This window comes from Apteryx mantelli, chromosome 4, assembly GCF_036417845.1.
Source record: "Apteryx mantelli isolate bAptMan1 chromosome 4, bAptMan1.hap1, whole genome shotgun sequence".
NCBI lineage: Eukaryota > Metazoa > Chordata > Aves > Apterygiformes > Apterygidae > Apteryx > Apteryx mantelli.
Genome location: NC_089981.1, coordinates 35,449,138 through 35,737,495, shown reverse-complemented (window position 1 = coordinate 35,737,495; position 288,358 = coordinate 35,449,138). Strand labels below are relative to the sequence as shown.

Here is a 288,358-nt window from a genome sequence, read left to right as displayed (position 1 = left end):
TTTATCAAACAGCATGATCTCAGGATCATGGAAGTTCTAAATCTTTGTGTCTTATTGTTTAATTTTGTTTGTATCCTAGGCTTCTCTTTTCTTATAAGATGAGATCACTTAATTCCATTATAAGAGCAAAAAACATTATATGATAAGAAGCAATCAAGATGGTGATTTGTTGATAAGAGCACAGCCTCAATTGTTGACTTAAATCTCTTTTGTAATTCATTTTTAATATCTACTTCTACAGAATCTCTCCTAAACTAATTTTATTGCATTATGAGTGTGGGTGGAAGAATCTGATACTTTTACAGTGCGGAGTCTATGCCTACATTCAGAGATGTCCATCAGAACTACAGAGGCTGTAAGTGCAAAGTAAAGGGGGTTTTGGCCAGACTTTAGAAAATCAGTACTAAGTACTACAGGGTAGTGTTGAAAGTGCATTACCTTCATCATTTTCACTTTTTCATGTCAAAAGAATTTTACTATTATTGTGATTCTCGAAGATAATATTAAAAAATGGGGGAGGGGGAATAAAGGTGATTAATTCAGGCAATTGTTCTGGGTCTTTTGATATCTCTCTCTCACACAAATACCTTTATCTGAAACTATCAAATTCTAGCCATCTATTCAATGTGCCTGCTACAGTTATCATTTCATGGTGAAAGAGGATGAGCAGCTCTGTGCCTATGGAAGCCCAGGGAGACACAGGTTCCTAGGTCTCTTCTGAAGATGAAACTTCAAAGTGCTAAAGTCACACCTCTATAGTGGGTTTTGGAGGTGCTTTCCAGGCCTGTTTTGTGTGTCCATATATCCTCTGGTGATGTCCCCCAGCCCTTGCCTGTGCCTGGTTTTATGGGGAAATAAAATTACTCATAGAAGGGGACTATAGACACACAACAAATGTGGAATCACATTTTTATAAAGGTTACAAAAGAAAGAATATGGAAAATAAATTTGCTACAAAATTGTTCACTGTAAATTCTGGTTCAAGCAGTTTTGAAAAGCAGATCTGACCTTAGGTTTCACCTTATCAGTGATTTAGGACATATTTAATTCAGAAACAATTCTAGTCCTACAATGGTTTTTGAAAATTGAAATTTATAGAATATTGAGGAAAAAATAAAAGTTCTTGAGATATTATCTCATAATTTGACAGTTCTTAGACCAAGCTGTTTTGAAAGACATTGGGGTGGAAACTGACCGTATTCCTTAAGCAATATGTTTGTGCCTTGCTATTGGGGTGCAACAATGCATGAGTTGCCTTTTCTCTAAGAAAACTTGGGTAAGATTTAAGTCACCCATGCTAGAACTACTCAAACTTTAGCTGTCACCTCAGAAAGAATAATTACATTGGTTAGATATCCCACAGATGCATGCTTTATCAGTCATGTGAGGAGAAAAAATGAGTATATACAGTAATATTTGTCAGGATTTATACTCCACAAAAGGGAGAACGTTTAAAATTATATTGTCTGTGTAATTTTTCCTCTAATTTCTAGCTTAATCCCAATGGGTGATTATAGAACTCTGGCCAAAAGGTGTCTATTAGAATCAGTTATTTTCTCCTGATACCAAAGAGCTCATTTTGTGGAGACCCAAATGTGGCTGTCTGCCCTTTTCTTTAGGCAAGGTGTGACATGTTTTTGGAATTATGAAATAACAACACATTCAGTTAAATAATCAGTCATTCAGTTCTCTCTCTAAAGCAGAACCTGTTGTTGGTGGAATTGTTCCATCATTTTTTGTATGTATTCGTTTACAGAAGGATTCCAACAGCAAAGACAGCTAGAATAACGAAGAGTGAGAGAAAGGGACAAAATAAATGCAAAGGAAATTGATGGCACTGTAATAGATCTTTTCAGTACATGGGATAATAAAAAAAAAGAAAAATATAGAAAAAAACCTAGTCCTATGCTTGGGGAATTGTGAGAACATCACAGAAATACCAGGCCTGACTCTGACGTTTACTTTTGGCTAGCACTGTGTTCTCTGTAGGAGTGGAACTACAACCTGTGATATAAAGAGCTGAACTGCAACATTGCTTGCCTCCTTTCCATCTCTTTCGTGTTGCCTGAAAGGATTCAGATATATGTACTCTAGGCCTTGCTGTTACTAAGAGATAAAGGCACATGGCATATGTTTGTATATATGGAAAAGAACGGTTTCCTTTCAGGGTGAGCTGCTCGCTCATAATTCTAACTTCCTTCCTATTTAGCACAAGCTTATCCTCTCATGAAGCGAGTCAGACACCTAGTGTCTAGCTCAGATTAATCCATTGAGTAGATATTTAATTCATACACTAAGCATATGCTCTAAGTTGCTGCTCTGCCCTGGTGACATACCGTGCATCCAGGAGATTTTACATATGAATTTCTAAAGGATTAAGAGTGAGTTCTGGTAATATAACAGTATATTCAAATCTGAATCTTATTGCAATATACTGATTTACAGTAAAAAGTTTCATGACTATTGAAGTGTTTTGAGTAATATTTTTGTAATCATCTGGAAGGAAAAAGCATTGCATCTCCCCAAATGTGGCATCCTGAAAGCATAAGTAACCAATAAGGACAGATTTGAGGATTTTATTTTGCTTAATTTCCTGTTGCTTAGGGAATATTTAATATCTTATGTTTTTATATATCAGAAATTTCTCAACAGGCTGTCTTTTTTAAATTTTTAAATAAATCTAGACAACTGTGTATATTATGTCTCATACAAATAAAAGTATTTTGTGTAAAATTTAATGTTCTTGAAACTCTGCAACCAATACAATATATATTTGTCTGTATGGATCTCCAAAAGAAACAAAAAGTATCAAAATAAGAATTCGAATGAGGAAATACCTTTCTATTATAAATGGGATTGTTGAAAGAGCAGCATTATTCCTTAAAACAGATCTGAGCCCCTGTTCTGTCTGTGAGGAGCAAGGTGGTGAAGGTACAAGTCTTCAAGAACTTAGGGTGCCAAGCACTGTAGAGGAAATTTGAAAGAAGCAATTGTCTTGTAACTGAGACACACTTTGATCTTGGACTTTGTCACAGGTTTCCTCAAGGTTAATCTTTCTCTGTTTAATTTGCTCATCTTTAAGGGTGATTTATATCACTTTACAGATATATTATGTGGTGACAGCTGTTATAATGGGACATAAGGTTCAAAAACCATCTTGTTAGATGGTTAGGAAATGGTTGGAAGGGGCACTTAACTGGGCAAGACCATTTGCCCTTACCATTGGCCTTCTAGTCTTTACTTCTGGCTAGGAGCAACATTTCATTGGAGGAAACTGCTCATTGCTTTAGCCACATCAAGATTTAGCTATGTGGTTGTAAAAGGACTGAAGGCCTACTGCAGACAAAACAACAGCCTTCTAATGCATGAGGGGAAATAGTCTGTCTCTCTAAATATCTGATACCACCATAAGTTCATCTATATACAGGGGAGGTTGATTACTCCTTTCCTATGTTCCCTTTGCTGTAAAATATTTTATATATAGCCCTGAAAAATAATTATTAAACAAGTATTGCTTTTCTGATAACAAACAGGCTGTCTTGTGCATGCATTTAGCTTTCTGATGTCAACAGGTCTTTAATGGTCTCCTCTGCTTGCCCTTCAGAAAAAAAATTGAATGCAACCATTGTATTTCTTCTGAATAAAATAACAATATGGAACTGTTACTTTCTTATTGGTAATATTTTAATGTCAAGTACTTGATGTTAAATCTCTTTATTATTAACAAACAAATAATCCTTTTTATGTCGGAGGGGTTCAGTACATGAAAAAGTAAAGCTTAAAGTATAATGTTACTTGGGGACAAAATGAATCTCAGTAGTAGAATTGTAAGCCAAAATAGCTGTTTTAAAGACTATTTTAAGAATACAAATGATGTTTCTTTGCACTGTAATGACAGAGCACATTCTGAATGCATTTTGTTTATTCATTAGGTGGTAATAGATCTATATTTTAAAAAGTTGGATTGCCCTAAATTATTTTTTCACATAATCTATTCACACAACTAAGAAGTGTAAAGATTAAACAGCCCTGAGATTTTTGGACTGTGGTTCATTAACTCTGCCTGCTATTAATGAAATTTCCCAACTTATTTTCCTATTTCACTTGTTAAAATTAGGTGGTAACGGAGTGTGCTGTCTGGTTACCTAATTGCTATAATGATTGTCACTAAGCTTTATTTTATGATAGGATTTTATTGTATCTTGCCAGTAATTAAAAAAAAAAAATCAGTAAATTCTTATGGGATAGCTAATTCAAAATTAAAAATTATTTTCTCTGAACAACACTAAACAAGAAAATGAAAGGTATAAAAATATGCTTTTAAGATTGATTATTCAATATTGCTGGGAAAGCTATTTGCAAAACGTATTCAAATGTGCTAATTCATCAGCAGAATGTTGCCAGAATTGCCTCACTTTTCTACTAGCTCAAGAATGATAGAGATTATATAGTACAATAATCAAATTTCAGTTTGTGCCTACATTGATTTAGCAAACAGTCTGTGGTGTTCTGAGGCTGCTTACAGAAGATAAATAGCCTTTTCTTACCCTACCTCTTAATATAATAAGAATAGCCATTTCTGTGGAAATCTAAAGAAATAACTTTTCAATTAAATAAAAGATACCATCAAAAGTATGCTAAAGAAGGATAAACATTTTTGCTATTTAAGAAAAATGTCGATTCATTACAGCATAATGTCTTTATGGGCTCTCTTTTTCCATTAGGTAAAACTGAATTGTACATTTCTTGTTTTAAATCAAATTTCTGCTGTCTGTGTTAAAGCTCTCTACAGTATAGTTTTTTTAACTCTGTTCTGCTTGTTTGAGGAACACCACCGATATTTTTGAAGTCATAGATTTTCATATGCAGCTTTAGGATTTGTTCCAGTGGCCCACTGTTTTGCTGGGCAGAAAAGAAATCCTGCATTTCCATGTGGTGGCCACGCTATTTAGAAAGTTTGTCTCAAATGAAATATTCCAGTTAGACTTTGAGAATAAGGTAAACCAATGTGATGGGTAATTTTCTCTGTATGAAAGAAAGAAATCCACTTTGACTTGTATTTTCTGAAACTGTCACTCCTTTACTAAGTGAGACAGAATAAACACTGCAATTACTATTAGAGCCCTACTGGGTAGTCAGGTTTTCAGGAAACTCTTGTTTTAGATAAACAGTAATAGCTGGCTTTGTGTTACTTGCTGTAGGGAAAAAAAAATTTTTGCATATGCTTTTGCCATGGGTGAAATTTTGTCTATTTTATTGTGTGGAGGAACCTATAGTCTACACTCAGCTAAGAGATTTCATAACATCTGATTAGGTTCACACTGGACTACAAAGTTTCTTCAGTAAGTATGTCGGCTAGCTATTTCTGTTTCCCATATCTATTTTCATTCAGCTCTCTGATTGTCTTGCAGTTCTTAGCAAGAGCTTCAGAAAGGAGACTGCTTAGTCAAAGACATTTTTGGGTCAGCTAATTTTTCTCTTGTGTACTGAGCGAAAGATCCAGAAATTCAGTCTTGCCCTTGGTGTAGTGGGTCATTAGCATCTGTGTGACTGAAATTGTTGATGAAGATGATAGATATCTAAAATAGAAAAAAGGTCTTGACCTGTTTTATACTTCACTATTTTTGGGGGGGGGGGGGGGTAGAAATTTCTGTTTTTTCCTCTCCTTTTCACAGTTCCAGGTTGTGTCTACAAGATCTAGGAATAATGGGATGGCAATTCATGGAATTTATTAATAAATACATATCTTAACAGAAAACATGTTTCTCTGTGAGGCCAAGTTTCTTCCTTCCAGAAAATATGCAGCCAGATCCCATTCTTACCTCTGAGTGCACTAGGGTCTCTGTTGTTCTTTTGTCTGACCTTAGTCAAGTTTGTGCTCTCACTGCTGAGGCCTTGTAAACTGCTGTGGGAGTAGAGTTGATTTGCTGAAAAAAGTTGTGTCAGCTATACTGAAAAAAAGTATAAAAGAGGTGAGAGACACAAAATATATATTTACTTCCTGCCTGGTTGTGTTGAGTATGTATTTGAATGAAGACACTGTATTTCTCAACAGATGCCCTACCACAAAATCTGTAGGCTGTTTCCCATATACTTAACTGTTGGAGCATTTCCATCTTATAGTACATGCAAATGTTAATTGAATTACAGAAGATGAGAATAAGTTTAATTGTGGCAGTTTCTGCACTGTTTGAAGAAGGTGCTATCTCTTGTTCCTCTATGGTTTTGAACACTTGTTTATTTATCTGCAGTTCAAATGGGTATGATGAGAGGTTAAGATTATAAAATTCTTTCCCCAAATACATGGTAATGTCTTAGGGCAATCTTTTGGGAATGGACACAAGTGGTCCAAGCAGTCACAGTAATTAAACTTGGGTCTTCCATTATATGAATGTCTAAACACTGAGCTGTTAGACAAAGGGAAAAGAGTATCACCACCTCTTACTCTCCATATGACCTTTCATTTTGTTTGTATATGAAATATCTGTAAATGAGGGATTCTATTTTTTCCTGTCTCCAGATCAATCAGAAAATTCAGTTTGACATGAAACTATCTTTTTTGTTGGTCTTGTTTTATGAGGAAAAGTATTTATAATATATCTTTGTATGAATTACATTTACTTTAATTTAGCATCATAGCAGCTGAGCAGTTTATGATCTTGAAATTTATAATATATCTGAAATGTTACCAATGGTGTATACACTACTTTCAGATACAGTTCACAACATGTGAATTTTGACAGTTTGGGGACATAATGTAATCGTCTTAATTTCAAACATGGTAGATATTTAGAAACCCAAGACTATTGAAAATCATTTAAAAACTGTGTCCTTAAATGTATAATGACTAGATTTATAAAAATAATTAGTAATGTTTACAGAGCTGCTTTATGATAATAGTCAAATTGTTCGGATAGAATTTAGAGCAATAGTGTGTTCTGGTGCTTTTGGTGGTTCAGTTAGGTGCCCATATGTGTCTTTAGGCACTTTGTTATGAAAATGACTTGTGCTCATATGACACCTACAAAGATTTTGTTCTAATATCTTGCCAAGTGACAGTCTGACAGGTAAAGGAGGAAGAAATAGAAAAACTCAAAATCATTTGACAAAGAAAATGGTGTTAAAGCAACAAAATAGCTCTGGTTCCAATGCTTGACATATGCTATTGATGATGCTGAGAGGAATAAAAACATTGAGAAAGAAAAGGAAGAGGTGTCAAATGAAGGAGGGCCTCAGCTACTCCCTGGTTGGTTTAGCTCTGCATGGTTAAAGGAGACACAATGCTAAGCACTGCACCTCTGTTTACTACAGGGGACAATCAGGGAAATCCCATAGGGATTTGTTGCCTTTTTGATCTTCCACTGACTACTAGCAAAAAAACGGGTTATCATATCTCACCACTAGGAAATTGCTTTCCAGATTTGGAAATTTAAAATATAGTTTTTCACGGTAGGTTGTTCTCTTTCCCACCTTAAAGGATGTTCTGTATACTTCAACAGAGTCGTCTGGTATTTCAGGATTTTAATGGACACTACATAATGTATAGAGAGAATAGAGCAGTTTGGGGATTCTCTACATTGCAAAGAGAACAGTACCTATTCTTTTAACCTGTGCCTAAATGCATAAACGCAAGGAGGAGGAAAGAAAGAAAAAGAAAAAAAAAAAGCTTGTACAAATGAGTTTGATTTACATAATCATTGTTACATGGCAGCAATAGTAATATGATACTTTTTTAAATTATGTCTCATTGAGATTAATTTGGAGAAACCTAAAACCTTCAGGTAAGAATGTGTATAGGAGGTGAAACCACTCAGATACCCAAGAAAATTTGTAAGTACCTGGCTTAGACATAGTATAAAGCTCTGAGGACATTGAATGTTGGAAAAATAATTCTCCCTCTGTGCATTCATGATGCATTGTCACTGTAGGATTAAGCTTTTGCTTTCTTTAGAAGTATTGATATATTGTACCTATAAGAGCTACAACTCCATATAAAATATGATCTTTTGCTTATTTATAAATAGGAAAGGGCAGTCTAAGTTACAGATTTTATATGGGATATATTAATAGGACTGTAAAATTTCAGACAAATTTAGCAGCCAGCATTCTCATTTCAGGGAAGTTTCTTTTAAAAGACAAAAACACAAATTACATAGCCAACAGTAATGGCACAACTAGATCTTACATATTTAAAACAGGACCTGAAACAGGGTTTTATTAAAAGAGAATATAATGCAAGTTTGGATTTTACTAACTCTTTCCCCTTGCCCGTCTTGGCATGAGTCTTGCTTAATTTGCCTTCCAAACTGTGTAGTATTTGCTTGCTTGTTTGTTTCCCCCTGTTATATAATCATTTCTAAAGTTTTGATATGTGTTGTGACTCTTCTACCAAGCTGTCTCTCTTTCCTACCCCTGGAGTGCATTAATTGAAGTGAAACAAAACAGAGACAACTGCCTCAAATGATTTCTGGCCTGCTTGGAAGCTTCCCCTTTGATTTTCTGCAACAGTTCCATGTAAGATTATTCATTAGTATTAACCTCATTACTGCACTTGAGTTCCTTACTTTGATTGTAACCCACCTGGAAATTACCTCTTGCAAATTCCCTTGACTTAGGGAAATATTCCAGCAGTACATTTATTTTACAGCTGGCTCCTGGTTAGCCATACATTCGCTATGCAGGCATATGGGAGCACTCTACCTGCTCCCTGCTTGCATAGAGATTACAGAGGGTACCATCAGCGCTCAGTTTAAAACTGACTCACTTTAGCATAGGTGGCCATGACAATTGCAATCTCCATTCACCTCTGTCGAGCTGAGTTTAGAGAAAATGTATCTTGATATTTGTAAGGGCAATATGTCTCTTGTTGCAGTGCAAGGGACTGTTTATTAAAAGCTGCTGTATGGCTGCATAGATTTTTCTTGCATTAGTTACTACTCTTTCACACGGAGCAAATAGATGCTAAGTAAGAAAGTGATAGGCAGTTAAGAGTTGGCAAATCATCACAGCCCCTTTTCCTGTGTCGTAAACTTGGCAAGCTTCTTACTGAAAACTCTGGTGTAATACATTTTCATAAATGACAATTCATGCTTTATCAGTTCTGCTATTCTACAGGGAAATTAAAAATTAACTTCATACTAATAAGCCTATCAATCTGTGGTGTATAGGCTTCAGATGTTGCTGTAGTCATGCAGTTTCCTACCATTACCAGTGGGTGCCTCTCTTGGCACTCTTTATTGTAGTTGCTAGCTGGTGGGACAGAGGCTGAGTAAAGAAGGGAGAGGAGCAAAACAGATCATTTTAGTGTCCTGAGTACTGTAGAGATTTACTTGCATGTAGAAAAAGAAAATTGCAAAAAATATTTACCTTAAAGGATGAAAACAGTTTCCTTAATGTTAGTATGACTGATTTCCCTAGAAAAAAAAGGTTATTTAGAATCAAGGCTCTGAAATAAGAAACAGAGGAACCCAGAATGGTTTCTTTTGTGTTTTCAAGGAATGATCTAGCTGGTGGGCATTTCTCTTGCTGCACACATCCCAGACAAAGAGCTGAATGTTCACTGAGGAAGCAGAAGTGTGCCATGAGTTACTTCCCCTTTGCAGCTGCCAGACCCTCGCTGACAGGCTGGCGTGTGGGATGCACTTGTTTTCATTGGTATTGCCTAGCCCCTCCCAGCTGGACCAGTGGTAACAAAATGTGAATTAGACTCTTAAAACAAAGTTATTAAGTCCAGAGCTGAGCAGACAGACAGATGTCTCCACTTATCCTTTCTATTTTTGTAGCAGCTACACAGAAATGCCATAATATTGCTGTCATTACAAGAACAGAAGTACTTCTTAAAGAAATAGCTCTCCTCTAAGGTAGAGAACTATAATATTTAGCAAATGCTTCAGAGTTAGAAGAACAGCTTTCTGGCAATACTGTTTCTCAGTCATTAAAGTCAATAACATTTTGCACTGTTACAGTTTAGGGAAATATTTTTTATCAAAGGAAGTTGTGTTTTTTTTTCTCCCCAGACTGCAAGTTTGGGAAAGCTGAACTTAAGGTGGTTTCTCCTTTTGTTTAGCTTTGTTTTCTTTTAGGCCAGGGGAGAGTTAAACTGAGACCGTCTTGCAATGTCAGCTGTGATAATTGAACTGGATAAACTTTCTGCAGATGAGATTGAGAGCAAAAAGGATTTCAAGTCAGATTTTAAGGAAAGCAAATTCAGTGAAGTATGTGCCGATTCTCACAGTTTTCAACTTCACTGCTCACATTCTGCACCAGCTGGTAAGCCTGCATTTATATGAACTATTTCCTCAAATTTGTGTTTATTTACTCATGTAACATGTTGTGAGTAAACTGTAAGACCCAATAAGAAGAAACGTAGTATGCTTTGTTATCACACGTATGCAATATATAAAGTCATTTTTACTTCAGATAAAATGTAGAACATATAATGACTGTTAAAAAAAAAAAGGCAAAAAAAAGCCCATATTCTTTTCAGCATCTTCTGAGAATGACAGCATATAGGGTGCTGTTGAAAGAAGAGTCTGAGAGATTGCTACCTTTGCATTACCTGGAAGGTTAGCTTTCTGTAGGAGATGAAACAGCTCTTGTGTATGTTAGAGCAGCCCCAGCAGCTGCTCTCACATTAGACTTTCCAAGGTGAGTGTATAGGCTGTGCTCTCTAGTGCTTAGCACTGTGCCTCCTCTTCTGCCTTCCTCTGATATTATTTTTTATCATATCAGGACTTGTAAAGGAGGAGCTGCATATGCTGTAAGACTTTTCCATGACACGAGAGGATCATTTATAGTTTCTGTTTGGTGCCAAGTGGTATGTATAGCTAGAATAAGCCCCAGGAAATATCGGCTAAATAAGCATCATGAAACTAATTTCTCTGGAAATTCACGTGGTCATGATGAGGTACAGAATGTAGTTGTCTTAGATTCTCTAATGCAATCAAGAACATACCTGCAGTTAATCTATGCAGTCTCACTCATACCCTTTAAAGGCTTCCAAGTTATTGGACGGTCGTTCATTTAGGAAATATCTTTTTAAAATGCTTATTTTGACTTTTTGTTGGCTACATTAGATATGACTTGCACAGCTCGCAAAGTTAACTTGATTTTGACCGTGTTTGCACCTGCTTATGATCACTACAACTAAGTACAAACAAGAGAAATAGGTAGCATCTAAATGTGAATGGTGTCTTATCCTGTGGAAGCACAACCTACAGTGGAAGACTGCAACTTTCACTTTGCAGATGTCAGTGAATATGTAAACAAAAATTTGATAATTTTAACTCAGTAACGAACTTCTGGAACGGAGTGCTGCTTTAGTTTTTAAACTCAGTTTCTTACAAAATGAGCAAACGCTTAGGATGCCATGCTATCTATTCTTTTGCAAGAAAAAATAGATATGTTGTGTTTTCTCTAATAGAAATTTTCTGCTTTTAATTCTTGTAAAGCCTACTCTTAAATTTGTAGAGCAGGATTACTCCAGTAGCTATACTTTTAAGTTTACCTTTTATGTTAGGTGGTCTCTGCAAGATCAGGAGTCAGGTGTCTGTCTGTTCCCCTGAGATCCTACAACATAACCTTAAAATTACCTCTCATACCCCAAAGAAGTGCTGTTAAAGAACTTATGCATGTGCTAGGTGATATACTTTGCTATTTCCCTAAAAGCCAAAGCAATAAGTCTTAGCCTATCGAATTGATCAAGAGTAAAACAAACTTTCAGCATGAGCTGTGTATTGTTTGTGGAATCATAACACAGAGTTCTGCAGGAAAGAGAGAGTAAAAAAATCAGATCTCCTTGTGAGATCCAACTCTTAGAAAATAACTTATTTTCTTTTCAGCGGAACTACTACCTCCATGTATTTGTTTCAAACTCTGTTGTTCCCATTCCCTAGTGAAATCTCACCTTTTGCCTTCTAAGACTGCCTTTGATACATTTATTTTACCCATGCTTGGAGTGAGCAAGCCTTTTGTAGTTTCCAGTGTTGTTTTGGTCTGGCTGAGGTCTGAATGAAACACTGTAAAAAAGTTCTATTTGGCTTCCACATATCATTTCCTAAAAGGAACTTCTACTTGCTCAGCCATTGCCATTGATAAAAATAAATAGCTTTCAGTTATACTAAAAAGATGGACCCTGTTTCTTAATGTGCAGACTATTTCCAGTTTCATAGGCAAATTGAAAACTCTCTGAGCCATGGGAAATATCAAAATCCTAAGAGCAAAATTTCAGTGTTCTCAGACAGTGATAACAGTATGAAAATCTTCATACCTGAAAAACTCAAAGTCAACACCCTGCCTGAGGGTGCTACACTGGGTTCATTAATGGTGGTTCCGTAGGGTTCCACCAGGATGCCACAGGGAAGGGGTGGTCATGGCCCCTCCAGGAAAAGTTACAGCCTTGGGAACCTTACATTTAGCCTCGACACTTTTTTCAGATTTTCAGGGTTTTTTTAAGAGGATTTAAAGAACTGCTCTAAAATTATTCAAAACATCAGCAAACAATGGTATAAGGTACATAGGCTATGAAAACATTAGTAAGAACTAGATGTGAACCTAGAAAAATCATCAACAGAGCATAAGAAGTCATTTTGCTTCTGTTCAATCTGCTGTCCATATACTCAGCTGTGTTGAGAGGTTTGTTGTTTAAAATTTATTATGGTATGTTTGTATATGAATTTTTGTGTACAAAGTACAGGATTCAACATATACAGATTGTCAGTTGAGAAAGAAAAACTTTTCTTCTTGTAGTACTAATCGTTTAATTTTCAGCATAACACCTAACAGTGCAAATACTGAAGAGTGAATACTCTGACAAAGTTAAGTGCTATCCTGAAAAATACAGTCTGTTTTTGCTTTCATATGTAAATAAAAATGCCTTTAAAATGGAAACATCATTAAGAGCTCTGAAGTCTATCAAGAGTTCTTGGGACAGGAAAACACTAACCACATTTTTCATTTTGTTCCTGCTTTAACCTAAAATTTGTCCCATTACAATAGGATATAAATATGTTTAATCACTCTCTTAATCTCTCTTCTTAAGTGGAAAAGAATAATATTGTTATAAGTTTAACTTTCCATATTTCACTCCATCTTTGATACCAATGCGAGTACCAATCCTGAAACATATTTATTTGGGGTCTGCACATACACCAGGACATACTATAGAAAGTAATACGCTAGAATAAGAACTAGAGTATTGTTTAATTAACATTCTGTTTATAGTTACAATGTCAGGCAGTGTGTCAGACAGTAGAAACTAAGTTAGCTCTATGAATAATCATAAATATTCACTTTTTTGCAAGTTAAACTTTAATAAAAGGTTACCAAAGATGGATAAAAAATGCAAGCCCAGCCTACTTCATTCTCTTTGAGTTTCCACAGAGGGAAACAGCTCCTTCCAAGTGCATCCCTGAATATTATCAATAGATAATGCTTCTCAATGGCATTCTCATTCTCTGTGTAATGTAATAGATACTAATTCTATCCTAAAGGCTACATGCAAAGCTTAATTGAAACCTTTAGGGTTTGATCACTTGCAGTGTAATACTGAGGCATTGCTTCAAAAGATGAAATCCTGAAATGTGACCAAGCTTGTCTTCGAAAATGCTCCATTAATAGACCAATGACAAATCTTGTTTCCCTTGGCACTCAGGTTAGCCACCTCTAAATGGAAGTATGAATGAAATAGCCATACTTGTAGGCATAGAGGATAATGTGGGGTTGATGGTTTTTAGATAGGTCAAGTGATCTTTAAGAAAATAAGGCTTATCTTGATTTATATACTACTTATCTGGCAAAGAATAATTTTAGTTTTAATACACTATGATAATATGAATGCCAGTGTCATAGCTACAGCAATTCATCTTCACAAATGGGCAACGGAAGGTCATTTAAGCTCTAGAAATACAGGAACTGATCTCTGTTGTATTTGCTAGGGCGCAATTTCCTCTTGGGCCTGGTGAATTTACAGTTTGGACTTCTCCCAGGAAGCAAAGCTAATCTGAATATTCTAGCTGTAAATATTTGTGCAAATTTAAATCTTATTATCTCTGATAGACACTACTCTGCTTTGTCTCGCTTTAGCTTGGAAATTACTAAAAACATCCAACATACCATAATGGCCTTTATCCTCCTGTTTTTCTTTTATGATTCTCAGAAGCATTTCTCCATTGAAATTCTGTAATGTGCTCCTGAAGGTGGCTTTGTCTGATTAACTCTTAACTATGAATGAAGAAACATCCTAAAAATGTATGAGCATGAGTGAGATCTTAGTAATGTGACTGCTGTTGTGGGCTCAGAGTACAGCACTCCTCCTTAAATGAGACATACACTAAACCAAATAGATTTGACTATGTGACTTTCAGTAGAAGAGTACAGGCAAGAAATCATTGAGTGTCCAAGCTGGAAAGACAAAATTTTCTGACTTTCTTGTGAGCCTTGCATAAATGAATTATTTGGGGAAGGGATGTGAAAGTTATTTTCCAGAGACAAGTTCCTATTTAACAGAAGATATTTTTACTGCAGATCTGCCTATGTATAAGAAAAACCTCCTGATGCTGTATGCATGCAGATATAAAAGGATCAAAATGAAATATAAAGTGGTAGTGACTGAAAAGGGTTATTCTTTCAAAAAAAAAGAAAGAAAAGAAAGAAGAAAATGAAGGACATTCCTGAAAAATGTTTTGAATGATCCATGTGGTGCAACATAGCTAGACTAATAGGTACTCAGGGAAAGGAAAATGATTGTTGTTGGATAAAGGTGATATAATTGAGTAAACACTTCCAAGTGTTTAGTTCGTACTTTGCTTCCAAGACCATCCGTGTAGTAAGTGCATAGAGAGGTAAAAACTGAATTTTTCCATTTTAGCAAAACCTGAGCAGCAGAATAGCCTTTGGGGGTTAGAAAAACAAGTGTGACTGACCAGAGTTTCACTAGACTATAAAACAAAGTCTCTGGCTAGCCATCGGAATGTGTGGGGATAAAGAGGAAAGGATGAGCAAAGCCTGTCTTCAGGTGCCACCAGAACATGAGGAAAAGATGATATATACAGGAAATCATTTTTATTGGTTAAAATGCAATTGAAATCCTTATCTTGAAGTGAGTTCTGTATAAAGCTTCAGTGCAATGCAGAATCCAAACTTGAAACATCCACATTAACCTAATTTTTGAAACTGTGTGAATGTTTTCTTGAAGTGGATTATATTTTGCACGAAGATTAGGCACTATTTTTCTACTTTTTTTTCACCCTCCATTTCCTCTTATTATACAAGAAAAGGTCAAGGAACACGTCTTTCCTTCCTTTCAAGAAGCAGCTGAGACGCTCTTGCCAGGAAGATCAATATTCAGAAATAATCATTCTGTGTGCTATGCCACGTAGAGCCAATGCTTATTTGAAAACCACCAAGAAAAATAATTTATTCAACAGTAGAGGAAACATAATAAGTTATTAGCAGTCTCCTAACTTCCACACTGTAGAATGTATTTCATTATTTCTGATGGATAACAGAATAATTATACATCTTTCTGAGCTGTTATCTCTAATTTTGACTTTACCTTGGAGGCTAAACAGAACTGTTCTGTACAATTTGTGTCAAATCCCGGTAAATAAGGCCTTTAAGTTTATGAAGTAAAACAGAGGTAGACTTTATTATGCCCAAATCATCATAATTAATATGCTGCTACTTTTAAAATGAAATGGACATCTCGTGTAGTGACTGAAGAGAAAGGGAGAGAAGCATGTTTGCTCAAATATGCGTGGAGATTGAGATTCGAGTTATGTAGCATGTTCTCAGTAGAGCTGAGACTTTAATACTGACATGAGTCTGTATTTTTGCTTTTCATCCTAAAGACGTGCTATGTGCTATTAGTGGGAGATCTTTGTCTCTCTTTGGCACTGCCCTTTGTACCAAAAGTTCATTAATAATATACAAAATAAGCCCGTAGCTAATGAATAATTCAGAGATCACAGAGAAGCCTAATGTACTAAGGCATTCACCTCTGCCCCTAGGGGTCATGATTTTTATTCTCATATGGCTACAATAAATGGAAACTAAGCTGGATATAGAAATCTGATTTTTCCCACAGGCATCATTTCTCTTCTATGCTCTTCCTTCCTCTAATGAGCTATTTACTTTCAATTCAATGGTGGGGTAGGTCAACTAATGCTATCTGAGTAAAGATACTTTAATGATTTATAATTGGACAATAGATATATGCATTTTATTTCCCAGATTCCTTCAGTAGCAATAGATGAAGCATGTCTACATAAAGAATATGTCACCCTCTCAGACGTTACTAAAATTTTGCCTGGTTTAAAAGGTAAAGTCAATACTCAGCAGCATTTCATTGCTGTGTTCAAGCTGTGCAGGTGTAAGATACAAGTTATAGGTAGGTTGTTCAGACCTGACTCTTGCTCTCATTTTTTGACTTTTGTTACTGAGTCTGAACTGATGTGTTTTGTGTCTTAGTTGTTAGCAGAAGTGAGTCTGTATGCCTAAGTCTTTTCTCCTTTAATGAGCATAAATTGACAAGCGGGTCTCCAGAATGCTATAGGATGCAAGATGCTTCAGTGCAGAGGGGGAGATCACTTGAGACATTTCAAGGGTTCTTAATAATTTTAATTGTAAGGATATGTCTTTATATGCTATTATAACAGCAAAATATCCTGTTGAGGCACTAACTTTTAAAAGAACAAGTCTGAAGGTCATTAGTGTTACATGTAGAGTGGACTGATGGTCATGTACAGGTAACTGATGGTGGGGTAAGTAAAGAAGGGTGCTCCTCTAGCAGTGTAGAAAACATTTGAATTCCACATTTGAGCATAGTATTTATTGTAATATCTGATAGTGGTGTCTAGACAGTATGTGATGAGGAAACAAGTGATATCATTTAGTACCCGGTCTATAAGGTATTGCTAAAATCTGTTTCTTTTTTGAATCAACAAATCGACCCATATTTAGATTTCTGTTACACCATCATAGATGTAGAGAAACTCTACCAGCTTTGCTAGACCTTCACAGTATTACATCGGTATTATAATCTGGCCCCGGCTAGTCTGATTTAAGAAAAAAAAAGGTGGGGAGGGAGAACCTCCCTGAAAACACTTTTTGTAATATTTTAAAAAGGACACCATGGGAGAGAGGGAGTTATGCACAAAATTATCTATCTGGGCAGCTGAATGTTATAAATAGAAACAGTTTTGAGTGGTGCTGGAAGAGGCAAGTGTGTTTTTCCAAGAGCACATGGTGAGAAAGAATTTGGGTGCCTGTTAGTCTCGATCCTGAAATGTGGTGTTTTGCTGGTAAAATGACAGAAAGGAGAGGGTATCCTTAGGAATTAAGTATTGTATATGTAAATGTATTAATAACTTGGATCTTTATTTATCATACTTATGCTTCCACTTCAAAAAAAAAATCACTCTAGATCAGAGCAAACAAATTTCTTGAACCAGTGTAATTATGCTAAACTTCTCTAGCTGTGTAAGTTTTGAAAAGAGAACTGGTCTCAGGTTTCCCTTTTAAAGCTTTGATTGAACATTTAAGGTCACTGTTTCTAAAACACAGATATTCTTTCCTGTATCAAAAGAGAAATCAGGAGCACTTTAAAACAGTAAGTAATAATCTCCCGGATTTCTCAGCTGCACTTTTATTTTGCTCTGTAATGCAGTGTGCTTTACAAAAGTTCTCATTGTAGTGTGCAACAATATTTACTGTTACAGAATGTTACTAACCAAAAAGGTAGTAAAATAGTTCTTAGAAAATTTGATTCTAAGGAACAGAATTATTGAACAGTCTCATTTGCATCCCTAAAGCGCAAGATAATTTATACAGTATCTTTTTTCTTGTGTAATTTCAAACAAATAATTTCCTGGTACTTTACATTAGAGGTTATGAAAGTATCTCTCGCTTGCTTTTATTGGCAGCTTTTTTTCTGATAGTTGCTTTAAATATTCTTTTGCTTAATTTCTTTGCTTTCTTGCATCCTTTTCCTTCTAGAATAAGGAATAACAAGTCAGTTCATTCTCAGTCATCATGGATACAAAGTATGCTGGCAATTACCATATTGTGCATGGCACCGGGTCTCTGAATAAGAGGTTAAAATCAATGACTTCTTTCTCTCTTTAAGCATAGAGAAAGTACTAATACCAGAATTCCCTGAAGTTATTAAAGTAACTCAGAGTCTGTAGAGCAAGCTTCTTAATATTGCCACCTTTTATGTTCTAAATATTTTGATTTTGACATTCCAAAGCTGAAAACTTTGTTCAGGACCTGCTTCCCAGCTCTCTTTCCACTCAAAAGTTTTCAATTCTGCAAGAAAAGATTATAAAATATTCAAGGAAAACACTTTTGTAGGCGTTATTCATTTAATCAGTCTCTCACCTCCCCAGATACATTCTGCTGAACCTGAAAAGGGACTCTGATAAATAATTTAAATGAACCACTGTCAAAATTGTGTGCTGCTATGGCACAGATTTATGCTCAAGATTCCTGCTGTCTCATTCTATTTTGCTAAAGGATGAGATATAAAAGATCTGCAATGCCTCTATTCCAGGATCCTTGCTAAGACAAGTTCTGTTAGTGCATCTTTAAAGAGACAAAAAGTAATGAATAGGGATCTTGGCCTGTAGGGGTTGCCAAGACAAAATGGCTTTTTTATTTAGTGACATTCTGACAGACTAAAAGCTGGATTGTGCTTAGTTCTTTGGAAAGGCAACTTCTGATGTGCATCTATCAAGAATATAATTATATTCATCTGTGGTTTTTTTAAACAACTGTCTTGAAAAATGCATGGATTCTGGAAGCTGTCTCTGAGAAAACAAAGACCCATTGAAAGAGAACCCTAGTTTTGCTATAATATTTGTGTCAGCCATTTAATGTGGCTCTATGGAATGCCTGGTATGAGGTGCTGCTCATGTCTGCTCACTTATATTGACTAAACATTATTTTAGAAATAACACAGCAGTAAAAATAACAAGTGTATTTTGGGTAGGACTGATAAATTATCTTTCTGTCAAAAAAGACAAAAGGTTGAGTCATTCAGGATTTAAGAACTCTGTGTGTGTGTATGCATATGTATATATTTATCTGCCTTTTTATTTTTCTATATAAAAACCCAAGGAGAGCATAAATCTAATCCTCAGGATTCAAGGATCATTAAAACTAAGTTAAATGGATTTGGATATTTTTTCAAGAAGTTGGCATCTCATACTTCTTGGGAAGGACTTGTCCTTGTTCTCTGACTAATATAACTAAATGATGTAACAAATGTTTTCTGATGGATCTTTTTCCTTCATTTCCGGAAGAACACAGTTTCAGTCATTAGTACACATTTTTCACACAGGATATACTACTGGCTTCTTAATTTACCTTGGAAAGGAAATAGTGAGGGGCATTCACAAGGGTATAAAAAGGTGTTCTGTTTATAGACATATTGCCAGCCTCAAAATTCAGGTCATCTTTATCATGCAAACATTTTTTCTTTGTTCCACTACTACTTTGTAGCATTAGTTATAGCAAACCTCAACTTGATAACTATTCTGTTTTTAGAAAACCTTGTTCCCTAATGATATAACCTTGACCTCTACCAGCCTGCTTTCTGATTTACTCTACTTTGCTGTCCCATTACTCCTTTTGGGGAACTGTTGTGCTTTGCTGTCCTGGATAGGACTTAGAGGAATTCCCCTTCTGAGTTAGGTCGAAAGTCCACCTAGTCTGACAGTAATTGGTATTTGCTCTTTCAGAGGAAAGGAAAACAAGAAAGCCTCCTGTTGGCCATGTTTTCCATACCTCCTCAAGGATATCCTGCCACTTTCTCAGAATAATCAGCACACATATCCTACAAGAGGTATGGCACTCTGCTTGAGCAAATCAATCTTCAGCTTCACAAGTGCAGAGCTTATTCACTTGAGACAGAAGTTCCCAAACCTCTGTTTTAACTACTTCAAAAGGGGGGTAGAGTGAGCTTAAATGAGTTTGCAAAAACCGGACACCTTAAAACTGATCATCTTATGATTTTCCTTGAAAACCCTCATAATCGACGTTAATAATTCTACTGTTATTCCTCCATTCACTTTTTGGCAGCAGCTTTAACTCCATTCTTTCCCTGTAGCTCATGTTACTCAGTTTCACCAAGTCTTGTTAATTCTCTCTTCTTCGTGGTCAGAACATATTCTCCTCTCCCTTTTAATCTACTTAATATATAACACTTGCAGCAATCTTCCTCTCTGTTCAAATTCCTAACTCCCTCCCCTTGTTTATAAAGGTAATTCTCATCTGTCCATCAAAAATTTTTATTTGGCTTCATTTCACTTGTGACATTTCACTTTGTATTGCCTGTCTATTCTTTCATTTTTACCATCTGCTTTCTCACTCATTTCTTTATATCTCTCACTTTTGGACTGACAACTTTTTCAAAGTATATCACAGCTTAAACATCCATCTTCAGTTCCTTTACCAAAACCAAGTCTTTAACTACACTTTCACTACCTTAATTTTTTTTTACTCACTCTTTCAGTACTCTGACCTACCTCTCATTAATGTCACTTTGACTTTCTCATGCCAATGGCATGATCCTATTGACATTAATCTTTCCATTTCTTATGTGCTCTCCTTTTCTTTCTTAATATTCTCTTTCAAAAACATTAAAGGCAGGCACTGTTAGTCTCTCCTTTAAAAAAGCAAAAAGCTTGTAAGGTTGTTTTTTCATATATACTTTCTGCAAAGAAGAGAGAAAAATTAAGGAGTTCAGAGATGATTTTTCTAGGGTTTTTTTGTGAATGCGGTTGACAAAGCTACACAATGCCTGGCAGGATATATGCCATCTACCTAGCTTTGAATGTCTTCAGTAATAATGGATTTTCTCTGTTATTTATGCATTTTTTTCTCCACTTATGAAAAATTGAAATGTGAAGAGATTAAGGAGCCTCAGTTAAAAATAATCAAGCATTCAGGCTGCTTCTGACTGCATAGAAATGGGATCACTCAGCATTTGTGGAAAATTGTTCCTGACCAATTTGCCCAAGACCATTAAGTGACTGGTGAGCCATAAATTCCATACAGCTGTTTGTGGTTCTTAATAATAATAAATTGTGAATCTGTTCATCAACTTTTCCCCAATTATACTATAAAATTGGTATAGTTTGTAAAGCTTACTGGATGTACTTCAACAAGAATAAAATCTGTGTTACATAAATCTTTCTACTTCTAGACAGCAAAGATTTTTAAAGCATCAGTAATCCCTTTACTTAAATGGCAAAAATATACATGAAATGAGGTTATGCTCTAATAAGTCCAAAGGAGAGGTCAGTATTTTATTAGAGTTTAAATGCTGTTTTGACTTTCAAGTGCATAGTGATTCACAAGCATGCTATTCCTTATTTTTCCAGTCAAAAAGTAGGCACATTTAAAGGCAAGGTTTTCTGCTGGTGTAAAACTGAGTATCGCCAGCAGTTCACAGAACTGCCTGCTGCTGCATGTTTGCATCAGCCAAGGGATTTACCTCAAACTTATAACACAAGCAAACAACTTGTAACCCTGTAGGATTCCACCACAGCAAAGCTGAACTGTGAATCTGAACCAGAAAATGAAAATTCTTGTCAAAAGTAATTTGAAGGAAGTGAGGAAGCAGGCAAAGAAAATTCCGTTGTTTGTCCTTCATCAAGGAGGCCTTTTGGTGTGATAAAGAGGTCATTTACGGATACTCCTATGCTTTAAGCAGTATTCTTTCTTTTAAAACACTTCATAAACCAACTTCAGCTAATTTAAGAGTTGAAGTGAATTTCAAACAAAGATTTTTTTACTTTATGGGATTTTTTTTTCCTAGAAATGTAGGTTGATTTGTTTGGAGTAATGCCTGCAGATAGCTTCACAGAAATGAATTGAAACTAACTGCTTAGGCATTTTAGTTTCTCCTGAAAAGACGAGGGAGAGAATCAAGAAATCTCTAGGATGTGCCAAGCTTGCGGCAATGAATTTTAAAGCATTTTATGTGGTGATTTGAGATCTCATTTAAAATCTGGAACAACTGACAGTGCATGTATACATATGTTGCCTTCATCAAGAACAGACTGGAAAGTCCACCTCTTCGCACTGGCGGTGCTCCTTTGTTCAGTTTGCTGCATGCAATGGGATAGTGAAACCAAGTTGTGTGTACGGGCAAGGCTTTAGATTTGTAATGTCAAATATTTGAGTAATATGGATGAATGTGCCCTCCTGCCTTTTGAGAAGGTATTTAAAAATAAGGCATATAAAAAGAACAGATGAATGCTACTAATATGAAGCTACTATATATTCCAAGCTAATTTGCTAGCTTTGTTGAAATTGTCCCCCAGAAATACTTCTGTTGATAATGCCATGAGTTTAATGATGGTTTGGGACTATTGCTCTCTGCAGCTGCATAAGGCAGCAGGGCAGAAGTTTTCTCTTATTCATCCAAAAGAGCTATTCTCTAAGGTAAGAGGGAAAACCCCCTAAACATGTTGTTTGAACACATGAAAGAACACTCTATCTTGTTAGACTCACTTAACAAAGGTGCCACAGGCTTGGTTTGCAATGCCAGCTTTTGTTATTAAATCATTACGACTTTTTGTAATAACTTAGAGTGGCTACTTGCTGTCAGACTACCTGACTAGAACCCTGACTAGAAAAGTTTCTTTTCATTTCAGGTACAATTAATATAAAGAAAATAAATGGGAAAAAGATAACTAAACCCTGATAGTGTTTAAAAACTTGAAATAACTGCCCTAATCTTGACAGTTTGCTTATTAGACTGCACAATTTTGAAGGACTTTCCATCCAATATTGCATTTTTCTTGCAGAGGAACTACAAACTAGCTAAATCCTTTCCTCTGTTCTCTGACAAAGATCCCAGTGTCCAAGTTAACTCCAAATGTGCTTACCGTAACTTATTCTAGGAGGCTTGACACTGAAACATTGATTTCAGAGAAGACTTTGGAGAACTGTTGCTTTTAGCTTCTCACACTGAGGAACATAGATATAAACAAAAGCAACTGTGTAGACTTTTCTTAAGAAATTCAAATGGATTTTGAAATATTTTTTTTCTGTCAAATCAAGCTTTGACTGTTAGAGTCAAGCGTGAACGTTTTCTTCCCAAAGTAGAGTTGTACTATTGTCTCATATTTTTGTCACAACACTACACAATGCATTACATTTTGACACATTTTATAACCTTACAAAAATCTCCAAGGGCCCAAGACTCCAAGCAGAAGTATAAATAGCTTAATGACATCAATAACAGCCTATTTGCTTTTCATGGAAGAAGACTCAGCTCCTGAAGTTGCTGCCGAGTAGTTGTGTTTTGTATGAGACTGCCAGCATCACTCCGGCAGTCTCCAGTGCTGCCAAAAGCTGTTACCCTTCTCTTTTGCCCTGTGCTGTGTATCTAAAACTCCCTATGAAAGGGATACTGACTGGACTGCACAGGGTTCTTTGTTTCCCCCTCCGCGCCAGCTTGCACCAGCACCGGCAGACTGGCTCTGAGGCTGCTTGTTTAAGAAATCCTGGGTATCAGTCAGTGCTCTTCATTGCTAGTCTCGGGCAGTATTGCAGCAAAATTTAAGTGTAGAATGTAAATTGAAATTGCAGTGCGGTCATATTGGCTTGAATGTCAGTTACTACTTAAAACAATCTTCAGTAGATAGTTTCTGTAGCTGCACAGCATCAATTAGTTTTCTTAAATTTGGTAACAGCTCCTAATAACCTAAAAGCCAAATATACTACATCTTGAAATTAAAGTTCCTTTGCTGCTTCTTCCTTCCTGAAACTTTAATCCCAACAAAAAATGACAATCAAATCCTATTTTGAGTTACAGAAATAGTGATTACCAAAACTCTCAGTCTCTAAATATGAGCACTTGCACAAGATGTCAAGAAGATTCGGTTAGCAAGAAATTCTGATTGTGAATTTTAAGTTGGACCTGCTCTTACAGTGTTCGGTTAGGCCAAAGTCTGATATCAGCATTTCAGTGTGTGCAGCCAAAATTAAGGACCACAAGGCATAGCTGAAAGTGGTATACTTAGTCATCTCAAGAAGTTTGACTCCCTTTTTCTGGAAGGTTTTGTTATATTAAAACAAATGGTGGAAAATTGATCATTTAATGACAGAATATGTACATTTCCTGATTAAAGTATTTTTACAAAAGTATAAAGTAAAGTGTGTATAAAAAAAAATAGTAGTGAATAGGTTTTCAGGTAAGAGAACTGGTTAACCAGTTCTTATCACTGTCAAGCACTTTCACTAACAGGGAGAACACTACACATGAAGAATAGAATTACTGACTAAGGATGTGATGACATATTTCTTCATCATTATTGTTTGTGGACTGTTTTCATATATTTATTTAGTTTGTTTGCAAGTTATTATTAATGAGGAAAATCATCAGACTCAACTTTTGATACCACAGTCTCAAGAAATCAAACAGTATTAAAAAGTACTCTTTAGTCATATTTGTTTATGAAAGCTATTTTTCATAGTCTCTGGTTTGACGTATATTGTGATTATTTATATGTTATATATGTTAAAAACTGCTTGATTAGAAAGTTAAATCCTTCTATAACTAATTTTGTAGTTGAAAAATACTGGAGAACCATCTGTAATAAAAAAAGCTGACAACTTGGTCAAGAGTTTGTTGAGTTGAAAAGCAGTTGAAATCTGGATGATACAGTATTTCTGCACCCGTATACTGAAACGACTAGGGCTCCATGTAAGCACAGCACTCCTTTTACACAGATCATTGAGTCAAAGCTGCTGTCATAGTATTGTTATTCCTCTCTTCTCATATTACTAATAAACTGTTAGTAGATGTGACTCTTTATGCAAGTGGTAATTTTGCAAACTGTCTTGTGAGTCTTTTGTAAGAGCTCGTGAAACAGGAGCTGCCAATGTAATTACCAGGGTCCTATTTAAACTTTTTCTCTTCCTTTGTTATTATGGTACCTATTCTTACTATAAACTTGTCTTTAAAATCTGTATATCTTTTGCCAAAAGAATGGTTATTGCCAATTTGTTTCTGACAAATTTGACACAGTATTCAAATACGAAAGTTTCCACAGAAGGTGTTGTATCTACTTATACAAGGAAACAACTGGATCCTAAGTTTTGACTTCCTTGTTTGTTCTTTAATCTGTTCCATTTGGTGTCTTTCATGCTTTTTCTGGGCTACTGATGAGCTCTGTGTATCTGTTACTATATTCACATGTGGAGCAGAAGAACATGACTGTGAAGGCATTGCATTCATTGATGAATCCTGAGTTGCCAGACCAACATCTGAAATGCTGAAATTCCTTTTATTTTATGCTGATGTCTTCAAAGTTTATTTAATGCACATAGGCACTGATATATCGCAAGTTGGTTTCTCACTGCATGCCCTTTGGCATGATTTTCCTTCCTAAAATCAAAAATGCAGAATAACTGGTAGTGTTTGGGATGGAGTACAAAAAGAGTATTTGTTATATTAGCTAAAAGGAAACTAGAACCACGTTTTTAAAATGACTGAAATGCAGCCTTATTCTTACTAATCAAATTATCTCAAGTAACTAATGTTGATAGTATAGAGTTTCTAGATCTTTCTTAACTTAGAAACACTGCTCTTAATGTTGTACTATGGATGAAAGTTACAGAATTTGTCTCTCTGTTTTTAATAATAAGATTTGGGCCCAAAGCTGACTTTCTTTTCTTTCCTTCTAATCAAACTATAGCCAATCTACTGTGTTAGGCAGAATTCAGAATTTTCTCTCTGACTGAACTTGGTAGCTCAATTTGAACCATGTAGGTTGGAGAGTAGCAATAAACCTACTGTATATTGATGGTAAGGAAGCATGTTTTCAACACTGAAAACATGATACTTTCAACACTGAGAACACTCAGTAAAGAAATGAGCCTGTGATATGTGTTTTGCTTACTTACGAACTCTGGAATCATCATTAAAAATAACTTAGTGTTGTGTCACTTAGTGAATGAAATGTATTTCCATAAATTTCTTTTTTTGATGCTGAAAGTCCTCTTACTAGAAATGACCATGTTAATACGATTCTTCTGAGATGCTCAGTCTGTTGTCATCAGGCAGTTCTTTTCCAGGGCATAGCTTCATGGTTAATTTCTTCTCATCTTGTGTTTTCCTATATCCTATCAATAACTTTTTAAACATCCTTTCTACTTAATCAACATGATGGAAGATTTGTATCTTGAAATATGACAATACAGATCAGTGAGCACTGTGTAAAAGGTGCTTTGTCTGTTTTTATTTCTGTTTGCGTTATCACTGTTTTTTTTTGGAGGGGGGGAGGGGGGGAAGAGTTTTATTACGTTATTACAAGAAATAAAAGCTCAGCTCAGCTTCCCTGAAATCCTGGAACAGCGAGTTTCATACTCAACTTATCTGTAGTACAAACATGGCATTCTTCAGCAGGCCATGTTTGAAGTGGCTGCCTGCAAGATGTTCAAGACTAGCAGGGTCTAATAGGGAGGAATGAAACTGGTATCCTCTCGGTACAGAGAGTCTAGATTTTTGTATTTGGTGGCATTAGTGGCCCCTGCTGTTTAAGGGCTTCTTTTGGAGGAAATGGTTGTTTGGTATTCTTGCATATATTAGAGGATAAAGGGCTGCTTCTATGTGACAAGTCAGCTGCGGTCTGTGTTCAAACTAATCAAAACACTTATTTCAGATGGTATTGATGGGAAAATGACCTTTTTTAATACATATTAAGAAAGATTTGGGGAAGGAATTTTAAGAAAAAACATAGATTTTACTTTAGTTAAAGCAAGATGGAAATCTCTGAGTGTGAACTGATTTATTTAGTCTCTAGACTTTCTTTTTTTTGCTCTTTCTCTCATTTCAAAATACTGCTTTTTTTTGTTTGTTTCATGGGAGTAGAGAGAGAAGAAGGAAGGGGCTCAAAAGCTGAAACTCCTAAGGTGTAAAACATCTCAGTCAATAATTATATTTTTAGAGAAAATATCTAATAGTTGTTTTTCATCAGAGAAATTGAACAGGTTCTTAATTCACTTTTAAGTTTTTTCTTTTTTCTTTCTTTCTTTCTTTCTTTTTTTTTTTTTTTTTTTAAGTTTTAAACTTAGCCTGAAGAAGAACTGAAGGAATCTACCTCCGCTGGGTAGAGGTAGTAACTTAAGGCATTATCTGTTATTTTTTCTCCTAATGTTCTTGGTCCTCCTCTCAATTTATATTCCAATTCTTATGTTGCAATTCTCAGTCTATCTAGAAAGAATTTGAAGCAGAGCACCAGTGCAATTGTCCGATAGTTCAATGCACCTTCTTTAACATGAGAAATGAAAAGAAACACTCATCCTTTCAAGGGTACGTTTATTTCCTGACAAAGAACCTTTTATGATCAGTTCTAAATCTCTGCTGAAGTTGCATATTATCTTTGTGTCACATTGTCAATAAGGCAGACAAGCTCTCTAAATTTAAACAAATTTAGTTTATCTGCTACTTTGTTTTGAAGTTATTTAATCTACATGTCTCAAAACATAACCGCTAGCCTGATTTTAATTTTCAGCTTAAATTATAAGTACCTGAGATGTACAAGTGATTCAAAATGTAACTGATCTCCTGTTTTGGGAGGTAAGGTGAACGCTCATCATGCTTCTCATACAAGCTGCTACTCTTCTCTGTCTTACTCCCTGAAGGAAAATAAAGCCACATCCTTTTTGATTTTTTGTTTGTTTGAGCTTGCATGATTTGGGTATATGACTTTCTAAGAAATATGCACTAACCAAATATTTGCAGCTTTAGGATTTCTAAACAAACAAGCAAGCAAGGGATACATGATAGAGAACAAGTAGTTACAGGAATAGGAACAATATGTCTATAATTTCCAGGGCGATCAAGAAGATTAAAAAAAAAACAAAAACCCTCCTCTTAAACTGTTCAGAATGAGGGAGGTCTCAGCTTCCTCTCCAGACTTGAATCTTAAGAATCTCAAAGACTTTCTATATGGGATTCTGGGAAAGAGATTCGGTTTCTGCGTTCCTCAGTTCCACTTCTAAAAATTGGAATAAGGTACTTTATTCCTGAATTGAGGAAGCAGAAGGATCAAAACAATAATTTTTTGGAATCCTGGGTAATAGGACTGTGAAATATTCCAGTATAACTTTTGATTCCCTATGACTTCAGACTCAGGGTCTTTTTAGATTTTACTTTTCTTGTCCTTTTTGTCCTAATATTTCTTGTCCTACTCAAGGAGCGGGTGGGAGTGAAAGGAGGTGAGAATGAAAAAGATATAAAGATTTACCTTGCAGAAACTAAACAGATGCCAGTGAAGACCATTCAATCTATTATGTTAATATTATTATCAATTATAGTTATGATTGGGATGTTTACTCTTCATCCTTTGTTATTAATTATCAAATAGTATCACTTGAAAATTTAAAAAAAAGCCCAAGTATTGTACCAACATGGTCTGGTGGTTAATTCAAATGATATTGTATAAAGTATTATCTCTATTTGTGGATTAATCGTGACTTTCAGGAAATTCTTAAAATATACTTGTGAAATAACCTGCAAAATTCTCAAAAGAGAGGGAAAAGCTGCAGTTTCTTTTAAGTATATGAAACATTTGGTTGATGTTTTGTTTTGAGGGAAGATGTTTGGGGAGGACTAATGGTTGTCAGTGCATAACAACCACAGCTGCTTGACTGTGTTAAGGAAGAGGAAAAAAAAGAAAAAAAAAGCTAGTTTATGAGTAAAATGAACCTAATGAAAACTTAATGTTAAATTGCTCTGTTTGTCAAGAACCTCAGACTATTCAGTCCTGTAAATATGACATCTACTTTTGCTGAACCATCTCATGATCCTTGGGGTCCCTGAAGGCCATCCTGTTCCATCTACTATGGATTGTGTTCATGCCAGGCGACCTTTGATGCATTTTCCAGATGGAGGACGGGTCACAGTTTTCCTCTGGGTTTGCAGAGGAGCCTTGCAGGCTTGGCATGGCACCAGGTTCCCGGTCTTAGCTAGGGGAAGAGTAGGAGAGGAGCATCATTCAGGTCCAGACCTGCCAGTTCAAAAAATAATGCCATGTGCGAGGCAGAGGCGTCAGTCTTTGTCTCTCACTTGCCCTTGATAGAAAGGAGGTCTGGTGGCTGGGAGGTCAATACCCAGTGATGGGATTGCAGTGCCGCATGTGTGATTTGTGCCGGCACGGGAGCAGGACCTGTGGGTGGGGTGGTGCACAGCAGAGATGGTGCTGACATTCAGAACAAGAGTGCCACCTGAGCAAGCCCATCCCCATGGGCATGCGGGTGACCGCTGCTCCCTGCAGTTTGGCTGTCCCTCCTTATTAGTCCCTAGGGTCAGCAGGGCTGCAGCAGGCAGGAAAGGTTGGAGTTTGCTAAACATCAGCTGTCTACGAGTGGCCTTTTCTCTGTTCTATATTGCTATTCTGTGTTCTTCCTCCACAATTAGTGGTGCTGCCCTGAGGCCAGGGAAAAGCAATGAAAGGGCTTTTACCATCCTTTAGGAGTTTTTATAGGATGATGCCAAGAGTGTGTTTGGTCATGACATGAGGGAGTGGAGGCAGCAGTGTGGGTAAGGAGTCTGCTGGAGGATGCTGAAGCACCAGGCCACAGCCAGTGTGCTAGTGGCACAGTCCCATCAGTATTAATAATTAGGAGCCCTTGACCCATGTTAACTTCTGAATCATGCAAGGAAATTGCTTGGGAGGGTCGTGTCGGCCATTTAACATGCCAGAGACTGTTCTGATAACTTAAAATATTCTACGTTGGTAACAATATAATAGCATAGATGATCGCATCCTTGTGTCCAGAACTGTTTAATTTGCTAGCACAGACATAGCCTCAGAACTTAAGCATGTGGAAGCTACACAGAAAGTATGCCTATTTAACCAAAATATCATTGTCAAGTATTGTTTTTTTCTTGTTGCGTTCCTAGTCTATGGGACAGAGAAAGCAATTATAGCAACTGGATTTTGCGCTATAAAAAGTTGCAATTGGGACTCTGTGTGTTTAGTCTTGTGTGCTAAATAGCCATTTTATACCACCTGAGAGCTTAGGGCGATTGTTTTTTACAGTAATAGCTACTTTTCATAAGATACACCTACTTATTTTTCATCTAGAGCATTTATGACAAAAAAACAAGACCATGAAGAAATAGATCTTGAAACTGTTTCTCCCAGAAATTGCCAGATGGCATTTCTTCCTGTGGGATCAACTGTTTCTTCCTTGTCCCGTTCTCTTCTTTTAAGCCAAGTACTACTTAAACAGCCTGGGAAGTTTGACTGCTAAACTTCATTTCTTATTCAGTAATATTGTTTGTCTTATACTAAAATCGTGCTTATGGATGGTTCTGTAGCATCTGGGTAAGATTAGCCTTTTCATTTCGAGAATTTGAAATCTAATGTTTGTGTTATTACATTCCTGCTTAACAATGGGTTGGATACCAGAGGGATTTAATTAAAACTTTTCTTTGTATCATCTTTTTCAGATTAACATGAATTTGCTTGTTTTTTCACTACTATTCCAGTCTTTGTTTAAAATGATTTCACAGTACTTCACTCCATAAGCTGAAAGACTTGCTTGTGTAACCTGAAAGTAGAATCTGTGAAAGGGTAAAAATTTAAACGCACGATTTTAATGTGAATTGAATATTGAGTATTTCAATTGCATTCATCTTTAGACACCTAAATAACTCAAGTTAATCCTATGTTGTGGTTATAGCTCCACTATTAAGTGTTTCAGGAAAAAACACGGGGTAGATTTATACTGTATTACCTTCTGTGGTACCTGCCTATCAGCATGATCTTACTGTGCTAATACACTACCCACTACACCACAGCTGAAAATTAATCATCTTGCATGTACTTTGAATGCGTAAATGAGCAGTAATTCTTCATTGCATTGTTTTCTTGACATTCCCCATGTTTTTTTCTCAACATCAAAAAGTTTCAAAAAAGCCCCCTCACTTTCTTTGTCTCTAGTTTTTGATTTGAGTAGTAAACTTGAATAACTTTGTTTTCACAACTTTTCAGATTAATGTTTTAAAGAGAGAGATTCATTTTTACAATTTAAATGCTCTGCAGGAGGATTTGTCTTGTTTCTGTTGTTTTTGGAAACTCTGTGATAATTATTTGATAGTATAAATATTAGCCTAAGAAGTTTCAGTTATCTGCTGGATAGAAATTATCTATTGCTTACAATTCTATAGCTGCCTTAGACTTGGCTTATTCCCTTCTTAGACGCATGTGAGTGACTGTTCCTTTTGGCTTGATTTGCAATGATTATGCACTACTTTCATGCAAGTGTGAGTCTTTTGGTAAAACTATTTCATCAAGCTGAAAGTACAGAATTTGCATATCCACCTGAAGTGGGTCCACAGTTGGGAAATCCCCTCCCCCTGGAAAATTATCTAAATAGATTTCATGAGCCTTGTTCTTTTTCAAAGATTCCTTGCAAAAGTTATTTATACATCTCAGTAGCCATAATTTATATATAAATGGACATGGCTTAACGTTATAAGGTGATGTTCATTATACCGGGGGCATATTTTTCATTTTTTATTAGTGCTCCCATCTTCAGTCATCTTCTTTTGTGCTAGTCTGTTTTGGTATATTATAATCAAATATGTCAAGGAACCTTGGATTAAATTTATACATTAATTTTATCAAACAGATTAGGTATATATAAACTCATTAGCTTTTTCACTACTTCATAAAATTATTTGGTTTTTGTTGGAATTAGTTGATATAAAAATTCCTCCTGACAGAAAAGTAAATTGTGGTACACTATGGTATTACAAAACAAATCAGATGAATAGATTCTATTAAAAAAACGTTCTTAGCGTTTGTATATAGGAAGAAATCTCTGAAGTCCTCTTAAAGCTGGGAAATTTAACTGCCTGGATATAGAATAGGGAATAAATACTGCTAATTATGTGAGGACTGATTCATTGTATACATTTTATTGAACCAATTTTTTTTTTCCACCACTTGCTGAAACAACAGAGAGAGTACTAGGGCAAGTAAAAAGCAAACATAATGTAGAAGAATAGATAATAAAAAGTAACCTGTGGAGGAACTGGATTACTTCCGTCTCAATATTCTGAAACAGATATGTGATGTAGAAGTTATAGGAATAAGAATTTTTCACTAATCACTTGGAGAATAGATATCAATACAGGTACATATTTCACGAAAACTTCCAAATACAAGCAAATTTCAAATACTGCCAAATAAAAGCAAATTATCTGATATAGCTGTTATGCAAAACTTTGGAATAAGCATTGAAAGAAAGAAAATCAAAGGTTTAGAGATAAATGAAGAATTAAATAAGCATGATATGGTTTAATAAAGGTAGATCATATCAGGCCATTAGCTTCTATAATTTAAAACAGAATTCCTGGATTTAACTACAATATTTAATGCTATCCGACCTGGGAAGTTAGTACTTAAATGAGATAGGCGAACCCCCGTATAGTAAAAGAGTTCTAAATGCTAAGAGGTGGCCAGAAAAAACAAATGTTGCCAAAATGGTGTATATTGTTGCAGGTATACATTATGGTATACTTTCTGTTGAACATAGGCAACATGCAGGAAAGAAATGGAGAAGTCTCGCATTTTAAGTTGTCAATGTTTGGAAAGCAAGAAAAAGGAGAGTTACATTTTCTTTATTTTTTAAAGTGCTCCTAGAAATCCCAACTATTTTTTGATGGAAAATTTTTTAGAGAGATTTTTTCCAAGAAGATTTCCAAGCAAAATTACAAATTTTCTATACGTTTCTAAATAGTAAAAGGGGGAAGTGGGAAACCTGTTAATGAACTGAAAGGCTTTTATTAAATCCATGTAGTATGACTACTTCCTATAGCAAAAACTAAATTCTTCTCTCTGTTACATGCTTGTATTCCCAGATGAAATGAATGAGTCTAAACAAATACAACCATGACAGCCCTCCATTTTGTTATTTTTGTCATACATTAGTCCTCCTGTTCCCAGGCTAGCATGTTTATCTGAAGTGTGCATGTTTGTTCTTGACCATGCCATTGCCTCCAAGTGCACAGAAGACTATAGGCAGTGAGTGTCTAGTGACGGTTCCCCTGCTAAGGAAAGTCCATTTTATGATGTGTTTTGTCTAGCTCACTATCAGTCAATCTCAGTCGCTGGTCCCTGGAGTCGCTTATGGTGGCCCATAAAAATAATATTGTCAAACATAAACTGAATTGGAGCCAAGAATTAAGTTGCTTGAGGGACACTGGTCCAAGAAGTGTAAGTTCACATTTGAGTATATTTGATCATATCTTTAAGTTAATGTAAATTTTTCACTGACTTTGGTTTGGCTTGCATTTCTGTAAGCCAGCTGTTTTTACCACAGTGATTTTTATTTTTTTTTGGCTTCATATTGAAATGAGAGAGTAATACTTAGCAATGCAGGACCTGTATCAGGTTTGACTGTGTTGTATTAATTTAATTTGTACTATTAGATATTAAATATTGATTAAAGTTTGGCTTTAGCCAAGTTTTAATGCAATTCCATGTCTAAAGGTGCTAAATGCTGGCTACCAACATTTAGGTATGCATGAATAAGACCTGAAGAGGGGAACAGTTTTTATTCTGTGATGATAAACCCGAACTAGTTTTGAAAATTTAAACATTCTTTTTGTGGCAACTTGGGAAAAAATACTCCAAGCTATTAAGCTGAAAAAAACCCAGCTCTTTCTCAGTTGAGATTTTTTTGATTACTCTTGGTTTGAAGGTGAAATGGAGCAAAATTAGAATGACAATAGTTCTTAACTGAAAAGGCTACCTTACTTATGAGAGAGCGTGTTCCATTTTATTAGTTTTTGCTTTCACATAAGACTTTGGGGGGGAAATTCAGAATATGGTTATATTTTTAAATCTAATCTAAATGGACCTTTCCTCACAACAGGATAGGATTTTTTTTTCTTTCTTTCTTTGCACAAAAAAAATTACCTAGTTCTAGATTTACGCCAATCGTGGTGTGTTGTGTACGTGCCACTAGATGAGCTGTCTCCTGTATTGCCCACCTCAGGTGTGTGTCTGCTCCAGTTCCTTGCCTAGGTAGTCATTTAAGACTTCTTTAAACTAAACAGTGGTTGATTAGCATATGACACTTTTGCAGAAGGTTGAAGCTCACTGGCAGTGCTCTCCTTGGCTCAAGCTTGTCTGCAATCACATAATTAGAGTTCTAAAAAGGACAAGAGAGTGCTTGTCAAGTCGTTCCTGTATTGCAATAATTGTTTTCCTGGGTCATGTAAATTGATTTTAAAATGCTATTTTTTATGCTATCTTTTATCTTTTAAATGCTGTCTTAGTGACAAGTATGGTCTTTTAGGATGCCTATGCATCAAGAAGACTCATAGTTTTATCATTCAGAACAAGCATCAATTTTAAGACATGGACTTTTTTTTTTAAGTATATTCACATGATTTTTCTGCAATCTAGAGCTCTATAACCTAAAATTACAAACTAGTGTATGGAAGTAAATTTCATTAATTGTTTTTGTTGCAGCAGCTTTCCTGGACCAAAGAGATTTCCAAACTACAATTTTATGAACCTCTTTGAAAATAGTTATATTTGATACAGCTTGTTCTTGTGAAGTAATACAAAGTATTTTTTTCCAAAAACTGGAAAGGTTTTTGAAAATCAAAAATTGTTTTTTATGATGTCCAGGAGGAATTTTGTTGATTGAAAACTACCTTTTTTCTGAAAATACAATTTTGTTTATGAGATGAAAATTTTTTAGTATTTTTAATACTGTAAATTTAAGTTTGTTTTATTGCAGTGAAGTAGAAGTCAGTTAAGGAATATTCTTTTGAGCTTATGCCTTTAAATTCTGTATTTCCTGCATATAGAATGAACTATAGTGATTAATTTACCCAAGTTCTTTTATAATCGTCTTCTCTTTCTGAAAGAGAGGCTCAAGACTAAGGGGCTTAAGGTTGAAGACCATTATGTTTACTGAGTACCTTGAGGCTGTTCATGAGATTTTCCCTTTTATGTTACTTTGGAAACATGAAACCTTATAAAAGTCTGGAAAGAGTTCACAAGGCTTCCTGGATGTCACACCAGCTGCTGCAAAATTGACTTGAAGTTTCTGTACTGGCTCTGCTCTTAGTCCTTACCCTAGGAGACTGGAAGAGGCCTTGACCAGAGATCACTGGCCTTGGGCTACTTCTAGAGTCCTGGAGTAAATGCAAGAGTAATCCAAAAAAACAAACAGTAGAAATCAGTTTAAAAAAAAAAAGGAAAGAGGAAAATATCCTTCTCAATTTCTTCCTGACCTAGATGCCAGAATGAAATAACTAAGAATTTCTTGCTAGGGTGTAACTGAACTTGGCTTGAGAGATGTTGTATTTCAAAAGCCAAGTGTGTCAACCGTTGATAAAATGCTGTCTCTGCCTTTAAAATAAACAGAAACTCTTCTGTGTTTAGTTCCTGAGGGGAAGAATTAAATACAATTAACAGTTTATGCATTATGTAAACTTCATGTTAACCTTTTAAACCTAAGGCTTGCAGATTTTAAACAGTTTAGAACATTTCTCAATAAAATTATCTGCTTTTTCACAGTATGTAGAATGCAGAGATACAGTTTTCTGAAGGGAGTTGTTCTTTTCTCGCGCTCTTCAAGCCTGAGCTCAGCGAACCAAGGTCTGCTGTGGTCGCAGACGTATGGGATCTTAGGCTGCTTGTTGCAGCTCCTCTCCTAGGGTCACATCCCAGTAACAGGGTTTGCTGTTGCATGGGCAGTTCCCTCATGGGCTCTTTTGGTGGTGTTGGAATATTTAGGATAAAAGCGTGGTCTGCTGCAAACACTGCTTAAGAGAATTCAAACCTTTCAGTGAATTTTGAATCAGGCTCAACGTGCACATATACCAACCAGAAATGGCTGACAATGGGATGGAAAATGTTAAAGAGATCCCCTTCTGTCCTCTGAGAATTGCTCTTGTTGGCAGAGTTTGCTGGCATCATATCTTGCCGAATCCTATACTACTTTGCATGCTGCCTTTGAGAACAGGCATACGTACTGGTCTGTGCCATTATGGTTGAAAGAAGTAAATACATTTGGGAAGCAGGGTGTAAAAATGATCTGACCAAGATCAGTTTTGTTCTATTTCTTATCTTTCTCATATAATTTCTGTAACATCTGTTCTCATCCTCTACTGGGAGGAAAATATTTATTGCTACTGAAATACTAGTGGTTAGGGGTAACTGAGTTTTCTTTAGTTATACATTACATACAGTAAGTTCATTTTTTGAGATGAAAGCATTTTATTTAAAGAAGCTGTTGCTGTAGTTTTTGATTCTTTTTTTTTCCTCTTCAAAAATGAAGTGTTTCATGGAAATCAGTACACAGATGTATCCTTGAGTTCAAAATAGATTATGTGCAGAGAGAAAGAAAGGAAGGTCTATTTCAAAGTAGCCTATAGCTGTTATGTATTAACAATAATGACAGAAAACTGTTAAAAAATACTTGCTATGTAGTATTATCACTATTTTCAAAATCACATTATATGAACTTTAATTTATATTTTCCATATCTCCAGCAAGTGTCACGGAGATTTAAAAAGCTTAACTGTTATATAGAGCTGAGTAACTCAAGAATGGGAGACTGAGTTTCATGGACCAGTGTGCAGGTCTTCTATTTGCTGGAGCTAGCTTTTATTGTGATTTTTCTAATTAATCCAAAGATTAATAAATAAAAACAGAACAATTTCTTTGTATCAGATTGAAAACGTTTCGAAACTATGATTTTACAAGGATAGTTGCTGCTTCATGGCTGGCACTTTTGTCTTGGTGTTCATAGGCAAAAGACTTGTGCATACAGAGGAATTTTAAATAAAGAATAGCATGATGACAGTTTCTGAAGTCAAAATTACTTCATAACAAGAATGGTTTCATTACCGCTCACAGCAGCCTTAAAATGCTTATTATTGTAGTACAAATGTATGGCACGAAAAAGTTAAAGTGAGCAGTATGATAAACATTAAAAGCCCTGACTAATAGCAAGTGCCAAATTCAGTTACAAACAACTTTAATCATTTCCCCACACTACATGCCTTGAAAATATATATAATTTATGTTGCAGATGCATTTTTCTCAATGAAGTGTTTTTTTAGGAGAGTTTAAATGTATTTTACAGATATGTCAAAGTAGAGCATAAGCTTTTTTATATTTCTACTTTTTTTATACTTAAATGTTGCCTTTTTATATACTTTTTTATACTATTCCCAAAACACCTTGAGAATGATGTTTGTTATGCATGAACAATACTTGTTGAATTTAATTTACTCTGTCAGTGAAATACTTTAAGAACATTAGTTATTTCCTTTTACATACCCTAACTTTTGTGAAAACAGATATATCCAATGTACCTAAACAGACTGAACATGCTGTCTAGTGTCTCAAGTTCGAGACAGCAACTTTTCTTAGTAAAATGTTCTGTACACAAAGTGAAGCAATTACAGCAAAATAGGCAAGGAAATGTTTGATGCCTGTTTATTTTGTCTTTATTTCAAACTTTGGGTTTTTCATTCTTCAGTAGGAGCATAATTCTTCATAGGCATGTGTATGCATGTGATCAGGTATGCATGCATATGAATCTGGTTGTGCTGTCTGTTATGAATGGGGAAATAGCGTAGTCCCCACATAGCTCATACCACAGCTGTAATTTTAACATAGTCAAAGCTGGGAAGAAAATAGTTTTCCCATCCTGAAAAAACTCAAAGCAGGTCAAAAACAGTGCTCTTCTTGAAAGCTGTTAATAAACAAGCAAGGCCAAAAAAAAGAAACTCAACCCATAATAGCATCTATATGTTATAGCACTCACCTTGAATATGGGAGAACAAAGTTCATGTTTTTTCTGTGCCCCTTCAATAATTTCCTGTGGACCCTCATGACAACCTGCATATCTTCTGATTTGAGGTGAGCACCCTTCTGCCTTTCTCAACAGAAATTTTCTCTTGACCTTGAGAAACATCACACAGTAAACTTTTATCAAAACTGGTACATTCTGTAAAATGTTTAAATTGGGGCAAATAAACATTTTCTACTCATTAATAGTTCTATTAGCAATTCCTTAACAGTTCCAAAGCCTGGTAGCTTTGGTGTTTACAGATAGATATATTTATTTCTGAATCAACTTAAGTTCAGCAAATCTTGTTAGAGATTTTTCGCTTACCATCACAGGTCTTATAGCAGTGCATTTCGCTTGAATATTACTTAGTTCAAAAGACACAAGGTTTTCTTGTCATTTGCATGACAATCATAGTCTATTTTCATTTTTTGAAATAATTTTGCACAATTTTTGGAATGGAATTTTGGTAATTTGTTCTATATGGTATTTCTTTTAGTAACTAATGAACTATAGCATGCTATAAATAGCATCTGTGTGCTTGAGTTGTATGTGGAGTAGTACTACTGGTAATTTGTGCTGTTTGAAATATTTCATGGAGCCTTTGGGTTAATCTATGCTGAATTATGTCTGTCACCAACTGTATTATGTAAGGTAACTGTACTGGAATATTTGTTTTGATTTTTAGAGTTTGTATGGTCAAAACTTCTGTTCACTTCCACTAAATGAACTTTATGAAACAGAGATAAGGATTCATTAAAAAAAAAAAAAAAAGTTTCCTGAATGCCAAACTGCTGTTATATTCAACTCTTTTTGACCACTGTGTTCACACAGCTGTGCTATCTCCTTATTAGTATTTTTAGGTGAACTCTTGTAGTCTTGGATAGAATGTCAAGTGCCTTGAAACATCAACTCAGATTATCCAGAGATATATAGGGGAAATGGTACAATATGTCCTCCCATAATAATTTGCTGGTATTTGTGACTGAACAGATTTATTGAAAATTAAATAAACTTTTGGGGGTTCTTAAAGACTGCTATTGTAAATAGCACTGTAAAAAAATCTTCAGTGATTTCAATTGTTCTTGGAAGCAATCTTCCAAGATTCTTGTTCTTGGAAGCAAAATGTCTCTAAACTTGGCATTTCCTCTAAGAATACTATGACCTCAGGATAGTGCCGCTAGAGCTATTCACATTTCTCTTCAATCCCGTATAAGGGAAACAAAAGAAAACTAAGACCAGTAGTATTATGTAAGGTATGCAGACTAAAATCCGTTCCAAATGTATTTCAATACAGCAAAGCATTCCTTTCATCTACTCAGTGACAATTGGAAGTGAATGTTGCATAGTTTATTTCAGAACCATCTAAGCAATGTCTAGAAATTTTATAAGCAGTGATAGAAATGAGATTTTTTTCTGTTAGCAACCTTCCCTAGCATTCTGCCTATTTTACGGCACTGCATAATTTAGCAACTTGGGTATTTCAGATATATTTACAATGAATAGAAGCAGAAATAAGACTGTAAAAACCTCCATGGTAGGATTTACTTTATTTTATTATTACATTCTTAGGTGGATACTTCAGTGTGTGAAAGTGTAGGAGAAATTGCTTTGAAATGAAGGCACTGATAAAACAGCAAAAAGATTTCCTCAGGGGACAAGTAATAAGTCTGCATCCTTCATTCAAGCATAAAGTGCTTGAAGCATCCCAAAGAACATTAGAAATATTAGTCAAATTGAGCCATACAGTGTGCCTGGATAATAGTGGTTAACTACACTGTACAGAGCCTAGGTTTTTGCATAAAATCACAGAATGAGGTGATGATGATGATAAGGAGAACTCCACTCTTTTGATTGTTTAATTCATTCAAGTTTAATAGTAGCAATAGTAACCAAAATGTAGAATTAATTAAAGCTTATTGTTCTTTCATCTGGCAAGTCACCAATACTTTTCTATAACAGGGCAGTTGTGCAGTATCTTGTTGAGCGTTCTGGGCCTGATTTTCCAGCATGAAGGATTTTGATTTTTATCATTTTAAAATAGCATCACTAGACTAATCCATGTATCTAAATTATATTCCCTTCTCTTGTAACCTCATTTAATACTTTGCAGTGTCCTGTCCTTGAGGACTATTTAGATTGCTGAGTCAAACTGCACTGCTGTTATATTCCAGATGCCTACATGAAGACATTGGTAAAAACATGTAGTTTGATTCAAAGAAAGAATATCATCAAATAGTTTGGAAACATTTAATGCACACAGAAATATTGTAGCAAGTATTTGGGATACTTCTAAATCATTGCAAAGCTACCAGACAATGACATCCGTGTCCATTAGGAAGATTTTTCCCACAATTCAACTGAAGCATATATTTCAAGGCAAGCTTTTTCCATTAACATGCACAAAATCTTAAAGAATCATGTTATTAATGAAAATGTACTTGATGCAGACTCTTTCTATGACAAGTGCTCTATTCCCAAGTTGTTTTTTCCTCATTCCATGCTGTATTCTGTGATGGGCTATCAGCCACTTCATGTTTTTTTAAAAATAAAGCTTCATTAGAAAAAATACCATATCCAAAAAAGTATCTTATCTTGAAAATACCTACCATCTCTTGGTACTGGAGTAAGGTCAAACCCTCAGGACTTTTATTTCATTATCTGTAAAGACTCAGCTCTGTCTTTGAATACATGAGGGCATACACTTATCTTACGACTATTTTTCCATAGTTTCAGAACTACTAGCTGGTTTGGTAGCTTCCAAGTCCCACCTCTAGGTCATTTGGGACTCTTTGCTGGCATGCCACAATCTGCTTTCTGCAAACTATCAAGATATAAGAAAAGTTTTTTCTCTTGTACTTGTTAAACTTTGGCTTTGAATGTATTTCACTTCTGGTTCTTTACTTTTAATATTTTAGATTTCCTGTCATATGCACATAATAGTATTTATCCCCATAAGCTACTGTTTTGGGCACCTTGATTTTTTGTTTTGTATTGTTTTTGCCTCAAAAATTCCAATTGTTTTGTTCCAGTTGATCATAGGTTTTGTAGTTGTCTCTGCCAGGGGGATTTTCTCCCCAGCTTCCGGCCAGCATCTTCCAGCTCCACCAGCTTCCAGTCGAGGGCCTTCCTCCCGTCTTTCCTGACCTCCCATGCTAACTGTGTAGCTGGCCTTGCAACTGTAGAGCCTGCGTGGCACTATTGCATTTTACCTATGGATAATTCCTGGCATGATAACCCTTTTTTGGTAGTGGCACTTGACAGCTACAGGCACATGTGGAAACAGGCTCACTTCCGTGGAAGGTCAGCACTGTTCCCGGTGCATAACTGTTTGCATACTGAATGGAAATGGGTAGATGAGAGATGGCTGCAAGTCCTATTTTAATGATTAATGTTAATATTTTCCTAGGCTATATTTTAGTTTACATTAAGTTTTCCCATTTTTTTTAAAGGGAACCGTGCCTTTTGCTAAGGGTTGTGTGTTGATGCGTAAATTAAGGTTTAGTTTCTTGTCTCTCTGATCTGCTTAAATACATCAGTTTTATGTACTACAGTTATTTAAGTCATTAAAAAGCACAGACAAATTGAAAGAGGAATTAATTCATTTTTCAGTGGATGTTGGGTTTTTTCCTCTGGTAATGCTTTTACTTATTTCAATAACTCGTATAACTTCAGCCATAACTAGGTTTTCAAAATAAAATGTAGCTACAGTTTGTGCCACCAGAATTATTTTATGAAAATCGGTAAACACTGATGGAGAAGGTAAGTTTGAGCAAGCTTACTGAACTATAGCAATGTTGATGGCTTTGAGTGTTCTGGTACGTTATGAAAAGGAGGTGAATGGTCTAGTTATTAGACCAGGGAACCAGGGTTTCTAGATTCTGTTTCCAGCTATACTACAGACTTGCTTGGTGACCTTGTGCAAATCAGCTGAGCTCTTTGAAGCTTAGTTTACTCGTTCATAAAGCTGCTTGTATGGACATTATCCAAGATTGCTGTGTGCCTCCTGCTATTAAAGTGTGAAAAATGCACTAGAAAAAACTTGATTACTATATATTTGCATATTACTATCAGTGTTATCAATGTGTTCATAAAATGGGATAAGGAATCAAATTATAAAAGCAGACAATCAGTATCAAAAAAAACCCAAACTGTATTTGCAATTAAAGATATTTAGATAATGAATGAAGTACGTACTAAGTTACTGCCAGTGGTGCACAACTGAAGGTCCAAATCAGCAGCATATCTAGAAAAAATAGTTAATACCTGTCAATTACACGTTTATTTTCTTTAATTACAGCAGTAAAAATAGTGTTGACCTTCTAATTTTTGAAAGAATATTATCAGTCCATTTAAGTGTAAGTTTTATATATATATATATATATGTATGTATGTATGTATAGTCCAGGTCAAAGGTCATGACAGAATTCCCTGTGTTGAAATACGTTTAGTTTTTAGTACAGAATAGCCCATATAAATGAAAACCTCTTGACATTACTTGGAGCAAGTCAGCAGAAGTTAAACTGCATCTGAAAAGCTTAGGAAGCCATTTCCATTTAAATACAAAACAATTTTACTTTTGATTATACTGATTTACCTTGTTTTAATATTTTTCTGCCATTTCATGATGTATTTGTGTCTTCTGATTTAATACATCAGGAACAGGGATCTTACAGTGACATCAGTGTTATAAGATGGCCGGTCTATAGGATTTTCCAGGGGACTTGTGATTTTGTGATTCTGCCGGCTGCCCCCGCACTGAGCGGTAGCTCAATGCCAGTGGAAGGGGTGCACGCTCTCGCGCTCTCCCTCGCCCCTTTTGGCTTTGCTTGCTGTCACCCACAGCGCACGGTGTGCGCCGGCTCTTACATGCGCTGAGCCCTTTGGTCAGCTGATCGAGCTTGCTAACCCTGCAAACAACTATTTCCTTTCTGTTGATTTAATTTTCTGTTAAGTTAACTAACAGAAACAGCCCAGGGAAGGATCTGAGGAATGCAAGAGCAAGGGAAAAGGCCGGTGAGGTGCAAAAGTAAAATGCTTTTGTGACCAGCTGGAATTACTTATTGCTGCTGGAAGCGTATGTGGCTTGTCCTCTTTGAATCACCAATTTCTGACCATGTGTCAGATGTCAGCATTGATAGATTTTGAAGTCTATCATCTTGAATTCACAAAGAACGTTTTTCTTTCTTTATTTCTTTCAGTGTGCCTTCCTTATTTATTTACTTTTTTATTGAACTGAAAAGTGTCTCTACTGTGATCCTTAAGGAAAATCATGGTGCAGGTAACAGAGCTTATTTAACAGTCAGTTTTCCTCTATACACAGAGCGACTCTTTTCCTCCCACTTTCTTCATACCATCCATAGTCTCCAGAGGGAATCCTGCAGTGCATCATTTCAAGTGGGTGCTCAGCCTAAACATACCTGAGAGCTCCCATATTTGCCTTTGAAAGTTAGAATATGTGCAGGATGGGCTCTATTGTTCTCTTTGCTTTTTGGATACTTCTGGACAACTTCATTAAACAATATTAAAAATATTCCTGACTATTACACACTTCTTGTCTTCATTGTACTGCATTTTCATTTCTTAAGAGTTTTCTACATAAATGTGAGGCTAGATAAACACTTGAAAACTGGGCTGTACTTGGCTCCTTTCATTGTCTCTTTCCATAAACATATGGGATAATCAGATGTGACTCATAAGGAACTGCAGAATCTGTAAGACAAAGCAACAGGAATGGAAGTTTTCTCATACAAATGCATAAGCTCACACGACAAAGTAATTGTTTTTCTTAGAACTGCACTGTTCCAATAAAAGAATTAGGACAATACACTGGTTTATCAGGCAAACTGTAATGGAGCAGTTAGCCATGCTGTCACCCTCAACTCTTTTAGACTTCAGTGACACTAGACAACATGTTTTCTTGTATAAATGGAGGGTCAATCCAGTATCATGTAAATCCAGTTTGCTCTAAGCTGAGTGCTATATAAAAGTGTCTTAATCAGTGTTTCTTCATATTTCAGGTCATATTGAAGTATTTTCTCTCTGATAGCCTGAAAGAAGCAGACTGGACCATTACTCTCATATGATTTGGGTATTAACAAAATGATCACTGTCACTGACTTTTATTGTCAATATAGCCAGCCACAAAGACCGAGAATTTCATTAATTTATTCTGGACTGTTGACTTGGCCTGTTTGTGGCTCAGTCTAATAAGCAGAAAAAGTTCTGCTGACATCTATTTACTTTGTGCCTCTCTCTTCCTTACATACCACTATACTTGCTCTGCATGAATGGGAAATCTGAGATTTTATTTTATTCCTGATAAATTGGGGAACATTGAAGAATTTTATCTAGGCGGACTTCCACAGTCCTTGCTGAATTTGGGACCAGGTAATAAAGGTACTCACCCCTTCAGACTTTAGGTTTTCAAAAATTCTCAAATCTTTCATAAAGCAGCAAACAATAAAAACCGCAGGCTTGGTCACCACTAAAAAAAGATATTATACTTGCAGTTTACAGTTTAAAATGTGTAAGAATTCAATATGCATCTCTTTGTAGAAAGGTACCTTTCATTTTTTTTATCTTTCATTCTACAACAGATATGTGCTTCTTTGTATGAATAAGTTATCAAATGTTAAACTCTTTCTTTGAAGGGCATTAATGTTTCCTTAAGCCCTGAGATTTATTAGCTCACAGCTGACTTACTGTAAAGAACGAGACTCTTGGAAGTGGTGTAAGGATGTAATATTTGTGGGACCCCCACTTTTCTGACAGAATATTTAAAGAAAGTTCTCCTAACAAAGCAACAGTAACATGTCTTGAGAGCTTAGTCCAATTTCTCCTTGCCGCCTCAGTGCTCTTTGTCTGCTCCCAGAGTACAAATGGTGCCCCTGATAATCTTCTAAAGGTGTGCTGACATTAGTCTTAAACAAATCTTTGCATTTAGGTTGTCTTCACTTAATTACATTTGGCTGTCATCCATCAATTGTGAACATGTTAATTAAGCACACTATTACTCATATTTAGAATCACAGAATAATTCAGGTTGGAAGGGCTCTCAGGGGGTCTCCAGTCCAACCTCCTGCTCAGAGCGGGGCCAGCTGTGAGATCAGACCAGGTCACTCACGGCTTAACCCAGTTGGATCCTGAAAACCTCTGAGGATGGGGACTGCGCAACCCTCTCTGGGCAACCTGCCACTGCTCTTTCCCCATGGGGAAAAAGTTGCTCCTTATACTCAGTCTGAACCTCTCTTTTTTGAAATTTATGTCCATTGTCCCTTGTCCTCCCTCTATGTGCAGCTGTAAAAAGCCTGGCTCTGTCTTCTCCGTAACTGCCCTGTAGGTACTGCGGGGCTGCTGTTAGGTGCCCCCAAAGCCGTCTCTTCTCCAGGATGGACAAGTCCAGCTCCACCCCAGGCACGTGCTCTGGACACTCGACACGTTGGTCCAACAGAACTGCTGCAATCAGTGTCTTTTTTAGTAAGAATGTCGTGATTTTGTTCTGTACTCACCACGCACCTACTTTGTAGCTGATGATTTTTTAACAGTCTTTATAAAATGTTATTATTGCTCAACACAACGGTTGAATAGCAAGAAGTATTATTGCTAATGAGTTACCCAAAACTACTTCAGCTTCTATTTTGATAAATTGCTTATTCATATTATGCTGTGGAAAAACTATATTCTGTGTGCTGCTATATTCTTCATGTTGTTTCACGGTACTTGGCTGCATATATTTAGAAAGCTTTGAGTGAGATCTTGAGAATACAATGTCCTAGGTATAACTTATGGTACTGTATAGTGATTTAAAAAAATATCTTTCATTACTAAATTTTATATTTTAAATTGTTTTAAAGTATATTTTGAGATGACATTTTGCACCATAGGATGTGCATGAATATTTTCCATTGTATTTGGTCTTTTCTTCAGTTTATGTGAAACCTGAAAATAATAGCAGTGGCTTTTGTGTTTTCCTTTGCAGCCTGAATGGATTATGAACAATATTTGTCTTCATTAAAAGTATATTAGAGAAAGTAAGTGTCAGTCAATCTGACTGCTGTTCAGCCTAACATAACTGTTGATTTAAACAAAAAGTTATTCTGTTCAATAATCACATTATATGACTACTTAAATTTACTCTTAAAGTTATTCTCCAAGTACTATTTGACCAACTCCACACGTGGCTAACAGTCGAACATGTGGCTGGCTTGGCATTTGGTGCTAGAGGAATTGCAACCAGTCATGTCATTTGACATGTGTTAGTAGGTGTATGTGTATTGGCATTGCCAATGTATCCTGTATCCATCCGTATCCTATCCCTTAAATTTGAAATTTGTTGCCAAAAGTAAAACAAAAACCTAACTAATAATCATGTATATATTCAAATATGATGCAAGTGAAAGAAAAAGTAAAACTACGAGTAAAATTGACTGCAGAGTTTTAAAATTCTGTCTTTTTTGATGAAAAATTGAAGGTCAGCATAAATACATTATCAAATGCACAGTTGTAATGGAAAAACAATTCTATTTCTACCCTTGAAAAGCAATTAGAAGTTTGAAGTGACCTGAGGCTTTATTGTACATGTCTAAATACTTTTACGGAGTTAGTTTGTATGCTTTAGATGCTGAGATCTAAAAATACGTTTATTTCACAGCTAGAATATACTTCTGTTAAAAGAAAAAGGCATAAGAATTTAGGTGCTGAGATGAACGTTTTTTTCTTTAAATCACATAGCTTACAAGAGCTTTTCATGTCCTTTTAAAGCCAATGAATTTTCTGTGGAGTAATACCTCTTTCTTTGAACTGTCCAAATGAAATATAGGACTTCAGATAAAATAATAAAGTCTGCCAGAAAAGAAATCAATAGAATACTGCAGTCTATAGCGCAAAGCATAAATAGGTGAAGGTGGGTTGGAAATAAAGGGACATGAGGTAGACTTAAATATTTCCAGAAATATCACACTTTTGATGGCATCAAGCAGCAGGTGCAAGTTTTACTAGTTTTAAATAGCACAGGTTAACTTACCCGTGTCTACAGCAAGCAGTATTTCCTTTCCTCACAGAGTTCAGTGTAAGATGAATTTGGTTGAGCTTTCTGAGGTGACCAATTTACCTGGTGAATTAAATGTTTCCTGTTGAACAGTCCTAACTATTTTTCCATATAGGAATCCTACTAAGTATAGCTTAGTAGTCATGGGCCTATGACATTGTCTGCTAAAGCATGTAACATGTCCTTGAGCAGAATACCTTGTTGCAATTGTGTTGTAACTGCTATTGCTTTGCAGCAATAATTAGTACTCTAAGATTTTAGTTGACTAATTATGTGTTTTCTGCTCAACTGTAATGAAAAGAATAACTATTGAGCTAAAGAAAAGCTAAGCAATGCTGAATTGCTAATCTTACATGGTGAACAAACACGCTTGTTTAAAAACAAGCATTAAGTAATAATTAAGTGTGGCTGAGTTAGCATTACTTTGGAAAACTTCAGCTATCTTTGTTTTGTGTTGCATCATATTTTTCATTTCATTTTCTTATGAAAAGAGGAATCCTCACTTGTCTGCCAAATGAATTGAATTGCTTTTTTGTTCTCCCCTATCTTTATCTCCCACGCTCCAAAAATTATTTTGGTAAATTCTTTCCGGTACTCGCTAGATCCTGTCAGGAGCATAACAAGTGCTTCACATCATTAGTCTCTAGGCTTTAATTTACACATGAGATGGGTCCCAAGAACAGTATCTAACCATTTTATATCCAACTCCTTCCTAGAAACCTCACTTCAGCAAAATGCACTGTATAATGATATCAAAGTTGGGGCAATCAATTTCACAGTTTAATTAGACTTTGTATGAAAAAGGGTTTATTTGTTTTAAAGCTATTTTTTAGAGCTTGATCTGATGATCCCTGTCTTTTTTTTACCATGAGAAATAATGCGTAATATATTAATATTCATGTTTTCCATGCCACTCCTGAGTTATGACAGAAATGTGTAGCATGGTTTTCTCCTCTCCTGTCTTTTGCATGCTCAAGAATCCTTGTCCGTTTAACCTCTGCTTGCCTGCAATCTGTTCCATAATTTTGATGATCCCTGTTGTCCTTTTGTTTTGGTCACATTTTCTTCTGCTGCTTAATCCTTTTTGAGATGAGCGGACTAGAAACACACATAGTATTCAGAAATTAAGTTGCTCAAAACATGGAAAATATATAGAGCATCATGGTTATCATCAGGGTCCAAGGGGCAATATTATGTCGCATTTTCTCTATTCCTTTTCAGAATTTCTAACCTTTTATTTGCTGAAGTTAACATATAACTATCCACAGCACCTCCAAGATCTCTTTCTTCAGTAGAAACAACTATAAAATGTTATATTATAATTTGGGGGTGGGGGGAAATGTGCTCCATGTGGTAATGCTTTGTTCTTTTTAAAGTTGAAATTTAACATTGAATTTCATTTTGCATTTTTATTACCCAGTGACTCAGTATCATGAGCTCATTCTGCAATTCTTTCTTTGAGCTTAAATTCCATGAATAATTTATTATCATCAACAAACACTGTAGCTTCACTGTTTATTCTTTTTTCCTGATCATGTACAAATACCTTGAAAGCTTAGGTCCTAGCACAGTATCCACGAATTATTTCCTCCCGTTATGAAAACTTTCTTCTTATTCTCATCTTTTCTTGCCACCCTTTAAATGGGCATTGACCTATTTAAAAACCTACTATTTCTGTATCTTAGGAAATCTTTGTTGTTTAAAGGGAGGGGGGGGGTGTTAAGTGACTTTGGCAAGGGAAATTGTTGAAAAGTTTTTGGAAACAAATGCACTATAGCAGTTGCATCATTCTTGGCCATATGCTTGTCTGCTTCTTCTAGTAGCTTTATGAGATACGACTTCTATGCACAAAAGTCATGTTCATTTTTTCTGTTGTAATTATCTATGAGTCTACTAAGTCCCAGTTTAGTATCCTTACTGGTAATGTAACTAGCTAGGAAGTCATACTTACTGCTCTATATTTCCAGAGTGTATCAGGCACTGTTTAAATAGTGGAGTCACCTTTTGTCTCTTCAATACGGTGCGCAGTGGCCAATGCAAGTAATAGGATACACACCACTGCAGATAATCCTGCAATTTCCTATTTAACTTTCTATAGAACTAAATCAAAGAATATGCAATAGTACTAGTAATTTGCTAAAAAACAAACTGCTACCATCAAAATATATACTTACTTTTGGCAGGGGGCGGGGGAGGTGTTAAGTTTCTAGTTGCTTTGGTGTTTCAACCGCTCCATTCCTGAATACTAATCTTAGCTCTGTTTCACTGAATATACTATAAGCTTATAAATATTAGCTTACTTTTTACTATTAATTTTTATAATTTATATTTTGTCTTATTAGTCCAATAAAAAATAAGACTGTAAATCACTACCTTATATGAAGCATGTGAATATTTTAATTGAGTTCAGTGGAATAATGAATGCCCTTAGAGATATACACATTGGTGCGTTGTGAGGTTGTGCATTTTTTGCATGTGGCTTTTGATAGATAAGACTGGTACCTTTCCACCCTTGCAGTTGTTTTATGGCATAAACCGTGCATCGTGTGTTATCCACCTCCTCCAGATAGGAACTGAAGAGCTGTATGGAGCTAAAGAGCTCTGCGTGACTAAAATCTATTTAGCATTCTATCATAGATGGGGACTCCAATTTGGTATTTGCCTAAAGGCAACACCAAATAAGTTGCTTAGAAAATTTCTCTGCGTGGACTCCTGCTACTGACTAGAAAAGCGTTCAAGCAAATGAATATTGTTTCAAAAGTCAGGAAGCTTTCAGAGAAGCAAATTTCAAAATAATCCTAGAAGGCAGGGTATAGTTCTCTCTCTCTCTCTCTCTCTCTTTTTTTTTTTTTTACTAAACTGTCTTGAATGCTCACATACCCCAAAAGAAATGAGTTGGTTTTTTTTCCCTTTAGGAGAGAGTGATTCCTCCCTTTTAAAATATATAAATCTTTGGACCTTCCCAATTCCATAGAAAAACACTGCATATCACAGTTCAATTACAGCAGTAGGGGAGTTAATTCGATATATGATAAAATATCAGGCAGACATTGCAGGCGCTTTTCAGGTTACTTTGTATTCTGTTGTTGTAGTGGCACAATGTTCCTTGCAAAGCACAGATCAAATGTCACTTTTGTTCAGAGTACAGTCAAAGATAATGTTAAAATAGAATCAGTCTTAGATAAACTGGTGTTTTAGCTGTGAGTCAAATATGTTCATTCAGGTTTGAATCACTGTAAGGTAGGAAAGGATAGTCATAAAAATACTATTACATTTAAAAAAAACTACTTACTCTGGAGTATCAAAGAGTGAGGAAGTCCTATGCATGAGTAAAGATATAATGATATGATACTATAGTCACATGGATCTGTTTTGTCTATTTGTAGGCTTGTGCTAAGTTAATGGTAATCTATTTTTATCTCTCTGAGTTTTCAACTTAAATGAAATGAATGATGAATTTGCTCAAATAAACCAAAAATAAAACCCCAAACCCCATAGCCAAATACCATAAGCAACAAATTTACAGATGCAGGAGAGAATATGACTTTGTTAATGTATGATATTTTGGGATTTTGCGGCATACTTTCCTTACTATGAAATGTATGTATAGCTTTATAAAAATAATCTATAAAAATAAAAATGTATGTATAGCTTTATAAAAAAATAAGCAATGCCTGGGACAGGACTTTAACTTTTGATCACCGATTATCTCCAATCTTGGAAACACACAAGCCGCTCAGAACATACGTGCAGTCCATACAGGCATTCAGCAATCTCATACCAAGATTAAAAAATGCCCAATAACTCTGTAAATTAAAGACTGAATTTTTGGTATGGGCAACTAAAATTCTTATTACCAGACTTCAAAGATGAGGATTATCCTTGTTGTTTTCTGTTGTTCAATGTTTGTGATATAGTTTAGCCTTCATAGGCTTTGAGGAACAGAAAAATAAATTTTTAAACACATGATTCAATAGGAGAAAAAGGGTTTGTTGTAGCCTTGAGATTAGTCAGATAAATCATTGAAGTTGTAACTTTGGCTTCATATCCTAAAATATCATTATTAAATCTCTTTCCATATGTATCAAGTGCAATGAAATCTGGAGTACTGTTTAAGGTTTGGGGCGTTTCTTACCAGAAAACAAATGAAGTTCTGGAAAAGGTAATCAAAGATATGAGGGGACTGAAATGAAAACAGATTTTTAAGGATTAAATACAAGACATTATATTTGGTGGTATATGAAAGTTCATGGAAGCTGAAAACAGCAAGAATAGCTACTTATTTAAAATATACAAAAGGAATATCAAAGACTAAAACAAGTATTCTGCTTTAGCTATTTTTTTTCTGATGCTGATCTTGTCAGTAAGACTTAAGGCTAAATATTAATTGAGCTGACATATATAACTATTACAAAAATAATTTGTTAAGCACTGCATGTTTGTTGCTGTATTTGTTTCTAGCTATTGATTTTATTGGTACTGTAATTTGAATTGTATCTGAAGAATTTTTTTTTATTATTATTGTGGGGCAAAAGTAATAAGGAATCTTCCTGGAGCAACATATAGATTAGTTTTCTCACTATGGTGCTAGCAATCTCACTACTTAACATTTGCCCATGAATTCCTCATTTGATAAAAGCAAAGCAATGACAGAGGAGGAAAAATAACCCTAAGTACTATGAGGACCTCTATATTTTCTGTTATCACCAGAAACCCTGTTTTCTCAAGCCAACATCCTGCCTGGAAAATATAACAAGAATTATTAAGAAAAAGATTGAGAACAAATCAGCATAATTACATGATAACATAAAGCATAGTGCACTAACATCTTGAGTAGGCTCTGTGGTCCTGGATACTTCATCTAAAATACAGCATAGCAGAACTAGAAATACACAGGCAAGTGGCGGAATCAGAGAAAGGCCTCTATCCTAGGGAGAAAGTAAGCAGCTAAGAGTGGTCAGACTGGGAAAGGATCTGTAAAACTAAGGCTAAACTGAAGATGATGACCAGGGATCCATTATTTCCTGTTTTTTCATAACCCAAGCACTGGAAGGTACTCTATGACAGGATCTGATGAGCGGAAATAAGGCAAAACAAAACAGAGAAGGATGCCCTTTGCCTTGCTCTAATGTATTGCAGAATTCAAGAGATTTGAAAGGGCATTAGATAAATATATAGAGGGTAAGTCAGAGGCAAATGCCTGAACCTGATATTAGAACTCTCCAAGCTTCACACCAGGAAAAGCTGGCAAGCCAGACTAGGAAAATGATTAGTCTCTGACCTTTTTCCTTATACTTTTTTTCTAATAATTCTCTACTGACATCCATCAGAAATGTGGTACTGGGCTGGATGAACGTTTTTCTGAGCCAGTATGCCCTAGCTAACCAGGTGTGAATTTATGTTATGTTAGGTCAGCCTGGCAGTGGCTGTTTCTGTAACTCTCATGTGCCCCAGGATCTTCCTGCCTGCCCAAAAGCCTTCAGTGTCCCCCGTGGTCAGTGGGAGACATTTCAGTGTGCCGTTGCTTCTGAGGGACCAATTCTGCATACGTTGATGAAAATGAAACGTATCTCCTACGTACAATGCAGGATGGTTGATGAGAGCATTTGTTAAGGAATCCTAGGTGCTCAGTTTTGAGATATACCATACTTAAGTGAGGAATACCTTAATGTTACCTAATGATCTTAAATTGTTCTTAACTCAAGGCAGGTAAAGGTAAAAAGTTAGCACAAGCATTCGTTCACAATAAGCTCTGCTGCACTGATGGGACTTAGTTGTTCAGCTGCAACGTAGCCAGAATGACACAATGCTCTGCTGCAGAGGACAGGAAAGATCAACCAGCTGCTCCTCACTATGGGACATTTGTGAGAAAAATGGTGTGATGGACCTCTACACTTGCATCTCAGTGAATTCAGGGTAACAGAGCAAACCTGCCTGAAAAGAGGAGTAGCTTGTGCATTTTAAGTTACACCCTCTTCTCTAAGGCATCGTCACTTGGATAGCATTCTGCAGGACTGATCCTGAGCAGTTCTCCCAATGGTTTCTGCGCTTTCATCTCACTGGCAGGGCAAAGGTAAGTGTAGATTCAGTATAACAGAAAATATTTTTTTGCTTACAAGTATGACAGACAACTGGACTTAAAGGTCTTGTCCAATGCTTTGTTGAAATCAATGCAAAAAATGACATGAATTTAAATGAGGTTTAGCTAGAATCAGCACCTCTGGATCTTAAATCTCTGTGTGATATGAGACAGACACCAGCAACTGGTAGTCAAAACAATCCCCCAGATATCTTCTGTGTAAAAAAAGGATTCTTTTTCAAAGACTCATTGATATAACTAATAATACATATAGATATTAATCAGTATTCTTTCAGAGTTTCTTTGTAGGGTTCTTTACAATTTCATATGGTATTACTGTTTTCAAAACAAATGAGCTTATATAATGTTATTTAAAATTATCTGAGATTATAACTTTAATAAATCACTCCTTTCTGTGTCTGACTTTGTAAAAATGAGACTGAGACGTCTCTGGAGCTGTAAGTTAATTTGAATTGACATCACTGACATTTGCAATTTGAAAGACTGAGAATCTGCATTTCCCATGGGAAAAATCTCCTTTGGAGAAGCAAAGTGGGCTTGGCCCAAGTGAGACTTTCTGACTTATATTGTTGCTTATCCAATCTTCTGATGTTTATACTTAGAGAACCACAGAAAGTCCTCCTACACCGTTTCTCTTTGTTTTCTATCTTTAAACATGCTAAAAGTAAAAACAGAACACTAGCCATTTAAATAATAATGTACAGTTCTTATGAGAGCAGACTTTATTGAATGTGCACATTATCATAATGTTCACATTAAACTAATGTAAATACTTACCACAGATCTTTAACTAGATACGGCAAATCTTCATTGATATTTAATTTAATCAAGACACCTTGCATGAAGTTTGCCCTCTGTGCCTGTTTCCTTTCTTAAGAGATAAGTAACAATTCATATTTACAAGCATGAAAAATGAGACTGGAAGAGGTTAAATAACTTGCTTTATTGTGTAGCATGTTCACTGCAGAACCAAGAAAAGAACCCAGACCTCCCATCTTCCAGTCACTACAAGACTAGTCTCTGACTTATAATTCAAATAAACATTATAAAAAAGTCTTCATGAGAAAATAAAATGTAATGTCAAGCACATTTATCAATTTAATCTTCTACTACATAAGTTTTCAATGCTAGAACAAAGCAGTTTCTCTATGTTTACCGTAAATTATATTTATGCATTCCTTTCCAGCCCCACAAATGCCATAATTGACCTTTAGGGGAACTGAAAGGCTCCTTATTTGTTAAAGCACAAGCTTGCACATCTGTTTTTGCTGTGTCAGCTGACAGCAGCTGTAACATTAAATACGTTCACAAACCTTCATTTTTTGCATTGGTGATGCTGTTTAAGATACAGTATCACATTAAGCTTCACTTTGTGTTTGCTGGATAAATAAAGGATGAACTCTTTTCAAATTAAATAACTTTTACTCTGATAGTACACTCATTAATTACCTGGGAATTTTAAAAGTTAATATCACTATGGTTCATTTTGCTAGGACAAATTTTCAGTCTTTCACACCAACTGAATAAATGTTGTGACTGACCTATAAATTAAAAAAAAAATTAGTGGTCATCAGAGATTTACCAATAATTAAGACAACTACTACAACTATTTCATGTGTTTTCATTGTTTGGTGAGGAAAACAAAAGATCCTACGGTATAGTTTCTTCATTTTCAGAAGAAAGCCAACATATTCCTAAAAATACAATTTCAGATTTGTGAAGTAGGTTTTAAAACATTCTTCCTTGAGTACTCAAAGGCAGACATTGTTTTTCATACTGAAAAGTTTGAATTTATCTAGATTCTCTGTCATTCTGATCACTCTAATTTGTGGTACTTGGTCATTTCTAGGTATAAAATATGTCAATCTAGTAGGTATCTGGGTTGATTATTAATATAATCATTCTTCTTGGCAGCAACAAAATTAGCTTCATAATAATAGTTAGCTTTATGTTGAGCTTCTATTAAAATCAAAATAATAGCTGTTAGGTATTATTCTTTTGTAACCAATACTATTATCTCTATGATGTCATGATAACAGCTTAATGCCAAAGTTGTATAATAGAAATATAATGTAGAAATAAAAGTAATTTGATAAAAATATTCTTTTTCCATGTAATTATAGATTTAGACATGTTAAATCTCATTGCAACATTATGTCAGTACTAGAAAGACCAAATATGATCACTTGCAACTGTAGGATCAAAATTTTTTTGTGATCCTTTCCTAGTAATTATTTTTATTTTATTTCTTAACAGGATAAAAGATTTATTTTGAAGACTGATTTAGACTTTGTATTATAATTAGTTGAGGAAGAATGTATATGTCTCATTTACCCTAAATGTTCAGGTGTGTAGTGAAGACCAACTGTTAGTTTCAATGGAGAGTGTTTTAGTTGTGAAACAAATAGCTATAGCACTGTGATTACCAAGGCAGAGAGTCAATACGTGCTCACATGATGAAATTAAAGAATAATTTTTAAAAGCTTATGTTAAAAGAATCTTGTAAAATCAAAATGCCCAGAAGTTAAGAAATTCTGCTCTTAAAGTGGCGAAGATAAATTTTTCTCCTTGTGATATAAACTTTAATTGCCTATGGGGGAAAATTGTCTAAGCTCTGTAACTGAAGACTGCATCATAACAGTGTGCAGAAGATGCTAATTAAGGTTCTACTAAGTAGCGTTAACATTTCCATTCCCAGAACTTTGTGTATTGGCTTATGCAAGTACAATAAAGTTGTTCAAGTTTTTTTTAATTGAAGGCATGTAAACATGTATTAGTCAAGTTTTGTAGCATTTGTAGAATTTTTATCAGCTACCTGAAATACTGGGATCTCAGATATACCGTGAGAAAAGTAGGCTGTATATTAGGGATGTGCAACTGCACAAGCTGATTATAAAAGATAATTAAAAGGACTAACAAAGATATTTTTCTAAATTGTATCAAGTCTTCAAGAGTACAGCTGCCTCTTGTGCTACTTCATTTGAACACCTTGATTCATTCATGATGGGAAAGTAACTCAGTAACTTGCACATTTTTGACTTTTTAATTTTAAACATGGTCAATGACCACACCAGGGGAGAGATGGTGTGTGGTTCCATAAAAAAAAAAAAAAAGTGAAATTATTTTTCTTTATTTTTCAGTTTCAGAAGTTCCTGGGACTCTAAGCCTTTAGCACTATTGTGTTAAAAGATTCTCATTCTTTCTCTCTCTCTGTCTCTTCATTTTTTTAAGTTAAAGTGATAAATATAATGGGAACTGCTGGAGCTATGTGATGAAATAGGATCATGCTGTCAGAGCCTAATGCCAAGAAGCAGGAGGGAGGGAAATAACGAGAAAATGAGCTGTGGGGAAATTCAGCACTTACAGTTTTCTCTTTTTTTCCTTATATTTTTATCTCTAGAGTTCCAGAGGGCCATTGAGTTTCCTGTTGATTTGCTCCTCTTTAATGTGGTCAGATGGTACTGTCACTAGAGGACATAAAAATAACTGTAGGTCTCACCAGTAGCAAAAACCTAGCAGAAACACAAGTTGAAGCTCAATTTTCAGAATCAGCAGTCAGATTAATCTACACTGCTTCTGGAATACGGAACTGAAAAATGAATGTTAGTAGAGCTCATGGCCAAAAAGGAAGAAATAAAAAGAACAAATGGACCATCAGCTCGCTCAAGACATACTGTAGCTTGTGTGCTGCACACAACAAAATCAAGCTATGTTTGCAGTCCAATTGACAACAGGATAGGAATTTTTTAAACCGGACTTAGTTAAAGTTAGTCAATAGGAAAAACAACTTTGTATAATACACTCAAAGATAGACCTGCTTTGAGATGTTAAAAACAGATTCTATGAGGCAACATATTATTGTCTATGATGGAAATTAGTATGTGAGGTCAAAGAAAAAGTGGTGCTCTTAATAACAACCTAATTTCAAAATCAACTTGACTTTTGGGGGCTTTTTCTAAGTATTCCAGGATGCTGATTTGCATTATGATCATAATGTTGCGGCTATTTATTTAGTAATTCATGAGAATAAGAGGCTGAAATGCCTTTTACAAATTGATTCTTTGATAGTTAAAATACTCTGGTTTTGAATCTTCAAAGAATCATATTAAGATGATAACACCGTTTCCTGGGGGGCAAGGGGGAACTGCTTGTCTGCAGCAAGGGCACTTTCCTGTTTAGCATGAATATTCTGTGAATGCTTTGTTTTCTGACTTCAGTCCTTCTCACATATATATATCTTTTAAAAAACAAAAATACTGAAGATATGAAAGCCATAATCATAAACTTCTATAGAGTCCATGCTCGTGCAGTTTCACCTCCTGAAAAGGACAGGGAAATTTCTCCTGAAGCCAAGTAAGTTGGACTAAGGCCTGTATTTCAGAAAGGTATCCAGCCTTGATTCAAATTACTCTCTCCTAATAGAAATCAAGGATTGGATGATTTACTAATTCGCTATTGTGTCAAACAAAGTTCACTGCAAGGATGGGAAGCATGAACTCTGATTAGATGGTAAGCAACATGATCTTTGAATGTTCAATGGTTATTTGACCACATGATTATGCCTTTTGGGCTCTGTTTCTCACAGGCTACAGTGCAAAACTTGCTTTTTGTAAAAATGAGGATGAAGATTGAGAGCGATGGGTAGTTTGTCTTTTTTATTTGCTGGTGGACTATTCTATAGATGTGTATGTCCTCAATCCTTAATACAAAATTTTAAAGCCTCAACATTATACTTCATTCACATGAATCTAGTTTGTCAAAAATATATAGATCTCTATAGTTAGAATTACAGTGGTTCCTTATCTCTGAATCTTTCCACCCAGTCTTCTGTTTCACTAAAGTACCTGACACAGTGATATATGAAGTGGCTTTTTTTTGTTTTGTTTTGTTTTTTTTTTGTTTTTGTTTGTTAATCAGTGATATTTGTCCAGAGAAACTATAGCTTTTCCTTCCTGGTATCCTCTGTCTACATGTTCTGCATAGTTTTTCTTCTCTTACCTTTCAGCAATTAAGTCTGCTTTGGAAATCAGACAAATCTTGTAGTCTAATCTGAAGATGACAAAGATATTTTTGGGTATTCTGGAATTTGTTTATTCTGTGCTCCCTTTAATGAGAACTCTGCTCTTATTGCTAACTGGTGCTGCAGTGAGCCTCTGAGAGAAAATCATCTCTAAGACAGCATAATATTATTGCAGCCCTAATACCTTAGTAGCAATGCTTCCTGTGCTATAGCAGAGCTCGTTCTGCCAGTGTAGAGCTTGGGATCTTGGCGTCATATGCAAGGATGGCGGGACAGGCCAGGCTAACACAGCTTAGCCACAGAGCAGTGGAGGACTGAGATAAGGGACTTTTTTTCCTATCCTTTTGCACATACAAGAAATACCAGTGACAGAAAGATGTCATCTTCAGAGGTAGAATGGAAAGAAGCAGCAGTGTTTGCATTGCAAGAAGTTGTGCAAACCTCTTTTAGCTGAGAGAATTTTAGGCCGGGGGGAGGGGGGGGTTCAGACTCCCCAGGGAAGCCCTGGAGCTGTTCTGAACACATCACAGATGAGCTTACAGCTACCTTTGTCTCTCTTTTCCCCTAACTCATGCCTTCTGTCATACTTGTTACCCAAGATGTATCACAGAAGCAGGCTTTGTGCAGAAATCATGGCAAGGATGTCAGTTTGGTGGAACTGGGGAAGCAGTACTGGTTTTACTCTACTTCCTAACTATGAGTTCTGCAGGTGGTCTTCTCAGAAAATCTGTGTAATTGTCATAATCTAAATTTATTTTAATTCAGATTATTTAAACTTAAGAGGCGACATGAAATATGTAATCCCATAAGATATTATGTTTCTAGGAGTCACTGAGGTTTCTTTGACAAATCTGGAATACACTCATACAGGAATATTCTAAGTTATGGCTACTATAAAATGTCATGTCATCTAGCTGTTGCAGCGTAAAAATGAAATGAGGGGCCTTATCTTTGTATTATGGGAAAAAGAGAATAAACATTCAGAGAAAGTAATCTTGTAATCTTTCACTGCAGCCTGTGAACATTGGAGTAAATCTGGTTTCTTTATTTTTTTTTTCCTCATTAAACTAATTGGATAAGGAGAAAAATATTCATTCAAGCTGTTAAAACTGTACTGAAACAAATAATGTGAGATCCCATATGTGCTTGCCTTCTGGTTATAAATAAACTCAGGGCTCCCTCTAGTGAGATTTCAAAATACAGTGTATGTTTTTTCTTTCACTGAGTTAAAAGTTCTAAAGTTAAATCAAAGATTTCAGTAGTACATCAAGCAAAAATAATTACAAAGCAACATAGGTAATTACTTTTAAATCATTTCAGAGGTGCAAAAATGGGGGACCAGTTCTTGTTATTCAGATGTGCTAGTACATGTTTATAAAAATTTTTAAAATGAAATATGGTATATAAATCTGTTGTCATTTGACTCACAAAGTGAGTTATTGCCTGAGACAGAAAATTTCTTACTGCACATGGCTGTATGAATACACTGGTTTGGTTCTCTGTCATGAACTACTTCTGTAGAAAATTAACAAAGTAATTAACCTGGAGGTGCACTGAGTACAAATGCATCGGTACTGAGAGAGCCTTAGTGACTGACCTTCAGCAATAATCATCCGAATCTCCAGGAATGACAACTAAAAGTAATGAATGTCAAAAAGGGCCCTGCCAGCGGTGGGATTCCCTGGGAAGGTGTCCGTCCGTGTGCCCGTGCCTGGACAGATTTGTTGCTATGGTAGCATCTTCTCCTTCTAGAAAGCATTACTTCCAATTTGACATGTTTGACTATTATTCATTACAATACAGGAGTATAGCATTGTAACTATAGTTAGTGTTTGCTCTCAAACTGTAACTGTTAACACTTCATAATTTTCTCGCTGCCACTTTTTTTTTTCCTCCCTCACAAGGATTCTGGTAGTTTGATAGTCCTAGAGATAAAAATTTAAGTGTTTTCTACTGGCATATGAACACTGTCTCTAAAAGGAGTAGAACACAAGAAGGATGATCATTTTCAAAATCCCCTGGTTTCTGAAACATAGTTATGATTTACATTAACTAAAATATAGACCTTGAAAATATAGTGGATCAAATTCATTCTTGGTTAACGCTAGTAAGTTATATTGTAGCAAGATGCAAGTGGGTACAACTGGAGTAACTGAAGACATAAAAACTTTCATGTAATGCAATTTATTGTCTGTGGTGTTTAAACATTTTCAGTATCCAAAGTGTATTTGCTTGATTTTTTTACTTCAAGTCTTGTAAATCTCACCTTAGCAAGCCAATTTCACAGGCAGATTTGCTGATGTACTTTTTTTCTAATGTAAATCAAAGCCCCTTTCTCAGAGGGACACAAGCCAAAACTACTGATGGGTTGTTTCATCTAGTTGTTTCATATTCTTTAGACAACCAGTTAGATAACCTTTCTGCTGTCCTCTGCAGTTTCCTGTTACTTATGCCCCAATATTTAGTAACTGATTTTCAGTCTCTCTCTTTCACTCTTTCTTTTCTCTTTGACTTCCCAGACTATTTATGAGTTCCACGGTCCACATTCAATTTAGGAATCATAAGTAATTTTTTATGCTTTTTTGAAGTACAGTATCTCAATAATTTGAGCCTGTAAACTTGCCAGACCTGTTTTCTCATGAGTTTTCCATTATTTCCTGCTTCCAGCCATTAGCATGTGAAATGCCTTTCCTGTGATATTTTGGTGCTTCAAGGTCTGATTTCAGTAGGAATTTGAAGAAATGTTGACAACTGTGAATATGAAGAATGGTCAAGGAGTCCTTCAATGAGGTTAATTTTGGCTTTGTTTTGAGAAATGGGACAGGCGTTGGGGAAACCTCAGCTATTCAGTTGATATAAACAAACTCTATTTTAGGCCAAAATCAGTTCTGTTCCAAGTCGATTAGGGAGGAGTAGTATCCGGTCTGCCTAGATCTAGTCTTTTTTTTTCACTGTGTCAATGCCCAGAGAGCCTAAATAAAATCAGACACTTGCTGTAGTAGGAAAGGTTCATACATTTTATATGAGAAATAACCAGTGCTTCAAATTGCTTACAAGCTTAATATAATGCAGATAAGACTTAGGGGAAAGGAAAGTGGTACTCCATTCCAGTGGTATTTCCATTTTATAAGAAAACTGGTCCTATTCTAAAAAAGAATCAAAGGTTCGTCCTCACAGCTCGGTAGCAGTATATATGGGCTAGCTCTGCATAGCACCGGGTTTCTTTACCTGAAGTAATAAAACTTTCCTAGGAGGAAGAGTATCTTTGTTTGGGTGCAGTCTCATGTCAGTACGTGTTTAAAAAGTCTACTGGACCACAGCAGGTTCATGTTTTGTAGCCTCAGAAATAGAAGAGTCGAGGCGCTGATTAACTGCATCTGACTTCGATGCCTCTTTCTGCTAATAGACATTCTCAAAACTGCTTCAGTTCTTATGCTGCCAACAGTTTGTAGCCCTAGCTTAGGGCTAAATCCAAACAAGCTGTTTGGATTTGGTTATTTCTATATTGTTGCTTCTAAATGCCCTGATTGTAGGGTTTGATCATGTTGGTATTTTCTAAGCATGTTTCTTCTGCTCAAAAATCTCAGTTCAGACTTTGTTACAGGAGTTGAGAGTTCAATTACAGCCAGTAAATACCATTCATCACAAAAACTGCTTAAAAAACATCTCTGGAGTGCACCTATGAAATGAAATGATGAAGTTTGGATTGACTGAGTGCTTGCGTGAAATAACTGTTCAAGAGAAGAGGAGGCATCAAGAGAGTCTGACTCTTTCTGTAAGTGTTTTTTTTTTCTTCTCCTTAATAAAAATGGTGTGTTAGGTTCTCTTCTATTCTCTCTTAGGTTAACTTCCCCTAGTTGGCTTCCAGAAGCTAGTCTGTGTTGACTGTGTTATCAACTGATGCTTTCAAAGAGCTGTTACAAGCTGACCTGATTTCTCTACTTCCCTAACGATAGCACACGTCTGCAGCATCAGCAGAGCCGTGTAGCTCAGCCACAGTGCTCTTTGACCCCAGTGCATGTCAAGGAAATGGAAATAATGATTCGTCCGGTAACAATTTCTGCTAGATCTTGTGCAGTACCAGATTCTCTCTTTTAGGGAGTTTTTGTTTGACTATCTGCAGCAAGACTTGGGCCCTCCTTTGTTCCCTGCGTGGTCTGGAGATGTAAGTTTGAATCAACATTATTCAGGCTTCAGCATGTGGTGCCATATACGCTCTGTGGTTTTTTTCTTGCTCTGAGTATATTCTTGGAAGGACATGCATGGACTTCATGGCCTTATGATATTCTTTTCTTAGGAAGCAGGTGGCATGCAGAATGAACCTTGCCCTTTGAGCTGCTTGCTTTGTCTTAAGTTCATTTTTGAGGTAGTTTCTTGCGTGAGAGTTTGATATAAAATCTCCTTTAGTGGACATTTCCTGAATGCTGTCAGCAAAGAACTCTCTGAAGAACTGGTGCAGACTGTGGAAAGCAACAATTGTACAAGGAATATTGGTCAGGACTTTACTGATTTCCTTCCAAAGGTCCCTACAAGGACCTTGACATTTAAAAGTTCATATTTCTGATTGGTGTTTGGGTGTCCTGTCCAAAGAATCTGTAGGAGCTGTGCTGCTGCAAGCTCTCTCTTTAATTCATTCAATAAGGAATAGAGAAGTCTCTATTGTTTAAATAGAAAACTTTAGAAGAATTTTGGTAAGATGATTTTTAGTCGTTTTCTTTCATGCTGTAATGCTATCTGTTGGATAATGGAACCAACAGTATGTTTCTTAGGGATGTAGAAACATGGTAGAATGATTTGTGTGTATTTTTTGCAAGCTATTTTAATATTCCTAAAACAATAAAACATCTTTCAAGAGATGTCTGCACAAAACCCACTCTGTGTCCACACATTCAAGAAAGGACCCTTTGGATTGTTTTAGATAAAATGTTTCCTAGTGTTGAAACACTAGGTGCTTACTTCGTGTCAAAATGAGAATTAGAAAATACAAAAAGGTGATGTTATATTACTGTTGTTTATATATGGAGTAATGCCTTTCTATATTTTATGATGACTGAGATAATCATTTGGCTCCTGAGCGTCCAAATTGATACATAGAGATGAAATTAAGTTATTTTCCTATTCTTTCTACATATGGTACCATGAGCAAAAATATTCTTGTAAATGAGCCAAATAGTCTATTAACCAAAGGTAGCAATTTTACCCATGGAAACACAAAAACACAGAGGATCTGATTCTTCCCATTAGCATCAGTGACGGTATAACCATTAATTCTAGTTAGTATTTTGATCTGCTGCCATCAATTTCATGACAGAAAGGTACTCTAAAGCTTTCCTTACATGTTTTCTGGCTAAATAAAACAAGATGCTAGTGAAATTCTGATCAGATAATCAGGCAATCAGCATTTTCTTTTCTTTCTTTCTTCAGAAAGAAATTTTCAAATCATCGAATTGTCTTCCTCCAATATTTAGAAGTCTTTCAGGAGCAGTATGGTTTCTTTCTTTGAGACAAATTGTGAAGTGTTTTTGTAAAGTTGACACTAAATGTTAAGTTATAGAAACTGTCCTATTGCAATGCCAAGCTATAAAGTATGGAACCTTTTCAATCTATCATGGTGAGAACAGATAGAAATAATAGATAATTTTGGCTGCAGTACCTGAAATAATCAAAAAGTCATGACCCAGAATCCTGAATTCTGTAATCCTGCAGTCGTATTTTCAATAGGAAGTAGATTAAAACTGCATTTTATTTCCATTCTGCCTTTGCTAGAGGTTCCCAGAATTGCTAACCAGCTTGCCTTTGAACATCTGATACACTTCTTAGTCATGCTAGGTCTAATCAGTACGGCTGGATTGATTCAGAATATTTCCTACAGAAATGTTCATAAAACAGTAGAATGCTCTTAGAGAAGTTTCCCTTTCACATGAGTCTTTAGAGATTATTTCTTTGAAAGGTGTATTTAAAAAAAAAAAAAGCCTTTCAACTGCTTTTCTGTTTGTTTACATTTTGGCACTATGTAGAAAGCTTGTTTGTGTGGTGTTTCAAAAACCATCACCAGAAGTGCAAAAAATGACACTGCAATGTGTTAAGACTATTCGTCTGTGTAACCTGACCTCTCAGTCCTGCACTCTGCTTAGCAGATTTATTGTGCATTGTTTCCCTCCATAATGTTTCTCTGAAATTACTACTTTTCAAAGAATTATCTGTTATTTCTGGACGAGGAAAGCCTGAGTGCAGGAAAACTGTATCTGAAAATATCTATGCTGAGATAAAAATGAAATAAATAATTTTGGAAATTGGAAAACAGAGCATATATTACTTTTAGGAACTGCACAGAACAAGGTCTACTTAAATGACTGACTTAGCATCACAAATGGATGGTAAGGCAAAAGGGATATATTGTCCCGTACTGTAGATATTTGACTGCCTTCCTCATCACACTGAGTAAGACCACTATTTAGACAGTTGTTCACTGTTTGTTTAGACAGTTGTAAACCATGTAAATTATTAAGACAATTAATGTCCCATAATCAGTATTTAGACACCTAATATCCTTTTTTTTTTCTCCCACTCTGTCCTCCATTTACGATTCATCAATTTCTGCAATAAAATAAAAGGAAGACAAATCTGTGTTACTGTACCATCCTAATTTATCTCTAGAGCAGATCAGGCCTAAGAATTTCTGTGCTACCAGTAATGTTTGTTATCCAAATTCTGTATGATCCTTTCTTAGCTTAGCTCTGACAATAAATTTGTTACTTAGATGCTAGGTATAGCAGATGCTCAAGTAATTACATATAACCTTAGTGTAAACATTTGCCTTGACCCCAACTTTTCCTTATTGTCCTGCTCATAAATTAAGTCGGAGTATAGGAAATCTCATTTTATGAAAAATCATGTCTTTTTTTTATTGTTCTAATCTTTCAAAAAGCTTTAACCTTAATGCTGTCTTCACAAAGGAAGAAGCTGCTGGTCACTGGCTTTTTTTCTAGAGGTGGGAACACTGTGTTTTTCAAATATTTGGAGTATTTAGAAATATATATACACAGTAATAAAGTCTATAAGCAAATCTTACCTATCTTCTGTTTCCATATAAAATTTTGCTTTCATATCTGTCTTTGTAGGTATTTAGTTTCTTCTTTATACTTTCTAATATTTAATTTCATATAGTTTCCACATTCTGTATTTGTTTCATTTTTCACCTTTGTAGCTTACAATCTATGTATATTTGGAATACTCCTCTATTCCTTCGTGTTAAAGAATCATAAGGGATTTGCACGTGTTTACATGCCTGTGTGTTTAACCAATCTAGCTAGTAATTACAAACACCATTCAGGTAGTTTACATTTATTTCCCTCTCCAAATGTGTCTTTCTCTTTGTAGATGCTAACAGGAAAGATGGCATTTGAGATATCCAAGAGAGGTTTTTGCAAAGATATTCCACAAATCATTTAGAACTATATGGAAAAGGGAACTTAACCTCCTTTTAGACTTTGCTGGCCTTCTTAAAGCCACATAAGGCCTGTATCCACCTAAGTTTCTGCCCTAGTTTGCATTTCTATAAGCAGATATACTCAGATCACCCTGAGCCCTGGAGGCAGGCAGCCCCCTGCCTATTTCACTGTTGGAGCCTGGTGCTGTCAGCATGTTTACACAAAACTCAGCTGAATGTAACTCATACAGAGCACAGCTACTCAAGAAACTTTTTCAGGCTTTTAGCTTGTATGCAACAGCATACCAGCATTCCCACTTCAGCAGAGCAGCCGGGTAGGTCACTGGCCGTGGAAAGAAAAATGTAGAAGCTGTCATAGCTGTCTGTGACAGCAGGGGGACAACGCTGTGATCTTGAAAGATGCATTGAGTGCTAGTTTCAGAGCATATAGCTGAGTGTAAACCTTCCAAATTCCAGGTGTCTCCTATCTGCCAGATGTTTCCTTTTATCTTGCTGGAGTTATTTTAAGAGGTACTGCTTATATAAATTATTAAGTATTTATCATAGCAGCAATTTTCACCCAGCTGAAATCACAGATCATCAAATATTTTATCCTGTGGTCACATAAATATTTAATTGGTGTGAAATGGAATCAGGGAGAGCACAGATTTGAATTATTTCTTATACTTTCTAGGAGAACATTAATCATGAGATTTGTGGTTGTTCAGTGCTGGTAGATAGAGTGCCATTAATAACTAATGAGAAGGAGAGGAAAAGCTAGAACTAAATGCCTAAGTGGGGGATAGAGCCCAGACAGAGGGATCCAAGGCAAGGAAGGCATAGGAAGGAAACACCTGAGCTGCTTTGAAAATTTGGCTCTTAATATCTTTCTTTCCCTCAATCTACTGCTTGTTAAAATAGGTGTAACACTTAGCATTGCTGATCCCCAGAAGACAGAACTCATGGGTCATGGCTGGTTACACATTTTTTAAGTTAGTGTTCTTTGTAATTGCTTGTATTTTGATATATATCACTCTTGGTTGTGATTTCAGGTTTTGGCGGCTTCTGCTTTCAAAGGAAATAAAAACTGAGATTTTTGCCTAGTGGTGTCTCTTTCAAAATGTGGAGTTGTAGATGAAACACAAAAATTAGCAACAATGAATGGTTCGATATTTTTTTGAATGAGACCAAATAAAGATATAGGAGCAGAGTTTCCTGTGAGGGTGGCATAGTTCCCATCAGCTCCTTCATTTTACAAGCAATAGTCTACTCCCAGCTCACCTGGGAATGGGAAAATCTGGTAGATGTTATTGTTATGTTTATTGTTATGTTTATTGGTTATACTTCATAGGCTCCTTCAAGATCTCTTACCGAATTTTGAGAAGAATAAATACATCTGTGTGTGTGAAATGCTTAGATGCTAGACTGATAAAGTTGTACAAGCATACAGACAGCTTGTGCTAATCCTGCAAAGAAGGAAGAGCAGTCAGCACTTCTCTGAGCAGGCCTTTTTCTTTTATCTACACAAATAAATAACTGAACTATCTGAAATAAATCCAAGGTACTCTGGGAAACTGCAGCATATTTACTCCTCCTGATGCCTCTTCTGAAATCTGCATCTCAGACAAAGCAGTGGCATAAAAATGGCAAGCGCCTCGTATTCAAACAGCTTGTTGCAGCTAGATATCAAAGAGCATTTTCTTCCCACCATACTTTATCATTGCTTTGCACATTTTATTTCTCCAGTACTGACAAAAGATTAAAAAGAAATGTCAGAATAAAGCTCAACTGTCCTAGCCTACATTCCTCACTTACCTCCCGTTCTCATCTGCTGTTCTTTTCTGTGAACATAGATCCCTTTTTGCAGTGTAAACAGTTTCTCCGTTGTGACTCCCTTCCTACAGAATGATCCATCAACACCAAGATTAACTGATTTATATTATTACCACTCTCCTTGGCTTTTCCTGCCCCCAGCACATGTTGCCAGGGTGGTCCTCACAGTCCAGATACCCAATGTTTGTAGCACTAGGCATTGTCTTTATTTGTGTACATTCCTAACAGGATAGACACTTTGCAGAGAGCACACTGTGGTTTGTCTTTTGGGGGGGAGAGGGAAGAGAGCAGACACCAGAGCACTAGTTTTTAAAAGAACGGTGAAAAATTTTTAATTCCTTTCAAGTATTTCTGAAAATGCTAACTACAAAGTTACATTAATTCTTTTAGGTTTATTCTGGTTTTGTAATATTTTGTTCAGAATATGAGAAGATGTAAAGATTGTTTTTATGCACGAATGTTTTCTTTTATTTCCTTTTCCATTTAATTCTTTCATGAACCATCAACAACCTGCAAAATCTTTTTTCCAAGTCTTACTTTCACCTCATTTTTCATACAATTGACTGTCTGGGAGGGAAGTAAATATCCTGCAAACTACCAAGTTTAAAGTGTCAGCAGATCTTTAACGGGGTGGATTTCTTCTGCTTCTCGCTCTCCCTACTAGAGACACATTACATGTTCTTGCTATTGTTTATCATGCTACTGTCATTGTATTGTTATGATACTACCTTTATATCTCATATAAATTTGCCCCAGTAAAAAAAAAAATTCAGTTTGGAAATATCCAGAATTGAGCTCAATTCTAAAATGACAAGAAATTCTACATTATTATTTTCTTGAAGAATGAATGACTGAAAAGCAAATTTCTTCAGGATAAATAAATATCTGCTTATCATTAACATTTCTTTATAATGGTTATTTCTGATTCCATGAGATATAAATCCTAATAGACCATTAAATAAATTCAGATTAGTTTTATTTTGCTGCTATGCTTGGTTTTGTTTTATTTTTTAACCTTACCTCAGGAGAATTGGCTTTAATGTAAACTGTGTGGTACTAAGGTATCATAATTTCTGAAATAATCGATGTTTCACTGGAAAATGGACAGTCAGATTTATGTATTTAATTCTCAAAAAATCCATTTAGGTATTTAAAGTCACTATCAGTTTAATAACAAAGTCCTATTCAGGTGGAAAATAACCTGATGTTATCTAAAGTGGCCAGTGGATGTCACTGTAACAGTACAAATATGACTAAAAATGGACACGGGTCACTTTGAATAGAGATGTTAATGAATCAAAAAATAAGGCTCATGTTACTCAGTAAGCTGTCATGGCTGTGAATCATTAAAGTTGGGGATGAGAAAAAAATATGTGCAACTCATCTATTCCACCAGTTGCTGTGACGGGATTACTTTCCATGTCAGGTGTGAGGATCTTTGCTGCACAGCGCTAGATCCCCGGCACCCTGCTGCCCTGAGCCCTTTCGCCATCAGCTGGAAGCTGGCTGTGGCTGAAGGGGCAGTTCTGGCAGCCTCCTCCCTCTAGCTCCAGCATCGTTGTGCCACTGGAAGCGTTTTGGCAGCCAGTCATATGATTGGAACCATTTTTCATTCGGAAGCAAAATTCACATTTGAAAACAATGGCATCAGATACTGTTACGAACTATATTCCGGAAATACTGGACAACAGATTTGTGTTTGTCTGTTAGGATCCAGTGGACTAAAAAGCAGAATCAATGTGGGGTACCAGGTTAGGATAGTTTCTTGACATCTTTTTTGCTGCCTTTTGTCAATCAACTACTAATTGCAAAACTCATGGCTTTCATTGCTGCTACAATGAGAGTTAGTGTAAACAGAATAAGTGCTTAGAATTATGCCAAGTATCTCATATTTTTTTTTCCCTAGATTCCATAGCATAACTTAAAGAATAATATATTTAGAGATTGAGAGCTGGCAAAGAGCGGTGAGAAAAAATGTAATGATTTGCTCTGAAGATTGCTGTCCCACTGTCTCCTTTCCCCACTTCCAACTGCCTTTCCCAGAAGAACCTTAAATCCCTAAGCAATCCCCTGCTGTACTCTATAGTTCAGTATTTTAAAACTTTCTGTGTTGGTGTAGGTGTTTTCTGGAAAAAGTAGTGAGAGATACTTACATGTGTGTGTTCATATAAATATACCTGCACATAAACACCTACGCAGACTTCGACTTCGTGACAGTTCGCAGATGGAGCCTGAGCTACCCGAGCCGTATCGGGTTGTCAGAACCCTCCGGGTTCCCCGAGGCTGTTCTTCAGTGTCCAGCATTTATTGACTAGGGATTTTGCAGCCAGAAAGTTTCCCAGGTAAAATTCTTAGCTGATGTTGAATTAAGCTGTGTTTGACTTGTAAAACCATTAACAGCAGAGACATGGGAACACATGGCACTTTGCATTTGGGATAATAGTTGTTTAAAACTAAAACTATGCTAATGATGTGAACTACCTTTCATAAAATGTTCCTTTTGAATATTCCTTTAGCGCTCATGGTACCTCACCATAAGCACCTCACCATTTTTTCTTCTTAGGTTCCAGTATGTCTTGCTTCAGTCACATCAGTTTGTATCTCTTAACTGAGCTAGAAAATTAGGTTTTGTCAGCGATTTTCCTTAAGTAGTTAAAAATATGATGCTGCTTTTTGGAAACCTAAAATAGATGGTAAAATGTCTGAATCTTTTCTGATCTATTGGCTTTTCTGAAGTATTTGGGCTATGTTTGCCAGGTTATCCTCCTTTCCTTTGCATGCAGACTGTGTTGGGGATTCTTGAGCTTTCTGCTTAGAGTATTTGGGGGAACTGAATCAAGTGTCACAATGAATGCTTGTAACTGAGCTAATGTAGTTTCACAGAAATATGATTTCTTTACACTTCTAAAAGTGTAAAAGAAAGAATACTTCAATATTCATATTTTCAAAAACAAATAAGATGTTATTAAAGCTCTCTGTGCCCATCACAAAGCTATCAAGCACTTCTGCAGTTGCCAGTATGTGCTTTTGAGATAAACAGTGAAACAAGAAGTGTGTGGCAGAAAGACTGAGGTGACTTGGCGGTTTCATGCTGAGGAACTGCACCACTTGGATTTGGGCAATGACAAGCTATAGAAGTACTATAAATCTCTTGTTTTCAATTTGTAGAGGGAAATGACATCTATCGATTTCAAGTTCAAAACTGTTGGGTAGATTTCTAAAGTAAGAAGTTAAAATGAGTGTGTCAAAATAACTTTCAGACTTTGCCTTGGGTTTGTTGAGCCTCTGACAAATATTTTTATGACCTTGGGAGTTTATCTGTTTTGTATAGTTCTTTATGATGCTGAAATGAGATACAATACTGTTGATCAGCTCATATTACTTCTGCAGCAGTGTTTCGGAGCAGTAATGCTCAGGAACGATGCTTGCTTATAAGGACCACTACCAACTGTTGAACTCAAATGAACAAGCTGTTGAGACATACCATTTTAAAGCCTGTGAAATCAAACTGCTACATATGAGCAAGTAGGTACATACTGATTTTTTCTTCTTTTTGTGATAACTGTGAAAATAGAACTGATTACTCATGCCTCTTCATACACTACCAAAGATATGTTTCTTAAGAAATAAAATGCATGCAAATAAATTGAGATATCAAAACTGCTAGTCTCTTACAGATAAGCTTTTTAAAAAAGTTTTTAATTTACATGAATACATTTTCAGAGTAACTGTCATGAATAATTTACAAAAACAATGAAGTACTGTATGATTAATCAGTGTAATTTAATACTAATAAAATAATCATGAATATTTGCCTTACAAAAACATTGGATTTTTAATGGCTAGATTCTGGCTAAATGATGACTAAAGATTTTTAATGGCTAGAATCTAACCTAATACAAAAAAGAAAAAGTAGACTCAGGAAGCTGTATCTGTGCACACACAATTATTTGCTTAATTTAAGACCACTTTATGAAGAACAATATATGCAATTTCACAGTGTGCAATTTCACTTTGAAAATAATCAGCCTATTTCAGGTTGTTCAAAACCAGGTACTGAATAGCTGTTAAAAGGCTTTCATGTGAAATAAATTTAAAAATGTATTCTGGAAAAATTGTGTCCCTAAATTGTCCTACTAATTTAAAGGTAAATAATCAGTTATATTTAAATCAAGGATATTATATACAGTGCTTCCAGCTTTCTGTTAATTCAGGTCTGCAGGCTACTATAAACAAATGGAGCCAGTAGCATGAAGCAAGCCTGAAAACTTGAACTGAATTTAAACGGATGATAGATTCAGTTATTCAGTAACTCAATTTATATGCATCATTTTAGTACTGTCATTTGTGTTATTAAGTGAAATGAAGATAGTTCAAAGTTCCTAAAGAAATAAAGGTAAAAGTTTCATGGCCTTTCATCCAGTCTTGAGCTCCAAACTCCTTAGGCACTCTTAGACTTCTTCCTCTCCCCCACTCCTCCACCAGAAACTCTAAAACTATATTGCGAAAACTTCCTAATAAGCTTAGTAATCCAAATGGTGCAAGTAGATTTGGGAAGAAGCATCCCTCATCCTTATTTGTTTGCTGCAGTCAGAGGGAAGGCAGAAGCTGCTCCTTGCAAGGGGGCTCCTGGCGTAGCTGGTCACTTTACCCACCCACAGGTGTCCAGGTGAATTCCTTTCCTACCTCGCATCGAGTAGTTCCTATAGATATTCCTTCATCTGCTCATCCCACACTGAAATGATATGAAAGTATGCCATGTTTCTTGCATAGCTGTCTTGTAAGGAAAAAGCAAGAAGAAGGGAGGTACAATTTGCTTTGACTAAATTTGGCTTACAGTTTGCTTTGTCTGAAGAAAGAAATGTTAAAACTGCTCTGTGCCCATCTGTCCACTGTAAAAACAAAAAGAGAAATGCCATTTTTCTCTCAGAAAAAAACAAAAACTATTTTATCCCTTACATTGACATTTGCACACTTCCACAAGTTCTCCAAATACCATTTAAAAGAAGATGAAAAAAAGAGAAAGTTGACTTGGAAATGCCTTCTTCAGAGAACACCTTTATTCCACTTCCATAGCTTAGAAAATTATACCTAAAGGTGTATGAAGTTGTCTGAATTTTGGTATTATGTTTCTGCAGCCACACACAAGTCATTTTTTCAATGCATGACATCTCTTAAATATAAAAGATTCAAGATTAGAAAACTGAAGAAATATAATATTTCCTGAAACTGAAAGGAAAAATTTAAATTGGGGGGGGGGAGGGCAAAAAGACTTACTGAAGATAAGTCATGTTTTTACAGATTTGAATAGACTATCTGCGTATGCATAGGAACAAGGTCAAATCTAGATATCTATTAAAATACAGCCTTGGAAGCATTTACAACTTATTTGACTCAAGTCTTTTTAGCTAACATGTAGTCTAGGACAGTGCCATTAAATTAGTATGGTGTTTGTAGATTAGAAAAGTAATCCTCTCCCATCACCCTCTTGCTGATGTTTAATTTTTTTCCTGGTGCCATTCACTAATGCCTTCTTTTGACTGTCTGGGTTGTAAATTCATTAAGACAGTATTAAAATGCTGAAAACATTTTTTCTTTCATGACTCCTAAAACAGAAATACATAAACTTTTTTCTAATTTGAAATTTTCAGCCAGGTGACAAATCATGACAAATTAAAGGAATTTGTGATCATAAATACATTATGTTTGAAAAATCATACGCAACATTTCTGTCAAAGGTTTTGTGAATAGAAGACTCAATTGTGGAACAAAGCACTGAAATGGCTCAGTAATGAAAAGAAAAACAGCCAATAGTTTAAAAAAAGAAGCCCACATTATTGCACCTGGATTGGATGCTAGATTTCATAGGTTTAAGGACACCAAAAGATATCAACATTATAAAAAGCATCTGCAGTATTGCTTATTTTCTTGTTACGTAATGGTGTAGATCTTTCCCAGGTCAGAATATAAGCTCTCTAGGTGAGATAGCACCATAGTACTTTCCATACAAAACATTGTTTAGAGCATTAATACCAGCAGGCAGGAGTCCCATGGGACAGACAAGCCAGGCAAGTTCTGCAGCGGTAGAATCCAGAAGTCTGTAGGATGGAGAACCCACCCCAGTATGCTTCCTTCAAAATGATGGAGAGGTGATTGATGCATTGTAAGTACGCGTGGGGGCCTGCAGCTCACATGTTTGGCGTGGATCCACTCTCAGATGCTGCTATCAGAGAAAGTACAGATACATTCCCTAGTTCTAGCAGCAGAGCTGGAATTAGGACATAGCACCTATTTTAGGATTGTGCAACTAGGAAAGCATCTAGTCATGTAGCAGGAAATAAGACCTCTAGCTGCATGTGGGTATGATAATGAAGAAAAAAATTTCTGTGAAGATGCTAATTGAAACATCCTGTTATGATTTTGTTGATGATGTTGCAAAGAAGAAATAGCATCTTTGAAGAAATACTCAGTAGTTTCTTTTGCTTTGGAAAATGGCAGGTTGGCTGACAAGGAATGCAGGCATGCTGTGAGATAAATTTAAAAGTAAAATTACCATATCTGAACCCTAGTCTGATCAATTCAGTTTTATACAGTTTGGAAAGGAAAAGCCTGCTGCTGCTATGCAGTGATATGATGTTACTGGGCTAGCTGCTGCCAAGAGCAAATACTGATGTTTTGGTTGAAATATTTTATTGTCTGTATTCCTGTAATGCCTGGGACTTTTAGTTGTGGACTGGGACTTTGCTGCCTTGAGTTCTGTAAAGAAATGCATAGCAGGCAAGACTGCCTCCCATGAATGAACCGTATCAAGGAACTTCACTTTTCCCACATGTGCAAGGTACCATGTCAAACCCATGTACTGTTGCTGTACGGTTTCTATCTTGATGGCATAGAAATAGCCAAATGGCATGCAAATAGAGACTTTACATATTTAAAAAGTAGCTGGCTATGCTTATAGAACATGTTCATTCCTCCTAATTTTTCCTGTTCTTCCTGATCCTTTTAATAGCTTATAAGGGCTCTTGTCTTGACTTTTGTAGGAGCGAACAGGTACAAAATTATAGTTGGGAAGAAGAGCAGGTACATGGCCAAAGAAAACACAACTAATAAGAAATAACAAGTACTAAAAAGAACTAGCTTGAAGCTTGTTGAAAGACTTGGCTGTCAGAAATCCACTAAGCAGCAATAGAGGGCTGACCTCTAAGCTAAGGAGCTCATCAGCCAAAAAACAGTGGTAAATATAGGAACAAATGCCTAAATAAGAAGTCCTTTTCCTTGCTGTGAATTTAGACTTACTACCTAAGGACTATGTCAATATCTTGTTTCTGAAAATTTCAGTTTCTGCTGCTGTCACTCTCAACTCCTACCCTGAGCGTGGTATTAAAGAAAAGATGCACTGATTTGCAAAATAGATCTAAACAGTGGAAACATAAATTAAACAATATATAATTATTGTTGATGCTGTTAGTGATTTTTTAGTCTCTTTTTTTTTTTCTTTTCTTCACTTGACTATTCAAAAACAGAATTACATTGCAGCACTTTGGTAGCTGGTACTGCTGAGTTAGATGACAGTGATCTCTCTTGCTGTTTGATTCAGATAAAATGTGCGATAAAAAACCTGAGATGTAGTATAATAGAACAGAAAAATATGACTATGCAGAAGTTGCCTATGTGGGAAATTTGGATAGGCTCATATGTTGTACGCTGCTACTACCATTCTCTTTTACCTCTTCCCCTGTTTCTTTACACTAGTGCTTTCTTTATAACTTGTTTGTATTGTTATGGAAGTATTTTTTAGCAAACCTACATCTCACCATCTTTTCACTTCTGTAAAGGCCTGCTCCGAATATTCTAGTGTTCCATGTTCAAGATACTGAACTCTTTAGACTTACGTTTTGGCATTTTCACTAAAATATTTTAGAACAAAATCAATTCTCTTTGCTAAGGGAAATTAAATTGTGCTAAACATATTAACTGTAAATTTCTTTCAGTTTCTCATTTAAGCTAGATAATATGGCCAAAATTGGAAAAGTAACTCTATTCAGGGAAATGCTTCATATGTAAATATGACTCTGTAGAGCACAAGCTTAAAAATAAGTATGCAATTAGAATGAACTCCAGAATCAAGGCCCAAATCCTTTACATCAGACAGAAAACACAGATAGACCTTGTGGATATAAGAAAGATATATCTACCCAGATAGAAAAGGTCTCTTAAAATACTATAGAAATGAAATATGCATGTAATTCAGTGAGATTTTAAGGGTCAGTGTCTTAGCAACACAAAGTAAAATCTTTATAGAAATGTTCTACTTTTTAATTCATCTGCTACACACTTTAGCTTGCTCCTAGCTTGCTTTTCAGATCTTCTCCATAATAACTGACAGCTTTGCCAATCTAATGAAGGACATCCGCATCTGGTTAGTTTCTATGGCAAAATTTGTATTGTTTTCAGTAAGATCAGAAATTTGCAAATAATTTTAGCTTTCTGCTAAAGAAAATTGGCAAATATTGACCAAGATGAATTTTGCAATGCTGAGCTTTAAAAAAAGTACAGAACTACTACAGAGCTACTCTCCCTAAAAGAGATCATCTTGCTATTTTAAGGTTAATAAATGATAAGCTGCATAAGTGTGCATGAAAGTCCTCCATTGCAGAAATGATAAAAAAGTATTATACAGCTTCATAGTTTGTTTCGATAATAATTCAAAATTGTGCATATTCCTCCTGATTTGAATTATTCTGGTTTCAACTTCCGTGCATTTTTTTTAATTATTACCTTTTATTATGACCTTTGGAGGTCGTCTAATCATAACTTGACATAGCTTGGTGAAGCCCAATATTGGGAACTTTCAAGGATAGATATTTCATACTTCTGTGGGTAACCTGTTCTGATGGTGCATTATCAATGCCATAAAAATGTTTTTTCTTAATGTCCAATCCGAACCTCACACACCATAGGATGTGGCTATTGCCACTAATCACATCATTTAGCACTAAGAGGAGTTTGGTACTGTCATCTTTATAACTGATTGTCAAGTAGTTGTAGGCTGCTAGAGCTCTTTGGCTTATTTTTCAGATTAAATAAGCCCAGTTCCTTCAATTTCTCCTGACAATTTACGTACTGTAGGACACTGACCCTGGCAGCCCTTTTCTGGACCTTCCTCAGTTTTTTAACACTTTTCTTGAATTGAGAGGGTATGGGGCAAAGCCAGACAGAGTATTGCAAGGTGCAGCCACAGTAGTGCCAAGTAGAGGTGGGTAATTACTCTTTTATCTGCTGGCTACATTTTTCCTAAGGTTTGCTTTATTTCTGATGAGAGTGTACAGTTGGCTGGTATTCAAGCTGGTGCTTACCATAACCTTCAGGTCTTTGTCAGCAGGGCTGCTGCTCAGCCTGAATTGATGTATGGGGTTATTCCCAGGGCAGAATTTTGCACTTGTTGAATTTCATGAGTAAGTTGGAGTAAGTTTGGAGTAAGTTTGGTTTACTTTCTGGGCAACAGTTAACAGCTGGCTATAATTAATTTTTTAGATGGCTACATTTCTTAAGAAATAATTGGTATACGTCAGTTATCACAGGGTAATTAACAGTTTTAATTTCAGATGACTTCATGACAAGCATTATGGAAGTACCAAGTTTAATTTAAAACATCTCTCTCTCCCAGCCTGTTTTCCTAGCTAAATAACGCCCTGAGCATTAGAAAGTAAATCTGGGGACTCAGTCCTGCTGTTCCTTTCAGGTAAAATTTCTACAGAACCCAAAAAACACAGATATGCATAGAGCTAAACATGTAATGATGAAGTGAGACCATAGAAGCAACTCTTATTTTCTAATCTGCCCTGACAAAGACTCTACTGTGTGAAAAAGCATGTCTGCAAATCTGTCTATATAACACAGTTAATCTTAATGTCAAAACAGAGTAACTCAAACATATGAGAAAATTCAGGATGATGTGTGGGTACTTTAACCTTGAGCTTTTGAGTCATGATTTTGGTTCTGGTGGTTTATCAAGATACAAGGTTTAAGTTAAATTCTGTCTGATCCTGATCTGTTCACTAAGTCCAGAGTTTTGATCTGTTTTAGAAATGGTTTATAAAATGTTATACTGAGGAATAAATTGAACCTTAGCTTAATATAACTAGAGATAGAGTATTCATTACATACTGAGTGTGAGGGTAGGTTTTTATTTCAATTTATTACAAGCTTAAGAGCTAACTTAGCTTGTGCATGTGAAGCTTAAGAATGTACGCATTTCCTACATTTCTTAGCCACCAATTCATAGTTGTTCTCTGTTGTCTGCACTCTAAAAATACTATAAAATTGGATGGATCTCTCTTTAGTTACCAAGGAATTATTGTTCCAGTTTCTCATATTATCATATTTAAACATTATCAAGCTTATTCAGTTGATAGTGTCAAGGACTTAATTTAAACCATCTTTGTGGAGATTTTCTTCTTGTTGCAGACCTTACCCTCAGCTGTCATATCTGCAGTCTCAGGCATGTGTGCGATCTACTGCTGAAAATAGAGCTTTATTATTAAGAAACATGTAGAAAATAACTCTTTTCTGTCCTGAGGTTCTGCTGGGTTTCTGAGCACTACCTTAGCCTGACTTTCTCTCCCCATTGTTCTGTGTAGGAATGGGGTCAGATAAATCTGTTTGAATTCATGAGTTCCATAACTCCCAGTATGGGAATGTGGAACAACAATCAGACAGATGGCCCTCGGAGTACCAGACAGCTGACAGCCTCTCTGCTGAGGGTGCCTGAGATAGCCTCTATTAGGCTGTAATTTTGCTTATCTGCACCACTTTTCCTCACCATTTTGTAGGGTATTATCATATGTGAGCAGGTAACTGGCCTCTTCCTGTTGCCCTCTGGTAAGGAAGGGAGCAGAATATATGCTGCTCTTCTTCTGGGGACAGACCTTGCTCCTTTGCCTGCAAATCAGAGGTTTCAGCCAAAGTCTCTTGGAGAAGTAAGACTGGATGTTCGGCAGGGCCTAGAACCTTACAAAGGGGTACACCAGTACAATGAAGAACATATTTGCTGCTTGCAGACTACATATAATTATCATCTACTAAGTTCATACTATTGTACTGCATTTTATACTTGTGCTCTTTTCCTTAGAGACTCTTAGCTGGATATAGATTTCAGTTTTAATCCCTACTTACCCATTCTAAAGTCTTCATTAAAGCTTGAAAGTAAAGATTCTTCATTAACAAGAAAGACTTGATTCTTCCTCGTCCTTTGGCCTGTTCTTGTTTTTCCAGCATTTGTTGATCAATGAGAGCCAGCCTGACTGGTCTCCACTTGCTTTATTCTGCTGTGCAACAACGGATACAGGGCTGTCTCTCAGCAGGAAAGAGCTGTTCCCAGCAGCTCTGGAGGCAGTTTGCCTGAGATTGCAGGAGTGCAGAGGAATGCCTCATCTATTATGTGCAGTATGCAGAAAGCCACCAGAGACTGACAAATGAGTAGGATAATGTCTCCACAGCACCATAGCTTCTGCACCTTTTCTAAAATTAACTGACAACAAGCCTTTTGCAAATGTTCCAAACAGAAACAAAATTTGGTCAGCTATCCTGAGGAGGTAAGAAGGATTTCTTTTTTTTTCTTGAATTATAACAGTTGGATCTGTCAGCTGCATGTTATATAACAGTGATGTCTGATATACTCTAGAAGAAGTGTTGGAGAATAGCTCCCTGGTAAGAATGAAATCTTTATTTTATCTTTTTACCTCTAAGAGCCCTTGTGTGGATGTATGGGTTTATATATAGCTTTTTAGTATGTTCTCATAGTGGGAAAACATCCTTATACTAAAAAAATACATGCATCCATCATGATAGTTTAACTGAACCGATATAGATAAAGTAGTACAACTTTATGGTAGACCAAAGTAATACAACTTTATAGTATAGACCAGCCTGTAGTCAGGGGCAGCAATCATGTAATTTTTTAAGCAGATGGTATACTGCAAACCCCAAGCAACTATGGCAAAGTTTAAGATTTGCTTTACTATCAGAAGAGGAAATCTCTATTACATCTTCTAACATACAACGGGAGCCATGAACTTTAGGGGAATGAAACAAATTTGCCATAAACTGCATAGGTTACAATCGGTAAGTTAATTAACTTCAGTTTAGTAAATAATTTGTGTATCCCTAAATAGAGAAGAAGAGATAGGCTAGAAACCACTAGATACAGGGTGGAATATTTGACTGAGCATCAGATGGACTGTGAATTTGGGAGAATTAGAAAACAGACTGCTGGGGCAGAAAAAATAAAAACATAACATTCAATGCAAGTTGAATGATAGTATGTTGATTTTTACTCACTATGGCAGAATTCAGAGAGAATAACAGGAGTGAGGGAGACAGCGGAAGAAATTAAAGTGTATAGTTTTAAATATTTTATTATCGTGAATGATCCTCTTGGCATGCACTGTAGAGAAAAGTCACATTAGAACATAACGAAAATAAAATGGGCCATTCAGGCCTGGAATGTGCACTTTAGTGTCTTTTTTGTATAACCTATCACCAGTAGGATTAAAACTGTAAGTTTTTAAACATCTATGGAAACAATAGCAGTGACACAAATAAGTGTATAGTGGGAAGAGGAGGAAAAAGTGGCTCAAGTACGAACTTATAATGTACACATGTAAAGAAACAGTATTAATTTGTAAAGGAGGTGCAATTTGTACTCATCGTTCCTTACCTCCCCCGTTAAAACCCGATTTCTCTGCAAGAGCAAGGGTTTCCAGAGAGCGAGCAGGGAGGGAAGGTAGCTCGCTCTGGGGGTCGGGGAGCTGCGAGGCGGAGCCCTAACGGGCGCCTCCTCGCACGCCGCTCGCTGATGGCGGGGGCCCAGGCTCGCCTGCTCACGGGGATCCGAGGGCCAGACACCGCAGCCATCGGCTTGCGCTCTGAAGGGACAGTCGGGACTGGGGAAAGTGACTGAATTTGTCTTGGTTCGGGGAAAACTAACCTTCCCCCCCCCCCCCCCGGGCGGTTTTGGGCGCTGCCCCGGCCGCTCTCGGGGCTGCTCAGGCGCCGGGCGGGGTGGGGCGGGGCCAGGCCGCTGCCGACGGTTGCCGAGGCAACGGCGGGGGCGGGGCCGGTCGGCGCCGCTCGGCTCCCGCCCCTCGCTGCCGCCGCTGCCGCCGGGTGGGAGCTGGCGGGCTGCGGCGCGGCACCATGGTTCACCACTCGGGCTCCATCCAGTCCTTCCGGCAGCAGAAAGGTCAGTGCGCGCCGTCGTCTCCCCCCGGCGCGGCGCTGCGCTGCGGGGCGGCGGCGGCTGCGGCGGGAAGCGCTGCGGCGGCGTGGGCGCTCGCGCGTTCCGCGGTGTGCCGAAATTTGCATGGTGTTGTGGAGGGGTTTGGCTGCTGTTCTGAATATTTACCCTGCGGCGCAAAGGGCCGTGGCCGCGGGTCGGGGCCGGCGGCGGCGTGCGGTTTGAACGTTGGCCGTTACGGGCGCCGCGCCCTGCCTGACAACGGCGCTCGCGCCGCGCCGGAGCCGGAGCCGTGCGGGGCGTCCCGCGGCCCCGCGCGTCCCACCGCCTCTGCGCCGCGGAGAAAGTTTCCCTCCCGGTGAAACGGTGCTTCCCGCTTTTTCTCGGCTGTCGTACGCGTCACTTGTCCGGTTGCCGTACGCGTGATGTTGACAGGTGCTGTAACTCCGTGGAGCTTGCTGCTGCCGCCGTTTTTTTGGTTTCGTCTTGTTCTAATAGTCTTCGTAGCGTGCTATTATCTGAATACACGTCTTGGAGAAGAAGAAGGGCCGTATTTATTTGTGGGCTCTAGTGTTAAAAGTGAAAATACTTCTTTGAGTAGTAGTAGACAGTTCAGTCTTTGTTTGCAAATAAAAAGAGCTTTGTTGGACAACAAATATGAAGGTTAAATTTTCAGCAGTGGTTACAATCACTGTAAAATCTTTACTGTGTCTGTGATAGAAAGAAAAGGTAACTTTCTCAAGGCACTTCGATTTTCTTTTCCTGATCCAGAAACTCATATTTTTATTACAGCTTTTTTGTTTGTTTGTTTAATGCTACCTTAACTGATAAGATGAAATCCTCATTTCTCTTGTTACCAGTATCCCTTTGCACTGTTTCCTTTCATAGCCAACAAACTTTTTTTTTTCTTAGAGTTCAGTATGTCATGAACTATGATTTAATATGGTGTGCTTCATGCATAAATTATGGATTTACTTATTGGATTTCACCTTGTTCAGGTTCTGCTGTTTGAATGGTTAGTGAAAACTAAATAATTTAAAGCACTTACTCCATTCTGGTAGTTCCACAACGGATTTAATTCCTTGCTGTAGAGATATTGCATTTGATGCCTGTCTTATGTGCAGTAATGAGCAGTGCTGTTACAAATTGTGAAATGCCTAGTTCAGTCATGTTCAAAGTTAATTAAATTGTACAATAATTTTTCTTTTCTTCTTCAAATATAAGAAATGTGTTTATAAAAGCATCAAGTGACTTGGAGTCACAGCATTTATCCTTAATTTTTTATAAGAAAACATCTTTTACATTACAACAATGATTGGCTAGTCCTAGAGTCCCTAGTAAGGCCCTCTGGAGGGGTATAATAAAAAAAAAAAAAAGCCCGTAACTATATTATTTTATTTAATTGCTTAAAACCAAGCTGTGCTGTGTGATTTTAAAAAATTATCTATGTTTTTGACATTACTAGAACTTCATAATATCCTATGTCCATGAATGTTTTTAACCAATTATGTACTGAGAAGCTGATTCTCATTCTTTTCTCCTTATACTTGAAGAAATCCCGATGAAGGTGCCTGGCCAATCATAAAGCTTTGAAAGAGAGAGAATGCTCTTAAGGAGCTACGGAGCATGCACAGCACTGACTAGTATATTCATCACTTTCCCCAACATCTCATGGTATATGCTAAATCTTCCTGAATGAGTTTGGTCAGAGTTTTTTTGCAACCTATTGCCTTGGGATGGGGGAGGACAGCGTGAAGTCTTGAGCTAAAGGCTACGTGAAGAGTAAGCAAACATAAATCAAAATCAAGTATTTGTCATCTAATCATGAGGTGTTTAAAAGAGACTGAGAATCTGGTACTCTGAAGTTGAAAGACATTGATCTCTCAGCAGCAGAATGTGATAATGTGATATTATTGTCTTCAGTTTTTTCAAATTGGGTGTATTATATCATTCTACAATTTTAAATTATGATTTCATTTACTGTAATTTCTGACTTACTGTTGCTGATATTTTGACAAAATGTACTGTTTATATTTTCTAGCTGCTTACAAAACAGTGGCCTAAATTCCTTTTCTTTACAGAATCAGTGGTAATCCTCATGAAATGGTCAACTGCCCATCACAGCTGTGCCTTCTATGCTTCACTAGCATTAGGACCAAGCTTCATTTCTTTGGGGGGGGGGGGGGATTTAAAGGATGTTCTTCTTATGTTTGTTCTCGGTCACATGGGAAAACAGTCAACGAAAGTAGTATTTCATGACAACAAATAGAAATTAATTTTAACCTTAATTTTAACCTGTGTACCTACTGCCAGGCAACGTAATATTCAAACTAACTTGCTAAAGAGAGTTAACTGTTAAAATCCATGATACAATGGGTTAAAGAACGTTATTTTCCTTACCTACACTGAGCACAAGTAGTGGTTTCTGCACCAAAGCTGCCTTGAAAGAATAGGACTAAGTTCTCTGCTCTCTTTGATATCTAGGATTTCTCAACAGGGACAAAAAAAAAAGAGAAAAGTGTATTTATATCCTAAGGCTTTGGTTCTGATTAGAGGTTGTTTTCTTTCTTTTTTTCTTTTTTGCTTCTTGACAGAGTGAGGAGGTGTTCGCAGTAGGAGGTTGATATTATAATCTGCAACCGTGGTTTTGTCTTGCTCTTTGTTCAGATTGTATATGCAGAATGAAACCCTCAGTTTTCAAAAGCTGCGTTATAACACAAAATAGTGTTACAAGACATTGAGAGGTTTGAAAAAAGAATCTCATTCTTCTTCACCCCTACACTTTTTGCTGTACTTCACATGTCTGAAGGTATGCCTATCAGAAAGAACAGTGTCTGTCCTAAAGGTGGACTAATGCCCATGTGCGTGTCTGTGCAGAGTAGTGCATTAGATCTGTTGAGCCATCTGTATAGTTCTTTTGTCACTATTTTTAACCTGTGCTGTGGCAGAAACTGTGAAAGCTTTTTCTGAAATTACTTTCCTCAGTAACGTTCTCAAAGATATGCATTTTATTATTTCATATACTATGTTGTACCTTTATACTTTTTTATTTCTTTAAAGGTAACAGAGATGACTCAACCTATGGCCACCTAGGAATTACATCATAAAGAAAGAAACCTTTCTTATTTTTTAGCTTTTTTTCCAAACATCCTCTAGAAGAGGAAAATCTCTACCCTCAGACATTAATAAGTTCTGCTTAGAACTGCTAGGTAATAAATGAATAGTTATTCAGAAAGGACAAATAAGAATGAGATAACGCTGATGAGGGCAAAGATTGTCTCCATAGTCTATTTGGAGTTTAGTAATTCCAGGGAAAGACAGCTCATTAGGATTTGATATCTGATCTAAATCACAGTTAAACACAATTTATTTAAATGCAGGACATAGAAGTATACAGTGACCTTACACTAGACTTTGTTTTCTGGAACAGATCTGGGACTGGTGCAAAGTAATTGCTTGGTTTATTAGGAAACTCTATTAAAAATGATATGCTTCAGAAGGAGAGATAACCTTAGGTTGGGAAGGGGCTCTTCTTTATGAGATGCATGATAATCATTCACTGTGAGTGATTTCGGAATGTTTCTGGTCTGACTGAAGGAAAAACCTATGTTTTGGGTACAGGTCAAGGCAATAATGATCTTTAAAAATTTAATTGTCTTTAATCCTTATATACAGACTGCAGTTTCCTACATATTCTGCTGGGTCCTTTTATAGACTGTTATTGTTCTTTTTAATACCTTTATCAAATCTTTCTAAGGAAAGAGCTCCAGGCTTGTGGGTGAAGGGGGGAGAGAAGTTTCTGCCTTAAAACTGAGTTGCTTTAGCATAGTGTATGAATTTTAGGAACTTGAATTGCTGATTAAAATCCAGTGCCTACTTCCAGGTATGTTTCACTCTTTCTGTTGAAGTTGTGCAACTGGGCAGAAGGGAATTCAGTAATGGAGAGAGCCTGGGATTGAGAAGGAAATGCAGTATGAGGCAGTAATCAGACTCCTGGGTTCCTATCACTGATTTCAGGGGCTATTTCTGTGCCTTAAATAAGGACTTTTTAATTAGGGCGGGGATGGAAACCCAGGCCCCTGCTTATTGATCCCTGTCTTTGTATCCATGAATTCTGAATTCTTTTCTGAACAGTAAATTATCTGAATGCGAATAACATCCTTAGGCATCCCATGGAGTTTAGGACTGAGCCCCCAAATTACGTTACGGATTTATAAGTGACTTATCACCATTGGCTACTGGATAGAAATAAGCTAAGGCTATTACGAGGTCATCCTAACTTTTCAAAGGAAGCAGTGGGTGTTGCTGTTGGGATCTTCTTTAATACATGCTATGTCCTTTCTGAGAGGGCTGATTTAGCTGCTCAAGGGATTTATATTGACTTTGTGTGACTTCTGTGCAAGTTAGATACCTCCGTAAAAGACGTAATCCTAGATCTGAACTTCTGATCACTACCAAATACTTCGTTTAATTTATTATGTTAGCTATCTGAAGTTGTAGTGTGGTTTAGATGGATTGAGGGTTGGGTTGAGAATCTCTGAAAAGGGTATAGTCATTCTCCCTGCATGGGAGCACTTGTTACGTCATTAACTGATCTTTGTAAACTGCTTTCAGCTGCTTAGGGGAAAATCACTATTGTAGAGTTTTGTTGCTGTTTTTTAATTATAATTATAAGATCTTAACGACCTGCTTTCTTTATAAAATAACTTGTGAGTATACGTTTAAGTTGTGAATTTAAGTGAGAGTTTATAAATATCACATCTTTTTTATATTGCTCCAGAGTTGGCAGTGTTCAGAAACTTGGAGCTCTAATTAAGCCTTTTAGATTTTTCACAGAGAAATCCCCAAGGCTGTTTGATACTTCAGTGGCACCAGTGGACCAAGTAAGCTTAGTTGATCAGAAGAGACTGACATGTACAGAAAATCTCAAAGCTATCCCCATCTTGACTCTGAAAGCTGAGGGTAACATAGCTATTAATATGCACCCTTAAAATATCATATTCAAACAGTGCCATTTATAATGCTCTTTCAGTGTATTGAAAAGCAAGGCCCAGGTTTTTACACCTGAGTATATTTATGCCTGTTTTTGTTGCCCTGGTACTGCTACACAGCTTAAGATACACTCTATCATATTCAAGCTGACATCTTGGAAGAGCCCATAATATGTCTTTTTATTCCAGATTGTACTGTTGTAGGTTGTAACTTCAATAAAATATATGTAATACTTAATTTAAAATAATCATTAAATAAGTATGATCTGTTTAACTACCTTACATATGCATGTCTGAATGTTGTAGTATGTAAGTTAAATATTGTGTTTGTGTTTTTCTTCACTGAAAAAATATTTAAAATTAGAAACCTAAAGAAATTTGAAATTTTGTCACATAACTTTTGTCACATAACTCTACTATCTGGCTACAGAAAACAATGTGATGGTAAGATGTCTTGGTATTAGCTTGCTATGTTTTATTTAAGTATAACTTGAGATAGTATTAGCTGTGGAAAAACCTTGTACCTATTCCCAAGCTTTTCAAAGCTTCCTAGGTAATGAGCTGTTAGAACATGCCCCCTCCCGCCCTCATAACACTGATTTTCTACAGAACTCTCATTTTACCATCAGGTTTATATTTCATTGAGTACCACCGTAAAATTATAAGTTTCAGTTCTGCCTTCATATTTTGATTAGTGTATTCTGTTTTTTCGTCATTTTTGAAATCTGTTAAATGTGGAAGATAAATGAAAAAATCTGCCAGTGTAAGCTCTGTTAAATGTTTGTCATGGTTTCAGAATAACTGATTTGTTACAAAATTTGCTACAAAATTAGCAGCAGCCAATATATTTTATAATTAAGTGTATTTTACAACTTCAACAACCAAGAGAAAGTAAAAAGTCGTCTTAACTAATAGAACCAAGAACACTGCCTTCCAAGCAATGTAGCTAGCCATGTAACAACTGAAAAAGTAATGATTTTTTAGTGAAAAGTGGAAAAAAAATAGCCACTTCTCTATCAAAGATATTATGATAGCAGAAGCTAAGTGTGTTAAATCCTTATGTTTGCTGAGCAACATGTAGATCTCTGCTTTTCTACTTGGGCCCATCTAAGCTGATGAGGCTGTGTTGTCTTGAGTGGGCACTGGATGAAGTTTTCAGAAAGTATGATACATGGGATTATGCAGGATAAAAATGTGAAATTCCCTTTATCAAACTTGTTTTATAATTAGTTCACTTTTATATGTTCTGAAATATATGTTATGGAGATTACTTATTTAAGATGGATTTAACTCAAAGCTAAGCCAAAGCCTACAGCAACGTGACTTAACATCCCAGAGCCTCTATGAATGGAAATTTGTTATGTGTTTCTCTCAATGAGATTCTGAGTCTGCCTCTGTTTGCGTTATCATCAGGCTTGTGAAGGCTTGAAGCCAGTGTGAAGCCGTTCCTCACTTAAACGAGGAATTGTTCATTCATCTAACTGATGAGGTCACAGTTTAATTCTCAATTCCTTTAACTATTTTAAATGTAATTTTGAAGCAGCTGACCTCTTAGCTGTCCTTTTGGGTCATCTTCAGTCTGAAAACATCAGGGAAATAGTAACAATTCTGTTACAACTATTTGACCTACTCAAAGGTAGGAACTACTGAGAAAAAAGAAATCATGAAAACATTCTGAATTAGACCCTGTCTCTGCAATTCAGGAGAAGGATGTATAGTTTGAAGCACACCTGCAAAAGTCACTTTTGAACAACAGAATGCCACTGTTTGTGGGGGGTTTTGTTCATCTCTTTAATAACAAAGTGGAACAATAAGGCACATAGGATTTTTTGCTTCTTGGCGTTAATTCTTACTGCATTTCTGGATAGCACTAGTAGCTCAGGAAAACACAAACGAACGAAACTGCAGATCTTTCAACTCTACGTTCAAAATTTCCTAAGTACATCACAGTTACTGAAGAGCTGTAACTAGTCACCTACACTCCAGATAGAAAGCTTGCCATCGTCACAGCAGTTGAGTTAGAAAGTGTTTGAAATGTCTTATTCTATTTACTACTTGTCTGATATAGCAGAATTACTCTTGGTCAATAGGTCTCTACTCCTTACCATTTTGTTTGTTTAGTAACTTCCTCAATAGTATCTCTTGCTAAGTCAGAAGGGCTGATGCATAGAATATTTGTTTTCTGTTTTCCTTTCACATCATTAAATAGGGAAGTCCAGTATTTCTAATGAAGTAAATTTCCCAAACCCTTAATCAGATTTTTAGAAAAAAATTAAGTCCTGTTACTTTTGTATCTTCAGGCTATTGTGAGGCAGTCCGTTAGCATTTTTTTCTGTGTGGTTGTTCTACAAGTAATTTAATAGTGTAGGAAAATAGAGGAGAAAAAAAAAAAAAAAAAAAAGCAAAGGGAATTAAAGAGGGAGAATGCTAGGAGAAGCAGGACATCCTAAGAATTTCTGAAACTTATGAATGTGTTAAGAGATTATACAGAGGGTTTTTAAAGCACAAAATATTTAAAAACTAATATAAATAGGTGAGTAATGATGCAGAGTTGCAGAAAAGATAGATAGATGAAACAATACAGATAATGAAAGCAGACCGAGCATATTAAAAAGTTTGTGTAAGCAGTACTACTTAATGTATATATTTAAGTAGGGCTGTACGCTGGGGATCTGCAAATATCTCAGCACAACTCTCTTCACATAAAGCCATGTCAGCAACAGCAGCTTCAGCAATGAGTATTGATTTCAGAAAGTCGGTTGCTAAAAGAAAGGGGACAAGTAACTGTTTCCAGACTTCTAAAAAGGTGATACAGAGAGTATGTGAAAAATAACAAATATGAATGTACATAGAGCCAAACACTTCAGAGAGATAAACAGATACTACCTGAATGTAAATTGTGTGTGTCTGAATACATTGCATGGGGTATAGAACTGGATCTTTCAGCTGAGAGGAAAAGGCAAGACCTATGTACTACTGTTTAATCTCACATAAAAGGTGTGGGTTTTCTGTTGGCACTCTCTTTAAAATTGAAGTGTGTAGTAAAATGTATTGCTGAAGTCTAAACAGTGTAAGTGGAGAGGCTTGCGGGCTTAAATTTCTGTGTTTTGCAGAAACCCTCCATTTTGTTGATATATTTAAAGACAGCTATGAGATCAATCCATATATATATACACACATATATATATAATTGAATTTTAATTCATAGTAAATATTCAGTAAACACTTGTGCATCTCTGAAGGCTGATCATATGCATGCAGAGAAACTGCAGAAAACCAGCCATCTTTCTGCAGAGAAACTGCAGAAAACTGTTCTTTCTGTCTGTCATTTCAAAGCTATTTAGGTGAAATTCCACTGAATACTGTAACATCTAAAGGGTTTTGCATCATTCAGATGCAGGTTTTTTTAAGGTTTTTCAAAGATGTAGACAAATATTCCATCAGGGTTTATAAAACTGCTTGGCTGCCTAACCCACAGTAATCTCGAGGCATTATATACCTAGTGCTGTTTACAGGGTATTGGAATCCAATGCACTCCAGTACATAGATCTCTAAATATCTAAAAAAAATTTTTAAACGAGGAATCTGTCTTCATCAAGGAAGTCAGTTCTTTCTGAAAATATGAATTTAAACCTGAATAGCTATTCCTGATTAACTCTTGTATAGGTTCATTCATTGTTGTGTAGGTGTATCTACACCTAGAGTTAACCTGGGATTCTCACTTAGACAAGCTCCGAATTTCATCGCAAGTTAACTGTATCATTTATAGATAGCATGTATATATCATTGAAGTAACTGCAAACCAAACAAGACACAAAGCTGGCATGACCTAGTAGAATAACCTTTATTAAGTTACCTTGTGCTAAGCTCTGTAACAGTATGCTTAAAGCTCTGTCTGTGTGAGCATACTGGCCAAATAGGTTGAAGTTGACTGGAAAGGCACACGTTTTTGTTAGGTTATGTGATAAAAAGCTCATCTGCACACACATAAAGGTGCAGGGGAAGAACATTTTGGGATTGCACGAGACTCATTGTAGGATGTTTAGGGGAGGAACCAAGGCAGAAAAAGGGAGGGATCATGGTGCTTTGGGGAGGAAAAAAAGGTAGTGAGGTAGAGGGATAAGGGAATAAAAAGGACCTGTCACAATCAAACAGAGCTGGTCAGTACACTTGTCTGGCCATGCCCTGTACCTGATTTGTGCAGTCTGTCCTCTCTCCTTACAAAATTCCATTTATAACTATTTTCCGAGGTGAGGGGCTCTCTTTTCTGTGTGTATGCATGTGTGCGGAGATCTAAACATCAGCAACTGGAGTGAGACCACAGATCATAGGGCCCATGTGTCTGGTGCCAACCACTGGAGCAAGTGAGGGTGTGCATGTCTGTGTGTGACTGCCAGTGAATATCTGGACTAGCCAGTGAGTAGGTTAAGTGGCTCTAATGGACTACCAGATTTGTCAACCCCTAACATCTTTTCTTGTGAATAAGTGGAAAAAATATTAAAACAAAAATATGATGTTATTTTACTGTATTAGCAACTGTAATAATTACAGAAGCTTTTTTTAATGTGCAAAAATCAAGGATTTTTCAGTTAGAATACTTTGCTTTGCAGTGTGCTTATATTACGGTATTATAAATAGGTACTGTTGTCTATCTGGCAACCCCTAATGCATTGACCTGGCTGTTGTGAGGTATCTTGGCATATAGGATTCCATAAAAAAGGAGGAGGAGGATTTTCAGTACCACAAATAGTCCACAGGAATAAATGAATAATGCACAGGAGCTTAACCATGTTGCTATTTATAATTGAAAATTTTCAGAAATGCACTTCTTTGAAGTTGCTGTTTTAGAAATCCAGCATCTACATAAGATGGAAAAACTGAGTGAAAAACAGGCTATCATAAGTATGCTTCTAATTACTGTTATCCTTGTTGCAGCTTAGTTGGACTCAAAGGTGTTTCATGGTGAATGATTTGGTAACTGTCTTGAGCATTCTTGAACAAGCATAAAAATTCTATGGTTATAGCCAGCACAGAAACCCAACGTACTTGTGTTGGTAGCAGTGATATTTCAGTAGATATACCTGAGAATTTGGTTAGATTTGCATATGGGTTTTAGATATAAAGAAGAAATAATGTATCCTGTAACTCATTATCAAATTTCAAAAATAGATGAAGAGGAATTGAAAAGAGTATATTAATCGCCTAGCAAAACAATAAATATAAGAACAGGTTAAAGAGATGAGAATGATGCTTCAAATTTTCACTTCATGTGAAGAGAAGTTCCCTGATCTTCATCTCCTGGAGTATAGAAGCTTTTTCCATGGCTGATGCTTGCAGGAACTATGATTTAGGATGCTGCTCTGAAATAAATATAATGTGCTGTTAGGGACCAATCCCAACTTTCTATTATTTTGTACTGCAGGAAAGGCACTTCTTCAACTTTCTCTTATTTTATGTTATAGGAGTGCTAGAAATAAACATGAGATTGACTTGTATTCAGCAATACTTTGCAGCAGGTAATGATGGTGTCCATTGCTTAGTTAACCAGCACATTGATATGTTTGTGCCTGGGAGACCTTTGCAGAGCTGTTGTGTTATTTCCAGTCATTGGAGGAGAATGCAAGTAGTGTAAAGTAGAAGGATTAAGATGGAAGCTCACAAATGGTAATTAAGCTAGAAAAGAAATAAAATATTTTTTAATATTTTATATAAAATATATAAATGTTCAGCAAAATGTTGCTGATGTCTTATCAACTAATTTTTAGCCTGAGAATTCATGAATATTTTAGTTTTTCAAAAATATTTTTAGATTAATAATGTTTCCTTCTTAAAATGAAGCCTGAGTTATACTTAAAACAGTTATTGTAAATTAGTTGGGGATTTTAATTCATTAATATAGCTTTTACATTGGTCTGCTTTTCATTGTCAGCATATACTGCTTTTCTGAGTGATTTTTATACTGAAAACATAAAATGTAATATGCTAATATAATTAATTAGGCAGTACTTAATAAAGTAAACTTTTTAAGTCATATTCAGGTTCTATATTTTTCTTCTGTAGTTTGTAAAATGAATTTTTAATTTAATCAGAACTTAGTGGAAAAAAAATCTCAAGATTTGGCGAGGGGCGGAGACAGGGTTTTTAAGATACTGGGATTTACTAAGTGAAGAGCAATGACATTAATGCAGAAAAAACTTGCTGTGGAATCATACTGAGAAAGCTTTTGAAAGAAGCTAAGAGACTGTAATGCACTTTGACAACAACAATAACCAGATATTTGATTATGCTGTCTGTATGGACATCAGTAAGAGAAGCACTTCAATTCCTGTTGAAATAGCTGCGTTGTTGTTTTCATTAGAACATCAAATATATTATACTGTTGAGTGAAATGCCCCATGGAGTTACCTGAGTTTGGTCTAACCCAGCCACTCTTTCTGCATATTGCTGTGCAGTGTCCCTCGGAGAGCACTTGGTGGCTGCCCCAGCATGGTTCTGCACACCGGTTTATCACGCTTGCTTCTTCTCAGCAAATTGCTGAATCCCAGAGTCAGCACTGAGTTGCACAGAGTGCTTTCATTTCTGAGCCGGTTCTTAAATACTTATTGGTGTCATTACATGCCAAAATACATGATGAATTCAGAAATGCTAGTTATTATGGTAGATCATTCTCATGAGCAAGTTGCCATTAGTGCATGGTGTGCTCCTGTTTACTTAAGTTTGTGTTAGAGTTTTATTCATCTATTTTGTAACACTGGAATTAACAGTTTGTTCCTTTTAGTCTCAGTACAAAAGAGTCAGCTTTCTCCCAAATTGAAATGTACTGATAATTGCTTTGTTTTCAAAAGCAAAAATGTAATTTGTTTGAAAAGAATTGTACTACTTCTCGTTACTATTATCTGAGCACTTTCACAAGGAACCAGTAGCACTGTCCCTTACAGTGCTGTGAAACCTTAGTGAACTTACGTATGGTATTCTGAATATTCATACGGATTGTTTGGGGGGATAAAGAGGAGGAGTCTGGGGAATACACAAAGTGTTTTGAAATTGAGGTCCATAAGAGCCTGTATGTTGATGGAAAGATTTTCTTCAGAAGAAAACAGTGCTGTGTCCTAATGACTAGGGTTTGGATTTACCTGTTGTTTGACAGCTTGCTTGTCTGATGTCTCTGCTTATAACTTTGTTCCATTCTGAGCTGCTTTGTTCTGGAGTGAGTAATGGGATAGACTGCACGTTTGGTTTCTGAGGTATTTGGGAATTGGCCGTTGGCGATGTCTTGTGTCTGGCTTCCAACAGTAGTAACACTGTAGTAGTAATGATTACCTAGGGATATAAATATGGCAAGATTTGTAGAGAGATGCACTATCTTTTATTGTTTACCTTTCATTAAACTTAATGATTCCATCTGGGAAGATTTGGAAACAAAAGCTTTTCTTCAGATCACATGGGACTTTCCTAAGGCTTTCTTATTCTGTTATGTTTCTCACAAATACATTAGTTGCTTGAGTAGATATCCTCCATCCTGTCCTCCCCCAGGTCTTGCATCATTTCTCTATTATTAGGAGTGAACTGCTAGCTCACCTAAAAGTGCAGAAGACAGGAGCTGTGCTTGTTACTTATTAGAGTCATCACCTGGTTAAAAATAATTCATTTGAATGATCTAGTGGCCATTCATAGGTATTTGCTGTCAAACATTCATCTCAGCTGAAGGAACCCAAGTTTCTTAACAAGCTGGAATGGAAAAAAGGTACTTTAAGGAATTGATTAAACTTGTTTCTCAGTTTAAGAAGGGGGGGGGGGGAGGAAGAGGGACAAAAGTTCCCCAAACAAATCTTCCTTTAACTTAGAACAGCGTTTTTACCAGTGTTATATTGTCTGAGGGTAACAATAACCACTCCAGTCCAGCATATGTTTTCAATACTTTGACTTTCAGAATTGCCTTGGACTGCTCTGAAAGTCTGCTAGTAAAAGGAAAAAGAAAAATGTCTTTGGTATGGATGCCTAATGATAAGTATAATCAGTAAGAGTATTGGGGACATGACTTGTTGACAAAATGCCACCAGGAAAAAGAGAATCTGGGAAAAGAGAGAGCAACCCCTGGAAACTGGATGTTTTTAAGATGAATATTAAAACCAATTTGTGGAGTCTGCCTACCAGATTTCATATTGCAAATATGTGATGAATGTGTTGGACAATATTCTGTATAATACATTGAACAGTCTAGAGGACACTTCTTTAAAACAAGGAATGTTTTTTATGTGGCTGTTCTTTATTTGTTCAGCTCTTTTATTGTCTTCTAGGCAGGCATACTCTATATGCCACATAACTTCTCAGAATTCACCCATACAGAAAGAGCACTCAAGGTATACTTCAGACATACTTCGGAGTCTTTTTTTTAGCTTAGAGCATTAGTTCAAGAATATGAAAATTATTAGGTAAGAAAGCTAATAGGAGAAATAGCACTGTGATGCTTGTCCATGAATTAATAATTAAAGGGGAAAAAGGGTTTTACAGTTAGAGTACTGCAATGGGAACAAAACTAAAAACTCTGAAGCAGTGGATTTTTTTTAAAATCTATTGTAGAAAAAATTTATGTAAAAATAAATAATACTTTTCTTATTTTCTAGCTTCTCACTGTGAACACTTTTCCTGTTCACACTGAGGCTCCCAGAAGAAATTAATTTTAAGAAATTAGCTCAGAATCCTATGCAGAGGTGGAATAATTAGGATATCATGATTTTAATTTTCTTTCTGGTTGTGGTAATCATTTGCTGGTTTCTACTGCCAGTCACGTTCTTTTCACTAGAGTTTTTTACAGGCTTTTTTGAAAGCTGCGTTGGTGAGACTTGGTTGGAAGAGTTGATCAAATTTCAAGAAAGTTCCAATCCCAACAGAATTTGGACTTGTGGAATCATGGTTCTGAGCATTTCTCACCGGTTCTATTGGTCAGTTCATGATTAGGTACCTGAAAAGAATGAATAATTACAGAAGTATTCTGAAAATATCACGCTCAGCCTCTGAAATGATGTGAACAGGGTATCTTAAAAGATTAAGTAATGTACATACAGCTGTCAACCAAATTGTGAAGTCACCAACTATAACTTTTTCTCTGTGATCTTTGTGGAAGGAGAACTAATTAAACTGAGACTGCTAATAATGAATGCGTTATTTAGAAGAAATAATATCAGAGCATATAGAATTCAAAATATTTTACAGCACCATAATATGTAGCAATGTAAAATGAATTGATATTCCCTCTGCAAAGAGATTAACTTTTTTGTTTTTACAATTATGCCTGTTTTTTTTATTTTAGAATCAGTAGGATATATGCTTTCAAGCTTTACACCACAGATTGAAAAAAAAATCCTCACTTTTGCTCTCTGACTAAATTTATAATCTAAATTTATAATCTTGGCGGTGTTTAGGAAAATACTGCATATCACCAGATAGAATAAAATTACTAATTTTCTCTTGGCTCTTCCCTATATGTTCTGCTGCCTATTGATGCCTGAAATGCTAGAGATTTGAAATGATGGAAGTGACAGGGTACTCCACCACTCTTAGTCCACACACTAGAAGGTTTTATTGCTAAATTTTCCTACCATGCAAATTTTTGTTTTTATATCTTTCCTAAATAATTCCTTGTGGTCAAAGTATTTATATAACTTATTCTTTTGTAAGAGATCAAGCTAGACCCGTCCTCCCTTTCCATCCCAGCTTTCAGGTAGTAGAGGACAAAAGGTTTTCCAGGTTCCTCTTCAATTTTTCAATACTGTATGCAGAAGACTACACTATTAAGAAGAGTGTATGAGAGGAATGCATTACTTTGTGCTTTTCAGAGCCCTTTCCTGACTTTTACAGAGACAGGCAGGGAATAAACAGCTGGGAAGGAGGAAGGATCTTTGGTTGCAGTCTCCTGCTGCTGAGTATGAGCAGCTGTTTCCTCCTCTGCACTCATCTGGGGGTTCTGGAGTGACACTGGGGATGGGAGCAGCCCATTTCTATGTGGTGGTGAGATTTTAGTTCATTTGCAGCACACTCGTTAAGCTGCCAGGTGTGCATATACATTTTATGTGCCCCATACACATCTGTATCTCAGAGAGAGGAAGTAGCTATCAGCTAAAAGTTGCAGACTTTTTAAACCACTCCACTCTTACATAAATTATGTGAGCCTTAATATGCCACGAGGAAGCAAATCATGACAGATGAATTCAAACCAGCAGCAGTAGCAGCTTTGTCCAGAACATTAAACTAGAAACATTTCATAGAGTTCATCCAGACTATCTCCCAAGATGTATGCTTCTAGGAGAAATGCGTTTTAGTTTAGGGACTCTAGCCTTTAGCCTTTTTAAGTTTACTTTAGCCTCTTTTAGCTTCATTTAGTTTGCTGTTCTTTTCTTCCTCATTTCATTTGAAATCCATTATTTTCAGAGAATGGCAGGGGAGGGCTAGAAGGGAGGGGAACAATGTTTATTTAACACATTTTGTTGTGGCTACTTCTTTTATCCATTTTTACTCGTTTTGACTTTTAGGTGATAATGTCCTATTATTGTACCTTTTTATTAGAAAGTGCATATTGCTGCAGTTTTGGATAAGTTCTTTCTCCACCATGTAGTTTCTCCTTTCTTTTCATGGATTCTTGTCTTTGTAATAATCTGTCTTTTGTAAACATACAGTTTTTGTCACTGATTCTCTTCAAATTTCATTTTCTGCCTGCTAAATATTTGAGTGTTGAAGTCATCTTTAAAAAATAATCTAGTTTAGCAATTGATATAACTATTGGCTAAAGATATTTTATGCTACGTAGTATTTCTGAAGTTAGTAACTTTGTGATTTTTTAAAATGCTTATTAAAACTATTCAGAAAGTATTTGCAAATCTTCATTACTATTGCAAGCTTTCTCACAAATGGTACTGAATGTTGCTGGGCAAGTGAACTTCTAGATTTAAGTGGGCAGTTAATTACATGTGGCTAATAAGACTTCACTTTTATATGTGTGTGTGTGTGTGTGTGTGTGTATATATATATATATATATAAAATTTTTTCCAAAGAACTGGCATCACAGTTGCTAATAAGGTCATAACTGTTTATGCGGTCCTAGTGCGCGAGGAAGTGAACCAAAGTAGTTTGTCTGATGTGAACTGCTTCAGCATCTATCCACAGCACAGAATAGCTCTAGGGTACTGGTGGTGGATTGCTTATTCTTTGTCTAAGTTTTACAGTGACATAGCACTGGTAGTGCAGTTCTCATCAGATTGGTATAATATACAAAACTACTGAATCCAGAAAGGTTAAACATGTTTGAAGTCAGTTATCTCTGGATTTTCGTAAGATCTTGATGAATAGGGGTGGTTTTAGTCTTGCTGCCTTTAGGTTTTATTGTAATAAATGTAATATTGTAATTATTGCATTCCTAAAGTAGGAGAGAAACACTTTACAAAAATTTGAGAACAAAGAGGAAATTATTATTATTTTTTCTTAGTAAAGTATGCTTTTTATTTTTCATTTTTCACAAAAGAAAACATAGATAAGTAAGGGCCTAAACCCAAATTAAAAGTAATTCATTGATATTGGCCAAAAAAATCTGAAGATACTGATTTTTTTTAATTTAATTTTTATTTTTTTATAATCCACTAATGTGGGCATCTCCAAAAGGTAAATATTTCATTACATTTTGTTATGGAAGCAGAGACAAATATTGTTAGTTTCCGTCCAAGAACCTATACTTAGAGAAAGGGAGAAGAACCCTACTGGTTATATCTGCAGAAATAACTTTTTCCAATGCAGGAAAAGACATTACTTGTGAGAGAACAACATTTTTAATAAAATGCCAAAACTGATTAGAAGTTATTCTACTCAAGAAATTATTGATACATGATCTCTCTCCTGTTTTTTTTCTGCCTTGAACATCTGTCTAATGCAAATCTGCTTTGGAAATCTTTGATGAAATAATGCTGGGGGTTAGGTTCTGTATGAGTTTCAATTTATGGAAAAGGTTGATCTTGAGGACTGTACCAGGAAATCTGTGACAACTTCGTATAGAATAGAGCTGTTTTACAGTCTCACAGTTGTTTGTGCTGAATGAACATATGTTGTGAACTCAACAGTCCACAAATAGTATTTGTAATATCTGTAATAGTGGGAAGCCAACAGTTTGAAGTGCGGCATAGTCTTTCTTCCTTGGTAAGCAAGTAAATTTGAAATTCTGCAGATGGGTTTTTGCACAGGGATGTCAGCTTGCTGTATTTGGATTTTCATTGAGAATACTTGCAGCTGGAATATTACTGCTCTTGTAACTACAGAGTTTGTGCAACTTTATCTATGGCTGAATTCTGCAAAATGAACATACATATATTTTTAATTAAAAAGTGCAGGAAAAAGAGTATTCCTCAACTGATCACTTAAACAGATCTTGAGATTGGAGTGAAAGGATTTAAGATTTCCACTTCTTCAGGTTTACAAAGCCTTTACCATTTTGGGGGTACTCTCACATAAGAAACCATCCCTGAACTATCACGTGGGAAAAATTACATACTTATGTTTAAAATAAATGTGCATTAAATACCCACAAAACTCTACACTGAGATACTTGAATAATAAAATCTAACAACCCTTGTGAAGATAAAAAGAGGAGAGGTAGTTCAGTGGGATTGCCTGCTATATGACCTTGCAGTATTGACCTTACAGAAGATAAAGCTTTACGTAGGTGTGACTTTTAGTCACAACCACCTTGAATTTGCAGGAGGTCTGACTAGTGAAGTTAAGTTCCTTCCAGGAAACTCTTTACAAGTAAATGTAATCATGACAGAAGACATCTGTACTCCTCTACCTCTTTTAATTTTCATATTTTTTCCTTTCTCTATTAATCTACAAAAATCAGGAGGTTCTTAATCCAAATCTTTTGACTTCCTGTTGCACCTTATGTCACCATATTTTGAACCTTCATCTTAAATAAGAAGAAATCTCTTGTATTCACTCTGCTGCAATTGCTGTGTTAGTTAAACTTTTTGTGCAGGCTTTTTTTTTTTTTTTTATCTTCTGAGAAAAAGCTTTTGGAGTTGTAGAAAAAATCAAGTTGGAAGGTACCTCTGGAGGCAACTAGTCTAAAGCTTTGCTCCAAGCAGGCCCAACTTCAAAGCTGTGTCAGGTTGCTCAGGACTTTATCCAGTCAGGTTTTGAAAATCTCCAGTTCCAGAGTCCTCTCTGTTCCAGTGCTTCACCACGCTCTCTATGAGGAATTGATTCCTTATGTCCAATTGAAATTTTCTGTGTTGCCTCTGTGACTATTGCCTGTTGTCCTTTTGCTGGGCACCTCTGGGCTCTCTTCTCTTCACCTCTCCATTATGTAGCAGAGATGCCTGCAAGTAGTGGAGTGAACCTGCAGTTACGTCCTCCCTTAGACTTCTCTTTACAATGCTAAACACTGTCTCCCCACCCTCTCCTTGTGCTTCATAGGCTGCTTAACCATCGTAGCAGCCCTCCACTCAACTGTCACCAGCGTGTTGAGCTCTCCTGTAAAGGAAGGTGCTGAAGCTGGGCACACAGTTCCAGGTAGCTGCAGCAGTGTCAGCTTGAGGGGAATAATCACTTTCTGTGATCTGCTGGCTTTTCACACATCCCGTAGTCTGCTCATCTAGTCCATATCCTCTCAATTTGTCTGCAATGTTACTGTGGGGAACTGTGTTGAAAGCCTTGCTAAAGTCAAGGTAAATGGCATCCATTCTTTTTCCTTGTTCACAGAGCCAGTTGCCCTTTGGTAAAACTCTGCTGTTCCCAGTCACCTTGTTGTCCTTCATGTGCCTGGAAATGTATTTTGTGCCCCTTAATTTTCCCAGTTTCTTCCATTTACTAACTACAGAAGCTTCAGATTTAAAGAAAACTGTCAAAGTTGTGATATGATGCAAACATTGAAGAAGCAGCACTGCTGTGGCTGTAACAGTCAATCTAATTTCTTCATAGTGTCATGATTATCAGACTGGAAATGGTCCTTTACTAGAATGCAGATAATTTCCTTATCATTGATAGATGGATCCCAAACAGTTTTATAAACTGGAGATCTCAGCTTTACTGCTAGGGAGCCAGGTTCTACAAAAAATGTCAAAACAAGCAACCACAAATCCTTCAAGCTCTTACTTAATTGTTATTCTCTTCATAAGGCCCTACTTCAGGAGCTTCTGAATTTACTTTCTTCTGAGACAGATCTCCTATACAAAAGGCCAACTTATGTATGTTAATTGCAGTGAGAACCATTAGGATCAGGAGATACAGTATTCTTTGGAACAAGGTTATAGTAAATTAGTCATAAACATTGAACATTGTTGGAAGGAGGAATCAAAAAGCCAACAAAAACTTGTTAAATCAGCAGAAAGGCATTGCACGTTGGACTCTCTAATCATGCCATTTGCATAAGCTGATAAGAATTTCCAAAGCGCACACAGATTTCCTGTATGAGCCATCTTAAAAACAAATGAGATGACACGATTTGTCTGCAACATTGTGACAGGTGTGCTGACAATAGTTATAGCCAATAGCCATCGCCAGTATTAAGGCTTTCATCAACAGAAAGAGCCGAAGAATGGAACTGTTCAAAAGACGTATGTATAGCGGTATCATTTGACATGAATGATTTGGCCACTGAAGCGGCTAACATTTGTCTTGAGAAGCATAAGCTTGTAAAGTATTTGAAAAGGATCATATAGCAGATTTTGATTTCCAGGCTCCAAGTACTGAATGCCTTCTAATTTGAAGTTCTGTCTGTAGTCAGGAGCCCTCGCAGACATCAATGACCCGTGGAAGGGCAGGTCAGCAACTATAAATGAGCTCTGCTATTTTTATTTATTTTTAACCCACTATACTGAATTAAAGGGTTTCAAAAGTTGGCATCAAAAAATAGCTATAGTCAGTTCATGTATCCCAGCACTAAAAAAGAAAAACAACAAAATACCTCTCTCCTCTCCAAACTCCAAACCACCCCTTCAGTTTTTGTCACATGGGGAAAAAAAGCAGACACTAATCAGACTTCCCATCAGTTTGGCTCTAACAGTTTGCCAATCAAAAGTAAGACTCTTATCGTAATTTGAGTACTTAACAAAGCTGAATTCTTAAGGAAAATGATCCCCTCTCCTAGACTGAAATATGAAAGTACACAGATTTTACAGATAGAGCTTTGTAAATTGTTGAAGGCAAGAGTGCACTGAAGTCGTCATCTCTTCTAATGAAAGCAGCTGATGAGTCTCAAGAGACCCAAAATACGTATTTGTGACCTTTGCTGCTTACGTTGGTGAGCAAATCAGGAGGCTATAGATGTCTTTTGCTGCAAGGCAATACTACTTGCTACTATTTTCCAGGCAAGAAATCTGGCCTTACTTTTTGCAAAGCCCCTTTTACTTATCTCGATAGATTTTTTTTATTATTATTATTTAATTAATTAAAAGGTTTACAGTACAAGTAAACCATTCCATTGGTGCATACAGGTCACACCTAGGATTCAAATCACTTAAAAAAATTCCTAGCTAAACCCAGAATTATAATTATCCTTTTATCAATTGAAAGAAAAGGAAAACTGCACACAAACTGCTTCTGCTGAATAATGTTAGCATTGACTCTGTTGAATAGCTTATTCAATAAAATGTTCAGCCTCACTGAACATTAAAGAGAATTTTAATTTTAAAGATTAATGTGAGATCATTTTGATTTTTCAGTCATATCAGAATTTTTAAGATGCCTTTGCTTGACCCAATTTTTGGAAAAAATCCAACATTTAAGGTAGGGAGTGACTTTTCAAATCACCTAAGTAATATCTATTGTTATAAGATTCATTCAGTGAAGTTGAGGAATATTTTACATTCAGTTTGAAGTTCCATTTAATGAGTACTCAAAAGTAAGTTTAGTGATCTGAGTTGAGTGACCATTCAGTCCTCCACACAGCATTGAAGATTTCTAGGAGAAGAAAAAAATGTTTTTAAATGTGAGCTTTTCTGGCATTACTTCTCCCAGTCTTTGATAATATTGAAATATAAGGGATTGCAAGCAATTTTTCATTCAGCCATTGCTTTCTAGCAAAAAAGATAAGCTCCAAAGAAGTTTAAACTTTAGAATAGCAGAGACATGCTATAGAATTTCTTCTGAGTGGGCAATCAGGTGGAAATGAAAATTCTGTTCTTATTCCTTGTTGACGTAATTCTTGTTTTTGTTGTAATATCTGATAGTATCTAATTTGAAAGACTTTAGAAATGCAAGGCTTAAATTCAGCTTAAAAAATACTTAGTGTAGAAATGGCTGCAGATATTTGATTTGTCTAGTTATTTTGCTGCATGAAATATTCAGGTTTTCTTTTTGAAATAAGAATTATACTGACCTAAATTGACTGTTTTTTTCTGGACTATACAAAGTTCCACAACTCCCACTGGCGTTTTTAGTTTTGCGGTATTTTTTCCTTCAAAGTATGTTGAACATGTACTCTTTCTATTTTTCTTTTAATGAGATTTTTTTTCTGAAGTTTTCAGTTTAAAAGTTCTTTTTCCCTGAATTTAAAAATCCAAACAAAGATTTTTTTTTTAGTAAAATGTTTCAGTTTCAGACAAAAATTAATTCTCATTTTTCAGGTTTGTCAGAAAAAGTAAACTTTAAATCAGTTGAAACAATTATGTAAAGTTAGTTTTTCAGGGTAGCTATTTATATAGCTCATTTGTGTAATATATCTCTGTACCATTATCCAGGAGCTAGTTCTATGCGATATCGTCAGAGGTTAGGACAGAAAAAGCAGTTCTTTTGCATCTACTTCACTAGAATTTTATAGGAACTTTATAAGAAAGTAAGGTGATTTTAGTATTTTTTAACAAGATATTCCTTCTTTATTTTTTGGGTAAAGTAAATATATATTTTTTTCCATTGCCATCAATATTTAAATGTTCAGATAGTTGTGTTATTTTATTTGGAAAGCCTTTATTTTACTATATTTGAACTGTTCTGCTTGGTTCATGAAGTGAAAGGTGACTATAGGCCTGAATAAGTAGAAAATCATTTTCAGGTTTTGCAAATCTCAGTTTGTTATTGCTTTATATTCTGATGCTTGAAAATGCTTGCCAGCTGAACTGATGCTGCTCTCCTTTAGGATTAATATATTATTAGGCTTTTTGTTGAAAAGTACTTGAAAAGACCTTTTGTACATTTTCACTCTCTGTGTGTAGCAACATGTTTCTTTCAAATAGATGATCAGGTCTGGCAATTCTATTCCTCTTATATTCTTCTTGCACTAATCTTTTATTTGCAACTGGAAACAAGATTGCGTAGGAAAAGGAGGCATTGAGACATAGTTTTACCAGTTATACTAATTTCATATTAATTGCAGTTCTTTATGTATCTAACTATAAAAAATACTTTATGACTTGTCCAGGAAGACAAGATGATCTTTTAAGTGAACCTTACTTCAAGTGAACCTTATTCTATCTGTTATTTGTAATTCTAAGCCTACAGTTGATTATATATACACTTTTTTGGCCAGGCAATTAATTTAATATTTTCATAAGGTTTTGTTAAAGTATTTCTGACAAAGGACTAACCTTAGAGGCGTTTAGTTTCAACAAGCTCCATTGTCTTCATCCAAGGTAACTAATTTTTTATGATGTCAGTGAGAGCTCTCAGTACTTAGCCCAGTGGGGGACCTAAACAGTATAAATCCAGAAGATTGTTACAAAGTTTTGTCACAGCACCAAATAAATTTTTGGTTGCGTTTTTGTTGTCTGAGCAAGTTGTGACTGAAAGGAAGATTTTGGCAGTCGGTGCAATTTGATGTAGTGATTTGCCTGTATGATGGGATGATGAATAGAGTGGATAGGGAGAAATTGTTTGGAGTCCTGTTTGCAACTGGTCTTATCATGTGACCAAGGTCCCTTAGAGGGGCTGTCAGGGTGAGAGGACTCCAGCTGCAATGAGGGAGTCATATGGCTGGAGGTATATGGATTGGAAGTAGAGTTCTTTGTCAATGATATTGTTGAAGATGAATATTGACAAATTTCAGATTTTAGGCTGTCAAGTCTTAAGGACCGAAGCATCCTTATTTTTGAAGTCTCTATATGGTTTAGGTCCTGATGCATGTACTATATATTAATATCTTAATATAGTCCTTCATTAGGTGCTAGTCTGCCCTTTAATCAATACTTTCTTGTGTCAACATCATTCTCTCGTCATATTTTCATTTTGGTCCCAGGGTTCTCATGCCCAGCAGGGTATTACAGTGGGGTTTTTAGCTGAGTTTCACTCCTTTGAACACTGCTTCAGCCAAACTGGATGACATTTAATGTTGACTTACGCTAATGCTGAGATATTTTGAAAATCCTATCTTGAAGATAGTATGAATTTTTACAGGTCTTGATCTTTTTTGACTTCTACTGCAAAAATGCAAACCCTGTGGCATGATCCATCAAAGCATGTAAGCCAATGAAATTGCTGTTGCGTTTGTCTTGAAAACATTAAGTGTTTTGCTGGATAGACACAAAACAATTCTTCATTGTGAGCCCAAGCTTCAAGGAGACTATTACATTAAACAAATATCATTGCTTATGATGCCATTTATTTCTAAACCTGTCTTTGATAAAAGTATCATAAACTTGGGGAAAAATAAGCTAGATATAGAAGAGTCTTCACGTAGAGGTAAATGAGTTAATCTTACTAATGCCAACTGTTTATACTGTTTTATTTACCTTTTTTTTTCACTTCCTTAAAAATTAAATTATTTTTCTTTTCTTTTTTTCCCCCACATAGAAATATGGAAATAGATTTCAAACCCTAAAACAGAAACAGTAAAAAAAAAAAAAAAAAAAAAAAAAAAAAAAAAGACTTCAGTAGTTATAGAAGAGCTTTCTGTGGATGCCTTAGAATTTGATTTTGTATTGGATGTAGCTCCTTACATTTATTTACACAGAATACATAATGGTATTAATAATTCTAAAGGCAAGGCTCTGAGAGCAAAAGTGAGGCTAGTTTTTACTGGTAGAGACCATATCTTTTAGTGGCTGATTTAATTAGAAAGATTAGGCAAGTTTCAAAGAATGTAAGCACTTTTTTTCAAGTTTGAAATAAAAACTGCAAACTTCAAAAGTAAACTAAAAATGATTGTGAGGTTAATAACATACTAAACAGTGCAAGCTATCTCATCTTTCAGATGGTCTAATAGATTTAACTGAGTTTTAAATTAATCATGGATTTCTTAGTGTTTTGATGACTCTTACTCCACTGTGCTTGGAAATGCAATTTTATGCCATGATATTAGAGAGACATGCACAGACACACATGCTTTTTTTTACAGGAAAGTTAGACAGTGTTAATAAACATAATTTGGAAAATATTGAACACCCAGGCCTTAACTTTGAGCACATTAGTAGTTCTCTTGAAGAATACATGGGATTATACATTCTTAAATGAAGACTGAGGCTATGTATGTCACACTGTAACAGATACTGTCATAAATGCTAACATAAAAGTTAGGCTGGAACTTTTTCAGATTGCCTGTCTTCATTTCTAGGTATGCAATTAAAACAAATCAGGGTTAATAAAAGTGATTTATGAATCGAACAGTTTTAAAGTATGTTTCATTTTCAGAATACCTTCCATTGATTTTATGCAACTCCAGTGTCTGCTGAGAACTGTTCTTTGAATAATAGTGGGAAACTATTTATTGATGCATACTTGAATTTAATATTTGTGAATTGTTCTGCCTATCCTATACCCCAGGATGTTGCCCAGAGGCAAATACTCTCTTCTGTTAAACATGTTTCTTTTTGTTTTTTTCCCCTCTGCACTCCATCATCCTCTCCATCTTTTATAAACAAATGCATTCTGTTATTGACTTTTCTAACACATAGATAAACAGCACGAGAGCACCAACAGTGAGGAATTTCATCTTTTCATATTATATAACTGTACAGCAACAGCCAAAAGCGTATTTCATAGAGCATTTGGTATAGCATGACATTACAGCCATTTTGCTGTGCTCTCTTCTTGTTATAAACTAATTTTGTATGGTGTGACAGCAGTATATTGTGTAAAAAGGTGTTGAATTCAGAAATCACTAAGCAAGGGGAGGAAAATAAACTTTATTTTTAGACTATACTCCAAATGCTGTCACTGACAGTAGAATACTCCTTATACTTCATAAAATCGTCTGATCTCAAACTCGGGCAGAGTCAAAAACAGAGCTTCCTGCAGTTATATGTATCTTCTTGGGGTTTCTAATAGCTTCAGCAGCCATAGGTTTCAGATCATGAAGCTGCACTGACTCTATGCTGTTTCTTCATCTTGATCTTTTCTTGTATAAATTCTACACCCTGAAAAGCAGCTCCATGTATTGTAAAATTTTCAATGTGACAAAGTGAAAGACATATACCTACTGGTAGCATTCATTTCAAACCCTGTTTCATTTTCAAAGATTTGTAGTATGAAGTGTTGTTGTTATAATGTAGTGATAAGGAACATTTAGAATGTGGACTTTTAGGAGAAATTTCTGTAGAACACGAACACACACATGCGCGCACGCACACACACACGCAACAAACCTACAGCTGCCATTTGGCCCATGTCAGCTGACAAAACTTAAGAACCTATAAATCCAGAATATATCTTCAAATGACCCAGCATTAAATAAGTTGTGGATGCTGAGACCTCTTGAATTCCTAGATACTTTTAAAATTCTAACTAAAATTAGTCATCATAGTTTTCTGTCCAGGATGCATATATGACCAAGTGTTGTACTGCAGAGAGCTGCATAAAAATGAATGTCTTCTGTAACTGGCTGTACTTCTCTCCAGTAAATGAACAATAAGAATGCCTTTGTATGTATTTATTCAGCATAGAGCACTATTGGTACTTGGTATGTATCAGAATCTCTGGATAATATCACAAAATCGCAGAGTAGTTGAGGTTGATAGAGACCTCTGGAGACCACCTAGTCCCCTGGTCAAGCAGAGTAAGCAAGAGCAGGTTGCTCAGGGCTGTGTCCAGTTGGGTTTGGAATATCTCTGAGGATGGAGATAATCCACAGTCTCTCTGGGCAACCTGTTCCAGTATTCAACCACATTTATAATACAAAAAAAAGTTGGTTGTTATGTTTAATTGGATTTTCCTGTATTTCAGTTTATGCCTGTTGCCTCTTGTCTTGTCGTGATTATATAGCTACAGAAGCCTTTTTTATTGCTCTTCATGTTCCTTGACACATTCAACTCCAGATGGGTTTTGGCTTTCCTAATCCCATCATTGTATGCTTGTACAGTGTCTCTATGTTCCTCCCAGGTCACTTGTCCCTGCTTCCCCTTCTTGTACGCTTCCTCCTTATATCTGAGTTTTGTCAGAAGCTCCTCATTCATCCATGCGGGCCTCCTGCCACTCCTGCTTAACTTCCTGCTCATTGGGATGGACCATTCTTGAGCTTGGAGGAGGTGATCCTTGAAAATCAACCAGTTCTCCTGGACCTCTCTCTTTTCTGCAGGATGGTCTCCCATGGGATTCTTCCAAGCAGATCCCTGAACAGGCCTGTTCTCCAGCACTCCAGGGCAGTGATCCTGCTATTTGCTTCTTTCCCCTCCTCTCAGGGTCCTCAGCTCCACCATCTCATGGTCAATGCAGCCAAGGCTGTCCCCATCTGTCACATCCCCAGCCAGTTCTCCCTTGTTTGTAGTTTGAGGTCCAGCAGAGTGCATCCCTTCTTCAGCTCCTTGATCACTTGTGTGAGGAAGTTGTCATCAGTGTGCTCCAAGAAACCTCCAAGATTGCTTGTGCTCTGCTGTGTTGACCTTCCAGCAGGTATTAGGTGGTTAAAGCCTCTCACGCAGAGCAGGGCATGTGAATGTGAGGCTTCTTCCAGTTGTCTGAAGAAGGCCTCATCTTCTACTACTACTTACTCAAGCAGCCTGAAGCAGACACTCACCACAACATTGCTTTTGTTGGTCTGTCCTTTAATCCTAACCCATAAGCTCTCAACTGCCTCACTCTCTGTCCCTAGGTATATTTGAAAAAGAAAAGAAAAAAAAAAAAAAAAAAAGCACTACTTTCTTCACTGAGAGCAGTAGCGCTGTACTCCATTGGTAATATTTATATTTAGCAGATTTTATCAAGCTCAGAGATGTCACATGTAGAAGATGGCACAGTCTCAATCTCTCAAAATGCATGCTAGAGCTAAATGAGACAGTTGTGATAAGTTCTGTTTAAAAAAAAAAACAAAAAAACCCTCTGCAGTAATACAGAAGAAGTCGTGAGATTTTCATGAGACCCTACCTCCTCAATTTTTTTGTTCAGTTTTTCAGTCAGAATTTGATGATAAAAGGAAAAATTGATTTTTCTTATCTCAAATTGATGTATGTTGAGATAAAAACAGGCTGTCACCAAACTGGAAGAAATAGTAAATGATTTTTTGCAGGAAGCTAAAAATATCACATGTTGAAAAAATTTTGAGATAAATTTTGAACACTCTCCTCATCCCTAGTTGCTGTATCATTCTGTACTAAAGAGATGATTAAACAAAACCTCTGATAATGATTCTTGTGGGATCTTGCAGTCTACTTAAAAGATACATATGTGATTAACTCTATGGTATTACTTCCAAATAAAAAAAATGGGTAAGTTCTCCATGTCTTTTAAGTTAGATGGTGAGATGATTCCTTATTTAAACCTCGTATTTGATAAAAGAAACTGTACCCTAATTTTAAGTGTATACATTTCAGTGGCCACAATTTTATTTTCTATCATGCAAAGTCTATGAAGTACATCCTCTTTAGCCTACATGTAGCAATTGTAGAAAACATTTCTTTTGGAACTTTTTCAGTTATCCTACCTATCATAGCTGAGTTCATGGCAATAGCACATACATGGAAGTTAGAGACATTTTTCTTTACTGCGTATGTTCTTTTGCCCTTATCAGGGAAAATGCCATAGATTAGTAAAGTTGCAGTGAGTTTATTCATCCCTCTCACTCAATCTAGGCCCACTATTCTCCCAAGTGATAGCATCAGTGAGTACACTTGGAAGCACCTTTAAAGAGAAAATGATGTCACAGCAATGACACCTGAATGACTGAAAAGCTTTTGTACAACAGAATATTACCTTTTCAAGTGTTATTAACACGACCTGAATAAATTTCTTGCAGCTGTTGAACAACAGGATGTACATGGGGAAGAAGGGGAGAATTAAGTTGGGTAAAAGGTTATGACCTGTGCAAAGCAGGAGGTCAGACTAAATGCTCATTTTGGTCTTTTCTGAGAAAAAAACTAGAATTTATACTGATTGGCAATTGTAGCTATTTCTGTTATCAGCTTAATATGCAAAATTTTTAGGAATCAGCTGGAAGTTCAGACTTCCAAGTTTTCTATGGAACTCTGCCACTGATGTCTCCCTGAGACCTTAGGAAAGTAGTTTCCACTGACCCCTTAAATAATTGATTTGTACATGAGGTGAGAGGGTCCACCTGTCAAGACTGATTTTATCTTTGTACTGTGTTTGTGTGTATATATATATATGTGTGTGTGTGTAATGGAAAGAAATTTTCAGGAAAGACCTTTTTGTATTTAGAACTAATTTCTCTTTTTTCTGCTAAGATGTGTGTTCTGCAGCCTCTCTTGAACCTGTTGCAAATTGCTTTTTTCTACCACAGACACTGAGGGAATAACACTGGTTGGAAGGATGTTCCAACCTTCTATGAAAAGACGTGCAGTGGGTGATTATGAGAAAAGTGACAAAAAATGTGTAGTATGTGTATACATTTGTGTTTGTTATTGAGAAATAAAAATTATGTTCTGGATGGGTAATTCTGTTATTTCATAAAGTTAAAAAACATTCATAAAAGACATTATTCTTGATTTGTTAAAAGACATTATTCATGAAAGAAAAAGTCTTTCCACAGTAATATTGAAATCTAAATCAGTTGCAAAGATGAATATGGAAGACTCTTGCATAGTTCTGTACTGTTTGCTTAATTATGTTTGCTGAAAGGATATCATTTTCTCTTTAAATCACAGGTTTTGAAAGAGTAGTGGAATTTTTTTCAGATAGTTAACCTTTAGAGTTTTTAAGTGCTTTAGTAATGATCTCAACTTTTTCCCCCTGTAATTTAGGAAAATTATAAAATTATAGATTTTTAAAATAGCTCTGTACACCTCCACAGCATGTCTCAAGACACATTGAGCTGTCTACGTGGGCCTAATGTTCAGGCAGGTGACTTGAGATTGGTACAAAGGTTGCTAAAGGAGGCTAAAGAAAGCCATCTAATTAACAAGCTTTTCATTGTATCTTGCTCTAAGAAGTCTTTGTCACACGCTGGATCTCATCAGTCACTGCAAGTTAGCAGGGAGCTGCATGGCAGTTGGTAGAGGAAAAATTGCTCAGTTCTGCAGCATCACCTAGACCTGCAGGCCTAATTCTCAGGCAAAGACTAATTGCAGAACAATTAAATCCATATTCATTGCGTGTTGGTCATTCGTATACAGCCTCTAAGCAACAACATTACATCTCTGTTTTAATGTATGCAAACAAATGTGTGAGAACAAAAACTGAATTTCACTTTAGTAGGGACAAACTGGCATCTGGGATTAAGAACAATTTTCTGTTCTTCAAAATGTTGCAAGTCATTGATTCTTCTATCAACTTTTATTGTGTGACTCTTGGTCAGTCTTTGTGTGTTTGGCTATCTATAAGTTCAGTGGGCTTTAAAATCCATTTCTGTATGTTATCCACAAGCCTTTACGAGCATTGAGATGCAGCTATGGTGCTAAATACTGTTACGTAAGACTCAGATTTTACTGGCTCTATCACCAACATTCACTTTATGCAACAAATATGTCAATTATAAAGTTTCCATTTTAATAAGTCCTGGTGTTATACTAGAATTTTACACTGAAAAGTAGGCCTATTTAATAAGTAAATTTAAAAATGGGGCCCTAGAAGTGCTTCTGAGCTTGCTTCATCATGTACCAGTAAGAGCAGTCACAGAATAGTCCTGTCCCCGTTACTGTCCTCCTGCAGGCACCTACCCAGGATCGTGGTCTGGCTCTGAGTGATCTAAATCTTCATCTTGGTTTAGGTGGAGCTATAGTCTGTCTAATGGAACAAGGCTATAGGGTAACTAGTGGGGCTTAGGAATTGGTGTTCCTTGATTTTTTTCAAAGCGGTTTATACAAAGCAAGGATAGCATTACCCTGCCTGAATGGAGGATACAGACATCTTCACTTTAGCAAGACAGAAGTCTTACCTGACAGAGGATCTTTAGGAGAACATTTCTGCACAATAAGCATTTCTAACGTTCTTTGTGTGTGCTGTTATTTTCAGTAATACTAAGACTGTGAAAGAGCTCTCTTTTTAACTACAGACATTATTTAATTAGTTGAAATAAATGTTGTTTTCATGAGGCAGTTAATTGGTTTAGCTATTAGTAATGCCAGGTGTCCCTTAGGGCTCCAGGTCCTTAAAGTTAGCCTTACAGGCTGCATTTTTAAAAGAAAAGTGAAGTACATGCATTTTTTCCACAAAAAAATTCAGAAGATATCAAATACTTAGAAATTAAATTTCTAAATCATTAAACTGAAATTGTTGGATTACTGATGAGTATATGGCACAGATCAAGCAATCAGACGTTTTTGCTTTTATCTTACCTGAGAGATGCAGGTAGGAAATACTATAAAAAATTCTTCCCTGTGGGAAGAAAAATGTTATAATTTACTGGAATACATTCAATTTGCCAGTCATTTCTTGGTCATATCTTATAGCAGAAATAAGACCTCCTAGAAGTGTCTAAAAAGAATTTTTATTTCTTAATTGGTAGTGTTTTAAAATACAATTTTGGGCCTCCTCTTGAAGGTTAAAAAAAGTCCATAAGATTAACATTCAGCTAGGTGTTGGAGATTATGATTTTGTGCAAATAGAAAATAGCACCAACAAGCACTTGAAACTTTGGAAAATTAACCATTTAAAGCTTGAAGCATCTGCTCACTTAAGCAACTAAGAACATAAAATTTTTGGGAAGTGTTAATGAAGAGTGCAATTGTTGGAGGATATTCTCCTAGTGGTGTGAAGTCACAATTCCAGTAATGCAAAGCAAATTACTCTGGGCAGCTCCAAGGGGGGAAAAAGGAGAACTGTGGGAGGAGCAGTAAAACACCCAGAGACCACATTGCAAGGGCAAGGGAATGGCAAGGAAGAGAAACCACCCATGTAAAATGCAAGTGACTAATAGGGCAGCTAATGCAATGCTGATGGTCAATAGGGCTTAAAGGCAGCAAGTCAGCATTAGAAAAAAGCTATTACAAATGAAGCAAAGTGAACAAGATGTCACCGTAAGGAACAGAGCCTTTATTTGTCGTAGATGGATCATAAAGGGCAATACAATGAAAGACAAAATATTCAGTAAATGTGTCTGTATTTGGAATGAAGCAGAAAAAATACATCCACTTACCTGATGCTGTGCAAGGAGTAGAAAGTTTAACATTTGTATCAAAGGGTGGTGTTTTAAAGCTGTTAAAATATTTTTAGGTCAAACAGCTTGGATAATTTAGGCTCAAGACTCTTGCCCTGTGTCTAGGCAGGGGGAACAGCACTGTACACTTGCTTTAGCTGTGGTCCAAACCAGTGGGATGCAAACTAGCTTCAGTCTGAAGTCCAGGCAGATGCATTACGGATGTGGTGATGCTGTGCCCTGCCTTTCAGCAATACTTACTATTTTGAGATGTCCATTATGCTACCAAAAGTAGGTGTTAACTTTTGCAGTTGAGGTCGCCTGTTTGCATTTGAGGGTGTATGGTAGTCCTGATCTGCACTGCCAAGAGCTGGAGCAACCTAGATTGCTGCCTGTACCTGAGTGAGCATGTTTGAGGTAGAGTACGTTGCAATCTGCAGTATGGTCATACATGCCATCTTGGATAACACTGGAGAAGGACCTGGTGAAAATAACTGTCTTAACTTGACATCAGTGTTCAGTGGTGGAGAAAAAACACTATTATGACTGATGATGTATGTGAAGACAAAATCAAATAAATGTTGGAATTATTTTTGTCTCTGTACTGGCCAGTTTGGGATATGCGTTTGGCATTAGATGGCAGGGTAGCTGATGCCTAGTTGCCTCAGTTAAAAATAAGGTCACATTTAATCTTGCATTTTCATATTATTTTTTAAATTTCTTCTGTATTATGGAAAATGGACTTTCTGACTGGTTATTTTAGAAACACCTTACTTAATGAAACACTTGGGGGTATTACAGTTACTTGTAAGAACTTCATTTGTTTTGGCTTGTTGGCGCATGTGTTCAGTCTTCTGAGAACTGGCATCTTTGGTTATACCATACTTTAGGACTCAACATCACCTAACAGAGTGAAATTCGGGAACCTGCATGATAAAGGGGCTTAGACTATGTGATTTAAATCTTTCAAAATTGTAGCTTTGTAGTGGGCAAGGCCAGACACATAAATTGCTGACCTGCCTAATAGCTTTTCTTGATTGATCTCTATGCTGAGATGCTTGAGTCTGCGAAAGTTCCCGGTGGTGTTAGCTCTCCCAGCACCCTCTGGAGACGCCTCCTGGGCATTCTGCCTTTTGACATAACATCTCCTTCCTGCTGTAGTGTTGCAGAATAGAAGATGGATATTTTAAGTACGTAAACAGCTATTTTGATGTATTGTTTATATATATATTATCCTATATTAATACAACTTCACAGGACTTTAAAACAAAGCATAATGTAATGGTGTACAGGTATCAGTATCTTTCTACCTGCTTGGCATAATTTAAATATGCGTAGCTAATGTTTACTATTGCACCACTTTGCAACAGACTCAACCTTAGGAAGGAATTCTCCAGCCAGAATTTCTTAATTTAATCTTTGCTATGCCCTGATTCAGTGTTAGGATTCATACCTGTCTGAAAAGCAAAGCATATTTTCAAAAGCCTGGCAAGTCTTGAAGAGCTTTGGTGATATTGTGTCACACATACTGTGTAGCTAATCCAGGAAAATAGTATTGAAAACAAACAGCAGCCTTCATTTTTTCGCCATTATTTTCTAATTTTCACTGAAATATTTTCCAAATGTGTAAGTGACATTAACAAAGAGATAATAATAGAATGCATATAATCTCTTCCACTGTTGAAATCTTATGTAAATAGTCTCTGACAATTGATTGTGAACATATACCTATAATTTAGAAGAAATTATTTTTTGTTCTTCTGACTGCAGAAAGCAAGAAGGGTATTGCACTTAAGACATGGGAGTTGGAGTCAGAAAATTGGTTCTCCTCCTGAAATGCTGGAGAATGTGACTTTTTCAAGAATCTGTAAAACAACTGATGATTTTGCGAGTTCTTTCTGGAATGCTTATGCTACCTAAATATCAACAATGCAGTGGCCAAACATTCTATTAAAAATAGAATGTAGTCCTGAATCATTCTGTTTAAAATGCCTGCAAAATAGAACAATAGGATGGGATCACTCCTATCACACAGAAGAGCTCCTCTGTTTTGTGAGTTTTGGTCACTAGCTTGGGGAAGGGTACTATATAGCACTGTTTGTTTCTCATTTTCTTTCTAGTACGGATGATTAGCGCAGCTCTCTGAATGCAGACAGTGGATTTCCAAATGAGAGATGCAATCTTCCTATGATAATGCTTAGGGGATCATGGCAATTTTCTGTAAACTTCATGCTGGAGAGCATGGCTGCTCCCTGCAAGCACATGAAAAATCTGCCACATTTCTCCTCTGGCTCAAATTCTTACGAAGTCACTGCTGTAGTTTTGCAACTTTTCCTTCCTTCTCTGTGAGGATAACCAAACAGCTGTCCTCACGTGGTCCTCAGGTTCATTTTTGGACTATTGCCTTGCATGGTATGTTTAAAACATTAAGAGAAAGGTTGTAGAATTGAAAAGCTGTGAGCAAAAGTGCTAAGTTCTTGCTTAAAGTTGATCCCTTGTAAGTGTTAAGACCCTGTCAAAGACTCTAAGCTGTTTGCCTGTTTGTGTTTCTCACAGCATGCACAACAAATTTGTAGCAATGCCTGATTCAGAGCTCAGGAGTTTCTAGCTGGTGCTCTGGTCTCGTGATTTGGTGGTAGAAATAGCGGTTCTGTTATCAAGTCAATGTCACAAATTACAGGAATAATGTCAATAATTCTTTTTGTTGATTTTTTTCAATATAATACAAGGGGCTTTCTGACTGATTTAATAGCTCTTAAAAATTAAAAAGTTTAAAAGATGCCTGAGGCTTCTGCAAGATTCAAAACACTTGGGGAGTGATGTATATGTACTCTATAAGGTATCAGAAAAAAATAGCAGCACCAAATACTCGTTGCAGTCATGTAAATGTTTTTTTAAAAAATTCTCATTCAAATCTATAGGATGTTTTATGAAATACTGAAGAGGTACTGTATCCCCTACACAGATAATAGTAATCATTTATAATACCTCGTTCCACCTTTATCATACATGACACATTTCCTCCAATTTCTTGCAAAAACAAGGTACCTGCAAAGGGGGAATTGCCAGTCTGAGTACTGTCTAATACCATATCCGAAAAGCAGGTGTATCTTACTTTACTCAGAAATGTGCTTAACATATGAAGTATTCTTTCCCAGACACCAAGCAGCAGTCTGTCACTGGTTTAAATCTAAGCACATAAAAGAATTGTATGAGAGGCCAAGTGTAATCATTTGTACAGATGCTGAGAAATCTGAACAGAACTACCTTACTCAAAGTTATAGGAAAACATAAAAGAATGAGTTACATAATAGTGACTATAAATCAAAATAACGGGAAAGTCTCCTCAGGGATGATATTAACGTTTACAAAAGTAAGAAATGACTTTAAAGATGTTCTGGCAGAGGGCCAAACAGCAGCTCCCATTCTCTCTCTCAAAAGCATGTGCCTACACAATTCCATGTACTGACCTGTCATTGAGAACAAAGAGCTTGAACGATGCATGCATATTGGATTTTAAAAGCCATCCAGAATATATTTCCTTTCTTTGTAGCAATGGAGGGGTCGGATAGTAAATGGGATGATCGGATTATACAACCTCTCCAATTTAACACAAGCATTTCTCCTTTCCTACTGCTCTTCTGAGCATGCTTTTTCTCCTCTTATTACTTCACCAATAAAAAAATAATAATAATGCTGGGGCTCACTGAACCTGATAATTCATAAATAAGAAGAAATGACTGTTAGAACAACTCTGTGTCGGTTTCTCTTGTAATTGTGTTTTCTCCTGATGAGCACCCTGTTGTACTTGCCTGCAGTCTTTACCGACTGTGGTAGTCTTCACAGATGGACTGTATGCTCACAGTCCATCAGACTTTGAATTCCTTTTTCAGACCTTTTTTGACTGCACACTAAGGTACTGATGATGTCCTCCCTTCAGCATGCAGGTGACTGGGCAGAGAGACAGTGCTACTACTGCACTGCAAATATAACCAGTGTCCAGCACTTCACTTTTATTTGCAGAAATTATCAGAAAATGAACAGGGCTCAAACTGTGAAAGTTCACCCTTTCTGGAGCATGTAAATATTCTTTTTTGGTAGCAAATTAGGTTGAATTGATCTTTACGATCCACAAAGTATATGGAGTAGTCCAGGTATTCCAGAAAAAGGCAGCTGGTTTCAGACAAGAGATCTTGATTTTTCTGTTTCTACACAGATTTTGCTGAGAATAGCCCACCTCTGTGTGACAGCATCCATGTTTTTTATGCTACAGTGTAACATCATCCTTAGTGCTGTAAGCCTCAGTGGTCCTCTGCTTTCACCATGTTGAAAGCTCTGATGCTATAGGACACATGCTCAAATAGACATACATTTTGCACACACTTAAGTATTTTTCAGAAGAGATTTACTGTCTCAGACTGTGCCGTTACTTGACTCGCAGTCAAAGGGAACAAAAATGTCTCTCTGGGTGGCAACCTATGGACAGTCTTGCTTTGGGAGTGTAAAAGTGACTGCTGGTGGTTAACATGCTGGCAGAGTCAGAAATGGGAACATTCACTGCTCCAGCTGCTTCAGTACCAAGTCAGGCAGCTTTACTGGTGCAGACAATGAAGGTGGCTAGACACCAGGCTTCAGGTTTTTTGCTGAATTGGTTAAGTGCTGGCATACTTTAGTCTTTGCAGTGGGTAAGCAGCCTTCAGCAGAGGAGCAAAACAGATGGGTGGGAATGGAGGCTTCTGAAAAAGATGCAGCTGGTTTCACTTTAGATCGGAAAGGCATACTTATATATTAAACTATTTGATCTTACCTGTGTAGGCTGAAATAAGCTTTACATACACAAATAATCATCTATTCCTAAATTGCTATTTTAACTTTTAATGCTATTAAAAAGGACAGCAAAACTGATAACAATCATGGGCAGATGAATAGTGAAAAAATTCAGCACAGTTTTCTCCAATTTTTTTTTTCAAATGTTAACCCAGTTGCTCAGTGCATGTAGTCATCTTTAACAGATTTTACCTCTGAATGTTTCATGAAGGACATTGCAGATTACCTTTCTCCTGCACAACACTTAGGCTCTGAATTATCTTATGATAAGTTGTTTATTGTATGGCAGTTAGGTTCTGAATTCCCTTAAGATGCTTATTGTGTATTTAGGCTTGAAGATTTCTAATTCCAATCAGAACTAAATTCAAATGTTTTCTGTTAAGATAACCTTAATCATAGTTTCTGAAGGTAAAACTGACATCTTTAAATATATATGCCTTAAAAAAAAAGATGTAATAATGTGGGAGTAGGATTGTAGTATTTTCCTAGTGCTGTCTACTCTGTGATTCTGGCTGGTTTTCAAACAATGAGCTAAGCTCTACTATACACCGAGAAGAAATGAGCAGAAGTTTAATGCTGATTTCAGTAAACACACAACTAAATTCGTGATAACTTTTATTTTTCCCTAATAAATAGTTATCGGTATATATAGACTCCGAATCGATTCTTCATAGCAGAGGACTGTAGTATATATCCATTTTCAGATAGGGAAATGGAGGCACAGAGGGGTTATGTGATTAATCAGAGATCATCCATCAAGCCAGTGACAGACATGGCAAGAAACCTAGTTTTTCTGAGTCTGAATCCAGTCTTCACCCATCTGCACATAATATTGGGTAATATAATCTCATTTTATATATTCATTTAAAATGTCATGAGTGATTTCAATATCATTCAGTGCTTTAGTTCTCCTTTAACAGATTTGAATTGATTTGCTTTAATTGGGTTTACCCTTCATATACATGAGAAATTTTTCTTATGCTGTCAAATAAATCATGGTGATTCCTGGTCTTAGCTCTATATATTTAATGTACTTTATTAAGTATGCATTATCCAAGGAGTGTTTAGAGGCATTTTGAAATGCATATGACCATATAAATTCCTATTAAAAATTTGCACAAAGAGCTTTGAAGCCATTAGTTCCACTTTTGTAGATAATTATTTAGGGATTCTTAAATCCAGGGATTATTTGACTGCTTCACATGATGAGCCATTAAATCCTCATCTGAAACTTGGTAAGAAATTTTTAGCGATTATGGATTAGCTTATCTTAGAGTCTAGCAGCAAACTCATTTATCTCCTTTGAAAGTAGAAGAGAATTAGTAAGTAAATCAAACAGGAAGATTGGCTGATCCTCAGCTGTGGAAGGACACAAGAAAATGAAAAGGAGAGCAAAACCCTCCACATATTTAGTATCTGTTTTGTCTTTGACAATTTCCTTCTGAAATAGTTAAAGCCTGTAGCTCAGCTTTGGTTTTTGAGATAAATTCTGTGATGCTCTGAATCCTAATGGAACTATCAAAGGAAGTAGTCATTCTGTAGGAACGACTTGACTTGTATTAAATCCTTAAAAGCCCCATGTGAACACCTCTGCAGAGATGGGTTACTTCAGTTTCTCCAGTCTTTTGTATTTCTCCAAATCATATCAGCTAATGACTTTATGTAATTTTGAGTACCAGAGGCTGGAGGAGAAGTTTTCTGTGCCATCTGGTGAAGGCATCATAAAAATAATATCATGATTCAAGCTTCAAATGCCACGTAAAGGGAAACTAGAAGATGTGATCTCAGTGTGTTGAACTGAAACCAAGGAGTTCATGGCATTATTAAGTCAGATACAGCTCTTAAAATATTATAAAGGTTGATAGGGAAATGTGTACCATTTATTATAAAAACAAATTGTAAATAATTGATATTTTTCATACTGTATTTAATGTAATGCAGTATTGACTGTTAATTATTCAATTACTGGAAATCCTTCCCTATTGTCATTATTACTAATTTTTGTAGACTGTACAGTGCTAATCAGTTAAGAAATGCCAGAATCTAAGTGGCTTCTGCAACCTAAATTGCAGATAAGATATGGCACATCGTACTACGTTTAATCAGCTCTCACGCAGCTGACTTTCCGGTCAGAACCCGGTTCTTCCTGGAGAACCTGCAAGCTCTGCAGAGCGTGACGCAAACCCTCCTGGAGTCTGAGCCGCTACTAGTACCCTCAGCAGACAAACCCCAGCAGCTTCCCCCTGTGTTCAAGTTAATAGGGGACCTATTAACACAGCTGCATCATTTCATGAACGTGGTTGTCATAGCATAGAGCTGAAAGGGTTCTCAAGAGATCACTAGGCAGTTTCTCATCCATTCATTACAATTACTATGTTATTTCTGACAGATACTTTTCAATCTGTTCAAAGCAAGGAAAAAAAGAAAAAGGAGGGGTGTAAACATTATTAGCTAGTCTGTTCTAGGGCTAAATCTCCTTATTTGCTAACAAAGTTTTTCCTAGTATGTAATTTCATTGGTTTTGTTGCAACCTAAGCTCATTAGTATTTCTCCTGACCACTCTATACAGGGAGAAGGTTGGCTGCTCTTTCTCTTTGAGGTAATTCCTTATGTATTTGAAGACTATTATCATGTGTTGTTTTTTTTTCTTTGAAAAATCGTTGTTCTCTTAACTATACAACCCCAGTTTGTTCAACGTGTCTTTGTTGGTCACATATGGAAACTCTCTGATTCCATCCCCTGTGCTCCTTTGTGGACTAAGTGTTCCATTTTCCTTTCCAAAATGAGATGCTAAATATTTCATTCCATTTATAGAGTCGCACCTTTTTAATGAAACCAGGATTTTTTTTTAACCTCTGCTTAGAGTAGAGGCCAACTGCTTTTCCATCCAGGTTGTAAAGGTTTTGCATAGTCTCTGAAATCAGAATTCCATGTAAAATAAAATCAAAAGCCATACTAAAATCAAGATACAGGATAGCCGATATGCTTCTCTTCCCTCCACAAGGCCTATTAGTCTGTTTTAGAAGGAAATTAGGGTAGCATGATCTGATTTATCCCTGGGAAAAACATACTGTTGTCTGCTTGTCTTTTTGTGTTCCTTCTAGTCATTGATGTACAATCTGTTGTCTACAGATTCCTAGCATCTGAGGAGGTCGTCGAAAAATAATTAATGTAGGCAAGCCTTCTCTCAGAGAATTATATTCTCCCTGTGAATGGTGTTTGTATTCGTGATACTCATGGTATTTCCAGAATGTTTTAAGCAGGATTCCTTTTTCAGTCTGTTTCATTGCAGTCATATGTTTTCTCTTTCTGTATCCTTCCTGGGTGCCAGTAGTGTGCTTTTAGTTTGGCATCACAGAGTTCCCCGACAGGTGTATCGATAAAGCTGGACAAAACGATGGGCTTACAGCATGCCTGAATTGGCAGTGTGCAAATTTAAAGATGCACAGTGTAGAATGGATGAAGCACGTTCCTTTGGAACAAATTATTTAGTGTATAGTAGAGATTTTCAGGGGTTTATACTTTGACCAAATGTGGGTGTATTTTTTGCACATTTAAAAAGCAAGGCTCTTGCAAATTCATAAGTCCCATTCTAAAGCATGTGGGCAAGATAGCTATTCAGCGAAAATGTCAGCAGAACTTTTTTAACGTTAGCATATATATATATATATATATGTTTCCTAGCATTCTTGAAACAGCTAAAGCACTTTTTTTTGTTGGTGGTGAAACAGGCCAAAAAAAGAAGAAACAAAGAGACAGCCTATGGCAGATACTTGCTACGACGGTGGGTGCAGTTGGCCAAAATTTTATGCAACTGACGATTGACTCTTAAAAATAAAAATTCTTGGGTGTTGGTCTATAGATGTTCTTAGGCATTGGTCTATTTGGTGTGCGGTTTTGTAATTCACCTCTGATGTTGGAACATTTTGGAATAATGTGCATACAATCGCTGTTATTTGCTGCAAGCTATTGAGAAACAACTGCATACCAATGAGAGAAGGATGAGGAGGTGTATATTAGCAGCAGCTTTCTCCCTCCTTTGGTCTTCAGTAGCACAACTCGCGTCAGGAGTTGTCAGTTCTTTTCTATAACACAGGGTAGATATGCAAGCAATGTGAAATGGTCTGGTACCGTCTTTGGAAACATATTTCATGACCTTGAAGTTCCACTTGCTGTTACAGTAAAGCTTAGGTTTTGGAAGGGGTCTATAGGGTCCCACTTAGCAAAGAATATTCATATAGTATATGGATATTCAGTCTGTGAGTAACCCATATAAAACCTGGTTGCATTTTGTTGCCTGGGGCTGGCATTGGTGAGTGTCTTTCAGTTTATGTAACTAGGTCCTGACCCTAAAGTCTTGTCTCAGAACAGCACTTACATCATAACCACGCGTGTTGTTGTGCAGCAAAGAATATAAGCTTATTTAGTTCCTACTATTTCAAAATACGTATAACTGAGTAGTGATGTGCTTAAATTGAATCATGTGGCTCAGTTCTTTGCTGGGTCGTGCTCTGGGAGTGGAGCTGTAACCCTGGGAGCTGGGTGCCTGGCCAGGCGATGAGAGACGGACAAAGTACAGGAGCTTCTCGGACGCGCCAAGTGTTAGGTCAGGCCACCCTATGGAAAGCACGCGTACCCTTTCATTTGCATGCACACTGGAAATGCCAAACCTGCTTAAAGGTGTGAGAGAAGTTCACTACCTTGTGAACATCAGGCAGATGACAAGAAAAATACAGATTATGAAAAAATATGAGTTAGAATAATGACAAGATAGTTAATATACAAGAGTGTTAAAGTGTGAACTCTATTTTATTGGTGTAGCATTCAAATAACAGATTTAAGTTTAAAGATCTTTAAAAATACCATGTTAAGTCCTTGTTCATGGTTACTGGGTTAACCTTTGTTCAAGAATACCTGCATGTTTATTGTCTCTTAGGTAAGTCTATTTAAACCATGTGTTTATTTGGAACTTGATTTAATTTTAATTAGATTTAACAATATATTAGCAATTCTATTGCCCTAGTATGACCAAAGTGATGGAATTAGAAGCAATAAATGTGGGGGGTTTTGCTGTTGTTTTTACTAACAGCAATAAATACTTATTATACTACAGATATTTATACAGTTTTATTGATGTGCAGCCATATTGCAGTACATAACTTGAAAATAAAGGGTGGGGGATTCTGTCATTACCCCCCTTCGAAAATGAAACTTCCCATGATTCCTTCTTATGATAAGAAATAATTTAGCCCTTGCCCTATATTCTGAGGGAAGAAAATGAACAGTGGAAAGGGAAGGAGAAGTTGAAATGGTATGTTAATAATTTATTCATAGTTTATAACTGAGGTAATGTTAGATACAGGGTAAGTTTAGAATTGAATCTTCCTGGAATTAGGAATTGAGAAAGAAAAAAAGGAATGAAGAAAGAACTAAAAGGTTGAGACTTCAAAGATTTGACAAGTAAAAGTGACTATAGTTTTACAATGTTACAGGTTCTGTCTTTCCCTTTCCTAAACCTGTGAACTTTGGAATTGATTATTTATATTCTCTTTTACTTTCTGTTTATACTCTTTGTATAGAGTAAGCAAGACCTTGACTATACTGGCTGAAATTTCTTCAGTCCTATATGTTTGTTCGCTTATTCTTTTTTTGTTAATCCTGGCTTAATTTTGCATCAGTGATGAGGAGTTTCACTGTGTCCTGCAAAGTGTGTTCTCTAATTTGCCTTGACCTTGCATGAGTGGCTCCCTTGGAGGCTGAAAGGAGGCAGATAGATCTCTCCAAACTATCTCCTCGGTACTGCTTGGCTTACTGTCATTTCCTCAGGCTTTTCTCATAAGTATTTACTATAGAGACAGGAGGCTGGAGATTAGTCAGACAATCTCATCAGATCAGATAAACCAATAGTGCATGAGTTTTCTACTTAAATTTTTTAAACCACCTCAATCTAAACAGAATATTAATGCCATTAATCATTTTCTTCTGAATTATCTTGTCTTAGCTTGTTTACTTTGATACTGCTTTTTAGATCTTGTGTTTATTTTGGACTATTTCATGCCTCTTTAACGTGACACCTAGATCCACAAAAGTGAGAATGCTGCTTTTCCCATTTCTTTACACCATATTATTGTCTGTTACTGCTTTTCTTCTTTTCCCTTTTTCTTATTTAAGGATAGTGCTATCCTGTACCAAATTTCATCTTATTTTCTCCAGTAAGTGTTTATATGTATTTTAGTATTTACAACCATTGAGCTTGCATTCATACTTGCTTTTAAAAATAGATAGCTTATTTCACAGTGCAGTGCTTTATCCTGTCCTGTGTATTCTGTAACCTGCTTAGCCATAAGAAACACTACCATCCTCAGCTTTTAAAGTGCATGTTCCACTTTCTCCAAAAGGACTATCCATTCCAATGCACAAAAGCCTGTCTTTAGCAATGTACCATGCTTTTAACTTCTGCTATATTGTTCATCCATGCAGAACTGTCAACTACTGTCTACTTTGCTTTCTTTTCATCTTACTGTTACTGAAAAATGTGAAAATATGCACAGAAAGAGAACTGTTTTTTCAGTTGGCATCAAGGAATGTTAAATTTGATATTTTTTCACTCAGTCTTTAAAGTTTGTAATATTTGTATTTCTCCACCATCTCTTTGCATTTCCTCTATCTACCAATCCATCTGCCCATCTTCCTCAAATTTGGATTTTTCTCTGAGAATACTAGTTTCATGGTTACTCTCCCATGATTGCTCAAGTATAATCAATAACAGAATAGTATCCCCAAAGAAATCTCTTCTTTCTACTGGCACATATTTAGATTTTTAGTCTATTTCATTGTACCGGTTTCCGATGGAAATACTGTAAGCCACAGTCAAGTCGTCTTTCTGAGTATCTTCTGGTTAGCTGGAATTCTTATCTGAAATTTTGCAGGCATCAGTTTTTCAAAGGAATATAATCACCCTACTTGCAGGTCCCTTTGACTTGAAAGTGTAGAACTGAGAGCTTGATATTTGTTATAAATTGCAACTACTCTTTGCTTGTAAATAAAATCTGAAAAAGGAGTTTTGTTTTTTTTCCCAGAGCTGACTGAAAATATATAGAGCAGTATTGCTTATCAGTGAAAGACGATGAGCGAAAATATGCTTTTTTTTTTCCCAGGTGGTTAAATGCCTAAATATTGTTCAGAGCAAAACTTGAAGCAGCACTGTGTGCCTGATACATGTGTAGCCTTTCCTACATTGGGATCACTTTCTGGAATTGAAATGCAAATCCAAGTAATCTGCGAGATGAATTTTTGTTGTCCAGCCCTCTTAATGAGCTAAAATCCAGGGCAGTTTTCACAGAAATCTATAGAATATTGGGCTATTAATATTGTACCACCAAGCAGCTCTTTTTGACACTGATTGGTTCTGCAAAACATGTTGTCCTTTTTTCTAAGGCAGATTTCGTACAGATTGTTCTGCTATGAAATATGCAGAAAGCTAAGCAAAGCCAAGACTTTAAAAATCAAATTACTACTGACTTTTTTGTTGGTGAACAAAATTAACATGATTACTTTTTAGTTAAGTATGCAAAATAATGTGGCTTGATAATACACTGTGCCCTTTGGCTTATCTCAGCGCCTTACTGCTGCATCCTTAAGAACCTGATTTAGGCAGTGAGACCCTGATTCTAATTTGTTGACTTCTAATCTGACCAATTGTGACAGACCTCAGAGAGAGTAAAGACATTTCATGATTTATATTGCTTATGAAAGAGTTGGTTGATATCAGTCAGACCTTTCACATCCAAAGGTGAAAAGAAAGTGGAGCCACTGGCTTAAACACGTGAGAACAGGCACCAACATCCTGAGTTTTATTCCTTTTTAGGCTATTCAGTCAAGTTGCTCATTCTCCTCTGTTTTGACTAGCAAATAAATATTATAACCTGGCTTAAGACCCTTGATGCCTATTAATTTTATGCTTGGTGCATTTAAGCACCATCTTACTCTATTAAAAGACATAATGCACTTTCTTCCTTTTCCTTAACCTCATTATATTGTTGCTAAATCAGCTCAGTTCTACCATTTCAGGTCTCTTGAGACTGTCCTGAGAAAGCATTTTCGGAAGAATTTTAAGAATGGGGTCTGTGGAAGAGCCTACTTTGAGAAAATACAGCTTTCAGGAGATTTACTATGTCACTGATTTTTCAGAAAAAGATGAATTTTTTTTTTGTTTTTCTAATGTTTTTTGGCAGATATGTTTATTACAGCTTTGGAGATCTTCCAGACTAGTCAGCAGCCTTCTGAAGCCTTTTAATTCCCGTGTTCAATTAAGCACAAAAATATTTTGCTATATTTTCATTGGAAGTATTACTTATTGGGCACCAATTTCATTCTGTTAAAATTAAAGTTTAAGTGATGTAGGACCAAATATTCATAAAAATAAACTTTATAAAATGTATTGCATAAAGCTTTAGACTGGAATTATTATTTAAAGCTATTTACTTTTCTCAGCGGTGTTTATGATGACAAGTAGACCCCCTTGACAAGAAAATCAGCTCTGCTTGTCTGAACTGCCCCTTACCTCAAAACTTTCTTTCTCCCCAGCTTTGTCAGAAAAGGTTAAATATGTCTGTTATCTGCAAATCACACACTAAAAAATGCTGAAATGCAGGCTGTGGCAGGGAAGAGAATAAATTGTTTACCATAACAGTCACGAGACAGTCTCAGAGTTTTGTGCCAGGAAAGTAGTACTCTGCAACGTGCTCACTTTGGGGTAAGTCCTGTCTTACTGATGTGGCACTAAAAAAAATTGTGTTTAACTTGAATACAATTTTTGTATACAAAGAATATTTTTTTCCTTGCATTTTGGCTTGAATTTTGGCTCTTGTTCAAAATCCATAAACTAAAATCTTTCTCGTAAAAAGTAATTTCCCTGTGAAAAGGATGAGAAAATGAGTCTAAAGCAGTTCTCAATCACATATATAGAAAGAACAGATTTGGAGCCTGTTACATAATCAAGAAAATAGTGTGGAGAAGTGATCTGGATTTATACTGATTCCAAAGGCAGTAATGAAGTTGTCCTTAGATGGGAATGCTGCCATTTTTTTTTGTATATATGGCAATCCATACCATATATAGGCCTAAAAGACTTCAAATAAGAGCTTTATGGCCTACACATGGTAGTTGTCTGTAACAGAATCCTTCATTTTTTCCTAATTCTGTGAGCATAAGGTGTAACAGAACTGCTTAGATCTTTCATGAGATGAACATCTTTATTTGCATTAAAAAAACAGATTTCTAATCACATTTCAATACGCTGGCTCTTAAAAAATTGGCATTTTATTGTGGTTATTCTGTAATTCTTGTAATTTGGGACAGCTTTTCTACATTTTCTAGATACCTGATTTCAAGTCACAAATGAAAACATGTTTATACTTCCTATTTTTTTTGTCTTGTCCTGTGAGTTAATTATGTAATTTTTATCAAGGTAAAGCTGTTCAAAGTAATAGACCTCATTTTAATTTTACAGTTGATCATTACAGGAATTATCCTGATAAACACCGTAAGGGAGTAAGGCAAAACCTCTGCTAAATTTAAAAGGAGAGGTTTGTGCAGCTTGTAAGCAATTCTTTAATTCTAGCAGTTGAATTTCCTGCTTCTTTCACAAACAAATAGCGCTCTGCTTTCCTGGCTTCACAGTGAGAGACACGTGATGGAAGAAGTGTAATTTCTCGTTCTCTTTGTGAGAGCATCATAGTGGGGGGGGGGGGGGGAAGGGGGGTTTGGTTGGTTGGTTAGCTTGTTTTAAGTATTTATGCTGCAATTGCCATAGTAAGAACAAAAATAAGGCAGTGACTATTTAAAGAGAGTTTACAATCAAAGTTAAGGAAACAAAAATCTAGTTTGCAGAAATAACTTAAATGGGAGGAATGTCTTAGATATCCTTTAATTCCTTTAGTGTATTGCATTAGTGGCTTGCTCCTGTTGGCATCACAAATGTAAAATGTCTTTGTGAAGATGGTTTCATCAGGGACTGAAAAGAATTCCACATTAATGGAAATATCAAATGAAAAATCAAACCTGAATATAAAGCTTAAAATTAAAAATAGTAAAACAATTATTCACCATCTTTCTTTCCCAGTGGAGTTCTCTAGGGATCATGTTTTAACCCACGTTGGCATTTTTAGTAATGACCTGGAAGTGTATATAAAAGCATTATTGCACTAGCATGCAGAGGTCCTGAGGACTGAATCACTGAGCTGAGTGCAGGCCAACAGTAAGCATTTCCGTGCAGAATTTGGAAACTCTTCCTGGGAAACAGTGTCTCAGACCAGGATTTTTGCAAGGGGCAGCTATTTATAAAAGATGATCACTGTCCATGAAAGAATTAGAGCCCGAAGGGATAATACAACTTTTAAGCCCTTGTGTTGCCACTGTTACAGTGCTGTTGGAAAGCTGTGTGCAGATCTATTGTCAACTCAAGGGGAAAAAAAAAAAAAAAAAGGGAAATATGTTTGATACTATTTCATTAAGCATTCCTTACAGTGAAATACTGAAGTAGTTCTTTCTAAATAGCTGATCGGGAGGGGGGGAGGGCAGGGAGTTTAAACTGATCTACTGATCTACTTGATCTACTATCAAAATCTATGGCTACCTAAAGAAGTAGAGTAAATAATAGCTTTCTATTTCTTAAGCTAATAGATAAAGCAGTATAAAACAGGCACAAACTGAAGGACAGGAAATTCCACTTGAATGTAAGAAAACATTTCTTTGCTGCGAAGGTGGTTGAACACTGGAGCAGGTTGCCCAGAGAGGTTGTTGGAGGAGTCTCCATCCTTGGAGATATTCCAAATCCAACTGGACATGGTCCTGGGCAACCTGCTCTAGGTGAGCAGGGGACTTGGACCAGATGATCTCCAGAAGCCCCTTCCGACACCAGCGATTCTGTGAAAATCAAACATTAGAAGCTGAAGCCTGACAAAATACTGGAACAATTTACAAGATCTGTAGGAAATGAACCATCACTGGAAACTGTTATACCAGGAATCCATGTTCTTTAAATATTCACTGTTTGATCTACACCATATTTTTAAGTCCTGTGGTGTGTGTTTTATTGGAGAACATATTTAGATAATCCCACCAATTCTTTTTCATTTCATCGTCTACACTTCAGGATTGAGAGTTCTTTCTCACACGTCTAACTTTGGAGAAAAAAAACAGCACAAGTATGGCATTTCCAATTTACTACGTTTTTTATGTGCCTGTATTCCTGATGCTTACAGGGGCAACAAATATAAGTGAACTTATGGTATTAAATGGAAACAGTCTTCAAAGGAATGACTCATTACATCATTAAACTTCATATTATTTCATAAACACTTTCATAAATCAATTTTGCTTGTGGTGTGTGATGCAAATGAAAAATACCAGCACAGAGACCTATGGTTATTCAGGATGTGTTTATTGGCTAGCCTAGGAGCCACTCGCCTGGTGGCTGCCTTTGAAATGTTTAATAGGAATAACATTGATCTGTTCATTTCACAATGGAAAAGACAATTAAAGTTGATCTAAAAAAATACCTTTAGAAAATTGGGGGTTATATTCTTTCATAATACACTGATAGTATTGAAGAGAAATATGTTTTATTTTTGGAGGCTGTTTTCTCCCCTTGTTAGTGTATGTCTTGTTTCTCTTCACAGTAGGACTGTAGAGATTTGTTAATTTTCTCTAGCTTTGTTGAGGCTTTTGTACTGTGTTTGTTAATATAATGAGATACTTGGTGCTGTTTGGTTTTTTTTCTGTAAAAATATAAAATGAAGTCATAGCTTACCCAATTCAGTTTTACAGTTTGTATAAGAAGGAAAGGATAGGTACATTCCCAACTTACTCAAATACAAGTCTGATATGAGAAACTGAATAGCCTTTATGTTTGTTGAGACAATAAAATAAAAAACTAATACCTACTGTTCCTGAAATAATTTATTGTTTCTTTATTGTTGACTATCTTTTGGAATTTAATAGATTAATTATCCTAAATTAAGGGGGTTTTTTGGAGATTGCAATACCCAGTCAGATTAAGGTTATTCTTCAGCAGTAAGATTGTATTACGGTCATTGATTTTTGAAAACTACATTATCTAGCCCGCTTCAAAATCTGGCTTTTTTATACTTGATACTGTAGAAACGTGTTTTCAAATTGAACCTAAATGTCATGACAACTATTGCAAGCTTTTCTTCATAGTTCATTTGACTAACGATTCCAATTATGATCCCACTGACAAAAACATTTGAAATTTATCAGTTTCTCAGTCTGTTTAACGTATGTTTTATGAATAACATTTGATGTTGATTTTAATTAGAATGATATATGAAGCCTATTGCTTTACAGAATTTTGTTACAATTAAGAAGTTATCTTTATCAAACAAATTTGTCATGGCATAAATTGTTGATAAGACCTATATTTTGAGGATATCAATTTTGGAGGTTATTATATAGTATATCTCTATAAAACTAATGCTGTTGATTTGACTTTTATACTAATTACTCCTGTATACTAAGTTTTATACTGGATTAAAAGGCCAATAGTTACTGTGTTATCCTTTTCAAAATTAGCACTGATCTAGTCTTGCTGAATGTGCTTCTCGCATTAGGTTGACAGAGTATATGCAACCTAACAAACTTGCCTTGTGTAAAACTAGAAACAAATGAAATGCATTTTTTTTTCCTTAATATTAAAAAAAGATCAACTAGTTTTCACAGAATGAGTCATGGGCATTTTTTTTCCTTTATTTATTTATTTTTTTCCTAACAGCCAAAACCTGGAATCACATGAGAGCTGGATTTATTTAGAGTCCAGTTTGGATTGGCATAACGTTGAGCATGCATTAAATTGCGCATACCGACTGAACAATTGGAAAAGCTCATCATCTGCCAGCTCCATCCTTCCTGCCGCTCTGCCAGGAGGTTGGGAGAGGATGTCGTGCAGCTGGCTACCCTGGCTTTGAGCCACCCAGGGATTTGCCTACGGAACAGGAATCCCCAGCTTCCCCTTTGAAAAAATACTCTCCAAGGCAAAAGTGCCAAAATAAAAGTCAGGGTCCTTTAAGTCTATGATTAAACCGTAGATTTTAACCACCTTTTTCTCTCAAGTGAATCTCATTTCTATACTCATGTTAAGTGCTGGGGCAGTGTTTTGTGGGGAAAGACTCAATGAACGCATTCAGAATAGAAAAACAAGCAGTGTTGTTCTCAGGCCATTGGCTCGCATGCCTGAAAGCTCTGATTTCTGTGTTTCGACCGTTTGGCTGCAACACTAATGCTGCTTTAATATGATTGACTGCCATGTTCAGCACATTCAAATACTTTTGCTTAGGTGATTAACAAGAGCTTCTTCCTTGAAATCCCGTTTCCCTTGAATTTTAGAAATGTTGATGTATCTTTCATTACAATTCCAAATATCCATGACCAAGCAAGGTCTCCGTGGTAAGCTTGTAATTGAAAAGATACAGATTCTAGAAACAATGCCTACGCAGAAGAGAGGAAGGAATAGAAATAATTTCAGTAATTCAATTTAGTGACTCAGTTTATTATGCCAACCACAAGCTGTTTGGATGCCAGAGCTGAATAAGCGTTGGCATGCAAGGACAAATGCCACCAAAACAGCATATCGCAGAACTGGACTCTGAGACACTACCAGAGACTGAATTAACTTGTTAAGTTTAAGTCATCAAAGCAGACCATACATTCAGAGTAACCGTGAATGTACTTGGACTTTATTTTGCTGTGATTCATTGTCTCAGAGCAGAAGCAACATTGTATTAAGTTATCTGTCTGAAGTAACACAGAGGAATATACAGTAAGAGAGAGCAAAAGGGAGTAATTTCCATTAAAACCAAAGCAGTGCCTCAGAAAATAATTATACTTCTTTATGTAATACTTAAATTGTTGTTAAAATTGAATGACAGTGTGCTGCTTGCCTTTATTACCAAAGAAATTTAAGTTAAGTGATTCATTTTGCTATGCACAGTGACACGAATAAGGATGCAAGAAACATTGTCTTTGCAAACAGCAGTGATTATGCACTATGGTCCAAGACTACTGACAGGCGTAAGAAATTGGTCTTTAAAGCCTTCAGGACAACTATAAAATACATCGCATATATAACTTTATTTTTTCCATTGCTGTAAGCACTGTAAACGCTGGTTTGATGATCATGTCCCGTTACAAAGAACTACAAAGAATACTTCCAGGAAAACTTGAAAGTAGCAGAGTGGGCATGTTCTGTGGCGCTGCTCTGTCTGAATGAATCATCAGTGCTTCAGCCTGGTACCGCAGCATGCTCTGTTGGCCCAGAGCGTGCATTTCAGAAGCATTAAGAAGCTGAGTCCTTTCCACTCACAGCTATTTAAAGACCTATGGTGAGACATACACAAGGCTGCCTCCATCTACCTTAACCTCATATTAAATTAATATTTAATTCATCTGACTGAGAACAGTTATATTGTGTTGCAGATGTAGAAGAACTGTCCTCCGTGGACTAATGGAGTTCTGCATTTCTTGACAGAGCAACACTTCACTGAAGCAAAGCATACTCTTGTGAGCTCGAGGAAGTTTTAATATGAAAGGCACTTCCAAGTCTTAGCTGTTACAGTTAAATGTGAGGGGTATCCTACTAAGCAAAGGACCCTGATTGTGGACTCCTGTGTCAAGATTTAGATGAGAGAGAGCTGCTGAATGCGGCATCATTCTTCAAGTGACACGGATTTTATTGTGAATAATTCCTCACATGTTGGTGACACTCCAAGCAGCAGAAGCTTTTAGTTTACCTATTTCTTTCCAGTGCAGATGGGGAGAGGTAATATACAGCACTAAGACACCAAGATTTATAAGAACATGCTGCAGAGTTAGCTGTGCTGTCAAGCAGAAAAACAGTGTAGTTAAACAGACCCCTTAGCTAATCTTCTAAGGATCTCTGACACTGTGTACAGCAATCAGAAGATTTGCTGATCCTGTACAAACAGAGGGCTTTAGCACTCTTCACAGCAGAAATCATATATTTAATTTTGCTTGGCTTGGAAATCACAGCTACTTTGTATCTGTTTCCCTCTGCTTTATATTTTTGGTAGAGGTGATACTAAGGTATATTTGTAATCTTTGGTTATTTCAATATCCTTGTTCATAAAGATTTCCCATATACTCTGGGGACCAGATATTATTTCTGTGATGTGTTTGCATGTAGTTCATTGTGACAGGAAAGGCAGCGGTCCCTCAGACATCATACTGCCTTGTGGTGGAACAGCTTGAATGGTGGAACAACTTGAGGCATTTAAATAAGAGACTAGCAAAAACTTCTGGTATTAACTTCTGAACATACAATCCATTTATAACTGAAGATGCATTGGGAATTTTGAAAACAATTTTAATCTTCATAAAAATGAAAAAATTCCAATGAATCATCTGCTTAATTACTGAATTAATGAGGGCAGTGTGAGACTTACAAATTTCTTTGTACATATTTGCCTATTTTTTTAATTACAGCGATCACTTGCCCAATGGCAAAAAAAAAAAAAAAAGGGGGGGGGTAGGAAAACCCAACCCTTACTGTTGCCTCAAGTCCTTTAGAAGTTCATTCTGCTGTATCTGCGGCCTGGCTGCCTGCTTTTTCCTTAGGGGAGCTTCAGGCCTGCTTGGAGATGTGGTGCCTCTCACTGCCCAGCTCAGCCTGGCCTCATCGCCCGCTGAGCAGGCTCCATGGTTGCCCGCGCTGACAGGATGCCCCCAGCTCCAGCGCACCCTGCCTGACCCTCGGCTCCCGGGGTGTCGCCTGAACTGTAAGCACAAGCGCGAGAAACAAATCCTGTCCATCGTGGAGCCGAATACTGCATTCGGCTCTCTAATGGACTTGGACTTTGCCCAACATTGAATTCCTCTATTTTTACAAGGACAGTGTGCATCAAGGACCTATATTGAATCTGAAGTTGTGTAATAATGAGTTTCTCTTCTGTGTAAAATTAGCAAAGCTACTTAATTTCCTTGTGTCTTGGAATCATGTGCGGGAAGGCTTTTCTCCTCTCTGAAATCATTGTCTCATCTGTTCTAATGTCTTTGAATGTGGTTTTTCTCCTACCGTGTGCTTCTATAATGCTTTTTCGCAAAGGATACCCAATAGGTAAAACAAATAAGAGCAGTAATGTAATTCCGATATGGCAAAGGGGAAGTTTGTTTTGTGACTTGGAAAGGAAAGCGTAAATATTTCACAGAATGGAATGCCCTCAGCATCTGTATATTAGCTCCATTAATTTTTTATTAAATTTATACCTTACTGTCTGTAAGAGCCTTTAAGCAATAGATTGATTTAAAATGTTTATAATGCTTATAAGCCATTGTTTGCACTAAACACCAGAATGGCCTAGTGTATTATGCAATTTCCTGAATAGAATTATAGCGTGCAACAAAAATTTGACGTCTTGTAGCCATTGTCTGTTGTAAATACAGTACTAGGTGTACTTATCACAGAGTCACAATCATAAATTCATATTGTTATTCAATAATGGTTACTGAATAATTTATTATTTAATATGTGCTAAATGCATACATTTAGAAATATATATAACTGTAGTTTCTGAAGTGGAATAAGAAACACATTTATGGCTAATGATAGCTGTTTAATGATAGCTGTGCATTGTCCCATTTTTGCAAGTATTAAGACATTTAATTTGCCTGAGAAGCTCTTGAGATTTGGGGAAAGTAATCTAAAATGGGAGTGAAATGGGATGAACAGTGGTAAAATTATCATCTGATGAAAGTATAGTTGCATATTTTTTGAATGGAAATAATTATCAGAGTCTTCTCAGAACAGACAACCAGTCATACTGACAAAATGCTGAAATAGTGCATACTGCTTTGAAAAGTGAATTATTGCTAACCAGGGTTGTGCTAGATCAGCTGATTTAGATGTTTAGAATCTCATAGTGCATTTTAGTAAAAATGCCATAAAATAGATTTGTTATAATAACTACTAAGTAATTTTTCCACAGTCACAGGTTTTCATTTCAGTAAAGAAAAATTTCAGATAGGAAGTTTTGGGAGAATGAAATCAGGTCAACAGGAAAGACAGTTTTCTTTCAGTGTTTTCCAAAGCTGATTAAAAGTTTGCTCTTTAACTGTGATAGCAATTTGGTGCACTTACCTAGTTTTCCTGTTGTCCGCATGTGTTATATGTTTGCAAGAAAACTGTTCTCTTATACAAGATAACATTGAAGTTATCATAATGTATATCAGGGTGAAAGTCAGTGAAATGCGTAGTAGAAAAGTATTTTACAGGCTTCAGCTTCTGGAGAAAAGGAAAATAAAAATCCACATAGAGGTAAGTTGTACATTTTAAATAAGTGCCTGAGAAAATGCTTGACTTTTGTCATGTCTTCTCAAATGATATATGACATTTTTTGAAAATGCTGAAAAACAGTTTCACATCAAATAAGGGTGAAAATAACATGAATGCTGAATAAAACAGTGCATTAGTTTTAGTCTGTAGGAACATTTTGGGAGGACCTAGTCACTTGGTCAACATGAGTAACTTGTGATCTTGGTCTTAAGATTTATATCCACTGAGAAACATATAAGGCAAGAAGTATATCTCACCAAGAAATTATGGTATATTGTTTTTCCTTTCTAATCATATCTTTCTATTCCCTTTTTTCTGATTTTTTTTTTGTTGTTTGATTTATTGTTTTTAACAGTTATTACGTTAAGCACAGGATTATACCGCTACTTGTTTCTTTGACACAAATTAATTTGCCTTTAATACAGGAAACATGAGTCCTGAGTGTCCATTCAGACTTTCTCTTCTAGGCGGTAGGTCTCTAGGAAGTGCATTCTCAGAGAAGATTTTCTCTTGTAGCTGGCAGTTGCTTACAAATGCCTTCAAAGACAAATAAAATAGTAAACTGTAATGTGTGCTTGTCACAAAAAGCACAGGAAAGATAATACAGTTAATAAAGCAAATTATTTTAGTTTCAAACTCCCTATACTTTCAAGCTAGTGGATATCTGTCAGTTCCTTTTCAATACATTAATACAGAAGTCACACAGTATGTGTTAGTGTAGTAATAAGGAATAGATAACAAAGCCTGAAGGTCAGCAATAGCTTGGAAAGTAGAATAAAAACTTTTTTTTCCTGAAAAAATCCCACTTTTGATATTAATTATAGTCTGTCATTAAAATATGAAGTTATTTATGGTCTGAATTTATATACATTAATTGTTAATTCGAAGTGGGTACTGAAGACTTGTACAGCTGATGACCTTATTATGTTTTTTGCATTAGAAATCCTGTGCTTACACAGTGGGAATACTCAAAATATTTGTGTGAGGAGATGTAATAGGTAACTTTCTAATTATCAAAAATTTGTGAGATACATTTTGGAAAATAGAGTTATTATGTTATGATGGGACAAACTCAACAGGGAATTTTTTAAACGATACAAAAGATTATAGTCCCCAAATCACATGTTTTCATTTAACTAATAATCTGATTTTTCAAACATTCTCATTGCTGTCACTCAGTTGACCAGTGCATGTGTCTATATATAGGCACTTGAAACTAAAAGCTCAGCAATGCATGTGAAAACCCAACTGCATGTGTGTCCCCAAAGGAAAACTAGAAATAGCTAATAGATTCACCATATGTCACAAACCTTCTAGCTGTATGTCAAAGGAGAAGGTGTACATGAATCCGTCAGAAAGTTTTTGAACAAGTTTTGCTTGTATTTGAGTTTTTTTCTGTGTGTGCAGGTTTTCATTCATTTCTACCACTGAATTGAAGTTTTATCTGGCAAATTATGGTAATGTGATAATGTTAGATTTTGTCATGTAGTTCCTAGTGGCTGTATGACACACGTGCAAACGAATCCTAAGATTTAGACCGTTGTGAATTCAAATCATCCAGTATTGCTGGAAGGGTAAATAAAGAGTTCCTGGATTCTGTTCTCAACTCTACATCTCTCAGCAAGTTTAAAATTTAACTTCTCCAAGAGATTCGCCTGTGTGGATTTACATCTCCAGCTTCATTTATCTCTTCAGTCAGATGCATAGGGAAACAAAAACCTCTTCTTCCAACCTACATTTCAACTGTGTGAACTAAAATTCTTCCAATGAAAGGGAAGTGTCCATGCTAAAGTACTCATCCTTAACCTCTGCATTTCTCCTTACTCTCCACGTAAATGTAAAAATACTAAGCTTCCTCACAGGACTATTGTGCAACTTAATTAGCATTTAAATTAAATATTTTAAACATTTTTTTGAGTTGGAGAGTTACTTGTTAAGTGGATAGAACACCTTGTATTTTCATAATTAGCAGTATGGTTTCATTACTCTCTAATACTGCAGAGCTTCATTTTCTTTTTCCTTTGGGTTTTTCAGGCATGAATACAAGCAAGAGTGAGACAGTGAAAGAGCATCCATTGAAACCTTCTAGAAGATCTATGCCATGCTTAGTCCAGAGCCAAACACATCCTCAAAGCCTGACCAAACATTCATCATTTCTGCAGCCAAACCGTGTGCAGCCGCAGCCTCGGCCTCAGCCTCTAAGTGCGGGGACATCTACAGCTACCGTGGATGTAGTGTCGGAGAGAGGTAGGAGGCTGTTCTCTTTTAGGTGCTTGTTCCAGCTTTAGGTCTGGAAGGGATCTCCAGGAACGTTATTGACAGTCCAGTACAGTGGTATTTTAGATGTAATTTTATAGCATCTTTTATTAAATTACAGGGGTATCTGATAAACTTTGACTTGTTTAGACATCCACATCTTTTTGGAGAGATGATTACAGATGGACACAACAGCTGGAAGAACCATGGTACTGAGTTCTCCAGTGTAATTTCTGTAATGTTTGAAGTGAGGCTTAAACAACTTTCATTTTTTCTTTTTCTGAATTACAAACTTATTTTCTTCTCACTGAAAACAAAACAAGAAAGTACTCTCATGTGCTGGAGAACAGTGTGAAGGTTTCTGTAATCTGTCCTAGAGCAGAGAGAAAAAAATAAACATTGGGAATTCTGCAATACATGACTTTAAGTCTGAAATGTAGGAGCAGACTGGTTCATGTATGAGTGCCAGAAAGAGGGAAGAGTGGTGTGGAGAGAATGAGAGAAAAGAGAGAAAGTCCCTATGAATTTTAGCTCATGTTGGGCAGAGGAACTACTTCTGTTTTAGGATTTATATTTTAGCAGATAAATTGTGCATTAACACAGAGCCTGGTCTGTTTGGAGATCCCAGTCACTATGTGTGTCCCCTATTTCCAACTATTACCACCCACTATTGTTGACTCTATGTGAACATTTATAAGCTAAATTAGATTGACTGGCTTCTGCTACTAAATTTTGAGAAGTCTTGCTTTATTTTTATTACTGTTGTAAGTTATTTCACTGAGTTGAACTTCTCTCAGGAGGAGAGTCAAAGTCTTCGCTAAAGTGATCGTACTCTTCTTTCCACCAACAGAAAATGCTCTTCAAAATCTCAGTCTAAAGTTTTTGTTTTGAGTCATTGACAGCTATAAAAAGTGTATCTTTTTTTACAAAATACATGTGTATGCTAAAAGGAATATTGTGTTTATTTCAGCTAAAGTGATGGAGACTTTGGAAAACAACTTGCTCAAACTGTCTAATACAGAATATAGTGATCCATTTTTAGGTAAGTTTATACCTGAACTGAAATAGTAATAAATCAATGATACTTCAATTACCTTTGCAGTGTTTAACAATGGAAAGCCTATGCTTATCCTGAACTTCTAAGTTTTTTGGAAGAGAAGAATGTGACTAGAGAAATATATGCTCTCATATATATATTTTAAAGGAGAAATTTCATAAAGTTTTCTAATATCTTCTCACCTTTTAGACTTATAGGGACAATGAAGAGAAGTAGCTTCTATTTTTCTTTTGACAATTTTCCAAATTTTTTGAGTTTAAAATTTCCAAGGAGTTTTTAAGAGAGGAGGCATTAGTCTCCAAAATCTGACATATAGTTGTTTTAGTTGTTTTTTTGTAGTCCTTTCAAGTCCATCCAAGTATTGTGATATTTTTCATACATTCGATATAATTTTTTCCCAGGGCAACCCTTGATAATACTGTCACTTGGAAGTGTGTATTTAAAATTCCTTTGCAAATTTTTTTTCCCTATATATTCATGTAGTTCAGGAGTGTCATGTCTGCAGTTGTTGTTATTGTGGACAAAAGCAGTGTTACTTCTCCTTTAGATATTTACGTAAAAAACTATTCCATTCTGGAAGAAAAAAAAAACAGAAAAAATAGCTGTTATTGGGGCATATTTGTCCATGCATCCATGCTATTCTGATACTTACGTTAAGGCCATAGAAAGTAGGAAAGAAGTTATTCTTACAATAGTACTGTTGTTGCAACTACAAAATGAGTCTGTGTATATACATGAGGGTAGTAATTTGCATGTTGCAAAATGAATTTCAGAATTCCTTGTACATGTTTTACTAGTCTGAAGCACATACAGGTTTTGGTGTATCTTGCACAGCTACCATGAAAACTCCTTTTGCTCACAGTCAACATACTAACTAAAAGTGGCATCTTCATGTTCCTGAAGGAAAGAAATCTGCTTTCAGAAAGCTGTTTCTGCTGACCTCTCAAAAGTTTTAGCATTGATTTTTCTTGCTGCCTAAAATATATGAAAGAAAGGGGGCTCTTCAGGTCACCTAAAGAAGTGGCTACTGGGAATCTAAGTAAAATTGATATTTTCCTCCAAAACAAAACCAAAATGTTCCAAAATCATGATTCAGACCAAAAATTTGGCATAAGAAAATCATGTTTCTAAATAAGCTGCACTGAAAGCTACTGCAGTCTTTTAACATAATCTGTTTTGTTGGATATGTAAGCATGGGTACTAGAAGATTTTACTGTTACAATTTGTTTCCGAATTTCTTTTTTTACTAATTGCTTGCATATTCACATGCTGATACTATTGCTTATTTATATATGGTGGAAGTAATTCTTTTACTTACTAACTGATGCACTGTTTTTTATTCATGTCCCTTAGTTTTCACCTGGAAAGAAACATGGAGGGCTCAGAGATCGGGGGAGAAATAAGTTCAGTCTCATCTGCTCAAAATGTTATTAAGCTTTGCTGTGGATATTTTTCTCTTCTGACCACAGCTCTGCTCTCTGAAGAGACAGAAAAAATATTTAAGTGGTAGTCCTTTGCTAACTTGACTGACTTAGATTGCAAAAGGTTGAGGAGTGAACACAAATAGCCTAATCAGCTGGTCTGAAGGAGCAATAAAGAGTGAGAAGTAGAGGTCCTGAGCAAGGCGAACAGGTTGACCAAGCCAGACCAGCCTTGAAAAGACTTAAATAATACATCTTGATTATAATGTGTATATACATAATATATGATGTGACATGGCCAAATATCAGAAAAAAAATCATCTTTTCAACTTACTGAGTTAGTGAAATTTCCCAAGTATTTTAGACTTACACCTGCCTGCATTAATGAGAAAATTCAGCATTAATTTGCCTGTGTTAATTGAATAAATCCTAAATTAGTTTAGTGAAATCAGTGAAGTTATTCTGTATTTACTGAAGTGTGATTGATTTAGGATGTTCAGCTAAAAGCAAGAAAGAAAACAGTATTTATAAATAAGTCCCAGAAACCAATAGTAAGAATTACTTTAGGTAGAAATCAGCATTATCAGTTAAGTTCACCAAGAAAAATCAGAGGAGGGTAAAGTGATTTAAAAGGAGATCGCCATTCTGTAAATCTTCAAAATACAGATTGTTTGCATTTGAGGATCCTGTCTATGCAGGTAAGAATTTATCTGCAAGACTAAAGGTTTTGTTTCTCTCCTCAAAAGCAGAAGGTAATATTGGTGCTTAAACTTTGCTCACCAAACAAGTGAGAATGATGCAGCATTACTATGTGCTTTAGTCAGTACTATGGCACTTTGATGGAGTTTGCAAAATAGGCTAATTAGTGGATATCATCTTCCTAGTGAGCTGCTTCAAACTGCTCTCTGGAGAATATTAAGAAATGCTGAATTAAGCAAATGTGGTAAATTTTTAATTAGGCAGTGTCATAGAAGCATACACAAAATAGGCCAAATGGCTTTCTCCTCTTTCAGAATTGTAGGTGTCCATGGACAGACCTATCTTCTTGTGAGAAGGGGATTAATAGGCATCAGATAGAAGATGATTTCAGAGAGAAGGTTCTCTTTTCAGTTGATTATAGATGAGGCCATAAATGTTTTGGGCTTATTTAGTCAGTAGTGTCAATGGATTTAAAAAGGTAAGCAGATTATGTTTTACACCTTTGTTACTGCTAATGCAGACAAACAGAATCAAGAATATTATGGATATATTTTATTTTTCCTCTTTCAGTTTTAGGTGGCAAGTGGTGTTTTAGTTTGAGGCATCAGTAAAGTGAAGCCAAGTAACAGCCACTGAGCTTCCACAAAATATATTATTATCTACAGGCTTTAAAACCCCCAGAATGCTCAGTGCTTAGCCAAAGCTTAGTGGAAATTCCAATCCAATGAAGGCTATGATCAGGGCTTTCAGATCTTACAGAGGTGGAAAGCATCTCCTGTTTAACTGCTTGGATCTGGACACTAGATAAAATGTTAGTTGTTTCACTTCTCACACGGCAGTTGTAGAATTTACTATTTTGTCCAGAGCAAAATCGTGCTATTACTTCTTCACTGAATACATGTTTTTTCTCCCTAGATTTTCACAAGAGTATAAAGTTCCTTTTGTCGACATATTTAAGACATCAACCTTGGTCAATTATTGCCACTTAAGTTCACAGAAAGCAAAACTAAGATCTAAGTTCTCCTTCCACCAAAAAATGTTAATATCTCAAACTCCAGTGCTTCTTCTCTTAAGACTTTTAACTTTTTGACTTTTATTTGTCAAATGAGTGAAAGATGGCTGCTTTTTGACTTTTCAGAAAATGTCTCTTTACCTAAAAGCTTTGCCAAGGGACCAATATACCTGCTAACCACAATAATGTAGTTACCAATTGTGGCCATGTGTATGAAAAACTAATTACAGTAAATTTTTCTCAAGAGCAAGGCACATTCCTTTTTGTCAACTCATCTATAAGTAGCTGGTCAATCCTATAACCACAAATCTGGGGAAATTTTCTGAATATGTGGTTTTGATGAGAAAATTCCAGTTTGTCAAGACTTCTGCAGAAATATTTATGTAAGGTTAGAAAAGGATAGGATTTTTGGCCTTGGGGATAGACAACATTGCAGAGTAACCAGTAATGTGGTATTCAAGCTATGTATCTGGATAGTGGAAGACTGAAGTTGAAGTCACTGGAGTTCTACAGGAAAGAACAATAGTATAATGGACAAAAACTTGCCATTAGGTTTCATACTATCTTGAGGGTAATAGTTTTTGAAATTTTTCATGAAAGATGCCTGAAGTGTTTGTTCTAGCATGAAATAGGAAAACTTCAGAAAGATTTTTGGAGAGACGGTGGAAATATTTCCTGACTAGCTATAGTCTTTGATGCCAGACACGAGAGATGCTCATATGAGGTGACAGAGGCACTCAGGCTGAGTGTGGTATTTCAGGTAACAAGAAGAGTATACCTATGATGTAGGACTTACCTGATACATGATATTCACAACACCTAAAATGCATAGTTTTAGAAAAACAAGAGTTTTGAATTTTTCAAAGTTTTGAAAGAGTTTAGAATTGAGTATCAGGATCTTATAAAAAGTATATACAATAAAAATGGAAATTATTTTTGTTGTATTTGTAGCTGCATGTGTGTTGTGTTACATAGGAAATGTATATTTAAGTGGCTGAACTCATTATCATAACAAAATATGTACATTCTCTAATAGGTTTGAAAGTCACACCAATGAAGCTCAGACATATGATGTTCATCCTCTCAAAGGAATTGGACATTATACTTTCTTTCAAAATCTTCTGTCTGTGTGTATTTGTTTGAGAAAAGTAGTTTATATTTTGTGAGATGACTGAAAAGCCACATTAGGACAGTTCATACTATATGCAGCTTCTGACAGAACTATGGAGCTCCCATCCTAGAGCTGGTTCATGCCTGGAGAGCTGGCCACCTGGATGAAGAGGCAATGTGATGAGCCATTAGGAACAGAGTGCTCATCTTCTGAAAGCTTAATATTGAGATTCGTAATATCTAAGTACTTTAGGCATTTAATCTGCTTGTACCCATTCCGCAGACCATCTTAACTCCTCCAAACTGCAATAATAACTGCCTGACTCCTTTTTTAAAACTGAAGAATATTCACAAACCATTCTCTGTAATGGCTACCACTGTGCGAAAGCCCATGAGAAACTGTACACTAAGAAAAGATAGCCTGCACTTACTAATTACAATAGTGTTTAATATTTAAGTATGCATGTTGTACAGGCAGCTGAAAAACTTAGGCTTGAGACTTTCTATGTTATGTATGCAATATAATAGCCAAGTGGTGTAGCAGAATAAAGTAAGATCAGTGATAATGCAACTTCTCTAGGTGTCTATTAATATCCTTCTCCAGGTTATCTGTCATTTCTAAGATTAAAATTAGGGCAAAAAGAGATTAACTTCTTGATCTGTAATCTCATTCTGACTAAAGCCTACAAGGTCTAGCTCTAAATATGTAAAGTAAAAGGTTTGAGCCAAGAATCATGCTACCTAAATTTGTGAAACAGCAATTATTTAGGAACAATTTTTATATTAATTTTCTTTTCTATATCTATGCCATGTTTAACATGAAAAACATTTATTATCCTACACTTATCTAGAATATAATAATAGATTGTGTGTTATGGAGAAAGTGGGGCAAGTGCTTTTTATGTTACAATAGTCATAAAATTAAAATGCACTCTTGGCCCTTCAGAAAAGTATAGAAAGAAAGGTAGCGAACCAGTTAAGAATGCACAGAGATGAAGAAGCAAAGTATGGAGCTAGAAACTGATTTCTAAAATAACTGCTTCTTTATTCTTAGCTAAAAGAGTCCCAGAAATGAAATTTTCTTCAACACTTGATCCTATAAGCACCCTCAGGGCAAATTTTACTCTGGTACATTGAGCATAATAAAACTATATGTCAGAAAGGGAAGGTACCTTTTGTGATGTATGAAGCCTGAGGTTACTTTTCATGCTTCTGTGTTACAGGATAGTAAAACAAAGCAACTACTAAGTTTTCCAACAGCTCTGATGAAGAATAGATCTGTTATCCTCTTGCTTAATGCTTGAATCTTTTTAAAATCATTTCTTGAGTGTGGATTCATGTTACCACTATACATTATTTGTATGTGTGTTCAGAAATGCTAACAATTATATAGATACACCTGCTGTAAATATGTACCTAATTAAAGAGAAATCCTTGTCTTACTGAATTGAATAGCAGAATTCCCATTGGCTTCAGTGAAATATGATTTGGTGTCAGCATCTAGAATAAGAAAATCTCTCCCTTTTCTCTGAATTAATATCTAAGCTTTATTTAAAATTCAGCCTTTTTCTCTTTTTTTTCTGTCTTATTTTTGTTAGTGTTAGAGGAAGTTAAACAGAAACTCTCCTTTTGTTGATGGAGAATTAAGAATGCTTGAAGTCATAATAACATTGATTTTCCTTTCTGTGAGGCCATTTGGGGCTTACAAATTGTATATTCAACTTTAATGATTTTTTGAGTCAAACTTGTTAAGTGACAATGTTCAAAAAGCTTTTCACTACTAAATGAGTCTTAATTAACACAATTAAATGGTAACTTAAATTCATCAGCAAGATATGTTCCTGGATATTCTAACTGTTGAAAAATTCATTATAGTTACTTTGTACATTATTTATTTTCTTACTTGTATTCAGTTCTGCAAACATATATTCTTTTAAATATAAGGTTTTGTAGGATCAATATTTAAACCTGTCTCCTTTTAGTGAGTGCTCTGAAAACTCACATAATGAGCTCATATAAAGGGTTGTGCACATCTTGTTTGCTATTGCAATAATATTTTACGTGAACAGTCTTGGAGAAAAGAGTATTCTCTCCAGGAACTCAAAAACAAAAAAGAGAATGGTTATGAATGGAGGCAGATGTCCTTGGTGTCACTTTGATTGCATCAACATGAGCATATACTATCTTCCCTATCCTCCTGTTTACAATCTGAAAATATTATTCACTGCAGAGACTTTTTTTCTTCTTTACCAAATAATGCCAATTTTCTTGTTTACTTTTTTTTTTTTTTAACATCTCTTAAGGCTTTGCTGAGAGTTCACAGGTTTTTCAGGTACCTCTAGATTTGTCATAGATTTGTCATTTACTGTAATGTTACTATAGGAGAGTTGGTTTTTAGCCAGAAATCTTCCCACCAGAGCTGAAATTGTTTTACAATTTTTTATTTGATACCATGGAAAGGGAGAAACAGAAAAATATTTGCATAAACAAGAATTATGAACTTTGAAACTTTACCAGATTTTACATTGCCTAAACATATTCTGGACGTTAGTTGCCATAGGCCAGGGAAGGCATGATGGAAAATGAACAATGAAGTCAATAGCAACTCTCTCACGGCGCAGAGGGAAAGGGCTTGACGGAGCGCAGTTGTTTTCATGACGTTTTGTGGAAGCTGCAGCCAAATAAATGCTCTATGTTTGAATTTAAAGATGGGTACTTACAATGTGAATCACATAGACTGCTAATCTGTTTTGATATGGATTAGGGGTAGGTTAAATTAAAAACATCCTTGGGCGGTACAAGCCCAGCCACAGCATTGAGGGATGCTATCTTGGTTTGGCTTGTGGTAGTCCCAAGTGACAGTTAAAATGCAAAACCAAATAATAGAGATTGTGGTGGAAAGGATGGCAGAAACTGTATTATTTTCTAGATAAACATTATATGAAAATATCATGGAAGTTTGAAAACTGCAGTTACTGAAAGCATGTTTAAGGAGTTAAATCACGGAGTTTCTGTTGTAACATAGTATGTGTGGGTGGCTCTAGGAACAATCAAGCTCAAGATAATCTTGGACCATATAAGTTTGTCTGTAAGGGAATGTCATTTTGGCTTGATGAGTAGGAAAATTACAAAAGAGACGGTTTCTCTTTTAATAAATATGATGAATACTTTATTACAGTAAAAGCCATTGTAAAATATCATTAACTATGTTTTCGTTAAAAGTTTCTTTTCTGGCATCTTTCCTTGAGGTCTTTGTCTAAACCAAAACATTTCATTTTTTATTCTTGGAAAATTTTGAACCTAGTCAAAATAAATTTACAAAAAATTCAACATAAGAAACAAAATTAGCTTCCCAAAACCACAGATATGCACAATTATTCTTTCTAGCCTTTTCTGGTGTATCAATGTGACAAAATTTATTTAACTTTTCTTTCAGTATAATTAATTATATTAAAGTTTTCATTGTGATATATGTTGCAAAAGAGGTGAATGGGACAGGTATTCTGCTCAAAGCATTTACATAAGTATATTTTAGGGGGTTTTGTGACAGTAATATCTATAGCTGCATAAATGTTAAGAAAAAAGCACACATATATACTTTTCACTATGGCTTTCAGTCTAACATATTTTCTCAGACACCTGTAAAATAACCACAGCTGTTCAAGTGAGATGATTAAATGCTATGTTTTGATCTTCATTCCTGCCCATTTTATTATATTGTTGATACTACCTTATAAGACACTTCTTCAGGTGCATAAAATAAATCATCAATGGTTAAAAGATACAACAGCAATTATTTTTAAATTTTATTTAAGAAACCTACCTTTTTAATTTTAAATTTCGTTATATATTTTTATGATTATTGTGTTTGCATTTCAGACAAGATAGCAGGTATCTAAAAGGAAGGTAATTGTAGCAGAAAATATATGCTGCAATTTAAAGGCTATGTCCTTGAAAATGTAAAAACATTTAATAATTAGAAGAAATGCTATGTTCAGTAAAAAATGGAAACTCATACCTTAACTGTAAATTATTTAAATTAAACCTTATGTACTTTTGTAAAGTTTTTCTTGGAGTATTAGATGTACTCATCATGTCAAATTCTGCAAAACTTCCCTCATAAAAGTAGACTTTACTTATATAAGTCTTCCTTTGAACTCAGATAGCCTATCTAGATGCAAGAGCTGAGGTTTCATATGCCTTTCTCTTCTTTTCATTTTACTGGCTTCTATTCCAAGGTCTTGATCTCCAGTAAAAGCTAACAGCTCATCACATCTGGGAGTAAGTCAAATCTGCACAGTGGCTTAAGTATCCTGTTTCCTACCTTGTATACCTACTATTTGAAACCTTCTTCACAGTCTTTTTACTGCATTCATTTTTATTGACCATATATTAGATTAAAATCCATATATTAGATTAAAACATTGTTTAAAATAAACAAAATCCGTGAAGTAGAATCTCTATCAATCAAAATGGGTTATTTCATATGTTAAAAAATCCCTTCACAGATTTATTGAGGTTTATATCCACACCAAAATTTACTGAGAACTCATTTTGTGTAATTATTATGCAAGTGGCTAAATGGCTGAAAAAAGAAATCTCCATAAATGTTCCAGTTTAATATTCCATATCAGTAATGTATAAGCTACGTGAGATAATTGTGGGGGGGGGTTTGTAATATTTACAGTGTAGAATTTGGTTGAACAACTTAATGAAAACTGCTGTGTTATTGCGCATGAGCCTTTAGGAATATAAAATTCAGGAGATTCAAGATTGTAGTTCCCACAGCAACCATGACTTGTTTCTTGGCTTCTATTTTGGGTTTAGAATTACTGGGCTAAATGCTGTTCCCAGTTACTCTAATTTTTCCCATGTTCATGTGAAAGCTGAGATGAGAACTTGGCTCAGGATTTGTGGGGAACTTTTATGAATATATTTCTATTTGCAATTTACCCAAGATATAATTGTGTGGGAATAATTATTCCATTTTTTCATCTTTAAAATGTTTTTTCAAAACTAACTGCTTTTCAACATGCATTAAAAATTACACATAATAATGGTCAGGTTTGCTCTAGCACTTGTATACTTTTACACATTCCAATGTTGTACAGACATTACCCCTCATTTTATTGCTGTTGGGCATATGTGGCAAATATTGGCATGATTTTTTTAGATGGAGAATGTGCACAGAAATTAACTGTCTGAAAGAAATTTTCCCTCCTGAGGGAGGATGTAGAGCGACTCAGAGACATACTCTAGTCCCTCTAACTTGCCTGCAGTGATGATGCAGAAAGAAACATGGCTGAGCATGAATCTTAGCAAGCTTTGAGGAAGGTCTTCCGTCACCTGCAGCTGTCTTAGGATGTGCAGATATTTTTTAAACACTTTTGTTGAGTGATTAAAAACAAACCCAATGAAGAGTAAAGCATGCACTCTGCAGTGTCAACTATCTTCTACCACCATCAGGTACACTTATTTAAGTTTAAAACATGAGACCTTATTCTGTCTCCAGGATGCACCTGTCTATCTAATAATATGTTTTGAGGCTCAACAATTGTGAATCAAGTACAAAAACATCTGAATATTTGCTTTATATCACTTTGTGGGTTTTTTTTAACTGCTGTGAAGAACGTTGTGGGCTTTTTTCGCTTGGATGGTAATAGAAAAAAGTTTCTGTAGGCTTTCTACAAAAAAAAAAAGTTGCTTCTAGTTTGAGACAAGCATGATATTATTTCAAATAAGAAGCTTTTGCAGGAAAAGATAAAATACAAGTCACTGAAAAGTGGACACTTAAAAGGAATATTCAACATCAACTCTAGCTGTAACATTACTATTAGTTTCTCTCTGTAATAACCTAAAATGAGCCTACTGTTTCATTCTGTCTTTCCTTCAGACATAGGAAAGGACAAAGACACATACACTGATGATTCAGAACATGGGAATTATGATACTCGCACAGATCAGTCACTGCTTATTCAAAGTAAGCTTACCAGACAGAAAACGGAACCTCGAACTAAATCATCTTTAAAGGTAATGGTTGCAGAACTTTATTAAATTGTATCAGTTGTCACAATGTATGTAAATAATTTAAAAACAGAATTTTTTTTTTTTAAAGGGTTTAATTAGGTTACAACTTAAATAGGTATTTCGTAGAAAGAATTTTAGGAAGCTCCCATACTATAATTTGACCCACAGAAGCAGTGAATGGAATTCTCTGTAGTAAAAGGGACCGAAAATTGTATAGAATGAAGGATTACAGTGATTCTTATTGACTAGTCCAAGAGACAGTAGCCCTCTTAAAAAAACATTTATAATGCAGAGAATTTAGGACATAGTAGTCCCAGTGTGGAATGAAGAGTCAATATCAGCTGGGAGGCTTCAGGAAGTTAGGAAAGTTTAGAAGAACTGATTTCATGTAGCAAATGATCAGTGAAAAGTGATCTAAAGTATAGGATTCTCCTTCTAAGAAAAATACAAATGATATATGGACACATTGAATGAAAGATAAAAATCAGCCAAGTACAGGAGTGTGTGGGAATATTTTCAGGAAGCTCAACTAAAGCACCAGAAAAGCCACCTAACCATATAAAACCAACATACTCTCTTGCGTAGTAATTCACCAAGCACAGTATTCATTATAATGCTTTTTCTACAACAGTTTATCCACTCTAACACCAAAGAATTATGACTGATTTTTAATACAAAATATGTTGGGGTTTTTTTTGTTCCCACTCTGGACTGGAAGATCCTTAATTCTCCTTTCTGTTAAGCATAATTGCTTGTAAACATATGACATACGACTTAACCTCAAGAGGTTCTCCATTCTTTTCTTCCTCAAGTATTAGAAGTAGTGTACTCTGCAGTACAATTTTTACTGATGTTTTCCTGATCCTTTTTATCTAAAAGCATGCATAATACTGTGCTACAAATCTAGAATTGCCTAGATTACTTTAAGGTTCTGTGATCTACTTGCACCGTACTCTGCAATAGGCTGTTACAGAGTTCTGACATCCATTATGCCTTTGGTATTTTGTGATTTTAGCATTAAATGCATGTTTCATAAAAATCTTATAATTATTGTAAAGCTTGTTTTCTCAACCACACTGTATTATCATTACTACAGGATTCTGGAACACAGATAGCAGGCTGGTGTGATCTATGAGACAACTACATTTCATGGGATACTTTTAGAAAAAAAAACTTATATAATAATAGCTATCTAATAGCTTTTAGATAGTTTTATAAAGAATGATATTTATAGATCGGTAATTCCTTAAGCATTTTTGGCATGAAAATAAGATTTCTGTAATCATAAAACAGGATTATATTTTAATCTACACTGCTGCAATGAGAACTTCTTGTATTAGTGAGGGGGGGTTGTCTGTTTTTGCAAGGCCAGCTGAATTAAGAAAGAAATATTAATGGCTATTCTTGTTTGATTTTGTTTATTACTTAGATAAAGCCATTTATGCTAAGTGTCATTTAAAAGAAAAAATAATGAAGAATCTGCAGGATTTAAGCTCTATTATAGAGAATTAAATATTTTTAGTAACAACAGGCAGGGCAGCTACAGAAGAGACTAATGATGGATAAATAAGACATCATTTTGCTAAAGCAAAATAATTTTTATGTTTTTGTATAAAATATAAAATGACCACTAACTGTGTTTCCTACAGCCCTTCATTCAGGACAGATACAAAGTTTATAGGCTGCTAGTAAGCTAACTTTATTTCAAAGCTGAAAGGGAGCCTTGTATTCATCTTAATTTTAAACAAAAATACACTTTTCATGTCTCAGTCTTTGTATGGCCTGATCTACTGAGCAAAGTAGAGTTAAAAACAGTCTTCGGAAGCAGCATCTGGCTTTCAGCCTTGACAACTCCTTTTATCACAGCAATTACTTTGGAAACTTCCTTCTGCTTACAGGCTTTTTATAGTGTTTTTGTAAATAAGGCAACCAAGCAGGATTTTCCTTGGGTTTACTGGTTGCCTGCTTCCACAGGAAAAGGGCAGAGGGGATTTAAATTAGTCCTAAATTAGAAAAGAAGGGGTACTACTCTGCCTTTGGATTATTGTATAAGTCTTTCTGACAATTTCTTTCTGAAACTTTTGCCCTAAACTGGTATAAAACTAGCAAAAGGAGACTTCTGATTCTTTGAGATTGTCGAAACTTACAGTGGAAAGTAGAGAAAACAGCTCTACAGCTTTACAAATGGTAAGTACTCTCATATATTTGTAGAATAAACTGATCTGGCTTTACAAAGTCTCCTTAGTCTGATCAGAGAATGGAAATCAGAAACAATTCTTTGACAAACTGTACAAGAATAGAAGTGCATTCTTCTTCTCTGCTTATTAACAATTTTAGTTTAGGCTTGTTTTCGAAGGCTTATTTTACACCTGAGACTCTCAGGAACAAATTACTAAAACAATTATTTGCAGTTAGTGATTTTGTGATATTATTATCTCTCTCAGTGATGAGCTACCTGAATAATTCAGCAACAAAGAACTTGTCTTGCTGACGTGATGAAAACTGATACCTGTTTTGTTCAGGAATTGTCTAGTATTTCAGGTTGCATACATGAATGTTGCTTTCCATAATGCCGATTTGCATTGCTGCAGTTGTGAAATTTTAGAAACATCAGATTGTTTTGGTGTATCATCTGGATGCCAATATTCTTCTTGGTACTCATCTTTTTTTTACCCGTTTCCTTGTTTATAAGGTATAACTCATATTCCACTTTAGTGTAGGCTGGTGTTATTTCAGTATCCACAAATTTTATATTGACAAATTATGAGTTGTTCAAATGCATTAAAAAGCTGTCTTCATTATCCGTCTCTTCTGTCTTTTCATCATCAATCGGTACTGAGATTGTATAGAAAGTATCTTCTTGCATCATATGACTGCATGTGTGTGTGTGACTGTGCCAAGGGATCTCATACACAGGAACCATACCAACAAGTGGCTGCTGAGCAAAATTTTATGTAACTGGTATCTAATATTGGAAGTCAAATGTAGAAAATGAGAAGGTTCCTGAATGGAGGGTTGATATTTGGAATGTTCTAATTTCACCAAGAAAAGAAAGCAGGCTACATAGACTTCATCACTTGAATGGGAAGCAACGTATGTCCAGAGAAAGAGTGAAGTCAGTAGCAGTGAATTCTTTTCTCTGTACCAATTATTTTCACAAAGGTAGTGGCAAGATAGGAGGAATATGTGAGAAATACCACTTCCATTTCCTTTCATTTACTATGTTTGTGCTACTCTCTTCAGTCAGATGAAATTTTTATACAGGTAATCTATTGTGTTATCTGGCAAGGCAAAGGAAGGATTTGTAGGAAAAATTTCACACATTCTCATTATGGTTTCAGGCATTAAAAAGAAATGCTGTATATGTAAAAGTCGAGTTTTTTGATATGCACTGATACCACTATAATACTGCATGACAGAACCATCTGTGTATTGAATAGGATCTGACACAAATTCTGTTCAAGTCTCTGAAAATTTTACATAACTTCTGAGGAATTTTAAATAAGACCTCAAATAAGCAATTGCCCAAAACACAGTGAGAATTGTTTCTAATCAAGTGGACATATTGGTGAAAATTTAATCTAGATTGAGCAAAATGCAGTACTTTCAGCGTAAATGATTACAGTAAATATTAAAAAATAAATTTACCACTGAAAATCTGGAATATATTGTTTAGTCTTTGTATCGGATTATTTCTGACTTTGAACATTCCTCTCTCTTTTGCAAAAGAGGTATTTTGCTTACAAAATTCCATGTAGGTAGTTTTGAAAAATGGAATACATTAAATACAATAGCTGCAGAATGAGAATGTTCTTCAGTCTTGATCTTTTATTTTCCACACTTTTGCAGGAATTATTTTCTGCTTTTTTTTCTGTTTAATTCCATACCATTCTAAGTTGCACCACTCTGTGACTGACTCTCTTAAATTTGATTTGTGCTGTGCTGTCTAATCCTGTGAACTGATCACTGATACCATGTGCATGATTTCAGTTCCTGCTCCTGTGTTGAGTGGAAGCTAGGGGTGCATGCTTAAAGAGAAGGTCTGGCTGTAAAAACATTTTAGTGTATAAATAAGCACAAGATGGTATCAGGTGACAGCAGTGTAGGAGAAAAAAAGAATAGCAAAGGGAGTCTGATAGATAAGCAGTAGTCAGCTGATGCAATTTAATAACACACAAGTACATAATGTAGGCTGATGGTTTAAAAGGAATAATAGATAAAATCATTACCCCAAAATAGAATGATCAATGAAATGGTGCAACAAAAGTTACCTTCGTAATTATGGTTCTTGTACACGGTTGCATTGCTTGCTTCCTCCTACAGTAACATTATATGTGAAGAGGCTTCCTTTCCAAATTTTGCATAAGATCTCCTAAGCCTGCTCCTTTCCTGAAGCAAATATATGTGTTATTTGTGCAGCTTTTCTATAATGAGGAAATACACTCTGAATCTGAATAGAAGGAAGATGGAAAAAATTGCCCTCTGTGAAGAAGCTAAACTAATGACTAATTCTTCAGTTCACTCCTAAAAAGTTAAGCTACAAATCTATTAGGAATGTCAGATATTTCTGGAATCTTCCTCTCTGTTCAATGACCAGCAGAAGTGTTACATAGTACAATGCAGTATGTACAAAAATACGTTAGTGTGGCTAATTATGGCAGCCTGTCATGTTAACCAGGTGATGTTGCTTCTGATGCCTGAGATAGTATGGATATGTTCACATATGCAAATTTGTCCCCAGTTTTCTCTCCTAGATTATTATACTCATGGTTATTCACAAATGGAAAAAAAGCAATAGACACTTAAAATCAATCAACATATATTTTTTCAATTAAGTAAATGAAAGAAAGAATATAATAGATCTAATATTTCTGGCTTATCCGTTTGAAAATCCTCTTCAAACACAAAAAGATGACTACTAACTTAGTAATGTGCTTAGAAAATTTTTCAGAAAGCACATTTTGGAGAACCCTTAAGCTAAAAGTTGAGTCATAAGCTCTGAATGTAGATGATGATCACTGAAATGGTGGCATTCTTCAGGTTGAATATTACTGAAGCCATTAATGCAAAACTCATACTAACAGTATTAGGGAAAATTAGTGATCAAAATAATTCAGATGGTTTTCATCAATCAGCCAGGAATCAGTATCATTTTACTTAATACTATCTTATGAATTTCTAAGAGCAATAGTAAATTATATTGGTATAAAATTTTATTGTGTGAGAAATAACCATTTTACCTACAGTTAGAACTGGAAAGCTATTCATTTAGATTTTGTGATTATTTTGTACATTACCAAGGAAGTTCACGTGTCGAATTTTACCTCTGTCAGAATTCCTGTCTTAGTTCCTCAAATTGTTTCCATGACTACTTCAGTCTCACACATGATTTAATAGTCCTGAACAAATCCATCATTGTCTCTAAAACATCTCTTAAAAATCAACTTCTATGGAAGGTAGTAAGAGATACAGAAAAATTATTTCTCCTTTCCTGACCTCTCACTACTAGTGTATTTTAAATTATAAGCTTCATTTCTCCACTCACACACTCATCCATTCCAAGCTGAATTTTCCATGCAAGCATATGGAGTATATTGTAGAGACTTCCATACAATCCTTTCCATTTGGGCTGTAAGACTCCATGCTAATAAATATTATAGTGGTGCTTACAAAAAGGAGAATTTTGTCAGCAGTAGGTCAGTGAACATACATACATCTTTTCCCTGAGAAAGCAAATACATTTTAAAGTCCATCTTACTTCCCTTTCATTCTTTCTCAGATGTTTTCTGATTCTACAACTTTTCCCTACATCCTTGTCTCTAAAAAAAAAAAAGGCTACTGGCAAGGGGGTGCTGGGATAGAATACTGATGTAATATTTTCGTGCTGTTTTGTGTATGTCGGAGACATTGTAATAGTACTCATAAAATTTTGAAATGGATTATTCTCAGCCAGGTTTCTACAGGGATGTCTCTTAAAAGATAAATTTGAAGGGCTATTAATAATGAGAATAACTGTTTACTTGTAAATTAATTATATCTAATGAATATTGTTTGGTGTACTTATATGCTGGAGGCTATTAATTCATCGCAAAGTCACTCTGCTACCATTTTGGATAGTACAAATTATCTCATGAATGCTTTATAAATAGTTTAGATTTTCTTATGATGGCGAAATCAGATGGTAGGTGGCTAAATTTTATTTCTAGTAAACTTCTCAAACCTCGACATCTGAAGTTTGACCTTAAACTTAGCATAGATTATAGACAAAATATAATGATAATGCTACAGAATTAAAGGGAAGAATGTCTTCAACCTTTATGACTAAGGCAAAAAAATCGGTTAACCTGAGTTGTACTACATTCCTAATGTGTATTCTGCACATTATCTGTGCATAATACTAGACAAATTAAGTGCTCTTTTGCCACATTGACTCCAATGGGAATTTTGTCAATGGCTTTCCATGGCCCTCCCTTATGTGGGAGTTTTATTTCTGATCCATCATGTATTATCTGGAGATCCTTTAAGTGAGCTTGACTGCTGACAGACTGCCAGCACTTAAATGTCAATATTAATCTCAAAGAAGGGTGAGTCATGAACTCATAAGCAGAATCGTGTAAGTGGTCCCTATGCAGATGTGCCCTACCAAGCCCCAGGGCAGTAGGAACTGCCCTAGCAAGAGACCTTCCCCTCTCCCCTCCTCTCCCTGCCTCTGCCCCCTTTCCTTCATTTACCTGGCAAAACAACTCGGGATACTTGAATAAGTTCTTTTAATATGTTGCTTCATTAGTGGTAACAGTCTATCAAAATGATTTTTCTTTAACAAGTTTAGCTGTCATAGAGTTCACAAGCTGTCATTGTGAGCATGTCTTTCTAAGGGAGGAAATAAATTTTGTTCTCAGCATCATCACTTTGAAATAAAAAGATTTTGGTGAGAGAAACTTAAAAAATTTTGGGTGCAAACTGTAACAGAAAGAATTTGAGCCCCAATTGTGAGCATCCATTTACCTTTTGGATAACGGATGCTAGTCTGTTGGTATGTTTACATTCCTTTAAATAATTGTACAAGTCTAAGTCCAAATTACACCACCTACATGACAAAAAGTTGAACTTCATCCTGTCTACAGTAGAAGCAAAATAAACATGCCGTTCTGTGGGGGCTTAATGCTTGAGCACTGTATCATTCCGCACTTATGTAAGTGAAAGTTCCCACTGCTGAAGATACTGATGTTCTTATATATAGTAACTTCCTTCCCTGTATTCTTTATAAGAAATAAGCCATAGTCCTTGAAGTCAGAAATTCAGACACAGACGGTTCCTCCCTGAGCTGCACTCCAGTGGAAGTGTTGGGTCTTCCCATGCGGGTACCTTTGGGTTGGAATAACCTGCTCCAGACTGAGCTTAAGGAGAATTGCAGTACGGTTGGTGTATGCTGCCAGCCTAATGCTCTAATTGTGCTTTTATTCACATGTCATTTGTAACTATTGATTGGGATGTAAGTAGAGGAAACTGTTTTAGGTCTGTTTCAGAGCAACTTACAAAGTGCATCAGCAGGAAACAAGTAACAAATGGTGCTATAATAACTACTAACAGGTGATTTTACCAGCTACCGTGTACATGTGTACATATGTTTAAAATATGTAAAAATCATACTCATTTTCATTGTCATCAAATTTCAGGATACTATGAGGCAAATCCTAAAATATAATTACTAAAGGTCTTATTTTCTGCTCTTTATTTAGCATTTATACATTAGAAAATGCTAGTAAAATTATTATACCTAAAACAAGTTACACATTTTTTTCACATCAGACTTGATTTACTGTGTGTTGATAATAAGCTAAATTAATTTATTAAAATAAATACATGTAGAATCTAATTTTTCTAGGCTAAATTTCACATTGAAGTAATTTGAATTTTTGCCTAACTAAAAATTTCTGGGTCACTGTTCAAACCAGAGTCAATAATGAGAAGTATGTAAATTAACATCCAAGTGATGAATCGAATATACTGAAGTAACGCTTCACAATTTAGGATCTCTGTGTAAATAACCAGTTGTTGTCCATAGCATTTCATTGTATAAATCAATGCCAAGATAATTTAAGAGTGCTCAGGTTGCCTTTTTTATTAATCTCCATGGAGAAATTAACACAAGAAGAACTTGAACAAGAAGCTATAGACTATTTCCATGATTTGGTCAGATGAGTAATGTTTGAAGTTGTGAGCTTAAGATAAGAAAATGGAACTCCAGTGAAGAGGTCCCTTGGTATGGGGAAGGTGAATGTTAAAAGAGGTTAGATTCTTGCCCTGATTTGAATGCTTTAAAGTGTGGTTGGATATTAAACTCTAACTTCAATCTACAGAATAGGTAATAATGTTATATTAATATTTTAATAATATTAATATTACATCTATATTCTCTGCATTTATATTTTAATAGATAATATCTGAATGTAGTTAATTGTAAAGTTTAGTAAGAAGATATGTTATTTGCTTGTAGAATTGTAGCTATGGAGCATCAAATAAAGCTAACTGGGCCTGAATTCAAAGCAAAGGAAAGGAGGTGGTTCTTCCAAAAATGATCTGTGGATGATCCTGGTCAAAGGTGTTGTGAAAAAAGAAAGGTTATGTGGATTCAAGGGCGGTGTCAAGGAATGGGCAGTTATGGAAGAGAAATTCATTGAAAGTTACCAGATATATAGAAACCTAATCTGAAATAGCTGAATATTGGGCTAATGCTAGATGGCAATATTATATGTGTTTCCTAGTATGTGCTCTTTCCTAGGCAAGCTTCTTCCTGTAGCTTTTATTTATAAGCAAATTATAGAGTGCCTGTCATAGTGGTTCGAAGGTATTCGATGTTTTGCTGTCGCACCATTTAGGGTCTAAACATTTGGACTAGTCAACGGGAAAGTATCAGGATTTCATCACCATTTTTCCCAATGTAACAATGTTTGTTGAGCTATTTATAGAAATACAATTATACATACTAGATATGGCTGCAATAGGGAATAGATGCTTGGGAAGAGAGGAAGAATTTTAGACCTTACCATAGCATCCCCTTGTGAACCAGAAGACTAGGAATTATAAAAGAGAAAAAGAGGGAGAATATACAGTGCTGTGAGGTGCTCTGTCTACATTTAGATACCTCGTGGTTTCACATATATTTGAGAACAGTGTAATGTATAAATTCACCATCCATAAGTGAATAAATAAGCATTTGAAGTTAGAGTCTCTACATATTTATTTACTTATTTATTTATCAGCCTTTAAATATTTGCTGGTATGTTAGCCTTGTTGAGGCTTGTTGAATGTTGAGATCAGAATTCTAAATGGGGTTTTGGTTGAATTAACTTCTGAATTAACCTAGCTAGTACCTATTACTCATTAAGGGATTGATACATAATATATACTTAGACACACGTGATAGGAAATAACTTGGAGATGATGCAGTCTTTTCAAATCTTGATTTTTTTTTAAATTAAATCTTTGGACATTTTGTGTTTGTGGGCTTTTTTTTCCTCCTCACAAAACCGTCACTTCTGGAATCATGCTATAGCGTGAGGATAGACATTCTTCACCTCTAGTCCTTTCCAAAGTTAAAAAAATATATATTTCTCAGGGATCAGTGATGCAAAACCAACCTCCCCCCCACAACTAGATTACAGTTAAATTATGAATGTATTTTGCTTTATTTATGTACATTTTAAGGCACTCTTTAATGTTCTCAGAATATTTGACTTCTGAATGATTAGACCTGGCTGTATTACTTTGCTGAAACTGAGGTATTTTGGCAATCACCTCAGGTAGCCTAAGTAACTGTGAAAGTTTCAGATTTTACTATTCTTCTTTCTGCCCAGATTAATTATACATGCAGTCAGGGGCTTAATGAAGTTTTCAGCATTATTTATTTATTTATTTATTACTGAACTTTAAAGTGGGAACAACAAAGAGTTTAATTAACATTAAAACTGATCTGTGATTTGTTTAATTATAAAGCTAAATTCTAAATCATTTTTAACTGAAGCTTTTCACTGGTATACAGTTTCTGGAAAAAAAAAGAAAGTATAATGTTATACGTCATTATTTATTCAGTCACTTCCAAAATTTGCTAGTGGTTGTGCTATTAATGAAATGCACCAAACTTCAGGCCTACCATACCATGTCATTTACTCTTACATACTTCTAAAAGCTGCTTGATATTTCAGTAAGTGTTCCAGTTCATTGTTCTAGAATATTTTTTGCTATAGATGGGTTGAAAATTTGGCATAAGTTTCATCTAGTGCATGGAATAGTAGACTGAAATCTGTGGAGCTAAAATATTTATAATTTCTGTGAATTGTGCTATTTAAATTAATTGGAGAGAGAAAGAGAGTCTGTTAAACAGCTGTTCCCACTTTGTAAAGAGGGCATTGCTTATTAATTAGAATCTGAAAAATGGTTCCTTGAAACATCCCTCCATGTTGGCTAAATCAAAGGAAACTCTACTTGTACCAGATTTGGATAGAAATTCTAAGTCTATTATTCTTTTTATTTTATAACTTTGCCAAATATTTGCATTATGTTTTGTTTGACATTTTTGCTTGAGCAAAAGCTTCTTTCTCCAGGTTACATTGATCAACTGGGCTTTTGTCTTGTGTAAACTGTGAACTTTAGTTGAATGATAATGTCAGTATTTTGAATTTCACACTGTTTCATACTTTGAAGCAGTGTCTCATGTTGTTATTTGTTATAAAAATTGCAAGTTATGAAACAACCAAAAAATGAAGGCAAATAGTGAAGAAACTCACAGAATTGCAATAGATCTGAAGGGAAAAAGCCTCAGGTAATATTTTACTCTGAAGCAAGCCAATGTATTATGATTCTGCTTTGCATAACATGTTTTGAGTGAGGGAAATGCTTCACAGCTTCAGTACACAAATAGATACAATTTGGAGTTCTTGTGTTTAAAGACTTGGGAAGAAAAAGATGAAGTTAAATCATTGACTTTGAAAGCTGAACTATACAGCAATATTCCAAAAGGATTTTCCCAACCAAAACGTTAAAGTTTTCCTATGTCTTTCTGAGTATAGGAAAGCCAATCAGGTGGATACTGTTTCAGAAAATCTGAATAAGAGGGTAAGGAAGATGAAGAGGATTAGAGAAATGTGAACATTGATCAGTGCTTTTAATACACATTCACCAGATGAAACCAGATAAGAGTAAGGATTTTGAAAAAAATATTCCTTCTGATGCTTTTCTCCTCCACTCTGTTGAGAAAAAGGTGAAAGAATGTATCAGAGATTGTTACTGGACCACAACAGCAGATAAATAATACATGTGCTTTTGGCTGAATGCCTAAAAGCTTGATTCACTGTGCGTTTATCTCTGTTTATGGTAACTTGCCTCCTATGTAGAAGGGCCAGCTGGGTAAGGTGCTGTTAGTGCCCAAGATACCTTGACTCATACATGTAACTGAAAGTGCTGCTCCCTGTTCTCCCTATACATTATGGAGATCCTTCAGATCAACCAAAAAACACCTCAACCACCAGATAAATAATTTTACTGGCAGAGATATTCCTGCTAGTATATGGGAACAGCATGGCTCCAGAATTACACCAAGGTGAAACTATAGTAGCATGACAGTGAATCAGGCCTAAAATCAATAAAGTGTAGTTCTGGTTCACTGCTTAACTGTGGTAAGTGGCTTCAGTATTGCACATATCAATCTGTGCATCTGTAAGGAAAAGGTAATAATTCTCTGAAAGTGGTCTGAGATATACAGATGGAAAACCTCTCTCTACTGACAGTGCAGATCATTAATATTTATTGAACGTTAAACCCAAAGAATTCCGTTAAGATTATAGGCATTTGAGGGCCTATTTGCATACTGTTGCTAGTCTGAGAAAGAGAAAAATAGTTCTTAATTCACTCTGCTGTTGCAATAAAACCTCTTTCCAAGACGGAAGAGGAGCAGATATTTCAGAACTAAGGGAAAAAAAGCTAAAAATTATAATCCAAAGGAAAGGTAACAATGTATTGCAAAAAGTTAGATTTAATTTGCAGAAGGTTATACAGGCCGAGGCTTTCTGCATGAGCAGAGTGTTCCCCCTTCAGGGGAATTCTGGCCAGACTTTCCATGGGTGATGTTGCCTGTTTCATGGATGACAAAAGACATATTTTATTGTTGAAGAGCAACTTCAACCCTCAAAGTATACTTTACAAAGCAATCAAGTCATTATGGGACTCAGTAAAAACAGAGTGTTTTTTATGATAGGATAGAGATAGGAGGGAAGGGGAGATAATTTTCCAGCAGCAAGGGAAACGTGTAAACAGCACTTTTGGGAATAGTGCTGATGCTCTTTGAAGAATAAAGGAGTGATTCAAACAGATGACAGAGCAAGGCTACCCTTTTATTCTCAGTGATTAAAATATAGGGTGTCATTAAGGTAGTGTGTACTTAGGCCTTCAGTTATGCAAGTAAGAAGCATGCCACAGAATGAGCCAAATTCAAACTGTAAAAGCACAGAAGACTTACAGTTGTTAAGGTGTGTTCTCCAGGGACACTAGGAAAATCCATAAACCCTAGTCTTATTGTTGTACTTTGTATTTTTTAAAAGATAGAATGTTATAGAAACAGGATTTCTGCATCTTAGATGATGTCATCTCATTCTTTGAAACTTCTTTCTTTATATACAGTTAGTAAGGGATAAGAATGAGTGGGTCTTCATGTAAAGATCCAGCTATTTTTGTGCACTATTTTAGTCATAATTTCAAATGCAAATTAGATTTCTACTGTAAATTACAAATACTCCTCTCACTTCACCGAACATATAGCAGTTTGCCCTGTTAAAAAGTTTGAGACATGCTATTATATTTTGGTCATATATATGGATATAAAAAGAAAGAATAAAGCCTTTTTTTTTTTCTCAGTAGTTTACTGATACCCTGTAAATATAGTGAGACAGACATTTCCCCAAACAATTTTTTCCTTCATTGGCTAACTTAGTTTACCCAAAAGTAGAGGAAATAGATTTTCAGTCTATTTCAATCAATATAAAGAGCCAATTCTTGGTTTCTTAGATAAAACTGTACATCAGATAAAGGTGCACAGTAAGGAAATTTAGCAGGGTGTAAGAAAATAGGATATGTTTTAGATGTCAGCTGATTGTATATTACTTCTTTGGGATTTAACATGGCTGCAAATCAAAAAAAACCCAAAGGCTTCATACCTTTTTTGGCAGGAAAGAAGGCAGATGCTGTGGTCAGAGACTTCTGTTTTACTACTTTACACAACTTCCTGAAAGGCAAGATAATGCTATGCTGGTTAGTAGATGTTTAAAAGATTATATGCTGCAGAAATTTGACCCTTAATTTGAGCTACACATTAATTCTATCTGGTAGTAGGGAGAATATCTTGGTGCTTTTTTATATTTCATATGTCTCACTGAAAATGTGCCATTGTGAATAAAAACTCTTTTTTAAATGTGATAAAGTCTGTGTCCTGTTGGTTTTGTTTGTTTTGCAATTAAACGATATCAAACTGTTGTTTGTATAGATTCCAGTTATGTAGTCCATCTTTTCTTGCTTGGCTTTGTCTCTTTTTTTCCTGTAGATTTAAGGGGTTTTTTTTAGTTTAGTTTTTTTCGATCACTCTTAGGTGATCTGTATAATTGACTCTAGATAGTTTCTTAAATTTAGGTTAATTACATTATATACATATTACTTATATTAGTTCATGTTACATTTTCTGTGATTTGGCCTCTTTCTTCACCCATCTTAAAATACTGTTTCCCTCAATTAGGCTAAGAGCAGGTAAAGGTTTCTGAATTCTACATTATCCATTTTTCTTGTATTTGAGGAAAGAGCCAATGCTCTGAAAGTACAGGAGCAGGTTAGCACAGCGGTGATCAGTTGGCACTTGTACACCAAATATTTTGATATTTGATCTTTGGATGATGTCCCATAGCCATCAGCTATATATCCCACAGTAAGTCTCACATTAAGCATATAGAAAACTCTGAAAAGAAGAAATGCCACATTGTGAAAAAAAGAAATGCCAACTGAAGGAGGAAAAGGAGACCACCTTTTATACAGAAACTTAGAAATGAAGAGCTTTACCCAGGAAGTAGAAGATTCAGATTAGTTTCTTCTTAGCCTAGATGGATTTGAATTCACATCTCCTATTTTCCAAAGACTGAAATAGCTTCCAAATCTGCTTGGTTGTACCAGAAGCACAATATGAAAGAGACACTGTAACTCTAGCCAGGTGGAAAAGTCTAGGTTTCTAACACCCATTTTGTATTTACAGAATCTTTAAGTAAAATACATAAGCAGGTATGTGCCTTGGAGCAGGTAACAATGCTTTTATGGTTGATTTTGAAAAATGTAAACTGCAAAAGAAAAACAAGTGATACCATCGCCCGCTGCTGAGGGGAAAAGAAGCTTAATTCTACTTAAATTGGAGCTTCATGTACTTAAGTAATGTTCCCGGAGGTGTGATGATACGCGTTTTTATAGCAAGAGATGGTTTGAGAAAGACAATTCTTTGGTTTTTGCTTGCAGAGAAAGAGGAAGAATCATGTTAGAAAACTTCAGTTTTTGCAAGCTGAGAGATTCTTAGAAGCACTAAATATGTAGAAAGCTGGCAGTGAGGTATGCGGGGATGAGAAAAACCTTTCATTTAGAAACAAATGAACTGGTATCCAGTATTTATACTGATGATATCACATACTACTAACACATGCTTCTGTTTATCAATAGAAAGTGTACTATTGGATATAACTCCAAATATTAAATATTTCATGTCAAATAACCCAAATAGCATGCTAGTTTTAGAAATTTATCCTAAATAATAGTGCATAATAAGGCATGAATAGACTTTTAGTTAGACATGTATCGATGTAACATATCTTGCTTAAAACTACTGCACTTGTTCTGGACGGTTTGTGTTAAAAATCAGTGTCGCATTCTCCAGAAGAAGATAGCTTCACAGTTTACCTTTTCAGATTTCAAAATCTTCGTAGTCTGACACTAGTTGATGTAGTCACTGTCTTTTCTGAATCATGCAAAACACAATGCAAAAATAGCTTTCAGTGGCAGCATGTAAAGTGAGCTTTCCGATATCAAGGTCAGCGAATCCCTTGTGCTTACAAGCATAGTGGGAAGGAACTAGACAAGATTTAAACATTACAAACATGGCATTGAAAGCACTTGAACCCGAGCATCCAGAAAAACATTCAAATCAAAAGTGTTTCTTAGTTAAATTTTTTTAATGATTTCTCTCTTTTGCAGAACATTTAAGAATGATTGTTCTATAAAATTTGCCTAGGTACAAAACTGGGGAACTTGGTTTTGTTTAAGTGCCTTTAAATTTTACAAATTCCTACTGGAAAGTAAGGATTAATTCTTTTCAACTAATACTGTAATGTTGATTTTGATTTCTCAAAAACCTTCCTCCCTCCCCTTTTAGCCATCCAATCATCTTCCATAAGAACATTACAGAGGTGTTATTTCCCAATTATGTCAGGCTCATTCCTAAAAGCAGTTATGCAAATGAGTCATCCTACTCATAGGAAAAAATCCCCATGACTTTCCTCCCATGCATGTTTTTACTGCTGAGGTCTAACACTGCGTTTCTTGTAATTATATCATTCTTGTGGTATTTTTTTTACCACATAACTCTGAAAGAGTAAGTATCAGTCAAAAAAGGATGAATAATACCCTGCCATTGTGTGTGACTTTAGACAAAGTCAGAAAAGTTTATTACCCATAATGGGTTCCAGTGTTAATTACTTACTTATACCAAACACTTGCTTTGTGGCTGGTGAAGAACTGTCTTCCAACCTCTGATTTACATTCCCTTTTGCTAGCAAAAGTTCATGACACTTCCTTCCTCACCCAATAAAACAGTAAATATTGATTTCAAAGTATCCTTACTGCGCTCCTGCTGCTGCCTGTGCACTAAAGGCAGGAGTTCATATTTAGATATACTATTCCTTAATTTTTAGACTTTTTCACAGCTGAAAATAATAGCTAGAATATGGTTGTCATGGATTCATTTTATTTTATTTTAATTAATTTGAAATCCTGAGCAACTGACGTATAAGAAACTGCATGTTCTTATGGCTCATTCTTTATATATTTATCCCTTATAGATGTGAATATTTTCATGCTTTAGAAAATGCTTCATTATATGGAATTCATGATGGGGCTGTTTGTTTTTATGAATGCCATATTTAGCATATATTTATTTTATCATCTCCAGACTGAAATGAATGCCATGGCATCATCAGGCCTCTTCTTCAAAGATGGCAAAAAACGTATTGATTACATCTTGGTCTACAAAAAGTCAAGTCCACAGGTAGAAAAAAGAAGCACATTTGAGAAGAATTTGAGAGCAGAAGGCTTGATGTTAGAACGAGAGGTCAGTCTTGTAGTTCATAGTATAAAACAATCTTTGTAATCCTGTCATACTCTGTTGAATTTTTAAAAGATTGCTGACATCTTACAAGCCTTTCTGGTCAGGCTGTTTCTTCCTTTATGGTATATTTTCCACCCAAGCCAGATTGGGCTGATTTGTCACAGTTTTTCATATTTTTTAATTTGATGTTTATAGAAGTAATCTGACATAAAGCTAGAGTAATATATAAATTTGACCTGTCTCTACTCAGAACTGATGTAACTCCTCCACATGGCACTCATGAGTCTTCTGAAGTAGCAGCTGAGATGACCTTGCCCGTTACAATGTTGCAGTCTCAGGAAGTGTTCTTTTGTCAACGTACTTCTCTAAAGGAATTTCTCTGTGTTGTTTGGCTAAAGGGGAGTTTGAAGTGATTCACCAGGGTTAACCGTTTTAATAGTATTTGTTTAATACTATTAAATGAACGAGAATAATTGTTTAATAGTACATGTTTAAAATGCTGTGCATGCACACACAAACACACACACAGCTAATGAACAAACCTATTACTTTAATATTGTTAAAAAGCAAAATTAAATTTTATGCTTAGTGCAAGCTTTCACTGTTAAACCTTTTTTCTTAATATACACTGAAAATTTTGGTATTAAGAGGAATTTTAATACTTTATTAAAAGCTGCAAGAAGGTGATTTTGTCCACTTGTCTCTGATTTGATACAGTCTACTTTCCCCAAATTCCATGCTAATATTGCTTCAAGGCTTCTAATATGGTTGCTTATATTAAAGAGATGAACTAATTGTGTCTGGGTGCTCACAGTCAATTTTTCAAAAAAAATTTTTAAAGAAGGTGCTATTTGCATTGACATAAAAAAAATAGAGAATTGTGTCTTCGGTTGCATTTTCTTTTCCATGCTCCTGCTGTGTGGTAGTTTGTATGCTGCTCTGTATTGCAGTGGGTGGATTTTCAGGAATGTTCAGCTGCCTTCTATAAAATGATGGACAAATACCTTATTTGTTCTTCTAGAACCATTTCAGAAAAATTTGTTAAATTGTTGCTCTTGTGGTTGGGATATTGGTAATGACAGTATTAATATAAATAAAGGAAATCAGAGTAAGGAAAACAGCCATGGATTTTTGCTGTTTCATGAATTATTTACAAAACTGGCTTAAGTTTACTCCATTCTGAAGTAAGTTACTATACTTCATGTGTCTTTTGTCATTTATATTCTTCAACTCAGTAGAATTAGCTTCCGTGCTCAGTGTTAAAACAATCAGGTTTTAACTGTTTTAAAGTCATTCTTGCAAGTATTAGGTGACAATATAGCATGTTGGATATTCATAAGTAACTGACAATGTTACAATGTCTTCAAATTTTCATTTTAAGTTTTTAAAACTGTTTGGAGCCTAAGAGAAAAAAACAAAGCTTTGGGGGCATTTATTGAAACAGAACAATTTCAGCTGGACTAATTCATAAGCATTGACATTTTAGAAAAAGATATGTTTTTATAAGTTCAGAATTCTGTTTATATTTCAGAGAGTTATCCTAGGGAGGAAGAGTTTTAAATCCGGCATATCTTGTGTGCAGTTGTCTTCCAGTAGCATTTTTTTTCACATCTTTTGAGAAAAATAAAATCCTAGAAGCACTATCGTAGAAGTATGAAATGACTATGGAATTGTTAGATAGATAGATTGTGGATATTTTAAATGTTATTAACTCTTTAAGTAAAGTTTGTTTTATCTTCCATTACTAAACATTGCATTACTCAAGTGTTTTGAGAGGTTTCAATCAGATTCAACTCTACCAAAATATTTGCTTATAAAAACCCAAGCAACTACATCTGCGAAAATAATTTGAGATAGAAGCAGAAAAGATAAATATGGAAACCTGTAATGCTGAACGTCTCGAGTTTTATGTGCAAATCAATACATGATGGAGAACACTTGTGTGTAGTATTTCTTGTCCTTTTAAGACAAATCTATATTCATATGGAGATCACATTTATAAATTTATAGCAGACATCACAATTACTTAACCATTCCATGGATGTACCACTCTAGCAAAGTGGGACCTGCAGCCTTCTTTCAGCTGTTCTTGTAGCTCTAGCATGTGAGCGCCATTCTCCTAAAATAGGAGATGCATACACTGATCTTGAAACTGCTCATCTACGATGATTTTGAGGGATTGTAGAATGCACGCATTTAATCCATGGCAAAAATTACTGCATAGAGCCTTTTTGTTCTTCTGCTGGAGTCATGAGCAAAGATCTGTCCTACAAATACTTTTTGACAGTTGCTAGTATCTCAGGGTTTGGCGAAAAAGAAGTTATTAATTTTCTTCTGTCTGGCTCAGTGGACTTACAGTATTTTCAGACCTGCATGGGCACTTTGGGCCAAAAAGCAGAATTTGACCCTGAAGAACAATTTTAGAAACCTGAATACCACATGGGATTGAATTATTAATGTATATTTATTTGTTACTACTCATTGCAGCCAGCTGTTACAAGCAGTGATATCATGTTTGTTAAAATTCACTGTCCATGGGAGACGCTGTGCAAGTATGCAGAAAGAATGAACATCAGGATGCCTTTCAGGTACTGTGGAAACTATTTTAAGAAACTTCTAGTTCAATGCTTGATATTAAAAATTTATTACTTACCTTAAGGCTAAAATGCAATCCCCTCATTGCATTGTGCCAGGCATGTTGTATGTTTTATTTTAGAAGATGGTAAGGAAAGAGAAGAGGAGAAACAAAAAATATTCAGTGTTCTTTTCACATTCACCTGTAGTATTCGTTTTCAAGCTTAATTCCAAGTCAAATCAAGCATATACCTGTGGAACCTGCTGTTAATAGTTCACGCACCATTTTGGATCTCTATGACAGCGTTTCAGATATTATCTATGTGAGGTGAACTATTCTCCATTGTAGCGGGGCGGTATTTCTGAAGTCTTATCCAAAGGCCAGTGAAATGACAGAAATAGCTAATGTCTTATGTGTCTCCAATATAACACATACTAGCATACTTTGGAGAAGATGAAATCTCTTGAGTTCTTGGTCCTTCACTTTCCTTTTGTAGTTAATGAACTCCTGAAGTGAGTTCTTTGTCTGTGTGTTCAGCATCCATTATTTACAAATCCTATCATATCTCTTTTTGCAGTAAATACTGTAGACAAGTTAATAGCACCTGTAATATTGCATAATTTTTTACAGGAGAAAATGTCCGTTTTCCACTCCAGTAGTTGTATCTTTACAGAGAGAGAAGAGCTTTGTTGTTTGCTTTCAACCTCATCAGGAGTTAAACTGGTAATCAGATGCCAAAGCTGCGCGTGACTCATGGAGAATACCTTTACAACACTCTTTTCTCACTTAAGCTGTCAAAAGCTCTGTCTTTCATGTCTCTGCTGATTTCAGCTATCACAGTGCAGCTCTTTCATTGGTCCTAAGCCAGAAACTCAGGCGTTCTGAAGCATCCTTAGCTCAAAAGCAGTTTTAAATACTCAGTTCTATACCTGTCATCCAATTAAGTCTTCAGATTCCTTTCCATAAAAAATATTTTCTGTAACGGTCATGTTCTGTATGTTTAAGACTATAATTGTAAAGTGCCATTTGAGCTGATCTAGTTTGAATAATTCATTGTCCACATTTTAAATATAGAAGTGTGTGTGTACACCCATACATAAACATTCTAAATTACAATTCAAAAAATCATTCTTTCCCACTTTGTTACTTGAAGTCACAACATTAAGTTAAGTTTTAGAAGTGGTTTGAATTCATCATTTTAGTAACTTCACAGATCAGTAGTTCACTTCAGATAAAACTGGCCATCATCTGCACCTTTGCAAAAGAAATGGCAACTTTTTCATTTTAAATAGGTCCCCCTTATAATAAGAGCTGGTGATAATGTGACACTAGCTTCCAAGCCACAGATTTAAAGTGTGTATTTATGGAGTCACTGGCTGATTCACATGGAAGATAATGAACACAAAAGTGCTGGAGGATTCTTCCTGTATTGTACATGAGAAGAACAAGCTCTTAATAACTTTCCTATGAATACAAAAGTTATAAATGATCCTTTTCACATTCTCCTTTTGGGAGAGTATTGAACTTTTCAGGATTTCACTTTAAAACTTTTATAATGTAAAAGAGCTGTTTTTTCATGTGAATATTAATAGGTATCAGTTCCTATCAATCGGTATCGATATCAATAGATATTGATGTAGATAGATCTCTATAGTTATTAATTCCAATTGGTAGGTATCAATATCCATATCAATGCTACTTGTTTAAGGGCTCTGGAAAAGCAGAAGAAATTGGGTGGAAGGCAATGATGACCCCCCCCCCCACTAGAAACTCACCTTGAGGGAAACATAATAATGTCTGAGTTAATTTAGAGTGTCTCCTTTCCTCAAACATTTATTTTTATAGAAGGGTAGGTACTGTAATCTGTTCTTTTAGAAATTAGTTTCTCAGAATCGTCGGCATGAGGAATTCTTACAAAATTCCCCCCTTGTTCAGCACGTGTTCTTTCCGCTTAGTTTTTTTTTTTTAATAGTTAGTAACCAATTTTTTTAATGGGAAAGTAATAAAATTTCCTTTAACAGTCCTAAAAACAGGTTCTTGCTTCTCTAAACTGCAGGAGGATTTGATTTGTAAAATCAAATGTGAAACATGACTTTCTACTCTGCCTCTGAAGTCTTCTCTGAAAAGCTAGAATAAGAATCATAGAGCAATATAACAATAAGCATTTTTGTGAGTAATCATCTATCTGTTCACTGACTAAGCTCATGCTCATGTTGTGAGACAACGTTTTACGATGTATGTTAAGGTGGATCTTTTAGAATCAAGCAATCTCTACATGATAATCAATTTAGGCACAAAGTATCCATTAACTTGGCATGAAGTTTGACTCATACTTGCCATAAATATAAAGATCTGAGCCCATCTTATACTATCTCAATTAAACATCTTTTCTAATCCTTAATATTCTCCTGTCTAACAGTTAGTAAGCTTTTGGCTGTTTGTGCTATCTTGCTTAAATCTTTCTTAAATCAAAAGTAAATAATAAAAGATGTTTGCTTGCAAATGCAAGCTGGTATTTTGGTACCTTTATTTGAGTATAATTATATAATTAGTTACTTTATTTGGAAGGCATTCAAAATCTTGATTATTTATTATATTATTAATTGACATGTAAAGAGTTCTCTCTTTTTTTAGTGTGTCTGATCCATGTTTCTTTGTTTCTGGACTGTCTGTTCAGCTTGCTTTTACCCCACCCATTTCAGACACACAAGTAGATAAAAGTGCTAAATTGTGCTGCTGCATTCTGTTGCTAGCTTTACTACAGAACGACACATTGTTTTGGCAGGAAAAGAGTTCACTGCCCAGCTCTACCTCCCTAATAGGACTGTGGGAAATATTAAATCTATGATGATTTCTTTTTCTCTATAAACAGAGATTTTCATAGGAATGAAATAAAATTACAATCTAAGACTGTGAATATTTCAAATAGGCTATTTTTTTATTTCTATACTTCTTTAAAATAAAATTAAACACAGTAGTTTTATTTTGAACATGAGGTGGACACACCAGATTAGAACAAAGGTCCGTCTTGCTGAGCGTGCTGTCTTTGTCTGCAGCCAGTCTAAAAAGTTCAGTGCAGAAGCAGAGCAAATTGAGAGCACTGCTTCACGATGCCTTCTCTGATTTCTGAAGTCTCTGGGTGCCAGACTTCCTGAGACAGAAGTCTTATCTTCAGCTTTGTTTTTGTTAGCCCCTGCTGGACTTTACATGGATGGAAAAACAGCCCTGTACAGTTTTGTCATGACATTCTGTAACAACACATTTTAAAAGTTAATTATGTGTTCTGTAGAAAGCACTGCTTTTTGTTTGTTTTAAATCTTGAGCTTGCTTATTTAAATCAAACCTTTCTAAACTACATGGCATATATTATTTTCCTGAAATAACCACATTTTCCATTCAGTGGAGAGAGGATGCTCAAATCATACAATTATCTCATAATTACAATGGACTAGCATTGTTATTTCCCAAGAACAGATTATTTTTTCTGATTTATCAGTGACTTCTAACTGTGCATTTTTAATGCGTAATTGAGGAAGAGAGATCTAACTTTCCCTGCAGTGCTTTAATTGTGTGCTCTTACTCTCTTGAACGCTGTTGCAAACTTTTGGCTTTGAGCTGTGGCCATTAAAATACCAGATGCCGACATCATGTGTGAATAATACATGGAGAATAAGTTTCCTGAATTAAACTCTTACTTTTTAGGTTCATTTTACTCAGTCCAGGAATCTAAACAAACTCAATAATATCATTACACAGATTAAGAAGAATTTTTCTCTGTTACTGAAAAGGAACTTTTTTTTTTCTTCCCCAAGAGAGTACCCAGCATCCCAGAACACAGTTTTAGTGCAGCATTTTATCTAAACGCGTTGCCAGATATATAGTATGCATTATTTATGTAATATAATATGGAATCCTAGTATTGAAAGTAAAAAGGAAGTTTTAACTGTTTAAAAAGACTCTTTGTGGTAATCACTGTTGTCTTCTCAGTGCTTTCATATATGATTTCTCACTTTAGCACCAAGCTGGATCCTGACTTATTTACACTTTTTTAATGATTTGTAGAGTTTTTTATTAAAAACAAATATGTGGTCTATCAGTCAAACTTGAAGCTTTATGATGTATTTCTGAAACTCAGACAAAAGATTCATTTTATCCGTGTCTGCAAGTATCCCATGTGAAACAAATTATCACTGCGTGTAATGAATAAATTAGGTGTATCTGTAGCTTAGCTGGACTCTATATGTGCAAAACAGCTAAGGAAAATTAAGGTAATGAAGGAAGCTTTTTTTTCAAAACTGTAATGTCTGAAAATCTTTTAATAATTCTTCATTGCTTCTTTTGCAATTCTACCTAATACTATCAAGTCTCAGGCTGCCAACAAGCTACTGATTAGTAGATACAGAGTTTTTCTTATGGTGGCATATTTTCTAGGCTATATTTCCTTCCTACTCTTTTAATGTACTCATATCATTATTACCTTAATGTACCTTAATGGATCTCAAATACTGTCCAGATAAGCAGTTGTGGATCTTGTTAACTATGGGTTCTTTTTTCCATGGTTATAGGTTAAAAAGTTACCATATGATGGAGACGTTATTTACGCAGGATCCAGAGTTGAAGTACCATATTTATGTGTTAGAATGAAGGGGGGAAAAGTATACACTGACTGAAAAAACAATGTTAAGCCTTTATATTGAAGTATCTAAATAATCTTGTTTTAATTTCTCAAAAAATTAACTATGCAGAAATAGAAAGGATTTAGGCAAATATAAGTACAAGCAAGACGAGCTAAGTGAGGAACAAAACCCCTGGTGCTGAACACCACTGACTCCAGATGAGTGCTATGATAAAGATACAGGTATCCTGAGGAATGTGAAGGGTCTAGGCCTCAAACATTTGCATAGCTGAAATGCGATGTGAAATGATAGAGGGAGGCAAGAATAAACTAAAATAGACATGCAAAATATTGTATTGTAACAAATATGTCTCTATGGTTTTGAAAGTAACTGTTCTCTGGAACAGTTCACTGGACTTCACTGAAAATTTCCAGTCTGGTTTCTTTGAAGTTACTGTGACCAATGAAGGGTAGAGAGAAAAGAACTATATAAAAGTGATTGTTTCAGGTAATGTTCTTAGATTTTTAAGGACATGTAATGCTCTTCAGTTGCATGCAAAATGTCAAGGGAAATTGATGATAGTGCATACAGTATCTAATAGCATTAAGTATTAAGTAATAGCATTAAGCATATACACCAGTATTCATGGTGTTTAATGCATAGAGTGCATACAATATTTAATAGCATGGAAGCCCCTGGTAATTCTCCTAAAATGAGTTTATGGAGTAAAGAAATGCTAAGAAAGATCACATGATGTGAATACTAATGTGACAACATTTGAACCCTATCTAGTGGGTTTCTTGTGAATGAATTAGTGATTAGATAGGTATAAATTAAATCAAAAATTAAAATTCCAGTCAGGAACAATTTTCAAACTTGAAAATGTGTGAAATCATAGCAATGTAATGACTTACTGTATTTCAGTTGCCTTTTTAAAATGTTTTTCACCTTTCTGTCAATGAAAATGCATGTTATAAAATGTCCAGTTTTCTCTGATAATGTGTGTCCTTTTCAACTGTCTCTTACTTAATTATTCTCAGCTGATTTTTGCTATTCTTTCAGGAAAAAATGTTATTACACTGACTGGAGGAGCAAAACCATGGGCAGGTTGGTGGGTGATGTGTAGCTTCTAATTTTGTCAAATAGTCACCCTGCTAAAGAAAATCCATTTTTGCAGTTGTAAATTTATCCAAGAAACTTGGAATTTAGATTGTTTTCCTGAAAACTCAAAATATGTTAATTCAAAGTGCTAAAATATTCAGCTGTAACAAGATGCAGTACTATAAAGCTTTGCCAGTTCTTATTTTAGAAATGCAAAAATTTTCATGCCAGGAAAAAAAAAAAAAAGGCCTTGTCCTGGCAGCAAGATTTAATACTGGAGCCATCTCTATAGTTACATCTTCTGTCACTAAGATGTATTCCTTTAGGGTGCAAGATACTTTTGAGTACATCATGTCTTATAGTCTAAACTCTGGTGGTCAGCTATTTGCTTAAACATGCAAAACATAACTTTTCTCATGTGTGTCCTGTTGATCAGGACTAAATCAATGACACATGTTGAAGTCTGTTTTGAATATTTATTTCATAGCTGATGGAATAACTGCAGTGAAACATCTTTAACTCTCTAGGATTTAATGGGGTTGCATATCTGATATACTTCAGTCTGCCATTAGTATGAATATTTGAAAAGCATTCAGTTATAGCATAAATGCCCAAAGACTTGGTAATCTCCAGAATTTTATCCAGGATGGTATGAGAGGGCAAATAGAGGCAAACGTATGCAAACCTCAGCTGTGGCTGCTGCACTTGTTACTGCTTTTGTCAGCCAAGAGAAGTGGTAGTTGAGGCCAGAGGCAACAGCAGCAGGCAAAAGGAGCCTGGAGGAATAAAGGAGAAACGGGGGAAACTGTGAGCTCTAATCACTCCCTGTTGCTCTGGTAAAACATAATGATGTTGTGTAAATCCTAATGAACTGTGGAAGAAATATGAAAATTGCTACGTGAGGGAAATCTTCTGGAGCAGTTTTCTACCACAGGTTTTCTTGAGATGAATCCTGAGATGAGATTACATTTGATTTAAGTTCTCCTGTTACTACTTTAGATGATCAAGAGTTCTCATCATTTCTCAGGAACAATTTATATAGTCTCATGATACCAGTTTGCAAGATTATCAGTTAACAAAAATAGACCAAAAACTGCTGAACAGTAAAGTGATAAAATTTTGTATACATACACTAACAAAATATGTTAAAATAAAATAACTTATAACATAAATTTACAACTGCATTTTTCCTCTTCCCAGTCATTCACATGCTTGCTCCGTTTTCATGTGCATTATGAAAAATGTTAGTGGTGGGCATTGTAATGCAAAGGCAAAATAAGAGAGCTTTACTGCAAAATGGTCTTATTTTATCTGTAATCCGTCTGCTCAGTTCCTGATATTAAATAAATTATTTTTCTTATTTAGAAGGACAGGTGTCTGAAATATGCAAATGAAATCGCACAGTACCTGTGAACAAAGTAAAAAGTACTTTTAGTGCCAGATTAATAATTTTTGCATTTGAGACAAATGCTGTTATCTGTAATTTACTTTGTGAGAATTTGGGGATCTTTATTTTTCTGACTATTTTCTCTAGTACTTTAAAGAGTCCAGTGCAGTAAGTAATAGTGTGAAAAAGAAGCTATATCTAAATATGCAAGCTAACTCTAAAATTGCTGTCATACACATCTCATCATTCCAACTTCTACTACTGTCATTGTTTCTTTGTTTCTTACAACTTTTCATACTTCTCTGTAATTTAGCAAATATCTCATTAATATTTCTAAATTAGTAAGTAGAGTATATAAGAGGATAAAGTATATGAGTTAGAATAAAGAACATTGTGTATCAAAGGTAAAATTTTTAATGAGTTTCTGTAATTTAAGAATATGTGATAACATTAGTATATTAGACCCCATTGTGACATGTACACTTCTATGAATTTATTGACATGTTTATATGGTGGAAGTATATATCCACAGATGTCCTTAAATAAGCCTGCAAAAGAGTATTAGGATTATGAATAAACAACCTGAAGGTAAATGCAGTGCTTATGGATTTCATATAATGTGTCACTCACATGAGGTCTCTATGTGGTATCTCTCTGCATATTTATTTATTTATTTACATACCTTAAAAAAAAAAACCTTAAAATTGTGCCCAATACTGTGACCCTTGAATTCCGTTCATATGGCCAAAATGTAGAAATAATCGTGTTGCACTCCTTAAAGAGCAGTATTTGAAAAGCCTTCAACAAATCTTTTCAAATGCAAGGAAATATCAAAAAGTGGGACATACAAGTAAAGAAAGTATATATCAGAAATTGTCTGAACTCTTTCAGATTTAATGGTAAATAATCTAACGAATCAGTCTTGTGTCTGCTTTGTCAGACACATTGATTTCATTTTATTTAAGAATGACATTGAAGAAAACAAAGTTAGCTGTTTTAATGTGCAGCTTTCATGTACCTAGTGAAATGTTGAAATAAACTTAGGATTTTAAGGATAGAGAACCAAAAAAGAGTTTGTTTAGTAACTGAACTGCAATAACTTGCCTTACAAAAGGACTTTTAAAACATTTTGGATTTCAGTCTGCACAATGAAGTCAAATCATTAATGTCCTTCCGTTGAATGACTGTATTAGCATTTTTCCATTTTTGGTTACGGAGAAATTGTAGCATTTGTCCATTTATTGAATCTGTCAATAAGCACATTTCCAATTGCAAAACATAGTACAAGGCCCTTGTAATTGTGTGACATATGTTTGACAATTCTGGCCAGTCTTGTGTATCTTTGTCAACGTATGAGAGGCGCAAACACACAGCAAACTACTGGATGGTGATCGTTGTCAAAATTATCTAACTTGACCCATTGCAATTGCTTAGTTCTAGTATCTCATTCTGTGATAACTATGGAGTCTGATCAAATAATTTCAATAGCTCTTTTACAAGGAGAAATAATAGATCATTTAGGTCAATGTGGTTTAAGAATGAAAGGCTGTGAGGAAGAGCTAGAAGTGACTGAAGATGCACCTATTCTGCAAGTAGCATTGTAATATAATCAAGCTGCCTTGACTCCTGGAAACAAATGGCACAGAGGAGAGAATTACCCCATAACAAGTTACCCTAATTCTCCGTGCAGCCCATTCACCTATATTTGCATATGACTGTAGTCTGCTGAGTAAACATTACCCACAAGGATTTTTGGACTGCCAGTTCTGCAACAAAGAACAACCAACCTAACAAAACCTAATAGTATAGTTAAGCTTGAAAGTGCAATTAAATTGGAGATTTTGGAGAACCTTATTAACTTAGGCAAACAGCAAGAGTTGGGCAAAGCTGAAATTGGAGGCATCTTCATAAAATATTTACTTTTATATCTAAGAATAAAATGTATACAGGTTAAAGAGTAACATCTCATAGTCCAAGGTGCTTAAAATTACAACAGTGCCAGCTGGAGTGGCTTCAGTAAGAGCTTAGCTGAAGGAGCAGCCCAAGTCTTGCAGCACTGTTCTACTGGGACCTTTTGATCCTATTGCATGAACTTCTGACTTCATGAGGGACTTCACCAGATCAGATCCTGCTGCTTTTACTCTTATTGAATAGACTCAACTGAGTAGATTAAATCAGAAATCCTTGTGAACTTTTGACCTAAAAAGCCACTCTGATGGAATAAGAATGCTAATACGTAGTCCTATGATTTAATCAAAGATTGTCTGGAACTTGTTATCACTTTGAATGAAAGCTCCATGAAACTTCAGTTTCTTCTCTCGCTGTAAAACATGAGCCAAGAAGAGAGGTCTGTTGTGCTGGATTATTTTTGTGCATGGGGAGATGTACTTTTCAGTTGAAATATTCTGTGCTATCTGAAGGCACTAAACTCTGGAGTGATCCAGTGATGTAATGAAAAAGCAATCACATCTTACATGAAAAGCCTTTTTACTTCAGAAGAAAAATCACAAATGTAATGTGGATGTCATTTTTAATTTATTCCAATGTTGTTCTTCATTACTTTGCACGTTGAGGAGACATGAGTTTTTTAAAAAGGGCTAATTTCTTTAAGATAAGAATCATCTACCATTTTTTTAGATTTTTGGGGAGAAAAATAATTAAGGCTTTTTTATATAACTAACTCTAAAAGAATGTCTTTAAAAAAAGAAATCAGATGCATTTTTTTCTTTTTCTTACAAGTCTGCATATTTTCTTCATAACAGAAGTCAGCATCTGACTTGCATACACTGTGTAAAACTTGGTACTGTGAGAGCTTCCTCTGGAACCAATAAAATAATCAACTCACAGGATAAAATATTAATTGAACAAAGGAGGCACTTAAGGGATGCAGTTTTCTCTGTTTCAACTTTCTGAACATAGTTATATTCTTTGGCTCATAAAGCTTAGTAGCAAATAGAATTGTGTCCCTTAGGTGCAGTACCAGTTAAATACAGAATGTTACCAGCACCTTGCTAACATACAGTAAGAAGAAAATTTTGATAATTTTGTATCACATGCTACATTCAATTACTATAGGAACCATGCATAACTCATACAGTCAGCCTTTCCATTTTTTTTTTCATTTCATGTCTAGATATGATGTATGATTAGTTCTGTGTAACCAAAGAGTACACTTGCAAGATTTACCAGTACTATTTCATAGAAGACATTGTTTTTTGCTGATTAATAATTTAAAAAAAGACAATGAGATTGAACTAAAATTTTCAGTTTTATCATGGATCATCCTTTAACACTAAAAAATCCTGAAAAAAAATCTTATAATGCAGAAAACTTTAATATCATGCTGTTTATATTATGTCAGCTAAAAAATCTCAGAGATCATGGTGATTCTACTTTTTCTACTTCATTTCAGGATTACTTACAAATTTGAAGTTAAACAGAAATGTAAAATTCTGATCCCACATTTGATTTAGATTTCTTTCTGACACAATGTTAAATGGGGGGGGGGGTTTTTTTTTTATATTGAGAGGTAGATTTTCACAAAAGCAGCTTGCTTGTCTGAGCACAACTTACTGTGTTATCACCTATTCTTCTTAATTATAAAACACATATCTGTGCTTCTGCTTAGCACAGACAAGTATTCACTTCAGATAAAAATCTGGTGCTCAGTGTTATGCATTTTGCGGAGATAAGATATGTATGTTTATATATCTTGCATACATATTCAGTAAGGCCAAATCACACTAAGAATAGTCTTTAGGGAATGTTTTTCTAAAATCTAGATTTTTTTTTTCTGGATCTCTGACACGCTTCTGGTGTCATAATACAACATTCTTCTAATATGAGACTTAGTCCCTAAATATCCACCTTTCATTGCAGTTCAATATGAGAAAAATATAGGTCTTCGAGGAGTGCAAAATTGAAGTAGTAAGAAAGTAAATTCTAGCATTCCCTGTAAAATTAACTATACTGCACTAGATTTTCCCTCTATAAAAAACCTGTTCTGAGATACTACTTAGGCACGTTGCCAGTGGAAGAAAGCTCTGAATGTTACCAGTATATAATATATACAGGGATAAGGATACAAAAATTATGTTCTTGTGCATTATAGTATCAATTCTGAGGAAACTGCAGGAAACCTAATCTAGTTTTTATCTAAAACTGTATGACAATTTCTGTATAAAGCATCCTTTATTATATATATATGGGTAGACTGTTTTCTAAGGTAATATCAGCCCATGGATTTTGATGAAAATTTTGAAGAAGATTTTATTGAAGCTGACAGTGATTTGGTTCAGAAAATTTGGCCCTGAGCAGTCTTTTGTTTATATTAAAAAAATTAATAATTTAGTGTCCGAGTTGCCAGGGAAGGGAGGAGAAATTGTACTCGTACTGTCCAGTGGAGCTAGAGGAAGTAATTAGATTCATTCTTGAGTGAGGCATAAGTGTCCACAGTTCTGCCAAATGAACTACCTTGGAAAATGATTTTGTGACTTAATTAAAAAAAAAATCATTAAGAGAGTTTTTCTGTTGTCCCCATTTTTTTCCTGGATGCAATACTGCAGTACCATCTGAAACCATAACCTCACTAACTACAGGATGAGTTGTGCTTGAGTAAAGTGTGCAAGATCAGATCACAAATCATCACCCTTAATTTTACTTTTTAACTCCTTATTTTCTTTTGGTTACTTAATGGGGAAAATTCCTGCTTTCATTTCATTTATAGTGCAGTGTTACTAAATATGTGCTGATGGAAGTAGAAACAACATGCAGATGAGAGCATGTAATTCTGATTTCTCGTTGTCTCAGTTTGCAGAGGAATATGAGAGAGCTGAAAAGTTGGTTGCCCAGAAATCCCATGAAGCTTGATAAGGAGGCGCTACCTGATCTCGAGGAAACAGATTGCTACACAGCACCCTTTAGCCGTGCACGCATACACCAGTAAGTGTTGGAACAGGAAACGCAGCACCAGAGCCCTCAAGGATTTTTCATTCTCTCACTTCTCAGCAAGTGCCATAGAGGCCACCATTAACAGATGGTCACTGGCAAATATCCAGTGTCATATTTGATATTTTCTATTGGTTTTCTCTTAAAATCTACTCTCTGTTACTAAGTAGTTGGCAGTCACTCAATAGTATAGTCAAACATTTGACTGAAAAAGGAACACAGCCTTTTTGGTTAAGAAGTTTTTCTCTCCATTACATTACAAAATGCATATAGTTGCTCAAGTTTTCTTTATTTAATTACAAATTTTACTTAGACAAAAGCTGAGACATCTGTTGAAATTGGGAAAACCTGGAAGCAAGCTAAAAACAGTGGCAATGGCTTTTTAATCAAATGCACATTTTAAAAACACTTTTTTCTCTGAAAGTATAAATATATACATTGAAGAACAACTCTATGATACGTACGGGTTCAAATCAGCATGTTGATGATGGCGTAGTTTAACTGTGACATAGTTTTCTTTAAGGACCAAAACAGTAAAAGACTTGAAATTTCTGGCAGTTTCTTAGTTTTTTAATTATTTGGGGATAATTCTTTTAGTACTGAAAAATTCACATAAATTAGGAATGTAACATATGCTAAATAGGATTTTCTTCTCAGTAAAGTAGCAATACGTTAATGACCTGACTAGCCTGGAAAGACAGAGTAATTGCATTGTAATCTTAATTTTGTCCGTAATTAACTGTATTACATTTAGTCAATCATCTGGTTTTGGTTATTACTTCTCAACCAACTCAGCTGAAGTTATGAACTGTAATAGTGTCGCTTATGGCACAGCTGAGTAGGCAAAAGCTCCTGCATGTCAGATTTTTGGCTTCCAGAATCTGAGCCATCTGGGAAAGGATGCTTTGTTTGGCTCCATCCTGGGATTCTCTAAGGAAGAGGGTTGTGAAGCTGCTACTCAAGTGTCTGGTGTGTGAAGATTTTCTTTTCCATGCTAAATAGTAGTCCTAATAGTTCTTTGACTCAGACGTATGCTGAATTCATCAGTAAGATGAGTTTGAGAATGATCACTACTTCTGAAGATCTGATTTGTGTTTTAGATTTATATCTAAAACAGAAATGATCTAGATGTTAGGAAAAAAATAGTTTTAGTTGCTTTGTTTTCCTCACAATAAACCAGGATAATGAAAAATTTAACTATTTATCCTGAGACCTGAGATGGGGTGTAAGATCTTATATCTTGTGCAGTGACCCAGTACTGTAAAGATGCAATAAATCACTGTAAGAAGAAAGTACTGAGCAGTTTTGTTTCAACATCTGTCCATTGTTTTGCATATTAATAACATTTTTTTTAATAGTTTTACAATAAACAATAAAGACAGCTTCTTCAGCAACTCCACAAGAAGTAGAATAGTGCATCACATGCTACAGAGAACAAAGTATGAAGATGGAAAATCCAAAATGGGTGAGAATGCTGTATTTTTTTCTTGACTTGAAGCTATAAAGATTTTTTAGCTTTACTTGCCTGAAAAGGTATCAGTTGAGTAAACTCAATAAATTTTGCCATCCCCTTAAAATCTTTTTATTCAGTTAATAATAGAGTTGACTGACCATGGCAACCAATTATTATATGATTCAGTAAAAAATTGACAACATTTTTCACCTAATATACTCATTTTTAAAATAAATTAGAGACATAATGATAGCTTTGTGTGATAGAGAGCCATAACGAAGGTAACGTATACCTCAGATAGCGAAGGAGAAGTTTCTAGGAGTGGTCTTAGAAGTTCTGTTAGTTCACAGGGGTTCCAGTCCAACAGAATCAATCTGAGCTATACTTAGTTTCTTTAAGGTCTCCATGCAGCTCAAAGACAGTTGACCTAAAGATCAAATTCAGTCTATATTGATACTCCTAATACAGTACTATTTTTCAGAAGCTCTGATTATTCATTTTCATTTGCAATTAACAGATGTGTGCATACTTCCAGTTTTATTGCAAGAATTTAATTAAGAATTAGATATATATACACGCATACTTAAAGCTGTATATTTCTGATGCTGATAGAAATTACAGAAAGTTGTTGCCTGTGTTTCGGGAAGAAAAGAAGTAGTAAGAAAAGCACGGAAAACAAGGGTTCAAATCCAATCCCATTGAAGCTGATGGCAGACTTCATTTTGAGATTATTTTAGTATAATTTTTATTTTTAAATAAACACATCTGAAATCTGTCATGAGAATTTATTTCTTGGGGAAGGTATTGGCTATAGATCTCCTTTCAAAGGCTATTGCATCTTTTTTTATTAATGATTATTTATTCATTATTTACCAGGCTGATCATATAGCAGATTTGTCTTTAAGACTCCTAGGAGCTGAATCAGAATGCTCAAGCCAGTATGGTGCAAAGCACAGATCTTGGATGAACTCCTTCAGCTGTGTTAAAAAATAACAACAGGTTACGTTTAACCCTGCAGGGGTTTTGCTGCCACAAGAATTGAGTGTCCATACCACTCTCTCCATATGCTAGATTGTCTGGTCAGCCATAAAATCTGTATCATACGCTCTGATTAATGCAACACAAATGTAACTATGTTCTCAAACTTGGTCTGGCACGAGCATCCAGCCGTGAGAGAAAAGCTGCAGACGCTAGCTCTAAGAAAGTCCCTCTAATTTGACAGAGCCGGAAATCTAGAGGGATCAGTAAGACCACTGTGAACAATTGGCTTTGCTTAGAGCTGATTACTGTCATGTATAACAGCATCCTGTGCTTCTAATACTAAGTGATGTTCTCAATACATAACTTGAAAATTAGCACTGCTTGAAATCAAACATATAAAAAGTTGGTATGGGTACTAATGCATTTTTTTCTTGTTAGGTATTAATAGATTACTAAACAATGGAACATATGAAGCTGCATTTCCACCACATGAGGTAACCTGTTTAATTTTATAATTTATATATTTTATATATTTATATTAATTTTATATTTTTCTTTTTATTTAAAGTAAAACTTGTGTTAACATTCTGAGATCCTACTTGTTTTTAATTTTGCCTTGGAACCTATTTTACTATGTAGTCTGTTCAGTCTTTTTTATTTATAGTCTTAATTTGATACTGGCTTTTTGACTTTTTCCTATCTAAGGCATTGTAATAATATCCTGGAGCAGTTTTGTACTGACCTACAATATTATATTATGTTAATTTTTTTTTTTTAAATGGGCATTGCCTGTGGAGTTCTTAAAAAGAACATCAGTTGTTCCAATGAGTTGCTTTAAATTATTTCTGCGTGCCCTGTACAAAATGTTCGATCCTCCTAATAGGATGTGTGGTGGATCACAGTTAGGGAAACTAGTTAATTATTTCATATTTGAGTGCTTTCTATGTAGTTGTGGCTAACTTTTACTTGAAAATAACTTCTGTAGATTAAAGGCTCCTGAAGACTGATAACCACTGAAATAAATGAAAGACTTGTCTTTGACTTCAGGACTTTTCAGCCAGACCTTGTGTGTTGAAAAGAAAGAAGCAAGACATGCATCTTCGGTCATCTTACTTAAATGCCTTTCATGCTATGGTCACACAATCAGCAGCTTTGTAATTGCAGCTGTGAATTCTGTGGTTGTTCTGGCTGAATATTGTGACTTGATCATGTCTTTCAGGGATTGACCTGTGCTTTCCAATTTACTGAGTAAATTTCTATGTGGTATTAATAAATGAATACAAGGGTATACAGAGAAGGAATATTTTAGATAAATAATTGAATATCATTGTTAACGCTTCAATTAGGCGTTATTGACTTTAGGGAAAAGCTAGCCATACTACCAGAAAAACCTGCTAAGCTTTCTCTAACTTCCAAAACCATGCCCTTATATCCATTTTCATGTATATATTCCTTTGTTGTGTCATAAACTACTGTCTCTAAGTATCAGTATAAGCTTAATGAAATAGTACTTTTAAAGTAGTCTTAATTGCTGTTGGACTGGTGCTAAGGACTTATGGTTAAACGTTCTCCATTTTTTTAAAACAAATAAGCAAATGGGAGTGAAAATTCGGTTGTCATGTGAACACTATTAGACTTGGACTCTGTAATGCAAAAAAGTGCAGAAAGAAGCAGAAGAAAACAAAAAAAAAAGATTTAAAAAAATAAGATATGGAGTAATGCTTTATGCATTGCACTTATTCATTCAGGGGAATGTGAGAATAAGCTGATGCTCCTTTCCCAGATGTTGCAAAGAGCACACTCTGTGTTGACATTGTATTGATGATTCTTTACTGACATTAGTAGAGTGTATTGATGGGAAATAAGTAGAATTGGACTCCTCTGCCGGTTTTGCTTTGTTTTGGACTCATTCTTAAGCCAGAGGGTCAGCAGATTGTGACAAGTAAACTTATTTCTTACAATTGCAGGGAGTGCTCAAGATTTCAAATAAATGTTAAAAATCTAAATTACTTAAATATACCAGACTCAAAAATCTGTCAGACTGCTGACTTCGAAGTACTTCTCTGGGGAACTCTGTGCTCTTCTCAAGCTGTGATGTGACTCATTTGGGGTTATTTGGTGAAAGATATTCTTTAGCAATACTAAATAACATAATAAAGCATTGTCTAGAGGAATGTGGATTTTTTGGAAAATGTTGGAATAAAGGAGATGTGCTGCCTCAGATTTGGAGTAAAATTGGGAATACAAGAGATTCTGCTTAGGATGGGTCTAGTGAATCTGTGTGTTACCTTTGCACTGCAGAGCGTGAGGTTGTTCTTTGAGGCTGTCAGGCAGCCTGTGGAGTGTCAGGCAATGGATGGAGGAGGCCTCTTGAGTCAGACTGGGGCTGTCTTTTGCTTTTAGTGCCTCAGAGAGTCCTGTGTGGACTTCAAAATAATGCCAGCTCTGTTGTTTCCACCATTTTAGGAAAAAAATACCATAGAAAGACCAGAAACACTGTGTTTTTCTATACTTTTAATCAGGGATTAAAGTCAAAGAAAATGTCTAGGAGAGGAGAATCAAGCTGACATACTAGAAATTTTTGAAATTTTATAGGAGAGAAAAATAGCACATATACCTCTCATGAAAAATTTTGAAAAAATGAGATAGGTTAAAGCATACAAGTAAGCATATATTAGTGAAATGCAAACACTGCGTATAAGCCATATAAGGAGTTGACTTGTTCTTTGTAGTCTAGTCCTGTTTTTTCGTCATTAGTTCTTAGAGAAATTGGCCATTTCATACCACGTCTCTTGCATCAGGCTTATGTGTTAGCTCCAGATGACGTTCCTTAGAGTTGTGCATAATAAATGAAACTTACTTATTAAAAATAGTGATGTTATAGTCATTTAGAATTGTATTCTAATATCTAATAAATGTATGTCTTTTCCATAGTGGCTACTAATATATTTTTATTTCTTTGTGTTTTTCAGGGAAGCCACAAAAGCAGACATCCCATCAAAACACACGGAGCTCAGAATCACAGACACCTATTATATGAGCGTTGGGCACGGTGGGGAATGTGGTACAAATACCAACCTCTGGATTTAATCAGGTATGAATACTTTGAAAAGTAGCTTGTTTCTGTGGTATGAACAGCATGATAACCATAGTGCTAAAATCCTTGTCCTTGGGTTTTACTGTAAAATTTAGCTATTCAATATTACAAAATAAGACACAAATTCTATGAGCTATTTCTTTTGGGTTGTCTTTTCTGCAGACCTGTTAATTTGAAATGAGACTGCATAAAGGCACATAAATCCATTTGCATGACAACTTGGGGAATGAAACCTAAAGCACAAACCCTTGAAGTGGTCTGCTGATCAGACACTTGCCTCTCAAGAGAGCACCTTTTATATCAACATGGCTCCAAATGACTTACCCACGTGGATAATCAGTGTTACCAGATTCAGTGGAGGGGAAATGCAGCCTACTATTGATACAGCTAACTCCTTAGAAGACTCTGTGTGAATTTAAATAAAATTCTCTCTATATATTCCGTAACTAATGTCCTAGATTGCCACCTCTACAGCAGAGAAATATATGTAATGAAAGTTAAGTAACTGTGGTGTGTTTTCATTTTCCTCATCTTGGACATGGAATACCAATGTTTCATTTTTCTTGCTGTCAGATTTTATGCTTGATGTGACAGTCATAACCAATCATTATCCCTAAATATTGTCCCGCTAAAGGCTGTGTAGCTAAGCATGTGTTGGGACAATTCTGTGCTGATCAAATAGTAGCATCCATGACTTTCCAATCACTGCCATTTCATCGCTTCTGGCAACTGATATCCAAGTTATGAAGCGTTAAGACTGAATCTTCAACTTGTTTTTTCAGTCTACTATTTTCTCTCATAATAGTTTGAAATATATCTTAATATATGATCATCCATCATGAATCATTTTTAGTACGGAATATTTAGGCCATGCCAAATTATATCCCTTTCCAGAAATTTTTTGTGGTGTGTGTGGTGTGTGTATATATATATATACACACAGACACACACACATATATATATGAATATGGGGGGGGGGAATTTCCTGCATTTGAAAATTTCGTGCTGTTGAAATCAGTGCATCTACTTAGTCATTGAAAGTACATGAAAATTGCAGACCACTTCAGTTATATCCTTATAATGTACCTGTTTTAGTGAGAGTGCAATTAGTGTCATTAGAATATTATGCCAGCCTGAGTTAGAACATATTGATTCAGGACTGCTATACAGACAATAATTTTAACATAAGCTCATAGTTGTGGCTCCTTTTTAGAATTATTCTAAAGATAGTAGAAGGAGAAGATAGTAGGGTCACCATAAGTTTTACATTTAAACAATGTGTGTATTTTTGTTCCTCATGTAGGCGATATTTTGGTGAAAAAATTGGACTGTATTTTGCCTGGTTGGGGTGGTATACTGGAATGCTTATTCCTGCTGCCCTTGTTGGGCTCTTTGTTTTCCTTTATGGATTATTTACGATGGATTCCAGCCAAGTAAGGTAAAATCCCATTTAAAAACATACAAAATGCTTTTGAAAATTAAAAACAGACTGACACTACTTACGTAATTATACTTTTATGTGCTTTTCAGATTTGATGATCATGTAATAATAACCAAATGGAATATTCAGTTCTTCATTCAAGTGTCTCAGTTTTATGTGTCTGCTTTGCATCAAGCTGGATGCTTACCATGTACATCAAGTGCTCTTAACCACTGCATCTGCAGTAATTCCCATTTTGTCTATCAGGAAAAAACAGCAAATACTAATACAAATGTAATATATACTGCAATGGTTATCATTCTAATGAAGGCTAATGGGTGAGGAAGCCAGACATTCTCCCCCTTTAGACCCATCCTGCCTATGACTTTCAGAGTGTAGTACAGTTGCAGAACTTTTCATTTATGCATTTTGCGTTGTTTATGCTCTTTTTGTGTATGCAGTTTTTTCCTCTAAATGTAATGTAAATATCATCGAACTTAGAATCTGATAAAATTCTTCAAACTGCAGCAGGAAGACATGAATTAAGAGAGATTATAACCAAGTGAAATGAACATAGCTTTCAAGTTTCCCACTGTTACAGTTTTGCTCTCAGAGGGGATTATGTCAATTTAGAAATAGTGACGAGTGTGATAGAGTAAGGGCTGACTTCATTTTTAAGAACTGTTTCAGAGGAAACCCCTTTATTACAAAGTTTTACATTAGGTGTCATCAGACTGAATAGGAACAGTGCTCTTAAAATTGCAACCTTGTTCAAAGGGGTTTGGATACTTCGACTGTTAGCGTAATGGAGTTAGCTTTCATAGGAAGTGTTGTTTTTTAGGCTTTGAGCAGGAATATTTTATCTTTGTTTATGGAATTGTCTTTATCTTGCATTTGACAGTGAGTTATTATATTGTCATTTCTGCAGTGCTGTAATTAAGGCTTTTTTAGGTTTTCTATTATATACCAAATTCTTGAGTGACTTTACAACTTCAAAACACATTAAATGCACTAAAATGCAGTAAAAGTATCAGCCAAGAAGCTATGCTATCTTTATGATATCATTCTCTGTATTAGCATTGTTTTACAATGTTGAACAATAATATCCTTTGTTATACAATAAATGTATGCAGTATACAATGAATGCAATGTAAATTACATGATCAGCCTGTCCTCAGAGCAGGGCCTAGAACTGTTGAACAGGGAATCTTGTATTCTTCAGCTGTGCAATGGCACAGCTTCAACAACAGGAGAACAAAGAGCCATAATCTATAATTATCAGGGTGCAGCTTAATATTTCAGACACTCCTTGTGGAAGAAAAATGTGTGGTATTGGCACTCCCCTGCTCCCCAAGAGAAAGAACAGAATTTCTCAGAATTTAGATTTTTCAAACTTTGAGCTATTATATGTTTGTATGTGTGTCATGCTCCTCTTCTCCCTTGAAGGAGAATACGACCCTTGCTTAGATCTTTTAAAAATGAGATGCAGTTATCTGCTTTTGGTCAGTGTAATTCTCAGGAGAGCAGAGGTAGGCTAGCTTTACGTTTTCCTGTCCTCAGTTCTTCCTTTCAGCTGCTGTTGAGCAGCTGCACACAGAACATGCAGATTTTAGTTAGCTCTTTATGCAGGTGAGTTGGTTTTGGTCCCTTTCTGGGGCACCTTGGTGCCATGCTGTGCTACGCGGAAAGCCAAGGTGCCTGCTGGTGGCTCTGAACTCTGCTGGAGATGCAAAAGCATGAAAGCTAGGTGAGCCACTATGTAAGCTTTAGATGCCTAATGAGCATGGGGGGAGAGTTATATATTTCTTTGTTGTAGCTAACGTTAACTGGTGTTAATTTCAGAATATTTACAGAGGACCACTAGACCTGCACTAGACCATGTAGAATGTCTACCCCAGCTGTGCGCTTTATGGCAGTTGAAGGACATCTGTAATCTGGATGTGTTAATTTGAGGCAGAAGCTCATCTCTGCCATTGACGGTGTGAATCTGTGGTTAGCTGTGGGTTGCTTATAGTCATTACACAATACTGTCCTATCGGTGAGTTGCTATGACCAAATTAATAAGACCCGCTGTTATACATGGATTCAAGAACAGGGTTTACCTAACGCAAGTGGATTGTGACTGGCTTGATAAAATGTATGCAGATCTTGCCTGTATTACCTTGTATACTTAACTAATTATAATGGACAGTGATAAAAGATATAAAGTATGCTGCTCCTTGCCATATATGCTTACTCAACCTTTAGTGAGTGTTAAACAGAAACCTCGTACATACAGCAGAAAGGAGTAATCCATTGGCAGGCAGACAGACTAAGCAACCTAAATATCCTTATTCTTGCCATATTCTGGCACTGTGAGATTATTTATCTAGTGTTTCTGCAGTCAGTTAAAGAAAACAGCTACATAAACGTTAATAATGGTATTAAAATATATTATTTTTGAGCACTGCAGCTGTCACAGTATGCAAATGCAATGTTCATCAGCAATCAGCAAGAGACTGAGGGAGGTCTTTTAATTCTGACCAAATCTAGACAGAGGAAACCCAGTGGCAATTAGGACTTCAGGGTTAGTGTCAGGGCATTATGTTAGTATCATAATTGTAACATTGCTCCAAATCGCTATTCAGTGTTATTCAGTATGATACTATTTCATGTGAAACTGAGGTTTTGTCCTATTACTGTCTGTTATTAGGAACCAGTGGGTGGTAGGAAGTGTTGATTTATGGTATGATAATAAATTCTGTGACAAAACCTGTTTTTCATCTGCCCTGGCTACTACAAAATTTGTACTTATCAGCTGATTAAATCCTTTTTACAGAAGTGTGCTTTTTTTCGGTGATGTCCGTTCACCTTTTGGAATGATGTGGTTGGATTTGGGTTAGCTAACATGAAGCCTCCCTCTAGTGGCTGGAGAGAGAAAATGACCGTTTTATTATTTTTTTCACCAAGATCCAGTGCACTTTCAGCACAGAACGAATAAGCAAATGCACAAGCATATCTTGCTATAAAATATTCATCAAATGCTGATTACAATACCAGCCATAGATTTTGTGAAGCAATAATTAGAGGATTATGAAGAATGACGTTGCATTCAACAACTAGGTTGTCTTGTTTAAAAAATATATGAAGCTCACCTCTGCTCCCAAGTCAGGGACTGTTCTGCTACGCAGCAGCCCCATAAGATCTCCCCCTGCTGCACCCGGCTTTCCTTGGGGTGGTGCCCCATGGCTCACTGCAGGTGCCGAGCCAAACTCCTGCTGCGTGCACCCAGCTCACTGGTGATGTCTCACTGTGTGTGGATCCTCTGGTGCAGTTTTTCTTCACTTAGAGTGTTTATAAGCAGATCTGTAGTGATGAGCCTTCGCTCCCATGGTGAAAGTTATATGATTCTCCTCTGTCTCCTGAGTGCTATGGCCTTGGCCGCAGCAGCAGCAGCCCAAAGAGGTCAGGCTGAGTGCTGGTGTCCAGCCCCATGGGCATTGCCAGGCCATGATGTCCCTGCCACCCCCAGGCCTCCCCCACCCACCCAGCCCAGGCCGCCACATCAGCCCAGCTGGGGCCGTCAGTGCCTGTCCTGCAACGCCGCGGCAGTGCCACAGTCTGGCCACAGGCCCCGTCAATCCCAACCGCGGACCAACTGCCCAACCTGGCCCCATCACCACAGTGCTGCTCAGCCATCATGGGGCTGTGTCTGACCTGGTTACCCTTCCCAGCACTGATCCCAACCCCGACCCGCAGGCTAACTTCCCAGCTTGACCTCAGACCTGCCTCGTGACCACTAGCTTGCCTGGTGATCTCGACTCTTGGTTGAACCTGGCCACGATCTCTGGGCCTGCCCTGCTAGCTTGCAGGGTGGTGGGACAGGTCCCAGCCCCATGGAACCATGCGGCGCCCTGGCGGGTAGCTGCAAGGCTGTATAACAGAAGGGTCATCTGTATAGTTCCTCCCTGGCTGGCTGCAGGTGAGTTGAAAATGGAGCATATTTGCTCCCTTTTGGTGGTACCCTTCCTTCTTATCCAGGGCAAGTGCCTCCTCTCATGCTGCATTTTGCCTCTTTTCATAGAGTATGTCCCCCTCATTTGGTTAAAGTTTTAGCAAAAAGACTTTCAGATCTGGTGGAATCACTTGATTCAAATTTATTATGCAGGGAGGAAGAAGGTGGTCTAATAAGACAGGCAAAAAAAACCCTGCATGCACATTGTGCTATCAGGAAATAGATACTGTTCTGAGCAAACACACATGTATGTCCATATTTAGAAGCAGAAGTTTCTTCGTTCTGCGTGACTAGAAAGCAGAACACTTTTCTGTCACAACACAGATGCACCAGACAGGCAGTGTTATTGGAAGCAGGTTGGAATTGAGGATGTTCTTTTTCTTAGATGAGCAAGGGAGTTCGGAATAAAGCTTTGTAGTACTGCCATTGCCAGGATTCAGCACTGAGATCCCTGAGAGTACTGTGATTACAGTGTTGACAGCTATTTTGAAGGTTCAGTTGTGAAATGAAGGTAACCAAACAAAAATTTTGGAGAATCTCTGTTGAAGTTTATAGTAGCTTCCAGAATATTTAGACTGCATTCTTAGGGCTCTGACATGCAGAAACAAAAATGCAGATCATGTACCTGTATTTCTTGTTTCATACGCTTTTAAATATATTTTGATCCATTTGCCCTCCCGTAGCTAAACTGGGAAAAATGTAAAGTAGTAATCACATGGAAGGGCTTTCAACAGTTCTTCAGCACTCTTTTTTATTTGTGTTCTTTTCTTTCAATGGTTTATGTGCCGTATCTGTTGTGTATCATTATTCTCAGGACAGATGCCAAGCTATTATATGTTGATTAGTCTGTACAAAAATAAATCTGATGGTTTTAAAGAAGGTTGGTTTTGATGGGTTTAATGGGTTTGTACATATCAGTAATTAACACTGTTGTAATTTGTCCCTTTGTGGTCTGTTAACCAGAAAGGCCGGGACTCTAATGCAGCACATTTGGCATCTTTTCACCGTAACTGATGTGATCCCTCTAGTCAGATTGCAGATACGTCCATGAGGACAGTACAAAGCAGTTTACTTTGCGCTGTTATACTGAAGAGTTAGATTGCAGTAACAGTTAACACTGCACCTGTCGTGAGCGCTTGTCTAACAAATGTTATTGTCTTTACAGAGAAGTGCTAATGCGTGTAACTTATCGGTGTCAGTGTAATTTTGTGAAGCTTCATGTGTTATTAAAAACAAACCAAGCTTTTAACTCGAGATATAGAACATGGAAAATATGACCTTTATAATATAGAATTTAAATTCAGAGCACAGCACAATTTGGCCTTATATTTGCCAACAGTTTTTATTATTGTTCAACTATTATATTATATTGTTGAGATTTTATTTTCTGTACTTAATTATTTGAAAGAAAATGCAGTGAAGAAAATTCTCTTACGTGACACTAAGAATTGCATTGCAACTCTGAAATGACTGTCTGGGCTCACTCAGGCTTAAGGGCTGCTTAGGATAATTTCTTTATCAGGTCCACATTATGTTGTAGGGTTTCAGTGAATTAGCAATGGTGATGTCATGTGAAGTATGACCTAAGATCACATAAATGGCATTTGGGCAGGTGTGATCTGTTATTTCTATTACTGTTGTTTCAGAGACAGGATTTAATGGATGTACTTATTTGGAAATAAACGTAATCTTCCAATAGCATTAGAAATGTAAATTCAGAGCTGTAAATTCAGCTTTTATGAGAGGGAGAGTGAAAGCACAGTGTTTATTTAAACACAAATCAGGAGAGATTTCCTGGCATTTGGTTTCTACTGCTACTTTCTTAGTGCGACATAAAAATCATTTTAGGGCTCTCTTCTGCATCTCAGCAAGGATAAAGGATGGGGAAAGGCGATCAGTCAATGAGGTTCTTTGGGAAGCTTACTCACTACAGTTAAAATTTGTCTTAAAACTCGTTTTTCCATTTCTGTTAATTCCCTTTTGCCTTTGTCAAGACACTTAATTATGTACTTCATTTTGAGTATGAATAGTCCCAATGAAGTCAATGACACTACATCATCCTGAATCTTAAGATCTTTGAACAGTGGACTGTGGTTTGAACAGATTTTTCCTCCCAAAACGAAGCTATTAAAATGTTTGTTCATTAGTCACCTGCATAAGTTGATCCAGGGGAAATAAAACCACAAATACTTGAAATGCTAATGCCAGAAATCCCTGTCATCCTATGATGGCTATTAACTATAGGTTTTTACATAGCGACCTACTGATCTAAGTGTGTATGCCATCGTACTGTGGAGCAGATCTTCAGCTGATGGGAACTGGCATAAGCTGATTGAAATCAGCATAGTAATGCCAATAATGTCCAGCCTCTAATGTATCTTCTACTTAACTTTTGTAGATGTGTGGTAAATAGCTGGCAAGTAGCAATGTTTTGTTCTTCTGTTTGTGATATTTCTGTTGGAGATATTTACAAGCGTGAGAGGAGTAGCCTGATGCCCAAAGATATTGCATACAACTCAGGTGCCCAAAGTTTTAAGGTTACTGACTTCAGTAGACTTAGGGTTTCCCTTTTCATTCTGAATATTCACTCTTAAATTATTTTGTTGAGCCTGTTTTGCAGCGTAAGCATAATGTTAACAAATGTAGACCACAAACAGTGGATCCTGAGAAAATGTTAAGAATGCTACAAGCCTTTTTATAACCTTTGTTTTCCTGTCTTACTGCTAAAGCAGAGAGATCTGCGAGGCAAACGAAACCATCATGTGTCCTATGTGTGAACGCAATTGCACACTACAAAAACTCAATGAAAGCTGCATATACGCCAAGGTAATTATTAGCTTATTGCTTTCAAGATACTTTCTGTCTGAAAGTCCACTTTCGTTGTATAATGGCAGCCCTACTTTCAGCAAAGATTCCTACAAAACATGTTGTTTCTCTGCAGAGTTTTCAGCCTTTGAAATTCATACTTATAATAAGTTTGAAATTTCTGAAATGTTCAGAGATGATTCTATGATTTGCTTTAATATGTGAGCACTTTCTTCATAAATCCCTATTGATTTTATCAATTTATAAAGTCCCCTGAGCAGCAAAACTTTTCTTGGAAGGTTTTTTCTACTTTCCCCTGTAATTGACTTCTTATTCTGTTTCACTTGCATATTTGGTGATTGAATTTCTGCTCTTAAAGGAATTCTCTTGCATTTCACAGGGTTATAATATGCCTGTGATGTGCTTAGCTCTGTCAAGCTAATGCAAAGATTTTACACAAATAAATATTTTGCTACAAGAAGCTATCCTTCAAACTTGAATAATCACAATTACTTCTGTGTACATGCAATGATTTCAAGTGAACACATTTATCAATATGTTTTGATGTGTGGAATGCACAATGCTGGAAAACAATCTCAACATTTTTCTTGGAATTCTTTAGCTCAGAAGATAAATACAGACTTCTGAGCAAGATCTGTAGAACATTAATTGTCTCTAGGTTGAAGAGAGAAAATGGATATCATATTAGATTTTGAAATTTGGCATAGAAAGGACTTTAGTAAAACTGGATATTTCCAAACTCTCTATGAAGGAAGATTCAAAAAAATTAACATTTGAGATTGATAAAAATGATTTATGTTTTAACTTTACAAATTTAACGTTTTATTTTATAATGACAAATGAAAAAGTTGTTTTGAAACAACTACAAATTCTGTGTTGAAATTGTCATTTTTAAGCAAAACTCAGTTTTTTATTTTTAAATATGGATATAACTTTATAGCAGAAAATAGCTCCATGAATTCTTTTCATCACTTCATTTTTTTATGAATTTTCTAAGTTTTACAATGTCTACTGAAGGTAAGAGCTTTCTTAATGGAAATAGCATTATGCAAGCCATACAGCCCATCCCAAAATTGCCTCTTTTTAGAGGATGGCCAGTACCTCTTTAGCAGTCCACTGCAGTTTGACAGGAAATTATAGGGATACTGCAGTCCCAAATGTATTAATTTTAGATCCTGTTATTTTAACAACCCCGTTTAATAAGCAGCAATTTTTCCTCACACTTATATTTGCACTGAGATCTTGTGCTTAAATCATGCAAACATCTCTTTTTAATGGCACGTCATAAATAACAAATTGTAGCAGAAAAGGTAACATTCCACCCAGCTACTACTTCCACACTTTTTCAAACCAATCTCCTTGATTCAAAATCAGATGACAACCAGGGAAAACAAGGAGTAATCACTCATCTTCACAAGTGTCATTTTCTGATGTCTGCAAAACCTGTGAGCATTAGTATAGGCTCCCAACTTTCCTGCCAAAGCTTTTGCTCTGAAAAATTGGTCAACCTCAGGTTTTGTTGTTGTTGGAACATAACTTGCTTCTCTGTCTTCCTCATGCACAGCCAAAGAGCTGAAATGTAGGGGAAGCTCTCCCTGATTCATTCCAGGCAGACACTCTTATTCTGGAAAAAGTATTTTAATCCTTATCCATTACTTTGAAATAACTTACAGTATGCAAGTGCACAAGCATTGAGTTAATTAGGAAAAGTAAGTTAGTAAGTTACTTTAACTAAGTGAAGTTTCCCTCCCTGGGCCTGCTCATCTATATAAGGCCTTGTGCTCATATTTTACTTTATTAAAACTCTTGTCAAGGATTTCCTTCATTAATATCTGCCAATTTTCCATGTTTAGGAGCAGTTTGGATAGAACAATACAGAAAAAATCATATAGTTCAAATGTTTTTTCTGCCAAATTTTTTGCAAAGCCGGAGGCAAAATACAAAGATCCCTTTTTCCTACTTGTTACTGACCATTTCTTTCATCCCCTCCCTCTTTTTTTCATGTCCCTTTAAAAATCACATTGAAGTGAAGTTTATAATTTAAGGGAAAGCAGTGTAATAGCTGGGTTGTAATCTGAATAACAGAACGCCCAAGTCGTCATTCTTGTCCGCATTAAATGAACTCTTTAATCAGTATAAGTGATCAGCATGGTGCATTACGTCTCAGTTAGCTGCACTCCCATCGCGTCTCCCATCAAGCACAATGGGTAGGGTGTTGTTTCAGAGTGGATTCAAAGCGCAGGATATCACATATGATGATAATATCACGCAGGTATGCTGACTGACTAGGCCTGGTTCTTAGAGTATGCCACTTCTGCTTAGAAGCCTCTGGTCAATGTGGGCCTCAGTCTATTCAATTAGTATTTAAGCCATTCAATTCTTTATTCTGAGTGTGGTACTGAATGATTAGAACCCAAACTCTGTATCTAACGATAGTGCTAGATCTGGAGCCAGATACATATTTCCTACTTTTAGCAGCACTAAATCTACTGGGTTGGATTTGTTCATTTGTTTTGTATTTCCTTGGAAAGATGCACTGTTTGCGGAGCAGAATATCCAAAATCACTTATTCACATATACGTACATTCAAAACTGAAATATTCATCAGGTTTATTCTGCTGCCTTTGTTCACGAGTCACATTTTTCAGTGAGGTGATAATAGGTCTCATACCTATTATGTTGGTGTTCTTTGTGCCTTATGAAAGCAATAGAAAAACAAAGGAAAGGACATAGTTGTACATACAATGATCCCATTATGTGATTCATACAGAGAGCACATTGGACTTGTTGATACCAAATATCAGATAGTAAATTCTCATTTTCTTTGGTACCATAAAGAATAAAGCCAGACTTGCGTGCAGATAAAAGTTACGTGTTGTTAGTATATCCTCTCAATATTAGAATCATTTAACTTGAGAAGGAATAAAATAGAGAGGCAAGCAACACTGTTTCTATTAACTTTTTCAAGAATTAGATCTCTTACCAAATACCCTTGGCCGCCTATTAATTTGCTAGGCAGAAGCAATGATGACAGCCTTATCTGAAAGACTGAAAATCTGTCAGCAGGACTGGCTCTTGCTACGGAGGGCAGCCCCAATGACAAAGCACAGGGAAGCTATTATGCATCGTACTCTTGCTTGAGTGTGTTCGCTAAACTGCCTGAGGCAAGCTGTCAGTCCTAACATCCTGTATCCTTTGAGACACACCTTGCATAAAGAGCATTCCTGATGGCCAGAACACATTCACGTGTAAGGGAAGGTCACAGTGCTACAAAACTTAATCTGATTACCTACACACTTCATAGGCACAAGGAAGGGTTTCCTTTCATGGTAAGAGCTTCAAAGTTGGCCCTGAAAACAAAAATTGATTCAACACCAATGAAATCAAAGTTTTTTCAAGAATATGACAAATACTCTTATTTCAAAGGGTAGAAAATCACCATAAGTTGTCTGCAGAGTTTAAGATAATACATATCAAAAACATTTGTGTCACTTTCCCTTTTCTTTTTCCTGTGTCTTCAGATCCTCTTTCTAAAAATGTGCCCCTCAGTAAGTTTTTCTATTGATTTGGTCTATTATCTCATAATGATTTATGCTTTTTTTCAGATGGGAATTTAAAGCCAGTGTTCTGCTTACTAATGCTCAGCTACATCTTAAACCACTGTTCATTCAAAGCATTTAGACCCATTATCCCTGGATAAATCACTGTCAATTGCCAACATTCAATCTATTGAAACTACATTGGTTTCAGCTTCCTAAATACCCTTTCATATCATGGCTTGCATATAATAACTTCTAGATTTTTGTAATATAAATTGTGACGTTTTCCTAAAAGGTGGGACATCCCATGGACCACTCAGATGCTTAAAGTGATCCACAGGCGTGTGAAAATTATTTATTACTTATTTTCTATTGGTGAGCCCTGGATTTTTCAGCAAGATATATATTCTTCCCCCAAAAGCTTATAATGAAGAGTAAGAAAAGGGATAAATCCAACAAACGAGACCATTCATGAGGTGAAATTAAGTGCACAGTGTAGAATTACACTTCATTGGCGGTTATTTAGAATTTATATAACGTTTGTGGGAGTTATGGGGCACTAGCCTTTAAGAAGGAGAATATGTCATCAGGAACATTTTAGAGGCTGAGATGGTTGGATAAAAAGCAATATGTACTATTCTTTCAGGCAGAGGAATTGCAGGATTGCTTGGGAAAAGAATAAAATGGCATGAAAGAGTTATTAACAATGTACAAGGAAACAAAAGTGAAAAAACAAGAGATTTAAGGTTCTAAGAACCTTAAAATAGAAAGTAATGAGCTTAAATTTGAACCAGAATATGAGTGGAATCCTGGAGGAATTTCTAAACTGCCTGGACATGGCCAGAGCAGCTCTCAGTATTTGTGAAGCAAATAGACAGAGATGTGTGAACTCTTGACAGTCTTGAAAACTATAGCTGAAATTATAGTGAAAGACAGAACTGGAGAAATATTTTGGTAGAAGAAACATGGGAGTACATCTTATTATGATGCTTATCTTTTAATTTCTGCTCCCTGTTATGTACTCTGGGATTCTTTGGAGCAAAAGATAAGATGGCAATATTATTTGTTCATGATGTATTTGTTTTCTCTTCAGGTTACACATTTGTTTGATAATGGAGGGACTGTCTTCTTTGCTATTTTCATGGCAATTTGGGGTAAGTCAATTTTTCTTCTGTGATTTTTTTTTTTTTTTTAGTTCACCTATCCCTTTTATATGATTACTAAGGATAGGGAGATTATATTTTTAAATAAAATTTTTAAAAAGATTATGATTTCATCATACATATACTTTTTTGTTTTCATCAACTTTAATTTCTATACTAGTAGTAGGTTAAAATAATATTTTTTTATTCTTAATGTAATGACTTTAATGTCTTTAAGCCTGAGTTTTATATCATGCAGGTAGAAGTCTTTTTAGAGGCAAACACATAGGATAATTTACTGGTCTGGAGTTGATATAAAAATGACAGCGTATAGAGAATTATAATAGAATAAATGAGAATGCTTTGATGGAAGCTAATTAGAGGGACATAAATGAATGATTTGATGTTAAATGTTTATAGGCATTTAACTATTTGTATTCAAATTCTTCATCTGCATATTTCATTATGTTCACTCTGACATCACTCACATCATGCCATGAGGCACCAAGCCAACCAAGGTGATATACACAGAGGCCACTGTTGAACAGGAGTTACCAATAAGTCTTTTTTTTCTCTGAAGGTCAATGTAATATTGCCATAGAAGTCAGATGTAATGGTTTCAGCATGAAGTGCCTGACAGAATTAGCTTTCACTGAAGTTAATAATATTTTGCTCCTGGAAAATAGGGAAGACTGATATTAAAAGAACAGGAGATAATTAATTTTGCTAGTGTAAACTTTTGCCTGTGTAAACCCTGAGAAAATAACACCATTTCCATCCATACAACTGTCTATGTATTCAAGCCAGGGATTTGCAATTGTAAATAGAGTTGAATGGCACGTAACAGCTTTATTTACAGAACATATGTGAATAAGCATTAATGATTTTAACAGAAAAGAAAGTAAAGGATGAACTAATGTCAAAAATGTTAGAGCCTGTACTGGTAAAACAAGAAACAATATATTTAAAGCAGTAAAGCACCAAACATGTAGATCACACACACACACGCATACTAAATGCACAATTAAGTCATTAAAAGTTAAGACAATATAAATATAACTGAAAGTCACTCTTCAGTTGCTTGCCTAAGTGATATTTCTTTATTAGCTCCCAATCTTGCTGTTATAGCCTTGCAATTACTATTAATTAGTCTCATAAAGTCCTAAAGTACATTTCATTATTAGTTAAATGGTAACTGATGTAGACAGCACTGGTAGCTTCTTAGTGTCCCATCATCTCTATCTGCAAGTTCTTACTAGAGAGAGCTCTTTATGTTCTCAGCTAAGTCAAGATACAAGTGTAAGGAAGAATTTTGCTTGTGCTATAGTGCCTAGATTGTTAGCAGGAAAGATAGCACAATATATGCTAAAGGAAGCTGAAAGCTGACCTCTAAATTTTTCTTAACTTCAAGCAGCAGAGTGGTTCTCTGCTTTCCTGCTGTTGCCTAATACAGGTGAATATGTCCCAGATTTTCAGTCTGCTATCCAATATGCTGGAAGCTGTTAGAATTCAGGTTCTACTTTTGATGGGAATTCTGATTTCATGGTAGACTCAATGTAGGAATGCTAACACTACCCTTATGCACTCAATTCTATATTCATTTAAATGTTTTAAAATAAGTATCTATTTTGCTCATCTGCAGTATGATAAATGGCTGCCATTTTTTCTTTCTCTGGTGTGTGTGCTTGAGTATGTAATTTGATCACAAGGCAAATGAACCCTTATTGCAACATTCTCAGCCACTTAGGGGTGTAACTTCATCAACTTGATCCACAGTCTTCACACTAAGTAAGGCATTTTAACAGAGTCACAATAACAAGCATGTATTCCATGTGAACAGTAATTTTCTCAGCACTTCATTGTTTATTCTGTGCCTTTACTGCTTTGGCTTTCCCATGTTCTTTATGTTTAGACATTTGTGGTAATTGCAAACAGATGAACTGTAATATCATTTGCACTATATCACCATAACATTTACTTTTTAGCTGGATAAAACCAAAGCATGCTTTTTAGGATGTTTATGTACATGGCAGAGATGATTCCTTTCCTTCCATGCGGAGATAAGTATTTCTTCCATCTGATCTGTGCCAAAATCCCTTGTATCATTTCTACAGATCTAGGCTGCAATGCAGATAGCAGATCAGTTTGACAGGGAAATAGCAGCTTCAGCCTTTTGTTTTCTCCTTCAGTAGTGATTGTAACTCTGTGTCATCAAAGAGTCACAGTCCGTGTTACTCAGTAGTTTCATTTTCCCCAACAAACTTCAACCTGTGAGCAATTCAAATAAAACTAATTCTGTACATCTTGTTCCCTCAGAAGGCACAAATGTGGGGAAAATAATGCCCTGAGTCATTAATTAGATATAAACAATGTTTGATGGAGTAGTTTCTCATCAAGGTAGTTAAGTCTGGGGGAGGTTTTGTCTTGACACTAAACTATTATCGCAATCCTAGTCCAATTTTGGTTTGTTACAATATCTGTATTCTTGACCAATATCAAATGAAGTTACACAAGGAAGAATTTTACCTGTGTGCTATTTGCTAATACTTTTATTAATAAAGCACATATAATATCCTCCCAGGAAGACTTTTCATTGCAAAGCAGAAGACTGATGCTCTGCTACTGGGCACTGCCTGTTACATATCAATGTATCTTGTGATTTTTGCTTGCTGTCCAAAACCTCGTTTGTACAGTAATGGCTGTAAGGTAGCAGCTGCAAGACCATTTTGGAAAAATAAGAGCATATAGATAAGGAGTGAGAGTATAATGTGAAGCACATATCATTCAGAGGGACAGGATGGCATCATGTCATCCATTGCAATGCCTTCACCCAGGCACCCTGCGTTGCCTTCCTCCGCCTTGTCTGTCGTGCTGGTTTTGTCATAACACATCTCTCCAAAACTCAAATCGTATGGTCCAAGTGAGTTGTCTAACTGGAGAACTGAAAAGGATAATTTAATTATTGTCGATATATTGTGCGAATGATGCTTATCCCTTTACTTTGGGTACCTCACAGTTTAGCAGTCCCTTGCAGCTAAACCCTATTATCCTCTTCCTTCCATATGGAGGCCTGGGGTAGGAACAGATGAAGACCCTGATTCAAAATCTAATGATGACAGGTAACAAGTATCCTCCCATTAACTCCCATACAGTCCTTATTAGAGAAATGTTTATAGCAGAATGGTCCTAGGCTGATGCTTTACCAACAGGAGAATTTTTTCAGTCTTCAGGTAGGAAAGAGTAACTTTCTTGAGCTTAAAGCATTGTTGCTCACATGGATTTCAAGGTAAAATGCAACTGCAGGCTAAGGCTGAAATGAATCTACACTAGCTTATAAGCAACTTGCATGTTTCCTGACAGGCAGGTTTTATATGATTATATACAGAACCACAAAAGAACAAAACTCTGGAGATGAGCTGGTCTTGTACAAGATTCTTGTTCTCTATATATTAATTTACAAAATATCTGGATCCAAAATGTCCAGCCTCTCAGTTCTGCAGAAACTGATCAGTCTTTTATCTCTGTAGTGTGATGGAAGATTATGACACTTTAATACTTAAATGTTGTAGTGTATCATGTTGGCTGCAAAAAAGTGGTAGTGTCTTTTATAATAAGTAACTGGTTTTGCTGTAGGTGATACTCTAAAGTATTTTCATTAATAGGTATGATACTAGTTAAGAATTGTGCATGAACTATTTCTATTAAACTAGAAATATTTGTTAAAAGAAAATACAAAAAGAGAAATTTCACTTGGTTATGCTATATATAAGTAATCCATATCTGAAGTGTTTTATTATAATAGCTATGCTTGATACAATGATTAATATAGATTATTAAATTTTTAAAAAGATTTAAAGATTAAAAAGCTTCTTAATTTCTCTAAATTCCAAGTCTAAGTGATCCTAGATGATTCTAGATAATGGAGTTTATGTGGCTCTTAAAACTTTCCTGGAAAGCTCATAAGTAAATTTTATCTTTAGCACAGTGGTGTTGCAGAACTTCTGCATTGCTGGTTAGCGTGTTTTCTGTCATTCTATTGAAAACAAGTATTTGTTTTTCTGTACTAAGATTTATGCTGTTCAATATAAACTTAATTTAAATTCAGTCTTTTCTAGATGCTCATTTTTCAACCTCTTCACAGAGGCATATCATGATCAGTTGACTTTTAAAGCTGGTACCTAATCTGACTTTCTGGCAGCTTTCAGCTGTTGCATCTAAATCACAAAGGACATATTACCTGAGTTTTATTTTGGTTTAATTTTATATAAGAAAAAAATTTGGTTAGCCTCTAATTGTTTAAACATTTCAGAAAAAGTCCAAGAACATACAATGAATGGATGAAACTATGTGATTATACTTTAATATACGCTTATACATATTTATGGAGAAGACAAAAGAGATCTTCTTTTTAAGCCTCTTAATATATATTTACTCCTGAAAACGGATATAGTTTCATTCCTCATCCTGTAACTGAAGTTTGATGAGTAAAAAGTCTGGCTGTTTCAGTCAGTCAAATTTTGGGAGAGCTTTTGATCTGTAGTTTTGAACACTCCAGTATTTTTTTTTTAACAGGTTCAGTGATACCAGATATGTTTTTTCCTGATATTTCCTGAGGTTAAAAAAAAAATTTGTGAGGGGTGTTGGGGAAGGAGGAGGAGTAGGGTTAAGGGGAGAATTGGTTAAGTTAAAATTTAATAATAAAAGGCTGTCAGTAAAAAGGTAGTTCTAGTGGAGTTGATGGTATGATTCCCAATAATTCAGTAAGACCAAACTACTTAAACAGTGCTGTACAGAAATAAAAAGCAGTCTTATGCATAATGCTTTTGCTATTCCTTACCTGGTTCGCTTCTAGAAGTATCGTCATAAAGTCGTCTGTGGGAAAATGATTCAGAACTTTTCTTCCCACAGATAAAATATCCAATCAGACCAAATAACACAGATCCCAAAATGGTTCCTAAAATGACACCAAATATTACTCCTCCTTTGTTGGTTTTCTCTAGGAGAGAAAGAGAGAAAAAAGAGACAGTTGAATCAGAATAATAAATCTGTAAGATTAGATATTTCACTTTCACTTTATACCAACTGAGGATTTTGTGAATTGATACTTCCACTGTCTGAAACACTTTGCGGACTGTGACTAAATCAGCTTCTCTGCAGAAATTATGTGCCTTTATAGAAGAAAATGGAAAGGTCCATGATTTCAAGGCAAAGCTATGACAAAAAAAAAAAAAAGCTAACTAGTTTTTAGTCAAAAGGAGCTGCCTGGTTTAATTACAGAATCAAGCCCTACCATCTAATTTAAAAAAAATAAGCAACAATGACTGTTTAAATGTAATTATTTCTGTTCAAGCCAGTAGGTGAAACTGCAGCCTCTGAATTTCAAGTGTTTACATTTTAGAGTACCAATTTTGAGTATCCACCCAGAAGTCTAGTAATGCTTTCTGCACTTGTTCAGCTAGCAAAATAACTGCATTCCTCCAAGATTTCCCTCAGATTCCTTAAAACTTCTTCAAGGTATTCTCCTTTTCTTGGAAATGAACTTGCTTCCCCCCACCACGCGCTTCCTTTTCAGTCATGTTATCTAAAAATTGTGTACATTGTAATTCTTAGAACTATGATGGGAAACATGAAAGCCTGATGCTCCTTCAGTTCTTAGTACAAATTGTACTGTACTGGATACGATGGATAAGCCTTTCAGTCCTGTTTAAAAACCTGAAAGCTAATTAATGGCAAAAACTTACTGTTTTCCAATCTTCTGTTTCTTTTCCTGAAGACGTAATTCAGAACAGCAGTATAGAGAAGTGCCGTGGCAGTTTTATACTCCATTGTTTTCCCATGCATAATCGACTTGATAATAACTAAATGCAAAATGAGCAATTCCTCTAGAAGTGTTTATAAGAAGTCGTCTTTGGTCACAAAGTTTCTGAGCTTAAATTGATGTGTTATGCATTTTTAATTTTATTTCTGCACATCTGCTTTACAGGTCCATTCCAGTGTGAACAAACAATATCTACCATAAGTTTCCTGAGCTCTTGTAAAAATGTAAAAAAACAAATAATAAATAATTTGAAAAATCTTTTTATCCTGTACTCCCATCAGTCGTACTCCACACCAATGAACTCCAGAGATGTGGAGGTCTGGTGTTGCAGGATTGTGTGGGACTGTGATTTTATGCTGACATAATAAAAGTGTGAAAAGAGTCAGCTAATTTATAGCTGAAGTGTGAGAACACTCTTAAAAGGTACCTGTGCATTTTATTTTTGATTTCAGGTGAATTTTAGTTTTACTCTGTACTAGATCACTTATTAATTCACACATCTTGTGAAGCCTCCTGTTCATTGAAAAAGAGGTTGACTTTCAGCATTATAACTTTATTAAACCTATTGGACCTTTAGTTAGATATTTACCTCCACTGATATCTTTTGAATTAGATGATATAATAGAGGTGTTGGTAAAATGCTGGTTCATCTCTGTTGTTTGTTGAATCGGATTGAAGTCTGTCGCAGGACTGTCATGCTTCGTAGAGGACGATGTCGGTGGGCTGCCAGTAGGCAATGCTGCAGGGTTTGTGGAAGAGCTCTCCCTGGAGAGCGTCGCGGCAGAGCGGGTGCTGAAGGAGATGTTGCTGGGTGTCACTGTGGGCAGCATATCTGTAGGAATAGCTGCAGCACTTCTGGGCACTGTGGAAAAGTCACCACTTGTTGTAGGCATTGCTGAAGATGTTATGAAGTTGGTGGCAGAGTTATTTATTCCATCTTTTGATACCATAGTGACATGTGAAAATAAATTGGTGCCATCAGTGGATCTCAGAGGTGTACTGTTTGTGTGATTGCTTGTCTCTGCTCTTTCCATTACACTTCCACTGGCAGTTGTTGGTGCAGCGTGACTTACGGTAGAAAGATTTATGGCACTAGTCATAGGCAGAGCAGATCTATGTGAAGTTACTTGGACCACAGACTGATTGTTACCTGTAATTGAACTATTTGCATTATTTCTTACATTTACTGATGTGCCCTCAATATTGTTTGTAGTCCACTGCAGCCTTGCTAGCAGTAAAAATAAAACCATTCCACAGGAGAGTTGCATGGTATTGACTTCAAAGTTTGTTTCGTTATGTAGAGGACCTGCAAGAAATTCACTTTTGTATACTATTTCATTTGCAAAACAAAGCAGTTAAGATCCAAATAAACTGCTAAAAATTTAAAGTAGTGTTACACTGTTGAAGTCACAGTAGTTACCACGTGTTGATATTGAAAACCTTATTGAGTGTTAATAATGTCCTGAAGCAATATTAATGAACACCAAAAAACTCTTTGCTCAAGAATATTCTGTACTCAGAAGGGAATAATGTGAAACAGCTTTGCTATAGAATGACATGATGCACACTTGAATAGCATGCTCTAGGCAGGGTTTTCTGGTCAGGTAGAACTGCTAAGAGCATGCTAAAGAAAGTTATGTGCCATTGTCAAGAAATATAATTGTTACATTTAGTGCTGAAATATGATGGGCAATGTTTTGTGACCCTGAGCAATGAGTACTGTATGAATGCTGCCAGGAGCAAATTGAAAGCTAAATCAGCCCAGGGATTATCAATTAGACTGAATTTGTGATATGGAAACTTCTTTTCCTATAGAAAACTGAAAGCTTCATATTATCCACTAATTTTTCAAATGTTAGATGGAAAAAAATGAGGAAAGCTTATCTCTAAGCCCCTTGATTATAGCAGGTATGCTGTTCAGTGTGTATCTGTGGGGTTTTTGTTTTGGTTTGGTTTTTTTGAGTAGGAGAGGGAGGTTGAGATCATGCTGCTTTTAACTCACGGATATAATCTCTCATGTGCCAGCACAATAAAAAGTATAAGTAAGTTAATTAACTAGCTGTCTGTGTATGTGGGCATCTGAAAAACAGAGGTTTATACCTGGAAGAAATAACTTTGTTTTTTTCACTTGCTGCTTCCCATTCTGCTGTTTTGTGTTTTTTCCCTATCATTTTTATTAATATAACTGTGGATTTTCCCTGACTTAGCTTCATTCTATGTGACAAAGTGGCAATGGAAAGTACAAGTACAGTAAGAGTAGATAGCACTCAGCTATGGGTGACGTTTCATCAATGGACAGATTGACATCACGTCAATGTATCTCATTTTGTATCTATCATCTTATTCCTTTTGTACTCTATTCTTAAATGTCTCCGAGTTCAGTGGTTAGAAGGTGGGATCGTTATCTGAAATGTATGTGTATTTATAAAACGCCATTTAATCTTCTTGTTAACGTATTTTCTACTTCTCCAGACTGCTTATTTCCTAAGAAGTCAGTTATACGGCAAGAAGTATTTATGCTTGGGAAATATTTGTAATTTATTTAGCAAAAACTAAAAGAGAAAGCTTCTTTTTCATTATCCTTCAAACTCAGGATAAAAAAATATATATTTTTTCAATTACCAGCTCCAGTTACGTTTGTAATTTGAGTGATGCACCTTCATGTGACTGTGAAATGCTGTGCGATCTGAGTATTGGTTTTTTGTTTTTTGTTTTTTTGTCAGTATTAAAAATAGCTAAAAAGCAGTGAAGGAAGAAAAAGCTAATATATTTTACAAGATTTTCAAACACATGCTTTCATCTTAACAGTATTATTGTTTTTGTTCAGTGGCATGGTCTTGTCTCCCTTGTATTAGTAGTCATGTTAATGAACAAAGTGAGTTTTGTCATATTTTTTATTTTCCCTTGGCTGTAACTTAAATCTATATAGGGAAATTACTATCAGTTTGCTTTACTGCATTTGCCATTTCTAGTGCAGTGTACTGAGGAGTCAGCATCCCTAATGAACAAATTCTTTGTATTTTTGTGTGTATGATTTGCTAATTTTTGTAATTTTCTTCTTGGGGACGAAAGAGGAGAAACCTCCTTGCTATGAAGATTGTATGCTGTAGTTCTGCGGCTATGAAGAACTGCACTTCCTGGAAACCCTTTTGCGTATAAGAATTAACTGTTCTTTTTTTTGTGCAACATTCATGCAGTTCATACAGTTTAGAAAAACATTGAAGTTCCTCAAAGACACTCATTGCCCTTAGAGCTTAATGTGCAAATAATGCTATTCCAGGAAAGCAGCAATGCTATAGATTAGCCAAAACACGAAGAACAGAAGAACCTGAACCTTGAGTTAGCTAGTTTTACTTATAGTTGAATATGTATTTCAAGAAGCTATGAACAGACTACAAGCAAAAAGTTATTCTCTGCTTTTGATTCACTGGTGTTGACATTAATCAGTACTAACTCAATAGAAATTGGTAAAGCAGATGTAGCCTGAAGTTGGTGGAAATGATATCTGTATGGGATTTGGCTGCAGTTTAATATAGGGATTCCTAAACTAGCTTTAATTTTATTTAGTGTGAAGAATGAGATTTTGCATAGGATGGTCACCACCATGATCATCCACCAAGTGGATTTTGCACTCTGCTCTTGGTTCTGTGCTGCTAGAGCCAGATTTCATCTGAGACCTAAGATAGCTGGGTAAAAAAAAAGCTGACTCCAAACAGAGGAAGGCTCAAATTTCTTCTTTGGTGTGGCCCTATAAGGAGACATAGAGGCCCCTATTTGAAGTCAGCAGTAATTCACCACGGTATGGGTACAATTTCCTTAAAAAATGACTCTGTAGTGTGAACCTCAGTATAGATTGCGTCTATACTAGAAAAACTGCAGCCCAGTTGTGAAAGATGCATAGAGGTGCTGAGGACTTGACATCCACACTTTACACGTTTCTGGAGGGGGTTATTTTGACCTGGCCCTCATCTCTTCCCATGGACTGAACACCCACTAGCAGCTGGCGAACATTAGGTTGCTCATGGAGCACATGGCTTAGTTTACCGACAGGAGCCTAGTCTGTGCGCTCTGAGACTGCAGCGCTGTCAGTCAAAGGGCAATAGGTGGATATGATCAGGACATTTGCTTTAAAGGCACCCTCTTGATGTAGATTAAAATTGTGTTGTAGGCACAGCCATTTTGAGCAGGATCTGGACCTGTATCTTACAGAATTTGTGTGTTTTAATTGAAGTAAATTTGGAAAATGGCTACAAATATCTTTTTCATTCTGGTGTTAATTAAAAACTAAGGTTGCTTTACATAAACAAGTGTTCAATATGAAGCTGCTAGTGCGCATATATGTACATCTACACCCCTACACTGTGGGTGAAGTCCTGGTCCCATTCAGGTCAAGTCTTCTTGGGGCTCAAGTCAGTTCTCTTGGGACTACAGACATCATGACGAGTGTTGCATTAATGTTATATTTGGTTTTGTTTTCCTTAAATTGTTCAGATATGCTCTCAATATTTCTGCAATTTCTGAAAAGAATGGCCAAATTAATTCTTAAAAGATGATTTTCATATAAATGTATATCCAGGGGTATGATGAGTATTTAAAAATGCAGAGATTTTTGTTACTATAAATAAAACAATTGCAATATGTATTTCATGAATGTAACCCCCCACCTGCCAGTAATAAGCATAATGTCTGCAAACCTTCTGCAGTTGGCAAGAAAATAATCATTGAACCACCTTCTTATGGATAGATAATATCTTCAGAACTATACATTTTCACATCTTAATAAATGGAGCCTTGCACCATTTTCCTTCCTCACAATTATGATTAGAATGTATTTTAATTTATGTAGTAAACAGTGACATGAGCAAAGTATTAATGGCATTTCTTTGTTTCTTCTGGTCTGGAATAACATGTTCACATTTGCAGCACTTTCAATAAATTCTTTACCATATTTACTGTTCTTTTTAAGCTTCATAAAGCAGATTATTTTTACCTTTGCATCAGTGCTCTAAAATAGAGGGAAAAAATATAAAGCAAAATGTAGAGAGGTTTTCTTCAAAAATTCAAAAAGAAATAATAGCAAATGGTGGTCCTGGAAGTATATTGGATGTTTGTTCCTGTGACTGTTTGCTCTAAAATACAGATTGCTTTCCAAGAATTAGATATTTTTGAATCTAGTGAGCAAGGAATATAAAATTATCAAGCTTAAATTATTTATTTATTGTACTGAGAAAATAATGCATATATATTTTTAGAAATGTTATAAAAAAGGAATTAAATCTTAATTGTTTTTATAATTCTGTTAATTTTTCCCCTCTATTAATAGCCAGCAGCCTGACAAGTACATATTTACTAGCAGAACTTCTGAGCCCTGTATTTCCTGTTCATTTTCAGTATAACTAAACTCAGCAGAAGCAGTAACAATGCAGCAGTATCTTTTCTTACAAAAATTTATTGTAAATTAACGTACACAGAATACTCCTGTCCCACCTGATAGCATTTAAAATGGACTCTGGACTGACTCTGGGAGAAATTCTATGCTTGCTTGATAAGGAGCATTAATAAAAGAGAAATATGAATTTGAGTGAATTATTGTCACTGTTTATGGCTGTTACTTCTCTACTCAGACTTTTGAATCACAGACCAGTTTTTAATTTGTTTAATCAGTTTTTAGTTTACTTTAGATTTAGTTTAGTTTTAGTTTAGTTAGTTGTTGGTTTCTCAGAAGTATACTCCAAGTAGAATTTGGCTACAACAGTACCGATCATTTTCCCATCTACTACATAAAAAGAGCACTGTGATTGCTAATCGCATTCATTAATCAGCATACGAAAAGCCTCAGACTTACCTTTGAGCTCTACAAAACATGCAAGTACCTGTCGAAATACTGCTGTGGCACAGAGTGCGAGTAGTCTGGTGGGAACACTCAAATGCAGATACTCTAAATGTGACAGTGTCACACTTGTCAGGAATGCGCGGTGCGAGTGAGGTGAGGTGGGGCAGGGCTCGACTCAACACCGCAGAGCACCTGGGAACCAGACTGACCGGCTTCACCCTTGTCATGCTTGAGCTCTGTCTTTGTAGAGTTCACAGAAATTGCAGTATTTATGGTAAAGTGAATAGGTAATACTTATTGCTTACTCTTTTGAAAATCTTTGAACTGGTGTTTCAAAGGGGGAACTGTTTTCTGAAAACTATAAAAACTATTGTTCTGTGTACTGGACAGCTATTATTTTAGCAAAAGATAGCTTTTTATTATCACAGTTTCCTCCTGTACAGTTTTTGGAGATAAAAATGGAAAAGGGTTTGTCTTCTACAGAGTCAAACATTAAAATGAGTTATGTTAAGAAAAATGCACTGTTGGAAATGGGTCTGATCCTATGGCCCAATATGTTCAGAATTGCAGTAATTTAAGGGAACAATCTAAATCCAAATTTTCTGAATTTATCCAGAAATACAGATGTCAGTAATTTTTGCTTTGGAATACTGAAAATGAGATACAGATTTGAATGTTACAACTCACCTTTCTGCAGGTTTTATATAAGTAGTACTGGATGAAGGTAAAAATAAGAAACAGCAAGCATATCATATATAACTTTTTATATGCTGATCTGTTCAACATGTGAGGGGTTTTTTTGTCCTTTGACTTTCTGTGTATATTTATTCTAGACTGGCATGCAGTGAAGAGAGGCTCAGAAGTGCTTTGGTTTTGCCTGATTGTTTGAGTGGAATGCTGTGATACTGTTATCTGTTTCCACTTTAAATTTTTAAAAGATCAAGTGCAAATACTATTTCATAACTCCTTCTAAGTGTCTCCAGGGATATTCAATTAGTAGCAATAATTTTATCTGCAGTATGTTTAAACCTTTTATTGATAGTCTTGTATATAGTATCCTTGTATGCAAAAAAAAAAAAGTATACTCCCTTGAGGGTGTAATGTTTACTAATCAAAAATTTGTCATAAAATTAGGAGTTTTCTATAAAGAAAACTCAGCCCTGGTGAGGCCACATCTGGAGTACCGCATCCAGTTCTGGGCTCCCCAGTACAAGAGGGATGTGGCACTACTGGAGCAAGTCCAGCGAAGGGCTGCAAAGATGATTAGGGGACTGGAGCATCTCTCTTATGAGGAAAGGCTGAGAGAGCTGGGCCTGTTTAGCTTGGAGAAGAGAAGGCTGAGAGGAGATCTTATCAACGTGTACAAGTATCTGAAGGGAGGGTGTCAAGAGGATGGGACCAGACTCTTTTCAGTGGTGCCCAGCGACAGGACGCGAAGCAACGGGCACAAACTGAAACACATTTCCATCTGAACATGAGGAAAAACTTTTTCACTGTGAGGGTGACAGCACTGGAACAGGTTGCCCAGAGAGGTTGTGGAGTCTCCTTCTCTGGAGATGTTCAAAACACGCCTGGATGCAATCCTGTGCAATGTGCTCTAGGTGACCCTGCTTGAGCAGGGGGGTTGGACTAGATGATCTCCAGAGGTCCCTTCCAACCTCAGCGATTCTGTGATTCTGTGACACTTATTTAAAAAAAAAAAAAAAAAAAATCTACCTGGAGAGCCTTACCTCTTTCAGCCAGGGTGGAAGCTGTCAAGCAGACAGATGCCTGTATTATGTCACTGATTTTCACTGATTTTGACCACCATGTTAACTTGAGCTCCTGAAAAACTGTGAGGGAGTTTCCTTTGGAAATGAATTCTTTTGTTTAAGGGCTTTGCTGCCTAGAAATGCTCTTCGATCATTCGAAAGAGATAAAGGATGCAAACTCCCATTCATAAATCTTTATTGTCTTGCTGCATCCTTCATGTTTGATTGTGTGACATCTGTGTAATAATTCCTGGCTTCTTTTTTTGTCTTGCTGTAAGTTAATGCAGCAATTTAGAATAAGATCTGCATTATAATGTACATCCTTCTGGAATGAGCTATCCCAATACGTGTTTCTCCCTTCGTCCCTGTAGTGTGGAAAATGGGAGGAAATAATCCCACGGAAATTGGAGTGAAGCTGTGACAGGATTAGAAAGGGTGGCACAAAAGCAACTAGTAGCAATGTGCATCCACTACAGATGCAAAATGGGAGACATGGCCTGGTGTGTGTGCGTGTGTTTAGATACCAGTTGAAGGGGAGGAGAAATAGAAGTCATAGCAGACCTAATAATTGTTCCTTTAGTTCAATGACTTTAAAGGAGCATTACCAGTGATGAAGTTAATTTCCTGAACAGGTTTTACTGATCCTGATAATCAGGAGCTAATGGGAGGTGTAAAGTTAGCCAGCCAAATATTACTTGTCATTCAGATCAATATGAGAAGCCAAATCTATTGGGAGGATATTTATTTTGTTTTGGACAGTGCAGAACTGTCTGGTTCACGATTCACCAAGATAAGGATTGAAGATATGACATACAGAGGAGGTGTTTAAATGGGAGCAACTAGTGGTGTTTTCACGAAATACTGCAGTGGACAAGTGGAAGGATTTCTATTACCCTTTTTGCAAAAATAAGTTATTTGTGTGGTGCGAGGTGGTGGTCTGTGAGAGGGAGGAGGACAGAGTCTGACCCTGTGTGTTTGCCATTCTTTGGAATCCAGTATTCTCATTAAGGAGGTCTTCAGCAGCATGTACTATCAAGCTTGTCTTTGTTGCTGTGTCTGGATGGACTTGCGCGAGATCTGAAAACAAACACCACAAATGTGAGTCCAAATTTGGATCTTGTGCAACATTAACCAAATGACAAGTGCTATACTAGGGTCAACAGTATGCTTCGCACCACCACACACGTATTATGGTGCTGAGAAGTCTTTCTGATAGTAAAAACCCTTGACCCAAAGGAAAAACAACAAAGTGTATTTGAATAGATACAAAATATTTTAAAATAGCAAGACCTTAAAAAATAGAGGCTGCAATTCTGTTAAGAGTGTATTTATTACAGTGGTGTGAAATTCATGCCACTCTAGTGATATGAAGCCCTCAGCTTCTGCAGTGGGGTTGGTAAGGTACTCTCTTTCTCTCTGGAGAGAGCATTATTTGTTAGCAGTTTAATTCACTTGTTATGAAAGGTAAAAGCTGTTTGCCTGAGTGACTCAAAGTATTGTTGGGAGATACTCTGTTTGTGACTCAGTCCTTGGCTATGTTTCATACCCGTACAGTGTGGAGTGCCAGGATGCTGGTGCTGAGTGCTGGCCCTGTATTCCTGGAAGGCAACATCTCCAGCAGTGAGCTCAAGTGCTAACAGATTGAGCTGTGACCATATGGAGGCAAGATGCTTCAGAATACTCCAGGAATGGGAGATGAGACTAAGCTGTCAGTTGGCTACAAGCTGTATTTATTATGTGCTGGACTCTTCAGTAGAAATCTAATATTAATATTAGTTTTGAAGAGTGTGTCTTAGTAGTAAGTGTGATAACAAATGTGTAGGACTGTTTTTATTGCATGGCTTTGCTGTAAAGGAGTCCTACTTGATAAAGCTAAAAAATTAATTAAGCAGAATTTTTGGAGGGGACCTGCCTGGCATGGCCAAAGTCTGTGGAAAGGCAGCAGAGACAGTCCCCTAACTCTTTACCGAAAATCTTCTTTATAATAACTTTTTAGGAAAATAAACACAGCATTCATTTGGACACAGTGGCTCTTACAAGACACTCGAAAGAGATGGGCTGACATGGTAGTCTTGGGTTCTGTGGGGTTTTTGGTTTGTTTTTTTCTTTCTCTACTCATTCCCATTCACAGCATTTAACAGCAGTCATTCATCATTTTTTCCCTTGGCAGTGTCAAACTTTTGTTATACTTAAGATTGTATCAAAACACAACCAATCTTTCCTGTCTTTCTTAACCACTAGCCATCATCCTATTTGTCTTCTGAAAGATTAAGAACTGTGTAAAGCATATACCTAAAGGTTTTGGTTCCTCATCAGTAAGGCAGACTAAGGGCAATAAACATAAGGTAACTTAAATAAGAATTGAGAGAAACTTTTAAACTCTGTTGCAAAGCACTGAATGATATATCCCTGAGTGGGCCTCTACCAAAATGCTGTACAAAAAGAAAGGGGGATTTAAAATTCAGAACTACAGTAAGAGCTGTAAAATGGAAGCAATGTGTGCCTTGAAAAGCAGGAGAAGCACTAGAGAATATCTTCCTTAGGAAGCTAGAGGCTTGTGTTTGACCTTCTAAATTATCCCAAACTCCTGAACAGCAGAATTAGGCACAAAGATGCTCTCCCGTATGAGAGAAGTGTTTGAATGTGAATGCTGTTGCCTTGCAGTTCAAATGGTTAGATTATTCATCCATTGTATGTCTTGTTTTCGTACAGAGGTCATTGATAAAAGTCAAGGCTTTGCATTTTCAGGGCTGAGAATTCTGGATAAGAGATGAGTCAGTAAGAAATACCTAGCAACTGTGATTGGAGGCGCTTGATTGCAAGGAAATCTGACTGTTGGGATTAGTAGAGTAATGGAGTAAAATGAAGGCAGCCTGGGAAAGATCCAGACCTTTCTGTAGAACTGGCCAGATATTTGAATTTCAAAATTCTGATGATTTTCCGCTGACATTTTAACTGGAAATTGGCACAAGAGAAGTTCTTCGTGAATTGTTTTTTTCAGGGTTCCTCTTTTATACTTTTAGCTTTTGACTCTACTTTCTCAATAGCCTTTTATCACAGCATAATTACCATGAATTCTGTAATGATGATGACTACTGTGTGAGAGTATTGCGGCATTTATTGAGATCAGGTGAGGCTGTAAAAGATGAAAGCTCTTTAGTTGGCAGGTATAGTTAGCTATTAGGCCTCAGCTGGTTAATCTACATGGATGATTTTCTTTATCGTTGCAGCAGAAAGTGTTCCATGGACATAAGCACCATAGAAGACATTATGTTTGTTAATTATTCATGTTATACCAGAGCCTAAAAACAGTAACTTACAGACAAATAAGTAAGCAACCTATTCCAAAGCTGAGTGTAAAGACAGGATGAAATGAACAGCATTCTAAGATTAGTGTATATTTGACTGAAGATATGTCATTTGTCCCTTAAGTCACAGTCTAGCATTCCTGCGAGACCACAGCTTGTCTCTTTATTACTCAAATTTCAACTGATATTTACACAAGCTAAAACACTTCCCGATCCTGAAAAGTTGCATGTACTTCAGTAGTTTATCCTTCCTCATCTTTTTCTTCAGGTTTGATTCGTGCTTCTAGTAATGATACTGGGGAAAAAATGCCACTTACTCAGTTTCTTGGTTTCAGTTTCTCTGACTCAGGTGTTTTAAGTCAGTGGGATTTAAAGTTCATTGTTTGATTTCTGATAACTAGGCTTCTTCCTTAGTTTCCATTGCCTTTCATTCAGCCATCCATCACTTATGAGTAGCTGTAGGATGAACTTCTGCTAACTTCTAGTTATTGTGCTTTAATACATCATACAGATATATCTATAGTATAATAATGATATTTATATAGATAATATAATATATATAGCTATTAAAATAATATATATTGTACATAATATAACAATAAAGTAAAAGGTAGGAATGTTAGACCTTCCTATTCAGTTTCAGTTAGAAATCCTCCTTCTGAGCAGTTGACCTACCAGAACCAAGCAAATTTTCTCAGTCCCTGTTTGATATTAGTGTTTTCATTTTCCAGGGAAAAGAAACTTGCAATCTTGGGGAAATGGAACTTGCAGTAACTTACCATTGCTTATTTATTGCAATTAATTTTATAGGACCTACCAAAAATACCAAGTACACAAAGGATCTGATTATGATCTCACACATAGATCAGAAATAATTGTTTAAATATGTGTTTTGGTAGCTAAGCTACACCAGTATAAAGCTGGTATAGCAGGGAAAAAAGCAAGGTTGTCCTGATTCGAACTGGTTTAAATGAGGTCAGAATCTAGTTCTTCATTAATAAATGTCATTGTATATTCATATCCTTGTTTCTCCAGAGAAAGATTTTAAATCATAATAATATAGTTTGAATAAAATCAAAAGCAAAATAATGATCCAAAAGGGATGGCAATGCCTCATGTGGACAGGTACCTATTTCTGTACAGGTATAGCAGATAGCAACAAAAATGATTCTTAGATAAATATTGTGAAATAGTGTTCCAGTTTTAACAGTGATTACCCTAGAGTTATAGTTTTCAGATTCTGTGGGAAAACAGCTGGAAAATGGCTAAGGACAATTATCAATTTACATATTGTTAATTTTTTTTGAAATCTTCAAGGACTTATTTTCTTTCTTTTCTGTAACTAAAATGTAGTTTATCATTTCCACAGCTACAGTATTTCTAGAGTTTTGGAAAAGACGGAGAGCTGTATTAACCTATGACTGGGACCTAATAGACTGGGAAGATGAAGAGGTAAGACAAAACAGAAGTAAATTTGGAAATCTTGCAATCAGCATGATATAAGTGTAACTACTGATACATATTGTATGCCAGTAATCTGAATTTGCTATTCAGATTATATTTGCATTTATAACTCTAGTTGCAGAATACACAGGTATACTTGAGAATATACAAGAATACTTGTGTATTCTGTAACTAGAGATACAAATGCAATATAATTCTGCATTTATTAAAAGTATCCTTTAAAAAAAAAGAGTGGGAATTACTTTTGCTTGCTTACAATGGATTCTTAAATAGAAATAAAAATATGAGCGTCCGTATTTAAAAAACTGTGATGAGATGGAGTCATAACAAGGAGGTGACTCCTTTAAAAGGCAATTCAAAGTTTTAAGTTCTGCCCCACTCTAGCAAGCCCAGCCATTTCAAGGTTTCAAGCCCTGTGGAATGAATAGTGCCCTAAAACAGACATCGATATATGCTGGGGAAAAGGGGAAGAATATTAAAGCCTTAATGGGACTCTCTGGATGAACAGGCAGCTTGATTTAGCCCCACTTCTGTACAAAGATCCCACAAGTAACTTTGGAAGAAAACTAAGCCAAAAGCAAAATAGTGCACCTACAGAGGTTAGTAACTATTGATGTCAGCACAGATACCTACAAAGCTTTCACTTCCCCAGTCTCCTGTACAGAGGTTCCTCATCCCGCCTAGGTGTGGGACTAGGACAAGTGAAGGGACAGAGCCTAGATTTTAGGTCACTCCCAGAGTCATAACTTAACCTGTAACACTCTGTTATCAGTATCAGCAATGGTCAAATGATTTCATTACTTTACTCCGTAAATCAGTAGTGAATATAGATGTAATATAATTTAGCTATATTGGTGATTCAAATGCAGTCTCTGTCAATACAAACTTTGTCATTATTCTTTTAGAGGTTTTGACAGACTTGTAGATAATAGCTAGCAGCTCTTAATAAATGATTTCATATCACAAAAAAACGCCATCATAACTGGCATTAGTTTTATAGTTTTCTTATCAATTTCTGCGGAGAAATAGTGTTTAAATCAGCATTATGTCCCATGATCTTTTTAATACCCTCACATAATGGGGAAAGCTTGTACTGCACTGCCTTGTACTGTTTCTGTTCTTTGAGGGGATCTGGAGCTATTTCCAGGGATTTTCACAAGAGCAAGTTGTTTGGATATTTGGGTTGGAGGATTTTAAGAAAGAATTTTTATCAATATAAATTTATTAGCGTTATATCATATGTATGTCTGGTTGTTTGATACCTCAGTGAAATAATTGCAACATAAATGGAATCTTCCGTGTTATTCCAGGAAGAACTGCGCCCACAGTTTGAAGCTAAATATTCCCAAGTAGAAAGAGTAAATCCGATCACAGGAAAACCTGAACCTTTTCAGCCTTTCCCTGATAAGCTCAGTCGACTGATGGTGTCTGTCTCAGGAATATTCTTCATGGTATTGTTTAATAATATTGGAATTATTAAGGACGTTAATGTTATTCTGATATAAATATTAATATAAATCATGAGTACATTCCTTAAGATTAATGAATTTATATAACAGCATAGGCAGAACTGATCAGATCAAGTTTACTGCTTGTTTATGGAGTTTTTTCTTTCAAAAAGTGTAGTGTAGTTGTATTGTGAAAGTACAGTAAAGAGACATTTTAATTCATCAGTCTAGTATTTTACTTCTCTGAAAGAGTCTGCTCACTGAAGTGAATAGGAATCTATAAAATAAATACTTTTTAATCTATTGATTCAGTGGAAAATATTTCAGATATGGTTTACTTTGTTCTAATTTCTCTGCTCCATAAACACTTATCTCTAGATTTCACTGGTACTCACTGCAGTATTTGCAGTTGTAGTATATCGTCTGGTAGCGATGGAACAATTTGCATCTTTCAAGTGGTATTTCATCAAAAAGTATTGGCAGTTTGCAACATCTGGCACTGGAGTCTGTATCAATTTTATGATCATCATGTCACTCAATGTGGTAAGTTTTTGATTTTTTTAAAAGAAGGGATTAATTCAAAAGAATGATTTTTACAAACTGCCAAGCTTACTGTATCTCTGAAATACACATTCTTGCTTATTCATATAGCTGTGCCCAACCCTACTATTTCAGGGTTTCTTCCTCTTGATATTATATTTGTCAATGTTTTTTTTTTCCAACTGCCTGCCTAATTTGTCACTACACATCTTTGACTATGTGATCAAGTCACAGTAGTACAGAATACTGGTTTCTACATTTGCATTTTTGTTTTTTGACATTACCTGTTACAGTAAGTCTCTTCTCAAAATGGAACCAAATTATTTTCTTCCTGGCTGAGAATTTACTCCTTTTTTTTAAAATGATGACTTCTGAATTCTCCCCTTTCTTATTTACAATGCAGCTCTGATATCAGTGTTACACAGTCAGAAGCACTGTGATATATGATTTCAGTTTAAGCTTTTCTCTCAGGTAATACAATGTGTTTAAACATCTGCTATGATAGCACAATGTGCATTGGTATAAATTCTATTCCTTCAGCTGCAGTAGAATTTATCATTTTTCTATTACAATACAGGCACAAATAGGTAAAAAGGAATAATAGCACAGCAAAGCAATGGTTGTTGTTTCTTCTAAGGAGTTTGTGTACTTGTTGCAATAGGAAAGCATTCTTCAAAACAGACTGCCATGTATTTACTGCTGTTATTACATGACAATTCTAAGTCGTAAAAAGTACTTTCCAGAAAACAAGCACATGAAAGCTATTGAAAGTAACTTGCTATTAACAGTAAATATTCGAGGAAATATTTGTGTTTTCAGAATTAATTACCTTGGGCTAAACTGTCATTTAAAATAAAGACTGGAGATAATTAATAAATCGACAAATAAGGAAGTTTTCAGTAGAAGACTGATACCCTCTTCAGTATGCACATTTATGCAAAGGAAAGATTCATGGTAAAGGCTTTCCCCTACTTTAAGATCACATAGATTTGTTCCTAATGGTAGAGAATAAGCATCTAACTGCTCATTAAGAAAATTGTTGATGTTTGAGCCCATCTCTTGATTTACTGGCTCTTGATTTATATTTATATATATACATACATAATTTGTGTTTGTGTGTGTATGTATATACGTGCATACATTTTTATGGGTAAAGAGAAAGGAGACAAAAGTGGTTCAATGAAATTTTCATTGGAAACTATGTATCCACAGCTAAGATATTGCCTTCCCTTCTCTGTCCAGTTAACTTGATGCTGTAGGACAACAGAATACTTACACTTTTAATTCTAGTTTTCATTCTACATTTGACATCACAACAGACAATATTTGCTATACTTACACCATCTCTTTTTTCTGTTTTAGGTATATGAAAAGGTTGCCTATCTCCTAACAGATTTAGGTATGTAGGTCTTTAATACTGGCATATAACCTCATTGGTTGTGGCATATACCTTCATATTTCCATAAAATAGGTTTTTGAAAGCTTCAGATATGCATAGTAAGATACTGGCATTTTCCTAATTAAGTGAGAAATATCAAAGAAAAAATGTTATGATGATTGAATGAAAGAAATAATGCAAAAGGAAGGAATTCATTATAATACTTCTACACCATTTTACGTGTTTAATAGTATCAATTGAAAAAAAATGACAGGTTATAACAGAACAAAATCAAAGCATATTCTTCTTAAAATACTAATACAGAAATTTCTGATTCTTCCCAAATGCTTTTTAATTTTTATTTTTTTAATTAGCACTTTCCCATGGAAAAATTGTGTTAAGGTAAAATTACATCTTCAAAGATAAAAATAATAAGTCATAAATTTTCAAGTAGCTCTAATTCTGCCACATTTAAAAATTTATAATAAAGCTTCTAGTTGTGATTCAGTCATAGAGGTATAGCTTTCTAAATTATATAAATAAAACAAGAAAATCAAAACAGCATTTAAGATCTCCTACTATGTGAATATGTTATCTTTCAGCACATCTTCTTACATGTTCTCTTTTAACCCAAGTCAAAATATGCAGTTGATTTTGTCATAGTTTAAAAGCAAGCTCACTTTTTAAATTTAACAGCTCCCTCTTCTGGTTAAAGGATTGATGACCATACATTAAATAACATGTTCAAAACTTTATAGAGATATTTCAGATAGCAGGCAAATGAACAGGTTACAAAAAATCCAGAATGTATAGTCAACTTATTCAAATTATTAAAATATCATATCATAACATCATATTGTAACATAATTTTTGACAGATCACACTGCTTTTTATTGCTACTTAACTAAACCTTTTCAGTATATTGTCTCAGACCAGGGAATAAAAGAGAAAATAATGATTTCATTTACATATAAGAGCTGATTTTCCAGCAGAACATAAAAAAGCCTCTTGACTTAAACATAATGGAACATCAGCTGTATGAGCTATGTAGTTCACTCACTTCCTCACATATTGGTCTTCAAACAAAAGGACATCATGTTAAATTTTGAGAAATAACAGTGTCCACACGGAGAGCTCGTGTACTGTAAATTCATATCCCAGTTTATTTCAAAGCAGGCTTTACCTTTATACCAAAGCAATAAGTAGTATAAATTTTAATTGAAAAATTAAGGCTATTTAGACCTCTGAGTCATACATGTGCTTTGAAACATTTATCAATGTACTGTATTCCAAATTTGATTCATCAACCAAAGCAATTTGAAATTTTTGCCAAAAAATGTTAATTTTAACAATTTTTACCCGTAAAAACAAATCATGTCCTAAAAACCATAAGGAAAAATGTCCAAGGATGTGAAGGCTGACATGGAATATTTGTAGTTCTAATGCACATTTCTACATTTCCATACAAAAAAAAAAAAAGAAGAAAGATCTCCATCCTTTCTGCATTCCATTATAAATTGTCTAACACTTCACAGGCTTTATCACAGAGGAGGTCTTGAGGATGAAGTAGTGGTCTTATGGAAATGTTTAGGAAGTGAGATGTTTGGGTGAGAAACCAACTGACTATTGTCTGTTCTCCTTTCCCTCTGCTTTCCTGCTCTGCCCCTGTCCATTGCTCTGCTGATGCCAAGTGCTTTTGTGTAACTGTGAAAAAAAAATCAAGATGTCTCTAGACTTAAAATTAAAGATTCATACTGAATTTAGATTTTTCAAAATGAAAACAGGAATTTCCCTCAAAATTCTGGGGCATTCTGTAACTCAGGGCTTGTATCTTTAGTTTTCACGTAGAACCAAGCTAGCCTGAGCTGGACAGGAGTTTTGTGACCAGCAGACTGAGTACTTTGAGAAAAAAAAAATTTGCCTGATGGGTTATCATGACTTCAACCCATCCCTTGTTTTGTTAGTGCTGATTGATCTATGAGCAGAGTTAGACGTAATTTGATTTCATTTTTGTGTATGTAATACATACTGTGTCATTCCATAGAGCACCCTCGAACAGAATCTGAATGGGAAAACAGCTTTGCCTTGAAAATGTTCCTCTTCCAGTTTGTCAACTTGAACAGCTCTATATTTTATATTGCTTTTTTCCTTGGCAGGTAAGTTGTCATTTGCTAACTGCTGTTAAGGAAAACTTACACAGGACCCATAATTTTATAGGTTTGAAGAAAATATGTTGAAGTTCTGAAATGTAAGATATAGATGTGACAGTTTCTGGAGATGATTAACAACACAAAATTATTATTTTCAACTCTATGTGAAGATTGAATTCTTGAAATCTTTATTTATGAAACTAGACAGTAAAAAGTCTGCTTTTTATGAGGGTCTGTATACTTAACTTTCATACTAAAGCAAAAAGCATTTATGAGAATTCAGAACTTTTGAAAATAAAGGCACTTCCTAATGTGGATCTGTATTTAACCTTGAAGTAATAAGCTTTATTCATTTTTCTCAGTTAATCCCATTTGGTAAGATTTCCTGTTGTCTGGCAGGTTTGATACAAAAGTAGAAGGCAGGAATTCTGAATCCAATTTCTGTATGTATCATTAGCTCAGAGTATGAGATATTGGACAGGTCTAACCTCACTTCAGCTTCACTTCAGTTTCTTTATGATCAGACTGATCATTCCTGCAGAACATACACTATATTTCAAAGTGGAATCTGTAAAGCTTTATAATTTAATTTTGGTTCCAGATCTTTTAAAGAAGAAAATTTCTAGTAAAGACTGGTAATATCTGCTTGTTATATCCAGCAATGTATTTGCCATAGAGTTTCTAAACTTCCTTTGTATCTTGCTATATCCTGTGTCTAGTAGACACAGTATCCTGTCTCGTATTTTTTTTCTTCCTCATGTATAATTTTCACCGAGATCATTAAGAATTTTGATTCGGTTCATTTCACAGACTCATTTCACAAGAGTCTGTTAGGTCTATAGGAAGAGTTTATTTATGATGAGTTTGGAACTGATTTTATGCTTTTATATCACGATGCAATCCAATACAAACTTCACTTGTGTGAGCTGATCCCTGTGCAGTAGATTCCTTCCAGCTGCAATGGTGTGACTTCTCAGAAGTAGATTAGACATCTTGGTTATCTAATATCTAAAATTCCTGCAGCTAGGCTTTCAGTTCTGGACATAATAAAAACTCAGGATCACTTGCAGAATGATGGTCTCTTTACTGTTTTGCATTCTGAAACAACTGTATCCTACAGATATCAGATTTAAACCCATGGGATTTAATCTGTTTGTACTTCATGAGTTTGCTCAGTGGATGTTGTAAAATAACTCTACTGATACAGGGTGATCTTGGAATGTCCACTGAGAAACAGAAATCTTATTTTCCAGATTTGCAGGCCGCCCAGGAAAGTACAACAAGCTTTTTAACAGATGGAGACTGGAAGAGGTAAAAAATCCCATTTTGTGTTCCTGCAAAATTTCCATGAGTATAAAGGAAACTGTGGAATGGCTGAAAGACGTGAATTATGTCCAGTTTGAAAGATTTATTATTCTATTTAAGTGCAGGGAAGAATAAACTTTTATTCATAGCAGAAGACAGAAAACTGGAGATGTGTTTTTCCTCCTGTGTTCTCAGCTGTGCTGAGTGACTCCAAATGAGACATTCAGTTCTTTCTGCCTCTCTCTTTGTGAAAAGCAAACTGTGATACTCCCTTACCTCTCTGGCAGCATTTGAGTCCTAAATTGTTGGTACCTCCAGAGTATGTGGAACTTTTGGATGGAAGACATACATGTAGTGCCATCAGTTTTCCTTGCCAGCTTCTTAAGTTTGTGCCAGTGTGAAAATACTGATTTAAAAGGAAAAAAATATATATATTTCAAATTTCAGCTTGTAATGTGTGTGCACTTCTCTTGGTATCAGTAGCTTGCTGTCATTGTCTCTGATCTCAGTAGAGCCTTGGTAACCACAGAGTAAAATACCACAACTTTGTAGTCTCTTGGTCTAAAAAAGTTTCTGTAATTACTAAAAATGCTAATATATATTACTTAATTTAACAAACATTGTTTTGGAAATTTGTATGGTTAAGATACTGGTAGCAGAGATTCCACTGCTAAGTCTCTGTTCGGACCTAGGATATTACAAATAAAATATTACCCCAGTCTTTTGAAATGAATGCATATTGATTGGCCTAAATGAAACAGACTTTATCATTTACGATAGGTCTATCACATATGTCTGTCCGCAAACCAGATAACACATCCAGTTCTCCAAGAAATGAAATGCCTTCAGAGTGTTCCATTAAAGTCTGTGTTAATATTTCTGTTGTTAATTTTCTCTTAGTATTCCTGTAGGGAGAACTGTGTTTTTTATCATCCATAGTTGAGTATTTTCCATTCACCCTGTGAACAAATAAAAATAAAAGGAATTCTCTGATTTTAGCAACCAATCTTTTTCCATTTGTTTTAGTGTCATCCTAGTGGCTGCTTGATAGATCTGTGTTTGCAAATGGGAGTTATTATGGTTTTAAAACAAATGTGGAACAACTTCATGGAACTAGGCTATCCGTAAGTTCAGTTGTTAATATTTGTTTTACAAGCAATGATCACATATCAGTGTGGTTCAGTGAAAAGGAAAATTTTTTGTTTGTTTGAGGGTAGAATATGGCCTTTAATTGAAATTCATTATCTAAACTGATGAAGACTTAGTGTGCAGCTGCAATATCTATGTGGGGAAATACATGTTCATAAGCACTTAAAATGGGATTCTTTAGCAGATTCAGGTTTACATGGCTTGTGCTATCACTCAAAACTTATTCCTCAAAGTATATTTTTAACTTCCCTTAAGCAGGTGGGGGGAGACTCGTTACTAGTGTTTACACAAGTTCAATACTTGCTCTGAGACCTAAAAATGCAGTTGTGAAATACATAACTGGGTCTACACTCTTCCCCTACATACTGTGAGAAAAATAAAGAGAATATAAATAGTCCAGTCTTGCCAAAATTACTATTTCAAAAAGAACACATTTGGAGAATGTTTTCTCTTTTTCCATCTCACCCTCACATAATGTGGTGCTGTAAATTTATTCCCAAGGGAAGCATTAGGTGCTGCTCAGAAATAAAGCTTCTCAGGGTATGTTACCATTTACATTGTTTATTGTGATTTAGCTTTCCATAATATAAACAGAGCTGTTTAGCTACTGAAGAGAGTAATAGGGCTAAGAGTCTTACAGTTCTTTTGGAAACTGGAAGAATATCTTTTCAGTAAAAGCAAAAGGTTGCTCATCAAATTTTAATTTAATCAAAGTCTCAGTCAGAGAAAATTATGTTCACAATGTGCAATCATCCTGCAGATGATGGGCAGCGCACTGCATTGCTGTGAGATGTGAAGTTCTGAAAAGAAAAAAGCTCCCTGAAGCATCAGGCTTCCTTGTCTTCTCAGCCCAGCAATATCTTAACTCTGTCTGGAATTTATTTTCAAACGTGCTTTTCAGTCCGTTATGTTCCTTTACAGAAAGCAGTGTTTTGTTTTGACAAAACCGTTGTTTGCAACTTACCTTTCAGTAACAAGACAGATGAAAAGTTAAACACTAAACTAGCTTGAGAAGAAATAGCAGCCTGTTAATAAAAATAGTAATAAAAAAATATTTCCCATCATCAGTCCCTTTTTAGTAATGTCTAGAAACCAAATGATAGACTTGAACCTCCTCCTGTGCCAATACTGGTTCATATTTTTCATTCATATAACACTTTAATCTGTGCAACTATTACTTTGTTAATATTTGTAACTACTATGTGAAAGCATCTCTGCACACCTTCATAATAAATATTCTTAAATATTTGCAGCTTCAGCAACACCTTGTTAGATGCCGTGTCCTGTTTCAGGAGAAAAATATTTCGTAGAGCATCTTTATGTTCGTTCAAAGAAAATAGATTAATATATTCTAGTATCTTAGAGTCCTTAGAGAGATCCACTTATTTGGTTTCTCTTTTGTAGGATTACACCCACTATAAATAAAGCCTTATTTATTTTTTAATGCACTCAGGATGCAGGATTCTTTCCCCTTTTTTTTTTTTTAATTTAGGCACGCAGGTAAATCCTACAAAAGTAGTCTGTGAGACTTTCCATATTCTGAAAAACTCACTGGTACAATGTCTAGCATGCTACATTAAATACACAATTATATATATATTTTGCACATAATGCAAAAATCAGAACTTCTGGAACCACTTCATAAAATTTTGGAATCACTTCATAAAATTTTGTTTTATACAATATTTTAAATATTGTATACAACAGTACCAGCAAATACTGTAAATTACTGAGCAAGTACAGTCAATAATGCTGTGTTTATCTAATACAGGTTACTACAGAATTGGTGGTCACGACGCAAAATGAAGAGAGGAGGGCAATTAATGGAACATAAAATTTCTCTACCTCAGTGGGAAAAAGATTGGAATCTGCAGCCTATGAATCTCCATGGCTTAATGGATGAATACTTAGAGATGGGTGAGCAAATTCAGAAACAGATCAGTGTTCTTAAAAAAATAATGGAAGAAACTTTTACTTTAAAAGATCTATTACATTTCCAATTTCTAACTATAGAACTTTTTTTCTAGTTTTACAGTTTGGCTTTACCACTATCTTTGTTGCTGCCTTCCCACTGGCACCTCTCCTGGCATTGCTTAACAATATCATAGAAATAAGGTTAGATGCATACAAATTTGTCACTCAGTGGCGGAGACCTATGCCTGCAAGAGCAACAGATATAGGTGAGAGAACCTAATGACTATCACAATCAGGTACCACCTCTTTGTTTTTTCTTCTGTGATGCAGCTTAATACTTGAAATATTTCATCTTTCAAGAACACAATTGATATGCAACCTACAGATATCAATAATCACTGTCTTATTAAGCAGCAAAAGCACACTGGGTTGCTTATCTAAGAGGACTTCTTTTCAAAATTCCTTTCTGTTTCTAATAAGGGAACATAAGAATTTTGAAAAATAAGCCATTCATTCAGATACTTAAGTGTTATTTTAGGCTCTTCTTTTAGGCTTCTGATTTGCTGAACTCAAGACCTAAAATGCTATCCAAAATCAATAGAATTTCAAAATTGAGATTCCATGAAATGTGAGGACTAAATTCACTTTTGGTTTTAAATTGAACTAAATGAAATAAAAATAAATCTCAGTCCAAAAGTTTGTATTTGGCCTTTATAATTAAAGATTTTGTTTATACTTTTATTGCTTAGCTATTTCTTCTTAACAAGGTGTACCTTACTATAAGACTTCCATTCAGGTGGAGCTTGTGGTGGCAGGAATGCTGAGACATAGCTTAATCTTGATCTGCTTTTTTGACTCAATAATTCTGTCTCAGGAGAAGAAAGGAAAACTATAAAGGGAATATAACCTTATGGACTTTTTTGTCATTTCTCTTGTTCCTAGGCATCTGGTATGGGATTCTGGAAGGAATTGGAGTTCTGGCTGTCATCACCAATGCCTTTGTTATCGCCATTACTTCAGATTACATTCCGCGTTTTGTCTATGCATACAAATATGGCCCCTGCACAGATCAAGGATACAGACAAGAAAAGTAACGAAGATATTTTTTATATATAATTCATATTTCAGTGGAAGTGTGCTTTTGCTATTGTCTTTCATCGGCAATATTTTATCTTTTTCATCAGTACAAAACTTCACAGATGTTAAGTGCAAGTAGCTCAGCCATTCGGGAGAGTTTCCTGGTTAGCTCCACAGTTACATCAGTGGAAAACCTTGACTCCCCTTCTAAACGCCTACATAAAAGTGCAATATGAATCAGCAGTTTTCAAGTTTTTCCTACATGAGCTTTCCTTCTTTTCTGCAAAAGCTTTGGCCTTTCTTCTCCCCCTACACTCCCACACACATACATAATGCTCCCAAACCCTCTTGTATCCTAAACCTGATTTATCCTCAACCTGCTCCATCTGTTTCTCTTCAGAAATGCTTGTACCGAAGCTCCCGCAAGATTGGCCTTGACCCTATTTAGTGTAGCTTCTTATATAGTGCATCTTAGCTTCCATCAAGGTATCTTGCCGATCTTCACACCACCAGGCCAGTTTCCTGCACTTCTCTCCAGATACTTACTAAAGCCTCTGCACTGCTCCACTATGCTCTGTTTTCATTTTCCACTGCCTTTGGGACCTTTTAGATCTAAAAAAATCTTTGTATCTACAAAATTCATAGGCACCCTCTCATTCAGAGCCCAGTGCCCCATTTGGGGGCGTGTGTGTGTGGGAGTGTCTTTGGTTTGGTTTGGTTTTGGATTTGGGAATCAAGGTTACCTTGAGAAGAGGAAGCATCGTTTTGCTAGTGCTACACCTACTGTAGCACATCTCATAAGTGCAACTCATCTTTATTCCACAGGAGGAAGGATAAGAGTGAAGGCAAAGCATCAAAGCTTGTCCAGCAAGCCAGTAGTACCAAACTGTAGGGGTCTGTCCTTCCTTCTCTCATTCCTCCATCTCCAATGATTCAAAATAGAGATTTACTCTTCTTGTGATGGAGCAGGAAGAGAAAATTTAAGGGAAAGAAGAATGATGAAAAGAGAGAATACCGGTAAAATTTTAGTGCTTCATGTGCACTGCCTAGTTGATAGAGAACTATATAATTCTCTTCCCACTTTTTCCAGTAGTGATTTGAGATACCACAGCAAACCTGAAGGTTCAGGAGGTATAGTAGAATTCCTGATGCACCTCTTTTTGAATGTTCTTTGCCTTTCCAGAGGCACTTAGTTAAATTATGGGACAGATTTTCAGGAAGAAAAGATGGCTTTGTGTCTGTTGTTTGCCAGGAATAGATAAAAATTTCACTTCTACAGTCATAATTCAATGCATTTGTGTGATTTCTTTCATTAATATCACTAGATTGTTGCCTGTAAGACAGCTTTTTGGTATATATTGACTGTTCGTTTTAGTGTCGGTGAAAAATTCTCCTTTCATTCGACTCATAAAACCTGTCATTTTTTCGTATTTGCTGCATGATTGGTGGCAGATTCTGCAAGGATGTTAAATTGTTCTCTGTCTGCATCTCTAGCCATCTTTCTAAATTCAGTAGTTTTAGAAGGCACCAGTGAAGAACTCTGCTTGAAGCAAGAAATTTTGTTTTATAGCTGCTGGTAGATAAGAAGCAAAAGATGAAAAGTGCTCAGAATAAAATAGTGTGTATCCTTGAAACAGATTTTATTTGATTCTTTCAAATAAAGCTTTGCTTCTCTGCTTAAAATTTTAGAAATGCTTTTGCCCTGATAAGTAAATAAAATAGTAATGCTCATGATATGTGATAGCAGAATATGTTTGCATACAGGATTTATGTTATGTGATCACTTTATGAAGAAAATTTTGATCCTATGTCTTTTCCCTTTAGATGCTTAAAAGGATATGTCAACAGCAGTTTATCGGTATTTGATCTGAGTGAGCTTGGGATGGGATACTCAGGATATTGCCGGTATGTTTAGATGCTTGCATTTCTTCTAAAATAGACATTAAATTGAAAGTCTCAGCGCCAAAATTACTCCCAGAGTAGTTTTATTTCTTCCCGTAAAAGCATTGGGGTATAAATTTGTTCAAAATGGAAGTTGTAGGTGGGAAGGTTGTATGGAAGGCTGCAATACTAAGGCATTTGAAATCTGTGTTCTATTCTTATTTTTTTATTGGCCTCTTCTAAAACTTATATTTCAGGCCTCTATAAATTATTTTGTTTGAAAGTTTCCCCAGCTGTAAAATGAGGGTAAAAACTCTGATTTCTTTCTTTCTTTTTTTTTTTTTTTTTTAGCATTATGAGAACTATTAATTAAAGAATGTATATTAACATTTTGTTCTGGATCTAACTCAGCCCAAGTATCCCAGGCAGTTATGCAAGGTGAATACAAGAAATTCAGCATAAACATTAAGTATGGATTTACTTCTGTATGGTGTTTGCAATAAAGATCACATGAGTGCATTTCTTCTGGTCTCAGATTTAATTCTATGCTGAGACTTAGCTTGGACTGGCTAAGTTCTACAGTTGCATCACATTTAGGCAAACCTTGTCTGGAGAATCTCGACTGCTTATAATCAAAGAGGAGGATCAATTTAGAGTCAACACACTTGAACTTAATGCTTCAAGGTGTCACCTGTGGAACAGCAAAAGCTCTGGCTTTCTGGAAGCAAAAAAACCACCCTCTTATAAACTGCTTTATTTAATGTGTGTATTGTGGACTGTTTTTCTTCTTTTCTGTTTAATTCCTCTTGAAATATGCTTTCTTTTCATTTTCTCTTCTTTTAACCAGCTCTGGGATAGGCTAGTGAGTTCTTTACAATGTTCAGGATTCTGAGCACAGGCTAACTTACTGGGATTTTTCCTTTGTTTTACAGGTATAGAGATTACAGAGCCCCACCATGGAGTTCAACTCCATATGAATTCACTTTGCAGTTCTGGCATGTACTGGCAGCACGGCTGGCTTTCATTATAGTATTTGAGGTCAGTCACGGAAAGGAAAATTTGGGTTTTTTACCTATTGAAAATCCAAGTTGATTTTTTTGCAATGGGCCCATAAATGAGGAAGTATCCATATCATTAGGTGCTTGTTCATTAAACTTGAGAGAGAAAATAAAACATTGAATACTCCCCACTAAAACCTTTGTCACTCATCTGCTTCAAACTGTATTGAGAGAGTATGCAAAGATTTTTGAGTCCCTCCAAAGTCTTGTTTTCTCTACAGTCTTCTAATATATCAGGTTGGTTCCCAACAAAATCTTTCACATTTTATTGAAAAAGAAGAAATAAAACTTATGTGTACATTAAGCGTAGCTATTACGATTTAGAATGTGGCCTACCTACTCTCCAGGGATCTGGTTACGTTTTGGTTACAAGCTCTTAACAAAGACGGCTTCTACATAATGCTTGCTATTGTTATTGAAACTGGCATATCTTACAATCACATCTTAATTTAGATCACTAGATATACCCTTAGCTTTACTTTTAGAAGACTTCAGCATTTTCCCTTTTCTGATACCGTGGTAGACTGCTCGTGTATATGTATATATGTATATATTTATGTGCATGTATATCTGTGTATACTTACACAAATATACAGATCACTTTTCAGTCCTGAATCAAATCTCAGTTCCAGTTTTGCCATTGACTTTTAGGCCCTAAAATTTGGTCCTAGAAATGAATGCTTAAGCATCTTTGAAGTAATTATTTTTGTTCTTCTTTTCAGCACCTTGTTTTTGGAATAAAGTCTTTCATTGCCTACCTGATTCCAGACATGCCCAAAGACTTGTGTGACAGGATGAGGAGAGAGAAATACTTAGTTCAGGAAATGATGTATGAGGCTGAATTGGAGCACTTGCAGAGAGAGCGGAAGAAGAACGGGAAACAGTATCACCATGAATGGCCTTAGCTGATACCATGCTGCAACAAAAACACTGTTCGGAAATTGAAGCGTGCAGTTACAAAATGAGGTCAGCATCTGGCACGAGTGCGTGAGATTCACAGTGTATATATGTTCTTGATGGGCAGTACAGCTGCAGGCTTTGGTTGGGAACTGGAAAATAGATGCTTCCAATGAAGAACATGAATAGCCTTATCTGTCTGTCCCTGGCTGGTGGTGAGCACCACGGACAAGATTGGCACTGAAGAATGTGCAGACAGATCAAAAATCTGGACACTGATTTAGAAAAGGCAATGAGTGTTCATGCTATTCATGAAGATACTAACAGCTTAATGAAAATAAAATATTACCTGTAAAGTTATACAGTAAGGGCATGACTAAAAACAACTCACGTGATATCCACTATTTCTACAGCTTCTGATTGCTCAGCTGCATCTGTAATGCCTCTGAAGAAAAGAGCAATTGTTGCCTTTGTGGCCATAACTTGATATCAATGATCTTTCAGGCTTATTGTTTTGTCAGGTTTGTCCTAGTCTCTTGTCGAGATTGTGGATGTGGTCCTACCCTAACAAGGGGGTATATGGCTGCTTAATATATACTATGCAGTTTAAGATTTGCACATCAATTTAATCAATTTATCCTTCTAATTGAAAACCAAAAATTCTAAATTCAGAGAGAAAAGAGCAGCACTAAGAGAGCATGCTATATTTGAAAATGACATGGCTATTGAATTGTCTTTTCACTTTTATATGCAGAAAGGCCACCTCCTCACACCTCCAGAATGAAAGAACAGTCATTTTCCTGCTCTGATGCAGCATGCCGATGTCTAACTGTGTTACTGTTCTCTCTGGTCTCTCTGGGCAATGATTCAATAACTTCACAGAGTGTTACCTTGAAATATTCTAATACAGTGCAAATGACTTCATTCTGAATATACAAATAACTATTTAGAGTATGCAAGCTTATGCAGATATATATCAGATGTACACTATAACATTGTGACTTGCTTGTTCAGGGAAGGAGAAGCAGAGCACTTTATAATAATGCTCTTCTTATTGTTATAGTAGATGTTCCAGTAATGTGCACTTCTGTTATTGGGCTACATAAGTCAAAGCATGGGAATTAGATACATGCAGATATGTATACAGATTGTATGTAAATGCACACACACACAGTGGTTACTTTTAGATTTTTTTTAATTATTATTTTTGTGCCTTCTTACAATTTTGGGGGGCTTTTTGGATAAAATCACTAAAAGTAGAAGTACACGTAAAGAATTGCATTTCAGTTTTTATGTGCATACAGCGTAAGGCAGTGTTGCTTGTGGTTATAGTCACATTTTGGTGATGAAGTTGTCTATTAATAACATTTCGTAATGTGGGAAAAGATAAGCACTTAATTTAAACAAGTGGGCAGGATTCACTTGCAGAGAAGAGAGTGGGGGAACAAAGTTACAATCATTCTGTTTCTCTTGTACAATTTAAAAATTTTTTTTATTTATATTAGATGAGAAAAAATTTAAAAAACAAAGATGCAACAAAGCACATAACTGTAACAAATGCAAATGTTAGCATCAGTTTTAGCGGTAAAGCTGCAGGGAAATCACTGATGACAGATATGAAAAGACCTGAAGTTTTACTTAAGATATTGAGCCAAAAAGTGTGATTTCAGTATTCACTTCCATATATTTGAAAATCAATTTTTTTTTATGTCATATAAAATTAATTTTAAGAGTCAAGAGCCCATTAAAGTGAATGAATAAGATCTATTGTGTCTGGGGGAGGCCTAGCATCAGACCTTAAGTTCTTTAGTCACTTTACTGTTTTCAAGAGATTTCTTGGTTAGTTCCAGTTCTTTGTGACCAGAAAAAGTAACTGTAGGAGTATCTATAGTATTGCACAAAGGAAGAAAGAAACTGGAAGCTATGGTCTATTCAGCTGTATTGCCCATTAGCTCTATGACAAGGGGCTGGTGGAATTCAGCTGTATTTTAGAAAGGTTGTTTTTTCTCTTCCAGTTATGTTTTGCATTTTCAGTTCCTTAGGATTCCTCTTCAGAAATAATTAAAGCATTTGGTCCAGTGCTTATATAATCACATTATTTGGTTTAATTTATTTCTTCACTGTTCATGCTGTAGAATGTCAAGCACCATTTGACAGCATTAACTATGTGTCACAGGTTCCATTTCTATGCCATATAATAGTAGTACTTCAGTTTTTCATAAGGTCACAGATGAGCTCTCTTTTTAATGTTTTCTTTAGAAAAAATGCCTTGGCTGGCCCAAGGTATAAAGATTTAGCATAAAATTAGGCAAAAATGGGAAATACAGATTAATTATTTTATATTTTCTTCTTTCTGCTGTGGATATTAGCACATGTCAATACAAAGTTAGCAAAATCCCAATTGGACTTTACCAATACATACGAAAAAAACCTTTTTGTATTTGAGTATGGTTTTGGATTTAAATAAATATATATATTCTTAATGATTTTCAGCATATAAAAGTATATCAAAGGCAAGTATGTAGATCTGGCATTGTTCAGTTTATGCACTGGGAAAGCACAAGAAGTTTTGGAGAATTACTGTGTGTGTTCTTTTGTTTCTGGAGGATATCAGTAACGTCTAAAGGTTTTGCCACTATCTAGCCATTTGCTTCAGCTGAGAAAACTTTTTGCTAGACTTCATTTCGCGTGGTGTTTGCATTGACTGCATGTTATTTTACTAAAGTATAAGGCACACACTGTCCTCAGGAATGATGTATTTTATGAATGGTGAATGATCTTTTCATATTCTAAGTATTGTCTTTCCAAAAAAATGACCAGTATGAATAGATTGTGCATGCAAGCTGCATTTGTGAAATCTGACAAAGCTACAAATTGTGCAAAAATGCTTTAGATCATTGCTGATCTAATCTGTGACAACTTTGCTCTATGCATGCGCCCTTAGAGAGACTGCATGAGCAAGTACATATCTTTAAATACAAAAGATTAATCCAAAATGTCTTAATTATTCCTAACCAAATTCAGTGTCTTGATTCAGACAAAAGAAAACTCTGTTTTAAAAATAGTGGAAAAACCACATACGTTATACACATCTCATTTCCAATTACTTTTCATCTAAATTTGTGCCTAATGTGTGTGCTCTGAATTCTGGTGAATGAAAAGGGAAAAAGTACATCCAAGTGGAATGGCTCCAAAGAGTTCGGCTTCATGAGCCCTCCTAAGGAGTTGTTCCTTCCTACAGCTGAGAGCCTCTGTCTCCATGTGGAGAGATGTGTGAAGAGCCCAGTGGTCATGACAGAGTGCTAACAGGATTGCCTGAAGGTGGAGTACAGCCTCCCCATTTGGTATCCTCTGCTTCCACAGCACAGCGGTTGGGCATCCTGCTGGCATGATAAGACTTGAAAACAAGGCACACTGCATCATGGCCATTTTTTTCTTTTTCTTTCCTACTCCTTTTTGCTAAAGGATTTATAGAGAAAATTGGGACTAACATTGAAGTTAATATTGATGACCACAAGGCTAAAGTTTCCATAGTGATAATAGGCCATAAGTGTTATTTCTTTAAAGTACATGTCTTCATTACTACAAAACAGACACATTGCTTCTTACTGTGCCCTCTTCTGACAGCAACTTGTCTTAAATTTTGTTCTGAGGATCATTTAGGCTTAATTGTGCCCTGTTGAAGACTCAAAGAAAAGTGTCCGAAGGAGTTGATAAAAATAAGTTACATAAAGGTTAATGCGTAAATCCATAAATTTTGTAAGGTTTCCTTCATGAAGAGTTCTGCAGAATGAAAAATATCTTGGGAAACATAGCCTTAGAGGGAATTTTGATTTGGGGAAGGCTGAGAAATTCAGTGAGATTTTATTCTGAATGTGTCACTAAGATAATCAATCTAATGCAAGTTCTACAAGTTTGGGGCATTTGGAAGTTCCTTGCTGTGACTTGTTCCATTGCAAATTCCAATTATTGATGCTGCCAGAGAGAATTTCTGGAGCTTTGGGATTCAGTAACATTTGCCTGTGAATGGTTATACTGCACCGTGGGATTAATTAATCTTTTGAATTGTGCCAGTTCATTTGGTGGTAATTAGTATATAGTTATTAAGAAGCATCGTATCATTTTTGGTTACCTGAAAATGGTCCTTGTCCATAAAATGAAAAAATATAGCCGTTCTTATATAGTTAACTTTCAACTTCCATAATTTTCCTTAAAACTATTACAGACTAAATTTTTTTACATTCACTGGGCAATGATCATATAAATAAAACTTATTTTATACAAATAGCTGAATATGAAGGCAATAAAGTTAATGGAAGATCAAACAATCACATTTTCTATTAAGTTTTTTATAGTAGAAAAGGGATAGACACAAAAATAATGGTATCAATGATCACTTAAAATATAGTAGTACTTCCAAAAGCATTTTAATTTTTCTATTCATGAAAAAATACTAATGTTGATCATTGGGAGGTAAAGGTTGAAACAAATATACAGCCATCCTTTCATAACAAAGTTGATTTGATGTTACAGCACACTAGAATTCAAACAAAATTCCATTGTAGCCAGACTTTTGTGCTGAGAAAGATGAAATAAATTGCTTTGTTAGCTCCAGTGCATAGTTTGTCTGACTTAAATGATTGCAGTGACACTTTTAAAAAGTCTCTTGCAAGCCTATATTCCTGTGATGGAACATTTAGCAGCTTTAAAACATCCCTCTCTCTCTCAGTACTCAATCTCATACTAGCAAAGCATTTTGCTGTGCTGAAATGTAAGAAGCCAACGTTTTGAGGCTCATGAGGAGCAGGGGAAGGAAGCAAAGGCTGCCCGTTCATCTCGGTGGGCTTTGGCCCCGACTCTGTATTGGTTCTGCAAAAGGAGGCCTGGAGCTGAGGCACAGTGGGTGGCAGCTTTCCTTCTCCTTGCTCTTTTCTCCCCCGGCTCATTCTCACTTACCCCCGGTATTGAACGATGCCTTCTCGCCAACAGTCCTATTTCCAGAGCCTGACTAAAACCTGAATAAAACTCTTTGAATACAGGCTCTTTTGTGGATGGCCCCAGCTGGGCAGCCAAAGCAGAGGAAGTATACAACTACTAGTCGATCTGGTGCTTTTTCCAAGTCAGCCTGTGCGGGGCGGAGGGGGTGAGGAGCCCCAAGGTGCGTCGGCGTGTGCCATTCGGCCACCAGTGCCACAGCTGCCCCTTCGGTCACCTTCCCAAGCACTAAATTTTGTACTACTTATCTCATTCCCTACACTTATGCACACACACTCTAGTATCATCCTAAAGACTCTGAACCATCCTAAGATTGACTTCATTTTTACATTTGTATGAATAGACTTGTGTTGAAAATTCTTCTCTAATGTTGACATAGCAACCACATTTACTAGAAATTTGTATTGGCATGATTTTGGCATAGTCAAGATAGCACAATGTTACCACAAGAGCACAAAGTTAACCTAACAGCACAACAAGGGACTGCAGGAAAGCACTTTGCTATTCCATATTATACAGGAACATTTTAAATGCAGGACTGGGATTTAGTCTTGAAATGTTAATGGTATATTCCCTCCTCACTGCACTGAAAATTACCTTGTGTTATTTCCATTGCCTTGTTCGACCTTTTTGCCATAACCTCGACAGTATTACACATTCTCTGTAGTTTGCATTCTTATTGCCATGAATCAGTGGTTAGGATGCTAATAGACGAGAAATAAGCATCAAACCCAATGCAGTCTAAAGCTAATGAGATTTTAATCACTGGGAACATGGTGAGTTTTCTGTTAAAAATGAAGGAAAATTCAATCACCTTTTTATTTTGTGTTCTATATAGATGTCCGAGAATTTTGTATTAAAAAATCTACCAAACTGTTTACTCTAATTTTTAACTAGATTAGTGTCACTGAAATTTCAAGTGTTTGAAAATAATCTCATGTAAAATCTAACTAAATAACTTACTTCAGTCATTTTTACTCTGATAGTCCTGGCTAACTTGCAATGTCATGATCGTAAGACATTTCTTAAGATGTGTATATATTTGAAATTTATGTAATATTTAAATACAACTTGGTTTCTAAGTAAGGAATTAGAATAAAATTTCAACTATTTTTTCTATTCATAAATCCAAACTTTGTAAGTAATGTTTAAAATGAGATTGCAATAATCACCACAAAATGTTTCGGAAGAATTGACTTTTATGCGCTACGTGCTAGAAGTTCCTCTGGCCTGTCAGCTTTCGCTTTCTTTTGTGTTTTAAGATTACTTTTACGTCCCGATATGTACCCCAGAATTAAAAGAATTCACTGAGGAAAATGTTGATCTGATTAACTATTGTAAGACACTTTTGGCATAAATTTGTCTTTGAGATGCTGTTTACTTTATCAAGGTTTACATGTACAAATGCAACTACTTATTGTATCATACACATTTGAATATTGCATTTTTCAGTAATAAACTTGGATATCTTTGAAGGAGACTTTAAACTTCATTATTTCAATATTCAAAATTATGAAAAGAACTATACACTGGTTTTGGACATGCGTGCTACTCTTAACCCAGCTGTATGTGTAAATAAAACTTCATACTAACTTTAACCTAATTTAAAATGTATGCTAATATCTTGGTGCCAAATCTCAGTCAGTATCTACTTGACTAATGTTCATACTCCACTTTTAAGTGCTTAAGACTAAGGACTGTGTGTATGACTGAAGGAATGTTACTTTTTATCTTCCAGCATCAAGCCACATAGAACTTGCATGTGTTAAAGTCTCATAAACTTGAATATACCTTAAGCAGTTATCTAAAACTCAAAAAGGGAGTGTTTGTGTGCGTTCCAGCCATAATAGGAAGTAATTTAAGGGTTAAACCTTGGGTCAGGCACTTGTTTAAAGTTTAAACCTTAAATACAGCCTTAGCTAGTGTGTTCTCAAGACACACACACATTTTTCAAATTTTCAGTCACTAATGGTCTACTGCTTTCACTAACAACTAATAATTTCTTAAATTTAAGCTCTTGTTTAAGAGTTTACATGTTCCTAGTTTCTTCACCTTGTTTTTTCAGCTCAGCTGCACCAGCTAACTCTTAGCCCCAGAACACTTAATGCGTAGAAACGTGATCAGCTAAATACAGGATGCTGGAAAACACTTCAGTCGCATCCTCTGAGAAAACCAGCAGGTGGCCGTTACAGCCAGGGGCTTCCTTTGTGATCCAGAGCTCTTCCAGGCTTCTGGAGCTCCATTTTAAAGGAAAATACTAGAAAAGACAATTACAGCAAGAATTCAAGAATGGCAAAATATGTCCTCTGAGAACTCAAGGATCTGTGTGCTTGTGCCATCTGCTTTTGCAAGGAAGGGAACAACAAACTCCAGCCCGGTACGGAATTGGATAAAACTGCACAAATGGGCCTCGCTGAGTTTTCTTTTCTTTCCAAGTCCTTCCAAAGGATTTTCCCTCTCTGGAAGGATCCTTGGTTCGGGATGTAAAGTAAATAAGCAGATAATTAATCAATACCGACATGAATATTTAATCAAAATGGTCATTTTTCTAAATTCCAGTTTTGCTAGGCCACATCCTTAAAACTTGGTACAAGAGTGAATAATACACTACTGATTTACTATTTTAGCTATCATATGTAAGTCTACATATGAGACTAAGCTAAACTCTGTGAAATATTTAACTGCTTTACAAATACAGAAAACACTGGGACCAAATGAAGAGCTTCAGCTGAAACAAAACTAGCCAGAAATATAAAAGAGAAATTCTTCAGCAGATTTCCACAAAGACAGTTTGAGAGAATACAATTCTAGCCTACCTAACTCACTTTCTTGCACATGAAATAGACAAATAGAAAGATTCTCTTTTGTGGCAAATGATTTTGGGAAATATGGAAAAATATGAAAAAGATAGATGAAAAAATATGGTAAAATGGAAACTAAGCATTCCTCCAGCATGCAGAGCTCAAAAGATTCTCAAAGCAGTAAAAATACCGTGATGAGTAAGTATCTCAAATAAGAAATAAATTATTTGGAGCACAGTTCCCATGAAACTGGTTGTTTCACAGTCAGATGTCTCTTAATCAGCTATCCTCCTACTGTCAGTAGGGAGAGGATAACATCCACCATGTAGCTATGCTGTTTGACATTGGTGTTTTGAACCACCTTCACTCTTGAATTGTTTTAAATTTTCTAGCATGATGTTTTGGCTCTGTTAGTACAACCTAAGAGATAACGTGTGTGGCCATGTAATGTAATGGATATAACAGTATCAGTGAGCAAGTCTCCAGCTCTCCCACACCAGCCCCTTGGGGATGGAAGTGTGACCAGGGAGCAAGACAGGCCAGTGACAGGCTGTCAGCCACCGGACATGGATGCTTTCAGGAGGTTGCAAATGTCACCTAAAAGCTATTCACATAAATAACATCTGTCAGTTTGTTGGCAAACTGTCATTCACAAGCAAGGTAGTGTTATTTTACACCGTGTTATTTCTGCTCTTTGATTGAATATCTTGGGGCTATTCCTGGAGATGGGGCATGAACACAGAAAGGGGAAGCAACTTCAAGGACCAGGCTGTCCTATATCTACACCCTAAAGGTGGTCACTGGTAAAATAAAAGCAAAGGTTCGGATCTTCAAAGCAATATGAGCTGAGTATCAGCTGGGTCCCTAACTTTTCTTAGTCTTCTTTGATATTCTTACTTAGTCTGTTTCATTTAATTGTGAATTTTGTTCAAAAACATTTATGTTCACCCAAAAACTACGTCCAGAAGCTTATCAAGCTGAGAGGTAAGACAAGACCTGCTGAATTTGATTTACCGCTGGCAAGTTTCAGAGGAAATGTGTTTCACTGGAACAGAGCATTTAGTGGAGTAGGCACATTCTTCCAAGGCTGGTGACATTATTGTGCCTAATCATGAGCCTTTTTTCAAAACTCAGTATGGCTTTTCTATTAGGTGGCATCATCAAATGGGTGGGTTTTTTTCTTTATTGCATAGAGTTAGTAGATGGATTTTGCAACTCAAAAAGCCCCAGACATACAAACATTCAACCAAAAAAAGTCTCTAATCTTCTCAAGCTGAAAGGATGTGTGTCCAAAACACAGATAAAGAACTATCCTGAATTCAAAGTAAAATCTGTTACTCTCTCCTATAGCTTAGAGTAAGTCATTATGAAGAGTGTTTCTCAGTCCCACAGAGGAAGCAAGCATGAATTAGTCTTTAAAAGACCAGTTTGTCCATACAACAGCCCTGTACGGAGACTTTCTGCAATACCTAATAACAGGCCCAGAGTAGCTGCCCCAGCCTCCCTCCTCGCCCCGTGGCTCCTGCGGTAAGCAGTGGAGAGCGTGCCCTCCACAACCTCACCTTAGTGAGAGACCCTAGAAAGTCACCTGAGGTCCTGCTCCATCTAAAGTTCACCTTTGCACATGTCCCTTAAATGACTAGCTACTGAACAGCGAGTATGATATAGGTATATTGCAGCTAATTCCTAATAGGAATTCCCATGATGATATGCATGAAACGTTTCTTCTGAAATAGTAGTGCTTCCAAAACCCCGTTGTCTTATGATTTCCCAGTTCCATCATGAAAGTCATAAATAAAAATCTACCTTTATTGCTATAGAGAGCAATTGGCCTCCATTAGTCATCTACAGGCTGGTAAAATGCAATAAAAAGAGTTCTTCATTTCTGAAGCTGGAGAAATAAAGTTTGATTAAACATCCCTTGTCCCTCAGCTTCTACAGGCGAGATTCTATGCTCATATTGGTATAGGATTTTTCCTCAGGATTGTAACCAGGTAACTGGCTTTGGTTTTCTTTCTCAGCTTTGTTCTGGAATGTGTCATCTGTTTCAGTTTTCTTTGCAATAACTTTAGACATATTGTTTTCAAAGTCCACCTGGAAAAAAGAATGGAAAAAAAAACCACAAGAGTTTGAAGAGTGAGTTATTCACTGCATTTTAATACTCACTAAAAAGTATCTTGTTGCATTTTGAAGTTTTGACATCCTTTCTCATAGAAATCTGAAGAGTTGACTATGTAAAATGACTCTCAGATCCACAGCCATACACAGTTCCCCCCACTCCCCCCCAATCACTGATTTTCCCATTCCCCCATGGAAAGTCTTTGGCAAAAGCAACAAAAGCGGCAAAACCAGTTTCTCACACCTCCTCTGTTCATGTACAAGCTCTGAAATGTGTTCTGGGTATGTTTCAAATCACTTAAATTTGATTTTTCACGAGCATGTTTATCTGCATTTTAATGGATTGTCTTTTTGGTCTGACCTATACTTGCCTCAGTGTTTCACATTGCAACTACTTGGTTGACGTTATTATTTTATATTTCAAGTAAATATAAAGGGATTAAGGCATATGTGATTTTTATTTTGCTACTTTTATTAACATGGGGATCCTTTCTTTTCTCTAGAAAAATTCTAAAGGAAGTCTCTGTTGGAGACCTGAAAGCCCAAGGAAGCAGCTGAAGCAAATCTAGAGACACAACCACTCTCCAAACTGAACCATCCTGCCACTGTCAAATTTAATGCGAGCTGAGTGGGGCGAGACACTTTCTACGTTAGCGCCGAACACGGTGAGCCTTGTAGTCTGAAGATTGCTTTCCAGATTTAAAGATACTTGTAGTTTAGCCTAAAGCAGCTGAAAACATAGGTTTTTTTCCTCTTACTTCTGTAAACCGAGCAGATTTTGCTAAGAGGGAACAACTTTGTTTCTATGCCAGCTGTGAGACCAGTGCAAGGAAAGGAGGTGCTCGTCCGTCATGGCTCGTTAATGAGCTACGAAGCGCCGCGGCCTCCCGCGAGGGCTGGAGAGGCGCCGGGTGCCACCTTCTTGCTCCCGCCGGAGCCTGGGCTGGGCGCGCGGAGCAGCAGCGTGCTGGACTCCCCTCTCAGGTGTAAAGTGCGGTGTCGCCCCGGGTCTCAGCTGGGCTGGGGCCGGGGGAGGACGGCCAGCCCCCGCGTTCACAGGCTGCTGGTTGTCCAAGGGCTGTTTGCCTCTAGAGGCTGCAATTCCTTGTGCACTAGCAGACAGCGAAAATATGTAACCTATTATTGACCGAAGTGGTGGGGGAAGGTTTGGCTCTCCTCGTTTCCACTGTGTGATTCCTACAAAGAGCCCTTGCGTGATTTTTAGAAACAAATGGTGAAAACTTGTTGGTGTAGTTGTGTCTCTGCATGGTATGCACGCTTGCACACATATGTGTGCGTACGTGCACCCCTCCCTCGGAGTCCAGGCAGGGCTGACCTGACCTTTTAAAATACTCACGTCTTTGCTGCTGTGCTGCACGCCGCACCAGCATAAAGTTTTGAGCCTCTTAGACCAAAAGCAAAACAGGTTGCACACTGGCTTAATTAAGATTGGTGGAATATCTTCTCCTTTACTGGGTCCTGAAAGGGCAAAACAGTGATTAATGATATGTGACGCCATGGGGAAAGCAGATGTAGGCTTGGAGTGCCTCAGCCCGCAAGTGCGGGTGAGCAGGACACCAGCCAGGTGCTCGTTAGTGCAGCTCTGCTTTACAAGCCGCTGGGGTGGGGGTGGGGGGTTACTGGGAGCTCAGCTGAGCCGTGTTCTGGGGCAAAACCAAATTTGGGATTAAATGAACCTGTGGCAAAGCTGATGAGCAGCCCTGCAGCAGCACACCCGAGACAGCCGATGGCACTGAAGTACAGGTAGGACAGGGAATACCAGGTGTCTGCCAGCAGTGGCCTGTGAAAACATGGCAGGAGATGATGGAGCAGCTGATGACAGCAGTTATCCACCAGGTACGTCTGTGTTGTCTCGTGGCTGTGGGAAAATACCTGGCTGGCGCTGTGGTGGGAGCTGCGGTGGTGAGCGCGTTGGTGCTGTTAGCTAGCGTGCAGCCCACCGTGGACAGGTCCAGAGGGATGGCCTTGGCCGAGGGTGCAGGGTAAACGAAAGAGCCAATTGCAACCCAAAAAGCTAATGTGATCCCGGTTAAGAGGCCTCCGATCGCGCCCTGGGAAGATATAGAAGAGAGATAGTTAGAGATAACCAAAGTGCATCTCTGTAAGGGTGAATTAGGTGACAGAAGGTTTGCTATGATCTTATGTGATCCTGGTTTGTGTCAGTATAAATCAATTGTATTCTCCTTTGGCTGAACTGTGAAACATGGTGATTTATTGCCCTCTAGCAATCGGAGTTGAAACAAAACTGTGATGATTAAAACTGAAGTTGTGGGGTTCAGTTTTCTTTCTGGAGAAGGGTGATGGGACTGTGCGTGAGGCAGTGTGAAATGGTCTTGTCTTCTCTTCTGCCTGACTGGGCAAAGGCAGAGCAACCGAAAGCATCGTGTGCTGCTCAACAGGAATATAGGCTGATGGGCTCTCTTCTTTCCTTTTTTTTTTTTTTTCCTATCTTTAATTATGTTAATAAGAGAAGGAGCTCAGAAAAAAAGAAGCACAGAAATGTGGATCTAATTATGCTACTGTTCAGTAGAGTTAAATTCAGGCAGTGAACAGGCACCTCTAAACCCTCCTCAGGCTCTAAATTCTAAAAAAAACCAGCCTGCAGTCTAAATCGGAGAAACAACACAACTTTAAAGAGGGAGTTTTAACCAGGCAACACCAAGAGGTTTCCTTTCAGAGAACGACTGGGCTTTTTCTTACCTTCCAGTTAACGCAAGGAAAGATGATTCCCAGGGTGAAGAGCCCCAGCATGGGCCCCCCGCACATGCCGTGGATGGTGAGGGAGGCCTGCAGGGGAGAGGCGCAAGCTTAGTGCAGGAGCTGGAGAAAGCCTGAGCAAGTCTCATTTTTAATTTTTAAATTAAATGTGATTTTTAGTGGCAAAGGGATGGCTAATTTCAGTGTTCGGTTAAAGAGGAAAAGAATCGCAGTCAGCGTTTTATCCCAACTGTGAGCAAGTGGCTAGGGAGGAAACTCTTTAAGGATGCTCTTAGTTAATCACCTCGATAGAGGAGGCAGGAAGGTGCGAGTGCCCAGACAAATTCCCGGGAACCCCAGCAGCAGAGCGCCAGATCCTGCCACCGAGGGGGGCTCTGACGGGCGCGCGCTGCCGCACCGAGCGCCCAGGGAAAGCGGCATGAAGCGGGGAAGGGACGGCGGACCGCAGCGAAGGAGCGCGCGTCGCGTTCGCGGGGGGCCGGGTACCTGCACGACGCCTCCGAGCAGCGAGGCGGCCGCCGCCATGGCCGTGCACAGCGCGCCGAAGAGCACACCTGCAAGAGAGCCGCCGTGAGGCCCGCAGCCCCCGCGGGACACGGGACGCGCGCGGGGCGCTTGCGCCTGCCGCCAGCCCTCGGCTGCCCCGCGGCCTCCCGTCGCTTCTCTTGCAAAACAGGATTTGGCAGTGAATCTAACTTGGGAAGGACATCTCGTGCAGAAATGTTTCCGCCTCTGTGCCTTTAAATAACACTTTTAAATGATCTGGTTGAATTAATTAAGCAGTGATACACAAAACAGTTCTCTTCATTTGACACCGGTTTTAACTTTGCTTTACGCAGCACTCTCTAAGTATTAATTTTAAGTCAAGATGACTGAACTCATCTTATGTGCTGGCACAGCTTGTTTTAGGAGATAAAAATGACTTGCTAGGTCCTGAGCGCAAAAACTAAGAAATAAGTGGCAAACTGCAGGAACAGAGGGAATATTGGTTTGGCGCTTACAGGAACTTTACAACCATCAGTAAGAGGTTATGACATCTATTACAACACTTGCAAAGTTGTCCTGGAAACTCGGATCACTTCAGACCCCTCATGTTTTGATATTTGCTTTGTTTTTATTGTCTCCTTCAGCTTTTTTACTGATTTTCTTTTTTTTTTTTTTTTTCTTCTGAAAAACTGAACAACCTGCCCTACATGATCCTCTAAGTTTGAATAGAAAAGTTCTTTGGTAATACTGTAAAGTAATAGTATGTAGTAATACTGCTGCAGATTAATATAGCAATAACTACACTAATACTGTTTTTGCATTATAAAGAAGTTTCCAGAGAGTTCCCCAGTGCTTTTGGCACAGGAAACATGTTACTAGAACTTCCCAAAGGATTTTGACATAGCTGTTGCTCACTACAGCCTATATTTGTTTCTGTACAAGGTAGTAGTGCCTGTGCTTGGCTTTACTGAAGCCTCAGGCTGAGGCTCATCCCACACATTTGCCAGCAGTTATGCTCCTATGGAGGCTTTGGAAGCAGAAGTGCGTTTCTTAAGTAGTGGTATGGACGCTGGCGTCGACCGGTTGCAGGACCGCTCTCGGAGCGAGTTTGTTCCTGAGGAATAAATTTTCCTCGTCCTACGCAAATAATGCGCAGGCTTCTGCAAGCCAGCAGCAGGCCTCCTGGTCCCTCCCCTCCTTTATTTTAGTCCTCTAACTATAGGATAGCTTAAACTTTTATAGCTTTATTTATAGTGCAAAGTCAGTCCCAGCAAGGCGGTCCTTCGCTTTGCTCCCAGGAAGAGCGCGCGACCCTGTCGCTATCGTGTGTGTTTGTCTAGTTCACGGCTCATTAATGAGTTTCCCGGGTTTGCAATATGAAGACTTGGCAGCTCCACTATGTGGTTTTTCAAGTATCTGTAGACAGTATTGTCGCATAACTAAAAGTCGGTTCAGTTAGCTCAGTACTGCTTGTAATTACTTGGGCGAGGGGCTTAGGTGGAGGGCCTCCCCTTGCTGGCTCCTCGCTTCGGTGACGGGGCGGGGGGGGCTTTGCCCGTGGTGGCTCGGGTCACGGGCTGGTGCCTGCCTCCCCAGAGAAACCTGCTCTTCTCTACGTCGACCAAGCAGACGGATTAAGGCAATACAGCTCCTCGCTAAAGTGTATGAAATCCTGCTCTACTCTGCTACAGTAATAGCAGCTAAGCGGGGCAGGAGGGGAGAAAACCTTTTCCTTTAACCAAATCGATTCCACCCAAGGTACCTACATAAGCCTTTGCTGACCCATGTGCTCCTCTTCTCAGAGATGCCTGGGAAAAATTTCTTGACCAAGTCTTCAAAAGTAACAGTTGCTAAAGCATTAATGCTTGCGGCCACTGTGCTGTAAAAGGAGAAAACAAGGATATAAATATAAAGCAAAACAATCTTGAAAAAAATGTATCTATAGAGAAATGCTGCCTCTTGTTCAACATAAAGAACTACCTGTTTTACAGTATTAAACAGTAGCTTTCTGAATGAAAGAGGTGTCACTGGGGATTTAGGGAATTTGAGGATGGGAGTCAACTAATGTCTTTGGGAAGCAAGGGTTAAATTTAACAGCTTACTTCTGTCCCTGGCTTTTACGAAGATATAGCTTAGGAAAAGTCTTGTGTCTGACGAGGGAAGCTGCTGCTGTGGGGATGGTTTTTGTTCCTCCTGCAGTTACTAGGGGCCCTGCTTCATGCTGATTTCAGACAGAAACTGTCACTACACGTCCTAACTGGCCCTTCAGTCCATGAAGCTGCAAAGACCTTCAGAATATTGCAGTGCTGCAGGATAAAGGTGTTGGGTTGTTACAAGCCGAAGGGTGTGCAGTGACCACTAGTGATACCCTGTTCCTCCTGAAAACATGTTAGCAAATGGGGCCTTATTTGAAGAGACTTTCCAAAGGCTGCCTGGAGGTTATGAACTAGTCCGGTCTGTGAATTTATAATACGTTATGGACAGTGTGCGAATACCATAAGACAATAACTATTATTTGGGACATAATTTTATCATCCTTATGAGGTTGAAGCATATGTAGCTAAAGCTCCTGGTTTCCAATTTTCTCTGTCTGAGTTCTGTGAAAGAATCTGAAGATTCAGTAACAAGAAAAATCATCTTTGGATTTGCAGGATTATGGCTCTGATTTTCATGATGTTTCTCTGAATTTATACACTGGAGAGGATCAGCACCTGTCTCAAGGGTGTGACTTACTCCTAGATGCAGCAGAGCTTACTCCAGAGACAGTGCATTTAACTGCATGCACTATACTGCCACAAAATGCCTATTCTGTTTTCTCACATAACTTAAAAGTAGAAAAGGAATAGTTTGAAATACAGATAGTCTTTGCAGCTAGGTGAGTTATGCAATCTGATTAAAATATTTAGCAAGTAGGATCTTGCAGTATCAAGACCTATAGCAAAATATTTGGTACTCAGTTCCCTTTATTCTGTTCTCTTAGTCTCCTTCTGGGATCAGCCAGGGGCTTTTGTGTGGTTTTTTTTCCTCTATTGACAGTTCTTGCTTGCCTTACTCTTTCTCCAGATGAGAGCATTTTAGGATAGCCTATGGGAGACTGTCTCTGCCTCTAATCTATGTCTAATGCCACTGTGAACTTAAATCTCTCTCTTTAATGTCACAGTAAGTATTGATGTTTGGCCTGTAGAAGATACAATACTCTGCAGCACCACCCTGCAGAGCAGACAGCTCCTAAAACTTTTCTAGGTAGGCTTCTTATTTCCAAATTTAATTCTGTGTTTAGGTACAGACAGGCTTGCTAACAAGCTCTCTATTACTAACCATGGTGTTATGGCAATCGGGTTAAATAAAAGCAATTTCATCCTGAACGGCTCCAAAGTTATTTACAGAAGAAGAGTGTTTTTGTTTTGTTTAAGAGAACTGATATTTCTTCAGTTTTTTTCTACCTTTTTGTTTGTGTTGATAATGCATTTGGGGTAAAAAGATATTGGTGAAGTGGAGCTAAACTTTGTCATGAACATAAAGTGATGCAGCAAAGCACTACTGCCTTCCCCCCCCCCCCCCCCCCAGAGCATGCTAAGAAGAACAGCAAAGCACTTCCTAGTATTTCACATGCTGACCCCGATCTGGCTGTTCAAAAAATCAATGGCACGTAGCTGAAGTGTCGTTTCAGATTCACAGACCTTAGTGTTCCACTGAATGCACAGGCAACAAATAGTCCTGGGACTCCTGGCATCGAAGAAAAAATGTCCATAACAAAATATGGCATAAGCTGGGGTAAAAGAAACACAAGAGCGACACAGAAAGTTAGCTGAGGTTCTTCTGGGTTGAGGGAGAAGAGCAGCTGCTGCAAAACTCTGGGTTTTTTGGGTGTGTTTTTTTTTTGTTTTGTTTTGCTTGTTTTTGTTTTTTTGGCATCTAACAAGATATCTCTGATTTTGAGAGAACAGGGTTTCGTTCTGTGAAACTCCTCAGTCATGTTAATACTAGCAGACTGCCAGAAAGGACGTGTCCTAGCCCTGATCCAGCAGCCACTTCAGCACCTGTGGAGCTGAAAGGACACGCAGTTTCCCACAAACCTTATGTGGTGGTTATGCATGCTATGTCTGGGCCCAAAACAGCACTTAATCAAAATAATCTCTGTCTGTACCTGATCAGGTGCTGAAATGAAATCAGCAGTCCAAGGGTCGCAATCCTTATAATGTGAATACATCACCAAACCAGAAAATACTGCGCACACCAGGACTATCCAAAGTCCCAATAAATTGAGGTAAAGTGCCCTAGAAAGAAAGAGAAATCCTGTTTAATACAAGATGTATGTGGAAAAGCTGTTAGTGGTTACTTATTTTGAACTTTTTTGAGAGAGGCCTTAATCAAAGCTAGGTATAGAACTTCTTAAATGTCTCCCCAGGGTAAGAAAGTGTGCAGCAAAATGCTAGTAGCTTCAATGCAAGCTAATTCCAGCTCTTTCGCTGGAGCTGGTTCCAGTTCGACACAGTACTGCTGGTGCCCGGAGGGCTTTTCAGGCTTGGTATCACTGCCATTCTTGCTGTTGTGACTCCCAAACGTTTTCAGAGATTGAATTTCAACAGGGTCAATTCATATAATGTGAATATTCATTCATCATAACTTAAGAAAAAAGAATATCATCAAAACTAGTGTGTTTAAAAGCGTTTAAAGGTTTTTAAATGTCTTTGAGGAAGGAAAAAATTATCTTTTTACATTTTAACCAAGTAATATGCATATGGTATATGAAGAAGTTTGGTTATTTGATAAAATTGTGCATCTGGTTATGTGCAAACTAATGCTGAACTTAAGCTAGTGGGCTGGAGACCTGTATGTCTATATTGTGGAGTTTCACCAGTTTCATCTCTATGGATTATAACTATTTTCTGTTGGGTATTTGATCTTGCTTTATTTAGATGATTCCCTCCCCTGTAGTACCCTGTGAAATCAATAACCACTTCCAATAAAATACAACATAAATACAACTCTGGAAAGAATGTTTTTCTGAGAATGCTGTAGACAGTGCTTCTTCTACGTAGATGTCTTTTCCATACCCTGTTTCTGAAGACTAGTTTGGCAGCCTGACCCCAAATTAATAAACTGTAAGAGTAAGATAGGTAACCCTTTTTCTTTATTTTTCTTTATTTATTTACTCATGTCATCTAGAGCCAGAGGGAGTAAAATTGTCAAAACACTCTGGAAATCTTTCTAGCAGCTTATGACCACCCAATGGGATCCCTATTTTTATTTAACATAACCGACAGGCTGTCAGTATAATTCCACATCAGTAGATTTGATTGCTAGGCGAGTTTAAAGTTAGGTAACTTACAGTTTTGCATGCTTTTCTGATTTGCAAGAGATGCATCTCTGTATCGTGGACTGGTTAACTCCGTAGAGGCCAAGCCACGTGAAAGCTCCCCCGACCACTATCGTCCAAAAGGTGTGTCGTCTCAGAGGGTCCACATCGAAGCTAGAAGGCAGGCAGAGAAGCAACTCGGTTCACTTGTTTAAACGCACCTTTATTCACCAAGAGCTGTCTGATCTTTCAGGAGTATCTGGTCTATTATATTATAATCAAAATTACTGCATTGGTAACACAGTTTTACCATACAGATAACAGCTGGTGTGTGTGAGGGGGGAGGGTGGTTTTGTTTTGTTTTTATTTTTATACTGCATCATGTTATTATCAAATCAAGATAAATATGTATCATTCAGATCCAATCACAGGGCTAAGTAATGAAAATAAATCATATTTATAAGGCTTATTATGCTCAAATTCCAAATCTCTTTTATATCCCACCAATAGACTTGCAAGCTATCACATCTATGAACCTGATCTCAGCAGGGAGAAAGCCACATACTAAACTCTAAAAATTGCCTAAACGCTCTTAGTTATATCACCATCATATGTTATCTCTATTACAAGAAATGGCTTCATCGGCAGTGTTTTTTGGTGTTTTTTTTTTTTTCTTCCTCTTCATTACTCAGTAATTCTAACCAGTGTAGTTGAAGTTCTTCCTTCTGTCTTCTTTACAACTCTGTTAATCTTAATATGTAAAACGGATGACATTTGATCTTCCTGCTAGTGTTTATCAGTGACTTGCCTTGATCAATGACCTTGTCAGTCACTGCGGCAGACAGCCAGACCAGTGTGTTATCCCAGTGCATTGGTGCACTGCTAGTAGATATGGTGAGGGGATTTAAAATAAAGCGTCAGTCTTATAGATGGAGAATGAAATAAATATACTATTGGAATGAGTAATTGTGCTACGTTATGAGCTAGGCAAAGAAAAATATGCAAAGCTCTTTTTCAGTTCATTTGAGTTTTGATTTCTTAAAAGAGGGCAATAGAAGAAGTAAAGTTCTGAAAGGTTTACTATGTTCCTGAGAACTGGAAAAAAAATAAATAAGAAATAGATTTCTGAATCGAAGTTGTTCATTCATAATATATAACAGGCCTGAGTATTTTTGGCATGGTGAGAGCAGTATTTCTAAACATTGAATGCCCCAAAAGAAAAAAATCCACAGCATTTGTTTTTCTCACTCAAATATGTGTAGTCGTGATCCTTCAGAGGCACACTGCCAGATGTTGGTCGGGCCACCGTTCAGAATAGTCCCTCGGATTAAGACTGTTGCGAAGCCAACCACCATGACAATCATTTGAAAGGCATCTGTCCAGACAACAGCTTTTAATCCTCCCTAAAACAAATAGAAACTGTATGTTCCCATCTTCCTTTCTGTTGATTGAGTACGGTAAAAGGTAAAAGTACACCTCATCTCAGGAGTTTCTAAGCTGTATGCATAGCAGCTAGAAAATTAGACAGGCCTTTCCTTGAAAAGTTTTGTTATATTCTCCCATAAAGGCTGTATTTTGCAGATCAGAAAATGAGGCAGAGACTAAATGATTTGCCCAGTCATATAAGAATATTTGACCTCCAATCAAATGCTTTTTTCCCCTTCTTTATATGCATTTGAAGAAAATGCCGTGGCATGCAATAGAAATTTGGGGAATAAAACTTTGCCTATGTTTGTACTTCCCACAGCATTCAGTACACATTTTCAGAGCTCGGGGGTCCACAGTAAATCTAACAACACAGGAAAAATAGCTCCAGAAAGTCTTCAGTTCAGTTTTCTTCCATAGCTAATTTCCTATCTGATGAAATGTGTTAGAGAAGCATAATTAGTGTTTTCAACAAGGACTGATTGAAATATTACTAATTGATTTAATTGTTTAATAATAATGTAACAAAAACTGTAGAGCCTAGCCAGTCTGTTTGCTATTTAATGTGATTGGGGTCTGATGGAGTAGCCTTTTCTGAGAACCCCCAGGCCTCCCTCACACCTCCAGGCTTAACTTCCTGATAGGAGGTGAAAGACAGATGTACGTGTTCTGCCCCCTGCTATGGTTATCTTCCCCTGCTATGGTTATCTTCCCCTGCTATGGTTATCTTCCCCTGCTATGGTTATCTTTTTATTATTGTCCTAAGTCCTATCCAAAGTCATAAACCAAACAGACACTCATATGCTCCAGTTTGTGGCACTCTTTGGATGTCTATAATCTTCCAGGTTCAAAATATGGGCTAAAACTTTTGAAATTCTGATTTTAAAAGTACACTGAAAGCCAACTGAGTCACTTAGGTGCTTTTGAACACTTGAATACGGTGCCTACAGGGACACCGACCTCTTTTCCATTGCTCACTGACTTCCCCAGCTTTTTACAGGTGCATCAGGGAAGGTCTTGCGTCGCTTTGACTCAGCAGTAAAGCTCCCTGGAAGCCCTGTTAGGTGTGCTTCCTACGGTTTATCACTCTGTTCTTGATCCCGAGTGACACCAGAGACAAATTTTTCACTACTATGTTTTTCCATCTATAACTTGCAAAAGATGAGAAGAATCTTCTCAAAAGACTTACTATGGTGAGGGAAGGTTTTCACCTGCATGTCTGGACTCTGCCTCAGGCTGGTCTGACTTACACCTTGAGATATTCAGTGGAGTATCTGGGAGGAAATAAAGTTGTTTTTTTCCCCTGCCAAATAGATTTATCTTTGTACTTTAGGATCTGAAAGAAACTCATCTCTATGTCCTAGTATTGCAAACAGTCCCTCAAACCATGTTTAGCGGCCTCGCTTCTGTTGCAGCCTTTTGGGTACAAGGGGTGGTTGCATTAACAATCTGTATTCAGCCATTCACTGATGCCTGTTACATACCAAAGTGCAATAGAAAGTGCAGACAATTCCTGTTGCAGCTACAGAGCCCCAGAGATCAAATCCAGTGACTGTGAAACCAAAGAAAACCAAATGGTTAGCAAAAGGATATTAAGAGAAAAGCTATCTATTACCCTTAGTAGGATGGAAGTAATTATTAATTTTAATCTTTTGTGACTCTTAGGAGTTCTGCTGGGTTATTCAAGGTTCTTAACACTACTGAATGCTTTTTTGCGCTGTTGCTTTCTTGCAAATTGGGATTAACTACCTTTCAAGGGTGGAAAAGTAGTTCATAAGCAAAATAATTACACAAAGAAAAAACATCATTCTTATGGGACATCATTTTATGAGCAATGCTTTCATTCTGTTTCATGTCCAGGATTTTCTTTTGCTGAAAGATTTTGTGTTCTGACAATTATAAATTTCAGAGGAACCAAGTTCTTGGGAGATTTCCATTGAATCCTAAGGAAAAAAGCTAAGTTCTGTTCTCTGAAACTAGGAACAGTTTAACCTTAGAATTGTGCTGACTGTGCACTAAAACAATTTTGCATGCTCATTTTGCTTCATAAAGTCTGTATGTAAGATAAGATATGCAGATTTCACTTTTGCTTATATTGAAATCTCTGCCATGAGGCTTAATTTGTAAGGACAATACTATTTGTAGAAGTTCTCTTAGTAGCAAAATTAGTTTGGCTTAATAATGGACATGACCTTCTGAACAAGTGCTGCGTAAAAGGCAGCCTGGCTCCAGAGGGAGGGAGCTCAGCACTGTGCGCAAGGTGAATATCAGTGAGACTAGACAAACCAGATATGACTCGGATGATGGACTATGAAAAGAGCTTCCAAATCTCTTTCCAGTCAATTTTAGGGAAATCGGTTACTTTAGGAACTTATGTTGATTCCTTATGTTGTATGGCTGTAAACTTATTAATCCCAGCTATTGCGACAGATGCTGTGTTCCTGGTTGCCAAAGGCTGATTAAAGAAGCGTGCAGAGAGCAGGATAGTATTCAACTCCAGCTGCAGGGAACGGAGTTATGCCCAGGGGATCGTGAATGAGACATCTGGTTGAAAATACGATAGGATCTATAAACATAAACATTGCTTCCAGGGCCTTGTCCTTCATCTTACCTGAAAGATGGCATTGCAGCTGGAGCAAAACTCCCCAGCACATATAGGGTGCCTGTAGGTGTCATCCCTTAAAGGAAACTGCTCCCTGCTGCTTTAGAGATGCAGAGCATCCTCTGCTCTTTTGCATTTCTGTGGGCAGCCGGGCAGTCACCAAAACTTTCAGACAGAGAAATCTCAGCTCTGTCCCATGAGCATTAACAGTGCTGGCAGCATAAGGCAGACAGGGTAGGAAGGAACCAAAGTACAGAGCACGGTCTTGGGTCGCTGCTCATACCGTGAACTTTGTCAGGAGGTTGAGAAATTTTTCATTGCTAACCCTTTTGGGCTGTTACTGAGTACAGAAGAACAAATGCTAGAGTTGTGCTACAGTACCAGTGTGAGGGAGAGACCCGGAGTGTTGGAAATGCAGAACTATTAGGTGAAGGCAAAAACCTTCCTATGGATCTGCTGAGGAATTTTTTTTTTTTTTTTTTTTTTTTTAGCCTTCTTACTTTCCTCTGCTTCAGTTATTCTGCTTGTCTTATGATGTGATTATTTTGGGTAATCATGTAGTTTGGCCTGGAAACTCACCTTGATTGAGAGCCAGTGATGGAGCATAAACCACTATTCCAGTGTAAAGGATCTGCAGGAGAAAAAAGTTCATGGAAAAACCATGTCTGTGAGTGATAAGGCTTCTGTTCAGAGAGCGGCTTGGAGCAAAGCACCAGAGCTAGAGGCCACTTGCAAAATTTAGATCAGACTGTACCATATATGGGTTTCTTTTTCAGCCTTTACGAAATCAAAATCCTTCATTTAATTCCTTTTGGATGGAGTTAAGCCACCACTGTCTATCTGTGTATTTCTTATTTCTCCCATTGCTAAGATGATTAGATGTCTAGACTACACTACTCAAATAGAGAGAGGAGCTCTCAGTAAAACACAAACAGTGATGCAGAAAAAACTCACATTGGGTCTTGGAAATTAATCTTCCCTGGTTTCCTTTTAATCCCTCTTAGAATAGTTAACTCAATGCCTTTCATGCATATGTTGTGGCAGAATTGAGGGGGGAAACAAAACCTGAAAGTAAATAAACTTTTGAATCTCTTGCTAACGCTTTTGGTACTAATTAAATGGAATTAATGTAGAAAGAGAGACAAATGTTCCAACTTCCCAATTTTCCATCAAACACTATTAAAATCTTCTGAGAAACTTGGTGAACTTTCAAATCAAAAGACAAAAAGCTATTTGATGTCTACCATAGTGCCTTGTCCAGCTCCTTAAGTGCTTTTGGGTAAGTAAAGTCAGTCTCTGCTCACTCAGCTTCACCACTCGTGAGCCAGGAGCATTACTGTTTACTTTATCACGCACAGGGGTGTGGACCGGCTAGTCAGTGTTTGATGGCAATGCAAAGCAGTCAATAAATGCAGTCAATAAGAGTCAAGCAGCAATTTCTGTCCCTATAGGTGTCAGGCTTCATCCCTGTGGCCCCATCACTCAGGGCAGCTCTCCAAGGAGTCACAGTCGTGTCCCGCCCAAATCCCTCCAGCTGCCTGGGAGGCACCAGGGATGGGTGCTGCCTCTTGGCGCTCGCCTCTGCTGGGAGCAAACCCCCCAAGAGGAGCATCGCGGGGCTGCGCTGCCTCCCTAATGGGAGAGCTTCTCCCTGGGCATGTAGCCAGTGAGCTGCAGACGTAAATGTGCCCAGCGCAGCTTTTGTAGGTTCTCTCACAAAAAAAAAATATATATATGTGTGTGTGTGTGTGTGTATATATATATATATATATATATATATATAATGTGTGTGTATTATATATATATGCTCAATTTTCTTGGAAGGAGAGAGACTTCAAGGAAATATAATGAGGCCAAGAATGTGAGAAGCTGTGCAAGTGCAGTACTGCTTCCAAATGTCACAGGCAACAATGAAATTTTTTTTAACTGTAAGTAGGAAGAAGCTAGGAGGTAGGAAAGCAACCGCTTTCTTAACATTCACAGTCCAGCTGGAAAAATTAAGGGGGGGGGAAAAAAATTAAAATTGCTCTTGGGTGGGGGGAGTTGAGTCTGAGTTGAGTGCTTCAAAATAAATGTTAAGTGAAATTATCATGAAAAAATAGGCAATGTCGTCTTACCGTCTGCAGGATGTAGATCAACGTTGCAGCAAAACGGACCATTTTGTTAAATCTTAACTCCAAATACTAGGAAAAAGAGGAGATGCAGTAAATTGCACAAGTAGCAGCTGTGCACAGCTATTAACCTCCTGTCTGCCCTGAGTAGCAGCTTGCTTCCCAAGTACAATTACACACAGCTGACATTACTGCTATGACTAGTAAACTAGGGTGCATGATTATTCTTACTGGTAGAGATAATTACATTTGAGAAATCTTCTAATCAGTGGGATGTACTTGACATTATGTGTTGGGCTGCTGTATTCAATACCTGTTTTGTACTGGGAATAACTGACTGTATGAATAGGAGATGTGAGCTCATCTACTAGAGCAATGGGATAGTTGGACTTCCACAGTGGCTACAGCAGTTGGTGGAGCAGGTGCTCCAGGTCTTAGGCCTGAGTCACCACCTGAAGTCTCTTTGCAGAAATGACCAAAAAGTTAAATATACACTGCTAACCTCAAGCCATCTTCGACCCTGTGAGTTTCCCCTTGGGCAGTGCTACTGTGTACGCTGCCTCGTGGACACTACGTACAAACTGCATAGGCGTTCTGTCTTTCAGAAGACTTTAGGCATAGTACTTTGAATATAGCGTCTTTCTTATTAATTTTGTTCATGTTAATCTTTATCTCTTGCTCGGTAAGCCCCACAGTTTGCCGTAAAATAAGTAACTCATTCGCATAATTTGATCTGTTTCTAAAAATAACTCATGAAGTCAGCAAAGTCATTTTCAGGCATGCTTGAAGGGACCCTCTGACTGCAATGAAACTTTCAGTGGTTAAAATAAGTGATTTGTTCTTCGATCTTGAACCTAAACCAGCTAGAAAATACAGTTACTTCTGACAGCTGGAATAGATGGTCAGTTTTAATTTTTCCCAGCCTGCAACTGAAATATTTCCCGGTACCCAGGCGGAGTTGTGAAGCTCCTCCTTGGCGCTGGGCTTGTGAGAGCGTGAGCAACCTCTGCTGCCGGGAACTGCTGGCCCCCGGGAGGGCTCTGCTCGCCCCACGCTCCCTTCCAGGAAACTGCCCACAAACCAAAACCACCACATCTGCAGCAGCTGGTTCAAGTGGCTAAACAGCAGCCCCAGTTGTCCAAAAGCTGCCCAGTGTTCTGTGATGTGTGGGTGATGGCGGCTGCGTGCTGTGTCCCTCTAACAGCAGCACAGCTACTGGGGGCGCTTGGTTGGTTGTTTTTTCTCTCCAGCTGATGAGCTCTTGTATGAAGAAAATAATGTGTTCCACTTCTAGAGTAACTGGTCCAAATCCTTGGATCTAGACCAAATTTGAAATTGGATCCTGAATTTTGTTCTTATAGTCCCTCTTTAATAGTCGCACTCTAAAACAGAGTGAAAAAGTTATTTGAGATCAAAAGCATCTAGCAGGCACTTTAATTATTTTCCAGTTGTAACATATTTTGTACTACTCTGTAAACTCTTTTCTTTGCTATGTGTGCATAGCAGCACCGCTGATCCTTTATTTGTGCCTGCAGCTTATGAAATACAAATAACTAGATTGTATAATCAACTTGTTTACAAAAAAATCAAAAAAATCATGTATTGATATATTTGTTTTGTAAATTATTGCAGAAAAAGTCTTTTGCCATAGATTTCTCTAGAAATAGCAAAATACTTGATAAACTGATTTTTATGCTATAATAATCTTTTTTTACTCACCTCATAAGTACTTGTAATGCCAGATCTGTAAAATACAGGTACAAAAAGTTCAGAAGTAAAGATGATGACAAGCGTATATGAAAGAAAGAAAAGAATGAAGGATGCCCCATAGCGATAAACTTCAGATGGTGTCCCCAGAACTGTTACTGCTGACATGAAGCTGGATGTGAGAGAGAAGGCTATCGGTCCACATGTCATCTGCCTGCCGCCCACCAAAAATTCCTTTGAACTTTTCTTTTTCCTCTCTTTAATTGCAAAAAAGATTCCAATGCTGGCAGATACTAAAAATAGTGCTGCAAAAACAACATAGTCCCAAGGCGCAAATTTTTTGATTTCTGGAGCTACGAAGTTGGACATGGCACCCGATGGATAGTTCTCTGGGAGAAGGACTCTGGGTTTCTGTATCAGTTGCTCTGAACTGATTAATTCTCTGACAGCAAAGATGGTTTTGTAGGTTATCAATGACAAATAATAAAAAAGGAAGACTATCCAGCTATGAGATTTTTTTTAATCCAGTTCACTTCTAGGCAGGGAAAAAAAAAAATGCTTAGACCGAGTTAGGAAGGTGCTATATGCACTTAGACCCTAGCACTACTGATATTTCTCTCAGGCTGGCTGGACTGGGGAACTTATCTGAGAAATCTTTAGTATGCTCCCTTTTATCTGTGAGGTCTTAATTTAAGGTTAAATATTACCTTGGCACATTGACTTGATCTGCCTCTTTTCTAACCTCTCAGCGTTTTTAAATAATAAAATGAGAGTAATATAAAAAAGGGAGGAGGGAGAAATGAAGGAAGACTTTGCATACAGACCGATGACCTTTACTGGTGGGTCTATATTTTCAAAGGAGCAATTCTTTCATATGGTTAAAATCTAAACTTGAACACCAGCAATAGGGTTCAGAATTGTTCTTTGTGATTAAATGTGCTCTTTGATGGACTCTCTGGAAGTTCAGACTGCCATAAAGAACCGTAGTGTTTAACGGTTCAAGGTAACTTTATTGCATTTCCCCCTTGGTAGTCCAGCCTAGGCAACATAATGAGTTTGGGTACCTAAGGGATCTCCAGATGAGCAAAAATATAGGTTGTGCAACACCTAGGTTTGTGAATGACTTCCATTTAGCAACTGATTTTTCACTGTCTGCTGTTAGTGGCAATTTTAGTTATAGCTAATATGGGTTCATGTTGTGGAGCTGAAGCTGTGTGCTGTGAAGAGGTGTCTATTTTAAGTGCTCTGTGTATGATTTGGTTGGATCTGCAGGAGAAGAGGGTCAAAGAGCAGCGCATAAGGCAACACTGTCCTTAACTTCATCTTTGGGATAACTTGTAGAATTCAGTTAACTGAGTTCTCCTTGGATTTTTTTTTTTTAAGTAAATAATAAATACTCATGTTACATCAGCCTACACCAGAATGATACATTTCCAAAAGAAGCAGGTGCTAACTTGTGGTACTCAAGGATAAGCTTTTATGAAGAAATAGGGTCTTTGGTCACAGCCCCGCTGGAAGGGAGGAGGGTCAGTGGTCCGTTCCAGAGATAATCGCGAGCTGCGTGGCAACCCAGGTGTGAATCGCTAACAGCAAGGCTGCTTCTCTCCAGCCCTGTCTTGGGTTGGGGTGGGTGCCCCCCACCTGTCCTCCTTAAATCATCAACAAACTGCAATGTTTTTGCTGTGTCAGCAATAACCACCAAATAAGTGGGTTTCTAGATCTGAAATTCTGTGCATTCCCACCTCTCTGTTCAGGAGAAAGAGAAATATGTATACAGCAACTCCTATGCCACGACCCAGAATAAAAGAAAATCCAGGAAAAGCCTGGGGCTGGAATTAATGTCCTCTTCTCTCCACGGGTGCTTTAGAGATGGGTCAGTTTTGCAATCGACTCCAGGAGACCAAGTGCAGAAGGGGGAACTGACTGGCCTACTGCTGCTGCAGGGTGTGAGTTTAAAATCTCAAAATGCATGCAAAAATACTTCTTAAAAAGCAGTTTAGAACATCCTATTGACTGTTGTTTGTTCTACTTTTGCCCCACCACCACTAGTAAAGTCTACAAAATGAGGCAAGTTAGATTTCTGCTTCTGCTGTGAGAGACTTCTTGCCTGCAAAGCAAGAGGTTTACCTCTAACGGCCAATTGATGTGACATGGCTGGCTTTTGTTTTTTGTTTTTTTTACCACTTCATTTATAACTGAATTCCTTTTGTTGTCTTAAGTTTAAAGAAAAACTGCAGTGTTTGTGAGATGCAATAGGGCTGTTTGTGAAAGCTGCACAAGCACGTTTGTATAAGGTGAGCTAGGATATCAATTAGTCGCATTAGTTTCCATAGTAACTGTGTGCGCTGTAACCCGCTGTTAATGCAGCGGAGGAACCTAATGAGAGACCAATAAACAAATTTGCATCCTCATAGGTAATGCTCATTGAATCCTCATCCAACTGCCTTACAGTGATTTATTTATCTAAGTATATCCCGTCACTGGTTAATTTTTCTCTTTTGTACAGAACAAGTGTCTTACGGTGTGTCCATTTCCAAAAAAATCACTTTCACTTGCCAGGAACTCTTCTGCAAGGTGTTTTTTTGTTTTGTTTCTCTTCCTCTCCCTCCTTCTTCTTACAGTTAAGAACATGGATGTTTTCTGCAGGTCTGAGGTTTTAATTCATAGTTACTGAGTCTGATTAATGAATGTCTGTGGTGATGGTAAATGCTGTGCCCTTACACGGTGAGGGTTGAGGTCAAACATCCACGCCGGCGGGCTGAGGCTGATTTAACTCAGCACAAATGCAGGCACGTAGAGTTAACTGGACGAAGCCCATGCCTGTTTCCTCCTATGAGCCGCAGTTCGGTGTCGGATCGGTTATGAGGACACTGAGTGAATTCACAAAAAGCTGTAAAGAAACAGATTTGTGGGTAATTTTTCTTAAACTTGAGCTGCAAAACTGCATTCCTGAGCAGTCTCACTAGCATTGCTGAGAGAGTGACAGTTTGTGGGGCATTTCTGGGTATATCTATCTATCTATCTATGTAAAAGTCTGGCTCAGAAGATTTCTATACCATTCTTGTTACCAGGGAAAATGTAAATGGAAGATCACAGTAACATACGTTCTAGGAAAATGAATGTAGTGTAATATTTTATTACTGGTTTGAATATTTTAAAACGGTCTGCTTGTCATCAGCATATACTCATAGTTGGCAGTTGTGCTAACTGTGCTTTCACACAGTGACAAATAAAGCTGCCTGTCTGCTCGCGCAGGCTCACTGCATGGTAACTTGATTTTGATTCCAGCAAGCTTTTCCAAATAGTAAAATTCTCATTGATGTAAATGTAAGCCTATAGAGATCCTTCTTTTTCTTTTTGTCCACAAACTTTGTTTTACTTATGAAAACTCCTGTGACATTAAAATTTTATTTAGCCAGGATAATCCAAGTAAAAAACTTGATATCTTGAAGCTTCAATAAACTTTCTGTTGTCTGACTCTGAACTGGTGACTGAGCAAGCAATCCAGCTGCAGGTGTTTTGGTTTTCTGCTCGTGGCTATTTGCACCTGAGGGGCCACTTCAGGCCCCAGTCTCCCTCAAGCTGTTCTGGAATTGTGCAAAGGTGCTCAAGACACCTAAGATAAGGGTGTTCCTAATCACACTTCGTTTGGAAAAATATGTTCAGTATTCCTGGTGTGCGTAGCTCTGTTTGAAAGGAGGGAATGGAACTCGAGTGTGCATAGGATCGTCTGAACATTTTCCACTGATAGGATTTTTTTATTTCAAGGCCACCTTTGGGTTCTCCGGGACTAGCTGGTGGTAGTGACAAACTCTAGTGTAGTGTATGCATCTTCTTCCTAGTAAAGGAGTTGAAGGTGAATGTGTTGACCTTCTAATCTAGTCGGCTTTCCTTGGACTTCTGCTTTTCCAAGTAAAAAAAATTGCCCAACAGTTTGGAAACTCAGCAACACTTTCAATATTCTCTTGGCCCCTCCAGAGGCATTATTCCCCCGGTGGGTTGTCTTCTCATGCTTCTGGCCCAGCAGAAAGGGATTGCTGATGTGCTTGGATAGTGCGATGGCCACCCAAGGTCCTTCCATTGCTCCATCCATGGCCAAGGGTGTCCGGAGAAGCGGTCCCTCCGCAGGGACTGGAGAGTTGGTGCCTCTGCAGGGATTGAGGCTCAGCTGCCCCATCACAGCCCGAGGAGCAAAGCCTTGCCTGTTGTGGCGACCCCTCCTTCTCCTGCCGTGCCTTGGCAGAGACCAAGTTGCTGTCTGGCAAACTGAACTTGCTAACGCAAGAGTGTCTGGTTAGCATGCCATCTGAGTGCAAGCCCCAGCACTGGTGCAGGTTTAGCAGCACCATCTCCTCAGCTGTTAAAACCCTGTGACTCCCCAGGTGAGCGCAGTGAGGCCTCAGGTGCAAGCATGAGGCAGTGGGGTGTTTGGGGCAAGGACTGCCTATGAAGCCACCTCTATCTTGGCTGTTTCTCTGAGTAAAAGTATGTGGAGAGTTAGACTGATAATATTTAAGCATTCTTTTTGATAGAAAAGTTAGATTTTGGAGAGTCCAGTAAAGCACGAGGAAAATTCTCCTGCTGTAAATGCAATGACTGCAGCCTACTGTCATAGCTCGTATTCAGATAGTTGTAACAACTATGTGGTTTGCTGATCTAGTAAATTAACAGCTTTAAGGGCTTTAATGTGCTGAGTCATTTTAATTTCTATCCATACTAGTTCATAAAGCCAGTTAGATATTAATGTGATGATAAGAGCGCGTGCAGAGTGAGAAGTGTGCCAAGCTGGGATGGCCGTGTGCTGTCTCTGTGGGATGCGGTCACGTGGCGTGACCACTGATGACAGTGCTTACTGTAAACCCATCTGCCTGTACTCAGCAACTAACCTAGAACCAGCCTCTCAAAAAGTTACTGGCACTTAAATTTTCTCATTAAGCTGCTTTATAGGTAATTTTTTAAACAGCCAGGGGAATTGCTTATAACAACCATTCTTCATGGGCTTCAGTGCTGTTAGCTAATGAAGCCTACTGATGATGGGACCTCAAGGCTTGTGAGCAGAGAAAAGATGTCCAGAGAATAAAGTTTGTAACACATGCATGAAATTGTTGGAAACTTATAAAGGGAAGAATTTTCCAAGATTTAGATTTTTACCATTATATTTTAGGTTAGTAGCATTCTTTAGGTTACGGTAAATGTTTCACAGATGATAACTTATAAAAGGAGAATATTTTCCATCTGTTGTTTAGTTCTGTATGGAATTATATACTGTCTTGAGTAGGCTATGCATATTAGCTGCTTTTAGCCACATCAGTGAGTTTTTTTCATGCACTTTAAATATTTTGGAATTATTTTTCGGGGGGGCCAGAATGATTGTTCAAATCTAACAGTCTTGTTGGATAAATGTCATCATGTAGGACAGTGACTTTTCAAACTTTTCTATAGTGGACTTTTTGCTTCCATTAATCCAAATTCTACCTCTTAACTTTCTCCATTTTTTTCAGTCTAAAAAGAGAGATAATGATTTTGTTGTAAATATATTTCTAGTATAATATTAAGATTTGAAAGTCCATCATATTGATGCTTACATAGACTCTTTCAAATTGTGTTTGGTCTGTTTGAGCCAACTGATAGGGTCTGAAATGATGAGACCGAAAGCTGGTGGAGGGAATGGAGTAGTGGCGTAAAGCTGCTGGGACAGTCTCCTGTTCGAACAGCCTCTGCCGCTTAACTGCGAGCATTGGAGAAAGCCTTGATGAAATTTCTCTAGAGATATAGAGGACCAAACACAAATAGCAAAATGTGAATTACCCCCAGGATACTGGTATACTAAAGCGACTTTTCCCTTGATTGTAGAGAATTTGCTTGCAAGAAGAATGACACTTTATTTCTTAAATCCATAAAAGGAAGACTGCAATTGTAGCTTGTGTTTTTGTTGCATGGGTCTCCCTTATGAGGGGGGAACTCGGGGTCCTAGGGATAAATTCCTTTTCTTATACAATAATCCTGCATGCAGCGCTTGAGTTATAGTTTTGAGGTACCAACTTCTTTCTGAGCAGGAAAAGTTACAGGACGCTGACGCGAAGCAAGGGCTGAAAGGTTTCTTTCCTGAGCGCGTAGGTTTCCCTCCTAGGGCTTTGGGCAGGCAGTCGCCCACCTCCCCGCGGGTGCTGGGCAGCCTCCAGGGTGGGAAGAGCCAGCAGTGCCCACGGGCCTGCCAGCAAGCCGCTGGTGCAGCCGGGACACCCCAGTGACAGACGCACCTGACTGCGCTCTGCAGGGTCCAGCCACCCTCCCTGCGTGTGTACACAGGAGGAAAAAAACCCAAACCTTGCTTTGAAGAACAGAGGTGAAACCTGAGTGGATAATGCAGCTAATTCAATAGAGAATTAATGAATGTTTAAAAATTCTTTCCCAAGCAGCCCCAGCTGACTTGCATTTATGTACTATTGACAACAGAAAAACTGGAAATCCTATGCATAAAGTAATAGTGAGTGAGATGCCTGGGGAAGATGCTTTGTTTCTATCCCAGAGATCAAGATTATTAACCATCAAGAAGCTGAAACGTGAGCTCACAAAAGCAGCCGAGGGTCCGAAGAGAGCACACTGTGAGCTTTTCAGTGCCCTCTTTGCTGAATGTGTATACAAAATACTCGATCTGAAAAACACAGCTTACCTATTTTGTATCTCTTTATCCTGAATGAAGTGTGCTGTGCACTTAGTAATCAAGTCAAACAGTGTCTAAGAGAGCTCTTTGTGGGAGCAGCGGAGAAGGGGGGTAAAATAGAGCCGTACCAACTGCTTGAGGCTGTAATGCAGTTCCTGGAAAAATAGGTGGCGTCCGCAGCTGTACAATGAGCTTATTAATTCATAATTCCAAAGCAGCAACTTTTTTTTTTTTTAACTTCTCCGAACTGGGGAGAAAAAATATATATACAACTGACAGTAAGGCCAGTCTGTCCTCCCCCTGCTCTCTGCAGTCAGGAGAGGTGCAGAGAGGAAGAGGAGGGCACAGGCAGAAAGGCAGCGTGTTCCAGTCACTTTTATAGTGCAGTAAATAGCAGTAGTGCACTGCCTCAGGTTGTTCTTAATGAGGTAACAATTTATATTATTACTTTAATCTTTACTGAATAAAAAATTATGTAAAAAAACAAAATATGTATCGGGTTGCACTTAAATCTGCTAGTAGGCATACAAGCTGGTGCACATGCACTAATTGCTAAACCAGAATTTTGAGTATTATGATTTTTTTTTGGTGCTGTTATGAGTCTTTGGTAAGATTCTTATTTCTACTGCAGAATTTCTGCTTCTCATGTGCAAATGTTGGTAGCTGTACTTTCAGATAAGGTACCTGAGTCTTTCTCATATGTATATTGCCATGTTCTGGAAGTAACAGTGTTTGCTTCCAACAACATATTTATTTATTTAAGATACTTCCCCCAAACAGTGTTTCTGGAAAACTAAAAAAGAATACAAGTCATAAAGGTTTTGTCAATTCATTTCCCTTAAAATTGTTTTTAATTTGAGAGCTCCCACGGGTCTAAATACTAGTTTGCAGAAGTCATTTCTTTCTGAGTACAGGCGAGCAGCATGCAGTCTGATGACTGTCAGTCCAAGGATATTATCACTGGCTTCAACTGAAATTAGCCTGTTGAATAGTTTTGTCCTAAGTAACAGAATCAGAATTCATTGGCACTGACAACAAGTAAAAATGAGTTTTAAGTTCCTGAATAACGTAACAAGTATCAAAGCATGTGTAGAAGTTTATTGTTTGATTCTGAGATTTGTCAGTTATTATAAACATAAGAGTAATTTTGGAAGATAATGTCAAGTCTCACTTAATTTTGGATATTGGCTTGTCAGCGCAGCTCTGAATGCCTAGATCTAGTCATAGAAAATATACCTAATTTGAGATCCAAAATTAAGGTGTTCTCATGGATAAACAGACAATTTGTGTGGTAGTCATGAAGAGCAACAGTCTCTCTAAATAGTATTATAAAAATGAATGTTTCATATTTTTCTCTAAGCACTATAATACTGAAATATTTGAAAAATAATTTTTTCTCCTGATTTTTTCTCCAGTTAATATCAAATTTGTGAATAGATGACCGTTTTGCTGTATAGTAGACAAGTGTTTTAATGTACCCTAATACACATGACTAAATTATTTTTCAGCTTCCTTCTCTGTATTTTGTGACATAGAGTTGTGAAAAATTCCTAGTAATAGGCACAATAGGATTTCAGTCACGTACTTAAGTAGGTGATTGAAAAAGAAACAGTAACTGGTCTCTTGGGGAAAAGTAAGTTTCTGGAGCACCAAATACATTGAGAATTGAAGGCGTATCGCTCAGCAGTCTCAGCGAGCCTTGCAGAGCGTTATCTTTCCTTTGCAGTGGACTTTGTCTTTTCTTAAGCAGCTCTTCTTTAATGATTACTCCTTCCTCAGGAAGACGTGCTCATTTATCCATACAAAGATCGCTCTAAGCCGGTACCGCGGGGGCCTGGAGGCCCTGCTCAGGGTTTCACAGCAGATGGGGGCGGCGGGGCTCCCCGGTCGCGGGAGCCGCCGTGGCCGACGAGCGCCGCCGTGGCCGACGAGCGCCGGCAGCTCCCGGCCCCACGGGCGAGTGGCGCGCGCGGCCCGAGGCGGCGGGGCGCCCCGGCTGCCCCCCGGCTGGCGCCAGCTCCCGGGCGCCTCGGACCGCGGCGCGGGAGCAGCGCCAGCAAAGCCAGGCCTGCCTACGGCTGCGGGCACCGGAAGCGGCGGCAGCTTCTCTTGGCGTCACGGGCGCTGAACCAGAAAGAGAAGGAAACAGTTTTTGAGTGTGGCCGAAGGAAGGAAAGTAGAGGGACTTTAAAAGATTTGTTAAGGGACTCTTGTCGTGCCAATTAAGGAACATCGTTAGATTACTTTAAAAGAGGAGGGGAAAAAAGCCTGGCTTTGGTTCTAAAATGGGCACTATGAACTGTTGTGTCAGTACAGTTGGAGCTGGGTCACCTGTAAAAATGAACTCGGAGGATATCAAACAGGAATCATGGCAATGGGGAAAAAACGTGTTTTCACTGTGGGAAATAGACTCTTACCACAAATTGAGTTGTGTTAGAGATGAAACCTTATTCATGCCTTTCAACCCTCCCACCCCCCAGAACTGATCTGCCTAGTTGTTGGGTTTTGGGTTGTTTGTTTGTTTGGTTTTTTTTTGGGGGGGGGGGGTGGCAGAGACAAATAGTATATAGAGTAGCAAACTACTTTCCTACCTAGGTAAAGATTCATTTTCCGGGAATGACACAGATATGATGTAGAAAGATGTTTTTACCCGAATATCAGCTAAAACAAATCCTTGCCTGTTGCTATGAGGAGCATCAGCCTAGGAGCCTCAGCAGTCGCTCCGGGAACAGACATGACCTGGCCAGAGGCACTCAGACGGCTTGGGCTAACACGATTTCGAAAGGGAGCACGTCTGAAAGATACAGAGACCAAAGAGATAAGACTGTCCTTTGGCTCATCTTTGTTTTCCACTTAGACGCAGTGGTAAATACCACCAAAAAGGTGGGAGCAGGAAATATCCCTTTCAATTTTGGAGCTCTCCCCGGTTATCACATTGGGATATTTTACCTACAAGGTATCTCCTGTTTGCTCCATTCCAATGTCCAGCCACTGCCGCAAGTCCCAAGGTTTCACAGAAAGCTTCCAGAGTCAGTTTTCCACTTTGCTGTCTGAGGTGGGCTGAGGGAAGGCAAGGCAAGGCTGTGGTGGGGACATCCGTACTGCATCTGCTATTTCAGGTTCCTGAAGGGCTTGGCAAGGAACAGTGGTGTAGTGATGAAATGACAAAACCAGAATGATTTCTGTGTGGCTTCCAGATAAAACTAGCTTTGCAAACTAAAGCTGATAAGCTGGATTTTCATAGTGCTAGCTGAGCAAGTTATACTACCTGGCAGCAGAGGTACATATAGACTGATGGGCGAATGAGCCAGCTTGATCCCAGCATATCTCATCAAACAACAACAGTCAACAACTAAACAAAATAGCAGAGCTATGGCCTAGTTTATTTTAAAGATTATAACATATATCAAAACTAAGACACCCTATATGCTGAGTTACTTATCTGATCAAAGAAAACATAGGGAAATATATAGCAACTGGGAGGGAAACAAGGAGTTTAGAGGCCACTGCAGATGATTTAAGGATAAAGCATGGAGTGCACTTCAAAAAGATGAAGTAATGCATGCTTCACTATTTCTGTGCTGTTAAAAGCTTCAGAAACCTAAGTAATCTCTGTTGGTCTTTAATTGTTAATAAGTAGTAAAAATACTGCTTGAACTCTGCAACAAGCATTTAGAAATATTTTAATAGAGAAATGTTTCACAGCAGACTTAGTAATACAAAGATGATATATGTATTTAACAGGATTGTTGTTAATGGTCCATAGGGAAGCTTCTACTGTTCATGGATAGCTTTAGTAAGCATCTCTACTTGGCATATAGCAGAGGGTCACAACCTGCCTGCACTTACCCACGTGTCATCATATTAAAGGGAAAGGGGAAATGCAGACAGTCCCCCAAGAATGAAGTGGTTTAATGCTAAATTGGTCTGGCGTCTTTCTCTGGATTAGATGATTCATGCATTCCAATTAACTTGGATCGTAAAAGGTACATTTCTCCACACCTCTCATAGAAAACCCAAACCAAAGAGTGAGCTGTTTTAGGAGGACTTGGAGATCAACCCATCTTCTTTTATATTTCCTGTTTTATTTATTTACTTATTGTATGACTTCCGCTTTTCTTTCTAAATATACATCTGAGGGATCTCTGTTCATCCTGTTGAGTCTATATCATCTCAGTCTCCTTATGTAGTCACATCCTTATCTTGACATAAATTACTAACAGTGTACTGCAAAAAGGGTTTGTGTGCTTTTCTGGGAAGAGAACAGCTTCTCTTGATCTGCAGAACTACTTGATGATTGTATGTTATCATTGTAATCCCCAAATTATTAGCCACTTCTTCAAATAATGTGCCTAACCATTTCCTTTTCTAGTTTAAAATTAGTTAAAATAAGGGTCGGTCATAGGAGTCTGCTCCCAACATACCTTTTCTTCTGCCCGATGTCTGACGGCCTCTGGGCCCTACTGCTTTGCTCAGATTCCTTAACTAATTTAAACTTGGCTAAATGAGCTTTTGTATGGAGCTTTATTTGGGATATTTTTAAGACTGAATAAAGCTGCTCTCTTTATCCTTCCTTGAAGGACCAAAGAGCAGAGAGAGGGAGGGCAAAAGGCTGTAGCCAGGAAAAGTGTTGGAGGGTGCCAAAAATAACATGACGTGAAGTGAGCGTTAGGAACTGGGGAGAACGGACCAGGCTTAATGGAGAGCAGACTCTGCCCCCAGACGGAGGAGAAGGGCCAAGTCCGCGTGCCAGGCCTGCCAGCCTGCTCGCCCAAGCGTCGCAAGGGTGCTCCGCGCTTGGATCGGGCTCTGCGTGTGATGTGGGGCTGCTGCAACTGCTTTGCAACCGGGAAGAGGGACGTGTAACAGCAGGAACAGCTGTGAAGGAAGCGGTGGAACTGGCTCCTGTGAACAGCGACTCCTACATCTGCTCGTTCCTCTTGAAAAATTGCTCGCTTTTTCATGTGCACAGCTATTGACTGCGGTATAGCAGGGACGCTTTTATTTTGCTTATTTTGGGAAAGTTAGGGAAAAGTAAGGTAATGCGTGCCTTGCTGTTTGGGGGGTAAGGGGTGCATTAGGGGGCAGCGAGTGAGTGAAAGCCTCTGCATTTTGGACACCGAACTTAGACAATCTGTAAGCAGGTAACGCAGGGACCTGCCACAAGACGGCATCTTTGCAGGATAAGCTAGAGAAATATTTCAGGGTCACCCCGACTATTGTTAACTGTAATGAAGGAAATGAAACCTCAGCTGGAGGCACACATCAGCAGTGCATTTTATTTCTGTTATAAGCCTGGAGCCGAGGGCTCCCCATGCAAAAATGAATGTCTTCCTGCAACCCTTGCGGGGAAGCGCTGGTAAAACCAGCCAAGCGGGGCCAGCAAACCCCAGCCGGGGTTTGCTGAGCTGCTCCTCTCCCTGAGCTGCCAACTCCCCTGCTTGCTGCCTGCCAAAGCCTTTCGCTAGTGGGTAATGGAAAAAGAAGATATGTCATGGTGGTGTTTAGATTGCTGCTTAAATCACAGTCTTTGGGCCGTCATGTATTGGCAATAAAAGTTTCTTGTACGTTGGCAAATGTCCCAAATATCCTTTTGTACATTATTATAGAAAAGATAATAAGATATATAAATCTTATATATGAGATAAACCTTATGTAAGATAAATAAATCTTATAAATACATGTATAATATGTGCTTTTTTTATTCTATAAAATAATATCACTGTTTCCTTGTTCTCCTCCTTCCATTTTATGCCTCTGTGCACGTGTGTGTGTATGTGTATTTCTAAACTGGAAAGGCCATGAAGTTTTGGTGTGGACTTTTTTTGGTTTGGGTTTTTTCTTTTTTATGTCATTATATATCAGAATGCAGTGGGGTGATTCTCATTGGAAACTGCAGAGGGGAGCACTAATCTCTTTCAGTCTGAGGGCTTTTTTCTTTTGAAAACTTGTCTCTGAGTACATGTGCTGAACAGTTTTGGAAAACCAACCTCTGAAGTTAAGTAGGAAAAAAAAAATATCGTAATGGTAGTATGTAGTCTATGAATGGTACTAAATTAGACATTGAAATTAAAGACGTTGGAAATAAACTTTAGATTCAGCAATAAATCCAGGATCTTTGGACCACCAGGGCCATTCTACATAATGTGTTTAATGAACTGTTTTTGTTCTAAATATTTTCTATAGATCCCTGTACATGAAGGCCTACAGTGAACAATCTGCAATTTTAAATGCAAAATATCCTTTTCAGGAGAGCCTTGGGTTTTTGCTGGTTTGGTTTGGTTTTTCTTCTCTCACAAGAGATGTGGTTGAGTGTAAACACTCCTCTTGAGAAGTTGTTCTCCTCTACTTTATTTATGTATATTGAAACAGCACCTCTCGGTTGCATCTTTGCTCTATGGTGCTTCCACGGACAAGCAGGTTGAAAAACTAGAGGTGAAATAAATCTTGCCTGTCTTCTGTAGGTTTGATGATTAAACAATTACTTTGCTTCTATTTTGTCGTCCTCCTGAATCTGTGACACTATAACTGAAAGATTCAGTGCAGCCTGTGTGCTGTCAGGCTTCTGATAAGTTCACTGCAGCAGCATCTGTGGGATGTGGAGATAACGGGAGTTATTTTTCAACATTTTCTTTTTTTTAAATTTGCAACCATTGTTGCTACTTTGCCCTCGTGCATATATCTCACACAGTGTATGTTAGCAGCATGAAGAACTTCTGCACACTCAGTCTATTGTAGTTTGTTTTTTCCCTGCTTGTTTCAAAGTTTACTTATTTTGGCTTGGGGGGTTTTGTTTTTTTATTATTCTCAGTTTTGCTGGTTTACTTTCAGTGTTGTTTTTCACTGTACATCTGTGGAACACAAATTCTCATTGATTTCTATTTTGAGGAGTGAAGGAAAAAGCAAAACAAAGGCAGCTGTCCCTTTGGTTTTATTTTTCGAGTAGTGTTTGTCTGTGGGTGAAGGCTTGGAATCGGCACTTCCGATCCTACGCCTCAGTCCTGCTGACTGGCTGCATAACTCTGGATTAGTAATTTCGCCTTTTATGCTCTTTTTCCACAGGAAAAAAAGAACAGATGTTTAACTTTAGATGTGTAAATGTAGGTGTAGGAAAAGGCATGAGTAGTAAGCCTTTTTGCAGGTAGCAAAAGGTCACTGTGCACCCAGGGGTGCTGCCCTGGGAAGCACTTTCGGATGGCTCCAGATCGTACTCAGGATGCAGAAGTGTCTGTGTCCCTGCTCCGTTTCTCTGCTCCAGCTGCGGATTTCTACAGGCATTTGGCATTACGATATGAATACTCTTTACAGGCTGAAACCTTTGCAGTTATAAACCTTATAACTGCGGGGCAAGGGGTCGCTTTGTTCCCAAAATTTTATCTAATCTAGTAATTTAATTATGATAATACAAATGAATACTCAGAAAGGCACTGTTACTCTTGACTACTGCAGTGTGAGTTAAACATTTGTGAATTTATTTTGCAATATGTATAGTTCTTGATCATTTTTCCCCAAAAGGTTTGGTGACTAGGCACAATTCCATAATGCAAAAATGACTGATAACTAAAGTCTCTGGGGAAGAAATGAGACAGGAATAATATGGAAATTACAATGCAGAAGTTAGAATGGAGCCGTACTGAAAGCTTGGACTAATAGTGGTTTATAACAGGTGGCTGGGAATGAGTTAGTCTTTTTAGCGTTGGGAGTATGAATGAAATTTGTAAAGCAGTTTGCTCTGACAGAGGCTTAAGCAGCACGATTAAACATCTACCTTAAATCTGAGCAGTAGTAAGAGAAGTAGTAAGACTTCTGCTCCTGAACTTCGCTTTCATATTTACATCATACCATTGCAAAGAGCTGGCTAATCTAGAAGAGCAGGCATAAGGAGTACGTATCACTTCATGACGGGGGTAAAATCCCAGATTTGAGTGTCCCACAGACACATGACCCCACTCTGCTGTGTGCATGCCGGCGCCTCTCCCTGCGGAGCGTCACACGGCTGCAGCAGGACTGAGGGGGCGCGAGGCCAGCTGGGCTTCCCCCAGCCTTGCTCTGGCGCACCAGCGCGTTTTGATCCTGAGGGTCAAAACATCCCTGGCTATCCCACATACCCTCAGGGATAGTCCTCTTACATTATCAGCGATTTGGTAGCAGGAGTTAGTTTTCATTATTCTGTTTTCTAGATCAATGCAAGCGATCACCAGTGGTGTGGAAAAGAGAAGCCTATTTTAATGCTCTTGATATAATGAATGAATCTTGACTGCACAAACAGTGCGTGTTTATGTTTCCTTCCTCATTTGTGTTCAATTTGCATGGATGTTAACAGAATTTATATGTGCCTCTGTTGGAAAATGTATTCCAAATGCTTAACCTGTTGCAGCTTGCAATGTTTTTCTCCCCAGTCACATTTCCCCTAAACACAGTTTGATTTTTGCTTTGTTTTGCACAAAAGTTGGAAAGATTTATATTGAATCTCAACTACAGCTATACCAAAGGGAAAACTATATGCATCTGTCTTTCCTTTTTAACGTTTATGGGGCTACTACAGTAGATCCTCAGTACAAGAACAAAGTCCTGGAAGGGGCCACTGTGTCTGCACGTGTGCATGTGCTTGGTGCACAGCTGTAAATTCATCTCCCATGTTGGTGTAGCTATGTACGTGGCCACCAGGCCATGCGCCTGCAGAGCGCTCAGCCGCTGCTGTAGTACGCGAGGGATTGCTTCAATGCCATTTGTTTTTCTTTCTTTCTTTCTTTCTTTTTTCCCCCCTCTCTCCCTGTGCTTCACTACAAGGCTCTGATAGCCCGAGCAGTTACACTGCAGATATCTGAGTCGTTCCACAGTGAAGCTTGGAGTAAACCACGTTGCCGCCTCGGCAGGAAAGCCGGGCGCAGGACGAGGCGGGCTGGCTCTGGGCTCTCGCAGCCTGCAGCCCGCGCCGAAGGACCACTTCCCCGGCCACCCTGGTCCGTGCAAGCCTTTAAAACTGCATAGGCCTCTAGTGGCGGCTGGATTCCTGTATTGTTTCCGATTCTTGGTAGAAGAGAGAACCGCTTCAGCTCATATTTTACTGACCTTTCATTTCTTTCAAAAAACACTACGGTCAGGCTCTCTTCCTTCCGCTAGAGCAGAGCCCACGCTCTCTCCAAGTGCAGACCAAGCATTTCCCTTTGCTACGCTGAAAGTGGCTGTTACTTAAGCAGCAAAATGTAAGCTAGGAAAAATACTTTTTAGTTATATAAATTAAATAATTCCTCTTTTTATGGACAACCCAAGTCTTTTTCCATACAGTTAACTGAAGTGTAGCTTGTTGTTGTGTATTTTTGTTTGTTTAGTTTGCTTTGAGGATGGATACTCAGTGGCATCAGGAGCACTGGGGAGAGGGCAGCTCTGTCACCGCTCTCCGTATTGCGGACACACAGTCCTGCTCGCTTTCAAATACTTTAGGCTCTAGACAGCCTCAAAAAATGTACGAACAGCTGCAAAAAGTGCTACTGTGGCAGTCCTCACCAAGCATTCAGCATCACAGGGTGGATGTTATACGCGAGGAGTGGAGATGAAGGACCATTTTATCTGGGTGAAATGTGTGTCCTTAAGGCAGGTGACAAGAAGACCATGAAACAGGAGCAAAATCATTGCCTTAAAATAATAGGCCTTCACTCCCATTTCTTCCATGGAATAAACTCAAAGCTCATCCCAGGAGCTGCTGGGCTGGCTCTGTCCCTCGCTCTTGTTTTCAGAAAGGTTACTTTCCAGGCATGTTATTTTACAAGTAATGTTTTGCAGGGCGTCAACCCCCAAAATATTAATTTCTCATCTTATCTGACACCTATGCATGCAAGAGGAAATGGGGGGAAACCCGAGCTCGGGTAAGTAGGCGGTCGTGCCGCTGTTGGGCGGCGTGCGGCCAGATCCGACGCCAAGAGGGCTTGGCTGGACAGAGGCTCCGTTATCGCCCAAAGCCTCAGCACACGCGTGAGGATCGCGCTGGACGTCTTTACGCAATTTGCTGGCGCTGTGTTCGTCAAGGTCTGGCATGTTATTTCAGTTTTAAAACCTGTGCCAAGCGTAAGAGATGTGAATGAGCAGTTATTCTGTCCGTGTCCTGGAACACTGGAATTCAGCAGGTGGTTAATTCTGCTCAGAAGGTAATTAGTATGTCAGCAAATTCTTTCTTGCACCATTTAAGAAAGAGGAATTGATTTCAGATTTACAGCAATATAAAATTTTAAAACCTAACTTCTTTGCCTCAGACTTTAAGTACAGGTGTTAAAAATGATTTTTTTATAAATAAAAAGGGCCATGCACAGTCCATATATTATTTTTCTCTGTAACTGAGAGAAGCTGGAGAATCAGAAGTTGAACTCTGAAAGCAGAACATATTAAATACAGCATTAATCACCAAAATTAAATACCTCTGAGATAGTAAATGACGTTGAGGTTGTATATCAGCACTTATGATATTAGGAACATTAACTTCTTAACACTGATATACCACAGAAATTCCCAAGACAGGCAGATAAGAGAGAGAATACCAAACTTCTGGTAACATCACAAGCATAGAAGTCAATGGAGCTATACGGACACGTGCCTTTCTGGTATCTGGCTCTATATCAGTATTTAATCTAATGCAGATTCACTGATAGCTCGGGAGTCAAGAATGGCCAAGTTTTGTTCAGATGGTCCCCAAAATAATAATTAGATAGAAAATAATAAAACCAAAACCATAGCAAGCTTTAACAACAGTTTCCCTATTATTTGGAATAAATCCAGGTAGGAATACATCACATAGCAAATTTGGCGACTTTCCACAATATTGAGCAGAATCAGTAAATATTAAAGTATTCCATAAGTAGTATTCCATTTCTTTATTTTTCAAAGGTTTGGAAACTACTTGGCACTGAGTGTTAATTTTATTGCTGGCTGGCACCTCAGCAACGCAACCCAATTTTTGCTATCCGGCATTTCAGCACTGTAACCCAAGTTTTGCTGGCGTGGTAACAACTTCAACAGGAACAGTTCTGTTGAATTTAAATATTTAATATACAGAAGCCAAAAAGAATGTAGTGTTTGGTAAGCAGTAATTAGAAATTTGTCTAAGAACTGAACGTGGGACGGTGTCCTAATTTTAAAGTCATTCCTAAGTGAACTGTAAGGTAAAAAATGCTTTTGATGATTAGTGAAAGTTTTCTTTGTTTATTGTTGTTCTGTACAAAAATTCCTGGAAGAGAAGCAAGAAGGCTTCACTGGCCCACCTCTTCATCCTCTCTGTTGGACTGAAATAACAATCCATCAGGAGACAGTTTGCCATGTAGGGAATCAGCCGGCTGGATTTGCCATTTGGTGATGTGTAAATGAAAGAAAAATTATTTCCTAGGACAATCTTAGGAGATGTTTGGAGGAAAAACAATAAGCATATGTCTCTTCTATAACATCTCACTTTGGAACAGTCTGGAACATAATATCCTCAAGAGAACTCAAAACGAAACACTGCTGCCTGGTCTCATAAGCTCTGAGTCCTGCACAGTTTTAGTCCAAACTCTGCTTTTTGTTAAATCCAATGTAAATCAGTAGGAAACACTTTGAAATTGCTTTTTATTTCCACAGACCGATGTGCGCACTGTGCTACTAGTGCCCGAGTAAATATCTGGAGACATTATCTTGATTCACATAAAACGGTATTTCTATTAATTGCATACTGTTCTACACATAAGCTAAAAATTTAGGATTTGTCTTCAATTTTAGCAAATGAATAGCCCAAAGCCACTGGCATTCACCACAGGAGCAAGTTGACAATGATGGTTACCAGGCTTTGATGGTTTTGCAGCCAAAATACGTTCATTCAAATGCATGCTTGTCATGCTCACTTAAACATATCAAATCTGCCATTTATTAATCTTTAGTATTTTTCATAAGCTACTTTAAAATATTTTAAAACTTCAGTGCATGAAACTTCTGGTATTAAATCTCCTTACACTGATGATGAAAATCCATGCATCAAACCAGAATGGAAGAATTTGGGGCGTATGAAGAATAACTTATACCTTATGATGTTGTCTTTATTCTCTTATCACTTTATTGTGTTTCCTGTTTCCCTTACTTGCCTCCACCGATTTTTTTGCCTTTGTATAACTTGTAAATTCTTTGGGGAAAAGAACCCGTATTTATTTTTGCACAAACAGGGCTTCACTCCATGACTATAATTGTTCACTTGTGTTTGGAGGAAAAAAAAAGTTCGTTTTAAGTATTTGTTAAAAATAAAACCTTTAAGGGTCAATTTTATGCATTGACTGGAAAGATTTATTCACTAGTGAAAATATCCAGGCAATTGCCAATTATTTGGGCCAACAAATATAAGCAGTAAAAAACAGTGGGCATATTTATTTCCCACAATGCAGAGCCAACAGGTGGAAGGAAAAGAGTGCACACAAAATCTGAGAAGAGCCTGTAGCAGAGAGTGAAGGAAGACCAGCAGAAATCGAGTGGGAGGAAATGTCAAAGGGCCTCAGAACTCAATATAAGTCCATGTTCTTAAAACTGCGAAGTAGTTTAAAGATGCAGCTGAGTTCAAAATTGCTTATCAAGGTAGCATCCTTAAAGAAGTTTGGGCAGAGTTATGGTTTGAATTGGTAAGAGCTGCTCTCAGTTCCACCAACTTGGGCATCTTTCACTACTGTGTTACTGTTTGTTTTTTGTCTGTTCATTTAAAGAAAACAAACCTGTCAAAGTCCATTGAAATCAGCTGGATTCTTTACATGAACACATGTAGGCTTCAGATCCCATCTCAGCATGCCTGGGCAAGCAATCTGCTAATTTAATCTGAAAAAACTAATCTAATCTACAATGTTATTATCTATATCTTTCAAATCTGCAATGAAATTAGTATGAGCATTGTTAGATGTTATCTGAAGCATACAAACTCCCAGGAAAATAGAGCCTTCAGATCCTCTTATGAAGAATATTTCACCAAAAAAACCCTAAAACTCAGTAGAGACCTTTATCCTGCAGCTATTTTTGTACAGGATCCCTGCGGTTAGAGAGAGTGTATATGTCATTTTCTGTGACATATGTAACTTCTGTAAAGCCATTTGTAAGTTTAAAAAAAAAAAAAAAAAGTGGATTAAAGACAAAAGCAGATTTGGGGGGTGGGGGGGGGGTGGTCTGATTACAACCAGTTATATTGGTTAGTATTTGACAGTTTAGTTTAGAAAAGAGAAGGGGAGGGCAAAAAAGAAATATACGCTACTGAATTATTCTGCACTAAAATTATCCTTTGCCTTATTATTTAGGGATGAATTTGGTTATATTTTATGATATAGTTTTAAGTGTAATGCCTCCCTAGAAATCTTCTTTAAAAACTTACGAAAAATATTCATATGTGAATACAGTAAACCTCAGGATATATGCTAATACACATTTCTCCAAACTGATTCAAGGTACCAGGTTTTACCTAGTAAAGAAACTGGATTAGCTGATTGTGTCAGTCAATGAAGAAAGCGCATCTGTGTGACAGGTCTGTCGTTCATTAAGCAGGGACAGGGAAAACAGGCTATTTAGTTCATAGGCACATCCCATGTCATTACTGAAGGTCACTGACATGATCTGTGATCATATTGTTCTAGAAAAATATGAAAGTGTAGAAAACAATTCAAGATGCATTTTGTTGGACGAACACCTTTCCTGAATAATCAGACAGCTGTATGTATGTCAGGTGGATGTTTAAAGATATATATGGATAACACTAAAAATTTTTCAGTGATAGCACAATGGCAAATATATATAGTCAGGTCAATCAGGGTATTTTGTCTGTTTTTGCTTTGGGGTTTGGGTTTGTTTTGTTTTGTTTTTAATTCATTCTTCCCTAATCCATTGTCTGGTGCTTTCAGATCTAGTCTTTCAAAGAGATTTTTTCCATCTCCTGTGTGCTTTTGACATTAAAAATACCAAACTTTGGCATGACTGACAAAATTGTAGATATCTATGTTCCATTCTTGTTTGTATAAGAAGGGTTCCTCAATTCATCATGTAATTTATCAGAATTAAAAAAAGAAAACTCCCCAAACCCACTAAGTTTTCCTGGAGAAGTCCAAGAAGACTATATACTACTATCAACAGCAAAAATGATTCCTGGTGCAATGTTAGATGCAAATATATAAAATTTCAAATTGACATGCTTCTTTTATCATACAGGTCATAGAACACCTGCGACTCTGGGGTTCAGGCTTGTAAAAGATTGTAAGATGCCTAACTCCGATAGGAACAAATGTTAAAATCTGGTACTTCTTAGTGCCTTCAGCCTAGGTACCTTAGACTGTTACAGGTTGATCATTTAGGTGTCAGGCTTCTATTTCTCTCTACGGAGCCCATTTATTGAAATGGTTGCATCTCTATAGTTACTAATATCAGTATGCGGCTAAAAAATAAAAGCTGTTTCTTTTTAGTAGTACTATATAGACACACGTAATACAAAAAGATTCTTCCTGCTCCGGTCTGAACAGTGGGTATTTCTTGCCTTTTTCAAATGCAGTGTTATTTACAACACTTCTTGCATATGGAACTTGACTAAAAGAAGTTCAAACTTACACATTAAATAAGGCAAAACAAAGATTAAGGTTACATATTGCAAGCATTGTCTTCAAAATTATAACAAAGAATTCATTGTTCTTCAGCTTCCAAGATGCTCACACAAATCTGTCTATTATGGAAAATTTTATATCAAGGATGGTTGTCTTAAGATCCAGACCAGCTCAGATAGGATACATTCACACACATGAAATCAGACTGGGTGGTCATAGATGTTCATTATGGCCTTGTAATTTGTGTATTTGTCTTCTTCATTACAATGTTTAAACTGTTTCTGTTATGGCTTTAGTAAGGAATTTGCAAATCTTGACAAATGTTGCACATAAATCTTCCCCCAATACTTCAGTTTCTGCACCAGAAACTAGGAGTCTCACAAAAACATGACAGATGTGAAGGAATCCAGCAATGGGCAGAAGCCTTCTCTTGACATGCACCTAGAAATCATGCTTCAGAAAATGGGAACTTTTCCTAATACTGTGAAGAATATGGTCAGCTCCTCACAGCATAATGCGTAGAAGTCATTCCTCATACTCCACATCATTTTAGCTACATGTATATTCTTCAGGTACAATGACATAAATTCGTTTTCTGTCCTGTATTCCAAGAACTCCTTGGGAAGACAAAATAACACAGCAGGAAATAGGAAACCATGCTGAAAACTTGTCTGCTTTTTACAGTCCTCCATCTGGAAAATAAGTCAGATTGAAAAAACAGTAAATCAAGAACACTTTGAACTTCCATAACTAAAGTTAATGTAAATGTAGTTAGGAGAAAAGATTACAGAAATGATCTTTCCTTCTCCATTAATTTTTGTATGGTCTATTAAATGTTTTCGGGGGGAGAAGGGGGATTCCAGTTCCCATTATCCCCACTCCTAGTCTGGAAAACAGAAAATCAAAAGAAATGGGGAAAAAAATATGACCACAGAGCCAGGAGATCTTAGCACAGTGGTCATGTTTTTCCAATTATTTGAAACATTCCTGTATGTGTGTTAGTGCAGGCATGTGCATCTCTTAGATTTAGAATTTGATCGTTTTTCAATATTCTCGCCATTTTCATTATCATTCTCAATCAATCTCCAGATAAATGGATACTGCAAAAGATCGCTAGAATATATTGTTTATAAGCACTAAGATGTTTTTACAAGGATCATAACATATTTATAAAACTGGTGCTGTCAAAATAGATCAGTCAGTTCATAATTTTATCCCGTAAATGTTTCTTATAGTTGTGTTACTCAACTCATTAATCTTTCTAGTCCAAGTTTTACTAAATCTGAAAGAATAAACTGAATTTTTTCCTTCTCAAAAATAATAACAACTTACCCTATGAGACATTATAAGAATTTATGCTTTTAATGATCTCCCAGTCCCTGATCTCATTTCAGGAGTGATTCTGCTGGCCTTCCTCTCAGTAGCACCTGTGCCACCAGCGAGCCCATGCAGGCAAGCTGGGGTCGGTGAGGTCCCTGGAAGCACAAAGCACTGCCCCAGCTCGCAGGGGTTAGCAGAAGCTCTTAATAATTTCCACTGTTTAAGTTGGTTTGAAGTCGTCTTAAAAACATTGTGCTGGATTCACAACTTTTTAAATGAGTAAATAAATAAAGTTAAACAGTAGTGGTTTAATTAAAACTGGGGGCATTGCTTGCATTCATTACAAAAATGCCTTATGCCTTTGTAGAAATGCTCCTCTTTAACAGGAGCTCCTGCACATGTCTGGAGAACACAATAACTGCAGGAAAAAAAGGGAGGGAGACAGGGAAGGAGGGAGGAATCTTGGATAATCAGGAAGCTTGCAAGGATGTTCGTCATGGGTCTTGAAAGGAGGAGGAGGAGAGTGTCGGACATAATCAAAGCCAACAAACCTTCCCAGCTCATATGAGGTTTTGGGACATTTAGAAGACTATAAACGTGGTACCAATATTTCAATAATTGCTGAGGAGTGGAGGACCAGTCTGGAGCACTATAAACCATCAGTTTAACATCTGTGATCTGTAGCTTATAAAAAGCATGAAAATAAAACTTAGGGCAAATCAAAAGAATACATGTGTTTAAGTAGTAATGCAGCAGAAGATAAATGTTTTTTAGGAAAGAAAAGTTTAGTGTTGGCTTGTTTGAATTGGTATACGCTCTATGGGAGAAGAGACTTGTAATTAATACACCATTTCAAAAAGAGTCCAATAAAATTTCAGCACGAGAGCCTGTTTCTGCAGTGTCAGGAGCAGATTAGGCACTGAGTGGCACAGATCTAAACTGCAATTGTTTCTTGTTCTAGGCTAGGTGGTGATGTTCCTACTCTCTTTAAAGTTCATCCTTTTCCTGTTAAAGGTGAAATTGCTGTGAATATAGGTTCAAATTAGAAAGCATATTTTAATGAGAACTTTTCTGCGACCGTTCTGCACTCTTAATATAAAAACATTAATTTACAAGTTCTATGTGTAAGCTCTACTGGCTAGTTTAAAAAAAATTGTTTTTTCATATGCACAAACATTTACTTATAGCTAGTTTAGTATTGTAAAAGTTGTGATTTGTGCTATCATAACCAATTACATCAACTAAATGGGAAACCTTTTTGTTTCATCATGACATTGCCTCTGGCATTCACCAAGAAAACATGACATGCTGTCAGTATTATCAAACCACTATCTTCATCCAAATCCTAGCCCAAACCTCTGGCAGAATTGCAAATATAGTATGACTTAAAAGATAATGCCAGCTTTTGAAGGTCCACAAACAATATCTGAATACCCCTGCCACGCTTTTCTGAGATTGACTGTGAAGTATTGTACTCCTTTATCTTTTGTGATAAAGTCCTACAGGGCAGCTGGACCAGCAACATGTGTCACCCTAATAAGGAAGAGGGCTAGATCAAGGGGTGTCACTAGGGGTGTCTTGCATTCCCACTTCTGCTGCTGACCTGCTAAATGAAGAGGCTGATTCCTGTTCCACCATTTGATTATCTCATCCATTTAGATGATAAGTGATTCCATGGTTTCCACTTACTCCTTCCATGAACAAGGGCCTTGTTCTCAGCTGAGGTCTCTCAGAGTTACTGCCAAACAGGATTTTAATAAATCACTTCTCTTGCCTTGGAAGATAGAGCCTCCATGGCACACTGCTCTAACCATATGTATAGTACTTCTGCAAGCTTGCTTAGAGCCCATCCAGGTTTCGGTTCTATGTTTAGTGCCTTGGATCTGGAGCAAGGGAATGCTGTGGGGGTTCAGGCAACATTTGGTCCTAATTCTAAAATAATTTGAACTGTCTTTAAATGCTTACGTGGAATACCTCAGTGCTTGGAGATTTTATACTGACAATCTCATGCGTTACCCAAATTGTAGAATCATGGAAAAAGGGTATTTTTCTTGAAAGCTGGCTTATTTTATTATAAGCTGGCTAAAACCCAGAAAAAACTGGCCATGAAATGAACTTGTTCAAGCTGGAAAGATATTTCTAGTTAACTTTCTGTGGGGATTCATTTTTAATTTTCTAGGGGTTTTTTTCATATTTCTAAAATTGTTTCTGTCCTTGAACCCTTATTATTCTCCATCTGTACGTTGCTGACCGAAGCCATTCATGAATACGACTTTAGCCCGCGTTTCTTTATTGATGATTGCCAGACTGTCCTCTCTGTTTTGGATTTCACTTTTTCTGTTCTGGCTGAAATCTCAGTTTGTCTCAGGTATTTCCCAGACCTAGCAGTCTAAATTCACTATGACAAAAACCGAGCTCTACAACCTTCCACTCCCCAAACCTTCTCCCCTCTCTTGTTAACTGCAACAGCTTCAGAAATACAATCTAGTCCTCTTTGAAACTTCTAGCAAAATATTGCCAGAAAGACCGTTTTCCTGACTCATGATATGCATAGCTGATAAGGTTAAGAGGATGTCACCAGCTGTTTTATACCAAGTACCTGTCTCTGTTTGTACACCTTCAGGCCTGTGTGTCATCTGCTGTTGACTCTGCTGCTTTTCAGCAAAAGGCTAGAAAGCTGTTATTTCCTACACAGGGATGAAAAATTCCATGGAAACCTTCAAGGCTACCTTTGGCCATTGGCCTCTGTCTCCAGCAACCATCTCTATTGTGACAGCTTTTATTTATTTATTTATTTATTTTAAATCAGGTGGACAAACAGATGGTCTGTTTTAATCACTGATCACCTCTGATGATGATTCAGCTTTTTTCACTGTTGCTGTGTGTTCTCCCATCTGTTTATTGCTTTAACCTGTTGTCATGTTCTTAGATAGTAAAAGATGTAGGACATATGATTGATTATTTATGTGCTCAGTGTGCAGCATAATAAGGCTGGAGCCAATAGGAGTTAGTCAAATATAACAATGGTAATCTGCTTTGGATGAGCTAAAGCTAATAGAATACAACCAAATATGTACAGATACATAATTAAGACAGAGGAGTCAAATTCTCCAGCAACTTCCCATACTTTAACGGGAAGAACTATGGAAATGATAGGACTTTCTTTATATACATCTTGAATATTCAATCAGATGTATTAAATCATGTCAGTCAGTCAGTATTAAAACCAGAAAGGGATCTAAAATGACCTTATTCTGTGTAAAAAAGAATTAAAGAAAAATTTCTGGGTCTGATACCTCAAATATTTTGCCATTGAAGACAAACTCATGACCTAGGGAAAACTTTCAGGAACAAATCCTTTCTATCTAACAGTAAAGCAGGTGGTCATGATTTGTGATTTCATCAAAAATAGTAAGCAAAGTCAAATATGTCTACATATTTGTATGTGTACATACACATACATACATATACACACATATAATGTTATACTCTAAGCATATAAAACTACATCCTGGGCACCCTAACCAGTTGCCAAGTAATAACACAGGAAATCAATTAATTTCAATGACTAGCTAAAATTGAATTCAGCCAGCACGTTCCTCAAAATAGCAGCAAGAGTTAGCGAGCAGCAAGGAGGAGGCACAAATTGTCCCAGCTAAGCATTTACTGTAGACATTACAGCTAGTTGTCTCTTCTTCAGTATAAATTTGCAGAGCCGTTGACAGAGCTAATGGGAAACATTTTTCTTAAGCATTCTCAGACGGAGCTCTTTCCAGCACGTCAAAACATTGATTTCCCCAAGGTAAGCAAAAGGAACCTAGTTTTAGGGTTCCTGAAACATTTTGGATTGATAGTGATGTTTGGAAATTAGATGGAAAAATAAAATAAAATGAGTCCCCTGTCCCTTCCACTTCCCATTGCAGTGACAGCTTCTTGCCATCTGGCAATGAAATATCTTGGAATCTTGTTTTCAGGCAAATGAGATGTTGATGACTAAAGTAATCTGGAAGTATACAGAGAGTTTATATTAAGGGATATAGTGAGGAAGATATTCATAATATTAAAGAAACTATCCTAAATTGCGTAATGCCAGAAAATTCATTTCAGTTGGATAGGTTTCTAATGCTTTACCTGAGCTTCCCGATTAGTTTTGAGAACACTATTAAAACATTTTTGGAAATGTGGTCATAATAAACATGTGGTAATGAAGGATATTGTGTCTTGAGGAGTTGCATTCACCAAGGTAAATTGAATTAGTTTCACTCAGTGATCTATATGAGAGCTGATTCAAAGACTCTTAGTGCTGTGGATGACAATTTGAATTTCTCACCATTAGGGCAAGTTAAGTAAGACTAATAGACTGTTGTCAATGACAGCAGTCCTGTGTGCTCTATAAACAGTGCCAGAGCACTGCGTATTTGCCTACGGCTGGTGGGATGAAGATGGGCTGTTTGAGCAGTGCACGCTCTCTGGCGAGGAGATGTCCTCCTCTAGTTAGGACAACCTGCAGCAGCTGGTAGCTACTCTTAGAGAGGGAAGCTGGTTCTCCACTGGTGCCCTGGCCCAGGCCCCAACCCTTTCCTTTTCCGTTTTTTCTGTTTTTTCCCAAGCTGTCTGGTCACTGCCATGCGTGGGAGGGAAGTGCAGTAGGTAGGTAGCAGTTGGGGTGGGCCAGGGGACAGGATGTGCAGGAAGGGAGGAGGAGGTGAAAACATGGAGAAGGATGGCAGATGGTTGTGGAAGAGGATGCAGCTGCTCTGCAGCCAGCCTTTCTGAAAGTCAGTGCCCTGCACTGCTTGCTACGGCCACTGTCCCTGCTCTCCTGCCTCTGGCTTCGGGGCTTACCATTTCCCCTCTAGCCCTTCCTGTACAGAGACCCCTGCAATTTTCTAATCTCTGAATTTATTTCCTTTAAGTCAGAATTCAGGCACATGCATAAGAAAATATGGAACAACTCCTATTTCTACGCATGTGATACTGATGTCTAGATAGATTAGGCTTCTAATCACCTGTTCTGTCAAGCTGGCATATTTACTTATGATAAACAGAGTCATAATCTATGTCTTGTACTGCAAAATGTTCTGTTTTCTTGGAAAAGCCTGTAGAAAAATAACAGCTGCCTCAATAAACTGTATAATAGCTCTCAGTTCCAGGCAACTGCAGTTCTAAGGTCTGGCATCTTTTGTGTGTGCGGCTGTTTACTTCAAAAGTGACAGGTAATGAGAATATTGATTCTGAATATCCAGGGGTATTAAGCAAATGTTCTCAGTATGTCCTCTCTCATTATTCAGCTTGCAGTAGATATTTTTAGCTGCTCATTTCTACTAGCCTGTGGGGTTTATTTGTTTGTGGGTTTTTTTTGTTTTTTTTTTCTTAATCTCATAGACTTTCACTCTCACATTGCTGGCTCAGAGCCCCCTGTTCATGTACTCCTCTTGCATTCTAGCAAACCAGGAGACGTCAACAATTTTTCATCTATGAAACAGAATAAACAATTTGATCTGCAGAAAGATTTTTCATTTTGAGTTTCAAAGCCATAGATTTTTTTCCCGACATGGTAATAAACACAGTGGGTTCAGCACAGCGTTAGGTTTTTGTCAGATGCATCTTAAGGTTCAAACATTGGTTGCAATATTATGTTGGGCAGTAAGGACAAGCATGTTCTTTGTTCTCCAGTTTGTCTGTACAGGGAAATTTTCTAGAATATGTGCTACTATTTGATCTCCTGTCTGTGACTTAATAATGGCATGCAATGTGTTGATGGTTGAATTCAAAACTTTAGCCTTCTGGTTAAAGTCCTCTGAAGGAGGAATAACATTTCCCACAATTCACTGGAGCTGATCCTGAGACAGAATTTCTTCCCAGGATGGTCAAAATATTAAAATCTTTTATGGAGTAAAAAATTCTAAAATTGTTTTGGGCTGGTTGTAGCGAGGCTATTTCTGTGGTCACTATTCACTTGGTCATTTATTTATTCTTGTGATATCTCCTGTCTATCAACAGACTCTTACTTTTTTCCCGCTGTTCAGGGGAAACACCAGTCTGCTGCATCATTATGTGTAGGTTTAAGTAGATGCATCATTCCCTGCTTTCAGGGAGCTTCTGAACAGTCATCTGGTACCAAACAGATCACTTTATTAGTAAATATAGCAAAACATTAGAGAAGGGAGTCTTAAATCAACATGCAATCTATGCACATGTTTTAATTCATCTGGACATGTGCTTCCCTCAAGCTATGCTAGATGGGCTTCTGTTATGGGCTTTTTCCTCCTTATATGGAAAGAACTCACTAACATAGCAAGTCCACGTCTCCTGGTCTTACCAGGAGACAGCCAGAGGTTTTTGTTAGTAGAGATACAGTCAAATGTGTATTTTAAATCCAGCATTTCTTAAGCTTTCTAAAAAATAACCTCTGCTGGGCTCATCTGTCCCTAAACTGGCTCAGCTGTTCTGGAGGGGGGCAGGGGACAACCCTAAAGGTAGGCCCCAGCATCCTGCTCCATCAGATCTGACCAGACTTGATGACAGTCACTAGTCTCTGCTTGTGAAATGTCTGCATTAATCATTACCTCACCCTAAATTACAAGCAGTAATTTGCAGCAATTAGATTTAACCTGAGAGAAAATCAAGTATCTCCAAGTGTATGTTTGCAAGTAGGTCAGGAGGAGACTATGATTTTGATCTGAAGGTACAGTTCATCTTAAATTTTTGTCCAGGTGGTGTTAACCCACTGAATTCAATGGTTGCTATGGCGTAAAATTGGTTTTGCAGAAGTGTATGCCTTGCAGAGCTGGACCTTGAGTCAAAGCCAAGTCCTACGCGCGCATGCATATAAGGTTTCCATAAACTGCAATGCAAGTTAAAATTTTTCCAATGTACCTGTGTAAAATATGAGCTGGCTTTCCATTTTCAGATTGATCAGTTGACATATTGATTATGTTTGACTGCAAATGATTGGCGTATTAGGTCCTTAAACAGCAGTTATTTGAAATGAAATGCTGGGGACACCTACCCTGCAGTCACAGAAATGACATAAACTGAGATTTCCATGTCTGTGAAAAGGCCATGTAAGTACTTCTGAAAGCTTTGTTAAGCAGCTTTCAGTAAATAACTGCATTTTTATTTTTTGGTCTTCAAACTTCTAAAAAGTAACTGTGTGCATTATATGTAAACATGCACACACTGCACTTCTCCAGCAACATTAGAAATGCTTTGATCTTCATAGCTGTTTTTGTTTTTAATTTCTTGAATAATCTTATTTTCTACTGACCCATCCAAGAGGTTCCTTTAAACTGCCCTTTTTTCAGACATACACAATGCAACATACATATCCTCTCAACAGCAGTACTGTTTGGACACCAGCTCAGAGACATTAAGAAACAGCTGGAGGGGGCAAGTGGAAGTATGTGGTTCTCTCATGTTTATCTTGGCGCTTTAGAGCAGTCTGAGCTTTTCCAGAGTATTCATTAATACCAAACACAGGAAATAAGTCATTCATATTAAAATAAAGTAGAGAATTAGTGCAGAAATAAATATTTTTGTCTAATGGTAAATTTAGCTTAGCCAGGAGACTTGCACGGGTTGAACAAAAGACCATTAACACAAAGTAGATATGTTTTTAGTTTAGGGGTAACACTGACATGAATAGAAGGAAATTTTTACACATCATACTATCTACCAAGTATTTTAAAGGGTAACATAACTGAAATAAAACCGATAAGCAGATACTTCACTTCTGAAATCTTATGCTTTCAGTCTCTTACTGTGTTCAGAAAGCATACATCTTTGAGTAGGCTATGAAATAAATTTCTTCTGTTAGCATGTCAGGAGGGAAGTGGTTTCAACCAAATGCTGCTCTTACAGCCATTATCAGATGGCCCTTTCTCACTCCACTTCTTTCTTTCTCCCATGGGGAAGGCTGGGGAATATGGGGCAAGTTTGCTCTACCATAACCCAGACTGGCCGCTTGGGTGAGGCAATAAAGGAATTTTCTGAATACTGGAAAGAGCTGTAGCTACTGGGCTTCAGGTGGAAAATGTGGCCAGGCAGATGCTGAACACCAAACGTGTTTATGAACACCATATCTGCCTGCTTGAGAGCTGGACTCACATGCAGAATAAAGAGGATGAGTGTCCCTCAGCATTGCGTCTTGGTCCTCCCCCATACCGCTGTAGTTCATTATAACCTAGTTCAGTGACTTTGGAGCATGTCCTTAGGGCTATACAATAAGCCTGAGGAAAACCAAGGTCTCCCACCAAGCTTTCAAAAAGTGTCTGTTTTTAGATACCTCAAACCACTGAGTTTACAACTTTTAAACTTTTATAACAGGACAAGTGAGCCCAGGACTTCTGCTGTTTCTGATACTCAAGTCAGTCTGGCAACATGACACTGTGTAGTCGTAGGTTCGTTCAGCTAGCTTGGGTATCTATCTCCATGTGGTACTAATTTGTTGTCCTGATTTTTTTAATTCTTCCAAAGAGGTCAAGATAGAATCTGTTTTCTCCAGAAGAAAGTCAAAATTAATTACAAATTTCTACTTCCTTGCCACTTTTCCAGTAATTGCTCAGAGCCCAAGCGATTGTCCACTTGCTGTTTGATGCCAAATCCCACTGAATCCTGCTGGGAGTTATATGAACTCTGAAGACACAAATTTGGCACATATAATCATACCCTTAAGAGCATTTTAAAAACCTAAAAGGAAATAGAAATCATCACTCTTTTTTCCTTCAGAAGGAGGTAATAGCCACTGAAAATAGAAAAATGGTTTTGGAAATATAAACTTGCCAAATTTTCCAATCCTGAAAGATTACAGGTTCTTGTCAAAATTTTTTCTCGTTTGTGTAATACGTTTATTTCTCTACATACTCAGCTTCAGACAAATTTCAGAGTATTGACAGTCTTGAAAGGGGCCTCCCAAAAAAGTGATTCTTGCCCAAAGTATTACCTGACAACAATACCAACAGCTGAGTTGGCCAATTGTATGTTTACCAGATGTTCATTGCATTGACACTTGGCAAAATGTATCCTATAATTGAGACTTTTTGCTCAGCTTACAGCTTTTCCTGCTGTTTCTGGATTGTTTCCAATAAATGACAGTCAAAAGAGGGATGCCACAGAAAAGCCAGCAGGACCATTATTTAGGCAGGAGTTTAAGCTAGAGAAAGATCTCTATGTAAGTTTCTTATCTGAAATACAGATATAAATATCATAAATATATTTTAGCTATTCTTAGGGGAAAAAAGAAAAAAATGATTTATTTCTCTTTTTCTTGTGACTATGTGACTTTTTTGTGATTGCTCTCCCACATTTGGAAGAATTAAGAGTGCTAAGGGTTTAGGGATGTGGAAAGCGAGT

At 36.7% G+C, this 288,358-nt stretch overlaps 3 protein-coding genes across 3 annotated transcripts; 1 reads left to right on the top strand and 2 right to left on the bottom strand.

The window, feature by feature from the left end:
- Positions 1 to 80,446: 80,446 nt before the first annotated feature.
- ANO3 (anoctamin 3) lies at positions 80,447 to 230,698 on the top strand. The gene is made up of 26 exons (XM_067296237.1): positions 80,447 to 80,528; positions 136,169 to 136,381; positions 137,361 to 137,432; positions 147,583 to 147,719; positions 163,960 to 164,118; positions 166,603 to 166,703; positions 178,604 to 178,735; positions 180,100 to 180,206; positions 181,614 to 181,669; positions 184,148 to 184,269; positions 185,576 to 185,710; positions 192,416 to 192,512; positions 197,145 to 197,205; positions 215,273 to 215,355; positions 216,678 to 216,818; positions 217,194 to 217,358; positions 218,718 to 218,754; positions 220,778 to 220,889; positions 222,137 to 222,194; positions 223,215 to 223,312; positions 225,109 to 225,254; positions 225,365 to 225,517; positions 226,194 to 226,341; positions 228,153 to 228,233; positions 229,142 to 229,247; positions 229,990 to 230,698. Exons 1-26 carry the CDS (start codon positions 80,483 to 80,485, stop codon positions 230,170 to 230,172), a joined length of 2,949 nt encoding a protein of 982 aa, XP_067152338.1. The 5' UTR covers positions 80,447 to 80,482; the 3' UTR covers positions 230,173 to 230,698.
- On the bottom strand, positions 199,499 to 203,961 carry MUC15 (mucin 15, cell surface associated). The gene is made up of 3 exons (XM_067295225.1): positions 203,601 to 203,961; positions 202,031 to 202,189; positions 199,499 to 200,134 (listed from the first exon to the last, which is right to left on the bottom strand). The coding sequence occupies exons 1-3, from the start codon at positions 203,959 to 203,961 to the stop codon at positions 199,974 to 199,976; spliced, it is 681 nt and encodes a 226-aa protein (XP_067151326.1). The 3' UTR covers positions 199,499 to 199,973.
- A 9,125-nt stretch (positions 230,699 to 239,823) lies between the features above and the next one.
- Positions 239,824 to 256,816, bottom strand: SLC5A12 (solute carrier family 5 member 12). Its single transcript, XM_067296236.1, has 15 exons — positions 256,460 to 256,816; positions 254,747 to 254,812; positions 253,209 to 253,260; positions 251,512 to 251,579; positions 249,851 to 250,005; positions 248,636 to 248,776; positions 247,451 to 247,580; positions 246,984 to 247,072; positions 245,070 to 245,182; positions 243,304 to 243,371; positions 242,800 to 242,886; positions 241,972 to 242,150; positions 241,776 to 241,879; positions 241,436 to 241,557; positions 239,824 to 240,054 (listed from the first exon to the last, which is right to left on the bottom strand). Exons 1-15 carry the CDS (start codon positions 256,814 to 256,816, stop codon positions 239,896 to 239,898), a joined length of 1,890 nt encoding a protein of 629 aa, XP_067152337.1. The 3' UTR covers positions 239,824 to 239,895.
- Between the last annotated feature and the right edge of the window lie 31,542 nt (positions 256,817 to 288,358).

Bases quoted from the DNA above. Each gene is read 5' to 3' on its own strand.
- MUC15 (XM_067295225.1), bottom strand. From the start codon at position 203,961: ATGGTATCAAAAGATGGAATAAATAACTCTGCCACCAACTTCATAACA. The intron at 202,190-203,600 runs GTAAATATCTAA...TTTCTCTCCTAG, and splicing joins TTCAAAAGATATCAGTGGAG to AGAAAACCAACAAAGGAGGA. The intron at 200,135-202,030 runs GTAAGGAATAGC...TATCCTTTTCAG, and splicing joins TACTTCTAGAAGCGAACCAG to TTCTCCAGTTAGACAACTCA.
- SLC5A12 (XM_067296236.1), bottom strand. From the start codon at position 256,816: ATGTCCAACTTCGTAGCTCCAGAAATCAAAAAATTTGCGCCTTGGGAC. The intron at 242,887-243,303 runs GTACCCGGCCCC...TCTCCCCTGCAG, and splicing joins TGCTCGGAGGCGTCGTGCAG to GCCTCCCTCACCATCCACGG. The intron at 242,151-242,799 runs GTAAGAAAAAGC...ATATCTTCCCAG, and splicing joins TTCCTTGCGTTAACTGGAAG to GGCGCGATCGGAGGCCTCTT.
- ANO3 (XM_067296237.1), top strand. From the start codon at position 80,483: ATGGTTCACCACTCGGGCTCCATCCAGTCCTTCCGGCAGCAGAAAG. The intron at 192,513-197,144 runs GTAATTATTAGC...TTTTCTCTTCAG, and splicing joins AAAGCTGCATATACGCCAAG to GTTACACATTTGTTTGATAA. The intron at 218,755-220,777 runs GTATGTAGGTCT...GTCATTCCATAG, and splicing joins CTATCTCCTAACAGATTTAG to AGCACCCTCGAACAGAATCT.